General features: G+C 52.2%; 13 protein-coding genes across 33 annotated transcripts in view; 7 read left to right on the top strand and 6 right to left on the bottom strand.

Annotated features, from left to right (window-relative positions):
* The first annotated feature begins 10,057 nt into the window (after positions 1-10,057).
* TBKBP1 (TBK1 binding protein 1) lies at positions 10,058-27,083 on the top strand. Of its 2 annotated transcripts, XM_084748741.1 has the most exons (11): positions 10,088-10,174; positions 11,466-11,515; positions 11,910-12,166; positions 12,420-12,542; positions 12,753-12,857; positions 13,987-14,167; positions 15,024-15,199; positions 15,304-15,365; positions 23,642-23,760; positions 23,897-24,618; positions 25,546-27,083. In XM_084748741.1, exons 3-11 carry the CDS (start codon positions 11,939-11,941, stop codon positions 25,672-25,674), a joined length of 1,845 nt encoding a protein of 614 aa, XP_084604867.1. In that variant the 5' UTR covers positions 10,088-10,174; positions 11,466-11,515; positions 11,910-11,938; the 3' UTR covers positions 25,675-27,083. The 2 variants fall into 2 exon arrangements, with proteins under 2 accessions (XP_084604866.1, XP_084604867.1); XM_084748740.1 differs by lacking the exon at positions 11,466-11,515 and having other exon boundaries at positions 10,058-10,174.
* A 20,253-nt stretch (positions 27,084-47,336) lies between these two features.
* On the top strand, positions 47,337-65,888 carry TBX21 (T-box transcription factor 21). The gene is made up of 6 exons (XM_084748742.1): positions 47,337-48,005; positions 61,980-62,134; positions 62,432-62,553; positions 63,942-64,100; positions 64,245-64,306; positions 64,523-65,888. Exons 1-6 carry the CDS (start codon positions 47,518-47,520, stop codon positions 65,142-65,144), a joined length of 1,608 nt encoding a protein of 535 aa, XP_084604868.1. The 5' UTR covers positions 47,337-47,517; the 3' UTR covers positions 65,145-65,888.
* LOC311578977 (uncharacterized protein) lies at positions 59,110-61,119 on the top strand. 8 transcript variants are annotated; one of them, XM_084749112.1, is made up of 3 exons: positions 59,110-59,728; positions 59,825-59,848; positions 59,897-60,628. In XM_084749112.1, the coding sequence occupies exons 1-3, from the start codon at positions 59,504-59,506 to the stop codon at positions 60,329-60,331; spliced, it is 684 nt and encodes a 227-aa protein (XP_084605238.1). In that variant the 5' UTR covers positions 59,110-59,503; the 3' UTR covers positions 60,332-60,628. The 8 variants fall into 8 exon arrangements, with proteins under 8 accessions (XP_084605238.1, XP_084605231.1, XP_084605236.1 ...); XM_084749105.1 differs by adding an exon at positions 60,747-61,119 and having other exon boundaries at positions 59,110-60,401; XM_084749110.1 differs by having other exon boundaries at positions 59,110-59,416; positions 59,561-60,628.
* A 22,655-nt stretch (positions 65,889-88,543) lies between the features above and the next one.
* On the bottom strand, positions 88,544-106,832 carry OSBPL7 (oxysterol binding protein like 7). Its single transcript, XM_084748739.1, has 23 exons — positions 106,639-106,832; positions 105,206-105,353; positions 104,971-105,096; positions 104,768-104,821; positions 103,582-103,695; positions 103,184-103,279; positions 102,941-103,058; positions 102,087-102,190; positions 101,774-101,866; positions 101,350-101,482; positions 101,150-101,244; positions 100,892-100,987; positions 99,172-99,309; positions 98,406-98,499; positions 97,314-97,561; positions 96,990-97,127; positions 91,812-91,875; positions 91,600-91,678; positions 90,383-90,527; positions 90,126-90,270; positions 89,921-90,047; positions 89,683-89,805; positions 88,544-89,523 (listed from the first exon to the last, which is right to left on the bottom strand). Exons 2-23 carry the CDS (start codon positions 105,272-105,274, stop codon positions 89,415-89,417), a joined length of 2,508 nt encoding a protein of 835 aa, XP_084604865.1. The 5' UTR covers positions 105,275-105,353; positions 106,639-106,832; the 3' UTR covers positions 88,544-89,414.
* Positions 106,833-109,108: 2,276 nt separating this feature from the next.
* Positions 109,109-117,565, bottom strand: MRPL10 (mitochondrial ribosomal protein L10). 2 transcript variants are annotated; one of them, XM_084803099.1, is made up of 5 exons: positions 117,463-117,565; positions 113,652-113,821; positions 111,435-111,599; positions 111,044-111,188; positions 109,109-110,033 (listed from the first exon to the last, which is right to left on the bottom strand). In XM_084803099.1, exons 1-5 carry the CDS (start codon positions 117,512-117,514, stop codon positions 109,777-109,779), a joined length of 789 nt encoding a protein of 262 aa, XP_084659225.1. In that variant the 5' UTR covers positions 117,515-117,565; the 3' UTR covers positions 109,109-109,776. The 2 variants fall into 2 exon arrangements, with proteins under 2 accessions (XP_084659225.1, XP_084659226.1); XM_084803100.1 differs by lacking the exon at positions 113,652-113,821 and having other exon boundaries at positions 117,463-117,534.
* Positions 117,566-117,686: 121 nt separating this feature from the next.
* On the top strand, positions 117,687-122,838 carry LRRC46 (leucine rich repeat containing 46). Its single transcript, XM_084803098.1, has 8 exons — positions 117,687-118,001; positions 118,090-118,198; positions 119,077-119,185; positions 120,801-120,847; positions 121,091-121,200; positions 121,379-121,448; positions 121,760-121,902; positions 122,368-122,838. Exons 1-8 carry the CDS (start codon positions 117,980-117,982, stop codon positions 122,724-122,726), a joined length of 969 nt encoding a protein of 322 aa, XP_084659224.1. The 5' UTR covers positions 117,687-117,979; the 3' UTR covers positions 122,727-122,838.
* Positions 122,839-123,746: 908 nt separating this feature from the next.
* SCRN2 (secernin 2) lies at positions 123,747-127,762 on the bottom strand. 4 transcript variants are annotated; one of them, XM_084803095.1, is made up of 8 exons: positions 127,627-127,762; positions 127,101-127,274; positions 126,641-126,822; positions 125,413-125,612; positions 124,752-124,967; positions 124,494-124,659; positions 124,224-124,404; positions 123,747-124,070 (listed from the first exon to the last, which is right to left on the bottom strand). In XM_084803095.1, the coding sequence occupies exons 2-8, from the start codon at positions 127,272-127,274 to the stop codon at positions 123,912-123,914; spliced, it is 1,278 nt and encodes a 425-aa protein (XP_084659221.1). In that variant the 5' UTR covers positions 127,627-127,762; the 3' UTR covers positions 123,747-123,911. The 4 variants fall into 4 exon arrangements, with proteins under 4 accessions (XP_084659221.1, XP_084659222.1, XP_084659220.1 ...); XM_084803096.1 differs by having other exon boundaries at positions 127,640-127,762; XM_084803094.1 differs by lacking the exon at positions 127,627-127,762 and adding an exon at positions 127,366-127,617 and having other exon boundaries at positions 123,747-124,067.
* A 5,781-nt stretch (positions 127,763-133,543) lies between these two features.
* SP6 (Sp6 transcription factor) lies at positions 133,544-139,959 on the bottom strand. The gene is made up of 2 exons (XM_084749008.1): positions 139,350-139,959; positions 133,544-137,023 (listed from the first exon to the last, which is right to left on the bottom strand). Exon 2 carries the CDS (start codon positions 136,964-136,966, stop codon positions 135,836-135,838), a length of 1,131 nt encoding a protein of 376 aa, XP_084605134.1. The 5' UTR covers positions 136,967-137,023; positions 139,350-139,959; the 3' UTR covers positions 133,544-135,835.
* Positions 139,960-176,592: 36,633 nt separating this feature from the next.
* LOC311578395 (uncharacterized protein) lies at positions 176,593-182,060 on the bottom strand (the record flags this gene model as incomplete). Its single annotated transcript, XM_084748220.1, has 3 exons — positions 176,593-178,205; positions 180,431-180,497; positions 182,056-182,060. 3 exons carry the CDS (start codon positions 182,058-182,060, stop codon positions 177,342-177,344), a joined length of 936 nt encoding a protein of 311 aa, XP_084604346.1. The 3' UTR covers positions 176,593-177,341.
* Positions 178,919-207,000, top strand: SP2 (Sp2 transcription factor). 5 transcript variants are annotated; one of them, XM_084749331.1, is made up of 8 exons: positions 178,919-179,168; positions 181,544-181,715; positions 196,786-196,865; positions 198,120-199,097; positions 202,762-203,074; positions 204,512-204,686; positions 204,848-205,041; positions 205,722-207,000. In XM_084749331.1, the coding sequence occupies exons 3-8, from the start codon at positions 196,803-196,805 to the stop codon at positions 205,820-205,822; spliced, it is 1,824 nt and encodes a 607-aa protein (XP_084605457.1). In that variant the 5' UTR covers positions 178,919-179,168; positions 181,544-181,715; positions 196,786-196,802; the 3' UTR covers positions 205,823-207,000. The 5 variants fall into 5 exon arrangements, with proteins under 5 accessions (XP_084605457.1, XP_084605455.1, XP_084605456.1 ...); XM_084749329.1 differs by lacking the exons at positions 178,919-179,168; positions 181,544-181,715 and adding an exon at positions 181,797-183,021; XM_084749330.1 differs by lacking the exons at positions 178,919-179,168; positions 181,544-181,715 and adding an exon at positions 182,698-183,021 and having other exon boundaries at positions 196,789-196,865.
* A 9,763-nt stretch (positions 207,001-216,763) lies between these two features.
* PNPO (pyridoxamine 5'-phosphate oxidase) lies at positions 216,764-224,627 on the top strand. The gene is made up of 7 exons (XM_084748304.1): positions 216,764-217,040; positions 219,000-219,124; positions 220,542-220,641; positions 221,928-221,981; positions 222,277-222,405; positions 222,722-222,792; positions 222,966-224,627. Exons 1-7 carry the CDS (start codon positions 216,903-216,905, stop codon positions 223,132-223,134), a joined length of 786 nt encoding a protein of 261 aa, XP_084604430.1. The 5' UTR covers positions 216,764-216,902; the 3' UTR covers positions 223,135-224,627.
* A 2,838-nt stretch (positions 224,628-227,465) lies between these two features.
* PRR15L (proline rich 15 like) lies at positions 227,466-234,420 on the bottom strand. 4 transcript variants are annotated; one of them, XM_084749004.1, is made up of 2 exons: positions 234,216-234,420; positions 227,466-228,609 (listed from the first exon to the last, which is right to left on the bottom strand). In XM_084749004.1, the coding sequence occupies exon 2, from the start codon at positions 228,574-228,576 to the stop codon at positions 228,274-228,276; it is 303 nt and encodes a 100-aa protein (XP_084605130.1). In that variant the 5' UTR covers positions 228,577-228,609; positions 234,216-234,420; the 3' UTR covers positions 227,466-228,273. The 4 variants fall into 4 exon arrangements, with proteins under 4 accessions (XP_084605130.1, XP_084605131.1, XP_084605133.1 ...); XM_084749005.1 differs by having other exon boundaries at positions 227,466-228,606; XM_084749007.1 differs by lacking the exon at positions 234,216-234,420 and adding an exon at positions 229,062-229,391.
* Positions 234,421-245,203: 10,783 nt separating this feature from the next.
* The window catches only part of CDK5RAP3 (CDK5 regulatory subunit associated protein 3), a 9,991-nt gene continuing 1,775 nt past the window's right edge, over positions 245,204-253,419 (top strand). Inside the window, exons 1-11 of one of the 2 annotated variants that reach the window (XM_084803092.1) lie at positions 245,204-245,263; positions 245,453-245,498; positions 248,687-248,818; positions 249,055-249,155; positions 249,476-249,524; positions 250,115-250,293; positions 250,474-250,610; positions 250,850-250,994; positions 251,265-251,366; positions 251,728-251,788; positions 252,521-252,609. In XM_084803092.1, the coding sequence (XP_084659218.1) occupies positions 245,258-245,263; positions 245,453-245,498; positions 248,687-248,818; positions 249,055-249,155; positions 249,476-249,524; positions 250,115-250,293; positions 250,474-250,610; positions 250,850-250,994; positions 251,265-251,366; positions 251,728-251,788; positions 252,521-252,609 (1,047 nt within the window). In that variant the 5' untranslated portion in view covers positions 245,204-245,257. Of the gene's footprint in view, positions 245,264-245,452; positions 245,499-248,686; positions 248,819-249,054; positions 249,156-249,475; positions 249,525-250,114; positions 250,294-250,473; positions 250,611-250,849; positions 250,995-251,264; positions 251,367-251,709; positions 251,789-252,520; positions 252,610-253,419 lie in introns of both variants that reach the window. The other variant, XM_084803091.1, reaches the window with a different exon arrangement.

The following is a 253,419-nucleotide window of genomic DNA, read 5'->3' as shown; positions in this document are numbered from 1 at the left end:
TAAATCAGAATTATTTTCCCTTTTACAAGGGAACAAGCCACCCTGAATTTTAGGAGTCTTTCAGCAATAAGCATTTTAGTGAGCTGGCCCTCTTGGCTTGTGCAGACATTAGGAAATTTGCTGGCGATTTGAAAATGCTGCTTTAAAGAAATACTAGATGCCAAGGAAATTTTACTTGCTTCATTGGTAGTTGGAAGATTCAAAACACAAGACCCTCATCCCGACTTCCGTTTTCATTGTAGTAAAAGGCATTGGCTTAGGTTTTCTCCCATGCTCCTTTCATCTCCCCTCCCTGTCCAAGCCTGTTCTAAGTGGGACTGGCTCAGTTGCCTGTCCATACGCAGCAGCATCTGTAGTAGCTCTTTACAGGGTATCAGATATTGTGCCTTTTGGTGCCAGGTTCAGAGTCAAAGTGCCGATCTGATCTGTGAACCAGTGTACAAAAAAAGTATTTGAAGGAGATGCTCCATCGTGAGCAGAGCAACTACTAGGCCACTAAGCCCTAGTGAGAAGAGAGGCCCAGGCCTCTGGATGCCTTGTCGCCATCTTCGCTGGTTGGTTTCTTTGTTTGTTTGTTTGTTTTTCAGATTTACTTACCATTCCTGATACTAGATAGGGTTGGGGCAGAAATATTGGGGGAAAAGAAAAATCAATCTGATCATTCCTCAGTGCTACCCATTTCTGTCCTGTGTGGGCTGCTTAGCGAGACAGCAGGGGAATAAAGTACACCGAGAACCATGATGAAAACAAAACCTTCCGCGTGTTGTGTCGTGTTTTGTTCCAGGGAAGCAGTTGACAAGTGCTGTTATTAATGCTTTCTCCCAGATGCAGTCGGTGCTGGAGAGGAGGAAACAGGCTGGTTGCATTGTAGTCTTGGTGCCTTGCTATTCTACTCTGTTCTGGTTATACATTTTAATCCTCTTTTAGTTACCTTCAGCTCCTGTTTTCTGCGGTTTGGGTGTTTGTCCTTCATCAGTTGGTACCACTTAAAGGCAACTGAATGCGAAACACAATTCTGTCCACTCACTGTCTGGGCCTTCCCCACCCTGAGTCTTGGCACATTCCTTCAAGAATGTAGTTACCGTCTGCTTGGGAAGATGTCAGTACAAATGTGAAGAAAATGGGCATCGGACTAGACTTGGGTTTGCCACGAGTGGCAGCTGCCTGCACCAATTACACTGGTTAATTTTGCTTTTCATTTTTCTCAGTTCTCCCAGTCCTCCCTCTGTTGAAATGTTTTAGCTGTCAGAGACAACTGTAATCCTGCCCAAGGGTCCGGAGAAGTGGAGGGACTTGCGTTTGGTGTTGAACCGTTCAGAACCAGGCGGGTCTCCTTACTCTTATTTTAAGATGTGTGTAGTCTGACTTTAGAGGAAATCCAAATTCCATCAGCTTTGATAGCATCAATCTGTAATTGGCATTCAGAATGCCCTTGGCATGCCAGTCTGTGATGGCATTAAAGACCTGTTAAAAACACTTGAGCCCAATTTTATTAACCAAAACTGATACCACCACCTTTATCTTCTGAATAAAGTCCGCTTTATTTTTATTTTCAACATTTTGTTGCTTCATTCTTTGTTTCAGATGTCACTGCTGTGAAGTGAGTGGTTTGGAGGAAGCTGTTGTGTGTGTGCGCGTGCGTGCGTGTGCATGTACTCAGGTATAGAAAGGGACTAAACATCAGTGAAATAGCTGAAGATTTGCCCTTTGAGGCACAGTTGAAGGCAAGGGAGGATGTCCACCAGCCTCTGCAGAAGTGCCAGGGTATAAGACCTAGTGTTATTGGCCCACCCAAAGTTCCTGTTTACTTAGCCTGCAGTCTCTCTTTCCTTCTGTTTCCTGAATCTTGTTTTTAAATTGGGTCCTGTCCTCCTTCCTGGTTTTTGTTTTGTTCTTTGAGACAGGGTTTCTCTGTGTAACTTGAATTGTCCTTTATAGACCAGGTTGGCCTTGAACTCAGAGATCTACCTGCCTCTGCCTCCCCAAATGCCCTTGACTGGCACAGTGACACCTGCTGACTTCCTTGCCTTTAAAGTAACTTGCATGTGGCCGTCAGCTTTCCTGACTGCATGCTCCATAAGGAAGCCCTGACACCTAGCTGGTGTTGGAAGTTCTATACTACTGTCTGCATATGTTGTATAATCAAAGGTAGAAATTGAACTGATTATATGTGGGAGGAACAGTTGTGTCTTGTGTTTGATTGTGAAGATTACTGTGAGAGCAACTTGTGCTTGTCTCAGAACTGGTCAGCAGCCACAGCCCGTTGGTCAAGAACAGGTGCATTTACAGCGCAGGCTGCTGTTGAAAGTTCTTGACTTCTGTGCTGCAGATACTACAATGTGACAGTCACTTGAATGGTCCTCTCTTCAGTCTGAAGTGAAAAACAGATTTTGTTTTGTTTCTAAGACAGGGTTTCTCTGTAGCCATGGCTGTCCTAGGCTGGCTTTGTAGACCAGGCTGGCCTGGAGCTCAGAGAGAGCCACCTACCCAGCTAAATCAGCAGGTTTTTATGTTACACTGTAGCAACCTTCCTCTCGAGTAAGAAGCAGAAAGGTTGTTAAACTAAGGTCACAGGGAGCCCGCATGCCCAGGTCTGCTTTGGCACTTTGTACATCACAGCTGTTCTACGCTTGCTGCTTCTTTCCAAGCACCCTTTAAATGCATCATAAACCTGTTTACTCATTGGTTGTTGGCTTTCCCCACTATCAGGTAGGCTTGCTAATACAGTGGCTACCTGTTTGGTTCTTTTAGTTTTTTGTTTGTTTTTCTAGACAATCTCTCAGTGTAGCTAACCCTGGCTGTCCTGGAACTCACTCTAGACCAGGCTGGCCTTGAACCGAGAGATCCACCTGCCTCTGTCTCCCAATTGCTGAGATTAAAAGTGTATATTAATGTGCCCACCCCTTTAGCCTCCTTTTTGTTTTTTGAGACAAGAGTTTCTCTATATAACCTTGACTGTCCTAAGACTCTTTATAGACCAGGCTTGAAGAGGTCTGCCTGCCTCTACTTCCCTAATGCTGGGATTAAAGGCTTGTGCTATCATGTCTGGACTTTTTAACTAGCCTCTTAACCTTGGGTAAAATGAAAGAATGACAACAGGATTGTTCAGTATTTAGCCATTATCAATATGGCTAATTCTTGCACTCATTTTGCATTGTAAGCACTTACTAGGTGGCAAGCTTGAAACAGGTAAGCAATTAATGTTGTAATGAAGCTATCATTCCCAGCAGCCACATGGCTCACAACCATCTATCTGTAACTCAAGTCCCAAGGGATCAGATGCCCTCTGTGGGCACCAGGTGCACATGGAGTGCACAGACATACTTGCAGGCAAACACTCATACATTCAAATTTTGTTTTTCTTTTTGGTTTTTCGAGACAGGGTTTCTCTGTGTAGCCTTGGCCTCAAATTTTGTTTTTCAAGACAAGGTTTCTCACACTCACTCACTTTGTAGACCAGGCTGGCCTCAAACTCACAGTAATCTACCTGCCTCTGCCTCCCAAGTGCTGGGATTAAAGGCGTGTGCCACCATGCCTAGCTTCCATTTAAAATTTTTAAGTTAAATATTGCTGCATGTGGTAAGTGCACACCTTTAATCCCAGAACCCAGGAGGCAGAGACAAACCCATGACTTCAGCTCCAGCCTGGTCTCCGTAGTTCTGTGCCAGCCAGGGTGACAGTGAAATGCTGTCTCAGCCAAAAGATCATTTCTGTGGGTGAGTGAGGCTGTGTGGGTTTATGTGCACCACAAGCATGCAGGTATGTGTATGAATTCGGACACCTTTGGAGGCTAGAGAGTATCAGATTCCATGCAAGTGTGCTTTGAGAGGATTGTGAACCACCTGGTGTGGGTGTTGGGAACTCAACCTTGGTCCTCTCAAGAACAGTAAGTATTCTTAGTAGTCACTGAGCCATCTCTGTACTTTAAACTATTTTGGGGGTGGATGGCCCCTATTGGCTTTGGACCTGTGGCCATCATCCTGCCTCAACCTAAGTGTTAGGATTATAGCAGTGAGCTACTGTACATAGTATAACTACCAAACTCAATTCACTGGTGGGGTTGTGTGTGTGTGTGTGTGTTTATCTTTCTTAACAAAGGTCAACTTTCTTCCTATTTGAAGTTTGAACCAAACCATCTCTACTGCTCCATTTCTCCTCTGAGCCAGAAGCTTCTTGAAATAGTCTATGGTGCCTGGTAGACAGAAGCCCAAGGGTTGCTGAGTAAGCTGCACCTCTCAAATACCCTGGCCCTAGCTGCTGGATTCTTCTGCACAGTGCAGCCAAGGTGGGAAGTCTGTAAGGGCTGGCCTACCTTCCTTTTCCAAGTACTCCTTGGCCACAAGTGAGTGACAACTGAGCTGTCTTGATGCATTGCAGCTTTCCCTACAGGACTGAGGTCTGGACACAGAGAGGTAGGCAGGTAGCCTGTCACTATCCTGAGAGTGAGAGAATCAAGAGCTACCTCTGGGGAGCAGTGCAAGTCCTTCACTGAGCACCGCCCTCTAGCAGTACAGTCAAGTAACCCTTTTTCATTTTCCTCATTTGTAAAACAAATTCCAGTGAAAGAGAAAGCATAGGAATTTCATGAGGCTCTGAACATAAATTAGACAACCAATCAATAGAATAATAACTGTCAGACCCTGAAGACACGGAAGGCACTTAATAAACTGAACTAACCCCCCAAATCCATCTCCTGTGGGGCCCTTTGATGGGTAATAGATGTGAGGTGTTCGATAGCCGAATAAAAGTTCCTTTTGGTTTTTCCAGACAGTTTTTCTGTGTAGCCCTGGCTGTCCTGGAACTCAGTCTGTAGACCAGGCTGGCGTTAAACTCAAGAGATCCTCCTACTTCTACTGGGATTAAAGGTGTGCACCAGGTCAACTTTTTGTTTTTTATAAGTTACCAATTCCTATTTTTATTTTTCTGGCTGTTCCAGATTTTAAGTTCCACCAGAGGAAAAAAAAAAAAAGGTATACTTCTTACTGTAGGATCCAGCATATAATGAGTGTTTGAGAACTTTTTGCTAAAAGCCAGGCATGTGGGGCACTCCTGCCATCTTCTCTCTGAAGAGGTAGGCTGAAACAAGAAGATAGCTTTGCACCTGATGCCACAGAACGAGACTGTGTCTCAACAACCCCCCATAATTATTGGATATTTTTATTGAACAAATACAGTGACCATGGGCTGGGATGTGTTCTTGTCCTCAGAGGCCTGCCTCTGCCTCCTAAACACTGGGATTAAAAGATACGCACCTCCATCACCCAGTTTACAAAACTTTGTTTTGTTTTGTTTTGTTTTTCAAGACAGGGTTTCTCTGTGTGGCCTGGCTGTCCTGGACTCACTTTGTAGACCAGGCTGGCCTCGAACTCACAGTGATTCCGCCTGCCTCTGCCTCCCAAGTGCTGGGATTAATGGCATGCACCACCACACCTGGCTTTAAATTATTTTTAAGTGTATTCATGTTTTGCCTGCATGTATGCCTGTGTACTATGTGCTTGTCTGGTGCTCAAGGAGGTGAGCTACTATGTGGGTGCTGGGAATTGAACTCAGGACCTCTGAGAGAGCATTGGCTCCCCTGGAGCTGGATGGTTGTGAGCCACTGAGTGAGTGCTGAGAATCGAGCCTGGGGCCTATGGAGGAGTAACAAGTGTTGCTCTAACCATCTCTTCAACTCTGCCTTTTATTTTTAAAGATTTATGTGCTTTTGTGTATGTATGTGCACCACATGATTATGTGTATATGCACCATATATGTGGCTCGTGCTGGAAAAAGCCAGAAGAGGTGTCAGGTTCCCTGGAACTGGAGTTACAGGCAGGCAAGGGCCACCATGTGAGTGCGGGAGCCTAGTCCTCTAAGAAGACCGAGTGCTCCGAATGGATGAGCCATCTTCCAGCCCTTATCTTTGCCTGTAAGTTTTAGTTTGATTTAATCAGCCCAAGCTCATTTAAACTTTGCTATGTAGCTGGGCGTGGTGGCACATGCCTTTAATCCCAGCATTCGTGAGGCAGAGGCAGGTGGATCGCTGTGAGTTTGAGGCCAGCCTCATCTACAAAGTAAGTCCAGGACAGCTAAGGCTACACAGAGAGACCCTGTCTCAAAAAAACCAAAAATAAATAAATAAATAAATAAATAAAATAAAAATAAACTTTGCTATGTAAGCCAGGCAGATTTTATTTTATTTCTTTAATATGTATTTAGGTATTTTTATATATATGGGTATTTTATCTGCATGTGTATCTGCATCCCAGAAGAGGATATTGGAGCTCATAGGACTACAATTATAGATGGTTGTGAGCTACCATGTGGGTGCTGGGAATTGAACTCGCAACCTCTGGAAGACCAGCAGTGCTTTTTAATGGCTGAGTCATCTTTCCAGGCCCTGCCAGTCAGGTTTAAACTCTATTCTTCTTGCCTTAGCCTCCTGAGTACTGGATTGTAGATAGAAACTACTATGCCCAGATTAAGTTGTTTACTTCTGAGGAAACAGGGTTTGCCCAGGCTGGGCCTGAATTCACAATACTCCGCTCTCAGCCTCCCAAGTAGCTGGGGTTAGCAGCACATACCACTGGGGCTGGACCGTGTATTTCTGTAGATTTGTTTGGGAGCTACGGATATGCTCAGTGGTCAAGCAGTTGCCTAGAGTACACAAAAACTCAGGTGTATCTCAGCACTACCTACATAAGTAATCTTGACTTTGGAGAAAATAAACATCCTTTTTGAGAAAATGAAACAGAATTTTAAAACAGCTCTACAACATATCACATCTCCCTCCAAGTTCTGCTCCCAGAGGCCGTGGTTACTCTGTGATGCTGCGCGATCTCTGAAGGAATGGGAAGCCAAGCAGGAATGGCTTTCCCCCACTGCCTTCACCTCTGTGCAGAGGGACGGTGACCCTAACTTCCTAAGGCCTAGAGGTGAGGCATCAGAGGTGGCGCTGCCTAATCAGTGTTGCCTGCCAGCTGTCTGAGTCATCTGGTTTTGATTCAGCCGTTTCCTCCTCTTTTTCCAGGCAAGAATGGGACAGGAGAGACTAAGTCTTCTCCAGAGCAAGAGTCATGGGAGTGGGAGGCAGACTCCTGATGCTCTCCAGGAGGGCTGCTTGCCACGGCTCTGCCTCAGCACACTCTCCTAGTTGGGGACAACAGTAGTCCTCTCTTGTCACACCCGAGAAGCCGCTTAGGAAGGCTTCACAGTCTGACCAGTGACGAACACATCTCTTCTGTCTTAGCTCCAGCCTCCTCTTCCCTTTACCATTCCCCCGGTGTTCCCTTTCTGTCCCCTGCATGGTGAGGTAAGCCCAGATGGTTTCGGAGCTCTTAGAAGGACTTAGACCAAACCCTGCTTTCTCAGAGAGGTAAAGTACACCCAAGTCACCCAGTACCACTCATTTATTCACACAATTCAGGATGTGCCTTCTAATCCTCCAGGATTTACCTCAAAGGCCATGTTTTCTGAAGCTCTTCCCTAGACAACCCTGAAGCCACTCCTGACCTCCTCTTCTGCTTTTTGAGACTTTACCACACAGCCCACCGTGGCCTCCAAGTATTGGTGGAGGCCACCATACTCAACTTCATTTGATCCGACTGCTTCTGCTTTCCAAGTGCTGGGATCAAAGGAGAGAGAGAGAGAAATAGAGAGAGACTGAGAGACTCTCTGTGTAGACATGGCTGTCCTGGAACTCACTCTCCAGGCTGGTCTCAAACTCAAGAGATTTGCCTGCTTCTGCCTCTGCCTCCCAAGTGCTGGGATTAAAGGCGTTTACCAGGTCAACTTTTTTGTTTGTTTGCTTTTTGGTTTTTCAAGACAGGGTTTCTCTGTGGAGCCTTGGCTGTCCTAGATTCACTTTGTAGACCAGCCTGGCTTTGAACTCATAGAGATCCTCCTGTCTCTGCTTCTCGAGTGCTGGGATTAAAGGTGTGCACTACCATGCCTGGCTAACTTTTTTTTTTAATTGCCAATTCTTATTTTTTATTTTTCTGGCTGTTCTACTGGATTTTAAGTTCCACCAGAGGGGGAAAAAAAAAGGCATACTTCTTACTGTACCCTGTATCCTCAGGATCCAGCATATAATGGGTGTTTGAGAACTTTTTGCTAAAAGCCAGGCATGTGGGGCACTCCTGCCATCTTCTCTCTGAAGAGGTAGGCTGAAACAAGAAGATAGCTTTGCACCTGATGCCACAGAACGAGACTGTGTCTCAACACCCCCCCCCATAATTATTGGATATTTTTATTGAATAAGTGCAGTGACTATGGGCTGGGATGTGTTCTTGTCCTCAGATTGTCTGATATGAACAAGAGCTAGAAATAAATTTTATTGACAACAGGGCAGGGTCTCACTCTTTGGGCTTTTGCCACCAGCCACACACTGCCCAGGATAGAACCACCTGGCTCTAGGGCACCAGGTGACTCACTGAGGCCTGCACAGTAAGCAGCCAGCAGCTGCATGCAAGGGCTGACTCATCCTGAGGAGTGCGCTCAGAGGGTACCTAGACCCACTCACTGTCTTTACCAGCAAGAGAGGGCTTGCTATGGCCAACTCTATCAGGATTGTGGGGACTCTGCCAGCGCCTGGCCTGGCCTCCAGCCTTGCATGGCTCCTACTTCACAAGGGAGACTGTGGAGCCTGAAGGAAAAGGACATCTACCTTGCCCTTGGGTCCAGTGACTGGGGTGACCTATGTTCCAGTCAGCTTGCCTTCATATCTACAGGATAGGTGGGTCATCCTACATGGCTCAGAGAAACTTACTGCTTGCTTGGCCATAAAGTAGCTGACCCGCCTCTGTGTTCTGGACTATAAAAGGGGGCAGGCCAGCAGGAGGCCAAGCCAATGAGACTCCCCTCCTTTGAAGAGTGTCCAAGACCAGGGCTGGCCATGCTGGGGGGAGCAGCTTACCCCAGCCTAGCATTTTTCTCTACAGTGCAGAAGATGACAACTGCCCTTATTTCTGAAAGCTCACACAGAACAGGGACCTTTTCTTTCATTCTCCCCTTCTCAGAAACACTTCTGCTAGAAGCCAGAAAGATGGACTCGGGTCCAGGGAGCCTTCCTAGCTAAACACTGGCACACACACACACACCAAAGCCCCTTCCCTACCTAGCCTATGCCCTGCCTGCAGTTTGCATCTACCTCCCTTCCAGATCAAGGGCCCTCCCTCAGCTTTCCTCTAGCGATCTCTCAGCAGCAGTAGGCTGGCTTTGCCTCTGTCCACGGTTCTTAATCCACCCGGGAACGAAAATGACTCATTAACATCTCCCAGGCATTCTCAGGGCACCTTGGAGTCGGATCCCTACTCTTTCCCCATTAGGGTGGCCTGTTGGGAACGATCTCCAGTCTAAGTCAGAGGTGAAGTAACTTGCCCAAGGTCACACAGTGGGAACGTGGCAGAAAGACTTGTCTTTTGCCTGGCAGTTTTGGCAGATGCTCAAATCTTTGTGGAAAGGGTGAGGTGGGATGTTTCTTCATCTCTCTGGCCTCTGGGAGCGTCTGTAAAGGGGTTGGGAGGGCTGTCCGTCTTCCCAAACGAACATTTCATCTCCTTAGTTCACTCTCACTTTCAAAGTTAGATTTAACTCTAATGTTTCTGTGTTCAAATGGATAGATCAGATCGATGCCCCTGCCTCTGAGGGCAAATAGTAGATAGTCTGGTGATGTTTCTTCTCCAAAGACCAATAAATAAACGAACAAAAATATTTTCCCCCAAATAAACAGCTCCACTTATTCCCAAAATGTGCAACCTGAAGTCCTGCCCGAGGCGCCCCAGCACATAGTCCGCAGACACTGCGCCGGTCGGCGGGGAGGGGAGGCCCCGCGGCGGGGAGCCGGTGGGCGCCAGGCGCGCTGCCAGCCTCGGTCCGGCAGCACCGCGGGGGCCGCCGCCCCTCACCACGTGGTGGTGGCCGCCACGGGGTCCCGGGCACCGGCCCAGCTGGAGAGACCCGGAGCAGCCGGGGAGGAGGAGGAGGCGGAGGAGACGGCGGCGGCGGAGGAGGAGCGGGGCGGGCGAGCGGGAGGGAGGGGGCCGGGAGGGGAGGGGAGGGGGTGGGGAGAGACCCGGCGGCGGCGGCAGGGCGCGGAGCGGCGCGCGGTGCCAGGGGGTGGGGGCGCCGGGGCCGGTCAGGGGAGGGAGCCGGCGGAGGGGTGCGCTGCGACTGCGAGCCGGAGCCCGCGGCAGCCGTGAGTGCGGGCCCGGGCCGGGGCTGGGGGGAGGGGGAGGGGCGCGGCGGGCACGGGGCGGCTTGGGGCGCGGGAGGCCCGGGCCGGGGCGCAGGTGGTCGGGCGTTTCGCCCGGGAGCAGAGTGGGGAAGGGGCCTACGGCCAGGCGGGCCGCCGCTGCTCAGTAGCCCGCCCGGGGCCCGGTTGCGGTGGGGGAGGGGGCTGTGCGGTCTCGGCCCCCAAGAGGGGAGGGGCGACAATATCTGTCAGCCGAGCCCGAGGGGTTTAAAGAGCTGCTCTTAAAGGGACCGCGGGAGGGGCCTGGCCGGTACAGGCGCCCCCTCCCCAGTAGCCTGCGCGGGCGCTCCGCGCGCACGGCCCCAGGATGCGGAGGAAGGCAGCTTGGGTCGCACGGCCGGGGTGTGTGGGGACACGGAGTCCTCGGGTGGGGGTGGCCCGAGGTCGTGGACAAGGGTCGGCGGAGAGGGGTGTGTAGTGAGCGCCGGCCAGCGGAGTAGGGGGAGGGGGTGGCGTGGGCAAGACAGGGTTAAAGGTGGGGCCAGCCCTACAAACAGGCGCACACGCTCTTTACTCAGACCTGTCACTCGCCGAGCCTGGGGGGAGGGGGCTGAGGCCTGCACTGTCGGAACTCGCGCCTTCGGACCGAGCCCCCCTCGCCAAGGCGCACACACGCTCCAGCGCGCGCACACACCTCGGACATTCCCATAGTGCCTCACGTGACACTCGGCCCGAACGTGCCCACCCTGCCTACACGCTCACGCACGCGTGCTCACACGCGCGCACACAACCTCTGGCCGGTTCCGAACTCCGCGCTGACCCCCGTCCTCCGCCCAGCAGAAGCGCTCATTGACGGCGGCGGCACACCTACACTCATTCACAGACACACACTCCCCCCCACATGCCAGCCACAGCCACCACACATTCATAAACAGGGCGGGGAGAAGTACACACGCACCCCCTTGCTGCCTACTCCTTTGGGAGCCCTGAGTCATTCCTGCCCCCCTCCTAGGGCTCCCCATTTCCCTGAGTGTGGGCACAATAGGACAAGCTGGAGTCTCCCTTTGTGTGGTCCCGGTTCCCTTAGACCCCTTGCCCAGTTTGCTGCCTCTGTCACTCGGCCAAGGACTTCCTGTAGGTCTGCGCCTGGCCGGCTGCCACAGCCCCAGTGCAGTTGGGGAGGCACTTCCTTTTCCTGAACTCTGGGATCCTGCGGGAGGAAGTTGGGCGGGGGCCCCGCAGAGGCCAGGCTGACTGGTGGGACCGGGCCTCTAGAAACACTGGCCTTTTTTAGGAGCAGGCAGGCGACAGAGGCCTGGGATGGGAATCTTGGCGGCTGTCGAGGTACTTGGGGAATAGGGAAGGTCTGGGGTGGAATCCAGGCAGGTTCTGGGCTGTGCCAATGCTGGGACAGCAGCCCTCCCATCCACAGGTCTCTCTGGGTTCTGGGAAGAGCCCTTTTCCGCCCCTGGTGTAGCTTGCTTGACCCTGTTTATCAACTGTCTTAACGACTCTACTCATGAGGTTCATCTGGTTCCATCTCCTTCTCCTATAAGGAGTGACAGCATGAAACAGAGACAGGGACACTGAGTGTTGTTGTGGGGTCTGGTCTCTCTGCTGAAGCGTCACAGCTACCCACCCACCGGGCCGGGGGGGGGGGGGGGGGCCCTCAGACCATCATGGAGGAATTGGGGACAAGCACCAGGTGGTCCTCCTCATGCTGTTCCTGCTCTCTCAGGAGGCCCAGTGTGGGCTGAGGCTCTTACAATGGAGTCCATGTTTGAAGATGACATCAGCATCCTGACTCAAGAAGCCTTGGGGCCCAGTGAGGTGTGGTTGGACGGTCCTGGAGATCCCTCGCTGGGAGGCGACGACGTGTGTTCTGCCTCCCACTTTGCCCTCATCACAGCCTATGGAGATATCAAGGAGCGGCTGGGGGGCCTGGAGAGAGAGAACGCCACCCTCAGACGTCGCCTCAAAGTCTATGAGATCAAGGTCAGACCCTGGATGTGGTGGGGAATTGTATGGTCAGGCTGCAAAGGTGGCAGGGGGGCGCAAGAGACTCCAAACTGGAGGCCCAGGCCCCGCTGGAGCTCCCCTGCTCCTACAGCCGGCCTGTGGGGTGAAGGAGAAGGAAGCTCAGCTTTGGAGTGGTGGGTCCCATGGCAGAGGGCAGGGAGAGAAGTCTCTGAAGTGGGTGGCGGGGGTTTGGGGCGCATAGCGGTCTCTGAGGACTACCCTCCCACAGTACCCGCTGATCACTGATTTCGGAGACGAGCACTGCTTCCCTCTGTATGAAATCAAGGATGGCTCCCTGCTGGAGGTGGAGAAGGTCAGTCTGCAGCAACGGCTCAACCAGTTCCAACATGAGGTAAGCCCTCCAGTCAGGCCAGCTCCTTAAGCTTCCTGCTCAGATCACCTTGCCCCATCCCCCTGTCCCCAACATGGCCTCTGCCCCTCCCCCAAGTCCCCTTCAGCTTTTCCTACTGGGAACAGGATCGTCTTGGGGAGGTTTGGGGAGCCCCTCTGCCCCTCGTCGAGGATGGCGCTGACTCTGGCACCTCTCTCTGGGTCTACCCAGTTGCAGAAGAATAAGGAACAGGAGGAGCAGCTCGGGGAGATGATCCAGGCGTATGAGAAACTTTGTGTGGAGAAAAGCGACTTGGAGACAGAGCTGGGGGAGATGGTGAGAGGCCCAGAGAGTCGGGGTGAGGTGCCTGATATTGCGTGATTCCATATGAGCAGTGTTCCAACCCTATGACTGTGTGTGGCCCTGTGTGTCACACACACACACCCTCCTACTTGTGTGCATATCGTCTGTGTCCGTCTGTGTCTCTCTCTCTCTGAAAGCCTCCTGCTTTGCCCTGTGAGTGAGCCTGTCTGAGGCTGTCGTCCGGGTCGGAGATGACTGTACTCCTGACCCAATAGGATGCTGTATGTGTCGCATCAACCCTGTACCTGTAGTACTGTGTCTGGGCCAGGGTGTGTGTGTGTGTGTGTGTGTGTGTGTGTGTGTGTGTGTGTGTGTGTGTGTGACAGTAGAGGTGCCCAGAGCTCTAGCGAGAGATCTTGGCATGCGAGTGGTGAGAGTTAGCACGAGGCCATTTGTGTGAGTGTGTGGGCAGGTGGCAGAATAGGAGACTCGGTCTCTGTCAACTCCTAGCGGTGACCTCAGTTAAATTGCCTGGCTTCCATCCCTCCTCAGAAAAGCAGGGTAAGGGAGCTCGCTGAGCTGCAGTGAGGGTAATGGGACATTTGTGTAAGACGGTTTTCCCTTTATAGTCAGAGACGTTTGTGAGGCGTTTGCTGCATGCCAGGCACTGTTCTCCTCCTTCTACGCGCACTTACTCATTTTAGCTCTCACAACAATCAAAAGAGGTAGGCGTGGTACTGTGGTACTGCCATCCCCATTTTATACATGGGGTAGACGGAGCCTGGAAGTGGTTAAGTCAAACGTGCAAATGGAAGTTATATTCCTGAGGTGGGGGGGTGGGGGGTGGCCGGGCCTAGAGCTGAAGGCTTGTGTGAATGTCCCCGTGCGGTAATGACTGAGAAAGGGGATTGGTTCCGGCCTTGCCAGCGATGGTAGCCAGAAACATCTGCATTGCAGACGCTGGGAGAGGAAGCCTCACACCTGTAGCCGTGTGGAGTGTGGATGTAGGGCTCTCCAGCAGTCTCTGCTCCAGCAGTCTGGAGAGTGATGATGATGACCCAGCCTCGGGGACTCTCAAGGAGGGGGGGGGGAGGTGGGGTTTGGGAGTCCGTGGGGCTCCCTGGCCCTGTGTAGACCCTTAGCCCCCTGTCTTTCCCTGCAGCGGGCCCTGGTAGAAACCCACCTGCGGCAGATCTGTGGCCTGGAACAACAGCTGCAGCAACAGCAAGGCCTCCGGGATACAGCCTTCTCCAGCCTGAGCCCCCCAGCTGTCCCCGCCACACCCTGCTCTGACCTGGACCTGCACTATCTGGCTCTGAGAGGGGCACCTGCCTTGGGTCATGGTGAGATCTCAGTGACCCCTGCCTTCCTGATCTCCAAGTCTCCAGTTGTAATGCTCAGTTCAGTATCACTGGGAACTTTGGGCTTGCCTAAAGCCTCAATTCAATATATTACATTTTTGTTTCTTTTCTTCCTTTTTTTCTTTCTTGCTGCCTCCTCCTCCTCCTCCTCCTTCTTCTTCTTTTTCTCTTCCTCCTTCTCCTCCTTCCTGAGACAGAGTCTTTATATATATATATATATTCCTAATTGGTCTAGAATTTACTATGTATGCCAGGCTATCCTTGAATTTGGAATACTATTCCTCATTCTGTCTCCCCAGTGCTTGGATTACAATCATGTAACACCACACCTGGCTCGTGTCTTAAACATCTTAAATTTGTTCATAATGTTTCTGTTCTGCTCTCCAACTTCACCTCAACCATCCTTTTCACAAGTTCTCCCACGGATATCCCTTGGCCATCTAGCTCATGCAGTTCCTGGGTGTGCCAGCAGAGGGCGTCCCCATTCAGAGTCCCCTTAGGCTGTGATTAGACGAGGCCCCTGAGAAATGCTTCAGACATCTGGTTCTACCGTGAAGATACCTTCCAGAGGCCATCTTGTATGTGTGTCCCCCCTCCCCCCCCCACCTACCCACCCTGCACCCCACTCTTCCCGTGGCCTCCAGGATTGAATCTGCAACAAGCCCATGCCTGTTCCCATTGTAATAGTATCTCTCGTCCTTGGGTGTTTGTCTTTCTGGCTCCTCTCAGTAACTTGGGCTGAGTGCCCCCACCCTACCTGTCTCGCTCTGTGTGGATCTAGCTGGGAGTCTGTAGAGGCAGCTAGAGCCCACCTAACATTCTGGTCTCCTGACGGCAGGTTGGCCTGGCCCCACGAGTGTCAGTGTGAGCGAGCTGGAGCGGAGAAGGCTGGAAGAGGCCCTGGAGGCTGCGCAGGGCGAGGCTCGGGGAGCTCAGCTCCGGGAGGAGCAGCTCCAGGCTGAATGTGAGCGGCTGCAGGGGGAGCTGAGGCAGCTGCAGGAGACCCGCGCCCAGGTACAGGCGACCAGAGCACAGAAGAGTGGATAGGGGGCTCCCCAGTGCCCCCCCACCCCCGCCAGGGGGCAGGCTGGGCTCTCACCTCTTACTTTTCTCCTCAGGATCTGGCCTCAAACCAGTCGGAATGTGACATGGCCTGGGTAAAGAGAGTTGGGGACGATCAGTAAGTCACATCTGTAGCCCTTGCCCTCTCCACCCCCAAAAGAACGCTAGGGGACGGCTGTCCCAGATCTCCATCTGTCCACACGATTTAAGTGACCTCTCTTCCTAGGTTGTGGGGTGTGATGTCTGGGTTGCTTATTACTCTGCCCCTGTTACAGGAAGCAGGGAGGGACCAGGCTCATCTCTTCTCAGCGTGGTGGGTGGGAGATGGCCTCACTGGCTCTGAGGCCCCATTCTGTGTTCTCTGGTGAGTTTTCTATACCAGAAACAAAAACCTAGTGTGTAAGTTCACCTATTCTTACACTGTTTAGGACCTCATCTGCCTTGTCTTTAAGATGGGTAGAGAACAGAGTTCACCTTGGAGTCCCTGAGGAGAGAGGGGCCTGGAAAATAGGAAGAAGCTGTGTCCTTGGGGAACGTGACGGCGGGGGGGGGGGCAGGGGGGGGGACTTGGGATATGCTGAGCAGCGAGGGTAGTGAGCGGCATTGGAGCCTGGCACCTTTCACACCTGCCCGGTACTAATCCTCTGAGAAACAGTGCTTAAAACTCTGTTTGCTTAGTTCCTCTCCCGTGAGACAGAGATTAGTGATGCACGCTTCATCCGCTCCTTACCAGAAAAGACTGAGGCACAGAGAGGGGCAGGAACTAACCTTCCCTCACACAGCATAGCCAGTTCCCAGGACACCAAGGGCCCTCCCTCTTTACAGCTTCCCTCAGCATCCTACCAGCTTCTGGCCAGCTAGGGGTACCCCCTGCTTCCTCCCCCCCAACCAGGGTGAGGGCCTGGGTGGAGCTGTGACAGCCTAGAGGGTGAGAACCCAGTTTGTGGGACTGATGGGGGGGAGACCCCTCCCTCAGCTGGGCTTCTGTGGGGGAATGGGAGGGCACTTTGCGGAAAGGGTCCGCCCTAGCTTGTGGCTGGGACTCTCGGACCATTGTAGGCATGTGTTCAAAGCTGGACTGCACATACCCCACACAGAGTAGACCCTTGCTTGTCCCGGAAGTCATGGAAGGCCACCTTAGGGCTCAGTGACCGACCGAACCCCTTCTTACAGTGAAAGGTCCCCCACTTAGTGGAACTCATAGGATGTAATCATATGGCCTTTGATCTTTTGGGGCTGGAGAAAGGCTTTGCTTTCTTGGCTTAGCCTTTGCCTCTCTGGACCTTGGGTTCCCCCTCCCTCCTGGGCTCAGGAGTTGGCGGCCATTCCTCCTGATGTTTAAAAAGAAAAAAACATGGGAAGGGAGAGGCAGACCCTCAGGGGCCAGGGCCGTGTGTGCGGAGTGACAGTTAGCACCATCTCAGGAGGTGTTTTAGAGGCTGCGCATCTGTATTGCTTATTCTGCTCAAACCAGTCCCTTCCTTCCCAGCCCAAGAGAGCTAGCTGAGGCAATTCTCCCATGATGGGGGTGCAGCAGGCTCCTCTTAGACTTGTCTGTGGCTTCCTATCCCACAGCCCCACCCCCCACCCGGAATCTATCAGTTTGCTCTTTCCTCTAACCTAAGTGCTCTGGACAGCTCCAGCATCGATTCTCAGAGGAAGTCCTCACTCTGCTGCCAGTTTTATTTTCTTATAAACTCAGCCTTTTTGGTAACAGGCAATTCCCTGGGGCTCCCTGCCGTCCTCCCTCCCACCTAAGGATGGCTCCGGCACCTCTTCCCAGCTCCCAGGATGAGCAGCCCTCCTCTTCCATCTACTTTGGCTGACTGCGTATTCGAGTGGGTATTTTACCGATGGGCTTTCCTGGGATTGAAATGCTGGCACTAAATTACCTGGGACAAGGCACAGCTCCTGAGTCCAGCATGACGCGGTATAAGTCTCCCTATCTTGAAAGGTACCTTCAGACCTCAGCTTGTTCGCTGGGGCGGCCAAATTGATTGCAGCGATCCTCCATTAAAACTGTCTTCTTTACACCGGTCTTGTCTGTATGAGCCCCATCCTGGTGCTGGCTGTGCTGCTTAGGAGCAGGCCTTGGAGGCCTGCAGGTCCCCCATCTCAGCTCCTGGCCCACAAACTCTAATCACCTGTGATTCCCAGCAAGCAGGAACTGACACTAGGCCAGACAGACCAGGCTGCCCATCTAACCTGAGGGTAAGATTCTGGTGGGCATGCCTGCTTCCTGGTGGTCATAGCCCAAAAGGCCAAATGGCCACAGTGATGGAGGAGGTAGGAGTGGAGTTCACTGAGCTTGTGAGGACATTGGAGTGTGTGTGTGTGTGTGTGTAAGACCCAGGAAGGCCCCCCTGCCCTCCCCCCCCCCCCCCCCCCCGTCAAGGTGACATGTGTGGGAACCCCATGGTCCCCTCCCCTCTGGGCCTGTGGATTCCTGGGAGGGACTCTTTGAAACTATAGCCAATGCTGGGGAACAGAGAAATTTTAGAGTCACTCCTTGAGGGTGAGAGGGCTCCAAGCAGAGAGTGGCCCTGAGAGGTATAATGGGGTCTTGTTGGCGAGGGGCCCAGTGAAAAGATGGGGTTCACTATGGATGATGAAGGGGGAAATTATAAATTATGGGTTTTTCTTTTCTTTTTTTTCCCCCCCTAATGTGGGGGGGCTCAAGATTGCAACCTGGGACCTTTTCCGCCCACTCCTCCTCCTCCCACCGCCCCCCCCCTCCTCCTCCACCCACAAGCCTCTGCCTGGGCTGTGGTTAGTGGTGGGGAAGTGTGAACTCAGAGGAGAGAGGATGGAAACTCTGCACAGAGGTCAAGGGCAGTGTAGGGTGGGTCAGGGCGGAAGTCGGAGACCCCCCATGTACCCTGAGCCTAGCCTCCTGCCCCCAGAAACAGTAGGCCCAGGGCCACCACCTCCTCCTTCAGGCTTCTCACCCTCCCTACTTCCTTTCCTCAAGTCTCCTCAGGACTGACACCCAGAGCACAGAGAGTTAAGCCTGAGCACTTGCAGCCACGGGGCACCCTGAGGGTGGGCAGGGGATGCGCTGGTCTTAGGCACAAACCCTGTGGGTTTAGAAGGCACTTCCACCCTTGTGCCTGGCAGCTGAGCTCCTGGCTGAGAGCTGCTTGTGATCATCCTGTCCTTAGAGGGCGGGCGCACCCTCGCCTCTCTCATCACCGGGCGGTTTTTTGTTGTTCTTTGTTTGAGTTTTGGTTTGGTTTTTGTTTTTGAAGGCAGACAGGGGTGCACATAGCCCAGGCTGTCTTGAACTTGCTAGATAGCTGAGGACACCTTTAAATTCTTGTTCCCCTGGTCCTACCTCCCAAGGGCGAATATTACAGCATATACTACCAACTGGCTTTTTTTTTTATTGTTGTCTTACTTTTTTTCTGAAACATGGTCACACTAAGTATCTCTGCCTGTATTAGAACTCACTAGGTAGACCAGGCTGGACCTGAACTAACAGAGATTCACCTGTCTCTTCTGCCAGGATTAAAGGTCTGCACCATTGTGCCTGGCGTTTTTTGGTTGTTGTTGTTGGCGTGGTGGTGGTATTTTGTTTTGTTTTGTTTTGTTTTTGAGACAGCATGTCACTATGTAGCCATGGCTGGCCTTTAACTTATGATAGTCTTCTGCCTCTCCTTCCCAAGTGCTAGGATTATAGCCATGAGCTACTACATCCAGCATAGTAAATCTTAAGCCAGTACCTTAAAAACAACAACCAAACAAACAAACAAAACGGCCCAAGCTCCAGTGCGGGCTTCCTCGTGTGCAGACTTGTCTGCCTGGTGTGTGCAGGACCCAAGGAGTGTGTGCTCCCTACAAAGCTTCATCCTGCTCTCATAAGCACGAGAACTAAGTTCAGGAGCCAGGCGGGTTCCAGCGAGTGGGGTGACTGCACTCACTGTTTGCCTGCTCAGGTGGTTCTAAGCAGGTAGAAGGCCTTTTATAAGAGGGTGACCATGTGACTTGTTGAGCAAATTGCATCACCTTTGAAAGTGAAAGGGGACACTATTGATTATGCAACTAGTGTGAGCAGGGACATGCCTGGGCAAACCAGGGTCCCCAGGTTCACCCTCACTGTGAGCTGCGTGGTCCCTGCTGTATCTAGGAAAGCTGCCGGACACATAGCCATCTGGCTCTGCCTGGGTGAGGCCGACATGAAGAGCTCAGGTCTGGGGACCACAAGTCATAGCTGGTCGAGGAGCATGAAGGGCTCAAGGCTCCGGAAAGGAAGTGGTGGAGCACTGGCTTGTTGCAAAGCGACTTCCTCCTCAGCCAGCCCGCAACCTCAAGTCCGCTCCACGGCCTGGTGCCTGTGGTCCCCTCCCTGAGGGTCCGGCAGGCGGGAAGACTGGTGCTGGGTGTGCCTGTGGGTGGGTGGAAAGTTTGGCCCCTAAATTCCCCTGCTGGGCGGGGTGGCTAGGGCAGCCAGGGGCAGCCAGGGGGTGAAGGTGAAAGAGCTGGGAATACTTGTTTCTGTTTTTCTCCTGGGGTTTGTATCCGATGACAGTCTGACCACAGGACAGCTGTCGTTCTGAGTCCATCCCCAGTCCTTATGCTGCACCCCGCCTCCCTTTATCCCTACCCCACCCCCACCCCATCCTGACCCCCAACTGTGTTCATAATCGTGGCCACAAAACTGTCAGCCCAGATCTAGATGGGCCCTGACCCCAGCTTTTTCCCTGACTAAAGCCAGTCTCCAAGCCTTACCCCACCATGGCTGTGACTCTGTGTGGCGCAGAAGCTGCTCTGAGAGGCCGGGGAGAGAGCGGTCAGGCCTTGGACCTTTTGGATTGCAGTTGCTTTCTTAGCGACAGTGAAGACAGTTGCTTCCAGGAGGGATTTTTAAGATTTCCCAGATTACTGGTAGGGAGGATGAATGAAAGGTTAAGTCAAAAAAGAGAGGAAGCTCCTCTCCTGCCGGCTCTGCCATTTGTACTCCAGTTGCCCTAAAGATGCCAACTTAGTGGGCTGAGGTACAGAGCAAGCATTTGAACTGCTGCTCTTCTAGTGCTGCTCCACAGCCTCCGCCAGCGCCCATGCACGCACCGCACCTCATGCTCCGCACCACGAGCTCCCCCTACCCGGTATGTTTGTCATCTTCTTTATTCTTTCAGGGCAGGAGTGGGTCTCTGAACACCTGGACCTCTTCCTCCTCCTCCTCCTCTTCCTCCTCCTCCTCCTCTTCCTTCTCCTCCTCCTTCTGTCTTTACTTCTGCCACTCTTATGAGGTTTGGGGCGGGGGTTGATGCCCAGTAGGCTGCAGTTTGGAATCTTGGAGACTGGTGCTCCGTTCCTATTCCAGCTTTAGGACATGACCGAGTGGCTCGGCCTCATGCACTTATTTTCTTACCTGTGAGGTGGATTGGCTTAGGGTCGTTGTGAAGAAGTTACTAGCACCGTGCCTGGCCCATGACCAGCACTCATGCGCTGCTCACATGACCTGTACTTCCTCAAGTCGTGATGGTGAAGAACCTCTCAGGTGTGGCCAGGAAGCAGGGTGTGTATTTGGACACACGTGTGAGGCTGGCTCTGGGTTGTGTTGTCAAGTTTGGGATTTTTTTTTTTCCTCCACTGAATTGGCAGTGTTTTCAGTGAGTCATTCTGATGCTTCAGGGTGTGAGGAGAGAGATGCCAGAGAAAGGGCATGTCCGCAGAACTGTGAGGTATCAGGAGGGGGCCAGGGTACCTCGCTTTGCCTAGAGTCTCAGAGGTCTTTGTGAGGGTCATCTGGGGGCTCCAGGACCCCAGTGTCAGCTTGGAGAGAGGCTGAGTACTCTGAGCTATTGGCTTCTTCCTTCCATTTCTTGTAGCTCCGTTTTTTTTTTTTTCCCACTCCAAGGAGAGTGCCAGGCACTGGGCTGTGGAAACTAGGGTGGCTCCTGATAAGGAAGCCAGCAGGGGAGAAGGGGCCTGGGGAAGCAGATGTGACAGGTGAGATCTCCCAGGCAGGGTGTGAAGGAGCCGACCTGTATCTGTCACCTGAGATACAGCAGCGAGGGTGGATGGGGAATGCAGCTGTGTTCTGTGGACAGAGGTGACACTCCGAGACTGCACCTTTCCCTCTGGCTCCCGCTGCTCAGCTGGCAGGATGACCCTGCCCTCCAGAAGCCTGACTAGGTCACACAGCTCCTGCCCTCAGACAGCTTTCAATCTAAAAGCTGAGGCCTCCCTGGAGGAGTGCCCAGACAGTGTGATCCGAAGATGTCACTGCTTCCCAGACTCTTAAGATGAAGGCGGGGAAGCAGAGGGGTCATTTCGAAAACATAGGGCCCAAGATAGAGTGGGATGGTGGCCATGGAGCTTGAGTTGGGGTTCCCTGGACGACTCCTCTCTCAGAAGGTGGGTGGTGAGACCTGGTTTTCTCTAAGAAGTGGACTTAGCTCCCAGACTCTTTATTGTAATTGGATTAAGTAGGAATGCTAACCCCTGAGCCAGAGCAGGGAGCACAGCCATTGCCTGTTCTGGACACACTCAGCACACTTACCTTGAATACCCCAGCCCCGTTCCCTTGCGGTCTTACTGGATGCATCCTCGCTCAGGAGCTCTCATCCTGGGAGGAGATTCACCCCAGCAGCATCTCTTATCCACCCCCGCTTGAGTCCCAGCTTCTGAGTTCCAGGGGCCCTTCTGTAGTGGGACAGGAAAGCCCAAACCCCTGCCAGCAGAGAGCTCTCAACCCCGCCCAAGGCCAGAACTCAGAGGCAAGCAGGTCCGAAGGCTGCAGTAGAACCCAGATCAGAATTGATGCTGGCATGGGGCAGCAGCACACACACACACACACACACACACACACACACAGAGAGAGAGAGAGAGAGAGAGAGAGAGAGAGAGAGAGATGTGTGAAGAGGGGATGCTGGAGTGATAACTCCATGGTTCTGTGTTTGGGGTGACCCAGAGGAAGAAACGGGTTCTTTGCTGAAGAGCGCCTGTCCAGCTCCATGAGAGTGGGTGTTGAAGAGGCCTAATTTGCTTTAAGTGAGCAGGGGAAACAAAAACAAACAACAAACAGATGCTGGACAGAGGCAGTTTCCGAACCTATCTATACTGAGTACCAAGGCCTGAACAAAGAGCTGGGAATAGAAATTCAGTGATGCAGGCCCCAGTAAAAGTCCACAGCAAGGCAGCCGTTGAGAAATTGCTCAGTTTGGGCGGCACAGCCTGCAGGTGTGCGGTGCCCCGCAGCTGCTCATAAGGATCTGGATGGAAAGGGCAGGCCAGCTGTGTACAGCAAGGGCCTGACAGGAAAGAGGCTTGAAGGAGCACAAAGTCGTGGGCCGGGGGAGGAGCTAACCAGCCTCTGTGAGCCAGGAAGGGTGTTTCCCAAGGACCAGCTTCATCACAACCTGTGCAGAAGTGGTCTCCAGGTCTCCAGTCCTTTTGTTTCTTTCTTTCTTTTTTTTTTTTTTTTTGTTTTTTTTTTTTTTTTTTTGTTTTTTGAGACAGGGTTTCTCTTGTAGCCCTGGCTATCATAGACTCGATTTGTAGACCAGGCTGGCCTTGAACTCACAGAGATCCACCTGCTTCTGCCTCCCTAGTGCTGGGATTAAAGGCGTGCGCCACTATGCCTGGTGTGGTCCTCAGTATTTTCAAGGTTGTTTGGGGATGCTTTTATGGCTCCCCTTCCCCCAGCACAGTGTTTGTGTATGGTCCTGGGTATTAGGCATTACATTCTGGGACTGTGGCCAGTATTGAACCCAGGTCCTCATGATTGCAGGGAAAGTGCTCTACCTTAGAGTTGCATTTTGCATTTTGTTTGTTTGTTTGTTTGTTTCATGACAGGGTTTCTCTGTGCAGCCCTGGCTGTCCTCCGCTCGCTTTGTAGACCAGGCTGGCTTTAAATTCACAGTGATCTGCTTACCTCCGCCTCTGGAGTGTCCCAGCTTACATTTTGCTTTCTATTTTGAGGCGAGGCCTCACCAGCCTAACCCTGAGCCTGTTGTATATCCCAGCCAGCCAGTCCCTCAGTTCCTGCCTCAGCCTCCTGAACAGCAGGGAGTCTCCTCAGGAGCTTGTGCTAACATTAGCATGCCCTCTGAGAAAACCTGTGGTGTAAATTCAGTAAATTCAGCTTTCTTAGGAATCTGTTTTGTCGGTTCAGTTTCTGCAGAGATTAGAAAAAACATTCACACAACCATGTTCAGGCCCTAATTGGAATTCAGGGGCCCTCTGGAATCTCTTTAGTCCACACACCCTTGCCCTAGGTGGGGAACCTCTCCGCTCCAAAGTTGAGAAACTGTCTTGGTCCACGGGTCCTGAAGGCAGAGAGGGTTCTTACAGCTGGGGTAGATGAGAAAGATGCAGAGCAGCGTGGAGTCTTTTCCACAGCTGGGGCTACATCCCTTTTCTTCTCCACTCCTTGCCCTCTGATCTCAGGGTGAACTTAGCACTGGCCTACACAGAACTGACTGAGGAGCTGGGTCGGCTCCGGGAGTTGAGTTCCCTGCAGGGGAGGATCTTGAGGACTTTGCTGCAGGAGCAGGCCCGGAACGCAGGTGAGACTACCGGAGCCCCGCAAGGCCTCTGTTGTGGGGAGCAGGGGCGCAGGTCCCAGAGGCTACCTTCCATTCCCTGGGTGGGCTTGTCTCTGCTTGCCTCTCCCTCCAGTCGGTCTTGCTTTGTCTTTCTCAGGCCAGAGGCACTCACCACTGTCGCAGCGCCACTCCCCGGCCCCCGCGTGCCCTTCGCCCTCCCCGCCTGCCCGACCGCAGCCCTGTGCCCCGTGCCAGTCCCCCGCTGCGCAGCGCCGCTCGCCCGTGCCCCCGTGCCCTTCGCCCCAGCAGCGCCGCTCGCCCGCATCGCCTTCCTGCCCGTCGCCGGTCCCACAGCGCCGCTCTCCCGTGCCGCCGTCGTGCCAGTCACCTAGCCCGCAGCGCCGTTCGCCTGTGCCACCCAGCTGCCCGGCCCCGCAGCCCAGGCCGCCACCGCCGCCACCGGGGGAGAGGACGCTGGCGGAGCGCGCCTACGCCAAGCCGCCCAGCCACCATGCCAAGGCCGGTTTCCAGGGCCGCCGCAGCTACTCGGAGCTGGCGGAGGGGGCGGCCTATGCGGGTGCCTCCCCGGCCTGGCTGCAGGCAGAGGCCGCCACGCTCCCCAAGCCCCGCGCCTATGGCAGCGAGCTCTACGGCCCCGGCAGGCCACTCAGCCCGCGCCGAGCCTTCGAGGGCATCCGCCTGCGCTTTGAGAAGCAGCCGTCGGAGGAAGAGGAGTGGGCCATGCCCGCCAGCCCGCCCAGTCCCGAAGCAGGCACCATCCGCTGTGCCTCATTCTGTGCGGGCTTCCCCATCCCAGAGTCGCCTGCGGCTACCGCCTATGCCCACGCTGAGCACGCACAGTCCTGGCCATCCATTAACGTAAGTAGTGTCCTGCTTCCCTCAGCGTGGGTACCTTGAGGTGCAGAGTAGAGAGCCAGCCCCTCTCTCTGGGGGTCTCACCCTGTTTTATATCTTCACACATGGTAGGCAGGGGTGACCCTGCAAACACACCTTAGCTTAGCCTCCCCCTCTGGTTTCCTGTTGGTAGGAATAAGCCCCACCCCCCACCCACCTGCGCTATTAAAAGTACAGCCCTCAGGGTAACAGTCCAGGCTTTGATTCCGACTCTCCTGTGCGCAGTGTCTGAAGGGCCTTCTTCAAGTTCTGTTTTCTCGTCTGCAAAAAACGAGGACGGTGATGCTATTAGCTTAGTGGGTTTCTAGAAGGAAGCAACGGTCCTAAAGTGGTTCTTGGGATGTGTGGCTCAAGCACACGATCATTGGTGATAAAAGGAGCAGAACACGGACCCACGAAGGGTCGGGCCTGCCTATTCAGTTCCTTTCTGCAAGCCTCAGAGCCTGGGCTGTGTACTGTCTGTCCTGCAGGATGACGACCTGCTTTAGGGCTCCATCCTTTCACTAACACGATGAGATCCCCGAGTGTGACAGCTACCCCTTGCCACTTGGAAGGACCAAGATATATTCTAAAGCCAGATGAAACTATTTCGGTGCTATAAGCCAGCCGTGTCTTAAGTCACCCGGGAGGTGTGTCATTACTTTGTGCCTTAACTAACTGAGCAGTGGCTGTCACACACACACACACACACACACACACACACACACACACACACACACACACTTCCTAAGACCCATGCCCTGAGCAGAGAGGTAAGTAGATGGTGAGGACGGTGCTCGAGAAAGGGCGCTTTGACTTGTCCGTGCTGTAGCCCTCCCTGATGTGGGTCTCGGGACTGAGCAGGCTGGGATGTGACATAAGACACTAAGTGTTTCCCTTCTCTCCCCACAGCTGCTGATGGAGACAGTGGGCTCTGACATCCGCAGTTGCCCCCTCTGCCAGCTGGGTTTCCCTGTTGGGTACCCAGATGATGCCCTCATCAAACACATTGACTCCCACCTGGAGAACAGCAAAATCTAGGGCGCCTCTCCCACAACTGGCTGTTTCTCTGCTCTCTCTCTCTCTCATCCCCCATCCCCCAAACACCCACCTTGAATGCTGCATGAATCTCGTGGGGGGCCCCTGCCCCTTGCGATCCCCAGATACCTCCACTAGCTACCGAGTCAATGTGTGTGCCGTCTTCCCTGGTCCAGGCACCACTCAGCTCTGGCACTTTCCTGGAGGTCCACCAAGGCTCTCCCCACCTTCCTGGTTTCCACTGGGGAATGGGGATCTATCTGGTCTGGGATGGGGAGGATGTGCCCTCCACCTCTCTCTGCCTTTCTGTTTTTCCCCAGGGTTGGATCCAAGAGGAAGTCTAGTGCTTGGGGGGTGGGGGGGAGGGAGAGAAGGAGAGGGAAAGAGCTCTGGGAGCCCCTTCCCGAATGGCCACCTTCCCTGGGCTGTACTCTTCCAGGGAAGGCTTCTTGATGGGGTCTCAGAGCCTGCCCTGCACACCCATGCCAGCCCCTTCTGTGTCACGGCCGACCAGCTTGGGGCCCGTGCTACCTGGGAAGGAGGCATCTTGTTTGCTGTTCATCTCTGCAGGCCCAGCTCTGTTCTCCCCCTCTGCCCGCCCACCCTGGGAAACAGGAAAGGTGGCAGAGGAGTGGGAGGACCCTGTAGACCTTGGATGACCCAGCCCAAAGGGGCCGCCTTGAAGCTGGGGACCTCCTGGGCCATCACTCTCAGGCCAGGGAACCGTCCACCAGCCTCAGGCCTGGGTCCTTCTGGTACCCTTGGCACTAAGGTGCAGGTCACCAAGGCAGATGCCTCCATGCTCCCCCCACACAGCAGCTCCCTGACACCACAGGTGCCCGGGAGCCCGGGTGGGGCCTCATCAGCCCCTCCCTCCCAGGCCAGAACCAGAGAATGGGCCCTGGGTGCTGTGGAGATCAACTTCAAAAGAGCTAACCCCCTTCCCGTACCCACCCGCCCACCCCTATATTCCCTCTGTGAAATCTACCTCAGAGTCGTCCCCTCAGAAAGTCAGGGGAGCGGGAGGCTGGGGCCCCAGGCTGAAGTGGGAGCCTCCTGAGGGAGCCTGCTGCCCACTATGAACCCACCCCTCACGTTGAGCCTCCCTGGGGCCTTGGCCAGCCGATGGCAGTGAGAACAGCTGCGCATCGCACTCTCGCACGCACTCACACGCACGGCACGTGCCATTCTGATCCAAATCTTCCAGGCCCTCTCCCCACACCCCTCCTTCCTCTGCGCAGGGGGTGAGGGGTCTGTCAGCAGGGAAGGGGCCAAGGACTCCAGAGACATGTCATTGTACCCTGAGTGTTCCCCAGGGAGGGGACATGGGGAAGGGGGCCTGTAGAGGAGAGAGGGTCCTGTGCCCTCTGAACAAGTTCAAAGTCCAAATAAAACTTACGTGTTCCATCCGCGCCAGCCTGCGTGTCCGTGGGTGGGGTGGGTGGGGCGGGGCCCAGCCCTCACTTGGAAGGCCTAGGAAACTACAGCCACTGGGGGAACTGGCACCATCCGAATGTCGACAGCCCACATCCCATGATTCCGCTGACCGCCCTGGCTGCTGCTCACATGTGGCTTGTGTCTTCATTTAGAACAGGTTTGAAGCAGCCACAAGCCAGATTGGGGGGGGGGGGTGGTGGCACTCTTGACTTTCTTCTCCCCAGCAGATCTGGCCTGCTGGGGCTCTGGGGCTCTGGGGGCATTCGAGTTGATCAGTAGCCCTTATTTTTCTCAGATAAGCTTCTGAATGCCGGGATCCAGGCTGGGACATCACAGAAGAAGGAATCTCTGTCCCACATCCTCCTGGGTCTCAAACTTAAAAAAAGCCAAATGGTCACTTAATAACAGAAATGGGGACCTGAGGAGGGCTGTGGATGGGTATGGCTTAGTGCCCAGCATGCACAGAAACCCTGGGTTAAATCCTGGTCCTGGAAAGAAAACACAGGTCATGGAGAACTTCACTCATCGGTGGCTTGGGGGTCAGCTCTGGGACATGGCAGCTGTCCCTCCACACCATGGCGAGAGCCAACGTCTCCAACTCCTGTGCTGAAGTAAAGCAGCTACTGTCTGTGGCCAAGACCGGCCCGAGTGACAAGAAAGGTGGACCAGCTTGCAGATGTGGCCCAGAGCATATAGAAAGGGGATTCTAGAACGTCTTAGTGGACCCTTGGAAGCACTGGCTCGTGTGGCAGAGACTAAGGGAAACCCTAGGCCTTGAGGAAACAAAGCAGATGGGGGCGGTGCAGGCTGAGAGTGAGCTAACACAGGGACACAGGCAGACTGGGCACCCTGAGTGTTGTTGTCCTTGAGGGTGACTGCAGGTGAGGGGGACCCCAGGTATGCTGCCTGGACATCCTCCTGTCATCAGGGGAGAGAGAGCATAGGGACACAGGGTGCAGACTCTGGCAGCTTGTCTCCCTGATTTGTAGGGGCTCGGGAAAGGCTCCAGTACAGAGTGGAATGCTGCTGGGGGCTGGATAAGAAGGCGGAGGGGCAAAAGGCAGTGTGCCTCCATCTAGGTGCCCTCCACAGCCTCAGACTTCCATCTGACACTCCTGAAAGGAAAGGGCTAGGAGTAGGGGAGCCGGGGAACCTGCCACCCTCATCCCCCACCCTCCCACCCCCACCCCCCAGCTCACAAGCCGGATTGTGATCACACAGGACGTTTCGCTATGGAGTGTTCTCCAGAGCCCAGAGGGCAACAGGAGGGGAGCTGAGAGTTGCAGGGTTTCAGGGACCAAGGGGTTGACATTTCTAGGCTCCTGGAAACAAGGTGGAAGGTTGGAACAACTTTCACTTGAGTGAGGCAGAGGGGAGAAGGCTAGAGGAGATTCCTGGGGACCCACTTGCTCTCCCCAGCACAGACCCAAAGGCCACATGTAGAGGATGGGAACACAGACAAAGCCAAGTCATCCGGGGGCAGATCTCCGTCCAGCGCCCTCTCCAGTTCTGCCCCACCCCCCATCTCCTCAGGTGGAGGTAGGTCTCAGGTTAAGCAGACCCCTGCCTCTGTCCTAGGTCCACATGTGGGCTGTGTCAGGTGGTCTGCTGAGGGGAGCGGGTGACAGCTCTTTGTGGCTTCTGTCGGGAAGAAGCTGATTGATAGTAAGGGGAGGGGGGGTGTGTGTGAGCGAGCCGTGTTAGGGAAACACCTCACCCAGATGATGAGGGCTGATGAAGACATCGGGGTGGGGTTTTCACTCAGTGACGTCTTTAGAAGGCGGGGAAGCAGGCCATCTCTCCTTCAGCGAGAATTAAAACAAACAAACAAACAAACAAACACACAAAAACAACTTTGGCCACTACAGAGAGAACTGAGGTCATGAGCGAGACATTTAGGGTGAAGGTGGGGTGTCCTCAATGGGAGAAGTGGGATGAGGTGACTAGCCAGGGACAGAGAGCAGGGAGATGTGAAGCTAGTACCCCTCTCTTCTTCCTGCCCTTCCTCTACTTTCCACTCCTGTGACTTGAGAGATCCTCTGAGCTCCACCCATGAGTTCCCACGGGGAGGGAAGCTCTGGTTTGAAGTACTCGGCAGTCCCAGTCAGTCTGTGGCACTCACTAGAGTCTATGCAGTTGTCAAGACACAACTCTCTGCTCGTGGCCTGAGCCCTGGTGGGACTGAGGTCACTGAGGGGGAAGATGTGCAGCGATGTCCACTCTTTCCCACTTCTGTCCTCAAGGTTGAATAAGTTTCTGAGGATGCAACTCAACCTGCAGCTTTGGCCACTCCCACTGCCGCGTTGGCCACTCCCACTGCCACTTTGGCCACTCCCACTGCCACTTTAGCCAAATAGGCACTTTTCATAGATGTTCCAAGATGCTGTGTGAGTGTGGGCATGGGGGAAGGCAGGGAGGAGCTGGGGGACAGGATGGGTGTCACCAGCACCTCCAGCGCCTCCTCATTTGCATCACCACTGATACTCTTCTTGACCAAGAAAATGGAGCCAGAAATAACAAGGGGAGGAGTGGTTCCCTTGCAGGGGGGATGACTTTGAGGGGGCTCTTTCCCTGCCTCCAACTTTCCCACGGTGCTGGGGACAGGAGCTCAGCCTCACAGCTGGCCTGGGGGAGAGGAAGTGCACCCACTGTTGCTCATCCACCCTCAGACTGAGCAGTACCCCATCTCAGCCCCACACACCCCAGCACTACCCCATTCCTGCCCCCAGTGAACCCTCCTTCTCTGCAGTCCCTCTTGAGCCTGTGGAGACCCCAGCCCCTGGGACAGTGTATTCTCAGCACAGAGGGGGCCTTTCTTCCTGGGGCTCCCAGTTCCTATGGAAGTCATCTTTATTTTTTTATTCTTAATTTTTTTGGTTTATTGAGACAGGGTCTCTCTGTGTGGCCTTGGCTGTCCTGGACTCACTTTGTAGACCAGTCTGGCCTCAAACTCACAGTGATCTGCCTTCCTCTGCCTCCCGAGTGCTGGGATTAAAGGTGTGCACCACCACGCCTGGCGGCCATCTTTATTTTAATAAGGTCTTCATGTGTTGAGACTTGTTTTCATGACGGTCCTTAAGGGGGATGGGTCAGGACCACTCCCATTGGCCTTACTTGCATGGTAGGACGGGCTCCACCACTGAGCTGCTGTCCCAGCCAGATATTTTCTTTCCTCAACTTAAGAGACTGTGGCTTAAACTCTCACCAACACCTTTGATGCTCAAATTGTGCGCATTAAATCTACTTCTGCCCTAAAGGGACAGCTACAGCTGAGGGGTTGGGGTACATGAGACTGTGGGTAGGTAGGGCAGGACCAAGGTCATGAGGCTCTTTTGCTGGCAAGGGGTCCTGGGACTGGGGAGGATGAAAAGGCGAGGGCACAGGAGGGCCAGGCAGGGAAACCAGGTCACCAGAGACTGCGAGGAGAGCTGTGAGCGCATGGTGTGAACAATGAACTGAGAACTCCCTTCACTCCTCCCTCCAGAGATGCTATTTTGGGGGGAGAGAATATATGCAGTGTAAGGGCAATAGGGGAGGCTGCCAGCCCCCCCAGGGGTCAGCCAGCTGTGTCTACTCTCCCAATCATCTTTCTTGGCCTTGTGTACCTTCCGTCACCTCTTTCTCCTGTGGAAAAAGACTTTTCTGTTCCTGACTTGAGACACGGATGAGTGGAGCCAAGAGGGTTGGAGCTGACCTTTGATCCCCTCCCTTGAAGGTCCCTGTGGCCTCTGGTGGAGGGAAAAGTCTCTCTTGCCGTTGCATCTTTGGTTGAAAAGGTGGGAGGTAGCTGGGCAGTGGTGGCGCACGCCTTTAATCCCAGCCCTTGGGAGGCAGAGGCAGGCTGATCTCTGTGAGTTCGAGGCCAGCCTGGTCTACAAAGCGAATCCAGGACAGCCAAGGCTATACAGAGAAGCCCTGCCCTTGAAAAGCCAAATAAAATAAAAGAAAGAAAGAGAGAGAGAAAGAAAGGAAAAGGCAGAAGGTGCTGTGGAATGGAGACAGAGCATAGCTCATCAGGTTGAGCACTCGGTCCCCTAAAATTCTCTTCAGGCACTCTGAACCCTTCTTCCTTCTTAGCGTCAAACATGGGCCTTGGATGGGTACCGAGGGAGGCCAGCATCTAGAAAGCCACACCCCTGCCTGAGGAAGCCCAGGCTTGCTCCTTGGCCTCCAGGGGGCTAGATGGAGTGCACTGACTAGAAGCAGAGCCATTGCTTGGCACCACGGAAGGGGAAATTCTTGCACCCCAGCTCAGCTCTCAAGGGGCCCTGACTCATTGTGGGATGAAGGCTCTAATGCCCTGTGGGTTTCTGTGGTGGCTTGGGGGCACTGGGAGGAAAAGGCACGTACCTAGAGTGTGGCTGGAGATGAGGGGAGACTTTTGTTTTCATTTTTGGAGTTTTGTTGCTCGTCTCCCCAAAGGTATGGATTCACCTGAAGAAGCTTGGCTCGGGTAAAAGGGATAAGCCCATCTCCTATCTCAGGACCAGCTGCAGCAGAAGAAACTTTAGGGAAGCCTGCAGGAAGAACAAAACGGTGCAGACAGCAGGTAGAAAGGTGCTGGCCTTCACCCTAGATGGCCCACAATGGCTCGCTCCCCTCCCTGTAAGGCTGGGGAGTCTGGCCTGGCATCCACAGTGAGCCATAGGATGGGCAACGGGAGTCTGAAGGCTCTAGACGGGGCCGAGGATGTGGGTCCAGGTATCCGCACAGGGATGTCCCCAAACCACACCACAAATGGGGGGACGTTAGTTAGAAGACCATAGGACCACAAGAGGACCTCCTGTTCTCTGAGGTCCTCCCGTGCTGGGTCGCCTTCAGGCCTTTCTTCTTCCGGCTTTACATGCCGGGAAGGGCGGAGCAGAAAGTGACAGCCCTGGTGAAGGAGACAGTGGCTCCTTGGAGTTCCTGGGGCAGGAGGTCTGCAGGACTATGTCGTCAGGCAGATGGAGGCCTCAAGGCCAGCACTGATGATGGAGCCCTGGAGCCCTCGCCATTTGTCAGTACTGCTCTAAGCCCGGGGATAGAGGAGCACGCTCCTCCCCCTTCCTAGAGCCCTTGACCTGTGGGTGTGACAGAAGCTGGTCTCTCCTTCCCCCACAGATAGCAAAAGCAACTGTGGATGTGAGGTGAGGGGGAGGACGAGGAGATGGTGTGAAGGAGATAGCTTTCCCCTGCGTGGGTGAGGGGCAAGAGAGACGCTAGTGCCCCCGTACTGGTCTTTGTGGGGTGTCCCGCACACATGCTCAGATTCAGAACACCCCTTGTTTGCCTCAGCACCCCATGCCTCCCGGATACAGAGACCCCCTATGTACACAGCACTCTGGGAGTGTTCTCTGTGCACTCAGGACGTGTGTGTCTGTGTCTGTGTGTGTGTGTGTGTGTGTGTGTGTGTGAGATCGCTCAACTTGTTCCTTATGGTGCGTATAAATGGGTCTCCTTCCCTTGATGTGCAGGTAGATGCCCTAGACTCATCTGGTCATATTTCAACTGGGAGTACCCTGCACAAACCCAGTTACACACACACACACACACACACACACACACACACACACACACACACACACTCCTTCCTACCAACCAGCCTTCCAGGACACCTACATGTAAGACACACTTCCTCTACTGCAGTGCGGGTGGCATACACCCAGGCTCTCACCCAACCAGATCACAGTGCCACAGGAGTATGTCTCAATACCAGAGGGACACCAGAAGTAGTGCACACCAACACGTGTGTGGCACTCCTGGGTTTGAGGCTCACTCCGTCACCCAGCAGTGTGCCGATAAGCATCTAGCAATCAGCTCCCTGTTTGATGGATGATTCAGAAGATGGTGATAAGAGTTCATAACATACGGGTTCTTGCTCTGTGTGAGAGCCAGCGGCAGCCACCACTCCAGCGTCCTTAGTAGAAATCACTTGACTGAGGGAACTAGGAGCCCCTGGGCGGTAATCACTCATCAGGTCCGCTTTTCCTGGGAGTTGGGGGTACCCTCTTCCCAAGCTTCAGGCATCTCCTAGTCCTATGTGCCTCACTCTCCTACCCTTTCTCCTCTTCTCCAGCATTGTTTGAGCTGCGAGGGAGAGCTGACACTCACACATATCTGTTTTACCTTGCTTCCTCCTTCTGCAGCTCAGGCCACCAGCAAATGCAGATGGCTTCCAAGGGGAAAGGCACAGGGGCCTGCTTGCTAAATCTCCAAGCCTGGCCTGCTTCTTCTTCTTCTTCTTCTTCTTCTTCTTCTTCTTCTTCTTCTTCTTCTTCTTCTTCTTCTTCTTCTTCTTCTTCTTCTTTTTCTGGTTTTTCAAAAGAGGGTCTCTCTGTGTAGCCTTGGCTGTCCAGGACTCCCTTTGTAGAGCAGGCTGGCCTGGAACTCACAGCGACCGGCCTGCCTCTGCCTCCCCAGTGCTGGGATTAAAGGCGTGCGCCACCACAGCCCTAGCTTGCTTCTGCTTCTTAAGCACCTCATCACTTGTCATTTATTCTTCTGGGTCATGAGGCCAAACGTCTGTCCTACCCTGGGAGCTGAGGAAAGCGGGGAGAAAGTGCACTTTACAGAACGGTCTGAGATGTCAGGCATGGTGGCGTACACCTTTAATCCCAGCACTCAGGAGGCAGAGGCAGGTGGATCTCTGGGAGTTCGAGGCCAGCCTGGTCTACAAAGTGAGTTACAGGACAGCCAAGGCCACACAGAGAAACCCGGTCTTGGAAAAACCAACCAACCAAACAACCAACCAACCAAACAACCAACTAACCAACAAAACCAACAAACAAACAAAAAATACCCAGAATGGTCTGAGAGTGAGGCCCTGCGCACTGGGCACCTGGAGTCACTTCCCAGAGCCTCCGCTGCTAGCATGAAGACGGGAAGGAACCCGGCTAGGTGATGCCAATCTACTTCCCGGACGTATTGGCATTCTGCATTTCTAGATTCATCTAAACTCCGCTAGGTGAGAAATTTTCTTAGAACTCACCTCCGCCTTGTTCCCTGTAGGTCATAAGGAGGTAACAAAGGTGGTTTGGGGAAGTTGGTAATTCCTGACAAGAGAGCAGGAGAGGAGGAGAAAGGAGAAAGAGAAGAGGAGAACGCAGTGAGGCTAAGGGAGAAAATGAAAGGAAGAGGGAGGAGAAAGAGGAAAAAGGACGTTCAAGGGGGAAAAGGGAAGGGAAGGGAGGGAAAAACAGGGGAGGGGAAGGGAGATGGCACAAAGCTATTCCTCCAGTCAGAAAGCAAAGTGACCAGAGGTATGGGAAGGGGGTGCGGGGAGCTTTGCTAGTGTCGCAGCCCATCCGGTCTGTGTGATCTTGAGATGGGGACGTTCTTCACGTTGCAGGGCCTCAGTTGCACTGTCCGACCCAGCCCACTGCCCTGCCCGGGGCCAAGGCTTCGCTCTGCCTTCTGAAAACTGAAACCACAAAATTGGCTTGTGGTTGAGTGCGTATCAGTCAAAGCTATTCAGCTTGGCTTCCCAAGATGACTAAAGGGGTTAAGAACCCCTCTCACAGACCCCCCAAATCTTCAAGTTCCCTGAGATGCCCAACATCACCTAGCTGTGGGTAGCATCATTCCCTCTTCCTTGTCCCTGTCCCCGCAGCTTGGAATACATAGGGGATGCAGGCAGAGCTGGTCTCCTGCCTCTACCTGCCTCAGTTCTCAAGGACCAAGCCCTCATGAGGGCAGGGCTGGATACTGTGGATTCTCTACCTAGGGCCTAAGTTCCAGCCAAGCATGGGGCTGGTGCTAAAGTTTAGGACAAGGACCCCTCGGGTGGAATTCCCCTATGTCGGTGTGGCCTGGACAGACCCTTCCCCTCTCTTGGAAGGTCCTGCTTGATGGTCTTTCAGGCAGGAGTAATGCAGATGGCAGACACCAGGTTCCACACCACCAGGGCCCACCCTGGTCCGAGGCCGATGAGAGGTCCAAAGCTCTGGTTTTTCCAAGGCTGCCGCCTCTCTGTCAGGCGATCCTGAGTTCAGGGGAGGTGGGTGGAGAGAGGGAGAGAGGAAGGGGGAAGAAGAGGGAGGAAGGGAGAGAGAGAGAAAGAGAGAGAGAGAGAGAGAGAGAGAGAGAGAGAGAGAGAGAGACGGGGGTGGGGTGAGGGAAGAGAAAGACAGAGAGAGGGAAAGAGAGAGACAGAGAGACAGACAGAGAGAGAGAGAGATGCTCGCCTCTTCTGGGATTCTTGGCCTCTTTTCTGGCCTCCCTGGGGCACAATGATGGGAGCATGGTGAAGGAAGCAACATTTCAGTATCCCATAAGGATGTCCTTTTAAGCAAGTTTGCCGTTTCCATTGATAAGCACTGTCTCAAAGCAAGACTTACAATAGCCCAGCAGACGCAGGTGGGATGAAGAGGTTGCCCTCCGAGCCTCTGGCCACACAGAGCCTGCCCTACGCCTGCAGAGGCTCCCTGCAGCAGAGGACCAGAAGCTAGTGTCTGGAAGTGGGCTCCCCCAGGCCCCCTGGAGTCCCTCTTCGGATGACTCTGAGCCAACCTAATTTTCATTAAGCATTCCATATTCCCTTCTTGCCATGAAGAGCTTGCACTCCCGTCCACTCTGAACGCTGGAGTGTCTGTCCTGCTAAGAGAGAGGCCGAACCTTGGCTCTGCCTTCCCCCAGGAAGCGAACTCTGCAGTCCCCTCTGGTGCCCCATGCTTCTCGCTTTCTGACTGGCCACAGGTCTTAGCATCCCTCTCTCACCTCCCTTTCCTGCCTCCTTCTTCTTCTTCTTCTTCTTCTTCTTCTTCTTCTTCTTCTTCTTTTCTTCTTCTAAAATTGAGACAGGGTTTCTCTGTGTAGCCTTGGCTGTCCTGGATTCACTTTGTAGACCAGGCTGGCTTCGAACTCACAGAGATTCACCTGCCTCTGCTTCCCAATAAAGGCATCACACCCAGCTTCTTTTCTGCTTTCATTCTCGCTCCGTCTTTCTTTCTTTCTTTTTGGTTTTTTGAGACAGGGTTTCTCTGTGTAGCCTTGACTGTCCTGGACTCACTTTGTAGACCCAGCTGGCCTCGAACTCACAGGCTCCCCTGCCTCTGCCTCCTGAGTGCTGGGATTAAAGGCGTGCGCCACCACGCCCCACCATCTTTCTTTCTGTTTCAGCCTCCTTACCCTAAACCTCCTCCTTAGCCACTCTCTCTGTAGGACCCTGTTTCCCTTAAGAGTGGGACCCTTCAGACTCTTGTGCCTTCATCTAGGGCCTGGGGTCTGCCTCTAGTGAGTTGGGGTGATGTCTGGAGCCTTGGAACACTGGGGAGGTGGAGGGTCCGCAGGATATAACCTGTGATTTGTACGCTTCCAATTAAGTGCTGGTGTGCCCCCGTCTCCCGCAGTGGGGAAGAAGAGTCAGTATTCTGAGATGGGAGGCATCCCCCTGCATCATCCCTGAAGCCTGGCACCCGGAGAGTCAGAAGAATAAGCCGTTCAAGGCCAGCCTCTGCTACATAGCAAGGCCAATTTGGGCTACATGAGATTTGTCTCAACAAAACACATTGCCTTCCAAATTCCACCCTCCCGAGTGGGCCTTCGTACTGCAGGAGGTAGGGGGACGCTTAACTCCCCCATACAAGGGGGAGGGGCACTCGCCGTACTGAGAGGAACCTTATGGACGTCGGAAGGGACACTGGTCTTGCGTCACTCAATGACACTAGAAGTGTGATAGCTCCGTCTTCCGCTCCGCCCTCCCTTAGGGGAGCCCCTCCCCCACAGACGAACTTGTGAATAAACGGCGGCGCAAAGGCAACGCGGCTCTTAGAAGGGGGTGGGGAGCTGCGTTGAGGAGGGGGCAGGAGAGGAACAGGAAGGCAGGTAGGCCCACCCCCGCCGGTGCCCGTGCCCCCTGAGTCCCGCCTCCCCCTAGCTGACTTTTCCCAGCTTCGAGGAAACACCTCCTTTTAGCGGAAAGCGAGATGGTGTGGGGAAGCACTGACTCTCGGGCACAGGCGTGAGCCTGATTTTCCAGTCCGGGCGGGGCGGAGAGAGATGGCACTGGGGACGCCCGGGCTGGGGGGGCTGACTCAAAGCCAGAACCACAGGCTCCTTCATTGTACTGTCGTCGGAGAACAAGAAGCCACCAGGTTTATAAGAAACTGCGATTCATCTCTGTCCCCTTCCAGCCCTCTCTAAGGGATTAAGGCTAGACTCGAGGAGGAACCCTGTAGTCCGTGGGCAAGGATCTTTCTCATGTGTTGATGAGAATGTGGCACGTTAAATGTGTAGATCCTAAGAACCATCTGGAGGCAGAGGGTGGGGCCCTTGGCCTCCCCGTATGTTGCAAAGACCCCCTCCTCAACCGCGCCCCCCCCCCGTATCAGATCTCATTATAGATGGTGAGAATCTATAATTCTCGTGGGGTTGCTGGGAATTGAACTCGGGACCTCTGGAAGAGCAATCGGTGATCTTAACCACTGAGCCATCTCTCCAGCCCGGAGCTACTTCTGCTACCTCAGTGGGGGACATTCAGGCCCTCCAGAACGGCAGAATGGCTTGGAGAGGACCGGAAGCAGCTGGCTCTGCTTACCACGTCTTGATCTTGACCTCCTCACAGGTCGCAGGGTGAGATGCAAAGGGGAGAGGAGCGGTTTTGGCCAGCAAGGCAGAGTAAGGTGAACCAACCTTAGAGAACGCAGGGCCACCCACGGGGCCCACGGGAGCCACCCATTCCCAAGGGCTGCCCAGGCCTGCCAGAACCTTTCCAGTCTAACTTAAGCACATGCCCGCCCAGATGGCTGGGAGTGGGCTTTGCATCCACAGGCAGGCATCACAGGGGGGACAAGAAGCATTCCTGCTCCCCACTCCTGCTCCAGGAAGCCAGGACTCTGGGGTCTTTCACATCTGGACCCATCTTCCTGCATTCTCCTCCCTGCCCAGCCGGATCTCAGCTGCGTGACTGTGCCCATCTCTGACCCTTGCCTCTGTCAACTCAGTTCATAAAGTTGATGGAGTTGCCCGAGTAAGGGGGTCCAATTCTGCAGGGTCAGCAGGCAGGAGGGGGCCGAGGAGTGTTGGGGATACCAGGTGATCTAAGGAGGGTTTAGAGGCTTGCCTTTCTGCAGGAGGACTCTGAGCCAAGGTTGAATTGGAAAAGACACCCGGAAAGGAGGGAAGGAATCCAGGGAACAAACAACTGAGTCTGAGGACTCCTCCTCCCCCCACCTCTTGTCGGCTTCTAAAGTCTGGAACCCAGACTGGCCTGGAAATCAAAGCCATTCTCCTCCTGCCTCAGCCTCCTCAGTGCTGGGATTTCAAGTATACGCTGCTACGGCCTCTAGCAAGAAAGAGCATCAGTTTTTCATCTGTAGAATGGAAATAGCTAAGTGCCGCCTTCCCATAGACCAGAGAGGCCCCAGTGAGTGGGGGTGGGGGGGTGGGGGGAGTGAAGGGATGGGGAGGTGGGGGGGGGTGAGGGGTAGGAGTGGGGGGAGGAGAGGCTGGCTCTGTGGCCTTGAGAATGCATGTGCCTTCTCCCTCAGTCCCTGCTTCCTTTCCTCCATCTGTGAAGCAGGAGAGTGGTCCTCGCTCAACTCAAATACCACGACAGCAGGGGGTCTGACCTGCCTGCTGCTTTCTTCTTCCATCCCTTCATGTAATACTATGAGGAAGCAGAAGCCAGATGTGGTCATATGTCCAGGGTAGCAGGTGTTTTGGGACACAAGCCGTTAATGCCCAGGCCGGTGCACACATGCGCAGACATGTTTCCTCCACACACACACCCCCTGCAGGGCAAGGAAATGGGCTGGTATTTGAACTTCCAGCTACTGACCCTGATGCTAATCTTCCCAGCTTCGGGCCCACGGTGTCAGAATCCAGCGACAGTGACAGGGAAGAAACAGAAGGGCACAGGGGGACGCAGGCGAGAGGAGGGGGCATTGTTGGGCCACCATGCTAGTCCCCCCTCCCCCCCCATCACTTCAACCAAAGATGCCACCCAGGCCATTTCTGAGTCCTGCTCGGAGTGTAAGCTGCCTATGGCCCCTGTTGGGAGAAGGTGGCCGCGGCGCCTTGTGACACTTGCTGGGTCCCTGAGAGGGGTGCACAGTAGACATCAGGCCCCAGGGAGACTGCAGACTTGTGTGTCAAAGCAGATCTACATCTGGGGTGGTAAGTGGGGTTAAACTCAAGGTCAGATCTAGCCAATCCATTTTCATGCCAACATGGCCCTGAGAGCCCTGCATGGTGGCAGCTGAGACTCCGGTGTCCCCTTTGGTAGAGATGGCGCCTTGCTTGGCTTGTCCCTCTACTATTTCCTGTCATTATCTTTATCTCTGGGCCAGTGCCTAGAGATCCAAGGACCCCCTAATGGTCCTTACTGTTCTCCAGTTCAGGGAGCTCAGAAAAGAAATGGGCCTGGCTGTGAAGGCTTACAGGAAGATTGCCCAAAGGTTGCCCAGCCTCAGGGAGGGGTGGAGCCCTAACCCACCAGGTATCTCAGAGAGATAGAGAAAGCAGACTCCCAGCCCCTGTTTGCTTTGCTCTCGGAGATCATCAAATGCCCTGTGCTCCTGGGACCGCCTCAGGTTCTGCTTCCTCCAGGCCACAATTGTCATAACAAAGTTCACAGGAGGGAGGGGAACAAGAAAGCTCTAAGAATAAGCTGGAAGGCCCAAGTGGACCCCAGCAGTGCCCAGAGTCGGAAGGATGATAGAGGGGAGGCAAGCAACAGGGCCTTGGCAGAGCAGTTAGGCAGCAGAACTTCCGCACAGGGTCTCCGGTGTTGGTGAGCAGGGAGTGTGAAGTGGCCAGGGCAGGGCGGGTGAAAGGAGAGCTGTGCTGGCCTTTAAGGAGCAATGTGGCCAGAAGAGGCTGCAAGCAGAATTCCATGAACGGGGCTGGAGACGCAAAGGCCTGCTGCCCGGGCCAGCAGTCTTCCTTCTTGTCCCCAGCCCAGCTCCCCGCCCCTCCCCCTGGAAGCCCTCCCACCCCACCAAAGCCCACAGCCCTGGGGAAGCTGTGTGGCCTTCTCACCACCGACCCAGTGCCGTTCCGGCTGTGACTTCTTCCTTCTGACCTATTTTTTAATCATTTGATAAGATTCCTTCCCCCCCCCCCAAACCAAACCCTGGCCCCCTGGGCCCGTCAGCTCCACCGCGTGTCAAAACCACCCCTGTCACTTTGTGTTGGTTTCTTAGTCCAGCAGCCCCTCCCCTCAGGGCCTGAGAGCGAAGGCTAATTACCCAGCTGCTGAGTGCCCCCCACCCCTGCCACTCCACCCCCAGCCCCAACAGAGGGGGCCCTGGAGGCCTGATGCTAGTAGAAACTGGGGCCTCCTTACCCTCCTAGCGCAGGGCAGGAAGTCCTTCCTGCAGTCTAACCTCTATGCTTTCTTCTGTCCTGCCCCTGGTGGTGCTGAATGGCAGGCCCTGGCAGGGACTGATGGTCTAGACTAAAAGGGACTTTGGGGCATCTCTAGGGACAATAAAGGTCCCAACCTTCTGACCTGAATTTAGAGATGTCCTTCTGGTTCTCACAGAATTGTGGGGGATGGTCTCTGCCAAGTGTCTCAATCACAGGGCAGAAAACTGAGGTACAGGGAGAGAAAGGGACAGGTTCAAGTTTGTGTAGGGCTAGTGGGGGGGGAACTAGGATCAGAACCCAAGTCTTCCTGTCTGTCTTTCTGTCTGTTTCTGGGTCCCCCCCACTCTGGTCTGTTTCAGTTTCTCCACACCTTGTGTGTGAGGAGCGAGCTCATATGCACTAGTGGGTGCCCATCTGCCTAGGCTGGCTGGTCATGGGGCTCCAGAAATCCTCCTGTCTCCTCCTCCTCAGAGCTGGGATCACAAGTGGGTCCTGCTGTGCTTTAGCCCAGAGGCATGAGAGGCGAAGAAACGCAGGTCCTCACCGTGTGAAACAAGCCCTTTACTGACCGAGCCACCCCAACTGCCCATTTTTCACAGGTTTGTCTTTTGTTTTCTGTTTTTGCTTTTGAGACTGGAACTCAGGCTCATCCTACCTTAGGCTCCTGAGTGCTGGCCCTTCTAGGCATGTGACATCATCCTCCCACCTTAGTTCCTGTGTGACTCTGTCCTTACTCCCTGAGCAAGGGCACCACCACAGTATCCCCTGTGAACTCCATTTGTCAGTACCGGGGCTGTCCGGCTAGCTCCACACATTGTTGGAAACTGGTTATCTCTGCCTCTTTCTCAACATGCACCTGTGTCCCATCTTCCTTCCTTCCCTGGTCAGGCCATCAGCTGCCCCATATCACATGACCTTACCCTGTCATGTGAGCAAGAAGGACAAAGCTAAGGGTCTGGGTGAGATAGAGGCCTCCGAAAGGAGACGCTGTCCCAGTTGTACACACACACCCAAGAGGGTGCAGCTGGACTGGCCTTGAGACTCTCTGACAGACTTGGAGATGCAGGGACAGAAACGCAAACCCAAGACAGAGGCACCAGAAGGTGTGTTTGTGGATGTTTCGGTTTTGGTTACTTCTCAGATAGGGTTAGCATGTCGCCAAGGCTGGCCTTCACCTTGAATTCCTCCTGATCATCCTGCCTTTATCTCTGAAGGGCTGGCATTAGAGACAAGTGCCACCAAGACTGGCAAGACAGGAACAATTCGATAGGTCCAGAGATAGGGGTAAGACGTGGCAGAGACACACTCAGCCACAGGGACCTAGAGATGTGTGGGCGCAGAATACAGCCCCCAAGGCAGAGGGACACCATCTCAAAGAGCTTCAGACATGGCGCCATACAACTTGAATGCCAGCACTCAGGAGGCAGAGGCAGGCGGGGTCTATGTGAGTTCCAGGCCAGCCAGCACTATACACTGAGACTTTGTCTCAAAAAAAAGGAAGGAAGAAGTTAGAAAGGAGGAAGATACAGAGAGAGCTGTAGACAGACAGGGTGTAGGGACGCTTAGGGGCCTAAGAGAAATCAGGGCCCAAGCCAGAGCCCCAAAGTCAGCTTGCCCAGCCTGGAAGATGGATAGCTTCCTGATGGGATAAAGGAGCCCAGTTACACAGGAGTTAAAGCTGTCTCTCCAGCCTTGCCCTGGCTTCTCTCTCCCTTCCCTCCTCCCCAGCTCCCTTTACCCAAGGCCCTGGCATTCCCCCACCCCCACCCTTGGTAACCAGACCCTGCTTCCTGCTGAGATTAAGGCCTGCCTGCCAGATTCCCTGGGGGGGAAGAAGAGGCACCATCTCCCCCTAGGGCCTTCCTAAAGCATGTCTGCTTCGCCTCAGCACCCTGGCAATCCCTGTGATCACAGAGTTGTCCTGGTGGTAATATTAAGGGGACCTTCATCCCTAGGGATGGGGTGCCGCAGGTGGGAAACGTTAGTGGAAGGAGGAGTGCGGGGCGGGGCTCGGGTGTTGTCTGGGACCAGTGGGTAAAAGTAACTCATCGTAAGAAGTATTCAGAGTGGCAAAGAGTGGCACCCCCACCCCCAACCCAGAAATGACAACCTGAAGCCCTTGACCTTGGAGTAAGCTCTGGGTACTGGGTACTGGGGATTCAGACCTCCTGCAGCTGTCACTGTTGGGGGTGGGGAGTGCCCTCCAGGTGCTGCCCGTTGCCCCGCCCCCTCCCTGCTAAGCCGACGGTTCCGGCCGTAGCTACACCCTCTGAAGGACTGGCAGTCTGGGCCCAGAGCGAGTGGGGATGGGGGGTGGGGAGGGCTCCAGGGTGGGTGGATGACAGAGTGAGATGCCCAGGGAGCCTGGTCTGCTGGATCGATGTGGGAGCAGAGCTGGAAGTGAGACTGAGGGGTTACCTTCAGGGAGACCCTGTGTTTGGCCCGCAAACTGATGCAATGGGTTGCCAGTCTGCCTCTGGGGACAAGTGGGCTGAAGTGCTGGAGGAGTCTGCAGCCCATGGTCACCTACCTAGCTAGGAGCTCTTTGGGGTCAGAGACTGATCCTGAGTTGAATTCCCAGAGTCTCCAGGGCCTAGTTCACCACAGCCCTGGGATTAGAAGGGAGGCAGGCCTGCCCGCTTCACCGACACGACTCTTGTGAACAGGGAGTTTTATTCTGGCCCAAGACCCTAGCAGAGACCGAGGATGAATGTGAGGGGCGCTGTGTGGAGGATCCACTAAGCTGGAGGGGGGAAAGGGAAGATGCAGGTGGCTGGAAGCAGAAGGCAGGCAGGCAGTTCAGCACAGCCTGGGCTGCCCATTCTGCTCCTGCCTTGGGGCGAGGCTCTCAGCCTTGACAGCCCAGGTGAGGCTTTTTCAAGGAAACCAGAGCAGTTAAGACACTGCAGTAGAGCACCCCTCCCCCCATAGTGAGGGTTAGAGCTGGGGGTCTCCCACTAAGCCACCTGTAGAAGATGCCGGTTCCCTCTGTCAGGCCTGTGGTACCCCCAAAGCCTTCTAGCTTCTGAGGTCTTTGCTCTCAAGGACATCTCTCTTCCTTGCTTGCCCACCTCCGGGGCCTGAGACTTTCTCACCGAATCACAGTTAAGGCTCTGCCTTCATGGTTTCTTGACCCTGAATCTCTCATGAGCATCTCCTGAGCCCAGCACGTTGTCGTCTTTTGCACGCCTTACGCTGTTCTAGCCCCTGCCTTTCCAGAGGCGGAGACTTGGTTCCTGGTGCCCTGAGCTCTGGGCCACCAGCCCTACCCACCCTCAGTCTGCTTCTATCCTTCCCTGACCCCCTGTGATGGAGGCTTTGGTCCTGCACACGTGTTCAGGAGAGGACCAGGTCTGCTGGTGCCGCTGAGGAGGAAGAGCTCCTGGGCCTGGAGTGTTGGACAGGACACAGTAATGCCTGCTGTGTGGCCTGCTTTGTCCTCCTCCTTCTATTCCCTGACATTCCTGACTTGGAGATTGAAGGGAGGAAGAGGAGGAGGGAGAGAACCCGGAAGTGGGATGTGAGGCATCCCTGAAGGCCACTGCCCTTAACCCAAGCACTGAAAAGCCTGTCAGGCCCCAGAACCAGGAGGAGCAAGTCCCAGAAAATCCTCTGATAGCTTGCTGGGCTAGGTGGCAGCCTAGAGGAATGGCCAGGCTGTGTGGCCTTGGGGGAGGGGGGGGGGCCTGGCGCTTGTAGATTACTACAGAGTGGAGAGAGCTAGTATCAAGCTGGAGGGCTTAGGTCCCTGAGTCGTGGGGGCAGTCTCTCCTTGCTCCCCATTTTCCAAATCTTTTCTACGAAATTATCATACTCTTTTTTTTTTTTTTTATGGTGCTAGGGAGTGGATCTGAGGGTCTCAAACACATCAGGTCCATCAGGTAGGTATGTGTTCTACTACCAAGCCCTTCTGGGAAGAACACTGGACGGGAGGTGCACATCAGACCCTCAGCCCTAGCCCTGTGGTAAACAGGGTGTGTGACTTTCGAAGCATGCGGTTGCCCATGCTGTCCATCCTGAGTGACTTCTGTGATGGGGTGCCGGCTGGAGACTGCCTCTTCCATCCCGGGTAGCCAGTCCTGTGTCAGTGTCAGCTTGTGGGATGTGCTGGCAGTTTAGAAGGGCTGAGAGCAGCAGTCACAGAGAGAAGAGGCGATCCCAGAGGACCTCCTCTCCTCAATCTTCGCTTCCCACCTTTCCAGCTCTGAAGGCTGGGAAGCGGGGTGAGGAGGCAGCAGGAAGAGGAGGTGTCAATGCCAGGGCTTCTTCTTCTCACCCAAGCTGGCAGAGGGGCGGGACTGGCAGTGGTGACACCAGGGCCACTCAGCCCCCGCTTTTCACAAGCACTTTCTTTTTTGGGTGGAAGAAATTAGAGGGAGTTGGGGGATGAGAGTGGTGAGAGTGGTGAGGAATCTCAGGTTAATAAGGCAGGTTCCATCAACTTGCCAGTTATGGGGAGACCTCCCTTAGGCCCCCCTTCCTCCGGAATCACGTTCTTAGGCTCACCGGGCTATGACAAGCATAATCCCTTCTACTCTGAAGAACTTGTTGGGAGCTTAGGATGTTCTGTTCCAAAGCAGGAGGATGGCTCACTTGACCTGAGGGCCAACCTGGAAGAGGAGGGATGGAAAGGCCGAGGAACAAGACCAAGATTCCATTCGGCCTTTCATAACGGGCCAGTTAGCAGAAATGTCCCCCCAGAGAGTTCTTGGTGTTCAAATTTTTCACCGCCTGGGGAAGTCAGTAATGTGGATGAATCTCAGAAATCTATTTTTCACAACAGGTAGCCAAGGGTCCCAAAGTCACCCCCTACGTTTTGAGGCATGGGGGGAATTAGGGGGAAATAGGGTGAGAAGGCCAGACCCCCAATTTCTGGTGCTATCCTGTATCTGGGCTCCATTCTCCAGAGATGCACTGATTGTCTCCCTCCATCCTCCCTGGGTCATGTCTGCCTCTGGGGGGCCCTAGCTTCACCCCCACCTGCCAGCAGCTTCCTCTTGTTCAGCTCTACTTGGAAGGAGAGTGTCGCTCTGGGCCCCTGTGGGTGAAGTCCTATTGGGCTGGGACAGAAATGTAGTGATGAGGTCACCCCTCAGGGGACAAGTGGCAGAGATGAGGGAAAGAAATTGCCCCTTAACAATAAAACTGTATGGAAGTCTTTTTTGGATCATTCTTTAAAATGTAAATCTTTATGTATTTGACATGCAAGAAAAATCCATTACACCTTGCTGAGTGAAGGGAAAAAAAAAAAAGAACCCACATGACAAACCAGACTTCAATGTTTATATAAAATTGGACTGTGTGTGTGTGTGTGTGTGTGTGTGTGTGTGTGTGTGTGTGTGCGCACACATGCGTGCAAAAGGCAAACACACAGGGAGGGTCTGTACAGGAGGGGCATCTGGAAGGCTAGTCTTCAAAATGTTAATACTGTTTACTCTGGGGAGCTAGTATTGTGGGTGATTTGTATAACTTTGCTTTTCTGCGTTGCCTCCCTGTTTTAGTCTTGGGGCCAGCAAGATGTCTCAACAGTTAAAGGCACTTTGTTGCCCGAGCCTGATGACCTGAGCTTGAGATCCAGAGCCCACGAAAGAAGATGGAGGGAGAAAACTCACTCCACACAGGTGTCCTCTGAATGCCATGCAGGCCCTATGGCACACGTGCCCACGCATACACACAATAAAATAACTCTCAAGTGACCTGTTACTTATATACTTATTTTTGAGATAATAACTCAGGCTGGCTCAAACTGTAGCCGAAGATGACCTTAAACTTCTGATCCTCTGCCTCCCCTCTCGAGTACAGGGATTGTAGGCGTGTGACCCCATACTTCATCCATACAAAGCTGGGGACAGAACCAGAGATTGGTGTATGCTAATCAAGCACTGCGTCAGCTAAAGTGCATCCTCGGATCCTAAAGATGCTTTTATTTCAAGAGAAAACTCCCAGTGGGTTCATTTTCAGTAAGGTGGTAAGGGATCCTCCTCAAAACGCATGACGTACTTTAGTTAGCAGAATAAAACAGTGGAGGAAAGACAGTGTCTGTCTCCTCACAGCGTGCTCTGTGCTCCCTCTCGGCCCCGCTCGCTCTAACTACCTGTAAGCCACTGTGCTTCCTCTATGAAAGAATGGGAAGTGCGGCACGCAGACACCCGCTGATTTAAAGGCTCAGAGCACACCCCACACCCCCAAGACGAGTGTTTATTTGCCCAGCCTACCCCATCAGACCTGAGGGCCTGACTTGTAGGCAAAGGAAGTGACTTACCCAGGTCCCACACATCCGAATCACCGGCAGAGTCTGTGGGACTCTGAACCCGGACAGCCAAGCGCTGGCTGCTATGCCACGTGAACGAACTTTTGTGGGAGCATTTCAGCCAGCCCAGCCCAAGGTGGGCTGTTTTGGGTGCAATCCTTCTAGGAGCTTGTTACCCAACAGCTTACAAGTCCGCTCCTGGGCTAGAGAGACAAACATCATCCCCTTCCTCACCTCCTAACCCCCCCACCCTGGGGGCTTTGGTCAACAGAAGGCAAGCAAACACTTCTTGCAAAGCCATAAAGTCTGGGCGTACAGGAGGCAGCAACAAATATCTGTTGATTATGTATGTAGCTCCCGAGCCTGTCAGAGGCGTGAGAATGCTCATATGGTCCCATTTGGGGAAAGGACCTTTGCTGTGCCTTCCATGATGGGCGGATTTCCTGGGGAGAGAAACCCGCTAGAGTTTTAGGTGGCAGGTTGATTCTTCCAGATTCGGGGCCGCACAGATACTTACTGGTCCTCGCTTTGGGGGGAGGGGGCTTCAGTTCTCACCAAAAGCAAGTTAGCACTGTATTAGCCACGAGGGGGCGGGGCGAGGCGAGGCGGGGCCGAGGTAGCGGGGTGAGGGGGCCCAAGGAGCTTCATAAAGCCACAGTAAAGGCCGCCGCGCCGCTAGTGACAGCAGCCCGCTGGAGAGAAAGCCCCAGAGCAGCTGCGCGCCTACCCAACGCGCGCTCAGTAGCCAGGCGTCCCAGCCCCGGCTCGGGTGGAATTCCACTTCTCTCTGGACCCCGCCCCCGTCGCCCCTGCCTCCAAGACCCTCGGGTCTCCTCGGCGGCTGCGGGAAGGCGCCCAGCCCGCCGCGGATGGGCATCGTGGAGCCGGGCTGCGGAGACATGCTGACCGGCACCGAGCCGATGCCGAGTGACGAGGGCAGGGGGCCCGGAGCGGACCAGCAGCATCGCTTCTTCTATCCCGAGCCTGGCGCACAGGATCCCACCGATCGCCGCGCAGGTGGCAACCTGGGGACGCCCTACTCTGGGGGCGCCCTGGTGCCTGCTGCGCCGGGCCGCTTCCTCGGCGCTTACGCCTACCCGCCCCGGGCCCAAGCGGCCGGCTTCCCCGGGCCGGGCGAGCCCTTCCCGCCGCCCGCGGGTGCGGAGAGCTACCCTCCCGGGGATGGCTACGCGGCTCCGGACCCGCGTGCCGGGCTTTACCCAGGGCCACGCGAGGACTACGCTTTGCCCGCGGGGCTGGAGGTGTCCGGGAAGCTGAGAGTCGCACTCAGCAACCACCTGTTGTGGTCCAAGTTCAACCAGCATCAGACAGAGATGATCATCACTAAGCAAGGAAGGTGAGTGTGGCGTGCGCCGAGCGCGGCGGGCGAGCTCGCAGGGCGGAGCCGGAGGGAGTCTGGCCCCAGTGGCCCGCCAGAACAAGGACTTTTCTCTTAAAAAAAAAAAAATTCAAATTCTGAAGCTGCACGTTGCTGAGTCTTCGTGTTCTCAGCCTGAGCTTCAGTTTTAGAAGACCGGGAAGCCGAACGCTCCGGGGAGCCGCGGGTTCTGAGGGTAATCACACCAACAGTCAGAGAGCACGAAAAAGGACAGAGATGATGGTGTGCGCGCAATTAGAAGTTTACTTTGGTGCAGAGGAGAGGGTGACTCTCGTTTCACCAAGAGTTGGCCGGAACCTCAGACTTGCTCCTTGCCTCAGTTTGGGGTCTCGGTGGGCATGGGGAGCATATATTGGACCTGACAGGAGCTGGACGCCTCTCAGTCCCTGTGTATGGGAAACTGAAGCGTTGGGAGCAGAAACTTCTGGCATCTCAGTGTTCCTGTTCCTTTGCCCCTGATGTTGGGGGGGGGGGGTGCAGACTGGGATTTGGTGACATGGAGAAGCGGTTGCCAAGTTTCTTTTCCGGTCTTACTTTGAGATCATATGTCTGGAGAGAGAGAGAGACACAGAGAGAGACAGAGAAAGAGAGAGACACACAGACAGAGAGAGAGAGACAGACAGACAGAGACAGACAGAGAGAGACAGATACAGGCACAGACACAGACACAGACACAGACACAGACACAGACACAGACACAGACACAGACACAGACACAGAGAGATTTGCAGAGCACAAACGCCCAGGGCCTGAACATCACCAAACTCAAGACCAGTCGCAGCTGGTGTCCAGTCTTGTAATGTGCCCTTTGAGGCTGCTCCCTAAGAACATGGCCACTTCCTTACCCGGATGTTCACCAGTCCAGCCTGAGAGAGGGGGGTCCCCTGAAGCTGTTGCATTAGTTGTACGGTTTGTGGCTCAGCCTTGCTGCTTCCGGGCTGGAGTCTCTTTGCTGAAGAAAGAAAGAGAAACTTGCAGTTTGTGAGGGGTCATCTAGTACACAGCCCCCCAGTGGACCGACCCTCTTGTGTCTTATAGGAAGAGGCAGCTACCTGTCTCATGGGGGACCAGCCAGGGCTTTGCCATTAGTGAGTTAGGATATGGGATGTCAGGAGGGAGAGTCAAGAGATTGCAAGGGTGGGGTTCCTCGAATATATTCCCTTCAGACGATGAGGCGTGCGGGGGTGGGGTGGGGGGTGGGGTGGGGGGTGGGGGGTGGGGTGGGGGGTGGGGGGGTGGGGGGTGGCTGCCAACTACAGCTGGTTTCCAGCTGCTGACCTCTTCTCCCTCACTGGCATGAACCCAGAATAAGCCATGAGTTTGGTTTTTTTGACCTACCCTTTATCTCCAAAGACTTCTGAGGGTTCCCCTCTGCTCCCCCAAGCCCTCTCTGGGTGTCTCAGGCACTGGCCAAGTTTCTAGTCCTAGAGTGTCTGAACAGGCCCAGCGTCAGTAAGGGACTCATCTGAGGTCACACCTGCAGGGCCGGGACCAGGACTCACATGGTACCATTGGCTCTCCTTTCTCTGGTCGCCACGCCACCGGTAAAAACAGCCACCCACACTGTCTGAAGGCCTCGCATGGTGCACCCCGCATGCATGCTTTCACTTCCATTATTTCACAGTGAGTTAGGCGGGGCAGGCATGAACACTGAGGTGCGGGGGTAGCCAGCGGCTCATAGTCTAGCTCTGTGCTTTGCGGTGTGTCGTCGAGGGGGGGGGGGAGGGGGGAACAGGAGGGCTTCTCATGCCGGGGGGCGGGGTGCCTGGCCAGGCCTTCTCCTTTGCACTGTCAGGTCTCAGCTCCTCCAGTCTGGAGGGGTGGGCTGGACAGAGCATCCACCATAACTTCAGTGACTGAAGCTGAGCTGGGTTGGGGCCTGTCTGTCTGTGGGCTGTCCGGGAGGGGGGGGGGAAGGCATTTGGAGGGACACACTCTAACTGTATCACTGACTTGACTCCAATGGCCTCTTCTCCTGCCTGTTCCTTCCTACTGCATACTTTTCACTTGTCCCCCTTCTTTGGATCTACGCCTTTCCCTTTCTCTCTCTCTCTCTCTCTCTCTCTCTCTCTCTCTCTCTCTCTCTTTTTAGTGCTGGGATTGGGACCCAGGGCCTAAGGTACGCTAGACACATTTTTCAAACCAGCTGTGGTAATGCGCCTCTGTGGTCTCTGTAATTGGAAACTAGCCTGTGTTACGTACATAGTGAGGTCCCCCCCCCCCTTTTCTTTTTTTCTTTTCTTTTTTTTTGCTACGTAGCAAAGGCTTCCTTTCAAACTGTAGATCTTCCCGCCTCTGCCTCCCCAGTGCTAGGATTATAAGTGTGTGCCACCATGCAGAACCAAAATCAGTTTACTTTTCTTTTCAAAGCTAAGAACTGAACCCAGGACCCTGTGTGTGCTATGCAGATACAGACACGGCCTGCTACTGCGGTACATTCTTGTTTGTTTGTTTGTTTGTTTCTCTGTGTAGCCTTGGCTGTCCTGGACTCACTTTGTAGACCAGGCTGGCCTCGAACTCACAGAGATCCTCCTGCCTCTGCTTCTGCCTCTGCTGGGATTAAAGGCGCCACCACGCCCCACTCTGTGGTATACTCTTAACCAACTTTTTATTTCGACAAATCCCACTATATAAAAGTAAAAGATCAGGCGCGGTGGTGCATTTAATCCCAGGACTCAAGAGGCAGAGGAGGCAGGCAGAACTTTGTGAATCTGAGGCCAGCCTGGCCTACAAAGTGAGTTCTAGGACAGCCTGTGTAACAAAGATGTTACACACAGGAACCTTGTCTGGAAAATAACAACAACAACAACAACAACAAATTAATTCATTAATAATAAAACGATAGCAGGCCTGGCTTCAAATTTTTTCAGTATTAGTCTGGTCTTTGTGTGTGTGTGTGTGTGTGTGTGTGCGCGCGCGCCCCCGCGTGCGTGTGTGTGGCTATTTTATTTGGTTTTTGCTTTGTTTTTAAGTCAGGGTCTTGCTCTACAGGCTCAGCTGGCCTGGAAATCACAGAGGTCTGCTTGCCCCTGCCTTCTGAGTGCTGCCATTAAAGGCATTCACTATGTTGTGGTTATTTTGAGATAGGATCTTGCCATGCAATCAAAACTGGCTTGCAGTTGGTGATGATCTTCCTGCTTTGAATCTTGTGTGTTGTATGTGTGGTTTTCGAGACAGGGTTTCTCTGTGTAGCTGTGGCTGTCCTGGACTCACCTTGTAGACCAGGCTGGCCTCGAACTCACAGAGATCCACCTGCCTCTGCCTCCCGAGTGCTGGGATTAAAGGCGTGCACCACCACGCCCGGCCTTGCTTTGAATCTTTATGTTCCTCTGAAAACGAATTTTTGAGGGGTATTTTTTTTGGGGGGGGTTAGGTGAGACGAGGTCTTACTTCATGTAGCCCAGGCTGGCCAGGAAGTCTCAATCTACCTACTTTAGCCTCCTCAATGCTAGGAGTTCGAGTGTGCACTGGAGCCATGCTTGCCTTGAAAGTGGAACTGGAAAAAAAAAAAAAGTAATAGCCTGGCAGAATGGCTCAAAGGATAAAGACATGGGCTGCCGCACCTGACCTGAGTTTGCCTGTCAGGACCTGTGCGGTGTAAGGGGAAACTGACTCCCACAGGTTGCCCTCTGACTTCCAAACATGCGCGATGGCACATGAGTACTGCCTACCACCTCCGCCATCCGCAAAATGAAAAAAAAGGGAAAGAATCCCCACCCCCCCCCCACCCCCTGCGCCCGAGAAAAACCCCAAAACTGGGTTGGCGAGAGAGATGGCCCAGTCAGTGAAGTGTTTGCTTTGCAAACATGAGGACCTGAGTTTAAGCCCCAGAAGCCACGTTAAAAACAGATAATTAAGTCGGGCACAGCGATACATGTCTTTAATCTTGACACTCAGGAGGCAGAAGCAGGCAGGCGGATCTCTGTGAGTTTGAGGCTGGGTCTAAATAGTGAGTTCCAGGACAGCCAGGGCCACACAGAAAAACCCTGTCTCCCAAAGCAAACAAATATATAAACAAACCAAAAAAAATGGAAGAAGAAAAGTGGCCAATTAGCCAGGTATAGTGATATATGTAATCCCTGGGCTTGATGATGAGCCTGGATTAACCAGAGAACTCTAGGCCAGTGAATGAAAGACCCTTTGTAGAGCCAGATAGATAGATAGATAGAGCGTGAGGAATGACATCTCAGGCCATCCTCTGACTTCTACACTGACGTGTGCATACTTGTGCATGTGCACACACATGAACAAATAAATAAATAGTAATAATAATAAACACGATTAGCAGCAGGTTGAGGTAGCACAGGCCTGTAATCCCAGCACTCTGGGAGACAGAGGCAGGCAGATCTCTATGTGTCCAATGCCAGCCTGGTCTACAATGGGAGTCCAGGACACCCAAGGCTACACAGAGAAACCCTGTCTTGAGCCCCCTCCCCCCAAAAAGATACGATTAGCAAACCTGAAAATGAAATTCCAAAATGGCCTTCTGAGTGTTTCATAAGAGTGAGCTTGCAGCTGGGTGGTGGTGGCACACGCTTTTAATCTCAGCACTAGGGAGGCAAAGGCAGGTGGTTCTCTGTGAGTTCGAGACCAGCCTGGTCTACAAGGTGAGTCCAGGACAGCCAAGGCTACACAGAGAACCCTGTCTTGAAAAACAAAAAAACTAAACAAAACAAAAAGAGTGTGCTTGCATCGTGTGTGTGTGTGTCTCTGTGTGTGTGTGTGTGTGTGTGTGTGTGTGTCTGTCTGTCTGTCTGTCTGTCTGTCGATCCTCACGTTTGCAATCCTTCCTAAGGCCACATTGCATGACAGAGGGTCCCTGTTGGATGGGGGCAGTGGTTCTTCATCATTTCCTTTGATGCCTTTCTTTGGGTCAGATCCCAAGGGGAGGGGCCCCATCCTGGAAAGGAGACAGGATACACCAAGATTGATTCAGCCCTGCCACGCCCTATGGCCTCTGCATCTTCTCCTCTTGAGCTCCTGTGATTGTGAGGTCCTGGGCTGTTTCCTTTTGCTGTAGAGTTTTGAGCTCAGAGCAAGTCCCCTCGGTCCCCCTTCTTTGGTAGGCCAGCCTGTCCCTCTGTGGGTTCCAATGACCTGCAAGTCACCACCGCATCACCCACGGCCTTCTTTCTTTTTGAAAAATTCTTCCATCCCAGACCTCCCCACAGCCCCTCCGCCGTTCATCCTGGGCTGACTCAGTCTGTCCCTGGGCCTTCCTCTTCCACCCACCCACCCGGGACCCACCCACTAGTATGGATCAGTGTTAGTGAGGCTTTTGACTAGGTGGAGAGCAGGTTGGGTGACGCCTGATGGGGTGGTTCAAGTGGGGCTCAGATAGGGAAATTGAGAGTAAGAAGAGTTTGTGGTGGGCCTGAGAGATAGCTCAGAGGTAAAGGTGCTTTCTGCTAATCCTGAGGCGCTGAGCTCAGATCCCTCCACAAGCCTATGTGGGCTGGGTTACCCCACCACACAGACATACACATACGTACAAAAAAAAAAAAGTAAGATTTAAAAAAAAACTTGATTCCCGCCCTCTCCCCCTTGGTTTGTTTGTTTGTTTGTTTTTGTTGTTGTTGCTGTTTTTTTTTTTTTTTTTTTTTGCCGGGGGAGGGGAACCAGGAGGTGATTTCAAGACAGGGTTTCTCTGTGTAGCTTTGGCTGTCCTGGAACTCACTCTGTCAACCAGGCTGGCCTTGAACTCAGAGATCCACTTGCCTCTGCCTCCCGAGTACTGGGATTAAAAGCGTGTGCCACTGCCTCTCTGCTAAATGTAAATACTTGAAACAAAACAAAAAAAACAAGGAAGAAGTCTCTGGGGTCTCCATTTATGTGTTTCTGGAGCCGGAGCAACCTGGGGATGCTGCACACAGGCCGTGCCAGTGTCCCTGTGAGCAGTGTGTGTTGTGCATGGGCTGCTAAGTACAAATAACAGCAGGGAAGAGAGGCGGGTCTCGTGGGTGTGTGGGTGGGTACTAATTGCTGGTAATCCCCACTTTTCTGGCTGTGATTGGTTGATTATTATAATTAAGATAACTGGGGAGAGCTGCTTGTTGAGTAGCTCAGTTTGCGACCGCATTTGGTTATATGAAGACAGGGTGGCGAGAGCGCCTCCCACTTCACGCGAGGTGGCGCTGCAGCCGCTGCCGTGGCTTCCTTCTTTCCGTCTGCCCAACTCTCACAGTTTTTCATTAATTTTTTTACTTGTTGTTTTATTTTTAAATTTATTTATTTATTTATTTGAGTTTTTCAAGACAGGGTTTCTCTGTGTGTAGCCTTGGCTGTCCTGGACTCTCTTTGTAGACCAGGCTGGCCTCGAACTCACAGAGAATTACCTGCCTCTGCCTCCCTGTGTGCTGGGATTAAAGGCATGCGCCACCACGCCTGGCTAAATATTTATTAATTTTTTTATGGGTACATGTGTGTGAACGTATGTATGTATATGTTATGTGTATGAAGGGGTCTGTGGAGGTTGGAGGTCAGAGCGCCTAGAACTGGAATTCTAGGTGGCTAGGAGCTTATATAGGAATCAAGGACCTATGTAAGAGTAGAAAGTCTCCCTTTTAAAAAATTTTTTTTTAATTTTTGTTTTTTTAAGACAGGGTTTCTCTGTGTAGCCTTGGCTATCCTAGACTCACTTTGTAGCCCAGGCCGGCCTTGAACTCACAGAGATTCGCCTGCCTCTGCCTCCAGAGAGCTGGGATTAAAGGCGTGTGGGATTTTCTTTTTTTTGAGACAGAGGCTCACTCTGTAGCTAGCCTGGAGTCTCTTCTGTCCCAATCACCCTTGAATTTGTAGCACACTTTTTGCCTCGGGCTCTGAAGTGCTTCGATCATAGGTGTGAGCCATTACATCCCACCAACCTTTTAAGAGTTATTGTATTTATGTGCATGAGTGTGTCACTCACATGGATGCATGTCTGTGCACCATGTGCATGTCTGGTACCCTCAGAGGTCAGAGGAAGATGTTGAAATTGGAGTTATTGATAGTTGTGAGCCACCATGTGGGTGCTGGGAATTGAACCCAGGCCCTCTGTAAGGAAGAGTGCTTTTAACTGCTGAGCCACCTGGATTTCTGTTGTTAGTGGGGCCTCGTGGATGCTATGCAAGCATTTTTTAAAAGATTTATTTATTTATTATGTATACAACATTCTGTCTGTGTGTAGTACTTGTGTGCCAGAAGAGGGCACCAGATCTCATTATGATTGTGAGATACCATGTGGTTGCTGGGAATTGAACTCCTGACCTTTGGAAGAGCAGGCAGTGCTCTTAACCTCTGAGCCATCTCTCCAGCCCTATGCAAGCATTCTTATACTGAGTTACCTTGCTAGTATTCATATCTTAAAAAACAAAACAAAAACCCAAGAAAACACTTGTTTTGGGCTGGAGCTCATAACCATCTATAATGAGATCTGGTGCCCTCTTCCAGCCTGTGTAAATAACAAATAAATAAATCTTTAAAAAAACAAACAACAACGACAACAAAACCCCACTTGTTTCGGCTGGGCATGGTCACTTGTGAGGCAGAGGCTGGCAGATCTCTGTGAGTTCAAGGCCAGCCTGGTCTACAAAACTAGTCCAGGACAGCCAGGTCTGTGTTACACAGAGAAACCCTGTCTCAAAAATCAAAACAAAACAAAACCAACAAACGAAATCCCATATGTTTCAAGAGCCCTCTTTCTCCTCCTCCCAAGCTTGGACCTAGGAGCGGACTAGGAATCACAAAGTCGCATGACAGTGGTTACAGCAAAAAAAGTCTAGCTGTTCTTTTCCTGCTCCAGGGACGGTACCGCCAGCTGGCCCTGCAGAAAGTTAGTTGACATCTGAAACTAGTCCTTGGTTTGTTTTAGAGACAAGGTCTCACTGTGTAGCCTTGATTGGCCTGGAACTCACTTCGTTCCCAGCTGTGTCCCACAACCCTGTGAAAATCATCCCTAGATGAGTTAGGCCTGGGGGCAGCAGGGAGTGACAGGATTGTGAATCTGTCCCTGAAGGTGGCCTGGTGAGTGGCTTAAGGAGGTCAAATGTACCAGGTTCATCTCCACTACTGCTTTATTCCAGCAAAGAGATATGTAAATCAGGGAGTTATTTTGGGATTCTAGCTGCTGGTAATTTTAGCCCTGTATGTGTTTGTGTGTGTGTGTGTCTGCGTGTGCATGTACAAGTGTGCGCATGTGTGTAAAGGCAATTGGTCAACCTGGCAAGTCTTTCCTCAGGAATCATCTTCTCTCTCTCTCTCCTGCCTTTTTTTTTTTTTTCTTTTTTTCTTCCGAGACAAGATTTCTCTTGCAGTTCTGGCTGTCCTGGACTCACTCTGTAGGTCAGGCTGGCCTTGAACTCACAAAGGCCTGCCTCTGCCTCCCCAGTGCTGGGATTAAAGACATGCACCACCACACACCCAGCTCTTTTTGGTTTTCGAGACAGGGTTTCTCTGTGTAGCTTTGGCTGTCCTGGACTTGCTTTGTAGACCAAGCTGGCCTTGAACTCACAGAGAGCCGCCTGCCTCTGCCTCCCAAGTGCTGGGATTAAAGGCGTGCGCCACCACACTGAACTTTCCTATGTTTCTTGTCACCCAGTATCAGTATAAAAGCAGGACAGTGAGGCAAAGACCACAGCAGGGGCTGTCATCAACATCTCTCCATAAACCTCAGTGTCTTCGAGTGTAAAGCTTCAAGGGACATTTTCTGTCTCGAAGGACAGGCTTGCCGAACTGCTTAGTGCATTAAGTAGAGGACCAATAAACGTATTCAAAGGCTGGTGATACGGCTTAGCCGAAGAGCACTTGTCTAACATAACACAAGGCCCTGGGTGCTTGGTACTGAGTGATACAAGGTACTCAGTACTACCCAGAAAGGTCTTGCCTTCTATGCTTTAGAATAGAAAGTGTGAATGGGACTGGCCACTCTATAAGAACCTGTTTTTCGTTAGTTGGGTTTTTTGTTTGTTTTTTTAATGTGTATGGATGTTATGTTTGTATGCATGCACGTGCACCACATGAGTGCCTAATGCCTGCTGAGGCCAAGAGAGAGTGCTGGATGCCCTGGAACTGGTCTTTTGTTTTGTTTTGTTTTGTTTTTGTTTTTGTTTTTCGAGGCAGGGTTTCTCTGTGTAGCCTTGCCTGTCCTGGACTAGCTTTGTAGACCAGGCTGGCCTTGAACTCACAGCGATCCGCCTGCCTCTGCCTCCCGAGTACTGGGATTAAAGGCGTGCGCCACCACCACCCCCCGGCTCTGGAACTGGTCTTTGTGGTGTTTGTGGGCCTTCGTGTGGGTGCTGAGAATCAAACTCAGGTTGTCTGGAAGAGCAGCCAGTGCTCTTAACCCATGAGCCATCTCTCCAGCTACCTTACCCTTTTTAAGACAGAGTCTCTCTGTTATGTCACTCTGGCTGTCCTAGAACTCCATATGTGGACCAGGCTGGCCTCTGACTCACAAAGATCCACTTGTCTTTTCCTGAGTGCTGGGATTAAAGACAAGTGTCACCAGGCTTAGCAGATGGATCTCTGTGGGTCTGAGGCCAGCGTGGTCCACATAGCAAGTTCCAAGACAGCCGGAGCCACATAGCGAAACCCTACTTCAAAATAATATGACAAAGCTGGACAACGGTGGCACACACACTTTCTTGCGGTTTTTGGCTTTTTGAGACAGGGTTTCTTTGTGTTGCTTTGGCTGTCCTGGACTCATTTTGTAGACCAGGCTGGCCTTGAACTCACAGAGATCCGCCTGGCTGGTGGTACACACCTTTAATCCCACTGTTCAGGAGGAAGAGGCAGGCAGATCTCTGAGTTTGAGGCCAGCCTGGGCAAGTTCCAGGACAGCTAGAATTACAACAAACTCTTGAAAAAACAAACAGACAAATAACAACAACAACAGATAATAATAATAATAATAATAATAATAATAATAATAATAATAATAAATAATAATAATAACATGCACCACCACCACACCTAGTCCCTTGGTTTTTGTTTGTTTGTTTGTTTGTTTTTGGTTTTACGAGACGAGGTTTCTCTGTATAGCCTTGACTATCCTGGACTCACTTTGTAGACCAGGCTGGCCTCGAACTCACAGGGATCTGCCTGCCTCTGCCTCCTAAGTGCTGGGATTAAAAGCATGCACCACTACCGCCCAGCTTCAGTTCCATATTTTTAACATTTATTTTGACCTATGTGTATGTGTACTTCCATGAATTTATGGGCATCATATGTGTGCAGGTTCCTGTGTAAGCCAGGGGCTGTTGAATTCCTTGAAATTGGAGTTGCAAACACTTGTGAGCTGCCTGATGTGGTGTTGGGAACTAAGCCTGGATCCTCCAGGAGGGCAGGAAGTGGTCTTAACTACTGAGCCATTCTCCAGTTCAGAAACTATGATCTGAGTGGCTTACAATGAGTTGGTGAGAGAAATGAATTGAAAATATTCTCCCCACCTCAGTTTTTCTTTCTTTCTTTCTTTCTTTTTTTTTTAGTTTTTCGAGACAGGGTTTCTCTGTGTAGCTTTGGCTGTCCTAGACTCACTTTGTTGACAAAGGCTGGCCTCGAACTCACAGCGATCCACCTGCCTCTGCCTCCCAAGTGCTGGGATTAAAGGCGTGCGCCACCACCGCCCGGCTCCCACCTCAGTTTTTCAATACTTAGCCTTTGGACTAAGGATGCGGCTGAGTTTGTAGAATTCACTAAGTCTTGGGTGGATCCCTAGCACTAAACAGACTGAGCATAGTTGTGCACACCTGCAATCCCAGCACTTTGGAAGCTGAGGCGGGAAAACCGGAAGTTCAAAGTCATCCTTAGCTACATTGTGAGCTTGAGGCTTGTCGAGTCTATAGGCTTCTTCATTAAGAGACCAATGCTTTCCTAATCTGTATGGTCCCTTGGGAGGCGGGAGGCGGGTGGGAGTGAAAGGGACATCCAATGAGTGTTTGACGATGCTGTTCTGACAGCCCCACTCTCCCTGCTGGGGCATGAGGACAGCTCAGCTAGTGAAACTGGAGATGACTCTGAGGCGGCTGGTAGTGGTGGTTGGGATGACGAGGTTGTGGCGAGAGTGGATGGAGGAGATGGCGCTGGTAGTGGTTGCAGATAGGAAGGCTGCGATGACGGGAGGGCAATGGTAGTGATGGCGGTAATGGAAGCAGTGACTGTTGTGATGGCAGATGTGAGGCGGTGACTGGGACTGTGACGGAGAGAGCGGAGGTGGTGGCTATTGCGATGGTGGAGGCGGTGGCTGCAGTGAGGATGGCTGTGGTGGAAGCATTGCTGGAGTGAGGGTCGGGGGTGGCTTGGATGGAGGTGGTGGTTTGAGAAATAGGAGGTATGGTGGAATCAGTGGCTATAGTAATACGATTGAAGAGGTCACGGCTGTAGCGGTGGTGGAGGTGGTGGCTGTAGCGGTGGTGGAGGTGGTGGCTGTAGCGGTGGTGGAGGTGGTGGCTGTAGCGGTGGTGGAGGTGGTGGCTGTAGCGATGGTGGAGGTTGTGGCTGTTGTGATGGTGGAGGTGGTGGCTGTAGCGGTGGTGGAGGTGGTGGCTGTAGCGATGGTGGAGGTGGTGGCTGTAGCGATGGTGGAGGAGGTGGCTGTAGTGATGGTGGAGGTTGTGGCTGTAGCGATGGTGGAGGTGGTGGCTGTAGTGATGGTGGAGGTGGTGGCTGTAGCGGTGGTGGAGGTGGTGGCTGTAGCGATGGTGGAGGTGGTGGCTGTAGCGATGGTGGAGGAGGTGGCTGTAGTGATGGTGGAGGTTGTGGCTGTTGCGATGGTGGAGGTGGTGGCTGTAGTGATGGTGGAGGTTGTGGCTGTAGCGATGGTGGAGGTGGTGGCTGTAGCGATGGTGGAGGAGGTGGCTGTAGTGATGGTGGAGGTTGTGGCTGTTGTGATGGTGGAGGTGGTGGCTGTAGCGATGGTGGAGGTGGTGGCTGTAGCGATGGTGGAGGTGGTGGCTGTAGCGATGGTGGAGGTGGTGGCTGTAGCGGTGGTGGAGGTGGTGGCTGTAGCGGTGGTGGAGGTGGTGGCTGTAGCGATGGTGGAGGTGGTGGCTGTAGTGATGGTGGAGGTGGTGGCTGTAGCGATGGTGGAGGTGGTGGCTGTAGCGGTGGTGGAGGTGGTGGCTGTAGTGATGGTGGAGGTGGTGGCTGTAGCGGTGGTGGAGGTGGTGGCTGTAGCGATGGTGGAGGTGGTGGCTGTAGCGATGGTGGAGGTGGTGGCTGTAGCGATGGTGGAGGTGGTGAATGTGTTCATAGTAGAAATAACAGAGCTGATGGGTGGAGAGACAGTGCTGGTAATCATGGAGGGGTAATGGCAGTGATAAAGACTGTGGAGGTGACTGAGGCAATGCTGGAGGTTGTCATGGTAATGACAGTGTCAAAGTGATGGTGGAGATAGCGGTGAGAGCGATGGTGGTTGTGATAGTGGACATGGTGGTTGTACTATCGCGACGACGGGGCAGCGATGGTGGAAGTGGTGGGGAGGCCATTGCAAGAGAGGGCTTCCTTCCCAGGCTCTTTCACTTTAGAACGATGGCAGACGATGCAGACTCTGACCCGCCAACTTCTGCTTTTCCCGGGACGCAGGACTAAGCATAAGATCAATGAGACTAAACCTAGGGTGTCCGAAGGCCCAGGCTTGGGGCGGGCCATACTATAGATGTTTGTGTGGGACGGGGAGGCTGTGTGTGAACACCGTGGGGGCAGGGATGCATTGCAGAGGGCGAGTCACCCGTGGAGAAGTGGAACCGAGGCACAGCCACCTTCCGGAACTATCTTTGGGGTGCTGGCTGGTGCTTCTGGCCCACGCAGGGAGCACGCTAATGTTCGTCAGTGGTTTCCAGATAAATATCCGACAACTGATCTTTTGAGAGTAAAACAATTTCACAAGTCTACAGACTGGGATGTAGCTCGGTGGCAGAGTGCTTGCACAGTATGCATATGCGTGAAGTTTTAGGTTTAACCATCGGCACCACAAAAAGGCAAGCACTGGGACTGGAGAGATGATGGCTCAGAGGTTAAAAGCGCTGTCTGTTCTTCCAAAGGTCCTGAGTTCAATTCCCAGCAACCACGTGGTGGCTCACAACCGTCTATAATGCGATCTGGGCCCTCTTATGGTATGCAGGCAGAGTACTGTGTAAATAATAAATAAATAAATCTTTAAAAAAAAAATAAAGACAGGCACTGATTTGTAGCGTCGCTGATTCCCGCCCACCTCGCCAACAAGATGGGGTTGAACGCAGAGTCGGAGGGGGATGATCGGCAGCCATTGCCCGCTCCTCTGCTATTTCGTACAGCAGATTGTGGCCTCAAGCTCAGGCCACAAGACAACATAGTAAAACACCGAAAAGACACTCTTAGTGGTGTGTGCTCAGCTTTTAGTAGAATGTATAAACTGTCGAATTTGTACAGTTTGATTGTTTGTGTTTTGTTTTTCAAGACAGGGTTTCTCTGTGTAGCCCTAATTATCCTGAAACTCACTTCTGTCTACCAGGCTGGCCTCGAACTCAGATATCTTCCCACCTCTGCCTCTCAAGTGCTGGGATTAAAGGTGTGCACCACCACTGCCTGGTCACAATTCAATTTAAGAAAAAAGATTTATTTTTTAATAATGTGTGCGCGTGCGGGGGTGGGGGGGAGGGAGGGGCGGGGCCGCTGTGGAGGCCAGAGGCGTTGGATCACCTTGGAGTTGGAATTACATGCTGTGGTCAGCTGCCTGATGTAGGTGCTGGGAATTGAACTCAGACCCTCTGGGAGTATGTGCTCTTAGCCGCAGAGCCATTTCTCCAGCCCTACGAATTAATTTTCCGTTACATCTATACTTAACAACCTCACTTGTGGCACATTTGCCAGTTGGCTCTTGTGAACAGGTGGAGGGCTGGCTGCAGCGCGCGCATGCGCACTGGTGACTGCCCTGAGCTTGGGCCGATGGACCCCGGGGGCCCTCTCTTTTCTTCGCAGGCGAATGTTCCCGTTCCTCTCGTTCACTGTGGCCGGGCTGGAGCCTACTAGCCATTACAGGATGTTTGTGGATGTGGTCTTGGTGGACCAGCACCACTGGCGGTACCAGAGTGGCAAGTGGGTGCAGTGTGGAAAGGCAGAAGGCAGCATGCCAGGTAAGACCCCCCGCCCCGCGGGAGTAGTGGGCGTGCTTTTTTTTTTTTTAAACCAAGACTGGGCGCCCCCTGGTGGATTAGTCAAGCCTTTGCCCTTATATCGTCGCCCTTCCTTTGGCTTGTCACCTCTTCTCTGATTCGGTTTAGCTCCGCCTCTCCCCTCCCTTGCTCCTGCTCAGCCTGCCTGTCCCCTCCCCTGCATCTTTCTCACATTCCTCTGAGAACAGGACAAAAAAAAAAAATCCCACATCTCCAGGGGTCTGTTCAATACTTAGCAATAAGGCTAACTGTCCACAGGGAACCGCTTATACGTCCACCCAGACTCCCCCAACACCGGAGCCCACTGGATGCGTCAGGAAGTTTCATTTGGGAAACTAAAGCTCACCAACAACAAGGGGGCTTCCAACAATGTGACCCAGGTAGGACTGTCAGCCCCATCTGCCCTGCATCGAAGACCCCTCCTCTCACACTTCCTAAGACCAATGCTGTCTTCCCTTCCCTCCCCTCCCCTGCCCTGTCCTGCCCTCCTTTCCTCTCCTCCCTAAATAGCCAAGGATGACCTTGAACTTTGATCCCTCTGATCCCGAGCGCTGAGACTACAGGCATGCACCACCACGCCTGGTTTAGCGTGGTTCTGGATGTGGCCCCAGGGCTTGGTGCATGCTAGCTAGGCAAGCACGCCCCACATGGAGCTACTCCACGACCCAGCCCCCTTCCTTCCTCTCTGAATTCTGGCTCTTTCCTACCCACCTTGGTAAGACAAGGAGATGGGATGGCACTGGATCTCTGGCAGGGCTTGCTCTCAGGTCAGCACAGGCCAAACCCAGCCTTGATGGGTCCTAGTGTCCCAGGGAGTGGATGCAAAGTGTCTTCGTATTGAGCATCCGTGGGCTTGCTTCTGCTTTGTTTTTTTTACATTCACTTGTGTGTCTTATTGTGAGCGTTGAGTGTGCCGTGGTGTGTTTTGTGGAAGTCAGAGGACAACTTGCTGGAGTTGGTTCTCTTATTCCACCGCATGGATCCCAGGGGTCAAGCTCTGGTTGCCAGGGTTGGCAACACATGCTGAGCTGTCTCCACAGCCCAATCCTGTGAGAACCCTGAGCCAGGGAGACAATTCAGTGGGTAAAGCATTTGCCTTGCAAAGACCAAGACCCAAGTCTCATCCCTAGACCCCATGGGGTTTTTTGTTTGTTTGTTTGTTCTGTTTTTTTTTTTTGAGACGGGGTCTCTCTGTGTAGCCTTGACTGTCCTGGCCTCACTTTAGAGTCTAGGTTGGCCTCGAACTCACAGCGATCCACCTGCCTCTGCCTCCCAAGCGCTGGGATTAAAGGCGTGCGCCACCAGGCCCGGCCCTAGAACCCATGTTTAAAAAAGAAAAGAAAAGCTGGCTGCACTGCCATGAACCAGCCATTTTAGCATTGAAGAGGCAGAGACGGGTGGATCCCCAGGCTGGCCAGCCTACCTGGTGAGTACCAAGAGCCTGGCTCCAAAAAGGTGGATGGTGCCCGAGGTCGTTCATTTATCCCGGCACACACACGAGCCCATAGAGGCACACGTGTGCTCATGCGTATACAACCTCATGGTCTCAAGGACGTGTAGGGTCAGCAAAGCGACAAGAGGTTAGAATAGGTGCCCCAGAGAGAAGCTGGTAGGTAGGGGTGGATGAAGACAGAAGATGTACTCAAGCATTCTCACTGCAGGGCTGGGAGTTATTGGGGGGTGGGTGGGTGGGGGGATCCAGATATGAGGCCGCCATGGGGTCAGGAGTTCCTCCCATGACCCTGTCACTACCTGGCTGCCTCTCTAGATGATTGTCCTGCAGTCTCTCCATAAGTACCAGCCCCGGCTACACATCGTGGAGGTGACTGACGGAGAGCCAGAGGCCGCCTGCAACGCTTCTAACACTCACGTCTTCACTTTCCAAGAGACCCAGTTCATTGCAGTGACTGCTTACCAGAATGCTGAGGTGAGGGGCGTGGGGTGACAAGGGCCTCTGGGGACAGGCATCTGCTGAGGGGCAGGCACAAAGTCTTTTTGTGGGGTGGGGGTGGGGGAGCTAAGGAGAAGTCCCTGAACCTCAGGCTCAGGCAACTCGGTTTCCCCTCTCCAGATCACTCAGCTGAAAATTGACAACAACCCCTTTGCCAAAGGATTCCGGGAGAACTTTGAGTCGTAAGTGCATTGGACTCAAATCCCCTGGGGTCCCCCTGAGACTGGGGACTGTAGATCAGTGCTCAGCATGTCCTGTCTCTGCTTTGGGGCGGGGGGTGGGGTGGGGTGGGGGTCTGCAGGGAATGCAGGCCAGGGAAGGAGGAACAGAGAAGGGAAGAGACAGGCTTATGACTTGGTTTCCCTTTTTACTGTTTCTATTTACTTTCCCTTTTGTAGCATGTACGCGTCGGTGGACACCAGCGTTCCCTCCCCACCTGGACCCAACTGTCAACTGCTTGCGGGGGACCCCTACTCCCCTCTTCTATCCAACCAGTATCCAGTTCCTAGCCGTTTCTACCCCGACCTTCCTGCCCAGCCCAAGGATATGGTCTCACAGCCTTACTGGCTGGGGACACCTCGGGAACACAGTTACGAAGCTGAGCTCCGAGCAGTGAGCGTCAAGCCCACGTTCCTGCCCTCTGCCCCCGGGCCCACCGTGCCCTACTACCGCGGCCAAGAAGTCCTGGCGCCCGGAGCTGGTTGGCCTGTGGCACCTCAGTATCCTCCTAAGATGAGCCCAGCTGGCTGGTTCCGCCCCATGCGAACTCTGCCCGTGGACCCTGGCCTGGGATCCTCAGACGGGAGAGGGCCAGAGGAACAGGGATCCCAGTCATCGTCGTCGTCGTCGTCGTTGTGGACTGAGGTCACCTCCCTCCGGCAGCCGGAGCCCAGCGACTCAGGACTAGGTGAAGGAGAGTCTAAGAGGAGGCGGATGTCCCCCTATCCTCTCAGTGGAGACAGCTCCTCCCCTTTTGATAAAGAACCCGAAGGCCAGTTTTATAACTATTTTCCCAACTGAGAAGACGCCACGGAATCGGAAGGTGCCGACTAACTTAGAAGACAGACACGGGGCGAGGGGGAGAGGGGGGGCCGAGGAAGCCCGAGCTCCCGCCATCCCTTCCCTGTACAGTGTGATGGGTTGGGGGAGAAGAAAGGCTGGAAGGATCCTGGGGTTCACTTTGTCTCCTGGCCCACAAGGAAATGTCGTGTCAGGAGTATCCCCTGCCCCTTCCTCTGCCCGAATGACAGTCACGTGCCAAGTGCTGCTTCTGACCGATGGTTCCGTGAGGGGGGCGGGGGGGGGGGGCGCCGAGAAGAATGGGCTCCGGGAAGTTTTAGACCCAGAGGGACATCATGGCTTCCGGAAGTGTGGCAGGGTCAGGGTCCAGGACCGGAAACCGGCTCTCTTCCCGCCCCACCTCCCCTCCCCGCCCCTCGCTAAGCAACTTTCAACTGTTGGTCTAATCACCTTGCCCACCTGCGGGGAGACAGGAGAGTGGGTACAGAGGAAGGGATTGGCGGGGCTCGGGTTTCACCAAGCGAGGTCACTTTGAACCAGTGTGTGCGCACATGCTCCTTTCTCTCTCTCTCTCTCTCTCTCTCTCTCTCTCTCTCTCTCTCTCTCTCTCTCTCTCTCTTTTATTTCTTTGGGAGTGGGAGGCTATTTATTGTAGAGAGAATGGTGTTTGGATATATTTCTTTTGTTTTCATCACTTTCTGAAAATAAACGTGGAACCGGTGTGTCCTCGTTCTATGGCCAGTGTGAGGAGGTGTGGGCCGAGGTTTGTTGACGTGGCAAAGCCGTTCTGTGGGCTCTTGTTTGGGGGGGGGATAAACTGTTAGGAACCTAAAGTGTCCCCACTTAGGGATTAAACTGAATTAGAGCATGTCTTGTCCTCAGCATTGATGATTCATACCACCACATGTGACCAAAGGTGTCTTGTCACCAAAGAGTCCCTCAGCCTCTGTTGCCTGCTGCTCGGTATCCCAGCCTGGGGACAGGCAGTATGAAAGCAAGGTTAGGACCAGGCTGGGTGGGGCAGGAGCCCAGGAAAGCAAGGACTCTTGATTTATCTTTGTCTTTTAACGCTCTCCATTCTTAGGTTTGTTCAAGTGTTAAAGGCGTAAGTGAAAACTGTACCACGTGACATCGCCATTCTTTGCAGGTCAATATCAGCCACACACTAGCAGTTTCATAGGAGGCAGCTCAGTACATGGGCAGGTTTTGGAATAGTGCTTGACAAAGGCCTAAGCCTGAGAGCTGTCACCGTCACCTGGGAGCCGCTGGGCGTGTGGGTTCTCTTTCCCTCTCCCTCTTTTATTTCGTTTACTTATTTCTTTTTCTTATTTAGTTTTTATCCATAATCATAAACTTAAGCCTGCAATGCAGCTGGACTTGGAGGGAAATTGGGAATCTATAGTCAGTGAGGGATTACAGGGTTCTGCCAGCAGATGGGCGGGGGCTCCCTGGGGCTACATAAGGATTGGCCTGGTGGGTGAGATGCCTGCCCTAAAGGCAGAAGGATTAGAGTTATCCACAGGCAGAAACGGTGCTCTTCTTGCTGGTCTTGAAATTCCTGGATCCAAAAGACCCCATGGCTTCCGTGATGTTTATGCCTTCTTCCGCCTTCCCAGAGCCACATGCTGGCATCTCACCACTCAGTCTCAGCAGTGCAGATAAAAAAAATAAAAATAAAAAGTGGGAACTTGACAGGCTTGGTGGCACACGCCTTTAATCCCAGCACTCAAGAGGTAGAGGCAGGTGGATCTCTGTGAGTTTGAGACCAGCCTGGTCTACAAAGCAAGTACAGGACAGTCAGGGCTACACAGAGAAACCCTGTCTCGAAAAACCAAAAAAAAAAAAAAAAAAAAAAAAGAGGGGGGGACCATTTATGTTTGGTTCAGCATTTGCCATGGACAAGATTTCATAGTCTCTATTATGAAATTATAGCTGTCCTGGACTCACTTTGTAGACCAGGCTGCCCTCAAACTCATGGAGATCCACTTGCCTCTGCTTCCTGGGTGCTTAGATCAAGGGTGTGCGCCACCACACCACGGTAGGTATATGTGTATTTGTGTGGGCGCCATGGAAACCGGAAGTGGACATGAGATTCCCTGAAGCTGTAGTTGGATGTGCTTTTGGGCCCCCAGACAAGTGATGGATTGGTGGGGACCAAACCCAGGTCCTCCGCACCATCAACGGGGGCTCCTAACAGATGAACTACCCCTACTGGCCCCCAAAATAACTTTAAAATAATTTGAGTCCAGCTTGGCAACACATGCCTTTAATCTCACCACTCAGGGAGACAGAGGCAGGTGGATCTTTGTGTCTTTGAGGCCAGCCTGGTCTACAAATTGAGTCCAGGACAGTCAGGGTTGTTAAACAGAGAAACTCTGTCTCAAAAAACAAACAAAACAGCTAGGCGGTGGTGGCGCACACCTTTAATCCCATACTCAGTAGGCAGAGGCAGGTGGATCCCTGTGAGTTCGAGGCCAGCCTGGTTTATAAAGCGAGTCCAGGACAGCCAAGGCTACACAGAGAAATGCTGTCTTGAAAAACCAACCAAACAAACAAAACAACAAAAACACACACACACACAAAACAACAGTTTTCGAAAGGACAATTGTAAGGTTAAGAAAGATTTTGAACTACAGTTACAGATGGTTGTGAGCCACTATGTGGGTACTGGTTTTTTGTTGTTGTTGTTGTTGTTGTTGTTGTTTGTGTGCTGGGGTTAAAGGCATGCACCCCCACTGCCCGGTGAATCTGGGTCCTCTGAAAGAGCAGCACGAGCTCTTAACCACTAATCCATCTCTTCAGCCTATTAAATTCTTATTTATTTATTACCTTATTCATTTTTCATATGTACTAGTGTTTTGCCTGCATGTTTGACTAGATACTTGTGTAGAGTACCTGGTGCCCACAGAGGTCTGAAGTAGGTGTCAGATCCCTTGGAACTGGAATTTCAGAGGGTGCCTGGGAATGGAGCCCAGGACTTCTGGAAGAGCAGCCATGTTTTAACCATCGACACATCTCTTTAGCTCCACATCATGCACTCGGTAGGGATTTCTCCGTTATATCTTAGTTTATACCGTTGCTCTTAGGACATATGGTGCCATTTTGACTCATCATCAGTCATGTTAAATTCTTGGTACTTTTTTCATCTTCAGTGTTCCGAACACTGAGCGCTGCATTATCTTGGTCTGAAGTCATGTGGCAGGGCAGGGGGCGGGGCACATGTGTGTATATGGGTGGGAGTTATGGAGGGTCAAACCCAGGACCTCAGGACTGCTGTGCAAACGCTCCGCCCGCTGCTCACCTTGGCCCAGTGGTTCTCAATCCAGGGGTCACGACCCCTCTTCTCAGAAGTCATTTAAGACTATTAGATTTGCCAGGGAGCATGGTGGCGCATGCCTTTAATCCCAGATTTGCATGGGTACTTACATTACAGTTCATAACCATAGCTAAATCGCCATTATGAAGTAACAACAAAATAAGTTTGTGATTTGTGGGGGAGGGAATCACCACAACATGAGGAACCATATTAAAGGATCACTACATTAGGAAGGTTGAGAGACACAGCTCTAGACTGAGTTCAAGGCCAGCCCCAGCTATGTAGGGAGTTTCAGGACAGCCAGGGATACGCAGTAGAGAGACCCTGTCATGAAAACTAAATAAGAAAAGGCCCTCTAACTGCCTCTCTCTTCCAGAAATCAGGCCACATGGCCATGCCATCTGTCCCTTGAGATAAAGAACGAAATGACTCTAGCTGTGTTAGAATCCTTACATCTCTCTGGGAAACACCAGCCTGGCCCCTCCCTCCCCTAGCTCTTTCTCTAGGACAGAGTTGATGAGAAATCCTGGGCTGTGCTCTTTTGTTTGTTTTGTTTTTTCATTTTTTTGAGACAGGGTTTCTCTCTGCTATCTTGGCTGTCTTGGACTCACTTTGTAGACCAGGCTGGCCTCGAACTCACAGGGATCCACATGCCTCTGCCTCCCGAGTGCTGGGATTAAAGGCGTGCGCCACCATGCCCGGCAGCTGTGCTCTTTTTCCCCCCTCCAGAGACAGGGTTTCTCTGTGTAGCCTTGACTGTCCTAGACTCCCTTTGTAGATCAGGCTGGCCTCGAACTTACAGCAATTGGCTTGCCTCTGTCTCCCAAGTGCTGGGATTAAAGGCATGCATCACCACTGTTTATTATTATTATTTATTAATATTAGGTACACATGTGTTGTGCCTGTATGTATACCTGTGCACTGAGGGTGTGGCACGTCCTTGGAGGCCATAAGAGGGCCAGATCCTCCAGAACGGGAGTTACAGACAGCTGTGAACCGCCATGTTGGTGTTGGGAATCAAAGCTGGGTCCTCTGAAAGAGCTGCTGATGCTCTTAACTAACTGAGCCATCTCTCCAGCCCCTTGGTTTCTCTTTCCTTACTTATCTTTCTTTCTTTCCTTTAAAAAAAAAAAAGAATGTATTTATTATTATATATATATAGTGTTCTGCCTGCACGTACACCTGCAGGCCAGAAGGGGCACCAGACCACATTATAGATGGTTGTGAACCACCATGTCGTTGCTGGGACTTGTTTTTTGTTTTTTGTTTTTTCGAGACAGGGTCTCTTTGTGTTAGTCTTAGCTGTCCTGGACTCGTTTTGTAGACCAGGCTGGCCTCTGCCTCACGAGATCCGCCTGCCTCTGCCTCACGAGTGCTGGGATTAAAGGTATGCACCACTACCGCCAGTTTTATAACAGTTTTTAAGGACTCTTTCCTTCCTTTTTTTTTTTTTTCCTTTCTTTTTCTGAGACAGGGTTTCTCTGTGTAGCCTTGGCTGTCCTGGACTAATCTTTCTTTCTCTTTTATAAGCACAGGATCATCTTCCCCGGGGTAGCACCACCGATAGTGGACTGGGCTCTCCCACAACAATCAGACTTGTCTGCAGGTCAAGCTGTGGGCTGCAATCCCTCAGTTGGGATACCCTCTTCCCAGATGACTACAATTTATGTCAAGTTAGACTAAACACTATAATCCCATTTCTCTGGAAGTTGAGGCAGGAGGGTAGCCATGAATTCGAAGCAACCCCCCCGGGGGGGGGTTATTAAGGTAGACTCTATCTCAATGCAAAGACACTGGAACACAATGTTAGCTGTACCTGACAGCCAAAGCGAGAGCACAGGGAGCTAGCTGCCTGCTCCCAGCTCCTCTAAGATCCTACTCGGCTTCCCTGTCTCCTGCAGCCACTGCCCTGTGCTGACAGCCCTTGGATCTGCACTAGGAGTCTTAGAGTTTTCAACGTGTGCCGGTGAAGACATCCTCCCTAACCATGATTAGCAAGTCCCAGCCCTGTGAGTGAGAGGATGAAGATGTGACAGACTCATTTCCTTTTATGGGAAGATGGTACCCAGCTCTTTCCACAGTAATATCAACTGCCCAGGGGGTTAGATGGAGACAGAGGACCACATCATCAAAAATGGCATCCTTGTCATGCCTAGGTCTTGTTCTACTTTTCCTTTTGAGACAGGCTCTTGTTCTGTAGCCCAGGCTGCCCTTGAACTCATGCCCTCCAGTTTTGGCCTGTAGATTACACTGGTGTGAACAGCAAGGGTCATGAAGCTTAGCCACTGGACACCCCTTGGCCGTGGAGTTATAGGTCAGAAAGATGGCTCGGTGATGCTGCTTTTCTAGAGGATACAAGTTCGATTACCATCACTCACCTTTCAACTCACAACCAACTGTAACTCCAGTCCCAGGGTCTCCAGTGCCCTCTTGTGGTCTCTGTGTGCCCTGTATGCATGTGGTGCACAGACATACATACAGACAAAACACCCATACACATAAAAGATAATGTAATTTAAGTTTTTTATTATAAAAATTGGGGAGTAGGGTGCTATGAGTTCAAGTCTGATCTGCTTTACACAAGGAATTCCGAGCAGGCCAGGGCTACATGGGGAAACCTTATTTCATGAGACAAACATTAAAGAGCAGGTTCTAGGGGCTGGAGAGATGGCTCAGAGGTCAAGAGCACTAGTTGCTCTTCCAAAGGTCCTGAGTTCAATTCCCAGCAACTACATGGTGGCTCACAACCACCTATAATGGGATCTGGTGCCCTCTTCTGGCATTTAGGTGTACATGCAGACAGGACTCTGTACCCATAATAAATAAATATATATATTTTTTAAAAAGAGCAGGTTCTAATCTTATGGTTCTCAGTAAATGCCTTGTGATTCATTCAGATTGATCTGCCAGTCATGAGCAGTCATCTTGACTGTGGAGATGGAAGCACACTGGTGGACACAATTTGGGAGCAAAGATGATCTCAGATTAAATATCCTGGCTGATAACAAGATGGTGGAGATAGATAGCTCTTTAAAGGAAATTATATGTGAGCATTCTGTCTCTCTCTGACTCTCTCTCTCTCTCTCTCTCTCTCTCTCTCTCTCTCTCTCTCTCTCTCCATCCTGTGCTGGGTATTGATTGAATCCAGGGCTTTAAGAATACAAGTCAGGGCTAGAGAGATGGCTCAGAGGTTAAGAGCACTGTCTGATCTTCTAGAGGTCCTGAGTTAAATTCCCAGAAACCACATGGTGGCTCACAGCCATCTATAATGAGATCTGGTGCCCTCTTCTGCTGTGCAGGCACACCTGTAGGCAGAATACTATAATGAATAAATAAATAAATCTTTTAAAAAAGAAACAAAGAATGTTACACCTGTAATCCCAGAATGGCAGAGGCAGGGGAATCTCTGAGTTTGAGGCCAGCTTGGTCTACTACACAGAGAAAGCCTGTTTCAGAAGAAGAAGAAGAAGAAGGAGAAGAAGAAGAAGAAGAAGAAGAAGAAGGCTGCAAGGCAGGTGCTTTTCCACTGAGCAACAGTCCCCCCAAGACTTCCACCTGTGGTTCCCACCCAGATGTTCTTATGCCCAGGGAGCAGGGGACCATTACCTTAAAGCCCAGATGGCCAGGCAGAGCCTCCAGGCCTATTGCTAAGCCAGAGCCGCTACAACCAGGTTCCGGGTCAAGTTTCATGACTGTGACAATGTTTTGGCGCTGGTTCCATGCACATGGTAGCCCCAGGAATCCGGATGGCAGGTAGCCACGTGGGCTTTATTTCACCCTCTGTCACCAGAGAAATCACAAGCCTGGAAAAGAGAGCCTCCCTCCGAGGCTGTTCCAACCCTAGCACCAGCAGGAAGCGGGACACTTGCGTAGGAGGACAAAACCGAGATGACTTCGGAGTAGCCCAACTCGGGACCAACCAGATTGCTGTGAAACAGCTGATTACACTCCAGGCCCAGGCCCTGACCTTGGTACGCTTTCCAGATTCTGGACCTCTACCCCTTTACCCGGCTTTGTGGTTAAGAGCACTGGCTGCCCTTCCAGAGGACCTGGCTTCAGTTGCCAGAGAAGAACCCACACTCACAATTCTCAACTACCTGCAGCTCCAGTTCCAGGGGATCTGATGCCCTCTTCTGAGCACTTTGAGTACTGCACACACTTAGTGCCTAGGCATACATGCAGGCAAAACATCCGTACACATAAAATTAAAAGCAACAACAAAAGAGTATGTATTAAAAATATGTTGGTAGGGCTGGAGAGATGGCTCAGAGGTTTAGAGCACCGTCTGCTCTTCCAGAGGTCTGGAGTTCAATGCCCAGCAACCACATGGTGGCTCACGAGCATCTGTAATAAGATCCAGTTCCCTCTTGCGGTGGGCAGGCCCACATGTGGGCAGAATACTGTATAAATAATAAATAAATCTTTTTTTAAAATGTTGGTAGGGCCGAGTATGGGGACGCACACATTTAATCCCAGCACTTGGGAGGGAGAGACAGGCAGATTTCTATGAGTTTGAGGCCAGCTTGGTCTACAAAGTGAGTCCAAGACAGCCAGAGCTGTTACACAGAGAAACTCTGTCTTGAAAAACAACAACAACAACAAAAGAATGGGCCAAGCATGGTGGCACATGCCATTAATTTCTGTTCAAAAGGCAGAGGCAGGCAGGTCTTCAAGTTTTAGACTAGCCTAGTCTACAGGGCAGGTTCCAGTACAGCCAGGGCTATGCAGAAACACTGTCTCAAACAACCGAACATATATGTGTATGTGTGCACATACATGCATATATACATGCACATACATACATGTCGGGGATTGTTTTTGGTTTTGTTTTTTTGAAACAGGGTTTCTCTGTGTATCCAGGCTCAACCTGGAACTCATTATGTAGACCAGGCTAGTCTTGAACTCGCAGAGATCCACCTGCCTCTGCCTCCTGAGATTAAAGATGTATACCAACACACCTGGTATGTGTGTGTGTGTGTGTGTGTGTGTGTGTGTGTTGTGGTATGTGTGTGTGGGGGGGTGTGGGGTGTGTATATGTGGTGTGTTTGTGTGTATATGTGGTGTGTGTGTATGTGTATGTGTGTGTGTGTGTGTTGTGGTATGTGTGTGTGTGGGGTGTGGGGGTGTGTATATGTGGGGTGTTTGTGTGTATATGTGGTGTGTGTGTGATGTGTATGTGTGTGTGATGTGCATGTGTGTGGGGTGTGTGTGGAATGTGTGTGTGTGGTGTGGGTGTGGGTGTGTGTATATGTGATGTGTGTGTGGGATGTGTGTGTGTGTGTGTGTGGTGTGTGTAGGGTGTGTGTGTGTATGTGTGTGTGTGTGTATGTGTGTGTGTGGTGTGTGTGTATGATGTGGTGTGCGTGTGGTGTGTGTGTGTATGTGTGTGTGTGTGTATGTGTGTGTGTGTGGTGTGTGTGTATGATGTGGTGTGCGTGTGGTGTGTGTGTGTGTGGTGTGGTGTGTGTGGTATGGTGTGTGTATGTGTGTGTGGGGTGTGTGTGTGGGGTGTGTGTGTGTGATGTAGACTGGGGAAATGATTTGCCTTGGGAGCACAAGGACCTGAGTTTGCTCCCCAGAAGTCACAAGAAAAGCTGAGCGTGGTGGCACTCATACCCACTGGGAAGTGAAGACAAGCAGATCTCTGAGGTTTGCTGACCAGGTGAAGCCCCAGGCCAGCAGGCATAACAAAGTAGGCAGCACCTGAGGAGGAACAAAACCTGAGGTAGTCCTTCCACCTCCACAGGCCTGTACACACACATCTGTTCTCAAACAAACATGCACACACGAACACATACATAAACACACATATACACATATACTACAGTTTGCATGTATTTGTCCGTGAGGACGGTTATGTTATTGTTGGAAGATGCAACCTTCAAGCAGCAATGAAAGGGGTGAATGCTTTTCTCACAGTCAGAGTGGGTCCTCAGAAAACAAGTCCAGGCCTTTGTGCTTTCTGTTTTGTATTTACTTTCTCACCATTTCACTTTCTATCCTGTTCAAGTGCCCTGACCAGATGGACACCCTAGCCTCCAGAACTGTAAGTTCCATAAACTTTCTCTGTAAGTTACCCGGTCTTACGTATTGGCGTGATAACAGGGAGTGAGCTATTTACATGAAGCCAGATCACAGAAGGTTAGAAAGTAAAACTTTCTGTTCCCTTGGTCTGGAGAGCTGACTCAGGGTTAAGAGCACTGGCTACTCTTCCAAAGGACCAAGGTTCAATTTTCAGCACCCACATGGCAGCTCACAACTCTCTGTAACTCCTGGTCCAGGGAACCTAACACCCTGACATAGACACACATACAGTTAAAACACCAATATACAGTCTTTAAGGGCTGAAGAGATGGCTCAGTGGTTAAGAGCTCCACCTGCTCTTCCAGAGGTCCTGGGTTCAATTCCCAGCAACCACATGGTGGCTCACAGCCATCTGTAATGTATTCCGATACCCTCTTCTGCAGATAAAGCACTCACATGCAATAAATAAAATAAATAAATCTTTTTAAAAAATAGTCTTTAAGCTGGGTGTGGTGGCGCACTCCTTTAATCCCAGCACTCGGGAGGCAGAGGCAGGTGGATCACTGTGAGTTCTCATTAGAGATGGTTGGGAGCCACCATGTGGTTGCTGGGAATTGAACTCAGGACCTCTGGAAGAGCAGGGGGCGCTCTTAACCACTGAGCCATCTCTCCAGCCTGATGGCATACAATTTTAATCCCAGCATTCAGGAGACAGAAACAGGAAGATCCCTGTGAGTTCAAGGCTAGCAGGCTCCAGACAAGCCAGAGCTGCATAGTAAGACCCTATCTCAAAAACAACACACACACACACACACACACACACACACACACACACACACACACACACTAGCTGGTGGTGGGCCGGAGAGATGGCTCAGCAGTAAAGAGTGAGCACTGCTCTTGAGGGCCTGAGTTTGGCTCCCAGCACGCATGTTAGATGAGACACTTCCATACTGGCTGGAACTCCAGCTCCAAGGGGTCTGTAGGCACCTGCACTCATATGCACGTACTCACTTAATACACAAATGCGCAATTTAAAACAATAAAAGGGCCAGGCGGTGGTGGCGCATGCCTATAATGCCAGCACTCAGGGAGGCAGAGGCAGGTGGATCACTGTGAGTTTGAGGCCAGCCTGGTCTACGAAGTGAGTCCAGAACAGCCAGGACTGTTACACAGAGAAACCATGTCTCAAAAAAACAATAACAACCCCCCCCAAAAAAAACCAACAAAGGGGGGGAGGTGGCTGCAGAGATAGTTCAGTGGTTAAGAGCACTACCAAGTTGGTAGCTCCAGTTCCACAGGATGTGGCACCGTCTTTCATCCTCCTTGAGAGCTAAGCATGCATACAAGATCCTTACAAAACTTGCTGTTCCCTTAGTCCATGACAATAGTCCCAGCACTTGGGAGGCAGAGGCAGGCATATCTTGTCTGCTTTAAAGAACAGATCATGTTCCAGAACAGTCAGGGCTACACAGAGAAACCCTGTCTACACACACACACACACACACACACACACACACACGCACGCACGCACGCACGCACGCACGCACGCACGCACACACACACATGCGTGCACACAGGTGCAGAAAACAAACAAAAACAGAACAAACAATGAGATGGAAGGGACAATTGGAACTGGGTCACTTGGGAAGCATTAGCTGCAAAAGAGGCGGGAAGGTGAGGGTGCGCTTTCTTCCTGTGGCCGCGGCACCCAACCACCAATTCAAGGTTTTCATGCTAATGATGAACCAGAAGACGGACTTTAGGAGCTATTGGCCCAGCATGTACTTTCTGCCCTTGGAACATTTTGTTCTGACTTCTTGCATGGGACACTGCATCTGAGACGCAGGCCAGACCTCTGATGCTCATTGCCCCGGCAGGAAATCTGTTGCTTGCCTTGGACGCTTCCAAACGGGGCAGCACAAGGCACTGTCTCTGTGCCGCTCTCTCAGCCCCGGTTCACGTTTACCTGCGCAGCCAACCACGGCTTGAAGCTCTGCCTCACCTGAGCCCCAGACTCTTTCCAGCACTCTCTGGTGTGCATTCAAGTCCTCTGCTGTGACCTTTGGCTGAACTTTCAAGATCCACCATAGTCTAAGTCACCTTCTAGGTGATTCCATCTGAAGGAGCCACCTCCCCAGCTCTCGCTTCTCCCAAGCCAAGTTTGGTGCTCCAGTTCCTCTCTCTTCAGCCCTCTGTGTCCCCTCTTTTTGACAACTAGACAACCACTCCCCACCCCCACCCCTGCTCCAAAACCAGAAGCCCATGGCTTCTAAGTGTGATCACCTCTCTTGAGCTTCTTCCCTCATCTTTTCTCTCCTTGGCTAATCCCCACCCCCATCCATAGCTCAGTGGAAGGGGCCACATTTTGGGCAAAGTACACCCGGGTTTTCTCCAGCTTCTTCTGGATCGGGTGACTTCCTCTTGTGTTTCCGTTGTCCCTGTCCTGACCCTGGGTCCCACGCTCACTGTGATCTTTCAACACTCTGACCTTGTTTGGACTGGACACCATTTGAAAGTAGAGACTAGAGCCAGGTGTGGTGGCGCACGCCTTTAATCCCAGCCCTCGAGAGGCAGAGGCAAGCGGATCGCTGTGAATTCGAGGCCAGCCTGGTCTAAAAAGTGACTCCATGACAGCCAAGGTTAACACAGAGAGACTGTCTTGTAAAACCAAAAAAAAAAAAAGAGAGACTGGATTCTTGGCATAGCGATCGTGTGAAATGGCTACCATTGCTTGCTGGCCAGCTCATTTCTATGCCGCCCTGATAACTACATCCCCCCCTTATTTAAGAGACCCCTCTCGCTCCATGAAGGGGTTTGTTTGTTTGTTTGTTTTTCAAGACAAGGTATTGTTTTTCACCAATCTAGCCTTCAGCATCTACTCCTGCCTCAGCCTTCAGAGTGCTGGGATTAATGGTGTGCACCAGCATACCCAGCTACCGCACATGGTCTTTTTTTTTTTTTTAAGATTTATTTGTTTATTTATTATGTATACAGTGCTCTGTCTGCATGTACACCTGAAGGCTAGAAGAGGGCACCAGGTCACACTGTAGATGGCTGTGAGCCACCATGTGGTTGCTGGCAATTGAACTCAGGACCTCTGGAAGAGCAGTCAGTGCCCATCAGTCATGTGAACTAACACACTCCCTTTCTGCTTGAGTTGGTCCCACGGGTCCCCGAAACTACAAGAGCCCTGACTGAAAGGGAACTCCATAAAAGCTTAATGAAGACACTAAGAAATTAGATGGACCATCTCTGGGGTCTCTTGCCTGCCGCTCTCCTTCCTCAGAGTGTGAGGAGGCGTTGCCGGATGCTTAAAAGGGATTCCATCCCCTGCTTGCACTCCCTACCCCAATTCCAGCCTCTGCCAAATCGTCTGCCCAAGGCAATAGACTGAGACCACAGGTCTTCTCCAATGCTTTGCCTGCCTTGTGCTTCTCTCTGACCCCACCCTGACTGAAAGCCATCCCGCCCACCCCAGAGGAACTCAGCCTCCTCTTCTGCCGTAACTGCCGCCCCTAAGACACTCAGGCTGAATCACAGCCACGTTGACTCATCGGCTTTCCTCTATCGACAGGGTCCCGTGAGGCCGAGTCCTGCTCTGTAGCCACCTTGGCCGCGGGGGCGCCACACACCCACAGCACTTTGTCACCAAGCACGTGATAAGAGGGAGCTCTCCGGAAGAGGCTTCATTTCCCCCGGGGGGGGGGGGGGGGCCCTTAACACTCCTAGCTTTCAGGGTTCAGAAGAGAGGCAGCCTTGTGACCACCCCTCAGGACACTCTTTGAGGAAGAGTGTGGGTGAGAAGGTAGCTTGGTTACCGCGCGCACTGGCTTCTGGTTCCTCAGTGACATGTCCCTATTCCTTTATTGAGGTCTGGACACCCCCTGAGAGTCTCAAACATTGGGGGGGAGGGGTCACATCTCTGGTTTCCCCCTAGACATGATCTAAACACTCTATAAGAGAAGGAAGGCTCTTGGAGGTCTCCTGACCCGTGGGACAGGCCCTGGGGGTTGGGGTCTGGAGGTCTGGGGGTGCAAGATGAGCCTTAGGGCAGTTGGAAAGGAGGCTGGAGGAGACTCTGTGTTCCTTGAAGGCCACATGAGGCCTCCCACACCAGTGACAGGCAAGTCAGGGGAGTGCTCGGTCCGGGAGAGCAGCTGGAATCTGCAGTAGCTGTGTGGCCTGAGGCAAGTCACCTAATTTCTGTCTCTGATCCACTTCACTGATACAGTCTGTTAAGTCAGGATGAAGAGCACCACTTAACCTCCCAGGGAGACTGTGAGGAGTAGGTGGATGACTTAAAAGCACGTAGCAACTTCCTCATAATTGCTTGTCTATATAACAGCAGAGCTCTGTACGTTGGACGCTCAGTACGTGGGTTCTTTAATAAAAGGACTCAGCCTTAGGGGCTGTCTTAGGGGCGGCAGTTACAGCAGAGGCTGAGTTCCTCTGGGGTAGGCGGGATGGCTTGCCAGTGGCGCCAATGGTTATGGACCGGCTCAGTGGCAGAAGGAATATGATGGAGTTCCTCATGCTCCCACAAGAGGGCGCTCTAATTTCCCCCAAAGCACCCACTTCATGATGGAACCCGTGCACCACCACCACCACCACATCGTCTCCCGTGTTCTACATGGTCATCTTCATCTTCCCCAAAGCTGGACCAATCCAGGCCCCTGATGCTTGACCATGGCTGGAAGTTCTCAGACTGTGTGTACCCCGGAGCTCACACCCTCCCTCTCACCCCACTGAGCTTCCGCTCATCAGCCTTTCTGACTGACCTGGGTGGCTCTGCTAAATTGAGGGCTGCCAGCCAACGGGAGAGAAGGACGTCAGGTGCTTCCACAGCTGAACTTGCTCGTTCTGGGTCTGCGCCCTCCCCCTCAGAGAGTCAGGGTTCTCCGGTGACCTTACCTAATGGGCCCTCATAATTCTGGTCCTTAACGTGGCAAACTTGGCTCCCGCTTCCCCAAATGTCTTACCCGCACTGCAGTCTGGGTTGGGCCATGTAAGTGTGTCACTGGTCCTCCCTCTCTGGCTGTGAGGGGTAGGGGGATAAGAACGAAGCTTTTGACCTGCTCAGGACATGCTTAGGGTAGGAGTGGGATGGAGCAGTGAGGCCCAGAGCCTGAAGGAACAGAAATTCATTCCTGACAAGGGACCCTGAGTTCCTGGGTCCGGCTGTTGAGTCGGAGAGACAGTGAAAGATGAGGAGGTCACCCAAATCCACTCTTCCCACCGAACAGGCCCAGGACCATCTATCTCTCCTCGGTCTGCACGGGAGAGAGGCAAAACCACGCCCGCCCTCCTGGCCCTGCCCAGATCTGCAAGTGTCAAGGACAAAGGGCAGAGAGAAGAGCACTCTTTGGAGAAAGAACCTAGGCCCCACTCCCTGATATCACCCGTCCCCCTGAGACCGGCGTCCTCGATGCTAGGCTGGGGAGGATGCCCTCTTCTGGTGTGCAGGTGTATATGTGGGCAGAGCAATGTATACATAATAATAAAGAAATAATTTTTAAAAAGAGAGATCAGGTGATGTTAATCCACTAAAAGACCAACCACCTCATATAGGAGCTTGATTGTTTCCAGCTGAAAAGATCTGTGAACAGACTCTGGAGAGAGACATATAAATGAGCCCAAAACTGGAGGCGGGACCTTTGGAGACTTGGGATAGTTTTGGCTGTTCACCACTCCACTTCGAGACGCTGCTAGAGAGAACCGCTTGAGGGAAGGGCTTTGGGGCTCCGGCTCCTGCTGAGGTTCCGGGTTCTGGTTACTCCAGGTTCCAATAGAAGAAATCCTGCCGATTAAGCCAGGAGAATTGTTCCTTGGAACTGATATCCTTACGGTCTTGTTATTCTTTAATCCTCTTTTCCTATTGTTTCGGTTAGTCGGGTTATAAGTGATGTACGCTCAGCTAATAAGTTCGTAATAAAATATGTTTGCTGAGAAAATCGAGCCTACATTGAACCATCTGTTTGTTTGTTTTTAGTCAGGGTTCTGTGTATTCCAGGGTAAGCCTCAAAATTACAATGTAGCTGGGGATGCCCTTGAACTTCTGATCCCCATGAGTGGAAAATATATATATATATAACTTCATTCAAGATTGGTGCACACCGATAAATTGAAAACTTAAGACTGAGGCAGGAGGATTGCCACAAAATCGAGGCCAGCTGGGGTTACAGAGAGAGTTTCAGCCGGGATGGGCTAAAGAGTTAAGACCTTGTATAACCAGACAAACAAGGAAGCAGATGAGGTACAGAGGCACCGTTCTAATTCTAGCATCTTAGAAGCTGAGGCCAGAGGATCCAGGCGGGTGAAGACCCTGCCTCAAGCCAGGCGTGGTGGCGCAGGCCTTCAATCCCAGCACTCAGGGAACAGAGGCAGGAGGATCGCTGTGAGTTCAAGGCCAGCCTGGTCTACAAAGCGAGTCCAGGACAGCCAGGGCTAACACAGAGAGACCCTGTCTCGGAAAAAAAAAAAACAACAACAACAATTTAAAAAAAGGGGGGGATGGGGGTGTGGTGGGGAGGTGGGGGTGGGGGGCTAGCATGATGGTGTACACCTTTAATCCCAGCACAAGGCCTTAGATTCAAGCCCCTGTTCTACCAGGACACAGCAAAACCCAAACAAACCTACAAACAAACAAACAAACAAACAATAATAAAAAAGCTTTTCAAAACTTCTTATAGTGCCCACTCCACTTGCCTTCAGGAAAGTTGAGAGTGGTGGACAGACCATGTGATCTGATTGTCTAGGAACAGCAGTGTCCAGCAAGGAGAGACTTCTGCTATTTCTGCTGTTTCTGGAAGACCAGAGAAATGGGGCAGCAACAACCCCCTCTAAGCACTGACGCTGTCTGCTTCCCAGATGCCCTGAGAGTCCTGGGTCCAAGAACCTATTTGGGCAAAGAACAAAGACTGAGGTTCCTCCCCCCCCACCCCCCCAGGAACGGTGATGGTCCAGGTCATCACTGATGGTTTTACTCAGACCATCCACTGGGACATCCCAAGTCACTGGCAAAGATACCAGGACAGGAGCAAAGCAAAGGCACCAGCAGGACCCATGAAGCTGCCTGGAGACCCCAGCTTGGCGTGTCTGCTGTCCATGGTACTGGCTCGCCAGGCGATGGGGCTCTGGTTATGACCAGAGGCCCAACGATCAAGAACCCAGAGGGGGCTGGGCGTGGTGGCGCGCACGCCTTTAATACCAGCACTCAGAAGGCAGAGGCAGGCAGATCACTGTGACTTCAAGGCCAGCCTGGTCTACAAAGCGAGTCTAGCACAGCCAAGGCTACACAGAGAAACCCTGTCTTGAAAGACAAAAAAAAAAAAAAAAAAAAAAAAAGGATCCAGAGGGGCCTTCTTATCTTGACTTCCTCTAGACCTCCACAAATGTAGTAGTATCTCCCGCTAAGATGTGGCATCCCGAGGGTTACACACTGGGCCGAACTCGATGGGAGGTGAGTCAATTACACATTAAACCAAAGAAGAACCTGTCGACAGACTTCAAAGACCGGGAGCCCGAGTCATCTCACTTTGTGACCACAATCCAATTATGTTAAAGTTTTAATAATGAAGACAAGCACCAGTCACCATATATTTGAAAATGAAAACACCTCTGAATAATTCATTGGTCAGAGGGGAAAGCAGAGTGGAAATTTTGAAATTTGAAATTTTTGGAAATGGAGCTAAATGATAAAATGGGACCAAAAAAATTCCTTCTTCCTTATAACAGACCAACAGAATGATCAACTCCCTAGATGTAGAAGAATATTTTTCAATTCAGTGTTAATTTGTGTTTTAAGAAACAATACTTTGTGCCAGGCATGGTGGCGCACACCTTTAATCCCAGCACTCAGGAGGCAGAGGCAGGTGGCTCTCTGTGAGTTCGAGGCCAGCCTGGTCTACAAAGTGAGTCCAGGACAGCCAGCCAAGGTTACAGAGAGAAACCCTGTCTCGAAAAACAAAAACAAACAAACAAACAAAAAAAAAGGAAGAAAGAAAAGAAATAACACCTTGGGCTGGGTGTAATGGCAGACACCTTTAATCCCAACACTTGGGAGGAAGAGACAGGGGGACAGACTTCTGTGGGTTCATGGTTAGCCAAGGCTATATATATAATGGGAGCTGTCTCCTACAAACAACAAAACAAAAAACAGAAAGAAAACAAAAACAAAAGAAGAAGAAGAAAAAGCGAAAAGAAAGTGAGAAAGGGGGAACCCTCCTGAAAGGACAAATTGCCTCCAGCCCCAGAGGCAGCAGGGACTGAGAGCAGCCATCTTGGGGCTGAGGCAATGGTTCAGGCAGTTAGCAGCAGAGGGCTGACTCTTCCTGTCGCCTGCAGACACTTGCTGCAGGTTTGTCTGGCTACGTCCAATTTAGTGTGACAACTGAAGGCGAAAGTGTGGTAGTTCAGGGGTCCATTTCTTCCCGCTGCAACTACTTTCACTGCCAGCTGGGATCTCCTGCCTTTCTGGAACTTTCTGTCTTCTTGTACGACAAGTACTTTGAAGCCACTTTTAAAAAAACAAACAAACATGCAAACAAAACAAAGAAATAAAACCATTGCCTCCTCATTTAGGTAGCCAGAAGCATGGTGAAGGCCTGGCTTCTCTTTGGGACCTTTACTTTGGGTCACCTGGTGACCTCTGCCATAGGCTCCTTTTTCTCTCAGGGGCTGTCATCCAGAACGTGTTAACGTCTAACCTCATTTTCCCCTACGGCTGAAAGCACAAAGGTAAGAAAGCCTGAGGCATCTTACGGTGTCTTATTCCAGACCCCAGAAGGGGCCTGCAGGTCTCCAGCTACCACCACTGGCCTGTGGTGCAGCTCAGATGTGGAGAATTGGTGATGGGCGGGGCCAGCTGCGCTGAACATTACTTCTTGCTCACGTCTCAGCTTTCTGCTTTAACCCAAAGGTCCGTGTTAATGTCTGAAGATGAACTTGTGGATCCTTTTCTCAGTGTGTGCACTGATTCAATCAATGAATCAATCAATGAATCAATCACTTTCTCTCCCTCCCTTGCTCCCCATTGTTCATCCCTTTGAATAGCCTTGCCTGTCCTGGACTTGCTTTGTAGACCAGGCTGGCCTCGAACTCACAGCGATCTGCCTGCCTCTGCCTCCCGAGTGCTGGGATTAAAGGCGTGCGCCACCATGCCTGGCTTAACTTAGAGTACTCTTTGTAGGTCCTGTTTTATCTGCCTTACCAAAAAGGAAGTCCAAAACGAAGGTACAAGGTTAGATTTGGGGTCCCAGCCCCAGCGTGTGATGGGTTGTGGGCCTCAGAACAGTTGCTCTCATCCTCTGGCAGCTTCCAGGTGTGCCTGGGGTCTGCGAGAACGAGAGTTTTCCTAACTTTTTGCTTGCTTGTTTTTGTTTTTCAAGACAGGGTTTCTCTGTGTAGCCTTGGCTCACTTTGTAGTCCAGGCTGGCCTCGAACTCACAGGGATCTTCCTGCCTCTGACTCCCAGAGTGCTGGGATTAAAAACCTGCGGTTTCCTAAAGCCGCAGCCACGGCCACATGCTGGGGAAACTTTTGGAATAATCTCAGTGGATGGCAGAGTTGCTCATTTCTAGGGTGCCAGGCGCCCTCTTGAGGATTCGTGGAGAATTGCATCGTGTGTGTGCGTGTGTAGTGTGTGTGTGTGTGTGTGTGTGTGTGTGTGTAGTGTGTGTGTGTGCATGCGTGCATCTTGCATCCTCTCTGTTCTCTCTCCTTCCAGCAGTGAGTATCCTGACCCTTCCATTCCACTGTCCCCATTCCCTTCCCAAAGCTCAGTCCACCAACCTTCCTGGCCAGAAACAGATGCTTTGTTTTTGTCACACTAAGTACCCTGTGTGTTCTGGCACCAGATGGCTTGGTGCCTCCGGTTGGGAAATGCCTGTGTGAAACATCCCTTCCACATAGGATATTTTGTGTCTTCCCCCCGCCCCCCTTAATGTAATTTAGGTGTCTCCACCATCTTTTCAGTGACGTGGAGCTGTGTGGGGCTGGAAGATGCCAGGCAGCTGGGGTGAGAGGGCTGTGACTCCACCACCTCACCCTCTACCTTCCTCTACCCCTGGTTTGCTCTACCCTGCTGGGCAGTGCCTATCTTTTCTTCCCCTTTGTCCAATGTGGGAGGGGCCTGGCTTAGTGCACAGCTTTGCTTCCAGCTGAGTCAAGACTTTAAACCATTAAAGTCCACATTTCTCCCCTTTGCCCCAGCTGGCCCTGCCTTCCAGGCCAAGCGAGATGCTTAGGTCTCCCCTGAGGCCCAGCAGTTAAGAGTGCTGTCAGGACCAGACCAGCAGGGCCCTGAGAGTGGAGTCTTCCTTTTCTTTCTTTCTTTTTTTCTTTTCTTTTTTCTTTTTTTTTTCCTTTTTTTTTTTTTTTTTTTTTTTGGTTTTTTGAGACAGGGTTTCTCTGTGTAGCCTTGGCTTGTCCTGGACTCACTTTGTAGACCAGGCTGGCCTCAAACTCACAGCGATCCACCCACCTCTGCCTCCTGAGTGCTGGGACTAAAGGTGTGCTCACCACCATGCCCGGCTTCTCCTTTTATTTCTATCTGGCAGTGAGAGACGTCACTGTCCATTTGAATGGCTGCCCTAGGCTCTTGACACTGTCCACAGATCCCATCCAGAGTCAGAGGACCAACTCTCCTCAGGCTGGCCTGGTCACCACGTCAGTAACAACCCACCAGACCCTGGCTGGACTGGGACAGTGTAGTTCCAAACACCTCTTATCCTGGCATTCAGGAGGCTGAGAGAAGCCAACCTAGCCGATCTAACCGAGTCCTTTCTCAAAAAATGGGGTGGGGAAGGCCCACTGTAGCAAAACTCTGGTGTGGCAGTGCAGGCCAGCATTTGGCAGGCTGAGGCCAGAGGACTTCAAGCTGAGATCCAGCCTGAGGTACACAGCAGCATCGTCTCCAAAGGCGATTGAAAAGAAAAAAAAAAAAAGAGGCTTTCCAGCCAGGTGTGGTGACACAGGCCTTTAATCCCAGCACTCAGGAGGCAGAGGGAGGTGGATCTTTGTGAGTTCGAGGCCAGCCTGGTCTACAAAGAGAGTCCAGGACAGCCAAGGCTATACAGAGACACCCTGTCTTGAAAAACAAACAAAACAAAACAAAACAAAAAAAAAAAAAGAAAGAAAGAAAGAAAGAAAAGAAAAGAGCCCTTCAGAATGGGGTGAACTTGTGGACCCAGTAAGGGTCACCATAACCTCATCTTCTTGCCCTGTCCCCACCTGCACTGTCCAGCTGGCACCTGCATTAGGCTGAGAGAGGGCGGGCACATGTCACAGAAGGCCTGGTCCCTGTGTCTGCTGAGAATTTAACACTGCAAGCGGGTCTGGAGGAGGGTGAAGAGAGGCTGGTCTCTCTGGTGTTCTGCTGCTCCCAGGGGAAGGTGGGGGGTGGGGTGGGGAGGGTTGCTCACTGTTATAAAAAGGTCCTGATGTATGTAGGCTTCAGCTGGCGTGGGGGAGGGGTGGCAGTTATTTCCGGCATACGGTGTTAGGTCAAGTGTGCTCATGTTAATAGTCTCCATAAATAAACCGGAGATGTGAGGCGGGAGGATCACAGGTTCAAGGCCAGCCCATACAGCAAAGACTGTCTAATTTGACAGCAGCCAAACAAAATAACCGCTGCGGCCACCATAGTGCCACCAGGCTGGATGGCTCACACTAGTGCTCCCCAATACTTGGGAGGCTGAGGTAGGAAGGCTACTGTGAGCTCAAGACTAGCCTGGGCTACATAGTGAGTTCCAGGACAGCCTTGACAACAGTAGAACATCTCCTAAAATGAAAACAAGATCCTCTATGAGCAACTAAAGACCCTGCAAATGCAGGTTCCCCCCCCCCCCCTTCTTCCTGGGGACCGGGGAGAGGGAAACAGAGGAAAGGTGTGTCATCAGAAGTTACCACAGTTCAGGGGGAGGGGTCTCCTGATCCCTCCAGCCCAGGGACTTCCTCTTGGGGTGCTTACCAACACAGAGCAGGGACTTGGGGTTGGTTGGAGAAGAGAAAAATAAATAAAGGAGAGACCCAGTTGCTCCCCAGCTTCTCCTTTGAGACACCAAAAAAGCGAGAGAAGGAGGTGTCTAAACAAGCCTGGAGCAGGAGTCTCTGCTTAGGCCCGATGGCTGCTCCTGGGCACTGGGAGGTGACAGGGCATTTTAAGCAGGAAAAGGTGTTACATTTGAAATGAGCACCTGGAAGCTGGGTGTGGTGGCTCAGGTAATGCCAGTGTTCAAGAGGCCGTGACGAGAGGATTGCCGAACACTGACCGGTCAAGGCCAGCCTGGATGACACAGGGTTTCATCCTGTGTATACTGTGCCTGGGTATACTGTGAACACTCTGTCTTTAAAAAGCAAACTAAAGCCAGGCGTGGTGGCACACACCTTTAATCCCAGCACTCGGGAGGCAGAGGCAGGTGGAACTCTGTGAGTTCAAGGCCAGCCTGGGCTACAAGTGAGTCTAGGACAGTCAAGGCTACACAGAGAAACCCTATCTCAAAAAACAAAACAAAAAAAAAGCCAACTAGAGGGGGCTGGGCATGGTGGCACATGCCTGTAATCCCAGCGCTCAGGAGGCAGAGACAGGTGGATCACTGTGAGTTGTTTGAGGTGAGCCTGGTCTACAAAGCAAGCCCAGGACAGCTAGGGCTACAGAGAGAAACACTGTCTCAAAAAATTAAAAAAAAAAAAAAAGCAAACTAGACACACAGACAGCTTAGTAACTAAAGAGCTTGCCTTGAAATTGCCAAGGACCCAAGTTTGGATTCCCAGAGCCCCTGTGAAAATTCATGCTGTGATCCCACTGACCACAAGGTGGGAAACAGTGCAGGGAGTGTTTTGGACCTCACCGGGCAGCTAGCTACACCCTTCTTAGTGATGTTCAGACCCTATCCAAACAAAAAGATAGAAGGCGGCAGAGGAAGGACCCCTGAGCTTGTCCTCTGACCTCCACATAAAAACGTACACATGTGCATGCCCATGCCTATACGGACACACCCACACACACATGAACATGCATACACACAAGCCAGGCAGATGAAAACCCACAGCGGAGGCTAGAGGTCTGGCTCCTCCACCCTCTGCTCTGCCAATTCACAGCATATGCTGGACACCCCTGGCTCTGGAGGCCTCGCAGCAGTTTGCCCACCACCCATACGGCCAACACTCCCGGATGACCCATTTTCCAGGAATCAAGACTCAGGTCATCAGATCTGCATGGCAAAGTGTCTTTACCCTCTGGGCCATATTTTTTTTTTTAAGATTTATTTATTAATACACATACAGTTCTCTACCTGAAGGCCAAAAAAGGGCATTAGATCACATTATAGATGGTTGTAAGCCACCATGTGGTTGCTGGGAATTGAACTCAGGACCTCTGAAAGAGCAGTCAGTGCCCTTAACCTCTGAGCCATCTCTCCAACCAACTTACTGTCTGAGCCATCTTTTTTCTTTTTTTTTGGTTTTTCGAGACAGGATTTCTCTGTGTAGCCTTGGCTGTCCTGGACCCACTTTGTAGACCAGGCTGGCCTCGAACTCACAGTGATCCACCTGCCTCTGCCTCCCAATTGCTGGGATTATAGGCGTGCGCCACCACACCCGGCTCCGTCTGAGCCATCTTACTGGCTCCAATAAGTTAACTTTTGTCAGGCTCTTCCCCTAGTCCTCGGTCAGTGCTGGAGATGGAACCCAGCCTTCTGCATGCTAGGCAAGCACTCTACCCCTGAGCTACGTCCCTACTCCTTTGGAAGCGACCTTTCGGAAAGGCGTGAGTGAACACACAGCTGTGGCTATGGGCCTTCCCCAGAGCTTGAGAGCCTATAGTTTTCTTTTTTTTAAAAAAAAGATTTATTATTTATTATCATGTATACAGTGCTCTGCCTGCATGTACACCTGCAGGCCAGAAGAGGGCATCAGATCACATTATATAGATGATTGTGAGCCACCATGTGGTTGTTGGGAATTGAACTCAGGACCTCTAGAGGAGCAGTCGGTGCTTTTAACCTCTGAGCCATCTCTCCAGCCCCAAGCCTATAGTTTTCAATGAGTGGTCACAGGCCAAAGTCTCGGACAGTCTTTATTGGAGCTTGGAATGTTATAGCAATTCACCTGACGCAGGCAAACTGACAGAATGAGCAGCAACGCTGACAGACACCAGCAGCGGGGGGTGGGTGGGGTGTCCCGGCTACATTGGGGAGTCCTGCTCGCCTGCAAGCAGGACACACACACACACACACACACACACACACACACACACACACACTCCTACACAAACTTACACTCACACCAGCTCCCTCCCTCCTGGGTGAATCTGAGGCCAGGCACCTCAGACTGCTCCCCACCTCTTGGGACATGTGCTAAGCTGAGCCTGAAGGGACCACTGGTGGGCCTCGGATGGAGGAGCTGGAAGCTACAGGTGCTTTGCTGTTTGGGAGAAGGGGATGCAGGACAAGGGATGGAGCAGGGCAAAGGGAAGATGCTGAGGAGAGGGCAGACGGGCAAAAAGGGCATCTCCTCTTCATGGCTCGCTCCAACCTTGCAGCACAGCCAGCGCCCTGGGCACGAAAAGTCTGGGGAGCATCAAGGGGCCCTCTGTGTCCAAGGAAGGCACTGAAGTGGGGAGCAGATCTGGGGAACCTGGCGTCTCCCCCAAATACTCCCAGACGAGGAGGATGGCTGAGCGAGAAGGGTCTGACATGCCAGCTGCTGGGGTAACAAGACTGGGGAAGCACAGATTCCATTTCCACCCCAGTAGCGGAACGGGACTGTGCCGAGATACAACCCCTCTGGCCAGCAGAGGCAAAAGGACCGGAACCCAGGCTGCTCCTTTGTACTCAAGGGCAGTGAGTGGGACCTGACCTCACCCATGTGTCCAAGGTAGGAGTAGGGGCAGGAGTGAGGACCCAGAGTCTCCTGCCCCGAGGCCAGGGCTACCAAAGTACAGCCCCGTCCAGGTTCCCATAGCCTGGTTCAGCGCGCAGCCTCCAGTAAGTGTGGTTGGTCACCCACCACTCCTTGCCGCTGCCGTCTGTCTGTCGCCTGGAGGGAAAACACCAGTAGGCGTGGGTAGAGGATGGTAGAATACAGGCTGGGAACCCGGTGCAGCCTCCCACCCGCAACCACCCTACTCAAAACCAAAGAGAGCAATGAGGCGCTGAGCTGCAGAAGGACTCAGCGTGGTGGGCGGGGCGGAAGTACCTGAAGAAGCGCGCCTGGTGGGCTATGTTATTCTCTTCCATCACTCTTCTCCGGTCTCGCTGTAGCTGCTCTATCCGTCTCTTCTGGGCCTCAGCGGCCTGTATGTTCCCCTCCTCCAGGTACCTGGCGATCCAGGCCTCAGTCAGCGTACTGGCTAATCTCAGGGGTCTCCGAAGCTGAGGTCCCTGCCCCTTCCCCATTTAAAGGAGTTCCTGGGTCAGGCTAGCCAGGCACTGACCTCTGGTCCGGCCGCAGCCGTGTGTCAGTGGAAGGCAGTGTCCGTTTCAGCTCCGCCGTCAGCTCATTCAGCTCCAGGGCAAACTGAGTGAAGCCGAAGTTTCGCTCATGGTCTGGGGGCATTGAATCTGGGGGAGGCAAGGGACTGAGGCAGGTGAACTATGTCACCCTCACCGTGCCCGGCCCTCCGAGGACATCCCACTTACTGGGTTTCCAAATGCACTGCCCACCCGGTGGGGGGCCTCGGTATAGCCCCTCATGCCACTTCCCAAAGAGGCGGTGGAGGACACGACCACTCCTACTAAGCACAGCACCTTGTACCTCATGGATATTGGAACTCCAGTACTTGGCCTAGGACGGAGAAGGCGGGGCCTGAGTGAGGGGCTCCGCCCACTTCCCCAGGGTGTCGGGATCAGAGGCCTCGCTCAGGGTGGAGAGGCGGGGTTAGGGTGGCCACGCCCACCTTGCAGAAGGTGATTTTGCAATGGCAAGAGCTGTCTTGTGTGTTTCGGATAAGCACTTCTCCATAGTGCTCGATCCAGCGCTGGCCACTCAGGATGTTGTGAATACAGGACGTCACCTTGTTCCACTCAAAGTGGTCCCCAAACCTGAGAGAGACAGGGCACACGAGGGCACCAGTCAGCCAGCCCTGGGAAACAATAGGCTGTGAATCAAGTGCTCGTATTTTCCTTTATCAAGTCACATGGGTCTGAAAGGAGTGCCAGGGTCCTGGTACCGGCTCTGTGAAGCATGACTCTTGGTTACAAGCAGAGCTGCCATCACAGAACATCAGTGGATGTGTCTGGGTGGATCTCCGTGAGTTCGAGGCCAGCCTGGTCTACAAAGTGAGTCCAGGGCAGCCAAGGCTACACAGAGAAACCCTGTCTCGAAAAAATAAAGAATAAAAAAAGAATACAAAATGGGCTCACTGCTGCTCTTAGGAAAAGGTCCTTTTCTCTTTAGCTTCAGCTGGCCCATCTGTAAGATGGACTTAGATGAGGATTTTCCAGACAGGGTTTCTCTGTGTAGCCCTGGTTGTCCCGGAACTCATTCTGTAGACCAGGCTGGTCTTGAACTCACAGAGATCTGCCTGCCTTTCTCTCCTGAGTGCTGGGACTAAAGACATGTATTACCGCCGTTGGCTGTGATGAGGGTTTACAAATATGGTTTGTGACCTATTAGTCCCAACATCCATTTAGATTTCTGTGATTTAGCCGGGCGTGTTGGCTCATGTCTGTAATCCCAGCACTCGGGAGGCAGAGGCAGGGGGATCTCTGTGAGTTCGAGGCCAGCCTGGTCTACAAAGTAAGTCCAAGACAGCTAAAGCTACACAAAGAAACCCTGTCTTAGAGGGAAAAAGAAGAAAAGAAAATGTGTGTGTGTCTGTGTATGTGTATGTGTGTGTGTGGTGTGCCTCACACACATGCTGATTTGATGTCTCAAGTGCATTTCTTAACGTGAGTCATGATCAAAAAGTTGTTAAAGACACTTAGTCAGATGACCTCGTTAAGCGCCCCCCGAAAACGCCACCATCACCCCCCCCCCCCCGTCCCCGCTCTTAGACATCTGGCCTTCTTTGCAGCAACTGCTGCAAACACAGGTGTAAAATACACAAAGGCTGCCTGTTGTCACCCCCAGCACACAGGGCAAGGCCTGGCCACTGGAACTTACGGGACTCACCTGGGCAGGCTGACGTTGACTGTCCCCACCGGCACGATCTCCAGGGATTTACCCCAGAACTTGTTCTTCCACTTCATGTCTGGAGAGGTCAGTTGAGGGAGGGGAGAGGGAACAGAGAGAAAGCCAGAGTGATCCAGAACGTTCCCGCTGCCCTACCCTGCCGCTGCCGCCCACTGGTGACCTTCTCGGCCAACCGGCCCCATTCCCCTCACCTTGCCAGAAGATGAAGTTCTCAGATTCGGCGTGACACGCGGAGATCGGAGGATGATGGGAAACCTTGATGAGCAAAGAAGTCCTTAACACCGTCCGTAAGGAGCTTGGAGAGGGGGGGTCTTCTCCTAACATGCCCCCCACCCCCCCAAATTCTCTGACTTCTAGAAGTCTTTTGTTCCTGTTACCTCCAGTCACCATCCAAGTCCATGCACCCCTCCCCAGGGGACCCTGCGGTCGCCTTGCTCATGTGCCTTGCTGGCTACCCTGCCGACAGAGGCCTTTACTAACTCTGCTTTGGCCGGACACTCCCTGTAATATATACCATACCGGGCCTCGAACCTACGCCCCGAAACCCGGCCCTCCCTGAGGACCATCTTCCCTCTTCATCCGCATTCTCCCCACACAGCTGGCCATCTCTCCCCGTTTGGCTTCGCTCCACACTCTTGGATACGTTTGGCCTTATCCTCCCTTGGACCGGCTCCACCATCTGCAGCCTTCAACTCGGCCGTTCCCACAAGCCTAGGGTCCGTGCTGCCCTGTTCCCTGCCTCTGCCTACAGCTGTGATGTGCTCCTCACTATCTGCTTTCTTGTGGTCTGCGCAAAGCATCCTGGCTTCGGTCCGCCCAGCAGCTCTACCCTCTCACCCAGCACCCTCTGCCACTTGCTCCCCGCAACTGGCCAGAGATGCCAGCGGCGCACGGCTTGGTGGGTAAAACGTGCTTGTCGCCAACCCTGACAACCTGAGTTTCCGCTCCAGGAATCAAGCTACAAGGCGGGAGGAGAACGTGGCCGTCACAAGCTGGCCTCTGACATCTGTAGCTGTGCAGTGGCACATGTGCTCACAGACACAGAAATAAACAGGGTGATTGTTTTGTTTTGTTTTGCAAGACAGGGTTTCAAGCCGGGCAGTGGTAGCACACACCTTTAATGCCAGCACTCGGGAGGCAGAGGCAGGCGGATCGTTGTGAGTTCGAGGCCAGCCTGGTCTACAAAGCGAGTCCAGGACAGACAAGGCTACACAGAGAAACCCTGCCTCAAAAAAACAAACAAACAAACAAACAAAAACCAAAAAAAAAAAAAGGAAAAAGAAAGAAATTGGCAGCACGGCCACTGGTTGTGCCCATGGCCTGGCCTGGCCACACACCCCACAGAGGGAATGACCAGTTGCATATCGCTCCACATCTAGACCCTAGTCACAACAATCCTCTGAGATCCTAAACCTGAGCTAGCCCTCTGCCCCTGCAGTCAGAGCGGGAACAGAATAGAGGACAGCTACTCCTTCCCCTCTGGCCTCACTCCTGCTCCCTGCTCCCCTCCTCACCCTCCCCCTACACTGTGAGGACAGCTACTCCTTCCCCTCTGGCCTCACTCCTGCTCCCTGCTCCCCTCCTCAGCCTCCCCCTACGCCGTGCTGCACTTCTCCTCCATTGCCCCACTGCTCTCCCACACCTTTCCCCTCGCCCTCCCTCTCCGTGGCCCCTTCGCTATGAACGAAAGGATTTCCGTTTCTCCCATCCTAAGCAGTGAGCCTTCCCTTTATTTCCCCCACACAAACACTCATAGCACTTTTATTCATAACATCCCAAACAGGAAACGATTCAAATGGCAATCAAAAAGAAAATAAGCAGATTGCCATGCATCCACACAAAGGGATATTCATTAATAGAAGGAACAAACTGTTGGCAGAGTCAGCCACACGAATGAGGCTTTATACTGAGTGACTAGAGCCGTCGACAAGAGTACACGGTCCACGACTGCACTGCATGCCTTCCCTTTCTAGCTGTGCGCATCTCTGCTGGCATCTGCAGCCACCGTTCCTGGTGGAAGACTAGGAGCAAAATGTCCTCTCTGTAGGTCAGACAGGAGGCTGCTTCCTGGTGTCCACTTGATTCTGCTGGGCAAAACTTTCACCCTCTTTGTGGCACGCATCTTTACATAGCAAGTTCAAGGCCAGCCAGAATTACGTAGTAAAATCTTGTCTCAAAAAAAACAAAGCAAAACCCGGGCGTGGTGGCGCACATCTGTAATCCCAGCACTCAGGAGGCAGAGGCATGCAGATCACTGTGAGTTCGAGACCAGCCTGGTCTACAAAGCGAGTCCAGGACAGCCAGGACTACATAGTGAAACCCTGTCTGGGAAGGAAAAAAAAAAAAAAAAAAAAAAAAGCAAAGTAACACCAACAAAAACTAAACAAACAGGCAAATTGTCTTATGATAACATTTCTTGAAAATAGTCTGCATTTTTTTTCTAGTTTTGAATTAAAGATTCATTTCTTAAAGACGTGTGTGAATGTTTGCCTGCATGTGTGGATATGTACCACATGCCCACAAAGACCAAAAGAGGGAACAGATCTCCTGAAACTGGAGTTACAGTCAGTTGTGAGCTACGTTGTGGTGCTAGGAACTGAACCTGGGTCCTTAAGAGCAGTGAGTGCTCTTAACCCCCAAGCCAATCTTGCCATTTCTCCAATCCCTAGTTTCAAAAAAAGAAAAAAGAAAGAAACACACACACACACACACACACACACACACACACACACACACACACACACAATTCAGGGGTGGAAAGATGGATCAGAAGTTAAGAGCATATACTGAGCAGCTCCAAAGAAGTCCAGCACCCTCTTCTGGCCTCCAAGGGCACTGCATGCATATGCGCTCACACACAGACACACGGACACACACATACACAAATGGGGGTGGTGCTAGAGAGATTGCACAGCAGTTAAGGTAACTGGCTGCTTTTCCAGAGGTCTTACTATGTAAATAAATAAATCCAAGTTCAGTTTCCAGTCCCCATAAGGCAGCTTACAAACATCCGTTACTCCAGTTCCAGGGCACCCGATGCCCTCTTTTGTACTCTGCAGCACCAGGTAGGCAAGTACTACCCAGACACGGACACACACACAGAAACTTTAATATATGTAGTACATATCTATACATGTGTGTGTTTAATTTATGTATGCATGTGCACATTGCATGTGATGTGTGTAGAGGTCAAAGGATATTTTGCAAGAGTTGGGTTTTTTTTTTTCTTTCTTTCTATTCATGTAGGTCATGGGGATTGAACTCAGGTCATCAGGCTTAGCGGCAAGCACCCTTACCATCACACTCGCCCTTTTCCTAGTTTTGACTTTTTAAAGATTTATTTATTTACTTATGTATACAGTGTTTTGCTTGCATGTACACCTACCGGCCAGAAGAGGGCACCAGATCTCATTGTAGATGGTTGTGAGCCACTGTGTGGTCGCTGGGAATTGAACTCAGGACCTTTGGAAGAGCAGCCAGTGCTCTTAACCTCTGAGCCATCTCTCCAGCCCCCTTTTTTCTAGTTTTTATTTTATGTTTTAACTTTCCCTCTTCTGGGGGAAAAGGGAGGTTGGGGGAGGGACTTGGAGGAGTGGAGGGAGAGGAATGTGGTCAGGATATAATGTATGAGAGAGAAATAAAAGTTAAACAAAACGCCCACTCTTGTCAAGGTGTCCAGCCTTTTTTTTTTTTTTGGCGTGGGGGTTGGGTATTTTTGAAACAGGGTCTCTCTCTATAGTCCTGACTGTCCTAGAACTCGCTGTGTGGCCCGCTGGCCTCAAACTCACAGAAATCCTCCTGCTTTTACCTCCCTAGTGCTAGGGATACATGACACGTGCCACCACACCCAGCCTTGTCCAACCTTGTGATGTGGCAATATGATGTCGCCATCTACAAGTATGTTGTCCTGCGACGTCCTCAGCCAGTGGCTGCCAGCTACACACCTGCTATGCTCGCTGCCACTTCATCTCTACCCTGTCCTTTCTGTTCTTTACTCAAGAAGATACCTGTCCCCTCCACCACCACCACCACCCCGCCCTGATCCCATGGGCCACCTCTCCTCTTGGTGACACCCCTCACAGAGGCTCCTGATTTTTTCCCACCTTCTAAGATGGGAACTCACTGACTTGTCACCTGTTCCCAGCCCCAGGTCACAGAGCTTGAAGCCAACAGGACATCCCCACCCCCACCCCGCCCCCCAGGAAGTCCCACCCAGTAGATGACTTGGGCTCCTTTCTTCCCTTCCTTCTCTGTTGCTAGGCTGTCCCCTGCACCCGTGCACCGGGTCGCCTCATCTGGAAAGACAGGAAACACTCAGCTTTCTCCCCTAGCTCACTAGCCTCATTTCTGTAGGCTCTGTTTCCCACACATTTCCCAATACCTCTACACGTGTTCCAGTCTGCTGCCCCATGCAAGGCTGGCAGCTCCCCGGAGTGGAGCTCCCCACCCCCCACCCCACCACGGGCCGTGGTACCCTGTACAGGGTGATGTCCCACACTCCTCACCATCCTACTGACTGCTGACTTCTGTCAGTGGTGGTGCACACGCAGGTCTTGAATTCGGTGTGCCACGGGCTAAACGCAGGGCGTCCTCGGCTCTCAGGCAGATGGCTTTAACGGCCTGCTAATGGCCTCTGCCAACTGTGGCAGACCACTGCCTGAGTGCTCCTCACAGAGCGCCACTGCGAGTGAACCGCTTCTCTGCTTTAACCTCCCCACGCCTTCTACTGCCTTCAGATTTAGAAGTAAATAAAACCTCAGAAGGCACCTCACCTTCAGCTACAAAGCGCGGAGTCTAGCCTACCCTGCCTTCAGCCCTATCTCTAACTTTGCTGAACACAATCCACCCTATCGTACACACATAGGAAAGAAACCAGTCTTCCAGCTCCTTGCTCGGACTTTCTCCAATCCGCCCTTTAAGACCTAGCTAGCAAGGTCGGGCATGGTGGCGCGCACACCTTTGATCCTAGCCCTTGGGAGACAAGAGGCAGGCAGATCACTGTGAGTTTGAGGCCAGCCTGTCTACAAAGTAAGACTAGGACAGCTGAGGCTACACAGAGAAACCAAAAATACAAAAATTTAAAATAAAATACAATTTAAATATAAATTTAAAAATTAAAAAAAAAAAAAGGACCTAGGTAGCAGTGCTGCCCCCCTTTCCCGCCAGCACACCTTGGGGTGTGGTTTTCAGTATCCCTCAAGGAGTTCATGAGTTCTGTTTCACTTTGCCTCCCATAAGCAGAGCAGAGTTCTCCCCCATTATCACATGCCTGTCACGTGGCTACTGTGTCCTGTTCTCACCCACTAACCCACCTTCTGGTCCCCAAAGCCCAGCGCTGGAAACAGCCCTCCCACCTCAGGGGCCCACACCTGCTCGCTGATAAAACGGAAACCCCGGTCAGGCCGCTCACACTCGTAGGTCTCTCCCAGGACTGGGTTGAAGGGCTTGCATCCTGCCCGGTGGTACGTCGAAGAATAGGCCGAGACTGCAAAGGCAGCAATGTACACCTGTGAGAAAGCCAAGGAGGACACCACAGGTGTAAAGACGGCCCAGGAAGCAGGACAGCAGCCCGCCGCAAGCCAAGCCTGTGGTTTTCAACGTGATGCTCCAGCATCAGGGATCCACCCAGCCAGGATTTGGGAAGTCAGGCAGAGCCCCTGAGGAGGAACAGGTAGGTGGTCCTGGGTGGGTACCATGCGCTCGCAGGGGTCAGTCATCCGGCTGGCCTGGTCCAGGAGGCTGCTGTACTCCAGTTCCTCACACAGCCTCTGTAGTGTGTTGAGCGGCTCGTTGAGCTGCACGGGCATCGACACCTTGGACAGGTCTTTGCCGATGTTGTTGCGGAGGATGTTCCACAGGCTCACATCTGTCCCGGGTCCGCTGGCAGCTGGCAGGCAGCGGCGGCGAGGGGGCCCTACAGCCGTCCCTGGAACACATGGCCCTGGGCCAACGTAGACACGTTAGCCTTCCTCCAGACACTGGCGTTCCAGACACTGCCAGGCCCGCTGCACAGGGCTGCCTCCTAATCTCCTGAGGCATCCCAGCGGGTGTCCGCTACAGGGAGGTGACTGAGCATCTGACTGCTTGTGACCTCCTAAGGCGTTGCATGGGCTAAGAACCAGCCAGACGGGACAGTTCTACTGCTACACACAAGTGCCCAGAAACAGGGCCTGAATGTTAATCTTGCCTCTGTCCCCTGAGGAACAAAACAGACGCTGGGGTCCAGATCACCCACTGTCCTCCCCATTAGTTTGAAGGGACAGGGTCTCCTTGAGTTTGAACTCACTATGTAGCTGAGAATAACCTTCATTTGCTCCTTTTGCCCCGCCCCCCACCCCCACCCCCAAGTGCTGGGATTACAGACCTGCGCCTCCACTCTCAGTTTATGCAGTGTTCTGGGATGGAAGCCAGGGCTTTGTGCGTAGGAGGCTACACTCTACAAACCAAGTCACACCCCCTGCCCTCAGCCACTTTCAGTAAAAGGACAGGCCCAAAGCCACTCTGCTGAAGTGCCCAAGGGAAACCATGTGTCTGTCTGCCGTGCCCCATTAAGCCTTTCCGGCCTACTGGAATGAAGGCCTGCGTCATTCTCAAGCCTGGTGCACCCCCTCCCAGGACTGCCCCCCCCCAATACTCCCTAGCTCATGGTTCTGAGGTGAATTCTGGAATCAGTACCCAAAACCAATAGTCCACCAGACACAGAAGCCTGCTTCTACATGACCTAGGCTAGGAGCAAACATAGCCAGGTTCACCCTGGCCCCACTGCCCGCTCATCCAGTTGGTACCTTTTTGATAGCGGTCAGCTCCCCTGAGGTCCAGCACCTCCTCAGACAGGCTGGTGGTGATCTCACTAGTGCAAGACTCCTCTTCCTCAGAACCCTGGACAGGGAGAGTTGAGAGGTAGGGCAGACGGAGTGGCAGTGCCCAGGACGTGGCAGGAATAGGATTGCTAGCCCGAGGAGGACTTTTAGCCGTAAAATATCACCCTGCTGTGCAACTGGCACTTGACTTGTAGGAAAAAGCCTGGGAGTAGCCAGGCATGGTGGCACACGCCTTTAATCCCAGCACTCGGGAAGCAGAGGCAGGTGGATCGCTGTGAGTTTGAGGCCAGCCTGGTCTACAAAGTGAGTCCAGGACAGCCTATCTCGAAAAACAAAACAGCAACAAAAAAGTATTTGTAAAGGCTACACAGAGAAACCTTGTCTCGAAAGACCAAAAAAAAAAAAAAAAAGAAAAAAAGAAAGAAAGAAAAAAGGAGCCTGGGAACATGAGAAGACACAGAGGAAAGGGAAGTTGATGGGTGCTGAGATCCAGAATCTTGGGGGAACGGGGTCAAAGGAGCATAGAAGCTGAAATGGGGTCATGGGAAAATGGCTTCAGAGACCACAGTAAGGTAAGGCATGTCAAGCTGGGAAGAAAGGCTTGTGGAGTCCAACAGATCCCTGAGAGACAGCCACTGAGGTGGTGAGAAAGGACACAGGGAATCTCAGCACCCCACCCTCCTCTTGCCCAAGTCCCTCCCCTCCTGCTGCCTGCTTCCTCCTCCCTCACCTCATTCTCGGAAGAGCTGGCGGAAAGGAGCACCTCACAGGCATCGAAGAACTCAGTGTGGGAGTCGGCGAGGGACAGCACACTGCTCTGGGACAGCTGCGGGGTCAGCTCGCGGCCTTTCATGTACAGAGCTTCTTGCTGTGGGAGCCAGATGGATGTAAGGCCTCAGAGGCCACTGGAGTGACAGTTCCTGGAGAGGGAACTGTCCACCCCCCCAACCAGACTCCTGCCAAGTAGCCATAGCAGAGAGGAGAGCGCTTCTGAGGGGGCAGGGAGGAAACCCCTGCAACTTGGAAGTGGTGGGCACCAGCACAGCCTGGCTCCGCCCCTTTTCCTGTGCTGGCCCACTCAGTCTGGACCCCGAAATTATGGACAGGTGCAGCTAAGTCCCCACCTTGCAGGTTAGAAAACTGAGGCTTAAACCACAAAGCTGGCATGCAGGGGCCACACTGGGACTCTTGTTCAGCGTGGCTACCACTGCGGGACCATGAGCCCGTTGGTTAGATTTTTCTGGGATTAAATTTTTTGTTTTGTTTTGTTTTTTGTTTTTCAAGACAGAGTTTCTCTGTGTAGCTTTGACTGTCCTGGACTCACTTTGTAAACCAGGCTGGCCTCGAACTCACAGCGATCTGCCTGACTCTGCCTCCCAAGGGCTGGGATTAAAGGCGTGCACCACCACACCTGGCCTGGGATTAAATTTTATGATTCAGATATGTCCACACACATATATCTGAATGCAGCCAAGAATAGATTTGAATGCAGCCCAATGCAGAGTTTTAAGCTTACTTAAAACATTAGAAAAAGTGCTCACAACTTTTGTTGTTATTAACTTGATTTTGTTTTTGTTTTTGTTTTTTCAAGACAGAGCTTCTTTCTGTCTGTCTTTCTTTTTTTTTTGAGACAGGGTTTCTCTGTGTAGCCTTGGCTGTCCTGGACCTGTTTTGTAGACCAGGCTGGCCTCGAACTCATAGAGATCCACCTGCCTTTGCCTTCCGTAGTGCTGGGATTATAGGTGTGCACCCACTGTGCCCAGCAAAACAGGGTTTCTCTGTGTAGCCCTGGCTATCCTGTACGCACTCTGTAGACCAGGCTGGTCTCAAACTCACAGAGATCCGCCTGCCTCTACCTCCTGAGTGCTGGGATTAAAGGCGTGCGCCACCACGCCTGGCGATTATGCAGTTCTTAAGTGTAAATTGCTATATCAAAGGCTAAAAACCAATGCGTCATGGGCTCTGAAGTCAAAGCAAGAGTCGTCAGAGTCTGGACATGTGGCTCAGTGGTAAACTGCTTGCCTAGTCTGGGCAAGGCTCTAGCTCTAAGCCTCAGTACTGCAAACAAAACAAAGCAAGACATGAGACACAATCTGTGTAGGACCAGGCAAGAGAGCTACGACGCTCTTGAAAGAAACAGAAGTTGGGTCCCTCTTACCCTTTCACCCGTTTCTAGACTTAAAAAAAAAACAAAAACAAAAAAAAGCCGGGCGTGGTGGCACACGCCTTTAATCCTAGCACTCGGGAGGCAGAGGCAGGCGGATCGCTGTGAGTTCGAGGACAGCCTAGTCTACAAAGTGAGTCCAGGATTGCCAAGGCTACACAGAGAAACCCTGTCTTGAAAAACCCAAAAAAAAAAAAAAAATCAACCCTGTCCCCAGCCCCTGGCTCTCTCACCCGAGAGCAAAAGCACAAGGAAAATCCAGTCATTGTCTGTCCTACACACTCACCTCCTCCGGGTTGAGGGAACTGAAAGAGTCCGCTGTGGTGTCTGAAGAGACGGAGAGTGAGTGGAGGCGTCTCTGACCATCTGGGACCTCAGAGACCTGAGGCAGAAGGTGAGGGACTTGGTGTGGAAAGGGGGGAATCCTCCCCCATCCACCCCCTTTACCCACTTAGGGACAGCCTCTGTCAACCCCCAAGCCCTGGCACAGGTTTGCCAACGGGATCTACAGGCCTCAGTCTCAGGCCCTCCCTCTGAGACTCACCGCCATCCTTGGCGGCTCTGAGCCCTGATGCAGGTCTCTCAGTCGATCCCGTTCTGTGGTGAGGGCAGCCAGGACGCTGCTGAGAGAGCTGTGCACTGCCGGGGGGTGGGGTGGGGGAGCGCGCAGGCCAGATGGTCAGACCCCTCGTCCTTTCCCAAGCTCCTCACCCGACTCCTGGCCACCACCTTGCCCATACTCACCCTTTTGGGCCAGGGCCCAGAAACTGCGCTGCAGATGGGCGTAGTCTGGAGGGGGCAGCCCACGGGGGCCGGAAGAGTCCCGAGACTCCAGGTAACGGGACAGGTTGGGAACCGAGCCGTGGAGACGACCAACCTGTGGGTGAACAGGAAGGGGGAAGGGACGGCTTCCTCTAGGACTTTTCTTTTCTTTTCTAAGATTTATTTATTTATTATTATGTATACAGTGCTCTGCTTGTATGTACTCCTGCAAGCCAGAAGAGAGCGCCAGATCACATTACAGATGGTTATGAGCCCCCATGTGGTTGCTGGGAATTGAACTCAGGACCTTTGGAAGAGCATGCGCTCTTAACCACTGAGCCATCTCTCCAGCCCCCTCCCCTAGGACTTTTCATCCCTGCCACCTGGGGCTTGCACCCCCTCTCACCCGTCCAATGGTGTCATCCTTGGCAAAGCCCTGTGTGCACCACATGCGGCTGGTCCGTTTCCCCTTCTTGGGTCTCTCAGTTGTCACTGAGGCCTGGCAAGTTGAGGAGTAATTTCACTCACAGGGTTTGGAGGGGCCACGGAGGAAGACACAGATCACCCAGGCATGAGGGTGTGGTATGCTGGCAGTAACCGGGCCAAAGGAGCAGAGAAACAGCCTGGGGAGGGGGGCTGCCAGACAGGCATGAAGCGGGCACGCCTGCCCCTTGAAGTGTTGGGGATGAGGCGTCCCCGCCTCCTCCCCTGACCCTTACCTGGTGTGTGGGGATCACAGGGGCGGAGGGGATTCGGTGTAGGGACTCCAGGCTCTGAAGGAGTTTGTGTAGTTCCTGGAGCTTACCCTGGCATTCTGAGAGCGCTGGGGGAGAAGGGGGGGGGGGTCATTGCTCTCCTAGAGGTGTCAAGACTCCCAGTCTGCCCCCTCACTTTCTTTCCATCCAAAGATACCGCTGGTAGCCAGGAAGAATCTGATACTGTTCCCTGTGTCTGTCTTAGGAGCGCAAAGCACTTCCTTCCGGTCCTCTGATGTAGCTGCTTCTTAAATTTCCTGGGGAGGCCAGTAGTCTATCCCCACCCTGTGTGAAGGCCACCCCTCACCTCTACTGCCTGTGCACAGGCTGGTGCCTTTACCATACCTCATTTATACATGATACCTTCTCTGGGTCGCTACCATGGTCTCCTCCTTCTGGAAAACAACTTGAGGTCACAGCCTCTCGGAAATTCTACAGCATTGCCTACTATCTCCTGTAAGTTGGGGCTCCTCAGGGCACCAAGATGATTTGATCACCTTGGAGGCAGAGGGTGTCTTCCCCAGCAGAGGAGGGGCCCCCTCTCAGGAAGTGGTAGAGGTCACATTTTTTTCTTCTTCTTCTTTTTCATTTTTGTTTTTGTTTTTTAAGACAGGGTCTCTCTGTGTAGCCTTGGCTGTCCTGGACTTACTTTGTAGACCTCGAACTCATAGCGATCTGCCTGCCTTTGCCTCCCGAGTGCTGGGATTAAAGGTATGCGTTACCACGCCCAGCTTACATTTTTTTTCCTTCTTGTTGATACTGCCCAGATCTAAGTGGACCCTACCCACAGAGGCCCTCCCTGGGCCAGAGCCCCTCACCATGAGAACAGCGGTCTAGGCCGTCACTGTCCCTCAGCCAGGAGGACACTTTCTCTCGAGGTCCAACCCCAGGTAAGGCTGGGGCATTACCTGCCGTTAGCATCTGGGTACCAGGGACCTGCGGAGGTAAGGCAAGGATGAGGGAAGATGGTGCCCAGCTCTCTCTGGATCTCAGTTCCCCACAGCCTCCATCCATCCTTAAATCTTCACATCGCCTGCTCCCCACTCCACGGCCCGTCTTACCTTGCGATGAGTGGCACTGGGCATGTCCAGGCGCTGGGCCAAGCGATGGGCTCGCAGCTGGGCCACCCAGCTTTGGAACAAGTCCTGGGATTTGATCTGCAGAAATGATGAGGAGAGAGATAAGAAGGAAGGAACATCAGGTCTCTGATCTCCAGTGCGAACACCTAGTTCATACAAAACTCTACTGCAGACGGACAAAGTACGGCATCCCAAGCACCAGAGCTCCTAGCTAGGAGCTAACTATGAAAGCGGGCCTGCTTCTGGCTGCTTCACACAATGGAGGCTTTCTCCTTGTCAAACACAGAGAAGACCCCGCCCCCACCCCCGGCTCCTATGCTTGTACCCTGGCACCTCTGCCAGGCTATGCCCAGAACATGCTTTGTCCCCAGGGATGTCACCTTTAGGTGGTAGATGTTGTCCTCCGTGTCAAGGTCAATGCGCTGGGCCTTTTTGTTGATGGACATGACTGACAGGCGGACATCAATGGAGCCATGGAGCTTCCCCTTGGTGATCTGCAGTGGAGGAGCGGTGGGGGACAGGGGCATGGTTGGCGGTTCCCAGGAGCGCAGAGCCACCACCGTCTCCTTGAGGCCACACTAGACTCAAGGGCTAAGCACCTCAAGCTATATAAAGGGGCTTGTTCCTTGCTTCATAGGCACAGAACACTACGCCACGTCCAACTTTATCCATGTCTCAGAAGTCAAGGGGAGAAAAAAATACTACCACCCATGGGAGTCTAACATGATGGGGGAGGGGACACCCCTGGGAGAGTCTACTCTTGTCTCTTGTTCCCAGCACAAGGACAAAGGTGATAACGCTCCCATTTCTTGGGCACTTAGTTTGTAATAGGTGTCATCTAGGTAACCCAACAGATGGCTGACTGTGCCCCCCCTTCCCGGTCCCGTCCCATCCCGTGTCAGCAGGAAGGAGGCTGAGGCCCAGGGACATAGCTGTCTCATGGTATTTTGGGGGTCCTAGGGCTACAAAGAAATCTAAACGCACACATGCTTGTCTCTACTAGCAAACGGCACGGTTTCTACACATAACCTATATACAGCCTCTGTGTCCTGTCGGCGTTTCCAGAGGACTTCTTCTTTTTTTTCTTTTTAAGATTTCCTTATTTATTATGTATACAGTGCACATTAGATCACATTATAGATGGTTGTGAGCCACCATGTGGTTGCTGGGAATTGAACTCAGGACCTCCGGAAGAGCAGCCAGTGCTCTTAACCGCTGAGCCACCTCTCCAGCCCTCACCTCCTGAGGACTTCTAATATCTAATGCCATGCAAACGCGGCGGGAATGGTGGTTCTAGTGTTTAAGAAATCATGGCAAGCAGAAAACGTGTATGTGTTCAGTACAGATGTATTTTGAAAACGTGTGTGCGTGTGTGCATGCGTATGTGCATGCGCACGTTTAAATCGTTGAATCTACAGATGTGGAACCTAAGGATACAGAAACCAACTGTAACTCGACAGAGCTTGCTGAAAGGTGGAACTGCATGAGACTCAAACCCGCCTCTGGCTAACTCAAGACTCCTCCGACCTTGACTCCCCGACACCCCAAACCCGGAACCTGACTCACATCTTGTCGTGTTGTGGCATAGTGCAGGATTCCATCCTCGAGCACAAAGTACCTCTGTACCGGAGGGACGGGACCAGGCAGCCGAGAGCACGGGATGGGGAGAGAACACACACACACATCTTTCTTCTCCTTTACCACACATGAATACCAGGGCCGTCCAGTGCCCTCCCACATGTAGCTCCTCCCCTGCCCTGCCACCCTACCTTGTGCCAGCCCTTAAGAGGCCACTTCCTCTTCTTGAGCAGGTGTCCTTCCTGTCTCTCAGGCATGATGCCCTCTGCTGCCAGCCTGCCCCGAGGCTCCTCCACCACCTCCCAGAGCTCAGAGGCCTGAAGTCCAGGGTAGACGGAGGGCAACAGTCGGTGAGCCCAACACCTCGGCCCATCCCCCAGGGACCCGAGCTAGGCCCACCCGGCAGGCACTGCTTTTTATTCAGACCTGCTGGCTGGGCTTGGACGACTGAGTACTCTCAGCCAGGGAGGGAGTGTCCCTTTCTTGAAAGTCCATGAGGAAGGAGAAGGTACTCCCTGACGAGGAGAGGAGAGCAGGGTGGAAAGAGGAAATGTCACCTTGTCCCAGGGGAACCCTTGAAGCAAAAGAGAAACTTATGAGTGACATTCTGCTGCCCTGTTTCCCACCTCTGGTCCCTCCTGCACCAAGATAACACATCCCCTACTTGCAAGCCACCCCATACCCCAAGTGTGCCCTGACCACCCCCAGGCCTGGGCAGCGGCACCCAATCCAGGCCCCACCGTAAGCTAAGCATCCAGCATGTGGCTCCACCTTGGGCATACACCCCAGGAATCCAGGGGATGCTCTGTTTGAGAGGCTGGGGAGTGAAGAAAGAAAAGGATCCAAGAAGAGATGGAAGGACTCAGCGATTAGGAGGGCAAGAGCTCCTCAGCCCAACTGCCTCTTCCTCCAGGATCTCTTCGCCTACATCTATGGCTTGGCCGTTCCTCTACCACAACCGCCCTGCAGACCACGCTTCAAACTTCTACTAGGTGGCCCCTTGTACTTATTGGCTGCCACTCTTGGTGCTCCCATTTTCTGTGTGTGTGTGTGTGGGGGGAAGCTGAGCCCTGAGACAGTCTTATTTTTCACCTGCCTCCTCTCACCAGACATGCCCCCCGCCCCCCACCCCCAAGGATACCCACCTTGGGCTTTCTAAGCAAAGCCTCACCAGTCCCTTGCCACTACATTAGTCCTCTGTGCCCCTGACAAGCACCTCCCACCCAGAAGGAGCAGACCACTGGCTGGCTGAGACACTGGATGGGAAAAGAGGTGGCCCAGGTCCCGCAGCAGTGCCCACAGGCGCCCTTGGCACCGGCTCTGGCCATCCTGACTCCGCTAGGAGATCAATAATGCATGAGGCTCTGTGTGTGTGTGTGTGTGTGTGTGTGTGTGTGTGTGTGTGTGTGTAGGGGGAGGGGACTGGACGGGTGATATTGCCCTGTGTGTGGGGAAGCAGCTCAGAGCTTTATGCAGCTAGCAAGCACCTGAGGAGTTAAGGCCCAAAAGGGACAAGGAAGTGGCAGCGTAAATGTGGCCGCCGAGGAGGTCACAGCAGAAGGGCCCAGGCTGACCCAAGGGGAAAGTCCTGCATTCAGTCATTCAAAGTTTCCAAACTCTTCCGGGGGTTGGATATTTCTATGCCCTTGTCCTGGCCCCTAGGACCCTGGCATTCGCTGCTGGCCTCCCGGGCAGAGATGGGAGGTGTCTCTCAGAAGGGAGGAGAGGCGATGAGCCAGGTGAGTGTCCCCCTAACCGCCTCCGCTCTCAGTCTCCTTACCGGAGAAGCAGACCCTACAGCTCCCGAGGAGAGGAAGCCCTCCCAGCAATGTCAGGTAGCGCAAGCAAGGCCCCCTTACCCCAAGGTCCATGGACGCCGGTTCTTCTCGGTCCGTACACTGATCTGCCTCTGAGTCACACTGTCTCCAAGTCCCTGGCTATCTCTTCACAGAGCTGAGCAGTGGCAGCAGCTAGCTGCTGCAGGAACCAGGAAGGAAGGAGACGTCGGAGCCTCCCCTCCAGCCGGATCTCCCCACCTGCCCCTCCCCCGTCGCCTCCTCCCGCCAAGCTCCGGGCTGCCGCTCAGCTCTGCCCCCCTGCTCCCGGGAGGACTAAGGACCAGAGTGATACCAAATGACGGGGGTGAGGGGTGGGGGTGGGGGGAGTGAGGGGCATAGTCCCCACTGGGCATAGTAGCACATGCCATCAGAGGACTGGAAAACTGCTGGCTTCAAGCCATTGCAAAGTAAAGGATTTGTTCAGACTGGCATGGCCTTGACCCCAGTGAGCACTCAAAGCTATGTCCTTATTCACCCTGCCTCTCATTTTACACCTGAAATAGATGGCACATTTTGGACCCAGCACAGATATCAGGTTGACTGGAGAGGGACAGAAACATCCTCCCACCCCACCCCCACCCACTCTGGGACATGGCAATCTGTGCCAGGAGCACAGCCATCAGGGCACTCATGGCAAGAGGGACAGCTAAAGGCCCACAGAGGCTCCTCATTGGGAGCAATGCCCTACCAGGCCAGCCTGTGGGTATCAGGAACCGCCGGTGCAGTCTCTAGGGTGGGAACACTAGGGGGCAGCCACTGGATGGCTGTTATAAAGGAACACCAACTTGGGGTCCCTTCCCTGACCCTCAAACACCTTTACCCACGGTTGGAGCACTACGTTTCAGTTGCTGAGGTAATTAAGAATTGGCTCTTGAGAAAGATCTACCAATTCATTCAAACGGACGGGCACAGCTAACAGGTTTGGTGCCTGAGAAACGGTGGCACCAGCAGGAGGATGTGGATGTGATGACAGGCTCTTCAGAAATGATGCAGGCCACTTCTGCTCCACCTTGTTCAGACTTCAGAGTCTTACACCTCAGGGACACCTGCTGTCTGGGCTCTCTCCAGAACCTCAGCATGGATCTAATGTCTCAGGAAGGGAGGGTGCTGTGCGCAGCACCAGGCAGGCCCCTGGAGGCAGAGCCACCAACTGGCAGAGCTACTCTGACATCCAGAGTCTCTGGGGCCTTTCAAATGATTGAGCATCCCTGGGTATCTGCAGAGCTGGGCACTAAGGTGGGGGGTGGGGCCGCTGGTCCTGGTCCAGGCCTGAGGATAGCAGATCTTCAACACCAGTTTCTGTGCAGGAGGAAAGATGCTGTGGCACTGCTCCAAGTCTGGGAAGGAATGCTGAGGGGCCACTCCTTATTCAACCCCATCCACTCAGGATGTGTCCCAATCAAGGATGACAGCCACAGGCTGAGCACCTTATGTCCCTTGTCAGAAGTGCTGCTCCCTAGGCAGGTGTGATGGTGTATGCCTTTAATCCCAGCACTGGGAGGCAAAGGCAGGAGGATCTTTGTGAATTCAAGGCCAACTGGGTCTACAATGTTGAGTCTAGGACAGCCAGGGCTACACAGAAAAACCCTGCCTTGAGAAAATAAAAAAGGGCCAGGCGTGGTGACGCATACCTTTACTCCTAGCGCTCGAGAGGCAAAAGCAGGCAGATCGCTGTGAGTTCAAGACCAGCCTGGTCTACAAAAACAAAAATAAAACAGAAAAACAAAAAACAAAAAAGAAAGAAAAATGCTGTTCACAGCCCCCAGAGCCCATATTAAGAGAATTCTAGTTCCCTCAGATCCTTCCTGCTGCCAGGCACAGCCTTCATAAGGAAAAGCATGTGAGACAGGTTTCAGTAAGGACAGGTGACTAGGAAAGACAGGGTTTTGTTGTTGTTGTTTGTTTTGGTTTTTGGAGACAGGGTTTCTCTGTGTAGCCTTGGTTGTCCTAGATTTGCTTTGTAGACCAGGCTGGCCTCAAACTCATAAAGATCCACCCGCCTCTGCCTCCCAAGTGCTGGGATTAAAGTCGAGCACCACCCCGCCCGGCTGGAAAGACAGTTTTTTGTTTTGATATTTATCTATGTATTATGTATACAATGTTATATCTGCATGTACAACTACACACCAGAAAAAGGCACCAGATCTCAGTATAGATGGTTGTGAGCCACCATGTGGTTGTTGGGAATTGAACTCAGGACCTCTGCAAGAACAGACAGTGCTCTTAACCTCTGAGCCATCTCTCCAGGCCCCTGGAAAGACTTTTTAAGGAAAGAAAGTGAGGACAATTTAGAGAGGACTCGGAATAACCAGAGACTCGGCGGTGAGCGCTGGCTGCCCTTCCAGAAGACTCGGGTTCCATCCCCACCACCTGTGACGCTAGTTCCAAGAGATCCGCGCCCTCTTCCTGCCTCCATGGGTACCAGGCACACACATGGTAAACAGATACAAATGCAAGCAGTTTTACACATAAAGTAAATCTTCAAAAAATAAAGAGTCCATAAAATGTATTTTATTTTTATCATGAAGCAATTTTCCCGTCCCTTCTGCAACCAAGCATCCCCCAAGGATGGAACACTAACCAGTATGCGAGCCCACTGGGACCCACTTATGAACAAGTTCTAGTATGAGGAGCTGAGGCCTCAGAGAACCAAGTTCAAGACTTTATCCAGGGCTTGAAACTTCTCCGCCTTTTCCTGAATGGCGAGGAATAAGGGAGCTGGCGGCTGGGTTTGGTGCCGTATTTAGCACAAGACTCAGCAGGAGCCATTCACAGGTTTTCTTAACTGGTCCATCGAGGCCTAAGGAGGAACCAGGAGGGTGGGCTGGGAAAACACAGAGCAAGGGACAGTGGGCAAGACAGCCTCCATTCTCTCTGCCCTGTGCCTGGAGACCTGAAGGAGACTGCTCTTATCTGGTCCCTAGTTGGAACAAGTACAGGCAGAGTGATTAGTGGAACGGAAGACAACGGACAGCCTCACTCTGAAATGGAATTGCTCTGCACCGTCCAGAGGCCTGTCCCCAAGGAGGTCATCGTGAATGGGAGCCAAGTCACACACGCCACTCTCACACGCCAAATTCTTTTAGCTCTCTGCCAGACAACAACACAGACAACAGGGACAGAGTGTATTTACGGGCGGAGCTGGGTGAAACAGGCCAGCTAGGAATCTGCAGCAGGGTCAGGGGGATGTGGCTCCCCACTGGCTGATGGGGCACAATCTCCCTCATGTTGCTGTTTGACATACTGATCCAACATGGAGGTCAGCTGAACAGGCTGGTGCTGAAGCAGGCAGCGGGTCTGCGCCATGAGGTGAGTAAGCCTTCCCACCAGCTCCCCCCGCAGCAGCTCCAGGCTGGGCAGCTTGGCATAGTCTACGAGCCCCTGCCTGCTGAGGATGGTGTCATCAACGCAGCCACCTGGAAGAACATAGGGTCAGCTGTCCCCACCCCAACCCCGACACTCCTCGCTTGAGAAGCATCATCTGAACCCCAGAACCTACTCCCCAGTGTCCTTCTCCCCTCCCAGTTGCTCCTCAAATCAGAGTCACACTTGTGCCGGCCGCCACCCCACCCCAGCCCCGCCCACTGTTGGGAATCAATCCCTCTCCTCTCCCAAAGTCAGTGGCTCCTAAATTTCTTTTGAGGACAAGACCTTGGAGTGAAGAAATGGAGCTGCCATCTAAACGACACGAATGCACAGTGACAGAGATGGATGGAGGTGTCGCCTGCACAGCACTGGGGACCGTGTCTAACAGCGACCAACTACACATGTACAAACCAGGAGGATGGGTTGTGGCTATGTGTGTTTTGCAAGAAAACTCTAGGGGAAGCCGGGCGGTGGTGGCGCACGCCTTTAATCCCAGCACTCGGGGGGCAGAGGCAGGCGGATCGCTGTGAGTTCGAGGCCAGCCTGGTCTACAAAGTGAGTCCAGGACAGCCAAGGCTACACAGAGAAACCCTGTCTCAAAAAACCAAAACAGAAAGAAAGAAAGAAAACACTAGGGGAAGAAAATTCTAGTGTGTAGGTTCCTAGGAAATGTGCATTTTCTGGAGACACAGGCAGTCTCCTCTACACACTTATCACAGCACTGTAACTCAGCTCTATTTATTTTTTATTTTGTTTTGTCACAGGGCTTCTCTGTGAAGCCTTGACTATACTGGATTTGACTATACTGGATTTGCTTTTGTGGAACAGGCTGGCCTCGAACCTGCCTCTGCCTTGTTGCCACTGTGCCCTGTGTGTTACTTTTTCTTATTGTTTTTAATCTACTTATTGGGGAGGCATGCACATACCACCTCCAGTGACACAGCACAGGTGTTGAGTGACACAGTCCCCAATAAGCATGCTGACACAGGCCTCATCCACCAGAGGCTCCGCATCACTCACCGACTCCCCCCAGCTCTAACTGGCAGGGTGGTCCACTCACCCAGCAGTGGCAGGAACGGAACGCTCTTCAGGATCCGCACCATTTCCTTGACCTTGGGCTCTTCACTGACCAGCAGCAGATTGTGCCCAACAAAAAGTGGTAGCAGGGTTTGGTATTTGGACTGTTCTAGAAAAGGCTTCAGGACCTAAGGTCACAGGAAAGAATGACAAATGGGGGACAAGAGGAGGGGAAAGCCACATACTTTAGTCACAGGCTGTACCAAGCTGAGACTACACCCAAGGGTCCCCTCAGCCCCTACCCACCAGCTGGGCACCAGACTAGGGCAGCTTGTCTAGACAGACCAGGACGGAAGTTGGAAGCGTCCTGCAGGAGGACTCAGAACCATTGAGCAGGCATGGGGGGGAGACAGCCTGAGCCCAGGCGGCCCTACCTGGTTGGGGAAGACTTTTATCAAGATCTTGTGTTTCCGCAGCTGGTGCCGCAGGAGAACCTTGTCCTCTGCACTCATGGCCACGTTCTGGCAGACGGCTATCATTCGGTTGTCCCGGAAAACGGCCATTAAATCTCGACGCAGCAGCTGGACGAGGCTTGACTCCTGCAGCAGGAAGGGATGGCTGAGGAGCTATGAAGGTGGCCTGGCACCTCCCGGCTCCCACAGAAGCACTGGGGTGGTCAGTGATGCCAGATGTGTAACAACTGGAGGAGAGCAGATAGGAGAGTAAGACCTGACTCCTACAACGCGGAGCGCCTCCCGCCATGACCGGTCTACTTGCCCTGGCAAACAGAGCAGGGTCTGCAAACCTGGGAGCCCCTGCGCTCTCCAGATACCTGGGCAGGCCGCCTGTGTTAGTTTCTCAGTTAACTGTAATTACTTCATTACAGGCTGCAGTAACACAAGCCCGAAAAACTAATTCTAGCTGCTCAGGAGGCTGAGGCAGGAGATTCAGAAGTTCAAGGCCTGCTTGAGGTACAGAGGGAGTTCAAGGGTAAATTTAGAAACTCAGTGAGATGGTCTCAAAATAAAAGGTAAAATAAAGGCTCGGGATAGAGCTTGGTAGCAGAATAGTTGTCCCGCATGTGTGACAAACCTGGTCCATGCCCAGTACTGCACATAAAATTACTTGAGTTATCAGTCTCACACTGGGCTAATGGTGAATTATTTGATTTTTTTTTTTTTAAAGATTAATGCCAGGCGGTGGTGGCGCACACCTTTAATCCCAACACTTGGGAGGCAGAGGCAGGAAGATCTCTTTGAGTTCGAGGCCAGCCTGGTCTACAGGATAGCCAAGGCTACAGAGAGACCCTGTCTTGAAAAACCAAAGAAAACAAACAAACCAAAAAGAAAAAGAAAAAATGATTCATTATGTATATGAGTATTTTGCCTACACGTATGTCTGCACCCTATGTATGCAGTACCCTAGGAGGCCAGAAGAGGGCACTGGATCCTGTACAGTTGAGGTAGCACATGGGTGCTTACGATCAAACTTGGGTCCTACGGAAGAACAAGAAACTGCTGAGCCATTTGTCCAGCCCTCACTTTTTTCTGAGACAGTCTCCTGACAGTCCTGGATGATCTGGGATGCGTTCTGCAGACGGGGCCAACCTTGACCTTATAAGCAACCCTCTAGCTTCTGCCTTCTGAAAGCTGGAATTACAGGCATGAGCCGCTCTGCCCACTTTCTCTGTTTTTTCAGAACAGTTTGTCATACGGTGCAAACTGGCCTTGAACTCCCTACACAGCCAAGGACGGCTCTGAACAACCAATCCTACGGCTTCTGCCTTCTAAATGCTAACTTTACAGGCTTGGGGTGCCACACCCCGCTTCTTCCTGTTCTTTTCAAAAGACAAAACACTTCTGTCATCCCTTAGGGTAAACATGGAAGTTTCGGCTCCTTTAAAACAGGGCGTGGTAGCTCACACCTGTAATCTCAGCATTCAGGAGGTGAAGGTGAGATCGCCTGAACTCAGGAGTTTGAGAAGAGCTTGGGTCCTAAGACTCCCTGTCTCAAAAAAGGAAAAAAAAAAAAAAAAAAAAAAAAAAAAAAGAAAGAAAAGAAAAAAGGGGGGGTGGGGGGCAGGAGCAAAACTCCACCAACATGCTTGTAAAGTTTTGACAAACTTTTTTTGGAGACAAGTAAAAAATAAAGGAAATGCAGACAGCCCAGGCAATTCACAGAACCAAGCTATGTTTTAGTATAAAGGATCTGGGATGGGTAAGAGGCTCAGAGAGGAAAGTGCCTGCTGTGCAAGCTTGCGGATCTGAGTCCAATCCCAGAACTCACACACAAAAGCCTGATGTGGTCCCATACATCTGCAACCACAGCATTCCTGCAGAGGGACAGGAGGCGGAGACAGAGCCGACCAGAAGCTTGTGGGCCCGCATCGGTTATGCAGCACGGCAGAGACAAGAGACTTTACAGGGCACGAAGAGAGAACCGACTCCTCAGAGTTCCCCTCTGTCCTCCACACATGAGCAGTGGCAAGTATGTACACACATTCACATAGATACACTAACACACACACACACACAAAAAGTGGGCTAACTAACTTGGGCTCAAATGGGGCGGTAAGCCAATGACGTGAGTAACCGCGTGGCTTGGAGCCCAACTTCACCCACCCACCACTAAGTAACCCTGAATCTCTTTACCTCCTTGGGGGGTCTGGGAGGAGGTGGTAGGCACCTAGGGTTGATGGCAGGTTTAGGAGAAATATACTCAGTTACAGCCATTAGCTTCTGCCGCTCAAAGTGCATGACACGACGGTGGCGGGTCACAGCCTTGGAGCCATGGCGCACGGCCTGGACGGTGGGCAGCCAAGCTGGAAGGGGAAAGGACAAGACAGTAAGATACAGCCCCTGGGAGGACCTGGCTTGTCTCCAACGGACAAAAAGAGAAAAGTGCAGTTCAGAGCTAGACATGGCTAGTGCGTGACCTTACCAGTAGCTCAGTCCCTTGAGATTCCCCTAAGAGCTCTTGCTTTGCTCTTAGACAGGGTCTCTATGGGGCCAGGCTGCCTTGTACTCACTGTGAAGCTGACGTTGACCTTCTGACCCACCCACTCCACCTGCGGGTGTTTGTCACTATGCCCGGTTTAAGTGTGTTGGGGATTAAACACAGGGCTTTGTGCATGCCAGGCAAGTACTCTACCAAGCGGACTCCAGACCCAGCCCTCTTTAAGTCCGCCTTGTGTGTAGTGCTAGAATTGTTAAAGCTTTTTTTTTTAACAAGATAAAGTATTTTAAAAGTACAAAGCAAATGGAGAGCCAGGAACAGTATGCACACTTCTAATTCAAGCAAGAGGCTAAGGCAGAGTAGCCTGAGACTACCACAAAACAGCGACAACAAACACCTAAACAGATAAACAAATGAAGAGAGGGTTAAGAAAAACCTGTCCTGGGCTGGAGAGATGGCTCAGGGGTTAAGAGCACCGCCTGTTCTTCCGAAGGTCCTGAGTTCAATTCCCAGAAACCACATGGTGGCTCACGACCATCTATAATGTGATCTGATATGCAGGAAGAACACTGTATACATAATAATATTTAAAAAAAACAAACCTGTCCTAGCCAGGTGTGGTGGCGCACGCCTTTAATCCCAGCACTCAGGAGGCAGAGGCAGGTAGATCGATGTGAGTTCGAGGCCAGCCTGGTCTACAAAGCACATCTAGGACAGCCAAGGATATACAGAGAAACCCTGTCTGGGGGGGGAGGGAGGAAAGACCTTATGGCCAAATAATAAAAATTTTAAGTTTGGGGTTCATATAGTCTGCCACTCAACTCTGCTAAAAACAGCCACTAAAAAAGAAAAAAACACAAAAAACAGAAAACAAAAACAAAAAACCCTAGGTGTCGGGGCTGGAAAGATGACGCAGAGGTTAAGAGCACTGGCTGCTCTTCCAAAGGTACTGAGTTCAATTCCCAGCAACCACAACCATTAGATGGCTCACAACTATCTATGAGATCTTGTGCCCTTTTCTGGCCTGCAGGTGTACATGCAGACAAAATACTGTATATAATAAAAGAAAAAAAAAATTTTAAGCCTAGGTGTGGTTGGAGATGGAGAGATGGCTTGTGGGTAAGAACAATTTTTGCTCTTACAGAAAACCTGGGTTCATGTGCCAGCACCCACATGATGGCTCACAGCCATCTGTAACTCCAGTTCCAGAGGATCTAAAGCCCTCTTCTGACATCCATAGGCACCAAGCAGAATGTGGTGCACATATATGCATGTAACCCAAACCCACAGATTCAATCCTTCATCATCATCATCATCATCATCATCATCATCATCATCATCATCATGCCCAGACATGGTAGAACATGCACGTAATCTACCACTCAGAAGACAGACACAGGAGGATCACCCCAAGTTCAAGGCCAGACTGGTCTACACAGTGAGTTCCACAGCAGCCAGGCCTACATTATGAGCTACATACACTCATTCTTTAAAATGAAGACGCACGCTGGGTGCAGTGGCGCACTTCTTTACTCCTAGGGCTCAGGAGGCAGAGGCGGGTGGCTCTCCGTGAGCTTCAGGCTGGCTGCGGATACACAGTGAGACCCGGTCTCGAGATAAATAAGTGAGACTGTACCGAAACCAAAACCAAACAAAAGCCAGTGCAGCCACAAACAGTATGTGACGCAATGCCCCAGTAAAACTTTAATCATAAAACAGTCGCCGTGGGCTGGGACTGCAACTAACAGATACGGAACTGCTCTGTTAATTACCAGCCCCTAGGTTCCATCTCCAGCAAGCAAGCCAGAAGAAAAATGGAGCAAATGAAAGAAAGAAAGAAGGAAAAAAACCAGCACCAGGGCCAGTTCTACTGTAGAATGTCAATCCGCGACCTAAACAGCAAGCAGTTCTTAAGTACAAGCAGCTCCATCCAGGCCCCGTCTGGGAACTTGCTGGAAATACATACTCTTGTGCCTGACCTAGGCCTACGATGACATCAGAAACTCTGGGGTGGCGTCCAGTCCGCTGACACTGCACGGCTCCATCCCTGAACTCTGAGGTCCGCTCCCGTGATTGGAAACAAGGAAGGAAGGAAAAGCACATTGTACCACTCTCCCAGTGGGGTCTTTCCTCAGGTCACCTAGGAAGGTGAACACCTGGGATCCAAGTTCTCAGGAAGCAGAGGCAGGAGGACCAGCTCAAGGCCAACCTCAGCAAGGTGAGACCCAGACTCAAAAAGCAAAATGAAGGCCCGAGAGATAACTCATCCAGGATGGTAAATGTACTCACCTTCAAACCTGATGACCTGGGTTCAGCACACACACACACACACACACACACACCCCATGCCCACTGGACCATGCTATGGAAGAGGAGGGAAAAGATTCACGCAAGCTGTCCTCTGATCTTTTTGAACAATGGTTTGTTCTAGGTGACAAGAAAGGCTTGAAAGGCCTATCAGAAACCAAGGAAATACTCCAAAGCTCTGAGCCAAAGTGACTCTTTCATCCCCAATACGGTAGTTTAGCAGGAAAAGGATCAGCTAGAACATGGAGGATGGCCAGGGCAAGAGGTGTTATGGTTAGTGGTCACAAGACCTGTTAAGAGTGCCTCTGGAGCAGCCTGGCGGTGGTGGTGGTGGCAGCGGCGCACACCTTTAATCCCAGCACTCGGGAGGCAGAGGCAGGCGGATCACTGTGAGTTCGAGGCCAGCCTGGTCTACAAAGCGAGTCCAGGACGGCCAAGGCTACACAGAGAAACCTCTGTGGCTCATTAGTGTTATTCTTGCCCAGTCATTAAACTGGCCCAAACTTCAGTGTGTTTTTTTGTAAAGAGTTGACAATGCTTACTGACGTCAGGCACCATGCCACTTACTAGCCGAGATGAATGGACAGGAAGTTTAACGAGACAGGCGCACAGGCAAAACTAGACGGGACGGACTAAGCGGGAGTATCGATAAGCCGAACACAAGCAAAAGGTTTCGCTGAGGAACCTGCTTTATAGAGAGAACGTAGTTGAGAGAGGAATGTTTAGACTAAAGACCTTAAGAAGGAAGAGATAACGATCCCGCCGCCAAGGACTCTCTGGGATCAGGGGCAAAGACAGAGCAAAGCATTAGAAAAACCCAAGGCAGGGGTTCTGGGGTGTAGGAATAAATAAACACTGTTGTTGGTGACATCGTTGCTGCGACTGTGTGTGTGTGTGTGGCGGCGGGTGCAGGGGATGTCGTGTGTGTGTGTGTGTGTGTGTGTGTGTGTGTGTGTGGCGGCGGGTGCAGGGGATGTCGTGTGGGGGGGGGCGGGGTGCAGGGGATGTCGTGTGGTGGGGGGCGGGGTGCAGGGGATGTCAAAAGTAACTGGACCCGGTCAAATCAGAGACCCGGCTAGTGACATGGTCACTGATTGCCGTCCGCGGTCAGAGATTACGGGAAAGGTGAGAGGGAAAAGAGGAAGGCAAGGACTAGAGAGCAATGGCCAACGCGCAGCGAGGCCGTGGGCCGCTCCTTACCCGCCCGGGGCGGGAGACCTCCTCGAAGTAACCCAGCCACCGTCGCAGCCATCGCTACAGGAAGTACCCAGGAGTGCTGCGCGGAGGCGGAAGAAGCTAAGGATTGTGGGGCATCAGGGAAAACCCGGGGCCGGAAACAGTGGCGGGGGGGCGGGGGGGCGGGGAGAGCCGCCGGATAGAGCCGCTACCCGCATGCGCAGAGCTGAGCCTGTGGTCCCCGCCCTCACCCCTCCCGGACTTGGCGTCCAGTCTCCTAGCAACGACGCGAACCTTCAAGGAACCGTTCTCATTCTTCCGGTCCTTTCAGTTTAAAGCCAGTAAAGGCACGCCGCACACTTCTAACTCCAGATCCTTCGCTCCGATTTACTCCTGTCTTCCACCGCAGCCCCGACGATTGGCTCTGGAACCAACCAACCCCCTGTCCTCGCCCCCTCACTCATCCATCCTAAGCGGTCGTCTAAGCCTCTCTGCTCCTCTTTGGCCATCGCCCTCAAGCTGCGGCTGTTTATTTTAGGTCATGCCAGGAGATGAGGGGAAAGGTGAGTTGGTGGATAGAACAGTTGGACAACAGTAAGGTCAGGTCTCCAAGAATGAAGACAGGTGACAAAGGGGCTCCTCTTTTCACAGCTAAGAATGCTACTCAGAAAACAAAGGAAGAAGGCGTCTACATTACTGAGGCCCTTATCACTAAGCGGAACTTGACCTTCCCTGAGGATGACGACCTGTCAGAAAAGATGTGAGTGGGTGAGAAAGAAAGGGGTAATAGAAAAATGGAAACACTGATATTAGTCTAGTTTGCTGAGCTGTACTAATTCTGAACTCATGTTTGTCTCTTAAGTTGCTGCACATTGCCATACTTTACAATTGGGCTTCTTTCTTTCTTTCTTTCTTTCTTTTTCTTTCTTTCTTTCTTTCTCTTTGTTTCTTTGTTTCTTTGTTTCTTTCTGTTTTCTGGTTTTGGTTTTGGTTTTTCAAGATAGCTATCCAGAGGGCCCCTTTTCAGCTTTTTGTCCTACCCGTAAAGAACCATGTGTCTGAAACCAGCCACTCTCATGCCCTAGACACCAAGACACAGTCAAGAAGCTGAGTTTTTTGGTTTTGGTGTTTTGTTTTGTTTGGTTTGGTTTGGTCTGGTTTTTCAAGATAGGGTTTCTCTGTGTTAGCCTTGGCTGTCCTGGACTCGCTTTGTAGACCAGGCTGGCCTCAAACTCACAGTGATCTGCCTGCCTCTGCCTCCCGAGTGCTGGGATTAAAAGCGTGTGGTACCATGCCGGGCAAGGAGCTGTATTGACATCTCATCAAAAGCACACTCAGCCGGGCTGGAGAGATGGCTCAGAGGTTAAGGGCACTTATCTGCTCTTCCAAAAGCCCTGAGTTCAATTCCCAGCAACCACATGGTGGCTTACAACCATCTATAATGAGATCGGGCATGCAGGCACACTTGCGGGCAGAATACTGTATAAATAATAAATACATAAATCTTAAATAAATCTTAAAAATATATATATCACTCAGCCCCCCCCCTCCTTTCCTTGGGACCAGTCTCCTTCTCCCTCACTGCCATCAGCTACTAAGAGGCCGCAGGTGTGAAGCACTCCACTCACTCTCCTCCAGGTTTTATACCCTTGATGAACTGGAGACTGTCCGCCTGGATCGGGAAGGGATTACTTCTATTGGGAATCTGGAGAGCCTCCGGAATATCCATAGCCTCTACCTGCAGTCGGTAAAGTCTCACCCCAAGCTTTCTGCCCCCTCCCTGCTGCGAACTTTGTCTAACCTATAAACAGCCCAATGCTCCATCTTTTTTTTCTTCTTCTCCCATTTCTGATGTTTGGCAAGGAGAACATTACCAAATGAATCAGGAACTCTCCTGAATTGCAACACTTAATTTCTGGGTGTGCTGGCGCACGCCTTTAATCCCACCACCTGGGAGGCAGAGGCAGGTGGACCTCTGTGAGTTCGAAGCCAGCCTGGTCAACAGAACGAGTTCCAGGACAGCCAGGGCTACACAGAGAAGCCCCGTCTTGAAAAACAAAAAAAAAAGACTGATGTCCTGCCCCACCTCACCAAGAACTCCTGAACATGCTCTTGAATCAGCATTGTTCAGACACTTCTCTCGGCTTAGATCCTAGACCTTCCAGACTGTGGGAGGCCCTCGCAGGCTCAAGCCTGTTCCCAGCTGGGGTGGTGGCACACACCTGTAATCCCAGTACTTGCGTTACTCAAGAGGCTGAAGCAGAAGGGTCACAAGATTGAGGCTACCCTGGGCTACATGGGAAGTTTCTGTCTGCCCTACACAAAACCCTGTCTTAAAAACAAATACAGATCCCAGTGTAGTGGTGCATCCTTTTGGTCCCATCATTTGGCAACAGAGGCAGGCAGGATCTTTAGAAATTGGAGGCTAGCCTGGACTATGATTTCCAGGACAAGCAAGACTACATAGAGTGACGGTGTCTCAATGAATGGATGGATGGATGGATGGATGGATGGATGGATGGATGAATGAATGAATGAATTGGCTGGCAAGAAGCCTCATTAGGTAAAAAGCACTTGCTGCCAAGCCTGGTAATCTGAGTTTAATCCCAGGACCCACATAGTAGGAGAGAATTGACTCTCTTCAATTTTGGTTTTTGACTTCCACACACATGTGCTCACACACCACATAAAAAAAAAAGTCATTAAAAATGTTTAGAACAAGGCCGGGCGTGGTGGCGCACGCCTTTAATCCCAGCACTCGGGAGGCAGAGGCAGGCGGATCGCTGTGAGTTCGAGGCCAGCCTGGTCTACAAAGTGAGTCCAGGACAACCAAGGCTACACAGAGAAACCCTGTCTCGAAAAACCAAAAAAAAAAAAAATGTTTAGAATAAACAAGTGCCCAGTTACTATTTTGGTGAAAAGATTTTCCCATGTCCCACATCCTTCGGATCTTTTGAAGGCTGTGCAGTGGTGGCTGGGTGGTCGTCAGCTTTTCCCTAGGCGGAATATAGCCAGAGCCCTTAAACGTCTCCTAGATAAACCTTGTGAATTAACTAATATACGATTATTGTTCCTTCTGGGTTTACAGGCCCCAGTGAGGCCTTTTCCATCCCCCTAATGGCCCCTTGGTTTCCTTCTTTGGTTCTGCTCATTGAACTAGCCTCAAGTTGACAAGTTAACCAGACAAAACAAACCATCTTTCCCCAAGGAAATGAGAACCAGCCACTCAGGTTGAGTGGTCATTCTCAAAGTGTAATGGCTGCAGCTGAGAGCAGCCACGGTCTTAGGGCCTTACCCCTTAAAGAGGCACCCCCACCCAGCTGACCTTAGCTTGGTTTCTCCACCTTGCTTTCTTCCCGCAGAATAAGATCCAGCGAATCGAGAACTTGGCATGCCTCACCTCCCTGCGGTACGTGGCACCAAGGCAGCAGAGTATAGGAGTGGGTGGCGGGAAAACTGGCTGCACCCCTGGAACTGGCTTGAAGCTCCCCAAGGCTTGTTTGTTCCTCACCAGACGCTTTCCTCACCTCACAAGGCTGTGTGTCGCCACTTGTCGGCCAGCTGCCTACACAGGGGAGCCTTGGTACCTGGTGCCCCCATCCAGCAGGCCTGTAGCTTAGCCTTGTCTCTGCCCCTCCCTCTTGCCCTGCAGCTTCCTGTCTCTGGCAGGAAACCGAATTAGGCAGGTGGAAAACCTCCTTGACCTCCAGTGCCTCCAGTTTCTGGACCTTTCTGAGAACCTGATCGAAACGCTAACGCTAGGTAGGAATACCTTGCTCTGGTTCATGGGATGGGTGGGTCCCATGTGGGTCCCTCCCTCCTCTTGGCTCCAGGCTCCTTGTGGGTTTTTTTTTTAAATAGTTGTGCCCCGCCCTCCCCCATCTCTCTTTGGGGGTGCAGAGCGGGCATGAGACCCTCACACATTCTTTCTGCTGTACAGATGAGCTCCCCCAGAGCCTTCTCATTCTCAACCTGTGTGGAAACCCCTGCACCAACCAGGATGGCTACAGGTGAGGAGGGCCTGAAGCTGGGAGAACAGAGGTGCCGGATGAGCTGGAAAGCCACTCTCAGCCTGCACCCCTGATGTACCCATCGTGCCCTCTGAGTCTGTCCCAAACTGAGTCTGTCACTTTCCAGTCCCATCTCCAGCACCTCACAAGAGCCAGCCTATTGCTCTTTGGGGCTGACCCCAGGCCCACCTCCTAGTCTCAGAGTCTTACTCATCCAGGTATGGGCACTAAAGCGTATGTCACTGTCCCCTCCCTCAGGTTCTATAGCAGGGATGCCCACATGGGCAGCCTCTGCTCTTCCTGTCTTTCAGGAAGATGGTGATAGGCGCCCTGCCACTGCTCTTGGACCTGGACAGGCAGCCTATATTGGAGCGCTGGACCTCAGACGAGGAGAATAAATCCTCAGATGAGGAGGACTTTCCAGAGCTGACTGGCCCCTTCCGCACAGAGCGAGGTGACTACTTCCCGCAGCTTGCAGCCTCCCCAGGCTCACACTGCCCTAGGGGGCTGAGGGAATGACCCTGACACCATCCTAGGCAGCTAGCTCTGTGGCCTCATCTTCTCTGCAGCTCTGTGGTCTCCTCCACTCCAGGCCCTTCATGGTTCTAGAATGGCATTCTAGGAGGGAGGGAGATTGTGTCATCCTCTGGCAGGGCTCATGGTCCCTGGGGGTTACAAGCTCACTTTCCATCAGCCTCAGGCCACCAGCTCGCCATGATAGAGTGAGTGGGTATCAATGATCCACCTCTGCCCAGAATCAGGGCGGGATTTAACTGGGGGATGCACGGGACTCATCTCTTCTCAGCCCCGTAATCCTACTGGGAAGGTCTGTCCGTCTGTCTGTCAGGAGGTTCACCAGGGACACCCCGAGCCTGAGGCCCTCCTGCTGAGCCCAGGGCTCCACCTCCCCTCCCCCCAGGATTCTTCAAGGACCTGGAGCAGGAACTGCACCAGCATCAGGAACGCCGGCAGCAGGCAGCCTTGGCAGAGCACTTGTCAAGGATGGAGACACGGCCTGTCCTCACCGAGCTGCCCCTGCGGCCTGCAGTTCCCATGGCTGGGGACTGCAGCCCTGCTGTCCCTACACAGCCTGAGGAGTCAGCCCCTGAGGACACTTCCCCTGCCCAGAGTGCTTCTTCTACCAAGAAACGGGTTCCCAGGAGCCGGAAAAGCTCTGTCCAGGCAAAGAAGGGGACTCCAGCAGCCACAGCTCCCAAGACCTCTCTATCTGTAGCTTCTAGCACCACAAAAACTACAACCAAAAGAAGCACAAAGTAACGCTCAGCCTCTGCACGCTTGCCCTCCTTTTAAGGCCCTGCACCTGTGGCAGGACCCCCCTCCCCCCAATAAAGTGTCTCTGAGCTTGAAATGCTTTTCATGTCACACGGTTGGACAAGTCAAGGAAAGGAATCAAAGCCACAGCTCCCCCCCCCCCACCCCCAAGCAGCTTAACTTTTCAGGAATGACAGAAAGGGCTGGCACCTCTCTAGGTCCCCAGCTTGCTTGCTGACCCCCAAGTGGGCAAGACGTGGGACCATCTCACAGACATGGTTGCCGTCTCATGGTGAGAGAGCTTTGTGGTTTTTTAAAAAAAAAGATCATGCCTCACAAAGACTGGAGAGATGGCTCAGTGGTTAAGAGCTCTGGCTGTTCTTTTCGTAGGACCCAGGTTCAATTCCCAGCACCCACATGGCAGCTCACAACTGTCTGTAATTCCAGCTCCAGGGCCTCGGACACCCTCAAGCAAGCGTACATGCAGGCAACACAGCAGTGCACATTAAAATAAAATCATTTTAAAAAGAAACAGAATAAAACTCTTTTAGCAGTGGGGCATGGTAGTGCACGCCTTTGATCCCCGCACTTGGGAGGCAGAGACAGGTGGATCTCTGTGAGTTTGAGGCCAGCCTGGTCTACAGAGTAAGTCCAGGACAGCCAGGGCTACACAGAGAAACTTTGTCTCACAAAACAAATATAAATAAATAAATAAATAGTGCCTTGCTGTGTAATCCTGGCTGGCCTGGAACTCATAGGTCTCCGTCCTGCCTCTGCCTCCTGAGTAATTGGATTAAAGACACGCCACCATGCAGTCCAAGCTAAGGACTGAGGTCTTGATTGTCTCCAAATAGCAGCCAGCTACCCATCTTGGGTCTTTGTGAACCCCACCACCACCACCACCACACAGGAACTAGGTGCTATCGCACCCGTCATTAGGGTTTATGACTTACAACCAGCCTGCTAGGAGCTGCCCTTCACCCTGGCTCTGCTTGCCCCACTAGACGTGAGATCCAGTTCCCAGAATAAGGAAATAAAACACATTTATTTAAGCCAAAGGCTGTGCCAGCCACTCAGAACCTTGGTGAGTGGTGTGAGGAGATGCCTGTCATCTCCTCCACACACACAGCTCAAGACAGACAGCTGGCCCCAGAGCCCCTGCACCCAGTGGGCCAAGAGGTGCGGCATCACTTAAGGATAGGCCTGATGCTCCCTCTCTACAAAGGCTGGGAAGAGGCTGCCCAGCCCGTGAGGAGGTGAGGTCTGGTCTCCAGCAAGCAGTCCTCTCAAAGCCTCCAGGCCTTCCTGCTCCAGGCTCTGCTGCTTCTGCCGGAGCCGCTGTCCCTCCTCCTAAGGGGAAAAGCAGGGGTGAGGAATGTGGACTCTCCCCTCCCCAGACAGGAGAAGCCCAAAGCTAGCTGAAGGTCCCACCCATTGTCTCCAGGCCCAGGCCCTTTCTAGAAAGTGCTTCCTACCTGCCCTCAGCAGAGTCCCCAGGGTTACCTGGTCACTCTCCATCAACCGCAGGGCTGCCTGGTGTCCACGGTAGAGTAAGTGTCGGCGATCCACCTGAGTCTGGAATCTAGGGAGGATCCGAACAGGGTCCTGGGCTCCAAAAGTGGGGGACAGCACCTGGGGGGCCTGGGACACCCCCACTTCAAAGATGAAAGGTTTGAAGACTGACCTAATGAGACACAGGTTGAAGGACTGATGCAGCAGCAAGGGGCACGTCCCATCATGTCCCCTGACCAGGATGCCCTCTTCGTCCCTCACCTGGATGGGTCGGGTGTGGCAGTGAGGAAGTGGACACAGGGCTTTGTGAGATCCTGGGGCAGGACCGACACCATACTGGCTGTGGTGCGGAAGCCTCCGGAGTCCATGCAGATGCCGCTCTCCTTGTTCCTGAGGATGCCCATTATCACCTCTGGTGTGATGCTCCCTGTAAGGAGGAAGTGGGGAGGGCTCAGCAAATGGGCGTGAGAGAGAGACTCGGCTGGGGTGCTGTGGCCCTCCCGCCCACCACTCACAGACCTTGGTGCTGTTGCAGCAGCTCACACCCAGCCCGGAAGCGGGCCTTGGCAGCCTCCATGCGCACAGGCTGCTGGGTCAGGGAGAAGATCTCCGCGAAGTCAAAGGTGCCCCGCCCAGTCCACCAACCCTGGGCCTTGGCGTAGCTACGGAGCTCTGGGTGTTCTGCTGAGATGTCTGTGCCAATGCTCAGCTGGTTGGAAATGTTCCGAGCACCCGCTGGGAAAGAGGAGCGGCTTGTTTAGCTGTTGCGGGGGCACCCCGCTTACGCGCCAAGCCCTGGGTGAGGAACTTGGATGATTGTTTTAACAAGCACAACCTGCCCTCAAGGGGCCTATGGTGATGAGCCAGACCAATCAACCAGGGCTAAGTCATAGGGCATGACTCCCTAACCATGCAGGGAGATCCAGGAAGGTTTCCCAGAGGAAGGGGCAGGCTGAAGCATGGGAGCATTTGGCCACAGGAGAGGAAGAGTTAGTTCCTAAGTGGGTTCATTTCTAGTCTCCCAAGGTGTCCCAAGAGTAAGTCCCTCCCTGACCCACCAATCATTTCCCACTGCCCAAGACTGTCAGGGAGAGCAAAAACAGTAGCCTCCACAGCAGAGATCAGTACCTGGAGAGGTCTAGGTTCCCTCTCGGAGGCAGCCTCTATGCTAGACTCCTACCCTGGATCCGCTGAGCAGCCCACAGCCTCCCAGCTGTCTCCAGCACCCAGGCCTCCGTCCGGTCTGCCAGTAGGAAGGTGTTGTGGTAGCAGAACGGCACAGGGTCCTCCCGGCAGCTGCCTCCCTGCCCATAGCGTTCCAGCAAGCCTGCAATCACATGTACAGCCTCCTGGGCGGTGCTGCTCCGTTCCAAAGCCAGCCTGACAGAGAGGTCAGAGGTCAGAGGTCAGAGGTGATCCAGAGGGATGAAAAGCCCACATCACAAGCCGGGCTTGTGGTGGCACATGTCTTTAATCTCAGCACCCGGGAGGCAGAGGCAGGTGGATCGCTGTGAGTTCGAGGCCAGCCTGGTCTACAAAGTGAGTCCAGGACAGCCAAGACTATACTGAGAAACCCTGTCTCATCATCAAACCGCCCCGCCCCCCCAAAAAAAAGAAAGAAAGAAGAAGGAAAAGCCCACATCACACAGCAAACCCAGCAGCAGTGATGGCATTTCAGTCATGCAGGCCAGGCCTGGTGGCACAGACCTGGGATCCCAATGTAGAGGCAGGAGGGTCAGAAGTTCATCTCCAGACTCAGCCACATACTGTACGATCCGAGGGAAACACCTCTAACCTCAGTCCTTGGGAGGCAGAGGAAAGTGGATCTCTGTGAGGTCAAGGCCAGCTTGGTCTACACAGCAAATTCTAGGCCAGTCAGGCCTACACTGAGAGACCCTGTCTTGAAATACAACACCAAACCAAACAAACAAACATGGAAGAAACAGTATGCCAGTGGTTTGCAAGCTTTGAACTGAGAGTCCCATGGAAAGGTCTGGAACACTGTCTCCAAGGAAGAAGTACCTGAACCTCTCCTCTGCCTCACACTTTATCAGTTTCTATAAACCTGAACTCTGTGAGATATTTCAGTTGACAAAAACAGCGCTGAGCCTGGTGTGGTGGCATGCACACAAGCGGATCTCCGTGAGTTCAAGGCCAGCCTGGTTTACAGATTAAGTTCCAGGACAGCCAGGACTACAAAAAAGAAACCCTGTCTCAAACAAAAAACAAAATGAAAAAAGGTACTGAAAAAAGAAAAAAAATCAAACCACTCTTGGCCAAGGGAGGTCTTTATCAGACCGGGAAGACAGAAGAGTTTACTGTAGCCTCCTTAAAGAGGCCACAAGGGCAAGGCCAACGGACCTGGGTGTTAGAGGGGTGGGGGCGGGGCACGAAGAGCCGGTCTGTACCTGAGTAGATCCATACCCAGCAGGGCTTCCCCTTCCCCGATAGGTTCCTTGGTCCACACCGCTTCATTGCCAATGCAGACACCACACTCATTGGCGCCCATCTCAGCTCCCCACAGCCAGGCAGGGCGGCTCAGAATCACAGCGTGTGTCTTCTCCACCTGCTCCACCTCGATGTAGGTGCACTGGAGGCAAGGAGAGAAGAATTCACCGGAGGGAAAAAACAAACAAACAAACATACAGAACCCACATCCCCCCCTGCACTTTGTCAGCCACTTTATATAACGGCCTTTGAGAAAGGTCACACTCGAGTAAACTCAGCAGAAACTAGCTAGACTCAAGGTCCAGGTTGGTGGACTTGAAGTCCACACTCTTTCCACTGCATCTGCCCCGCGTCCCAGGCGCAAGAAAACGGAGGTCTCGGGGATAAAGACCTCCCAGCTCCTTCAGCGTCCTAACCCACCTGGAGCCGGCTCCCGGGCGTGTGAGAGCCTGCGGGGATATACACCACCTCCTGCACTTCTTCTCGGGGGCGGTCCGAGTTCTTGGCGAAGATCACAGCTGGGATGGCTGAGGCCGGGGGCACAGAAACAAAGCAGTCGCAGGAGCAAGGGGCTACAGGGCTCGACGAGGCCATCTACGAAGAAGTGAGAGATGATTATGTCCCTCCAGTGCCGCCTCTCCACAGTCCTGGCCACTGCCACAACGTGTGCACAACTGAGACGTACAGGGTCAATGCCGGACGCTCTGGTGCGGAAACACTGGGCACACATTCAAAAGTGCGTTGCGCGCTAACCGCGCTCCTGCCTGGGACTCGGCAGACAGTGAAGACTCTGCAAGTTAGGAGCGTCCGCTTTAGGGTCCTGGCCCTTCTAGGCTGTTGGGATAGTTTCTAGGCACTAACGCCGCCGGCTCCAAGGCTCCCAAGCCGCTGCGCATGCCCACATCCGCCCTCCTCTTCCGTCCGACCCTTTCCAAGTCCTCAGTACCTCCACTTCTAACCTCCTCTGCCTCCAAAACCCTCCAACTCGGTTCCAGGCGCCACTGCCTCCTCTTCAGTTCTGATCTGTTCCTCGGGGACCCAGGTTCCTAAGTGACCTGAAAGACCTTTGTCCCCGGGGGGGGGGGGGGGGGGGAGGGGGGCGGGGCGGAAAGCAACGCCCGCAATGCCACTGTCTTCCACAAGGGTGCGCGCTAGCTGGCACCGCTTCTTAGAGCGCAGTGGCCTTTCAAATCCTGCCTAGGTGACCTCGTCTTCCCTTTCAGACTTTACCGATGGGCGCTCTGTGAGGAGGTGGAGCTGAAGAGGAAAAGAAGCCCAAGTGAAAAGAATGTATTCATGAAACTGGCAACCCTGCTGGGGGGTCCAGAGATTAAGGAAGAAGTTTAGCTACCTACACCCTGATTAGAATTTCAAAGACTCAATTCCAGTAAAACTGCGCAGACACAAGACTGGAGGCACTGGAGGCGTAGGGATATCGTAAATTACTGTATTCCTGCCCCCATTTCCCCCCACCCCCTCACCCCCACCCCCCACCCCACCCCCCGACACAGGGTTTCTCTGTAGTTCTGGGGGCCCTGGAACTCTCTCTGTAGACCCAGCCGGCCTCGAATTTAGGGATCTGCCGGCCTCTTTCATCTGAGTGCTGGGATTAAAGACGTGCACTGCCACCACCTGGCATAAAAGTAAAAACAAAACAGCCAGGGCTATTACACAGAGAAACCTTGTCTCGTCTCGGGAACAAAACAAAACAAAACAAAACAAAACAAAAAATCTTTTGCCGGGCAATGGTGGCGCACGCCTTTGATTCCAGCGCTCAGGAGGCAGAGGCAGGTGGATCGCTGTGAGTTCGAGGCTAGCCTGGTCTACAAAGTGAGTCCAGGACAGCCAAGGCTACACAGAGAAACCCTGTCTCGAAAAAAACCAAAAACAAACAAACAAACAAAACAAAACAAAAGAAAAAAATTACTGAACTAGTCCAGCAGGTGAGTTCAAGGCCAGCGTGGCCTGCTGAATGAGTTCCAGGACAGTTAGGGCTGCAAAAGAGAAACGCTGTCTCAAAAAAACAAAACAAGCAAACAAGAGCTTTCTTAGGTGCTAGAGTGATGGCTCGCTGTTCAAGAGCGCTGGCTGCTCTTGAGGAGGACCTGGGCTTGATTCCCGGCGCTGGAAGAGAGGCTCACAGCTGGCGGGCTGTAACTCCGGTTTCAGAGAATCTGGAACTCTCTTCCGGCCTCCATGGACACCAGAGGCAGCGGTGGGGACACATACACAGGGCAAAACATCTATACACATAAAATACTTAAGTATCTTTTTTTTTTTTTTTTTTTTTTTTTTTTTGGACACAAGGTTTCTCTGTGTAGCCTTGGCTGTCCTGGACTTGCTTTGTAGACCAGGCTGGCCTCAAACTCACAGCGATCCGCCTACCTCTGCCTCCAAGTGCTGGGATTAAAGGTGTGCGCCACCACGCCTGGCTCCTGGCTGTCCACCTTGTTGGGTTTTCAAATATATATGTTTTATAATTTTGACTTTAGAAGATTGCTTGTGTTGTACCCATGTATTGATGTGTACACATCAACATGTATGTGCATGTTTGTGCAAACTAAAGATCAACACTCCCCCATCTTTTATTTTATTTTGGTTTTGCGAGACAGCGTTTCTCTGTGTTAGCCTTGACTGTCCTAGACTCACTTTGTAGACCAGGCTGGTCTCAGACTCACAGCGATCCGCCTGCCTCTGCCTCCTGAGTGCTGGGATTAAAGGCGTGCTTGCCACCACCTCCAGACTGAGATTTAGAAATTTCAATTGCAAAAATGTGATACTTCTACCTTCTCCATACAGAGATAGCAAAGGAGAAATTGGGGCTAAGAGGGACATACAGTGGCACGAAGCTGGATTCAGACTTCAGATATTGCGGGTTCCAGTTCCCTTTTCCTCTATGAATCATGTCCTCAGCCGACAATGAAGAAAATGCATCACATACACCTAGGCTCCTATGACCTCTAGGGATTACATGGAGTCTATGGTACTCAACCATCTTTTAAAAAATATTTTATTTATTTATTATTATGTATACAATGCTCTGTATGTACACCTGCAGGCCAGAAGACAACATTAGATCACATTGTAGATGGTTGTGAGCCACCATGTGGTTGCTGGGAATCGAACTCAGGACCTCTGGAAGACCAGTCAGTGCTCTTAACCTCTAAGCTATCTCTCCAGCCCCATACTCAACCATCTTAATTTTTGCAATAAATAAACACAGAATCTCGTGTGTGTGTGTGTGTGTGTGTGTGTGTGTGTGTGCGCGTGCGCACACGTGTGTTCTTCACGTTCTTTAATCAAGTTTTCAGTATCTGGCCTGGGGGTGTAGCTCAGCTGGTAGAGTGCTTACCTAACACTCGTGAGGCCTGGATTCCAACCCAGGCGTTACATAAACTGGGCGTGGCGGAGAACACCTATAACTCCAGGAGGCAGAAAGACCAGGACCAGAAAGTGTGTGGGCATCTTTGATCACATAGGGAGTTCAATGCCAGGGAATTTTTGAGTCAAAATACATTTGTTTTTCAACCGGGCATGGTGACACACGCCTTTAATCCCAGAGGCAGGTGGATGGCTGTGAGTTCAGCCAGCCTGGTCTACAGAGTGAGTGCAGCACAACCAGGGATACACTCAGAGAAACTCTGTCTTGAAACCCACCCACTCCCTAAAAAATTGTTTTTTGATGTTAAGATGTTTCCATCTCTTTGGTTTCTTTGTCCTTTTTTTCCCCCCAGGGGGGTGGGATATTGTAAAAAGCATTGCTTTCTGATTTCCCCTTTTAATATTTTGGTGTTAGTATATAGAACTCTCTCTCTCTTCTCTCTCTCTCTCTCTCTCTCTCTCTCTCTCTCCCTCTCTCTCTCACTCTGTCTCTGTGTGTGTGTGTGTGTGTGTGTGTGTTTCAAAACAGGGTTTCACTTTGTATCCCTGGCTGTCCTGAGCTCTCTCTATAGACCAGACGGGCCTGGAACTCAGAGATCCACCTACCTCTGTCTGCTTCTGCCTCCCAAGTGCTGGGACTAAAGACATGTGCCACCACCACCTGGCTAGAAATATTGCTCAAGAGCTGGAGAGACAGCTTACTACTTAAGAGCACTTGCTGCTCTTGCAGAGAGGACCAGAGTTGGGTTCCCAGCTCCTAGACCAGGTAGGTCACAGCAGCCTGTAACTCCAGAGGATTCATCGCCCTCTTCTGGCCTCAAGTGCACTTACTCCTTGTACAGATAATTACTAAATAAAAATAAATCTTTAGATGCCAGATGTGGTGGTGCACGCCTTTAATCCCAGCACTCAGGAGGGAGAGGTAGATGGATTGTTCTGAGTTCCAGGCCAGCCTGGTTTACAAAGTGAGTCTCAAAAAACCAAAATAAATAAATAAATAAATATTTAGAAAAACAAAATAAGTTGGGCATGATGGCGTCCACCTTTGATCACAGCACTAGGGAGGCAGAGGCAGAGGCAGGTAGATCATTGTGAGTTCCAGGCCAGCCTAGTCTACAAAGTGAGTCCAGGACAGCCAGGGTGACACAGAGAAACTCTGTGTCAAAAAAAAAAAAAAAAAAAAAAACAACAACAACAACAACCAAAACCAAAACAAAACAACCCCCCCCATAAAACCCAAAACCAAAATAAACAATACAGGTAAGTAACACAAATTACTCTTATTGCTGCTCATTCTACTTTTCTGGGATTGAATCTTTGGGATTCCAATCAGGATGCAGCTGATGCTCTTTCTGCTTTTCAATACTACAGCCATCTGTAGCTCCAGTTTCAGGGTGTTGACACCCCTCTTTTAGTCTCTAAGGGCACACTCGTGGTGGACATACATACATCATGCAGGCAAAACATTCAAACTTTTGTAAGGAAACATTTCTTATTGTTGCCTGTTGCCTGTGATCTGTGACTTTATTATTTGATTAGTTCTAACAGTTCTCTGGTGGATTTTGTTTCTAAGATTCTTTTTTTTTTTTTTTTTTTTTGGTTTTTTGAGACAAGGTTTCTCTGTGTAGCCTTGGCTGTCCTAGACTCGCTTTGTAGACCAGGCTGCTAAGATTCTTTTTAAACCTGCATTGCTAGTATGCTCATCCATAAGGCGGTGTAGAATTAAAGGGGACAAGGAGCTGCTTCGGTGCGACTTGGAGGAAGGGTGCGAAGTTGCCATTGGATGTCATTACACTCAAACCTCAGCTGAGGCTGTACCTATTAACCACAGGCATTCCCAAGCACCCTGAGGGGGGCGGGGGGCGGGGGGCGGCGGGGCGGCGGGGCGGGGAGGAGGCGGGAGAAGCAGGCTCCTCTCCTGCACTTCCCCAGATGTTCGCTAGAGGGCGAGATAGGCCAAAGGAGAAGGAGATAGACGGACGAGCTGGAAGAGTAGGAGGAGGCGGTGGGTGCCGACTCCGTGAAACCCCAGGCTGCCATCTGTCGCATTTTCCGCTTTTGACTTCATTCACCCACCCTAGAGATATTCCTCTGCACTTCTCTGGTTAGGAGAGGACTCAGAGAGGTCATCCAGAGGGTCAAGCCAAACACGATGATTTCCCTCCTAGCCTCTCCAGTACAATACGATCCTCCTGGGGTGCCGCTTCTGAGGGGTCAGGAGGTGTGACCCTGGCTTCCTTCAGGGGGCCCAGGCCAGCCGGGCAGCATTGCAGAGGATCAAGCATGCATCAGAGCCCCACCAAAGGCCCCTGCTAAGAATGCAGGTCAGCTGGAGGAGTTGCAAGGGGAGGAGGGAGGGCCCTGGCCCTGCCTAGACAAGCCCAGCCGGCCCTACAGCTGCCCTCCTGGCCCTGGGGGCAGATATGGGGAGGAAAAGGAGGGAAAGCACCAGGTTTCTGGGGTCTAATTCCCCCCAGAACCAGGAAGACAAAAGAGGTGGCCCGCAGGAGAGCCTCAGGCAAGAGGTCACAGGTAAACACGGCTCTGCGATGCTAAATCCAGCAACAGATGGAAACGGGTGTGCGCATTGTCACATGATCGTCCCCACCCCCCAGGCCGGGTTTTCTCCACAGCTCCTAAATCATCCTGATGGCTCTTTCTAAGGTTCCCTTAAACTCCAAGGCCCCAAAGTCTCTCTGATAGGATGGGCCAATATGAGGGCCAGATTTGGCTGGAGAAATTGGATTAGGGCGTTCCAAGGGAATAGTAATCCCATGAGGGAAAACCAATACATTTGGAGGGGAGAAAGTAAAACACATCGGAGAAAGAACAGTGACCGAGCCCGTCCTATAAGGGACAGAAAGACAGAAGCAAACTTGGTCCCTTATCCCCTTCCAAGCACTGGGCCTCTGGAGTCATGAGGCTTTCACTCGGTAAACATGAACTAGGTACCAACTGCCGGATGGGGCATCTCTAAGTCTGAAGCTAGCCCGGTGAGGGCGGGCGCGGTGCGCCTGCGCACCCTGTGATTGCGCAAGCCTGGCAGGTTTCTAGCTCTGAGTCGTAGTAGCAGCCTTTTCCCTCATACTTTCCAGCTGGGCAGACGCCCATCAGATATCTTGGCTGCCTTTCATCGCCTTGTCTCTGATAGGGATCATCCTGGGTGAAGAAATCGCTGTCAGTCACCCCCACCTCGCTCACAGCCAGAGGGACCTGCTGACATGCACGCTCCCATGGGGTTGGGGAGAGGCTGCAAAGAGGCTAGCTGTGATGGCTTGATACCTAGAGTAAGGCAAGGCGACATCTTAAAACTTCTCCATAGATGAACACCAGCCCCTCATCCTGCCCTCAGGATGGATATTAGACCCAAGCTCTGGCCCAGCCAGTTGAATAGAGGTGATGCTTGCCCAAGGATTCCCCCTACCCAGTCCGCACCGCGAGTCAATATGGGAGACTGTGCTGGAAGACAAATAAAGCAAGAATGTGGTTGGTTGATGACTTTATTGTTGCATAAAAAACACAGGCTGTTTCTGCCCTCTCCTTCCCCCTAAGTGGGTTCACAGCAGTTAAAGGGGAAAAAAAAATCCTACATTTTCCTCTAGGGGGGCTGCCTGGAAGGGCAGGCAGCTGAGAAACCTAGATTGATAAAAGAGCCGGACAGACAAAAACCTACCCAAGTCCCACCCCTGCAGACCTTAAGAGTTCAAGGCCTCTATATGGAGGAGCATCCGCGTGCCGCCCCCCCCCCCCCCACAGTACCTAGATAGGAGTTCCCCTAAGAATGGTCACTGGAAACATCTGTCTTGGTAGCACAGCGAGAAGGTGGCTGGTTTCGATGGGTGGAGGAGAAAGCACCCCACACCCACGGCGCCCTCCTTTCTGCCCCCTCTACACCTAGCCAGGCAACCTGCAGGCATGGCCAGCTTTGCTCTTGCCTGCAAACCCTCTTTGTAAGAAAGGGGGACCTCTGGCCAGGTCAACAGGAGGTGGGAAAAGAGGGAGAATACAGCAAGACCCTTATCCTTAAACTACCTCAGGCCCCTAAGTCCCACAGGGAGTCACCTTGTCCCTTTTAAGGAGGAAGCCTTTCTACACAAACATATAATTCCTACCCAGATCCCAGCCCCTACTTCCCATACATTTCCCAGGCCTTGGACTGGCCTGCAGCATCCTCAATGGAGGAAGAGATGCTGTGAGTCTAGGCCCCAGACCTTGGATGGGGTGAACAAGATGGGGTCTCAGAAGACCCCCAGGCTCAGTAGAGAAACACATACATACATACAGGTACACAGATGACAACACACACACATACACACATACACACACACACACACACACACACACACACACACTCTCTCTCTTATGCCCTAATTATTAAATAAAATACCCTTTGCTTATAACTTAAAAATCAACACACAGCTATTCCCTGCAGAGGGTGGAGAGAAGAGGGGAGGGGAGAGAGGATGGAGAGACTCAAGGCCTCTTCCTCAAACCTGAGAGCGCCCCCAGCCCCGGGGCCCTGTGGTCTGCCAGGCAGAAGTCTACCCTCCCCACCCTCTGATCAAACCCCAAATTATATCTCTAGCATCTAAAGAGGGGGAAAAAAGAGGCAGCGCCCTAGAATCTCTTCCAGTGGATTCTTCTTCTCATGGAAGGAGCTGTTTCCCTGGGGATGAAGAGGAAGGATTCCATAGCAACGGCGGGGGGGGGGAGGGGGGAGGGGGCGGGTAAGTGGGGGAGGGGGAGACATGGAAGCGGCAAGGTTAAAGAGACCGGGAGGGGAGTCCGGGCAGGGGCAGCGCCTTCCACTGTAGTCCCTCTGCTAGGACAACCCCAAAGAGCTGAAGGGTACCTCTCCCTTCCATGGCTAAAGGGAAAGCAAAGGATGGGGGGGGGGGCGCGGCCTTGGAGTGGGGATGAGGGTGTCTATGTCAACCCTAGAGGTGGTGGTTGACTTTAGGAAGCGACCTAGATGGAAAAGGATGGAGAGTGTGAACTGCTGAATTCGATTTCTGAGTTAAGGGTTAAATTGGAGCTGAAAGGGGAAGAAGCAGTTTGGTCCTGCAGTGCTGCCAAACCCCTTCCATTTGTAAGAAGCCTTCGTCTCTGCCGGGTCCCACTTCCCCATTCTAGCTCTGGGCTCCCCCTCACAGCTCTCTGGCTGCGAAGGTGTGCCCTTCCTGGCTCTATCGGTCTGAACCTGGAAGGGTTTCTAAGGAATTCACTGAAGGAAGCTCTTTATATGGCAACACCCTCCAAGCTACATAGACAGCCCCTTTAGGGGAGCCACCCCAGGCTCCCCCCCACCTCATCTCCGCTTGCTCTCTCTGGAATTTTAGAGGGAAAGCACTAGACAGGGGATGAAAGGGACCTAGGGCCGAAGGGCGGCTCCAAGGTGCTTTTATGTCCGGGTTCCCAGGAGCTAAAGACGTGTCCAGACAGCTACCCCCAACGCCAGTCTCGCCTCCCTTCAGCTCCAGCTCCTGGGACGAGCCACCTCTACCAGCTGAACCCCTCCACATGGTGGGAGTGCTCCATCCCAATTCTCCAGCCACTCAGGGGAGGGTGAAATAGTGAGAAAAGGAAGACGCGAGGGGCACGGTCAGCTCCAGGAAGTCTAAAACAGTCAAACAGTCTCCCATGCAGCCCCAGAGACTAAAACCCCGCTAGTGCCCCTCTCCCTGTCCCCTCACCATCAATAAATAACGACCTTCCCCTCTTACTCAGGCCGCCCCCCTCTAAAGGACGGCAGGGTGTGCGACATCCACCGGGGCTCAGTTGGAGGACGCAGAGCTGCCTTCAGCCTCACGTTTGCCTTTCACCCCCGGCGGCTCCACCACGCCACCAGCCTTGGCCTCGCCTTGGGCCGCCACCGCAGCCTCCTCTTTGGCGCCTTCGTGGGTTTTCATGTGCTTGGCCAGGTGGTCGCTGCGCATGAAGACTCGGCTGCAGACTGCACAGGGGAACTTCTTGGTCCCGGTGTGGGTCTGAAGGTGGCGCTGCAGCTCGTCGGAGCGCGTGAAGCGCTTGCCGCAGAAAAGCCAGTTGCACACGAAGGGACGGTCGCCGCTGTGCCACCGCAGGTGAGCCTTCAGATGCGACGTCTTGGCGTATGCTTTCCCGCAGCCTGGGATGTGGCAGTTGTGCAAATGCTTCTTCTTACCCCCATCGGGCCCGCACGGAGCCCCAAGTCGCTCCGCCTCCAGGCAGTTGGGGCAGCGACACACGGTCTGCCCTGAGCTGCGGGGCACAGACCGCCGGGAGCCTTTGGGTCGGGCCGCCGCATCCAGACCGGAATCCAGCCCATGGGACTCTGGCGCCGCTGCTTCCAAGGCCTTAGCCCCGTCGGGTGGCCCCAGGAGGTGCTGCCCACCAGCGGCTGGGAGGAGGTGGTGCGGGTGCGGGTGGGGCGGCGGAGCACAGAGCTGGTGGTCTCCGACGTATCCTCCCAAACCAGGCTGAAGCGCCCCAGGGTGGCCTGGTGAGGTCAGCGCTCCCTGAGTATGGGGGAGGTCCATCCAGCTGGTGCCGGGATGAAGGTCCCACCAGGAGCCATCCTCCGTGCCTGGGTGAGTCGGCCGGAACCACGATTCGTAATGGTGTGACATGTCCGGCTGCAAGAGCTTGGAAAAGGGTCCCGGAGCCAAGGGACTGTCACTTTCCAAGTCCTCGCAGGTTACCCGCGAGGAGGCCCCAGGCAACTCATAGCCCTGTGAGAAGTCTACCTCCGGGCCCAGTGGGAGGCTTTGCAGCTCTCCAGGCTGCAGCGGGGAGGGGTAGTCCCCGGCCTCCGGGCTCGTGTGACCCTGATACGTCTGGAGAGGCTGCAGGTCGAGGCGCGGCGGTGATGCGTGAGGCGCGTCGGTGTGCTGGCTGCCCAGAGAGCCACAGACAGCGGTTAGCATTGCCGGGATCCGGGGTGGGGTGAGGGCAGGGACGGTCAAGGGCACCTCAGGTGGGACCTACAGGAGACAAAGATGAGAAGTGAGGAAAGTAACCCGCTTACTTTCCTTTCTAACCCAGATCCTTTCCCAGCAAAGTGCTCCTTCCCAGCCCCTGGGAGGAAAAGAGGGGCGTGTCTTTGGGTGGAGACTACGAATCAGTTAGAGCTTGGGAAAGCTGGGAAGGAATGAGAATGTGAAAGTCTAGGTCTGGGCACAAGGTGGCCTTTTTCCTCTAAGTGACCCCGCCCTTAGGACTCAGCTCATCCCGGAGTTGGGCCAGTCCATCAATGCTGCCAGAACCATCTCTAGACAGCTGCCTGGGCATTTCCCCCTGCTGCCAACCTAAACGGACGATCTAGATTGGGCTTAGTCCTAGGGTAACTCAAGACACAGAGGGAGTAAGGTAGGATAAGATATGTCTGCTTCTAATTGTTCGAGGTGATTTGCCTTACGGAGAGGCGAGAACAGGTGCTGAGCTTTTTGCCAGAGCCAACCCACAGACCCGCTGGACAAGCATTTAATCTCGCTACGCACTCCAATGCTCCCTGCCTGGCTTGGTTGGTTTTGCTCACCAAAGCCCCTCACTCTCACCTCCCACCCCTTTCCCTCCACACGAAACTGGGGAGCGGTGGGACCACACAGAGAAGAGCTTGCGAGAGACCCACGAAAATATAACCACTGCTCCCTTAAGGGACGCAGTGCCAGACTTTAAAAGACGCCCATATCCCTCATCCCAGAACTCAGGGGCAAGTACTGAGAAATAGTAGAAGGCCTTAGAAGACTCCAAAGTCCAGCCAAGTGTTAAAAGCGACTGTCCTGAGCCTGCTCTTAGTTAAAGAAAGCTGAATTTGGATCAGTGACATGAATAAAATGTTCATTGTTCATTTAACCATTCAATCAACAGACGTGCTCTGTGTAGTGCCTCTGTAAATCAGCTCTCTTTCTTTCTTTCTTTCTTTCTTTCTTTTTTCTTTTTTGGTTTTTCGAGACAGGTTTTCTCTGTGTAACAGCTCTAGCTGTCCTGGAACTCTCCTTTGTAGACCAGGCTGGCCTTGAACTCACAGAGATGCGACTGCCTCTGCCTCCCAAGTGCTGGGATTAAAGACGTGCGCCACCACGCCTGGCTCAGCTCTCTATCTTAAAACACCAGAAACTTAAGGGCCAGGAGAAACCCAAAGATCTCTGGTCTGGGTGTGGTGATGCAAGTCTTCGATCTAAGCACCCAGGAAGTGGAACTGGAAGAATGCAGAGTTCTGGGCCAGCCTAGGCTACTTAACAGAAGAAAGAAGAGAGAGAGGGAAGGAGGGAGGCAGAGAGAAAGGAGAGAAGAGGGAAGCTGCTAAGCACGGTGGGGCGAATAATCCCAGCCCTCGGGAGACTGAGACAGAAGGCCAGCGTGGGCTCCGCAAAGGGACGCTGTTTATAAATAAATGAATGAAACCTTAAAACCTTCACTACTTTCTCCAACCATCAATCTGTGACCCGAAGGTCCCAGTCTTTTCTCCATCTCTTCCTAGAGACTTGGGATCTTGCCTGTGTGTGGGGGGCTCGGAGTGGAGGAGACCAATGATTTAGGGCCTTCCTCAAGCAGGGCTCAGCTGACCCTACCATCACCTTGCGATTCTGGGACCAGGGAGGTAGCATTGATAGTCTGGGAGAGGCAGAGAAGAGGAGGACTCCGGTGCCTACTCAGGCTCCGGCTGCCTTACCACAAGAAAGGAACAGGGCGAAGCAGCAGGAAAGGAGCCTCAGGCCGGGGCGGGGCAGCCCAGAAGGGGTTGGGCGGGAGCAGTGAGACCTAGGACCCTAATAGCTTTTGGCGCCTGAGACCTGCCCCAGGGTCTGGGAAGGGGGGTGTAGGGTGGGAAGGCTAAAATGACCCAGGCTGCAGAGGGGCCTCTCCGGACAAAAAGCCCGAACCCAGGCCTAGAGTGCAATGACCTGCTATCAAGGTTGTGCGGAAAGAAAGCAAAGGCAAGAGGGAGCGCAGAGGCTCCCCAATTGGAAAAAGACGGTTGAGACGCCCGCGAGTCTCATTGGATCGGCTGCCTCTCCCGATTCCCAGTGCCTAGGCGGTGGGGACTTCCTTTCAAACAAGGTTTTCAATGTTCCAATCCTCCGGTTTCCCCAGTTGCTCCAGTTTCCCCAGTTCCAAAACTCCCTTGGTCCCTCCAGTCCCTCTTGTCCTCCCGGTTTTTCCTCCGCCGGGCTTCCCAGCCCCTCGGATCCTTCAGGACCACCCTCCTCAAGAGGCTAGCGCAAGCTGTTGTGTGTTCCGATGGTCACCCCCCCTCCTCGCAACTCCGCAGAGCGCGCCCCTAGCCGCGGGGACCCCGGCTCCTACCTGGAGGCTGCGCTCGGGCTCCGTGCACCGCAGGCTGGCGCGCTACACACCGGTGCTCATGGGCCCTGCACGCTGGCCGGCTCTCGGCGGCGTGGGACAGGAGCTGAGGGCAAGCCGGGGCCGGGAGCAGACAGGGTGATCGGCGGCGGTGGAGGCGGTGAGAGCCGGCGGGAGGGCGGAGGGCGGGCGGGCGCGGGTGAGCGAGTAAGCGAGCGAGCGAGGCCAGCTCCGCCCGTGACTCACCGCGCTCTCTGCCTTCATCCTCACCCCTCCGCTCCTTTTTCCTCGGATCCCGCGGCCCCGCCCACCTCACCTGCGGCCGCCTTTAACCCTTTCTGGCTCGGCTGGAGGCGAGGCCCAGCCCCCCGCGAGGAGGGGGCGGGCGAGAGGGATAGCTAACCAGGTCATCTCCTTCGCTCCTCCCAGGTCCCCACCACTCATGAGTTAGGGGCTTGAGTTGTGAATTTTTCCCAGGTTCGGAGACCCGTCCGATCCCGTGAAAAATCTAGTCCGGAGCTGGCTCAGTCCAGCGGGGGAGGTGGGGGAGAGGGAGGGACACACGGCTCAAACCCTGGGTGGGACGAAGGGTCCTGGGGAAGCTAGCAAGCCTTCTTAGGGAGAGCGTGGCTTTTGACCCACCTGTTTCTAGCCTCTCAGTGCTAGAATTAAGTGGAAAGAAGCAAACGGCACTGAAGACTATGTTTCCGTCCGGCTCACCCCCAAACCTAAGCCCGAGAAGTCTTTGTCGGTGGCTCTCCCTCTACCACACTACCAGGCGCCGATCTTTGCCCCCATGCTTTCCAAAAATCCTTTCCCTCTCTCTCTGCCACAGGCGCCTTTCTGGGTGATCACCATACCCTCAATATCTTCCCCAGTTTCCGAGCTTAGTCATCACCCTCTGCCCCTAGATCCTCTCAGTGTGTTCTCCCCACCTTCCCGTAGGCCAGCACTGTCGAAGTCCACCGCGTACACCCACAGCCTTCCTCCAGATCAGGGTCGCTCAGCCCGCGCCAGACACTATCGCTGCCACGCACTGGGGCCTGAGAGTTAGGCGGGCACCTGATTGAACGAGCCTTTTTGCCAAGGGCTCTTTCCGAATCTCAGCTGAGTTTTAGATTCCTTGAGAGAAATAAACGCGAGCGCGTAAGCAGAGCTACCTTCTAATACGTTTTCAGGGCATCCGCGGCGCTACTCGCCAAAACAAAATTCTCAAGATCCGAACTAGTGGGAATCCTTAGACAATCCCCCCTACCCATGTGGGTGCCAGAGTCCCCACAACTCTCTGCCCTGATGACCTGACTGAAAATAGCTCAGGCGTCTTTCTCTGCTGCGTCCTAAGCCCTCCTGTTGACCGTTTTTTACACAGGATTTCAGAGCGACCTTTCGTTATTTCTTTCGTTATCGCTGCTGGCTTTCCGTATGCGTTCCTTACAGTCAATTTCCGAGAGCTCTGTAATTTAGGCTTGCCACTAGGGACTGACTTTCTTTGTCTGTCTGTCTGTCTGTTTGTCTGTCTGTCTTCCTTTACTTTTGTAGCTCAGGCTGGCTGGGAAATCACTCGCTGGCTCCTGCTAGCCTCGAATGTGCAGCAATCTTCCTGCCCCCAACCTCTCCAATTCTAGGATCACAGATGTGATCCTAGACACACTGAAGTGTGACTTTGAACCGGCTTCCCTGAATCGGTCGGGCTTCTCACATTGGGGCAGGTGTAGAGCGTCCCGAGAATGCTCCCGTCCCTAGCGCTCGGTGCCTCCGTCATCCTACACCTTCGTTTTTGCTAAAGCTGAGGTCCTTCGCCTGGACAACCTGAGGGCAAACCGCCGTGAGGGTTTCCTGGCGCTTAAATAAATTGTACCGGAAAGAACAAATCCCATGAGGTCCCTGATAGAAACAGAATAAACCCTTAGTCATTTTTAAAATAAATTTGTTCCCAGAGACATGTACAGATTAAAGCACATTCACAGAGATCTTCGGACCAATAATTCAAGAAGCCAAATTCCACCAAACCAGGCGCTGCAGCATCGGCTACACTGGCCCTCGGGGATTAGATTATTCTATGCCTCAGTTTCTTCTGACGACCTGGGGGGTGGGGTGGGGAGTGAAGGATGGACATTTGGGAATGGAAGAAGTATTAAGGAGAGATTGGGGAGAAGCTACAATTTCCCCTTTCCTTGCCCTTCGGGTCACATAACAGATTTTTTTTAATCCCTTCGGCTTTTTGTGTCCAAATTCACACTTTCACCAACGCGGTGTATCCACCAGCCTCCAAATCCTGACTAGTGGGGTTTACACTCTCCAGTCCATAGTTACCTCCAGAGCCGAGTTAGGGGTTCATCATGTGGGGGAGCAGAGCCTCACCCGGGTGACTATGGCTCCCTGGAGTAAGACTGATCAGGCCCCTTACTGTTCTGGCCTCGCTTCCCAAGTGTCTGTGGTCTCTGCATCTGCCGCAGCAGTTCCCAACTGGCGGCACGTGGGTCTCTCGACCCCTCCGGGGGTCGCATATCAGATATCCTGAATATCAGATACTTGCATTATGATTCATAACCATAGTAAGTTTACACTTAAAGAGCAGCGACGAAATAGTTTTATGGTTCAGGGTCGCCACAACTCCGAGGAGGAACTGTACTAACGGGTCAAAGCATTGGCTTGGGAACCGCTGACTCTTCAGGCCAGTGAGGCGCGAGCTAAAGCCCGGGCTAAGGTCAGCTTGAGTATTCCCCACATCCGTTCGCAGGTGTCAGACTACCTTATCACAGCCCCCACCCCCCCACCCCCAATGCTGTCCATCTTTTCTTGGAAAGCAACTGGGAAAAGAATGGCGCAAAAACCCCATCCCAGATTCCCCTTAACACCGCCCCATCCTGGAGCAAAAACCCTGCAACTGCAATGGCTTTTGTCCCACGAGATTCATGTAGGGAAGTTGCTCCTGGACTTCCTAGTCCTTTCTCTTGGACACCCTGGACTTCATTCCTCTGCATCCAGCTTGTTCCATTCCCCCCTTGCTACCAAGCAAGAGCTGTGATCTAATACTGACTTGACTACCCTCACTCAAAACTGAACTGCCCATCACACAAACCAAGGATGTGCTCAGGACAGAGTCCTTCTATCCCTGTCTCTCGCTCTCTCAAAGTCTTAGACAGATTTTTTCCCCCAAGTCTCCTCCTCCTCCTCTACCTCCCAGCCTCTTCATCTCAAACCTTTTTTTTTTTAATTGTAAGTGATTCATGTTGCGCCGGTAGCAGCCTCCTTGGCTTGATATGTTCATCAGAGGCAGCATTTATTTATTTAGCACCTACTATGTGTACTCCAGGCACTTACTTCCCACAAGTACCTCTAATTCTCATGAGCATGCAGCAAAGTAATTATTATTATCATTTCCCGTTGTACAGATGAGGAAGCTGGGGATCAAAGAAGCTAAGCGACCCTGCCCAAGATCACAGACATGTTAAGAGATAGAAGAGAAAACTCTCTCGGTCCAGATAGGTCAGGCTCCAAAGACCACATTCTATCTGGTATATTCCGTCTGGCTTTCCCTATGACATGAGGGACGGTCCTGGGAGTTGCTTCCCCAGGTCCCAAAGGTGAAAGGGACAAAATTCGTAACAGATCCCATGTCCAAGCTACCGATATCTTGGGTCTGATAGGGCATGTTGATCTATCTTGAATTACTGGAACAGGTCGCATTCCACACAGGTTCCTTCCCGGACCCCCCAGGTGCCTATAGATATTACACTATGACGGGGAGGGGCTGGAGATGTCGCTTAGTTGCTAGGGTACTTGTTTAGCATGTATGAAGCCTTGGGTTCAACCCCCCAGCACCTACTAAAACCAGGTGTGGTGATGACCGCCTGGACTCTCAGCACTGGGGAGGTAGAGGCAGGGGTTTGGAAATTTAAGGTCATCCTCAGCTATATAGTAAGTCTAAGGCCAGCCTGGGCTACATGGAGCTCTGTCTCAAACAATAGCAACAACAACAACAACAACAACAAAATCGTTCTAACAGTAAAAACGATCAAATTCAAGTGCTGACAGGAAAACTGAACCCTTCCACAGGGAGACAAGTAGCTCAAAGTCACACACAGCAGGCTAGAGGCAGAGAAGCCTAGAGCCTGTCTCCTGGTTTCTGGGTTCCCAGCTGCTCACTCTTTCCTTCTCGATACCGTGTACCCCAGACTTCAAGCTGGTGACCCCAGACACCAGCCCTTTCCTTCTGTCTCTGACAACTCTCTCAGATTCCTGGGAAACTGGGCAGAGTCCAGATATGGAGTCAAATAGTGTTATTTATCCTTCATTTCTGTAACAGACACTGAGCGGCTGCTAGAACAAGGCGCCCCGTTGAGCACTGACTCTCTGATAAACCCAAATATCACTAGCATCTAGTGTCTGACTCTCTGATAAACCCAAATATCACTAGCATCTAGTGTCTGTTTTCAGTCTAAAGGACGAGAGCGCCTATGAGAACAGTGTGTGTGTGTGTGTGTGTGTGTGTGTGTGTGTGTGTGTGTATCTTCTCTCCTTTATTCGTGATGTAAAAGATGTACCAGATGTAGATGTGTGCAGTGTCCTTCCCTTATAATCTCTGTAGGTGTTCTGTGTGTGTGTGTGTGTGTGAGCGCATGTGCCCACGCTCTATGTCTATTTGTATTTACTCATACTTTCTCTCACACACACTTGAATATCTGCCCCACATCTTGCCCAGATCTCAGCCAGCCCATTCCCAGGGATCCTCTCTGGTCCTCCCTCCCCCACAGATCTCCCTCTTATCCCCCCCTTCCCTTCTTCAACTGAGAAAGTATCCAGCTTTCCAGAGCCTTCTCTCTGATCTCTTTAGAGTGGAGACCTAGTCTTTGCGGGGAGGTCCCTGTGCTAGACAGGGGCAGCCTCTCTTACCAATCCATGGAGCCCAGAGCTGGCAGCAGCAATGAGGGGCAAGTGGGGTGATGGGGGGAAAGCCAGGCTTTATACAGGAGGCGACAGCCAGAGCCAAAGGGGGGTGGGGGTGGGAGAACAGGCAGGATGCTGCCAAGTCCTCGCGGCCTCAGAAGCTTTTAGGATAATCCAGGAAGTAGTGGCCTGATTCTCATGGGGGGAGTGGTAGTGGATGAGAATCTGAGTCTCTCAGGGCTGCCAGGAAAGGAGGATTTCAGCTGGAAGAGGCAGCTGGGGGTGGGGGCTGCACAGCACTTCCGTCTGCAGGGTCCAGGGTGGGCAGTGGGAGAGGGACCAAGTGGCTCTTGTGGGGTGGAGGAAACACATTGCTAGGAGAGAACACTGGTGGGGCTGGAACGCTCTGAATTCCAGCCTCCCCCAACTTCCCTCCACCCCCCCCCCCACCCCACCCCGCTTCTCCCCCCCTCCATGCCTCCCTGGGCTTTTGAGGTTTTTCTTCCATCTTGGTGGGAAAGAAATGAAGTTCCACTGTTTAAGACCCAAAACACACACACATACACACACACACACACGCGCACACGCACACGCACACGCACACACTCATACACACTCTCACATACATACTCTCTCATACATTCACACACTCATACACACACATTCACACCCTGACACACACAGATACACACTCATACATGCTCGCACACTCACATGCACTCACACACTCTCTTACACATTCACACACAGACACACACTCTCTATGATACACACACACACACACACACCCCTCCAAGCCAGGCTTTCCCTAAAAGTTTGTAACTAGAGTTGGTTGCTCCAACAGGTCCTGCTTTCCTCCAGGAGCCTGTTCTCACCACGCTGACCCCCCACTCCCCACCCACCCCCCACCCACCCTCCCACAGTGCTTTACATCTATTTGTTCAAATCCCAACTTGGAGCCCCAAAGAAGAGCCAGTGTAAAACTTTTTTGAGCCTGGGACTTCTCATCCTCAAGTCACCTAAGACTAGAGTTGAAACCTGCGATGGACTTCTACAGACAGTGGGCCTGGAAGTGAATCCAGATGCCCTCCACTATTTACAGGAGCCTAATTTAGGGTACCACATTGGCTGACTGGAATATGTCCTGACAGAGAGAGAGAGACACACAAGACCAGGAAGAAGAACGAAGGTGAAACCGAGGCTGTCTTCCTGAGGTCCTCTGAAGCTGGCCTTTCTGACCCCTGGGACCTTACCACAGGAAATGTCCCATTCCCAGCAACAGGTACCCATGACACTGACAGCAGGTGTTTCAGTGCACCCCCCACCCCCACAGAACCCAGTATCTCAAGGCTTGCTTGCTACCTCCCTCCCACAGGTGAACCGGGGAACCCTCCCCCTAACTCCTCCCCCCCCCCATCTCCTCCCAGCAACCTCCAGATCCGGGGATTCCCAGTCTTTTCATTAGCTTTTCAGTAATTATCCAAGTAAAAGCCCCAGCAGGTTCTTCCTCTCCCCATTTCAGAGATGAGAAAACTGAGGTGGCAGAAAGCCACCCATCAAGCCAGAGAGAATAAGGTGGTGGGAGGACTCAGGAGGCAAAGCGGCACCTTCGGTCCTCTGCAGAATTAAAAGGACGGGGGGGGGGGGGCAGCAGAGAGGGGACTGTGTGGTAAGACCCAAGCTGGCTCCAAAGAGGGCCTTCCCTGTCCCTCCCCACCTTCCAGCCCAGAAAATCCCAGTGAGGAGGGGGGGGGCAGGCTCGCAGGAGACCACACAGGTGGAGTAAATAATGTTAATACAGGAGTATTATCACCAGGGCATTTCCTCATGGATAAATGTCTGAAATACCAAAGGATGCCTCCAAATTATAGTTAATTACAGAGTTGATTTGCATAAATTATAAGGTGAGCATACAAATTCTTTCAATCGGTTCCATATGCTTAGGTAGCAGGTCCAGTCCAAAAGATGGGAGAATCTGGGGCTGGGGAAATTTAAGAGAAGAAAAGGACACCGGTCTGGACCTGGACCTGCACAGCTAGCATATCTTTCCCCCCCAAGGGCCAGTGGACCAGGAGCAGAAGTGTGAAGCCCAGCCTGCCTAGTGGGGAGGGAAGCAGCGAACTCAGCCAGAGCCCTGATTGTCAAGAGACCCCCACCCCCTCCCTTTCCATCTCCCCCCTCCCCCCCCCCCCCCCCCGTTTCCAACAATGTGCTTTCCCTACCACCAATGGGATGAGGTAGGATGGGCTCCACGGGGGGGGGGGGGGGGGGGGGGCTCAGAGCTACAGGGTGTGGCATTTGTAGTACTTTGGGAGTCAGCCCTTACTCTCAGCCCTCCACAGGTCTTAGGAGGACAAATAGAGAAGGAGCCAGCAGGGTTAATGGCAGATTCAGGTCCTTGGAGCTGGCTTTCAGCCCCCACTGCAGCCAACCCCTCCATCTCAAGGTTGGTGTTGCAGCTGCCTACACACAGCTTCCAGGTGCCTCCTAGGCAGCTCAGACACCCAGACTCTTGTCTCCAGAGCCTCTAGGCGGCCCATTTCCCCTGAGTTTGCCTCCTGTCCCCCTCCCTCCACCCCACCTGCTAAGACTCTGCTTCCTTCTCCAGCTCTCTAATTTGTCCCTCCCTCTCCCTCCCTTCCTCCACCTCATCATCAGCCTCAGAGGCCTATCTCCAACTCATCTCCCCTTTCTCCTTATTCCCCAGCCCCCAGGACCCACCAGTCCTCCCTGCATTCAGTTGTCCCTTCTTCTACCCCCCCCAACTGTCTCCTGCCCCCCCCCCCAGACCTCCCTACTGCATGTCTCTGAGGTTCTTCCACATGCCTGCCCCAAAGGGGGAGCTACTGGCTTAGCTGGGGGGCGGCGGGGCGGGGCGGCAGGGGAATAAGTGCTGAAGTCCCCCAGGTGTGTGTGAGTGAAAGCCTCTGTCCTCTCACCTAGTCCCAGATGACTGGAGGGGAAGAAAGCGGCCGAACAGTGCCTGGTAGTTTGTATTTCTTAATTATTTGTTAAATGAGCAAATGAAAACCAACTGAGCACTGTCCTGGGGAAATTCTAGCGGTGTGCCAACGTACTGCCAAAGGAACTTTAGTTACTTGATGGTGTTTTTTTTTTGGGTTTCCTGTGGGTCTTTTCTCCCACCCCACCCCACCCACACCCCCACACCCCACCCAGCTGAGGACAAAACACAAAACAAACACAAAACACAAAACACCAGGTCTGGTCAAGCATTAACCACTGAGCTACCACCTTAACTCCTCCTATGGGTTTCTGGCACCTCTGTGCCCACCGCCTATGCTGTCTTGCAGACAAAAAAAAAAAAAAACAGATTCATCATCCTGCAGTGCCACTCCTTTCCTGCTAACCCAGCCAGCACCCTCCTGTGCTGTGACACCACACACTCTAATGTTTGGTCTTAAAAACCTCGGCAGGCAGTCGCGGGAGGCATGGTGACGCCTTTAATCCCAGCACTCGGGAGGCAGAGGCAGGCGGATCGCTGTGGGTTCGAGGCCAGCCTGGTCTACAGAGTGAGTCCAGGACAGCCAGGGCTGATGCACAGAGAGACCCTGGCTCAAAAACCAAAAACCAAAACCAAAACAAAACAAAAAACCCTCTGCACCTTTGCTTTCTCTAGTTCCTATCAACCGCCCATGACCCCAGCTAGGTGGATCCACTGATGCTCTCCCCCACCCCCACCCCACCCCACCCCACCCCATTTTTCTGCTCTGCGGCTCAGTCTACCAGTCCGTGTCTGCCCCTGTCACCCATCCCTGCCTGGGGAAAGCCCGCCATCCTCTAAACTCCAGGCTCCAAGTCTGCTTCTCTAGGAATCTGCTCTTATCCGAACATCAGTGGCCTGCTCCTGGAATTTCCCTAAGCTGAATTGCCTCACGCTCTGTTTCCATGGGTCGGTTGTCTTATCTTTCCTGATGGTTTCAGATCCTTGAGGGCAAGAACTAGCTCTTCATTATAACGCAGCCCTCCTCCCAGGGCCTTTCCTTGCGAAGGGAGTGGGGAAGCCCTGGCCGAGAGAAAGATCTCCTTGAGACCCAAGCTACTAAAAGCCCCTCAGTTAAAGAACAGGCGGTGCTTAAAGGAGAGGTCTGGGGCAGGGTTCCGAAAACCCAGGGACCTATCATGAGAGAGGACACACAGCTTCCCTTAGTGGGCTGGCATCATGTGACAGAGGTGAAAGGACACGGAGCTAGCAGGGACAGAAGGGCTTGGTTGGGAACTGAGGGAGGTTGAAACCCTCCGTGTTGTCAGTCCTGTTAGAGCCAGGAGTTGAGTGAGTGGGATCTGGGATAAAGGGTTGGCCTGGTAGCAGCCACGGAGAAGTAAAAATCATTTCCCCCATTCTGTTTGTTTGTTTGTTTTTTGGTTTGGTTTGGTTTGGTTTGAGTTTTTCCAGACAGGGTTTCTCTATTGTTATCTTGGCTGTCCTGAACTCCGCTTTGTAGACCAGGCTGGCCTCGAACTCACGGTGATCAGCCTCCGAGCGCTGGGATTAAAGGTGTGCGCCACCACGCCCAGTATTTCCCCTTGCTCTGAATAAATTAAGCTCCTTCTCCTAATGGCGGGTAAATCTCGGTCATGTTGTGCTGCAGCTCAAAAACATGCAATGTCTTCCCATCACCTACAAGAGAAAACTCGCTCTTTGGCCTAGAGTTTAAGTACCACCACCACCCATCTGTTTGTCCCCAGGCTAGTTCTCTCAGCCGTATTCCTTATGACCGTCCAGTGCCCAGGCACAGGGGACACACACTCCGTGCTTACGGTTCTATTCTCCGACACTCTACCTTGTCCCTTGTACAGAACGCTCTTCCCCGTTTTTTTTTTTCCCCCTCAAGTCTCTGTTGGATGAGCCTATATAGGACCTTGGAAACCCAACTCACGTTGTCACCCCATCTCCCGTCCTCCTGACACACACAACCCCCACCCCCTCGTGCACTGCTTCTATGAAGCTTTCTCCTAGACTCTCAGCCTAAAACCCAGCGCTGTCTGATGACTGGTCTGACAGAAGGCGAGCACACTGAGGGACAGGAGCTTTCCCCCTGCTAGCTGCTGACTCTCTGTAGGGCCTCAGTGACTGCCACTGGCTGTGCAAGTAATAGCTGGGAGTTGCTTTGGGTTGAGTGGCTCCCTTGATAGAACATATGGGACCGCCAAGGCAGAGATTGGGGCGCTTTCTGTGAGTCGTTTGTTAACAGCCACCCATATGGGTTTCCTTGTAGTTGCGGCACCGCAACCACACCCTATGTTGCGCCCAGTCCCAGGCCAGTCTGGCCCACGAGGCTTCGTTAGAGGCCATCATCCGGGGTCCTAGCCAGCAAGGCAGAGCCACCAACCTGCAGCCAGGGTCCACTCAAGTACCCCCCTGAGATGGATCCCATGCAAGATCGATTAAAGAGGAGTCGGGTATCAGGAGCTGGCAGGCAGAGTGGGCCAGGGAGGGGAGAGCGGGCGGGCAGTGCCCTTGCAAAGGGGCCGGCCTCATTATTGTGGTCTGTCTGGGAGATTCCTCCCCTTTTTAATTTGCTTCCTGATTGAGGGGTTGGCTCTGCCTGCCCAGCTCCCCCGTCATTATCTGCTGCCGGTGGCTCAGGTGCTGGCGAGCCTGGCGTGGCCCCTAGGTTATTACCTGGAGCTCTGGGGGTGGCACAGGCTGCCCCTCTGGCCGGGGGGGTGGGGGCCTGTCTGGAATCTGCCTGGGTCCTACCACCCACAGGGCAGCCATCTTAGCGTCTACCACGGAGGACACATTCACCCTGTTGTTGGGCTGTTTTCATGGGTCCCCAGTAACTTCAAAGTATAGAGGCGGAACCCAGAGAATTGAGTCAGGAATTGGAGGCAGATGAGAAAAAAGTACCCCCTCCCCTCCCCAGAGTGTAAACCATTCCTCAAAAGCTAGTAGAACATTCAGACCTATAGAAGAACTTCCCTGCCATACTAGGAAATGAAATTTGACCATTCCTCTCCAGAGGCGGCCCTGGTCTTCAGTCTGCAGAAAACTAAGAGTCACAGATAGAGGGAATAGTGTGGATCTTAGGACCTGGGTCAACTCACAGCCATCTAGGAATTCTCTTTGGGGCAGTGTCAAAGGAACTCAGCCCCCCCCCCACCCTCCCCATCTTGTTCCCTAAGCTCCAGCCTTTGCCTCTGGAAAGCTAGAAACTCACTACCCTTATCTGGCCTCTCAGTCCCCAGAGCTCCAGAGTTCTGCCCAAGCCCTGGACCTGTGGCCTCCGAGGACAGGTGATGCTATCAAGTCAGACAGGAAGTGCTGAATTAGAGACATGGGTTTGTTGTTTTAGAAGGTGCTCTTCGCCAAGCGGCGGTGCCAGGTTGGCAGTCTTAGAGCCTGGTACCTGCCTGCCCTGCCACACTCACCTGCTCGGCACATCCTCTAGCCAGACTCTGGCTGGAGAGCCACTGAGGGTAGGGAGAGAACGGGGGACAAGCCAGGAAGGGGTTAAACAAGGTTGGTTTGGGTTGGTTTCCCCATCAGCCCAAGGGTTGTGGTATCTTTTCTGATTCAGTAGGGCATTTAGTTGCTCATACCACACATCTTATTAAGTGCCTTCTCTGTTGCAGGCATGCGCTGGGCACAGCCCCTTCCCTGTGGCCAGCAACCATGCTCCCTAGGAGATAAGCTTGTGACATGGGCAGCGCTTGTCACGGCTCTGCTCATGGGCTCTGGACAGTACCTGCACGGATGGAAGGAAGGAAAGAAAGATGGGACGAGGAGGTGGAGGAGGGTCTCTTTGATTTTCTGAGCCATGAACCTTTTTTTGTTTTTAATTAATTTATTTTTGAGACAGGCTCTATCTATATACCCCCAGGCTGCCCCAGAACTCAGAACCTAGATCTTTGGAGTGTTGAGATTATAGATGTGTGCACCGCAGTGTGGTGTGTGTGTGTGTGTGTGTGTGTGTGTGTGTGTGTATGTGTGTGTGATACTGGGGATTGAATCTTGGTATATAACGTACCTGCTAGATGAATGCCTTGTCACTGGGAGCTATGCACCCAGCCTTAGATTTATTTATTTATTTATTATTTTATTTTTATTATTATTTTGGGTTTTTGTTTTGTTTTTCTGGTTTTTCAAGACAGGGTGTCTCTTGATAGCCTTGGCTGTCCTAGACTCACTTCGTAGACCAGGCTGGCCTCAAACTCACGGAGATCCACTGCCTCTGCTTCCCAAGTGCTGGGATTATAGGCGTGAGCCACCATGCCCGTCCTGAATCTCTTTAGGTAGACCAGGCTGACCTCGAACTCATAGATCTGTCAGCCTCTGCCTCCTGAGAACTAGATTTAAAGACATGTGCCACCATGCCCACACAGCTCTGGACTTTTGTGTTGTTGTTGTTGTTGTTGTTGTTGTTGTTGTTGTTGTTGTTGTTGTTTGGGGGGGAGATTTCGAATCAGGGTCTCTCTGTGTTAGCTTTGGCTGCCCTGGACTCGCAGAGATCCGCCTGCCTCTGCCTCCCAAGTGCTGGGATTAAAGGCGTGTGCCTATTTTGTATTTTTGAGACGGGGTTTCTCTGTTTAAACCTGGCTATCCTGGAACTCACACTGTAGACCAAACTGGTCTCAAACTCAGAGATCTGCCTGCCTCTGCCTCCTGAGTGCTGGGATTAAAGGCATGTGCCACAACCCATGGCCGATCCAGTCTTCTTAATTAGTGCACAGATGCTCCACAAGCGGGCCCTCGCTATCCTGCCCACAAAAAGCCAAACAAACAAACAAACACCGAGACAGGATCTCATGTAGCCCAGGCTTCCTTGAATTTGACATTATAGCTAAGGCTAGCCCTGAACTTCTTACTGTTCCTCTATCCTCCACTTTCCAATTGCTGAGGCTATAAACATGCACCAGGTCCAGTTTTCTGCAGTGCTGAGATCTAACCTGTGACTTCGCACCTGCTAAACAGGCGCTGTACCCAATGAATTTCACCCACATCCCATACTTGACACCAGACAGTGGCCACAAGGCTCCCAGGGACCACTACCTCAGAGGATGAGGAGAGAGAGAGCACCAAACCATTTGATGTGGGCAGTCTACATAGGAAAGCTCAGGCTACAGCAGGCCCCTTCAAGGTACTAAAATACTGGGGCCCCCCAGGCTCTGAAGCAAGCTGCTCTCCTGGACCCTGGCAAGCTGCCTCCCCCAGGCTCCCTCATGGTGCCAGGTAGGGCTTCAGGCATGGCAGAAGCTGAACCAGGAGCCACCTCACCTTGTTCCCGTGGCTCCATCCCCTCATCCACACCCAAGAGGCGAGATCCCAGGGCAGTTGGCATCTGACAGCCTGGCATCAATTCATGCCAACAGCTTGGAAGCTGCAGTAATTAGAAGGGGGGGGGGAGAGAAGGAGAAGGAAGGCGAGCTCCAGAGAGAAACCTTCTCCTGCCTGCCTCAGGGCAAACTACTTCAAACGAATTCGTTTCGCTCTTGTGAAACTGAAGACAATTTCCTTTTCTGTCATAAAACAAATTATTGCTCATCAGGAGCACTGGGCTCCTCTTTCCCTCTGAGAGTTTCTCCTGCTACTGTACAGGGCTGAGGGTGTGCGGGCGGGCGGATGTGGAGAAATCTGGGAAGCAGGCTGGGGTACCAGAGGGGATTCTGGGAACCCCCTGCGCAGAGGTAGGAGGAAAGGTGTGGCCATCACTCAGGAGAGATGCTGAAGCCACAGTATTCCCCTCCTCCTCTTCCTCCACCGACCAAGGAAAAGGTCCAGGAAGGCACCTCTGAACACCAGCAGCATCAGGTGGGATTGCAGGTGGACAGAGCTCCCGCATCTTCCCAGCTATTACACAGCAAAGTCATTAATGGCAGGGTTAGCACCCAAGGTGGATGCCTGGGGACTTGTGCTGGCATGGTTAAGACTCCATGAGTTTGCCTGTCAATAAATCCAAACCCTACTGCTAGGCAAGCAGGGGTCCAGAAAGGGAAGCCCAGTGGTCCAGGCTTGTACCATCCCTAACCATCTGCCCTTGTAAGGAGGAGGGTCACCTCTCCTGGCCTTGGCTCTGCTCTTCTGGGGAGTCTCCCACTGGCCCCTCTCTCTCTTTTCCTCCCCACCCCAGCAAACTTCCACAGCTCCTCTACTCTAAACCCCGAAAGGAGAGCTCAGGGGGTTCACATTTCTCACGTCACCTTACCTATGGTCAGCTCTTTGTCATCCTCTGTGGAGTGCCTTGGGTCTCGGCTCACTTGTGCTGGGCCCATGGGCATCCTGGCATTGGAAGGAAATGACAAAGTTTCTGTCCTTGGGGAGCCTCTGACTGGGGTGGGTGGGTGGGGGAAGAGAGGCAGGCCCATTCTTAGAGCGCACCTGGTTCTCCTAAGCAAGACTGGTCCCTGGCATCCCCCAGGAGAGATTGGCGGATTCTGGCTGGGAAGAAGGCAGCCATGGGCTCTCTACTCATAAGTTCCCACAGCATCAGGACCGAGCAGGAACAGGTCAGGAGATGCATGAATTCAAGCCACAGAATTCTTGGAGACCAGCTGGAAGATGGCCCAAGTTGAAGAGAGAACGTTAAGAGTGCCTGGAAAGAGGCTGGTACCCAGGAGGCAGGATGCACATCCCTGCCAGATGTGGGGCCAGATGTGGGGCAAGCAGCTAGGACTCAAATACAAACTGCCTCGCCAGCCATCTAGAAACCCAACTTCCAGCCACTTCAGGTGAAGAAATGTTTGGGGACGGGGTATAGGTCCTGAGTGGCCAGCCTTTATTGTGCACACAGGATGGGGGTGGCATCTGGGGATGGTGGGAAACAGAAGTCACCCTGCCCACTTTTCAGGCCCCAGCACTGTGCCTCCTTTCCTTCCTAACCCACCAACGTGCACTTCGGAAAGTGAGGCTCATGGCAACTCCCACAAAAGTTCTTCCTTGTAAGCTGGGTGGTGGTGGTGGTGCACACCTTTAATCTCAGCACTTGGGAGGCAGAGGCAGGTGGATCACTGTGAGTTCAAGGCCAGCCTGGTCTACAAAGCGAGTCTAGGACAGTCAAGGCTACCAAAAAAAAAAAAAAGTTCTTCCTTGTGTCTAACCATAGTTCTTTGGGGCCCATTGGAGGCTTGGCAAGGGAAAAAAAAAAAAAAGGCTAGAGCAAAGCTGAAAGCAATTGCCCCACTGAAAGCGGCTGGGAGGGAGGCAGGGAGGGGATGAGCAGAGGGCAGGGCAGGGAGAGGGATCTGTCCGGGCGGGCGAAGATGCCTGCTCATCGGACACGCCACGCTGGAAGTCAGAATCTGCGGTGGGAATGGGCCGGGCTGGCAGGAACAAAGGATGAAAAGGAGGTGTGTGGCTGCCTGGAACACACCCACCCGCCACTGACGTACTGCAGTGGCCAGTGACTTCAGCTGGGCCTGTCAGACCCCATCGCATGGTGCTGCAAAGTGGATCGCCCAGGCCTCCAGCCTCCAAACACAGGACCTGGAAACACTTGACTTCTCTGGGTACTCATGTGCCCAGAGCCAGCACACCAGAGCCATGGGAGCGGAGATTGAGAGAGTGAAGCGAAGGGCTATGGGGAAGCCAAATATTAACGCACACATCCTCTGGGGAAGCCACAATATCAACGCACACCCCCCCTCCCCTCAGATGAGGCTATCCAGTCCCTTTTAGCAATTAAGCACATAAGCCTGGGATACAGAAGATTGGAGGTAGATATCCAGAAAGCTTCTGAGTTTGGGGGAAGTAGGCCTACTAATGGATTGGATGGAGGCCTTCCCACCCAATGAACACCCAATGTTCAGAATCATGCTTCCAATCCAGACAGATAGGCGGTCACTTGTCAATACAGTCATCTGGGCTTGTCATCGCTATGGAAACCCTGTTCTCCTGAACCAGGGAGAGAGCTGAGGATGGTGGCGGTCCCCAAGTACTTACAGCCTACCACTTGCCCTGCCTGGGAAAGCGATGGCCTCTTCTGATGTTTTCTCTCGCAGCTTTGAAGTGAGGGGCCCCCTTCCTGAAGGCCCTAGCATAGCCATACTCATGAGTGTATTCCCCACCAACGGCACCACACACACACAGAAACACACACAGCAGAGCATCCTGGGCTGTCACACCATGTAGTCAGCCATTCCCCACAGGCACATTAGCGTATTCCCTTCACTCAGCCACATAACTTCATAGATCATCACACTTTAAGAGGCCCATCCAGATCCCGAATACAGACAGATTTATTTATTTATTTATTTTTTTGGTTTTTCGAGACAGGGTTTCTCTGTGTAGCCTTGGCTGTCCTGGACTCTCTTTGTAGACCAGGCCGGCCTCGAACTCACAGCGATCCGCCTGCCTCTGCCTCCCGAGTACTGGGCTTAAAGGCGTGCACCACCACGCCCGGCCGACAGATGGTTCTTTATACACCCTGAGTAAACACGGGCGCACAGCACCTTCCCCTTATTGTGTCGTTAAATTCACAATCTTACGGTAACACTGGGCCTTGTCACCCAGAGACATGCAACCCCTCGCTTCCGTGCCTCCACCACGTACTCTCTGGTCTCATGGGGTGAGTCGGTGTAGTGGATTCTGGACTGTGAGGTTTTGGCTGTGAATGGATTGTTGGTGTATTTTGGCTAGGGGAGTATAGCATGAACTGTTATAGCGACACTAGCCGAATCTCTAATCTCTGGGTTCTGAAACTTTTTCCACATCCATCCACAGACTGCTAGCCTCAGCTGTCATTAAGCTGCCTCTGTCGTGGATGGATTTGACTGTCCGCACTCGGGAGGACCCCCACCCCCAGTCCCCCTGCTTTCCAAACCATCTCAGGAACCTTCACGTATGTTTACATACACGGGCATGCACGCACACACACACACACACACACACACACACACACACACACACACACACGGCTCTTCCTAGAATTCAGGGCCACTTGTCACTAGAGGAGCCTCTAATTGTCAGGTGCTGCCAGGGTTTTGGATCAGGCTAAGAGGAGGGAGGGAAGGGTTCCTGAGGCAGGGGGCTTGGGAGCTGGGCTGTGGAGGGGTGGGGAGAAGAGGGAGGGGGCTGGCTCCAGTGCCCTCTCCTCCGCTCTGCAGGTGTAATTAGCCCTGGCAGATGAAAGGGCGTCTTTGAAAGCAGTTGAGATCCTTGTCTGTCAGCAGGGCGCTCTGGGTGGCATCGGCAGCTTATCCTGAAACCACACACGGCACCAGAGCCGGGCTGTCTGGGTGCTGCCCAGGAGGCAGAGGGGCAGACCCCCAAAGGGAGTGTGCCCCTGACATCCCATTCCCCAATATCTTGGCCCTGGACCCCCCTGCCTCTGTGGGCAAATGCATCTCAGAGCCAGGAGTCCTCCAGAGCTTGGCAATGCCACTCCCAATAGGCCGATGCCCCATGCTCTGGGCCTGAAGGGACAAGCTGCTCCTTCTCCTCCTGTAAAGCTGGACAGGAGGCCAAGGACAATGGCCCTAGGCGGTCCTTTCATCCTGAGATCTCAAAGCGCCATCTAATTAACCCCGCCCAGGTCGGGGACTTCCTCTGGAGTCCCTTTGGAGGGGTGTGGTCTGGGACCAGCAGTTCCCAGATCTTAGCTTGGATAGGAACCCCAGGAATAGGAGACATCCTGTGTTCACCCTATTTAGGATCTGGGAGTCTAGGACCAGCAAAGTGGGAGTACTTCAGAGGAGTCTGAGTTTGAGACTCTGCTCTGTGTGTGTGTGTGTGTGTGTGTGTGTGTGTGTGTGTTTGTGTGTGTGTGTGTGTTATGTATGTGTGTGGTTATCCTGAGCTCCTAGCCTTCATGTTATAGATGGGTTAAAGTCAAGCAAGGGTGTACCTCACAACCAGGCAGAGTGCAGAATGCCAGGTCGAAGGGGTGAGCATGTGCTTGGTTCCAGTTATGTAAAGATCAAAAGCAGTAAAGATGTGACCCCTAATCTATACTCTATGAAGTCAGAGTATAGCTTTATTTTCATAGGGGCTTAAGTAACCTGAGGGGCCACCATGTTGCTGTGAGGTCTTGGTAATGTTCTTTGAGTCCAGTGGTGGCTACTAAGTGGGCGTATCCATTTTGTGATAACCTCTCCTAGTGTGTGTGTGTGGGGGGGGGGGCTCTGAGCATGCAGAACACATGTTCTACCTCAAGCCCTTTGGACTCACACTTCTGGGTTACTAGTCACACAAGTGTGACACTTTTCAGTACATGTCATAGGTCCACAGACCCTTATATCGAAAGAGGCTTACAGATCGAACCGAGACTGCAGTCTGATTCTTTAAAGGGACTCTTTTGCCCAACGCCCTCCGTGAGGCCAAATGCAGGAAAATGGAGTGAGAGGCGTCAGGGATCAATTTCAGCACGAGATTTCCCTTTTTTTTTTTTTTTTGAGCTACATTGCCAGCCCAAGAGCAACTTCGATTTCTTCTTCCTCCTTCCTTTTTTTTTTCTCACTCCCCTTCTCCTTTTCTCTTTATTATTATTATTATTATTCTTTAATTAAAAAAAAAAGCTGGGGTGGCATATGTTTTTAATCCCAGCACTCTGGAGGCAGAGGCAGGCAGATCTCTGAGTTCCAGGACAGCCTGGCCTTAGGGAGCAGGTTCCAGGACAGCCACAGCTACACATAGAAAGCCTGTCTTGAGAAACTTAGGGGGGAAACATATTATATGCGTGTTTTGTCTGCATGTATGCGTGTGGTTGCTCGATGCCCAGGGGATCCACAATACACTGTTGAAACCCTTGCACGTCTGCTCTTCCTTTCTCTACCTCCTCAGTGCTGGGATTATAGACTTGCGCCATCGTGCCTGCTTTATGCCTTGCTGGAGAGCAAACCTAGGGCCTGGCGCGTAGGGAAAGTCAGGTCATTTATTGTTGTACAGGTTATACAGGACCCTGTATTGCAGGCTACACTTTTACCCCAATACTCATCCTGGACACACTACCTCTACTACTTTGCTGAAAGTCAGTGGGCGCTTTGATGTTAAAAGAACCAATGAGATGGCCAGGATCCCTGCTCTCCTCTGCTCCGCCTCCTCTATCTGCTCCCCAAATCCTCAAATCAGTCCAGCCTGGGTGTCACCCCTCTCCTCCCCACTTCATTGTCAGCTCTGTCCCTTTCATCTCCCTCTTCTGCTCCAGGGCCTAAAAGAGGTGGCTGGGAGAGGTGCCGGGGTGTTTGTAAAGAAGCCACAGGTCCCCACCTCATCTAATGACACCCCTGCTTTTTTTTCCTCCCTCCACCCAGGAAAAAGACAAGGGCATGGCTTTCTTCCCTTGCACTGAGGGAAATGGCTTTGAGCTAGAATTCCTGATAACTCGGGGTGTGGAAAAAGTCCACGGAGGGGTCAAAAAGCAAAATCCGGGATGCTATAAAGACTAATAGGCCTGGAGACGGAGAGAGAGGAGAGGTGATGCCTTCAGGGGTCCTCGGCTTGCTGGGTTTCCACTGCCAGCAAAACCTAGGCCATGCAGGAATGCACTGTGGGAACCCATTTCAGATATCAAATATTCAAAATGTCTGTTTCTCCTATCTGGCATTCCAGAACTCACAGCTAGCTACTCCAGCCGTGGACAGCCTGCCTATTTTGTGTTGCCTCAGGAAGGATCATCCCCTCCAGGCTCTGAACTCTGTGGACACCTCTCTGGTAAATTTATCTTCTGGATCAACGGAACCTGCCACGGTTTCCCCGGCAAATTCCCAACTGCCTGAATATATCATCCCTACGACATGTTGCAAGGAGGGACTTTGCCTCTCTTGAGCATCCTCCTATGGGTGTCCACAGCCCTCTTCAGTACTCCAGAGACCTTTGGTTTCCTAGTTGTACTATAAGCACCGAGTGAGTCTGGCACAAGGTAAGGTGCTCATAACAGCTTTGTGGCTGGGTGTATGGTCCCCGTGCTGAAAAGCACTTGCAGACACCCATCCTGCATCTGTATCACTGATGCTTGTACTTACTTGTACTCTTCTGCATCAGAAGACAGGGACAGCCCCTCCCTCCAACTATTGGGCATACCTAGCAAGTGCAAACTATTGGGACTTGCAACTGTCTCTTTATAATTTAAGTGTCCTGGTTAGCCGGACATGGGTGGAGCACGCCTTTAATCCCAGCACTCAGGAAGCAGAGGCAGGAGGAGCTCTGTGAGTTCTAGGTCAGCCAGGACCATAAAGTGAGACTCTCTATCAAACATACAAATAAATGTTTTTGTTCAGCCTGGTACTTTCTTTTTTCTTTTTCCTTTTCTTTCTTCTTTCTTTCTTTCTTTCTTTCTTTTTTTTTCCAAGACAGGGTTTCTTTGTGTAGCCTTGGCTATCCTGGACTCACTTTGTAGACTAGGCTGGCCTCGAACTCACAGCAATCCACCTGCCTCTGCCTCCTGAGAGTGCGCCCCCACCACCTGGCTCAGCCCCATACTTTTTGTTGTTTTTTCTCACTTCATTCAATTTCGTTGTTCCATTCACCAAATAGACTCAATATTTAATAAAACATGACAAGGACAAGAGTTGTTTTGTCGGGGCTGGAGAGATGGCACAGAGGTTAAGAGCACTGGCTGTTCTTCCAGAGGTCCTGAGTTCAATTCCCAGCTTCCCAGCAACCACATGATGGCTCATAATCATCTACAATGTGATCTGGTTCCCTCTTCTGGTGCACAGACATATATACAGGCAGAATACTGTATACATAATAAATAAATGTTTTTTAAAAGTTGTTTTGTCATGCCAGGTGTGGTGGCGCACGCCTTTAATCCCAGCAGCACTCAGGAGGCAGGGGCAGGCGGATCGCTGTTAGTTTGAGGCCAGCCTGGTCTACAAAGTGAGTCTAGGACAGCCAAGGCTACACAGAGATACCTGTCTCAAAAAAAAAAAATAGAGTTGTTTTGTCAATTTTTAAAAATTATTTTATTTTATTTTTCGAGACAGGGTTTCTCTGTGTAGCCTTGGCTGTCCTGGAACTCACTCTAGACCTATTCACAGAGATCTGCCTGGCTCTGACTCCCAAACGCTGGGATTAAAGACATGAAGTGCCACCACCGCCTGTCAGGGCGATCTATTTCTTGAGAAGCAGATCTCTGTCTAACCTGTATCCTTTCTTTGCCTCCCTTGCGTGGCTTTTTCTTTGTTAAGGGAGTCTTTTTGTTTTTGTTTGTTCGTTCGTTTGTTTGTTTGTTTGAGAGCCCCTCAACTTTTTGCTTTCCTGGAGGCTCGGTGTGTTCACCGGCGTTATTTCTCCTCTTTCCCTTTCATTCCTTTATGACAAGCAGGGAGGGGGCCGGCGGGAGTTTGGCTGGGGTGTGTACTCCTAGGTATCAGGGTCGTAGGGAGCTCCGGCCTTAAAACTGGGAACAGGTCCCGACAGGTGCAACTGCTGTCCAGATGTTGCGCAAGGCGAGAGGCGCGTGCCCTGAACCCAATTTCTGTGTCAGCCCCGGAGAAGGTCTGAGTGGGGACTGCATTCAGATTAGAAATGTGTGTGTGTGTGTGTGTGTGTGTGTGTGTGTGTGTGTGTGTGTCCGTCTGTCCGTCCGTGTCTGTGTGTTTTGCGGGAGTTGGGGGTGCAGAAACGTTCTCTGCCGGGAAAGGACAGCTTGGACAGGGAGTTCCCTGCGTCTGGGCCGCGGGGGAGCTACAGGCCGGCCAGGCGGGGGGTGAGTAAGGCCCAGCAAACGCAGGAGGCTCAGTGGCGGCGGCGGCGGCGATGGGGAGGAGGGTAATTACGCAGGGAGGCTCTCGCCACAGCACGTCCCCACAAATGAGAGGCCCCGGGCCCCAGACACCACACAACAAAGCAGGAGGCAATTATTTGGCTCCAGTGGGAGGGGACAGCTCTTCGCCGGCCCACTGCAGCCGAACACCCTGGCCTTGCAGAGGGCGCGGCGGGTTGGGGGTGCAGGGTCCACTCTCACCGGCCCTGGGGGTGAACGAGGAGGACGGGGCCCCCGCGGGGCTCCCGCTGGGTTGCTCTTTCAGGGGATCTCAGACTGGGAAAGGCAGGGCAGCAGGAAGCCCTCAGGACAGGCCCGCCTGAGAGGCAGCCTGGACCCTCCCACCAGAACTCTGAAGGCCTCCTAGGCGCCAGGCTGGGAAGAGAAGAAGGCCGTGGACCCAGGACCAGGATGGGCCCGAAGGAAATTTGTCAGATCTTAGGGAAGTCAGTGGCCAATTTATGAACCCACTTTCTCCAGCTACGGCCACACAATGGGCAACCAGGAGGCTTGCTCTCGAGCAGGTGGGGAAACCACAGCATAGGGAGCAGGAGCCAGGGAGATTCCAGAGCACGTGGCCTGGAATTCACACAATTGACATGTAAATCACATGCTAATTTATCTTCTCTCCTCTCACCCCCTAGTCCTCAGCTCTAGCTCTTCTGAGGGAAGCCCCCTCCCTTCCTCCCTATTGTCCATCCATCCATCCATCCATCCATCCATCTATCCATCCATCCATCCATCCTTCCCTACCAGAAAAACTAAGCAAATCCTTCCAGCACCATGGCTCCCTGAGAAGGACTTTCCCTTTCTTAGATGAAAGCCCAAAGTACAGATGGGGAAAAAGAGGCCTTAAGAGATTAAGGTACTTTCCCCTGCTCTAACAGCCCACCCTGAGGATGACAGGCTCCTGGAACCTTCTAACAGCAGTCCTAGGTTATCAAAGCATACGCCAGCTGGACGGGGAAGCACACCGGGAGCCTTGGAGTCTTGGAGTCTGGTTTCTGGTTTCCGGTTTCCGGTGAGCACGTTGCTCTTCTGTAAGCCTGTTTCTCTACATGCCAAGTGGACATCTGAGGAATGGGGCGGGGGTGGGGGTTGGGGGTGGGGCGGACGATGGGGGGGCGGGCTCTTCTATGTGGGATCCTCTCCTGTATCGCCACCTCCCAGCACTGCTGCCAAGAGGCCCCTTGAGCCTCTAGTCCCACTTCATGCTCCCCGCTACAGAAGATGAACCCCCTCACCTCCCAAGTCCTGTCTCTGTCTTCTGAACCCTGCTCAATCTGGGTATGGTGACTCAACTTGTAATTGCAGTTCTCTGGAGACTGAGGCAGGAGAATCACTGCGTTTTTGGTCTGCCTGGCCTACAGGTGGATAAGAGCACTGGCTGCTCTTCCAAGAGACCAGGCACTGAGCCCCAGCACCCACATGCTACCTCACAACTGCCTGTAACTCCAGTTCCAGGGGACCCAACAACTTCTGGCGTCTTCCGGGACCAGCAACACACACATGGCGTACAAACAAACACACAAGGAAGCAAAACTCTCACAATGCAGGAATAAAAGTGTTGTTTTGCTGGGCGTGGTGGTGCACGCCTTTAATCCCAGCACTGAGGATGCAGAGGCAGGAGGATCTCTGTGAGTTCAAAGTCAGCCTGGTCTACAAAGTGAGTTCAGGACAGCCAAGGCTGTTACACAGACAAACCGTGTCTCGAAAAACCAACCAAGCAAACGAAACAAGACATTTCTGATTGTCTCCTGCAAGGCTCCTTTGGCCACCCTCTCTGGATTCTAGTATGGCAGGTCCCCTCTGTATTAAAGGCTCACTAGTTGTTGGTGCTGGCCTTGGAGCCTCTATCTTGTTGGCAGCATTAAACCTACCTGCATCCCAGCTGGAGACAGACCCATCCTCCCAAAAGGGGCAGGCTATGCCTTTTCAAATACCAGAGCTCTCCCAGAGCAAAGAGTTGCCACCAGGGTAGGACTGTGTCTCCATCACTGGGTCAAGACTTTTCCCCCAAGGTGAGGACTCACTCTTCTCCATCTGTCCCAGGCAGGTTCTGTAGGAGCCACTCCACAGCCAAAGGGACCTGACAGCATGCCTTTCTGCCTTCCCGGACCCTCCACTGAGCCTGATAGTTTTCCTCAGCTCTCCTCCCAACTCCACTTTTCAGGCTTCTGCCACTACTCTAGAGGCAGCTTGCTGTTTTGCCATCTTCCTCCCCTGGCTAGGAGTGATTCTGTCTCTTCTTCCTTCAGGAAACTATTGTGGCATCTGCCTCCTCCTCCTCCCCCTCCTCTTCCTCTTCCTCCTCCTCCTCCTCTTCCTCCTTGTCCTCCTCCTTCTTCCTCTTCTTCCTCCTTCTCCTCTTCCTCCTCCTTCTTCCTTCTCCTCTTCTTCCACCTCCTCCTCTCTTGCTGCCTCCTCCATCCCTCTCTAGGGCCTCAAGGCAAGCATTTGCTATCTGCCATGTAGGTGCATTCCTGGGCTTGGCTCCCAGGCTCCCTGATGTCCCAGGGGACCTGAGAATCCTGTTCGTCCTCCTACACCACCCTAGAGTGCTTAGGTCCTTTGTTTCCCATCCCCCACCCCCATCCCAGGCCTCATGTGACCTATGATGCTGGGACTCCAGATTTCTCTGTACAGTGTCCTTTCTGAGGACCCACTCCAGCTGCAGGCATCTCCCAGGGTTTGCCCGCCTCCACATCTTCTCTGTCTTGCCTCAGGGACACTCCCTACCTAAATTCACCAATTTATATTCATTTACATTTGTTGGTCCAGCCCAAGCAAATTAATGTAAATGCAATGCATACAAAATGCATAACCCTAAGTGGCTTTGACCCAACAAGAGGGACACCTCACAGAAAAAGCTCCCTTTCCCTCCATTCTGGGAATACCCATCCAACATTCAAGGAAACTGGGGTTTAAAAGGAAAAGCAACTTGCTTATGCAATGCTGGGATGGCTGGTCCTTTGGAAAATATCAAAGCCAGGACCTGAGCTGTGTGAGAGCAATTCTCTCCTGCCCTTTGATCTTGTTCAACTTTGACTTTTCTTTCAGAAAGCATCAGTAGTTTCCTTGAAGAGTTTCACTTTCCCTGGCTCTTGCCTCTGCCTCCAGCATAGGACCCCCTGTACCCCATCATTCCCCAAGGGTGGGTGAAAGAGGTGGTTCTTTGTTGGATCTGTGAGGGGCCAAGGAATCCTGACTGTTTTCCTGAGTCCTCTCCCCTTTTTGCTTGACTTAGCACCTTGGACCTCTACCACTAAAGTGTTTCTATGAATGTTGTCTTCTTCTATTGACAGACATGTGACACTGGGGTCTGGCTGGGACATTCTGACACTAACACGTGATCAGAAAGTAAGAACTTGGAAATATTTGGTAGATTTGGAGGTTCTTAGAAAAGCCAAGGTGAGTCGGGCGTGGTGGCACACCCCTTTAATCCAGCACTCGGGAGGCAGAGGCAGGCATATTGCTGTGAGTTCCAGGCTAGCCTGGTCTACAAAGTGAGTCCAGGACAGCCAAGGCTAACACAGAGAGACCCTGTCTGGAAAAACAAAACAAAACAACAACAAACAAACAAAAAACGAAAAAAGAAAGAAAGAAAGAAAAAAAAAAAGCCGGGTGTGGTGACACACACCTATAATCCCAGCACTCAGAAGGCAGAGGCAGGTGAATCGCTGTGAGTTCGAGGCCAGCCTGTTCTACAAAGCGGGTCCAGGACAGCCAAGGCTACACAGAGAGACCCTGTCTCGAGAAAAAGAAAGAAAGAAAGAAAGAAAGAAAGAAAGAAAAAAGAAAAGCCAGGGTGTGTGGGTTGAAGGACTAGACACTGCCTAGACATGCACTTCATTGCACTAGGGAAGCTGAGGCAGGAGGATCGTAACTCTGAAGCTTTGAGCTACATTGTAAGACCTTGTTTCAAAAAGCCTAAACAAGGGGCCAGCGAGAGGCCTCAGCAATTAAGCTTTTATTCTTGCAGAGGTTCCAAGCTGAGTTCCCAGTACCCCCATAACTCCAGCTCCAGAGGATCCAATGTCCTATTCTGACCTGCTTGGGCACTCTCATGCACACACACACACACACACACACACACACACACACACACACACACACACGAATAAAACCAGTTAAATCTTTGTTAAATGGATATTTCTAAACATCTACTGTGTCCTAGCCACCAAACAGCGCTGTAGGAGGAGAGTGAGCATGGCTGCTTTCATCTAGGGCAACTGGTCCTTCTCAGCTTAGTTATACCAGCATGCACTGGGGTGCCCATCAAAACCCGAGTCCCCAGGTCCCTTTTGATTCCGTAGGTGCAGGGATCTACACTTCACTGAGTGAGCATCTCCTTTCCATTGCCCAATGAGGTAGGGGGCCAGTGGTCCAAGAGCCACACCTTGGAGAGCCATGGGGCTTGCCCTAGGTTCTAAGAACAGCCCAGAGTTTCAGACCCAAGGAGGAGGAAAAACAGAGGTGGGGTTATAGACACAGGAGTCAGTTGGCGTGGGAAGTGGCACACAGGGTCTTCATAGAGTCGCCCTGTGCTCGGGCCTTCTGGCACTCAGTCCATTCCGGTCCAACATTTCCCTGGAGGGGCTATTCACTACAGAGCACCTTCTCCTGAATCCAGGATGGCTGAGCACCTGTGGGAGCACATCACAGATTCCAGGCCACCCCGTTCCCATTGGCATCCCTTCACCCCAGGGCCGAGGAGCCTCCTGGAGCCGGTGTTTAAGTTGAGAGAGACGCAAAGAAGGGCTCTGCAGAAACAGAGATGAAGGTGCAGGGGGAGGGAGGGAGGGAGGGAGGGAGGCCAGCCCTCCTCCCAGCGCCTGGCGTTTGATGCTGGGGCTGTGGAGACAACTCCTGTCCCCCGGAAACTCAAGGCCAGACAGATAAACACAGATGCAAGGAGACTCAGCTGCTTTATTTATGGGCTGGTGACAGGCCCTCTCCTGTCTCAGAGTCACTAATCTACCAAGCGGAAGAGGCATCCTACCCCCTTGCCACCTTCTTCCCTGCTGCCTGAGACTGGGGCTCAGACAGGCTCCAAGCCTTCCCAGTGTGGGCCTTTAGAGCCAGCCCCTGTGGCCTGCCTGTCTGGGGGCTCAGAAGATTTCCCCCTTCCTCACTTCCCCCCCCCCCCCCCAGCAGAGGAGGCAGCAAGGTCTATCTGGACTTTCAGGACTGCTGGGGAAGCTCACCCCTTAAATACACGTCTGGAGACAAGAAGATGGCCTCAGGTGTTCGCTCTGGAGGTCCCTTCTAGAAGCTGCACAGTTCAACTTTCACTTAAAAAGTTCCCGAGAGAGAAGCCCTTCTGGGCTATCCTGGCTTGGGTCCACTCAGAGCAGGGGACAAGGAGGTTGTGATGTCCTAGATATGAAAGGCCCCACCCCTGGGTGCTTCCTTCTAATTTATACCCTACTTAGCAACAGGGGGTCTCCCCAGCGCACCCCCCGCCCCCCCGCCCACCCGAGTTAATTTCCCCTTTTCTCTACCTGTACTTTCTCCCTGAGCCTCACGAGCTGGATCTTTCTGGGGAAAGGTGAATCCCTGGATAGCGCCTGGATCGTTCTGCAGAAGGGAGAGTCCCTGGATAGCTGGGGAGAAAAAGCTTCCCAGAACCCTTCTGGTCGCCTTTCTCCTTTGCCTTGCACACCTCCCCCTAGGTCCTCCCTGCTGTCTCTTATCCGGACCTACCCCAGATCTCTAGAGTGTGTGTGGGGGGGGGAGATTCCACTCTGCCTTATGGAAAGAATGGGTCCCTCCAGCTCCAAGGTCAGAGGTCAGAGGGCACCCAAAGGGCAGGAGAAAGAAAAGGTCACAGAAGGGGCAGATCTGTACCTGTCAGTGGCTTTGAGGCTGGACACTTGGAGTCTTTAAGAGATTTCCCCAGAGATTCGGGGATCAGACTGCCCGGCTCCCTGACTCACTGTGGCCAGACCCAGACTGGGACCTGCTCAACTCGCCTCTCTCTCTCTCTCTCTCTCTCTCTTTCCTATTTAAGTGACTTTGGGTCATCCCTGGGCCAGCAAGATCTTCACTAATATGACAGGCTCCCCTCCCTGCTGTTTCATCTTCCCTCCCTCCCTCCCTCCCTCCCTCCCTCCCTCCCTCATCCTTCTTTCTTTCCCTCCCTTAATGTTTGTACCTTGTCCCAGCACAGAAGCTCATGCCTAGAAAAAGGGGGTGGTTTGGAATGCTAAGCCTCAAGACAGCTTCTTTTTTTGGATAATGTCATCGTTTGGGGGTAACGGACATCCACAAGCCTCTCCCCCTCTTAATGCCTTTCTTAGTCTCCTCCCGGAAGCGCTCCCGTAGTGAACATCTTGGCTTCATCCTGTATTTCCTCCCTGGAGCTTTCTACTCAGTGACTGTCCCATTCTGCTCTCTCAGCGGATGAATCAGGGATGTACTCTTGTCCTCCCCTTCAGACTGAGGGGATCTCTGTGGCCAAGAGCCGTACGCCCTGTGTCTCACTTGATCGCCACAGACCATCCAAGAACCTGAGCCCAGGACCCTGCTGACTGGCTGGGAAGCCAACAGGAAGCAGATTCACTTCTTCACTCAGGCTTGTCACATGCAAACATCCCTCCAGAAGTATAAAGTAAAAGACTGAGAGGCCGCTTGGTTGATAAAGTGCTTGCAGTGCAGACCTACAGTTCGATCCTGAGAACCCAGCACAGGGGGTGGGGGGAGTGGGGGGGGGAGGCAGTCAGGAGGTCAGGAGGATCCCAGGAGCTCACTGCTCAGCTGGTGAGCTCCAGGTTGAATGAGAGATCCCCTCTCAGAAGTAATAAGGTAGAGAATGCTTGAGGGAAACACCCTCATTGATCTCTGCCCTCCACATCCATGGCCTGTGACTCAGTGGGGAAAGAGTGCTTCCTTTATAAGCAGGGAGACCTGAGTCTGAATTCTCAGAACCCATGTAAGGACCCATGCTCCTGTGCACCTAGGGTAGGTGGGGGGCTGGAAGGCTTATAACTGTAGGTCAGTGTAGGTCCGGTCTTTCTTTGTCTGACAGGTATGAGATCTTGGGTTCAAGCCTCAGGACCAAGCAAAACAAAACAATAAAATTAAATTAAAAAAAAAAAAAAAGAAGAAGATAGGCTCTGCCAGGAGGTAGTGATGTATACCTTTAATCCTAGCATTTGGAAGGCAGAGGCAGGAGGATTGCTATGAGTTTGAGGCTGGCCAAGTTCCAAGACAGTCAGGACTACATAGAGAGACACTGTCTAAAAATAAAAATAAAACAATACAAATAAGTCTCCTGTCCCGCGGCCTGGTGTAGTGGCCCACACCTTTAATCCCAGCAATGGGGAGGCAGAAGCAAGTGGATCCCTGTGAGTTCGAGGCCAGCCTGGTCTACAAAGTGAGTCCAAGACAGCCAAGGCTACACAGAGAAACCCTGTCTCGAAAGAAAAAAAAAAAGAAAGAAAGAAAGAAAGAAAGTCTCCTGTCCCTCCCAGCACTTGGGATGCAGAGGCAGGTGGATCTCTGTGAGTTCGAGGCCAGCCTGGTCTACAAAGTGAGTCCAGGAGAGCCAAGGCTACATAGAGAAACCCTGTCTCAAAAAACAAAAACAAAAAGACCTAGGATAGGAACAGGTACTTCCCCATATTTTAAAGCACATCCTGGGTGCTGCCTTCTCCTCTTACCTGCTTGTGAGACTGCCTCAGGACCCTGGCCCCATGCCAAGTGTCAACCTGTTCAGCCCTACCCTGTCCTTACTCAGGGCTGAACTGGCTGGAGAGGCAATACCTCTCCTTCCTCACAGCAGCCACCAGCCCCTAGTCACAGCCACTCCTCACTACATAGGGGAGACCGTGGTGTTTGGATCAGCTTGGGAAACATTCTGAACCCACCGATGCCTTGTCTGTTGTGATAGGGAAGGTGGGTGTGTGCTTAGCCCAGGTGGGTTTGTTGGGGTGGTTTTTTGTTGTTGTTGTTGTTGTTGTTGGGGTACTTTTTGGTTTTGTTTGTTTGGTTTTCGTTTTTTCGAGACAGGGTTTCTCTGTATAGCCTTGGCTGTCCTGGAATTTGCTCTATAGACCAGGCTGGCCTCGAACGCACAGAGACCCACCTGCCTTTGCCTCCCGAGTACTGGGATTAAAGGTGTGCGCCACCACCTCCCAGTGAGGTATTTCTTGGGAAGTTGGCTGGTCTTCGTTTTTCTGTGCATTTGTCTCGGTGTGCCTTGGGCTGCCCAGGTGTATTCTTACCTCTTTGTCCTCCTCCCCTCCTTCAGCTGACTTTTGGGATCCACAGTCTGGGACAGATCATGGCCCCCTGTTCCCCAACCTCTACAACAAACTAGATGAGCTCCTCTGTTGGCTTGAGAAGGACACATGACCCTGGAAGAAGGCCACCCCACCCCCTCCTTGGTCTTCTGAAACTCAGGACCACTTGCCCCCCTCTACTCTGCCTTTGGAGCTGCATCTAAACTCCAAGCCCACTCCCACTGCAAGCTCAGGACCTGCCCTAGTCGCAGGTTATCAACCACAGAACTCCACAGAGCTGCCTCGAGCCCCTCTCACTCGGAAGGCTGTCACCGGAAGCTAGGACTGCTGGGATTCTCCGCCGTGCTTGCCAAGGTCCACAAAGCTGGGTTCGCCCTCATGTTGGCACTGCCCGCAAAGCTAACGAGAGCCCTCTCTTGGGGACTGGGCAAAGGAAGCTTCAACCTCTCGGGCTTCCCAAGTTCAGATGAAATACTTACCACTCCGGTTCACTATCATGGGATGGGACCTCTGACAGACCACGGCTGCCATTTCCAAGTAGGACCTGGGCTCTTGAGGCCACTAGTGATGGAGCAGATGAGCGACCCACTGTGGACAGAGCTGTGTCCTGTACGACAGGGTTTCTCTGTGTAGCCTTCGCTGTCCTGGACTCGCTTTGTAGACCAAGCTGGCCTCCAACTCACAGAAATTCACTTGCCTCTGCCTCCCGAGTGCTGGGATTATAGGCATGTGCCACCGCCCCTGGCTGAGAAGACATTTTTTTTTTTTAAAGAACTGTCAGTCACTGGGGCATGGTGGTGCACACCTGTCATCCCAGCATTCAGGGAGACAGAGGCAAGCAGATCACCATGAGTTTGAGGCCAGCCTGTTCTACCAAGTGAGTCCTGGACAGCAAAGGCAACACAGAGATACCCTGTCTGGCAGAAAAACAAAAACACCGAAGATCTGTCAGTCTAGTGAAGAAGACTAGGCACATCCTGTGGGGTGTGGTGGCAGATGCCTGTAATCTCGGTACTTGGGAGGCTGAGACAGAATGATCGCAAGTTCTAAGCTAGTCTGGACCATATAATGAAAGCCGAAAACTAAGGTCTGAGGATGTAGCTGCAAGGAAAAGCACTTACTTAGGATGTATAGGGCCTGAGTTTGATCCCCAGTACTGGGAGAACAGGTGTCACCACCACCAGACCAGATGCTGAGACGGTGGCCTTTGAGAAATCAACCAGTATTCCCTCATGTTCTCTCTCTCTGTCTCTCTCTGTCTCTGTCTCTGTCTGTCTGTCTGTCTGTCTGTCTGTCTGTCTCTCTCTCTCTCTTTCTCTCTCTCTGTGTGTGTGTGTGTGTGTGTGTGTGTGTGTGTGTGTCTGTGTGTGTCTGTGTGTCTGTCTGTGTGTCTGTCTGTCTGTCTGTCTGATGAAGCTTTCCTAGAACTCACTCACTATGCAGCCAAGGATGCTGCTGAACTTCTAATCTCCTGATTCTATTTCATGAGCGCCGGGATCACACGATATACCACCACTTGCTTGTTTGGAAAAAATCAGTACTTCTCTGATTCCTGAGGCCGTTGTGCTGGGCCATATCCAGGTTTTCCAGTATCAGAGGCTTGTTTGAGACAGGGTTTCTCTGTGTAGCCCTGGCTGTCCTGGAACTCATTCTGTAGATCGGGCGGGGTGGGGTGGGGGGGTTGACTCCAACTCAGAGATCTGCCAGCCTCTGCCTCCTGAGTGCTGGGATTGAAGGCCTGTGTCACTACCTCCTGGCTTAGAGCCCTCTTTAACTAAATGATCCTAGGTGCCCCGACCTATCCTCGAACAAAATTGAGACAATTCCTCTTCCTGGCTTGTGAAGGACAAGAGAGACCATGGACACTGCAGGACTCTTGTGACCTGCGGTATGTGCAAAAGCCTGTGGGCGTCCAGGACCCAGCTTCCGCCCCCCCCCCCCCAGACCTTTCTTGCAGATGGCATCTGGGCTGCCCAGCCCGGAAGCAGGCAAGCGGCTGGGACGAACTGGAAGGTATCTTGGAATTCCATCCTATCCCCATTTCCTCTTGTTCCTCCCAGCCAAGCTCTGAGGATTATGACAGCGTGGGCAATAAAAAGTGCCTAATTGGTTGTTGTCCAGCCGAGGCTGCTCCCCGTTTCCCTGGGCGGGGGTGGAAACCGGCTGAGTCAGCTTCACTTTTGCTCTTGCCCAGTGTCTGATGGTTGCTGGGCACTAGCGGTAGGTAGCGCAGAAGCGGTGGGAAGCAACGTGGCTGCTGAGAAGAGAACACAGCTTGGCAGGCTTCTCAAATGCCCGCGGCCACCCCTACTGGCTTCTGTAGGAGGTGAGAACCTGGCTAGCAGGACTTCTTGCAGTGAAGGGCACAAGTCTGACTGCTGGGAGCCCTGACTCCCGTGCCTCATGCAGCTCTGTGACCCTGACTTATTCTCACCATGAGAACACAGATGCAGGGGGAGGCTTGGGAGGGGTAGTGTCTCACAGGTGGCAGGTACTCAATGATAAATGGCAGACACTGGCACCACTGAGCTACCGCTGAGGCCCTCACCTACGCTGACTTGGAGCTGCCTCAACAGGATGTAGGTCAGCTGATCAGGAAATGGCAGGCGTGGTGTGGCGTGGTGTGGTGTGGTGTGAGAGGACTTCCGGCTCAGAGGCTGGGGTTTCCCAGCATCCTCTCTATAAGCCAGGTGGTTCGTGAGCCCCTGGGGCTGTTTCTCTCATTAGCCCCTTCACCAAGGAGCTCTTTTCTTCCACAGACTGCGCTCTCTCTCTCCTAGCCTTCAGCATGAAGACTACTCTCACCTTTCTGCTCCTGGCTCTAGGAAGGGTAGAGCCAGGCACCAGCCCCTTACCTTTTTTTGTTTGTCTGTGGTTTTCTTTTTTTCCGAGACAGGGTTTCTCTGTGTAGCCTTGGCTGTCCTGGACTCACTTTGTAGACCAGGCTGGCCTCGAACTCACAGCGATCCGCCTGCCTCTGCCTCCCGAGTGCTGGGATTAAAGGCGCGCGCCACCACCGCCCAGCTCTAGCCCCTTACCTTCTAGGCTCCCTTACCTCCTCACCTCCCCTGTCCAGGCTGCATTTTTTTCCCCCAGGACCATTTGAACAAAGTGTTCCCAACTCTGGAGACGCCCTGCTGCCTTTGTTCCCCTCACTGTTTCCGCCTTTCCCCAGCAGGACACTGAGGTACAACCCCATTCCTCTCTCATGCCCAGCCCTGGGATCAACCCAGCACTTGCCACATGCCCCATCTAGGGTGAGAATTCCGTCTCCCCATCAGACTTGGAGGTTAAGAACTGTGCTTTGGGCCTGGCGGTGATGGCGCCCACCTTTGATCCCAGCACACAGAAGGCAGAGGCAGGCGGAGCTCTGAGTTTGAAGCCAGCCTGGTCTACATGGTGAGTTCCAGGGCAGCAAAAGCTACAGAAAGGAAACCCTGTCTTCAATAAACAAATAAACAACTTAACTGTGTTTCGGGCAGGTATGGTGGTACACACCTGTAACCTAGCGATTGGAAGGCTGGGGTCGGGTTGCCACAAGATTGAAGCCAGCCTGGGGTACATAAAAAGACCATCTCAAACCAAAACTCAAATCGCTTCACCACAGACCCTAGGAGAGCGGGCATCAACATCAACGTGAGCCTCCATCTCAGCCACCGTTACTGCCCTTTTTACTCCCTGGGCTCCCTACTTGCATCCAGTAAAAACAGCACAGTCTCTGGGCTGCCTGCCACTCTCAACTGCTGCACCTGGGGGCTTGGCAGGCAGACCGCCACCTGTCTCAGGAGGCTCAGGTGGATGCTGGCACCTCGCCACCAGAGACCCCCAGAAGCCCTTCCAACGCTGGCAGTTGGAAGCAGACCATTCAATCACAGGTTCTAAGACCAGCGGTGGCAGTGGCAGACGCCAAAGGGGCGAGGCAGAAAGGCTCCCTTCTTAAAGGTCTCCAGCCTCTGTTCCCTGCCGCTGCTCTGTAGGATCTTGGAGAGAAACAGAGGCTTTCTGGTAAGAGTATGGAGTGGGAGGAATTCAGCGTGGCCCCCAGAGGGGCAGCAAAGATTTATGGGGTTGGATTTTTACTGGCTGGGGAGAGGCCCCAGGCAGGAGCCATGGAACCTGCCAGAAGCAACACATGCATAAAACCTCCCTGACATGAAAGTCTCCAGCAGCAGCTCAGGGCCACCCCCCAGCCTGTGGGTGGTGAGAGATTTACAGATCTTGCACAAGGCCTGGAGGGGCCAAGGAGCTGCAAGGCTACTTCAGAGTCAGAACAGCTCCCCACCAAGGCCTTCACCTTTCTCCTCTAGGGAAAAAAAAAAAAAAAACACCAACAACTTACTCACCTGATAGAACAGGTTGGAGCTGCCAGAATGATGGCTATCACTCTATTTGGGATCCCGCCCCCCTGGAGACTGGGTGGCACCTGACTGACTTCCTCCTCCTGTTCCCTGGACTCTCTTCTCTGCCCCCCCCCATCTCTCCCCCCTCCCAGGTCAGGGGAGAGGTGCTTAGGCGAAGATGGAGGAGAGCACAGAGTGCCACCATTTAAAAGGGGTCTACACCCCACCCCCACCCCGACCCCCATAGCTAGACACGTGGCCAGGCCTTCTGGCCTCAGATTTACATGGCCCTGTCCTCTTCCGCATGCCCAGTTTGTGTATGAGGCAGCACACAAGGGGCTAGCCAGTCCTAGAGGAGTTCCAGTGTTTAGCCAACCACTTTCAGAGTGTGTATGTGGGGTAGGCACCTCTCTAGGAGGGGGAAGGGTACAGATGGCGAAATGGGGACAGGAAAATGTGCGAAAATCTACGGTGCTGCGTGGCATCTCACTTTTCATCCAGCAGTGAAATGCTGAAAAGGGGGGACTCCGCCGCACAGAAGGTGCGAAGCCCAGGTCCCTTACCCTTAGTTCTTTGTCAACGAAGCTTGCCTGCCAGGCTTCACCTAGGACAGACACCCCTACTCTTTCCACACCCAAGGAGGCTATCCAGTGGGGTCTTTGTCTGTACTGGGAGCAACTGTACTGTTAGGGGTCTTTTTTTGCCATCTCCTAGACTCTATTCCCACCCACACTGAGAAGCCCAGGACCTCAGCTGGGGATGGGGGATGTACTGGTAACCACTTAAAAGGGCAGGTGAGCATCTTTCCAACAGGGGCGAGGACCTGGAGCCTTTGAACAGAAGAGGGTGGGGCTTACTGTCTGAGGATGGTAGGAAACTATGGGCCAGGGCTGGCAGCCTGTACCACTGCGTTGGAGTGAGACACCATGAAGCCGGACCCCACTCCCTCCCCCCCCCCCCACGCCTGCTCCCACCCATGCTGGACCTTTCTCCCTATCTGAGTCCGAGCTTCTAGGAGAGTCCTCTGAGTCATGTCTCAAGTGCCTACTCCGAGGCTGAGTGGGCTGAGTGGCCTTGCCCGCTGCTGTCAGGCCCTACCCTGTGTGGTCAGTGGCCACTCCCCAGGGACAGGCCAGGGGAACTGGAGGGAAAGGACAGAGGTTGAGCAGCAACCCAGCCCAGCAGGGTGCAAGGGGGGAAGATCGCAGAGTAGGGAGAAGGTGCTAAAAGTTCCTCTTGGTGGGAGGAGGTCCGCACTCCCGTGGCCCCCTCCCCCTGCCACCAGCTTCTTACTAGAGTGGGCTGGGCTGGTCAGGACCTGCCTCCAGCCTGCCTTCCTCCCCAGCAGGTCTGGGGGGAGGTTGGGAGGGGAGGGGGGGGAAATTACTCTCCTGTTACTGCTCTTGATTTTTTGAAGCCAGATCAAAGGTGGGACCCAGCTGGGAGCCCTAGTAAAATCTCAGCAATGTGGAGCCTTGAGTTTCAAGAGGTGAAACTGGGAGCCAGGGGAGGGCCCATCCCTGGCTGGGGCTGCAGGGGTCAGAGGCCAGAGGGAGAGTGGGAACCAGTGGCAGGAGTGAGCAGGCAGGTAGAGGCTAGGCCAGGAGCAGCAATTTAAAGGCTTCAAGCAAAAGCTGGCACTGCTGTCCTTTGGACACACACACCTCAACAACCTCAGTGGCCAAGGCAGACAGAGGCTTCTCTCCAGGGGAGAGTGACACAGACAAATGTCATCCCATCCTTCCCTCACTGCTTCTCTCAGCCATCAGTACTACTTACCATAACAGCACATTCTTTTTATTATTTTTATTTTTATTTTTGGTTTTTCAAGACAGGGTTTCTCTGTGTTAGCCTTGGCTGTCCTGGACTGGCTTTGTAGACCAGGCCGGCCTCGAACTCACAGTGACCCGCCTGCCTCTGCCTCCCGTGTGCTGGGATCAAAACAGCAAATTTTTAGCTTAAGGGACCTTATTTCTCTCTTAGCGTGGTCCTGCTTCCCAACTCCTTACTTCTCATTTTTATGGAGTTGGGGGCTAAACCCTCACACATGCAGGTAGACACTTGGCCTATGAGTAAGATCCCGAGTCCTTCCCTCTTTGCTTCCTTCGTTCCATTTTTGACTTTGGTCTCCTTATGTAGTGCAAGCCAGCTGGAAACTCATGATCCTTCTGTTGCCTGAGTCCCGGGATGCTGGGTGTGCACTGCCACGGGAGACTCTCCTATTTCCTCTTCACTTTCCAGATGAAAACTCAAAGCCGAAAATCAGGCCTGTGTCCCAGCCCAGTTCCCTCACTCTTAGGGCCCCCAGGTAGGCCACATGACTGCTCTTGTCCTTCAAAAGGTTAACTTTTCTTTCTTTCTTTTTAGGGGTGGTGGTGGTGATGGTCAAGACAGGGTTCCTCTGTGAAGCCTTTGTCTGTCCTGAACCAGGCTGACTTCAAACTCACAGTGATCCTCCTGCCTCTACCTTCCGAGTGCAGGGATTACAAGCATGTGCCACCACTCCCAACTCTTTTGTTATCGTTGTTGTTTTTTTCAAGACGTAGTTTCTCTGTGTAGCCTTGGCTGTCTTGGACTTGATTTGTAGACCAGGCTGGCCTCGAACTCACAGAGATCAGCCTGCCTCTGCCTGAGTGCTGGGATTAAAGGCGTGCGCCACCACCACCACGGCTGGCTTTATTTTCTTATTTTATGTAATACTGGTTTCTTGCCTGCATATGTATCTGTGTACCACATGAGTGAATTACAGATGGGTGTGGGTGCTGGAAATCTAATCTGGGTCCCCTGGAAGAACAGTCCGTGCTCTTGACTGCTAAGTCATCTCCCCAGTCGCCTCTCCATGGAAGAGGTTAACGGTCAGGGTCTACAGCTGCTCTGAGGTTACAGCGCTGCACTGAGGGCTGGGAGAAGGCAAGCAAGGCCACACGCATGAGGATCTGAGTTCCGACTAGCCGACTCCCCAGGATCCAGGTTCAGTGGGAGCCTTTGTGTCAAGAACTGAGGTGGAGAACAACTGAGATGTAATATGAATAAATTAATTAATAAAATATTTAAAAATTGAAAAAAAGAACTGAGGTGGAGAGCAACTGAGGGAGGCAACTGTCAACTTCCTGTTGCCATGTACACACACATGCTCGGGTACCAGAACTCACACACCACACACATATATGCACACAGAAAAGTCATGCCCTGTGCTTTTTTTTTTTTTTTTTTTTTTAATTTTCAGCAGGGAGATGCTGTGTGTGGGAGCATCTCAAGACCCTACCTTCCTTCTCTCAATAGTCCTGAGTAGGGCCATGAAAGACTGGGAGCCATGCTGGTCAGAAATGAGCATGTCTTTGGAGCTTTCACTGGCCTTGGGATGAGCTGTCTTTAGCTAAGGCCTCTGCCCTCGGCACTGCAGGCAGCTAGCCTTTGCCCAAGTCCGGAGTCCTCCCCGGCATGAGGCCACAGCATGGCCAGTGAGTATGTCTATGTGTACGTGTGGGTCTGGGCACAGAGAAGAGGACACGAGTGCTGTTCTACACGTTATGCTATCATCACTTTACTGTGACCTCAGCCAACTCCGGTACCTTCTTAGGGCCTCGGTTTCCCCTGGTCATAAAATATGGGGTTAATTGTCCCTCCTTGGGAAGCTGGAGGGGTTAATTGGGCAATGGCTCTGGAGAGGAGATCTATAAATACAGGGGGGTCATTAGAGGGTATTTCACAGCCGTTCCGCGGCCCCGATGGTGTTATTAATATGATTATTGTTATCGCCGCCATCGCCCACTTCCCGAGTCTCTGCAAGTCGGGGCTCTGCTTCCAGGTGAAACAGCTCTGCAAATGGCCTCTGTGACCCTCCACTATCCACACTCATGAGTCCCAGGCGACAACCCCCTCAGGAGGCCATTTCACTGTGGCTTGGCGGAGAGGGTCACAAGCCCCAAGGGGAGAGGGGCCGAGGGAGATGCCATGTTTGTTTAGCAAGTGCTGACCCTCCTGCCCTGCAGCAGGAAGCTGGACAGAAGCGGGCTGGCAGCTCCTTGGAGATGTGGTCCTTGGTTCAGAGAGGGCCAGCAGAGCTGACTTGTAGGAGCTTGAGGGGGGTGGTGTGCCCCGGGACGCTGAGAGGCTGGCCAGTGCTCTCTCTTGAAGAGGCAAATGGCTCTTCTTGCGGAGTCTCTTTGTAGGGATGCTAGTCCTCTCACAGCCTGGAGATGAAGCAGGGCCTGGGATGCTCAACTGTAGGCCTAGGATACCCATCAGGTGACCCTGGCTTCCTGCTTCAGTCCGGTTAAATCCTGATCTGGGGCTTCTGAAATGCTTTGGGTGCCCTCTGGCGGCAACACACAAGAGCTGCAGAGGCCCAATAACCTGCCCAAAGAGGAGCACCTCCTCCTGCCCTTTCTTCTGGAGCTTGTGCAGATCCCATCCAGGAGGGTTAGCAAAAAGGAAGAGCCGGGCAGGACGGGAGAACCTTAGGGAGGGGATGGCTGGAATGTCCTCGCTGGGAGATTCTGTGACAGTTGGCCGGCAGCCATCGACCTGGTCAGGAAAGCCAAGGGTAGAGGGAGTTGGGGAGTCAGAGCAAGGGACAGGAGTGGCGTCCCGGAGATTGCAACAAGGGTGGCTGTCCGTGTGCGCTGGGATGCAGAGTGGGCAGGACTGGCGTCCACTTTTGGCGTTTCTGGAAGACTCAAAGTGGCTGAGACCACAGGAATCAAGGAGGAAGCTAGGCTGGGGAGGGAAAAAACAAACAAACAAAAAAAACCGTGGTTCACTCAGACCAAGAGTTTCCCCATCAAGCCACTGTCAGGGTTGTGACGTCAGGACATCAAGGGCTGGCTGGGAAAGTCTTCCCCATGGGCAGAGAGAAGGTGAAGAAAGAGAAAACCGGAGGAGGAAACTGGAGAGGCAGAGGCTATGGGGAGATCCTGAGGGCAAAAGGGAGCATCCTCAAAAGGCTGAGGGGGCTGTAATGGCTGGAAGACTTATTCTGTCACGATTGGGCCATAGGAGGGAGTGTGACCCAGGATGGAGCCCAAGGCTGCCTTTAGCCAAAGGCTGTCAGGACACTTCTTGCTTTCTAGACTATAGGCTAAGAACACGGTTGAGCCTTGTGGGTCTTTCCATACGATGGCCCAGAAGCTCTCTGCAGCTTCATGGGGACAGAGACCACGACTCCACGGGCCTCCTCCTGCATGCTTAGAGTCCTTGGGGACACTGGAGAGACAAGGGCTGCCACTGGCAGGAGAGAACACAGGGGTGGGGTGGGGTTGGAAGTAGGAAAAGCATAGAAAGGGCTTAACTGAGAAGCCAGGAAGGAAGTGAAGCGGACATGGAAGAAGCTGAGTGAGAAGGAGAAGCTGTAAGGCTGTGAGAAGCGTTTCAAAGGACAGCCACCACCTGTGCACCTGCCACCACCTGTGCACCTGCCACCACCTGTGCACCTGCCACCACCTGTGCACCTGCCACCAGGCACTACTCTGGGAGAGGGAGGGTGTGCGGTGGACAAGTAATTTTGCACACTAGAAATGGGGACAGAGTGGCGACTTGGACGGAAGAGACTAAAAGCAGCCAGAGGCAGCACTGAGAGAACCTGTCTCCAGACCCACCAGGGACAAGATGGCCTCCTGGGTGATGTGGGAAGCTGCAGTCGGAACCATCTAAACCGCCTTTGCTCTCCAAACACCACTAGAGGTAGGGTGGGACAAGGTGACACTCAGGGAGGGGAGGGGTGGGTCTGGGTTGGCTCAGGGCCTCTGGCGAAGAAGTACTTCTGAGCCTGGCTTACACATGTGAATTATCAGAGGCCCCTTCTTCATACAGGCGCTTGCTTGGCTCCATCCTAGGAACTGAGTTCCTGGATTGGGACAGGAGCCCATCCTCAGGACTGGTGAAAGGCTCTCTGCGGAGTATGGTGAGGAGTCTGACGGTATCAGTGTTTAGCTTGCACGGGGCTCTGTGCTTGATCCCCAGTAATGGTAAAAAGATGGCCAGGGAGAAATCAGACACTGTGGAGCTTGCTGTCTTAGCGCTTTCCCTCTCTTGGGAGAAGAGGACAACTTAGAAAAAGAGATCTGTGAGAAAAGAATTTGTGCAGTGGTCTGGGCCGAGGGCGGGGCAGGGGGGCGAGGGTTATGAATGAATTTCAGAGATTCCTTTGGCAGGGTGGGGGAGGTGGTTCGGTGGAGTGCTGGTCTACCACACATGAAGCCTTGGATTCAATCCCCACTACCACTAGGGGGCAAAAAAGTGTCCCCATCTTTGTGCCTTTAAACCAAACAAACCAAACAAACCAACAAACACATAGGTCTTTAACCCCAACACTCGGGAGGCAGAGGCAGGCAGATCTCTGTGAGTTCAAGGCCAACCTGTTGTACAGAGTGAGTTCCAGGACAGCCAGGGCTACACAGAGAAACCCCGTCTCGAAAAACCAGAACCAGCCGGGCGGTGGTGGCGCACGCCTTTAATCCCAGCACTCGGGAGGCAGAGGCAGGTGGATCACTGTGAGTTCGAGGCCAGCCTGGTCTACAAAGTGAGTCCAGGACAGCCAAGGCTACACAGAGAAACCCTGCCTTGAAAACAAAAACAAAAACAAAAACAAAAAAAAGAAAAAAGAAAAACCAGAACCAAACCAAACCAAACAAACAAACAAACAAAAAAAAACATGCCCCCCCCAAAAAAAACCATCAAAACAAACAAATAATTGAAAGGCTTTAGAAAGGCAAAATCATTCAGTTCAAAACTACCGGTGCAAGTTGGGTCTGGTGGCCGGTGCCAGCAATCCTAGCACTTGGGAGGCAGAGGCAGGAGGTTCATGGGTTCTGGGAAGGCAGGCTGCTGGAGACCCTGTCAACTAATAATAACCAACCAACCAAAAACAACAACAACCCCCCCCCCAAACACACACACAAAAACCTACTGATGACTTCTAGCTCTTTCCACGGTCCCCCACCTACATTCCTCCTGATGGAGCCTCCAGGTAGAACATAGCTAGCTACCTCCACTTCTTGTCCTAGGAGAGGTCTGAGAGCCACCCAGCAGGATAGTCAGCCCCACCTCCCCACCAAAACCCCTGCACTCTAAACTCAGCTGAGTCACTGAGCCTGGGCGGAGTCCTTGGCTACACAGCAAAGCAAGCCAAACTGGAAACCGGCCTGGGAACAGAACAAATGGGCTAAACAAGCCTCACGCAGATGTAAATGTACGCAAAGTCATTCTTGAACTCGGAATACATTTTCCTGTCACCTTGTCCAGGAGAGTGAACCCTCCCACTGTAGCTCAGACTCTTAGGGCAGCCATCGGTGGAGGGGGAAGGGCGGGGGGGGGGGGAATGGGGCTTGGTGGTAGAGACCGCCTCAGATGTGGGAGGCCCTGGGTAGAGGAGCGTGGTGAGGGGAAGCCCTTTCCGTGTCAGCTCAGGGCAGCGCAAACAAGGTAAAGCTTGGTGGGCAAGAGTGAAGAGAGCAGACTTTGACTAGGGCCTTAAAGGAGTTTACCAGGACAAAGGAAAGGCTTACCTGAGAAGAAAGACCTGTGTGTTTAGGGACAGTGACACTTTTCTGTGAGAGAAAAGATTGATGGGGGGTGGGGGGGGCGGTAGGGAAGCAGAGAAGGTGGGAAAAGAGCATGAAAGATGTTCAAGTGAGAGTGTGGGGGTGTGTGTGTGGGTGTCGGGGTGCAAATGTGAAGGACCTGGCTTAAGCAGAAACATGTGGCTTTATACAGGACTTAGAATCCCAATGACGGAATGGTGTACAGCCATGCATGTGCGCGCGGAGACAAGTGTGCTTGTGTCTCACAAAGCCAGGAGCTGGGTTGGCAGCCAACAAACCCCAGCGATCCTCCAGTCTCCTGCCCAACCTCACAGTGAGATACGGGGTTACAGATGCTGAACTCCCAGCTTTTGACATGGGTCCTGAACTCAGATCTCTTCATGTGCGAACAGTGACATCTTCCCAGTGCCCAGGGAAGGATTTTAGCTACAAGACTGATTGGCTTTTCAAAAGCTAACTGGAGAATTACTACGTTCTAAACATTTGGCTCTTTATTTTTGTTTCACTTTTTCTCAGCATCCCTTCCGTTTCGCTGTGACTGGAAGGAAGAAAGAGGAAGATAGAAGAGCCTAAGAGAAAATGTACTGAGAACCGGGGGTATATAGCTCAGTGTTTGAGGCTCGACCCACAGCATCACAAAAGGTGTTGATTTTTGGAAACTTTGTTACGCGGATTTACAGGACAGGAGGTAAAACATTTTTCTCACTGTGGGTTAAAAAACAAACAAACAGGGCCTGGCGTGATGGCGCACGCCTTTAATCCCAGCATTGTGAGTTCGAGGCCAGCCTGGTCTACAAAGCTAGTCCAGGACAGCCAAGGCTATCACAGAAAGATACTGTCTCGAAAAACCAACCAACCAACCAAGAGGTTCCTCTGCAGGTGGGGTGTGTAGGTTTCCTGCCCACAAAAGTCTGAAGCTACCATGACTTTCCTCTTGATGCCCCGCCGCCAGCCCAAGTTAGTCGTTTCCAGGACAGGGCTTGGAGGAGAAAGATAAACCTACCTGGGGTGCCTACCAAGCACAGTACCTCATTCGGGCGGAAATTGAGGCACAGAACAAGCAGGGGCGCTCAGACTCCAGCGTGCAATTCTGCCCACCAGAGGCGCAGGTTAAAACGCAGATTCTAGGCACTCCCGAGAAGTAGCAAATGTGACTATTGAGAATCTGCTTCTGGAAACGACTAAGACGATTCCGATGCGCCCGTCTTAGGGCCGTGTGGATCGGGGGAGGGGAGCGGGGGATGGGGGTGGGGGTAGCTCTGCGACACACTGGTGAAGATGAACAGGGCCTTGGAATTATATAATGACAGTCTCCTCTGGGAAGTGCCAGGTATCCCAAATTCCTGCCAGGACATCGAGTCTCCACAGGCGACGCCCGGCGAAAGGCTGAGGGGCCCAGGTGAAGGCGATGCGCTCACCCGGCACCGGGCACCTGGTACCTCGCATCAGACAGCTTACACTAGAGTCTCCACGCCAGACTGTACTAAGAGAGATGTATAAGCTCTTTATGGGGCATTTCTGGGCCTCACAGTAGCACTTCTGATTGGCTTCAGGGCAGATCTATCACTCATCTTCTGGGTTAGAGGTGGGTGGAAGGTCAACTACGACCAATACAGAAACACTTCTCAGTTAAGCCCCTCCCCACCCAGCTTCCTGTTGCTGTCCATCAACCTCCTAGCAGGCGGGACTTTGCCTCCGGCCAGTTGGCTAAAGGATGTGTCGTTCATTCCTCAGTGGATTTCCGGTTGGTGACTACTACCGTCGATCAGTGACACTTCGCAGCTCTATTGGCCAGGCCAACGTCACTCTAGATGCTTCCCATTAATTGGTTAAAAATGCTGTCGGTCCCCAATGTACTGAACGCTCATTGGTGAAAACTGCCGTCGCTCGGGCGGTGGCGGGCTCCAGGATTGGCGGGTGCTAGGCGGGCGGTGTCAGGCTCTCGGTGGCGGCGGAGGCGGCGGAGGCCAGGGAGGAAGATGTCGTAATGAGCGGTGGGTCCTGGCCTCTGCCGGCGGGGTCTCCCCGGCCCTCAAGGGTCAGGAAGACGGGCAGAGGCCTCGGGGAGGGGAGGCCGGAGCCAAGGGTGCCCCCCTGGGACTGGGCCTGGCGCCGGGGCCCGGCTACGGGAGGGGCGGGGGAGGAAGGATTCCCGCCCGGAGGAGGAGCGCGGCTGGCCGGCCGGGCGGAGGCACCCGGAAGGGGGCGTTAAGACTCCCCGCCCCTCGGAGCCCCGGGCGGGAGGGCGGCGCTTCCGGGGCTGGCAGGCGGCGCGGGCAGCGGGGCGAGCCTAGAGTCCCCTTCTCCCCCTTGGTTGGGTCGCGCCGGGCCTCTCGACTGCTCCCGAGTATGTTCCATGCAGGCGGTCGACTCCCCCTCGGGTTCGCCCCGTGGGCGGGCAACGCTTGAGATCTAGGTGGTGCCAATCAGAGGGGCCCTGCTTCTCTAAGCTGCCCCCCCACCCCGGCCGCCCTACCCACCGCTGTCACAGACCATGTCAGGACCGGAGGGCACTTCCTAGGCAGATGACTGCAGAGTGAAAGCTGACATTTAATGCTTGAACCTGGACCCTTGAGCCTGCGGCTAGCTATCTGCAAGCTCTTGGAATTTTGTGAAGTTTGAGAACTTGTTGACAGAGCTCCCAATGCCCCTTGCGAGTCAAAATTTTACTGAAGTTCTAAGAAAGCGTAGGCGCTATTTATTGCTCTGAAGAGATGACCTAAAAAATAAAATAGATACTCGCTTTCTTCCTCCATCCGCGTTGCTGACTTCCTTGTGCTCAGCTCCCTCCCTTCTTAGGTTTCTCTCCCAGTGCCTTTCTAATTTTAGTACAAAAGGAAGTATCTTTTGCTCTGGGCAATTGAGAAACCTGTCCTCACAACATTCCTTGGTTTTGATTCCAGTAGTCTGCCGCGTTTAATTGTTTCATAACTAACTTGATCCAAGGGTACTCCATTTGTCACTTCTCCTGAGCTTTCCTCTTTTCCGGAGGTTAGTAGATAATTTGTTGCTTTATGGAGAAAGGCCAGTGGTCTGTGAGCCATGAATCGGCGCAAGGTCCCCTTTATACAGATTTCACTGCAGAGAGGCAGTTAATGATGTTTCAGTGTGTACCAGCAGGCACTGCCCACAGCTGTTTCATGCTGTGCCCTAGAAGGTCTTGGGCATTTCTGAAGAGGGTAAAGCCCTGAGTGGACCATCCCCACCCCCACCCCACCCCCCCTCCCGCGGTGCTGGATGCTGAATCTAAAGCCTCACAGTTGCTAGACAGGCACTTCCTGCCGAGCTGTAGCTTCAGCCCCGAATTGTCTTGACTCTGACTTTCAGAGCCAGCATCCAGTGAACTAGCCGAGGGAATGGCAGAGCCCAGACCGCAGCAGCAATTCCATTAGCAACACAAAGAAATCCATTGTCTATACAGGGATGAATGTAACTGCAGAGTCTTACTTTCTTTTAAATTCTTGATGACAATGGAGCTGGGCATGGTGGCACTGGCCCTTAATCCCAGCATGCAGGAGGCAGAGGCAGGCGGATTTCTGTGATCTCAAGGCCAACCTGGTCTACAAAGGGAGTCCAGGACAACCAAGGATACACAGAGAAACCCTGTCTTTAACCCCCCCCCAAAAAAACCCAACTTGATGACAATGAAAGGGGCAGATCCCAGAGCCCACCAGTGGGGCTTCTGTCAGTGTTCGGTGGCTTCTTGTGTGCTTGGGGTGTGGAAACATGCGCTGATGATTCTGTAATCTGTGTAAGCCTTGAACTTGAGATCTTCATGTCTCAGCCTCCCAAGTGCTGGGGTGATAGGTGTGTGCCAGTTTGCTTGGTTTCTAGTGACCAAACAGACATCAGTCCCAGAAATCGGTCACTCATGCAAATAATTATAATAAAAATGAGAAAGGTTTGGACCCGTGGAGGCCTGTCAAAGAGGTGAGATGCAATAAGCAGATTAGGGCAGGCGTTTGGATAAAAAGCTTGCGCCTTTCCAGCAGGTAGGCCCCTTATAATGACTTTTAAAGCTTCTTGTAGCCAGCCAGTGGACTCCAGAATTGATGTGGACACAGCAGTTTTCTAGACCCTGGCCACTCCCATTTCTGTGATAGAAATGGGCCATTCCCCCCCCTCCCATCCCCAAATTACCTTTAATCCCTCTCTTTGCTCCATCTACACTCAGATGGGAAACTCTGTTTCCAGACACTGAAAACATTAGTCATTATTTTGGATCAAGTGGCTAAATGACCAGAGTGGAAGAGGCAGAGAGAGACACTGCTGTAAAGGTTGCATGGAGTATTCGAGCAAGCACGTGTGACTGATAGGATTGTGTGGCCTAGTTTTAAGCCTCGTGGGCCCTGAACTTGGAGTAATCTGTTTAGAAAAGGACACACACGTCTTTGTATGTCTCCTGGGTGGCATTTCTGGACTTTCCGTGTGGGACAGTGAACTTCTTCCCAGGATGTTTAAATCAGGAGCTCAGGCTGGGTGTGGTGAGGCACCTAATCTAAGATGTCAGGCAGCAAGACTGAGAGTTGGAGCTCACCCTAGGCAGGCTAGCCTCAAACAGACAAAAACCAAGGACATTTTATCCATGGTGGTGGACCAAGTAAATGTTTCTAGGCTGAGCAGTGTGGGGCCGTACAAGCTGTTGGTGCTTTTGTGTAGTGTGGCTGTCTACCTCCTGTGGCTCTTTCTCCTTTTCCCATCACAACCAGCCCGCGGGTCTTTGTTTCTGAAATGAAGGCGCAGGTCTGTCTCTTAAGGTGCTTTCTTCACAACCAGCAGATGTTTTAATGAGCAGCTTTCCCGAGGGCCTTAGGGCAGTGGAGTTTCAGGATTCTATCAGGGATCTTTTAGAGCCTGGTAGGAAGATAAAAGACGAGTGAGTGAATGGGACGCATTGGCTGAGTAGGAATGGGACTCAGGGTCGTTCTTGAGGAGACACCCCCTGGAGTCACGATGGCTTTGTTCCAGTTGACAAATGGTAGAACAGAAAACTTTTTCTACTGCTTCATGGGATCCTGAAGTAAAAAAACAAAACATCGGAGCAGGCTCAGTGCTGACACCAGCATTGGGGGGCGCAGGATGTGTGGGGGGGAGTATGTGTCTGAGATGTGTTCTGCCACTATCACAGGTGTCACTGTGCCTTTCCATAGAGTGCAGGCCAGGCTGGCATGTTCTAGAGAGAGGAGCTGTTGCTCGCTACAGGGCCTATGAATGGGCAAAGCTCTCCATCTTGGTGCTTCTCAGTGTGCCCCAGAGAGAGCTCCTGGCCGTGATGCGAAGGCTGTCACATCACTACACAAGCTGTAAGCTCAGCCACTGGAGTCAGATGATGGGCATCGCATTTCCTTAGCTGCCTTGGCTTCAGCATCAGGACCACTTGCTGTCCTCAGCCAGCAGCTGCCGTGCTACAGTGCAGAGGTTTAGCTTGGGTGGCCAAGGCTACGTCCTCTGAGGTGCCAGTTGGCCTCTATGTGGTGATTTGGGCCCTTCAGGTACCGCTCAGAGTCAGCAGTCAGGCACACTTCTAAATATCTTTCTAGAACTTGCTCTTTGGGGTAGTCACCTCTCCTGTGGATCTAGTAAAACCACAAAGTGTTCCTGACACAGTGACTAGGGATTAGGAGACAGCTAGGAGAGTCATGTGATTAGAAGTGAACTAGTTCTGCCTCTGGTTTATGGCTAATTGGAAATTGAAGGGAAAAAACAACAACTAAAAAACAGATGAGGACATTTTCCAGGTTTTAGGAGAGTAAGTGCCAAGCCAGCCTCCTCTTCTCCAGGGAAATGAAGTCACTAGTCATTACAGAAGCTGATCCTAGCCTGGGGTTGCTCAGAGAGTGACTCACAGATGCATTGCCCGAGCAGAGGAGGCAGCATGTTTGTATGTAAGGAGATTCTTGGGGTGGGGTGACTTGTGCTTTTATTTCTCCTGTTCTCTATGACAGAATTCTGAGTCCCAGTACTCCCCCACCCCCAGACAGGGTTTCTCTGTGTAGCCTTGGCTGTCCTGGACTCACTTTGTAAACCAGGTTTGCCTCGAACTCACAGGGATCCCCCGATCCCCCTGCCTCTGCCTCCCGAGTGCTGGGATTAAAGGCATGTGTGCCACCACGCCCAGCTCTTGTTTGCTGTTGGGTTTTTTTTTTTAAACAAATATTTACCTTCTGTTTCAGCAACTCAAATCTTTTATTTTCTAATGTATTTATTATGTATACAGTGCTCTGCCTGCATGTCCGCCTGCACTCCAGAAGAGGTCATTAGATCTCATTATGGATGGTTGTGAGCTGCCATGTGGTTGCTGGGAATTGAACTCAGGACCTTTAGAAGAGCAGACCGTATTCTTAACCTCTGAGCCATCTCTCTAGCTCTGAGTCCCAGTATTCTCCCTCAACTCCAACCCCGCCTCCACCCCCAAGACAGGGTTTCTCTGTGTAGCCTTGGCTGTCCTGGACTCGCTTTGTAGACCAGGCTGGCCTCGAACTCACAGCGATCCGCCTGCCTCTGCCTCCCGAGTGCTGGGATTAAAGGCGTGCGCCACCACGCCCGGCTGAGTCCCAGTATTCTTAAGCAGAATAGTTTTGCATGGTTTCCTGGGTTTGCTTCCATCATGCTGAAGAGTTCCCATCATCCCATTGCCCCCACATTTATGCCCTGTGGCCCAGGCAGAAACAAACTAGGAACGACCGCAGTCCTGCTAAAAGGAAAGGAATTCAGAGTGGGACAGACTGAGTGTTCACATTCAGACCCTCTCCTGGTTCTACCTCATGCCCCACATGTGTGCGCTGTCTGGAAAGGGCAGAAGTGTAGCTCGGAGCTGTAGTGCCAACTCTTGATAAACTTGCATTGAAGTGTTTGACCTGCCACAGCTCACATAGGTGCCACCACACTTAATCTATTGGGTGTAGGGGATGGAACCCAGGCTTGGTGCATGCTAGGAAAGCATCCTAACAGCTAAACCACACCCCAGCCTTCCTTTGGTTTTTAAACTCCATGTAGCCTCTCTCCCTCTGCATTCTTTCAGGGCTCACTTATTTATGAATTTATTTTAATTTTTATTATTTTTTTTTTCATTTTTTTCAGACAGGGTTTCTCTGTATAGCTCTGGCTGTCCTTGACTTTGTAGACCAGGCTGGCCTTGAACTCACAGAGATCCACCTGCCTCTGCCTCCCGAGTGCTGGGATTAAAGGTGTGTGCCACCAGGCGCTGTTTATTCATGACTTTATTAAACAAATATATAAAGCTCCAACTGTGTGCTAGGTTCAAAAGGTACATTAGTGAATAAAGAGAAACCCTTGCCTTTAGGAAATTTGCATTCTTAATGAGACAGTAATTAAGTAACTAATAAGTACTTGTTGGAAAGTGATAAACACTAAGGATAAAAATAGAATGGGAGGGTAGGGAAAGTGTGTGGGAGAGGCAGTTTACACAGGTGCTCAGGGCAGTCTTGGTGGATGTCATGAAACCCCCCCAAAAGAGTGAAGGGGGCTGAGCCAGTTCTGTCTAGAGTGAGAGGGGGAGCACAAGCAGGCATGGGAGCAAGCTGAGGACTTGGCTTTGGGAGGATCGTACAGCATGGCTAAAAGCAGGGAGGGAGGGAGGCCAGGAAGTCAGGTCACACAGCACACAGGCCTGTGTGTGATGGCTAGAGCTTTAGCTCTCTGCTTTTTCTTCTCTCTCTCTCTCTCTCTCTCTCTCTCTCTCTCTCTCTCTCTCCCTCTCCCTCTCCCTCTCCCTCTCCCTCTCCCTCTCCCTCTCTCTCTCTCTCTAATTTTGTTTTTGTTGTTGTTGTTGTTGTTGTTGTTTGTTTTTTGAGACAGGGTTTCTCTGTGTAGCCTTGGCTGTCCTGACTCCCTTTGTAGACCAGGCTGTCCTCGAACTCACAGCGATCCACCTGCCTCTGCCTCCCGAGTGCTGGGATTAAAGGCGTGCACCACCACCGCCCGGCTGGTTCTGGTTTTTCGAGACGGGGTTTCTCTGTGTAGCCCTGGCTGTCCTGGAACTCACTCTGTACAACAGGTTGGCCTCGAACTCACAGAGATCTGCCCGCCTCTGCCTCCCGAGTGCTGGGATTACAGGCGTGCGCCATCGTGCTTGGTTTAGCTTTGGCTCTCTGATGGGATGCTCTTGAGGGCGTCTGACCAGAATAGTGATGTGGCTTGGTTTATGTTGGATGTGTTGAGACTAGACTGGCAGGGGAAGGTTAGAAGGACAGCACAGTGGCCTTCTCAGTGTCAAGGCACAGCATGGAATTAGGTGATGACAGCAGGCAGTGAAAGCCTCATGCTCAGGATGTGTTTTGAAGTTAGAGCTAGAAACGGGACTTAGCAGCGTGAGGTCTGGTCGCGTTAATGCTTCTGGTGGCGTGGATGGAGTGGTGTAACCGGGCGGCGCCAAGTTCCAGAATGACTGTCAGGAGTAATTAGGAACAGCAAGGTCAGACCCCCTTGGCTTAGGATAAGGCTATTAGATAAATTTATAGTGAGTTAAGAAGATTGGCAGTCAAACATGCAGCTATTACAGAAGGGGGGCGTGCAGCTCCATTGGCAGAATGCTTGAAGCCCTGGGTTTGAAACCAGGTGAAGTGATGCTCGTATGTGTTCACAGCACTCCAGAGGTGGAGGCGGCAGGATCAGGAGTTCAAGGTCATCCTTAGCTTCGTAGTGACTTTGAGTCCAGACTGAACTACATGAGACCCTGTCACAAAAACCACTTAGGTTTGCTGAAATTGGACAGACTCATTTACCCCAAAGTATTTTATTTTGTTTTTTCATTTCTTTTGGGGCAGGGTTTCTCTGTGTAGCCTTGGCTCTTCTCGACTCACTTTGTAGAGTAGGCTGTCCTTGAACTCCCACAAAGTATTTTATAATGAAATGTATAACGTGTAACTTATTGGACACTGTGCTAAAAGTAGAAAATATAATTGAGTATGCTTTCATGTACTGTAACATTGAAAAGTTAAGTTGGACTGGGCGGTGGTGGTGCACGCCTTTAATCCCAGCACTCGGGAGGCAGAGGCAGGCGGATCACTGTGAGTTCGAGGCCAGCCTGGTCTACAAAGTGAGTCCAGGACAGCCACGGCTACACAGAGAAACAAACAAACAAACAGAGGAAAAGTTAAGTTGGAGGCTTGCAGCTTAGCCCAGTGCCCACATGCCGGCTGCATCTAACAACCAGAGTTTAATCCTGGGACCCACATGGTGGTGAGAACCAAGTCCCACAAGTTGTCCTCTGACCGCATGTTGGCCATGGCATGTATATAGCAGCAATACACAAACTTGCACACAACATACAAATAAAAGATGATTAAAATGTTAAAACATGTTCAGCTGAACCGTAGGAGTAAGGTGCGGCCTGTGCATAGTGGCTGAGGAGATCACTTGAGAGGAGAGGTTTGGAGTCACAGCTCAGAAAGGAAGCGTAATTTCTTGATAAAGTGTGTACAGGTCAGGGTCACAGCAGAGCTGGGGGTCTGGTGGAGAGGCTTATCTGTCCTCTCCTCTTGGCCCGTGGCTTTAGCGGCCTCTGCCCAGAGTTCTGCAATGAAAGGCGTACAGGTCATCTTCCTGTGTGTGATTGCAGGGCGTTCAGTTGTCTAGGGAGTCTGGAGTCTGTCATAGCCTAGCTGGCTCCCTTCACCCTCCACCCAGGCTGATTAGCCAGTTTCCCTGGAGGTCCAATTTTGTTCTTCAAAACCAGCCATGGTTTGCTTTTCCCTCACCAGCTCTGAATTCTTCCAGGCTAGGCAACTGGGAAAGCCTGGCCTTAGAAACTGCTTTGCTGGCTTCCGGCCCAGCCAGGCTGACCAAAATAGCCACCAGAAGGACTGTTTGTGCAGAGTGAAATTCCTGCTGTGGAAATACCATAGTGGAGGGCCAAGGAAGCCATAGCTGCTGGGAAGGTTAAAAAAAAAAAAAAGCCCAGTAGCCTAGGGTCCAGGTGTGGACTTTGAGCCCTGGTCCATCCAGGGACAGCCCGATAACCAGGGCTCGAGGGTCCTTCCTCTTATATCATGAGCTCCCAACCCAGTCTGCCAGAGAAAGACATCCCCTGCCCCAGGATAGAGCTACGCTCCCTACCCTGTTGCCAAGCGTTGCCAAGGGTGCTACGGAGTGTGCGCTGGCACCCAGCAAGGTCATCTCCTTCTAGAGAGTAAGTGAGAAACAGCCTCTAGAGATTATAAATGGCCAAAGGGACTGCTCCAACTTGAGGCTCCCAGGAAGAGAAAGAAAGGGGGAGGGGCAGGGAGGAGGCTGGGTGCTGCCTTCTAAGCTTATCAGAAGAGCTTCTGGGCGGGGTGCTGTGCAGGGAATGGCTGGATGGATTCTGGCTTTACAAAGATAGTCTTCCAAAAGTGAACTAGCTGGATAAAAGGAGCCGGCCAGGGGCTGGAAGCTGCCCTGGAGGCTGCGGGTTGGGGGAGTTCTACCTGGCTGAGGGTGATTGAGCAACGACTATGTCATGGGAGTAGTGGGTAGAAAGCAGGGAGACTTGTCCCCGGAGAAGAACGGGGAGCACCTACTTATCCACCAGGAAGGCGACGCTCCGGGCTCTGCTGTGACTGGAGGCTCCATTCCCAAGATGCCCCAGAGCTGCAGCTGCCTGTGTACCAGAACACCCCCACCTCCCCCCACCCCAATCTCGTATCAGCAGTTCAGTGAAGATGAGCACAGCTTACTCCAACGAGCAGATCCTTACTCCCATGCCATGGGCCCGCGCTCACTGGAGTGGGTGCTGCGTGCTGGCAGAGGGCCTGACTTCATCTTAGTTGGAAAAAGGACCTCCAAGGACACGAAATACCTGTTACAAAATGGCGGTCAGTGGCCAGGGAAGAAAATGGAAACTGCCCTAAAGGTGTAAGCATTAGCTAGAAAAGACAGAAGAGCCCTAAGCAAAGGAAGGGCTGCAGAGATAAGCTCCTGGGATCCAAAGGGAGGGCCGCGGAGGCTGGAGGCTGGGGAGGGGAAAGAAGGAACAAGTCAGGAGGGAATGCTCAGGGTTGGGAGTGTCTAGCTGACCCAGTGAAGGGTCACCGGCTGCACACAGACCTGGGAGAGAGCCTGTGGAAGCTGTCGAAGCCGCGTGAATGGACACGGCCTCCAAGGAGAGGGATCTTGGGTGAGAAGAAAAGACACTCGTTGAACAATGTCAGTAACTAACTGGTGGCAAAGGCAGAAGAGCCCACAGGAATTTGGAGGGGGAGGGAGCCACGGGGCGGTCTGTGGTGACCTGGCGGAAGCTGCCCCAGAGTGTGATGGTGGTGTGGAGGGACGGCAGTGCGTTCTGCCAAGTAGGCGGGAGAAGAAGGCTGCGCTGGAGGGACGAGGTGGAGGCTGGACAGGCTGGGAGTTAGGTGCTTCTCTGTCATCTTGGGTTCTCTCCTGTCCCTCAGTCTTCCTCCCTCAAGACTTTTCCTTAGGGCTAAGTGAGATGCACTGGGCATTGTTGCTTGCATCACTGCCAGACTTCAGCCTAGAGACTTAGGGAAGTTACCGCTGAGAGACATGCGCCTTTTTCTTTCAAGAATATTCAGTAAGGGTGTGATATGGCTCAGTGGGTAACGTGATTGCTGCTAAGCCTGATAACCAGGGTTCAATCCCCGGAACCCACATAGTGGAAAGAATTGGTCCCCGCCAGGCATGGTGACACACGCCTTTAGTCCAAGCACTGGGGAGGCACAGAGGCAGGTAGATCTCTGTGAGTCCAGGACAGCCAGCCAAGGCTACACAGAGAAACCCTGTCTCAAAAAACAAAAACAAAACAAACAAACAAAAGCAGTAGTCCTTATCCATATTGCTAAATTGTAAGGTTTCGGTGACCAGATATGAGCTGCTGTTACAGGCCAGTGGTCGTGCTAAAATGGATAGCTCAGTGGAAGAGCGTTTATTATTCAGCCCCCAGTACAAAAAGAAGGTGTAGCTTAGTGTAGCGGTTTAAAGCAATTACAGAATTATGTCTAAGAGCCCTCTGCGGCTCTCCACCCCATTCAGTGTTTGACCAGTGTGGAGGAGAAGGTTAGCATGACGCAGATCCACATCGGAGTCTAAACACAAGGTTCCCAGTGAAAAGAGGCTGCTCTGACAACTACGGTTGTGTATCTGACTCTCCTTAACCTCTGTCCTTTCCACACACCCACTGGAAATGCTTCTCTTTTCCCTTCTCCTCCTCTTTCCAGAAGAGAAGAGCCATAAAATTATTTCGTTGCTACTCCATAACTATCATTTCGATACTGTTGTGAATCATACTGTAAATATCTGGTATACAAAACTTCTGCTATGCAACCTCTGTGAATGGGCCGCCTGACACCCTCCCAAAGGGGGCGTGACCCACAGGTTGAGAACCTTTGCTCTAACTGGAGCGGTCCAGCAGCCCAACCAGGTCTCCAAACAGGCTGTTTCCAGGGTTAGTGACTGCAGAAGAAGTGCTGGTCTTTCTGCATTTCACTTCCTTTGCACTCTGCTCTGCTGAGTGGCCCTGCGTTTCATAACACAGGAAGGATGTTCACCAAGTTCTGTTAACTTTTGTGAACTTGAACCCTTGAGAGCCTCCTAGCAGGGCAGCTGCCTGCCTTCCTGGCCCTGCCAGCAACTAACTCACCCTGTGTTCTTATCAGCATCACATGGTCTGAAACAATTTTGAGTTTTTGTTCTGTTTTATGGGGCTTGGCATGTAACCTAGGACCCTGCACATGCTAGACAGGGGCTCTCCCATTTGTACCTCAGAAGGGAGAACATTTGAAAGAAAATTTGGTTCAGCTATTCACCCGACCTCTCTATCCCATCTCCAACAGAATTTACATCTTGCCTCTGGTTAAACAATTTCAGAGAAAGAAAAGCACAGCCCCCAGAGGCAGCTGGTTCTGTCTTCCAGAGGTGTCTTTGAATTAAACAAATTTTAAAATCTGGCTGCCTGAGCATCCACACAGGTGGCTTGGTTCTGCCCCTTTACTTACAGAATAAGTACCCTTGTCAGAACCTTGAAAGTCTCTCATTGGACATGCCCCTTAAACAGGCCCCAGACTCCAGACATAGCCCAGTGTGTAGAATACTACATGAGGGATGCTATTTTTCTTGTCCTATAATTGAATTTTTAGGTTTTTTTAAAAAATAGTTTTGAGTCTTAGTCTCTCTCTCTCTCTCTCTCTCTCTCTCTCTCTCTCTCATACCCTCTTCCCTAATAAACTCTGCATAACATTAAAAAAAATTAGTTTTTGTGGTGGGAGGCAGAGGCAGGCGGATCTCTGTGAATTCAAGGCCAGCCTGCTCTACAAAGTGAGTCCAGGACAGCCAGGGGCACACAAAGAGACCCTGTCTTGAACCCCACCCCCACCCCCATCCCCCCAAAAGTAGTTCTTGTTAGCCAGGCATGGTGGTACATGCCTTAAATTCCAACACTGGGAGGCAGAGGCCACACTAGCCTGAGACTCAGTAAATAAAGTAAAAAGCAATTCCTGTAAGGAAGACCTGTCAGTAAGAAGACCTGGGGTGCCTGGCCCGAGTCCTGAGCCCCAGTTGAGCTGGCCACAGCATGGCTCACACTCACTAACCCTAAACCCCTAAACTCTTACTATCATTTCCTCTTCCTGTTCACAAAAATATTACAAGCATTTCATTGTCAGTTGAAACCAAATGCACTGTGCATGCTTTTTACTGACGGGTCCACCTGGAACCTTCAAGAACAGCCGAGCTGTGCACACGGGGCTGCTTTCTGAGGTTGCTCGCTTTCATCAGTGGCTGCTCCTTCAGTAACTGCACTGATTTTGCAGGGTTCCCTGTGTGTTATGTCCTACGATCTGTGTGTCCTCTTTGTGCAGAGCTGTCCGCGTCTGCACTGTCACCCTTGCTCTGCAGCATTCTCATGGACTTGGGGCCTGGTGACCGCTGAAGGCTGCGCTGCGTTGCCTCCTGACCAGCCAGCCTGTTTCTTTCTCTTTACCCTTTATCTTTCAGAAGCCTGAAAAAACATGAACGGTTGTGTTTTCTCCCTGACCTCTGTCCTCACAAGATTCCTGACATGCTCAGTTCCTGAGCCTTTGTCCCTGGAGTCTTCCAAACAGCCTTCTGCATCTGTTTCCGGGAATTTGCTTTCCAAATGTCTGTGCTACAAGCCTGGCTGCCCAGGGCACTTTGCCTTAGCGATTTGTGAACTCTAGATAGCAGAATATTTCACCCCAAGTTCTTGGGACTTCCCTTTCTTTCTTTCTTTCTTTCTTTCTTTCTTTCTTTCTTTCTTTCTTTCTTAAATAGTCTCAGTATGTAGTCCTGCATAGCCTGGAACTCACTATGTAAACCAGGCTGGCTTCACACTCTCAGGTGCTGAGATCACATGTGCCACCACACACAGCCTCTTATTTACTTTTATTTCAAATTTAATGTGTACGGGTGTTTTCCCTGCATGTGTGTTTTACACCGTGTAAGTGTGTGCAGCGCACACTGAAGGCCAGAAGAGGAGTTACAGATGGTTGTGAGCCACCATGTAGGTGCTGGCAACTGAACATGGGTCTTCTGGAGGAATAGCAATAGCCAGTGCTCTTAGCCACTGAGCCATCTCTCCAGCCTTCAGCCTTGTTTATCAAACTTAAGTGCAAGGTAGAGGCTTCCTTTATTAATCCCTCCCTTATTGGAAGTTGGGCCTGGGATGCACACCTGCAATCTCAGCCCTTGAGAAGGCTGAGAAAGGCGTTCCAGGCCAACCTGGGCTACAGTGCAAACCTCAACGTAAAAATCAGGAGAGGGTATAGAAGTCCCTTAGCACGCACTGGGGATTGGTCCCAGGAGCTCCTGGAGACACCAGAGTCCATAGATGTTCAAGACTTGGGTTTAATGTGCAGACTACACATAAGTTACACACTCACCAGATTATGAGTAGCAACAGTTTTTGATGCATGGTTGGTTGATCCCGTGGCTACAGAACCTGTGGATATGGAGGCCAACTACCTAATTGTGAGAAAATGAGAAAAATTTTGTCAGATATAACCCGACATACTCCAAAATAGAACGTACGCAATGTTCATTCTTCTTACATGTAGGTAGTTGTTAGCTCTGCCTGGCCTGTGACCTACGGGGTCACATCAGCTGTCCTGAATAAAGATGCAAATCCCCTTAAAGTAGTGGTTCTCAACCTTACTAATGTGGAAACCCCAAACCATAAAATTATTTTCGCTGCTACTTCATAGCTAATTTTGCAACTGTTAGGAATCATAATGGAAATACTTTTGCAGAGAGGTTTGCCACATGGGTCGCGACCCACAGGTTGAGAAGCACTGACTTGGAGGACTTACCAAATGCCATCTACTGGTTCCTGGGGGCTCTTGTGTCTCTGTGAAGGCTGAGCATCCAGCCTTTAGAATAAGACAAGTATGTCCTCTTGCTCAGGAATGCTGGCCTAGCCTTTCTTCACTCCCAGACTGACTGGTTTGCATCTAGCTACAGCTCCCCTGCCCCTAATGGAGAGATTCAGGGAGCACCAATATCCACCAGGGGGCGCTGCAGACCCACCTCAGCGGGTCCCGGGGCAACTGACTTCTCCCAGTTCGGCCTGTGGCTGTGGGGACAATGGTGAAGGCAGGCCTGGCCTGAGTAGATAAGTGTGAGCAAAGGAGAGGATCACCCTGACAAGCATGGGCCTGCGATGCTAAGGCCACGCAGGAAAAACTGTTAACGTTTTAGAGAAGCAGCAACAGAGGCAAAAAGAAAAGCTGAGGCGAGGGGGGCCTTAGGTTCTCTTCAGGTATCTTATATTTGCTCCATCTTTCTCCCAGTAGATCCACAGACGAGCATGGCTGCCACCGCTGCTGTCAGTCCCAGTGACTACCTGCAGCCTGCCGCCGCCACTACCCAGGCAAGTGCACAGAGGGCTCTGAGGGCAGGGAACAGGGCCAGGGTGGATTGCTGAAGTGGATTTTCTACCCCACTCAGAACCAGTCCCCTCTCACTGCAAACACCCAGGGAGGTTCACTTATCCTCCGTTTCTGAACTAAGACATAGCCACTTGCCTCAGATGTCAAAGTTGGGTTAGGCAGAAAGAGCAGTATTAACCCTGGCGTTCCTGGGGCTGAGGCCATGGCTGTTAGTAAAGTCCTCGCTGCCCACACACGCAAACCTGAGATCAATTCCCAGCCCCGTGTAAGAGGCTGGGCGTGGTAGTGCATGTCTGTAATGCTAGCGCTGGACAGGCAGAGGCAGAAGAATCCGCTGGGCTTCACTGGCACACTAGTCCTGCCCAGCCTGTGAGCTGCAGATGCAGTGAGAGCCCTGACTCTGAGATGATGGTAAAGGGGCTAGAGAGATGCTCCGCGGTTAAGAGCGCTGCCTGCTCCTACAGAGGACTCTGCCTGGATTATGTCCCATATGGCAGCTCACAACCCTCCATACTCTAGCTCCAGATCTGACACCCTCTCTGGCCTCTGAAAGCATTGGGGACTTGAGTGACACACAGACATACATGTAGGCAAAACACCCGAGTACATAAAATAAGTAATAACTTAAAAAACAAGGTAGAGGGAAACAGAGTAAGAATTTAGCATTAACCTTTGGCTTCCGCATACACAGACTCAAATGTTCCCACACACCCCTTCACACGAACATGTGTACACATATACAACACACACCCCAGAACAAACACAGAAACTCGGTAGTATTTCGTCAGAACCTACTGCCCTAGGGAGAACAGGCCCTTTTATTGTAGCCCTCTCTAGTCAGGAAGTGGCACCTGCCAAACTCTAGAAGACACTTGGGTGAGTGTTCATGTCACCTTCCCTCCCCATCACTTCTCCTTTCTCCCTCTGTGGTAAGTTCATAGAATTCCATTGGAGATTCGGGTGTGTCATTGTCCCCTGCTGACACGAGCCAGGCCAGTGGGGGACAGCTCATGCAGTTGGTCTGCTGCACCCAAGGCTGCTTGGGGTGGGGGGCGCCTCTCCCTGAGAGGCCTTCCCTGTTGACGTCATGGAGAAGCCAGCAGGTACCACTGCAGAGTGTGTGTGCTGGTGATCGCCTACCAGAAGGGTGGGGAAGTGTTCGCAGGGAGCCGCTGAGAGCAGAGGCTGTCTAGCCAGTCGGCCGTCTCACTCCTTTCCTCTGCTGGTTTTTGCAGGACTCCCAGCCGTCTCCCTTGGCTCTGCTTGCTGCGACGTGTAGCAAAATTGGCCCCCCAGCTGTTGAAGCTGCAGTGACACCTCCTGCTCCCCCGCAACCCACCCCACGGAAACTGGTCCCTATCAAACCCGCCCCTCTCCCCATCAGTCCTGGCAAGAATAGCTTTGGCATCTTGTCATCTAAAGGAAATATACTTCAGATTCAGGGGTCCCAGCTGAGCACCTCCTATGTAGGAGGGCAGTTGGTGTTCGCCATCCAGAACCCCACCGTGATCAACAAAGGGAGCCGGTCAAATGCAAGTATCCAGTACCAGGTCCCTCAGATGCAAGGGAGCAGTTCGCAGAGCATCCAGGTGCAGCCCAATCTAACCAGCCAGATCCAGATCATCCCAGGCACCAACCAAGCCATCATCACCCCATCACCCTCCGGCAACAAGCCTGTCCCCATCAAGCCAGCGCCTCTCCAGAAGTTCAACATGACTAGCACCCCTGTGCAGAGCGGGGCCAACGTGGTGAAGCTGACAGGTGGCAGCGGCAACATGACGCTCACCTTGCCGCTCAACAACCTGGTGAACACCAGCGATGTTGGGACTCCCGCTCAGCTCCTCACCGAGAGCCCTCCCACTCCACTGTCTAAGACTAACAAAAAATCCAGGAAGAAGAGCCTTCCTGTCTCACAGCCATCGGTGGCTGTCACTGAGCAGGTGGAGACGGTGCTGATAGAGACCACGGCAGACAACATCATCCAGGCAGGAAACAACCTGCTGATTGTCCAGAGCCCTGGTGGGGGCCAGCCAGCTGTGGTCCAGCAAGTCCAGGTGGTACCCAAGGCTGAGCAGCAGCAGCAGCAGCAAGTGGTGCAGATCCCCCAGCAGGCACTGAGGGTGGTGCAGGCTGCCTCTGCCACCCTCCCCACGGTTCCCCAGAAGCCTTCCCAGAACTTTCAGATCCAGACAACTGATCCAACACCAACCCAGGTAGCACAGTCCCTCTGCCCCGCCTCCCTCTCCTCTGCTCACCCTTTGCTTTGCCTTTGAAACTGAGGCAGGTCATTGCCAATCTGAGGGGAAGTTGGAGTCATCATCATTTGGGGTGGGCAGGAAATGGCTTCTGCTCTGGGGTTTCTTCTGGTCTTGGGCCAAGTAGTCCTGATCTGCAGAAATCAGATGGAACAGGGATATCTGGTCTGTTTCACTCTTTCCTTATGGGGTAGCTCTGGGGGCACAACTGGGTAGATATGTATAGTTTCATAATGAAGTATTTTTATCATAAGATTACATGTAACAGCAGCAAGAATGAGAATTCAAGCCAGACCATAGAATTTGGTATAAAATAAAACAATTCAGGAGGAAAAACTGTTGACTGTTGGTAATGACAAGAAAAATAACAGGTAGGACAGCCAGGCTGTTTTCCTTTTCCTTTTTTCTTTCTTTCTTTTGTCCTTTCTTTTTTCTTAGACAGGTTTTCTCTGTATAATAGCCCTGGCTGTCCTAGAACTCACTTTGTAGACCAGGCTGGCCTCAAACTCATAGAAATCCGCCTGTCACTGCCTCCCGAGTGCTGGGATTAAAGGCGTGCGCCACCACACTTGGCTCCTTTTTTCTTGGATTACAGGTGTGAGCTGCCGTACTCAGTTCTTTCCGTCTCTGCCTAACCCCGTCTCCCGAGAGATGGTTTCTAGTCGGCTTCATTCATCTGTGTGCACATGTGGGCGGAGGAGTGTGTTTTCCCTTCTAGTCTAGATTCCACATAAGGGAGAAAACATTTGTATTTCTTTTTTTTTTTTTTCCCCTTTGGTTTTTTGCGACAGGGTTTCTCTGTGGAGCCTTGGCTGTCCTGGACTTGCTTTGTAGATCAGGCTTGCCTTGAACTCACAGCGATCCGCCTGCCTCTGCCTCCCAAGTGCTGGGATTAAAGGCGTGCGCCACCGTGCCCGGCCTTCTCACAGCTGTTTTTGCTCCTGCTGCTGTCGAGTCAGCTGGCCATTCTGCCAGCTGTTCAACTCTGCCTTTCTTCGCTGCCAAGGTGGCCGACCACCTTGCTGCTTTTGTAGCCTACCGTGCCATCTGCTCAGCTCCTCCTTTCACTTTGCAGTTTCTGCTCCCTCCCTCCCTCCTTCCTTCCTTCCTTCCTTCCTTCCTTCCTTCCTTCCTTCCATCTCTCCTTTTTTCCTAGATGTTGTTTTTCTATGTAGCCCTGGTTGTCCTGGAACTTGCTCATAGAGATTCGCCTGCCTCTGCCTCCCAAGTGCGGGGATTAAATGCGTGCGCCACCACGCCTGGCTGCTGCTTGTTTCTTTATGTTACCAGCTCAGCCCACTCTAAAAACAAGCAAGAGCGGATGATTTGAGAGAACCTTTTTTGGAGCCTAATGTTGCTCAAGGCCCCAGGGCAGCAAAGGAGACCCCAAACACCATGGGGAGTCAAACGCCCCATTCCCCAGTCTCTACTTCCTTACAGGGAAATGAGCATAGAAGGAGTGCTCAAAATACAAGTTTAAAAGTGTAGTCAGGTGTGGGGGTGCCCGCCAGTAATCACAGCGTTCAGGAGGCTAAGGCAGGAGGAGTGACCGAGTGTCTCCATGCCCCGTGATCTTAGCCAACTTAAGCCGTGTTCGACATGGGGCTAGAGAGATGGGTCAGTGAATGAGGGACTGGCTGCTTTTTCCGGAGGATCCAAGTGCCCATGTGTTGGCTCACTGCCACCTGTGACTCCTCCCAGAGGACCCGATGTCCTCCTCTGTCCTCCATCTGCACCAGGTACATGCAAGTTAACAGACATAGACAGTATCATCATCATCATCATCATCATCATCATCATCATCATCAGTGCTTAACACCTGCTCAGTACCCACCAAGGGTGAGGTGAGTCCCCTCACCTGACTCAGGGTATCAAAAACTAGCAGAAAAGAGAAGGTGGGCAGGTTAGGTTCTCTTCAGTTAGTCAACCTGTTTACTTCCTGAAAGAAAGAACCAAGTACAGAATGACAAGATTTTTAACCGGGATCCATCCTAGAAACTGGGAAGGAGATGTGAGGTCTGTGTGTTGTTAAGGATGGCAGTTATGTGTTGTCATTTAGCTGAAAACAGTCTCGGTAATCCAGGAATTAAAAACAACCCCAGTTAAAATCACAGCTGATTTTATTTTCTCAAAAAATTGTTTTCTCCCTGGATCATTTAAGCATAAATTGCCACCTGATTCTCCTCTCACTGCCAAAAGCTTTAACACTAACACGTTCCCTGAAATACTATAGCCACCAAGCTGGTCTCGCTGCATGCTCCAGGTGGTAATTCCAATGTGGTCTAAGGACTGTCCACCTTAATTTCACTTGTCACATCTCTCTAGTCTCTTTTTATCCGAAAGACATCCTCGCATCCCACCTCCATGGGGCCAGGAGTTAGACCCAGGGCTTTGTGGGTCCTAGGCAAGTGCTCTACCCCTGAACTATATCCCCAGCCCACCTTCCTTTTTAGCCTGACTCTCATGACTTTGCTGCTTTTAAAGGTCACAGGCCAGTTGTAGGGTGTCCTTGACTGTGTTTATGCTGAACTGTCACCCAGTGGGTGTGTACCATGTTCTAAGACAGTTTGATTTGTCCCATTGCTGGTGACGGTTACCGTGGCAATGCCTGACCGGTTTCTGCACCTTAACAGTTAACTCCTTTTGTGGCTGGGGAGATGGCTCAGTGGGTAAAGCGCATGCCATGCAAGTGTGAGGACGAGAGTGTGAATCCCCAAGCTGGTTGCAGAAGCTTGCATCTGTCATCGCAGTGCTCACACAGAGATGAGAGGCAGAGACAGGAGACCCACCAGAAGCTTTGAGAGCGGCCAGCATGGCGTAGGCAGAAGTGAACGAGAGGCCCACTCTCACACAAGGCAGACGGCAAGGACTCACACCCAAGGTTGTCCTGTGACTTCCACAAGTGTGCCTAGCACATGTGCACCCATACTTACACATAAACACACATATAGCACACACACAGAGGAGGTAAAAATTACTTTTCTTCCTTCATATTTCATTAGTATTTTGAAGAGAGACAGCATTTTGGGATGAGATAAATACTGTGTTCCTCTTAAAACTTTTTAAAATTTATTATTTTATTATGTGTATGAATGCTTTGCCCATGTATATGTATGTATATTATGTGCAAGCCTAGTGCCTGAGGAGGTCAGAAGAGGGAATCGGATCTCCTGTAAGTGGAATTAGGAATAATAATAAGTCACCACATGGATGCTGGGAAATCTGGGACCTCTGGGAGAGCAGCTGATGCTCTTAACCACTGAGCCATCTCTCCGCCCACTCTGTTTAAAAAAGATGGTTTTGCTATGAAGGTTAAGCTGACTTCTGTGTCACTTTGTAGCCCATGCTGGTGTTGTGCTTTTTTGTTAATCTTCCAATTTTGAGATTTAGCAGTTAATATTTTTCCATGCTAAGCAGATCAAAGGTCTGATTGTAGGTCAGTTACCAGCTCATGCCACTTTAGTGTAGGGCACCATTGGCCCTGTCAGGCACAAGGAGTGCGCAGGGGCGTATTTGGGCTGATTGAAGGAGGATGCCATGACAGGTGTCCCAGTTCTTCCTTGGACAAGGAAGGCTATGGTGCCACCTCTCTTAGTACACTCTCTTCTCTTTGGTCCCTCAGGTTTATATCCGTACACCTTCTGGTGAGGTACAGACAGTCCTTGTCCAGGACAGTCCCCCCGCACCAGCTGCAACCACCTCAGCCACCACCTGTACCAGCCCTGCACTTCGAGCTCCCCATCTGAGTAGCACCAGCAAAAAGCATTCAGCTGCAATTCTCCGAAAAGAGCGCCCCCTGCCAAAGATTGCACCTGCTGGGAGCATCATCAGCCTGAATGCTGCACAGCTGGCAGCCGCTGCCCAGGCCATGCAGACTATCAACATCAATGGCGTCCAAGTCCAGGGTGTGCCTGTCACCATCACCAACACTGGCGGTGAGGGAAAGTCCTGAGGCCAGGGCGCTGGCAGCAGGGCTCCAGATTCAGCATATGGGCATCCTGAGCCAGGCCCCAGCATTTCCAGTATCAGCCATGAAGATGCTGTCCATCCACGATGCTGTCCAGCATTTGCCTGGTCCCCTCCATCCTCAGGGCACACCCATACATACCTTCACACCTGGTCCTTACAGTAGTCATGTGTCCACATAAGATAGCTGCAGATGTTGAATAATGAGGGAGAAAATAGCTATGTTCAAGCAATATACAAACTTGGATTCATTTGGCTGGTCACCTGCTCAGGTCAGGTGACTAAGAGTTATACTAAATAAAGGAAGGCTTTTTTTTTTTTACCAAGACAAGGTTTGTCTGTGTAGCTCCAGCTGTCCTGGAACTAACTCTGTAGAACAGAATGGCCTCTGCCTCCCAAGGGCTGTGGTTAAAGGTGGGTGCCACCGTGCCCAGCAAAGGAAGGCTTCGTAAAGAGAAGGGCTGCTGCCAAGTGGAGGTGGCACTCTCGCCTTTAATCCCAGCACTCAGAAGGCGAAGGCAGGCAGATCTCTGTGAGTTCCAGGCCAGCCTGGAATACAAGGCAAGTCCAAGACGGCAAAGGCTACACACAGAGAAACCCTGTCTTGAAAAACCAAGAGAGAGAAGGAGAGAGAGGAAGCTGCTGTGAGACTGGGTGGCAAGGAAGGGTGTCTGGGTAGCAGGACCAGCCTGTGCCCCACAAGAGCTAATGATGGTCCATGCTGCGAATGCAGCCTTAAGAATAAGAGAGGGACTGAGAGATGGCTCAGTGTTAAGAGCACTGGCTGCTCTTCCAGAGCCCAGGGGTTAATTCCCCTCCCCCACGTGGCTGCTCACTACAGTCTGTAGCTAGCCCCATAGGATCCAGTGCCCCCTTCTGGTATACAGAAATACATGCAGACATAAAGTACATAAATAAAATGTAGAAGAGAAGTGGGGGAGAGCTGAAGCTACCTAGCGCATCTGGTTTGTCCACTTTTAGGAGACACCAAGAGGGAGGACAAGGTAGCCTAGAGTGATTTTCCCCAAAACCCATGAACAAAAATTCCTGGGAGGGTTTCCTGTTAGCAGGTTTAGAATCTCTGGCAGGCCTCCAGCCCTCACTGTCCTCCAGCATATTATAGCCACCTTGACTCTTTTTTTTGTTTAGTTTTGTTTTGTTTTGTTTTGTTTGTTTTTCGGGACAGGGTTTCTCTGTGTAGCCTTGGCTGTCTTGGACTCCCTTTGTAGACCAGGCTGGCCTCGAATTCACAGCGATCTGCCTGCCCCTGCCTCCGGAGTGCTGGGATTAAAGGCATGCACCACCATGCTGAGCTGAGCCATGATTTTTTCCTTAACCTGTCCAGGAGGGAGAGAAGGGCTAGCCTGGGCTTCCATTCCTGAAGTGTATCCTTTTCTCTCCCACAGGACAACAGCAACTGACGGTGCAGAACGTTTCTGGAAACAACCTGACCATCAGTGGGCTGAGCCCCACCCAGATCCAGCTGCAGATGGAGCAGGCCCTGGCGGGAGAGGCCCAGCCGGGGGAGAAGCGGAGGCGGATGGCCTGCACATGTCCCAACTGCAAGGACGGGGAGAAGAGGTTAGTCCCAACCAGGGTCAAACCCACAGCCTGGTATATGCCGTCCCTCCACAAGTCACTCTGGGGACAAGGGGCAGCTCCCAGTTCCTGCCTCCTGCCTTTCCTGTGCTCTCTGACTTGACGCCCATGGCTTCTCCCCACTCTCAACCCAACATCCTCAGGTCTGGGGAGCAGGGCAAGAAGAAGCACGTGTGCCACATCCCGGACTGCGGAAAGACTTTCCGGAAGACATCCTTGCTTCGGGCTCATGTCCGCCTGCACACTGGCGAGCGACCTTTTGTCTGCAACTGGTTCTTCTGTGGAAAGAGGTTCACACGGAGCGATGAACTCCAGCGACATGCTCGAACCCACACAGGTCAGTTGCCTCCCATGCCCTGCTGTCCTGTGCGTCAACGCCCCTGCCTGCCCCAGAGCTGCAGCGTCCAGACCACCCAGGGAGTTCTTGCCAGCCACGGAGATCTTCCCAGAGTCAGAGAGTTGCATCACACAGCCTTGACCTCTTGTCATTTCTGCAGAGCTGTTGTTTAGTAAGCACTGAGCTGGGCTGGAGCAGTGACTGCTCTTCTAGAGGACCCTGACATGGGGTGGGTCACTGGTTCAGACTTTGGATGCTCAGCGCTGAGAATGTCTTCCTGCAAGAAGGAAGGTGTTGATCAAGCTTTAAAGTCCAAGGGACACAGTGCAGAATGGAGCAAGTGTGAGTTCAAGGCCAGCCTGATCTACAAAGTGAGTCCAGGACAGCCAAGGCTACACGGAGAAACTCTGTCTTGAAAAAAAACAAAAACAAAAAAACCAGACTGGAGCAAATGTACAGGGGCTAAAGGACAAGCAGCCAAGGCAAGGGACAAGGAGCTGACTGGAGGGAAGTAGACTAGAAGGGACAAAGGTGCCACCTAAGACGGCAGGAAGGGACCGTGCTGGCAGATATTGAGATAAGGCCAGGCTTTTCCAGGCCCTCGTGCGTGCTGCTGCTTTCTGGGGTGGTAGCAGCATCTATGCACAGATTCTTTGGTAACCGCTATTTCTTCTTCCCAGGGGACAAGCGCTTTGAATGTGCCCAGTGTCAGAAGCGCTTCATGAGGAGTGACCACCTCACCAAGCATTACAAGACCCACCTAGTCACAAAGAACTTGTAAGACCAACTGAGGCAGGAGGCCCTGAAGATGGAACCCCCCATCTGATTGGCCTGGGTCCATGGTGGACAGGAGCCCACAACTGCCCTCACCCCACTCCTGTTCTGTGGCTGTGTTCCCACAGGGAGGGGCTCTACTCCTGTGCTCTCCTCCTTCCAAAGGCCCGTCCCTTCTCACCGTGAGCTCCTGGCCTGCCCAGGCTGTGGACACTGGTCATGCCCAATGAGACGTTCTAAACCAGGACGCGTGGGGACCCTTATTTCCAAAGGAAAAACATGCATTTCACTCCGTCGAGGAGCAAAGTGAGCCCCTTATCCCCACTCCACCCCCTGCCCCGACACTGCCGGAGTCCCATTGTGCCATGCCCCCAACCTGTGCCTCCTTGTCCCCCTCAATTACCTCCCCTTCTGGCCACTAGGGACACCCCTGGGCCCCGCACCCAGCCTCCCACTGACCCCCGCCTCTGTGGAGGGCTGAAAGGCTGCCTCCACTCCACTGCCCAGCCCTGCCACGGCTCTCCTCCAGACATTCCAACTTCCTGTTTGAAAGGTCAGATGCCGGCGGACTCCTCCCAGCCCCTTTTCTACGGAGAACGTTGCCTTACACTCAAACTTCAGATGATGAACACTGTGTACGTGTGTGCTTTAAAGATATTTTATTTAATTGCTCCCTTCTTCCTTTTCTTTGCTAGTCGCCTCCCACTCGCCTGCGTTCAGTTTAGGGTTTTGGGGGGCAATGCTCAGCATAGGAGGATTTTTTTTATTTTTTGGTTTTTTTTTTTCCCTCCCTCTCACTTTTAACAGTTCTTTTCTAAGTGACACAACATTTCAACTCAGATCTGGACTCACATGAGAACACCTTCCATTCTGACCCTCTCCACTCCCTCATCTCATCACCCGACCTGCCCAAGCTCTCTTGTGTACAGTGTATATTGTATAATAGACGATTGTGTCTACGACATGTTTTAAAAAAAAAAAACATATTGCTTGTTATTTTTGAGGCTTTTAAATTAAACAAAAATCCAACTTTATTTTTTGTTGTAACTGCTTGAGGATGTTTTATTAATTAAGTGACAGATTTGTTATCCTTTATTAACGATGTATTTTGTTGGTCAGTATGGGCTGACAAAAATTTTTCTTGCTAATAAATTTAGTTGCCCGAGGCAAAGTCTTCTCTTGGCAGTTGGGCTTCCTTTGTCTGTTTCTTCAGAAGTCTTCAGCGGGGGCTCTCCTGAGGAGGGAGTGACGGACTTTCACCTTACCTCCTGGCCTGGTAGCAAAGGAGGGGAGTGCTCAGAGCACCCCAGTCCTGGGGGAAGGCACTTCCTGTTAAAAGCTAGATGAGTCAAGAGCCTTGGTCCACAGGTTGGGTTTTATAGAAAATACACCTCCCACAGCGTGAGAGTTCTTTTTTTGTTGTTTGTTTAAACATTTATTTACTTATTATGTATACAGTGTTCTACCTGCATGTACCCCTGCAGTCCAGAAGAGGACATCAGATCACGTTATAGATGGTTGTGAGCCCCCACGTGGTTGCTGGGAATTGAACTCAGGACCTTTGGAAGAGCAGACAGTGCTCTTACCCGCTGAGCCACCTCTCTAGCCCCCAGGGTGGGAATTCTTGTGGTGGAAAAGCAAGCAGATCCTCAGGGTCTTCAGCTAGAGGCCCATGCCTCTGGGCTTGAATAGGACTGCAAATCTGCAAATTACGTTGGAGACTGTTTCATTTTGGCAGAACTAATGGAAAAGTCAGGGGCTGTGGTTTATTCAGATTTAAAACTGGAGTTAGTATGTAAGCCTCAGGGCCCTGAAGAGCAGCAGCCAGGCTAGAGGAAGAGGCCAGTCTGCCTCAGACATTAAAAAAAAAAAAAAAACTGAAACACTTGAAAGCCAGGCACAGTAGCGCACACCTGTAATCCCAGCACTTGGGAGACTGAGGCAGGCGGATCGCTGTGAGTTCCAGGCCAGCCTGGTCTACAGAAGGAGTCTAGGACAGCCAAGGCTACACAGAAAACCCTGTCTCCAAAAACCAAACCAACCAAACAAAAAACATGGACACTTTCTGCTTTCCCTCAGACCAGCCAGGACGGCAGCTCTGCTGTCCCAGCCATCCCCTTGCATTCTGTCCTTTGTCAACAGGCATCTGCAATACCAACAGCCTTTCCCCTGTGCTGGTCAGCCCCCACATAGCTGAAAACCAGAAAGGTCATAGAGCTCAAATGGATCCAGGCTCTGTGCCCTTGGGCACTTCAACCACAGCAGAGGGACTCTTGGCTGCCTGTTCTCAAGGCCTTTGGGCAATATTAGACCCACAGCTGGGTCATCCTTGGCAAGAAGCCTTGTTAGCCCACCACCCTGCATCCCAGAGTAGCTGTGCCAGCTGGGGAAAGCTTTGCTGTGTTCTGAATCCTGGGTAGAGCAAAGGGGCATACCAACCCACTGACCTCTTTCTGCCACACACCGCCTCGGGCACAAGGGTTATTCTTCCCCAGGGGCTTGACTCCCTAAGGTCTTCGTCTTTATGCTGAGCTGACTCTGGCTTCTTTTGTAAACAAAATGGTGTGAACCCCCAGCTAGGCAGAAGGAGCTGGCTGGCATAAAAAGGACTCCCTTCTGGGGACAGGAGCTATGGCATTCTACCCTCAGGATGCTTCAAATGTTTTCTTTGTCCAAGAATTATTATTTCAAATTATGTTTAGGTGTGTATGTGTATGTTTGCATCTGGGTATGTACACATGAGTGCCGGTGTCCTCAGAGGCCAGAGACTTCAGATCCCCTGGAGCTGGAGATAGAAACAATTGTGAGCCGGTAGACTGAACCCACATCCTCTGGAAGAGCAGCTTGTGTTCTAACCACTGGATCATCTCTGCAGCCCCTGGATGCCAGAGTTTTATAAAGAAAAGAACACAGTCCACTTAGCAATGATGAGGTCGAGGAACAAAAAGACCCGGAAGACGGCTCAGTGGGTAAAGTGTTTGCCTGTTGCCATGCAAGCATTCTGACCTGAGTTCAACCCCACATCCAAAGCCATGCCTGGTGGTATGTGGTATCCCAGTCCTGGGAGGCAGAGGTAGGCAGATCCTTGGGACTGGCTTTTCAGCCACCCTACCCTAATGAGCAAGTCAGGTCCAAGTGAGAGAGAACCTGTCTCAAAAACCAAGGTAGATGTCTCCTAAGTAAAAACATCCAAAGTTGACTCCTAACCTGTATATTTTTGCACACCAGCATGCATACACACACACACACACACACACACACACACACACACACACACACACACACACACTAAAGATTCAGTAGCAAGTGTAATCTGTGTAGCCTTAGCTGTCCTGAACTTGCTTTGTAGACCAACCTGGCCTCAAACTCAACAGCAGTCCGCCTGCCTCTGCCTCCCGAGTGCTGGGATTAAAGGTGTGCCACCATGTCCAATGGCAAGTGGACTCTTGCCTGGCTTAACCCATCTGTATCTGAGAGCTGCAGTGGCAGAGGCTGGTGCACCTCCTCTCCCCTCCTCTGCCCTCCCCTCCCCTCCCCTCCCCTCCCCTCCCCTCCCCTGAGAAGGAGGCTTCCACCAGATACTTGATGGGGCTCTTGACAGTCTAGGAGCAAGCCACACCCAGAAGCTTAAGGGGCCCCTACAACTCACGGTGGCCCCTCTGCCTGGTCCCTTTCTTAGGTTTTCTGTACCAAAGTTCCCTAGCTCAGTCATTGGCTTGTCAAGCCTCTTTATTGACATATCAGGGAACAATTGTACAGCAATGTTTACACAACACTGAGGCAGGAGATTCTCAGAACAAGGATTGCCTCACTGCAGCTCTCAGATACAGATGGGTTAAAGTCAGGCAAGAGTACACTTGCCATTGGACATGGTGGTGCACGCCTTTAATCCCAGCACTTGGGAGGCAGAGGCAGGTGGATTGCTGTGAGTTCGAGGCCAGGCTGGTCTACAAAGCAAGTCCAGGACAGCCAAGGCTACACAGATTACACTTGCTACTGAATCTTTCCACAGTACACAATAACATTACGCCTACATACCTCTCCCCGACAAAAATCACCTTCACAATTAGAGTAGACCACACAGCGACGCAACAGCCCTTGGAGGAGATGACTAATGAGAGTTAACTGACCATGCCCCTGAGAGTCCAGAGACGTGAGGCAAAGGCTCTGGCTTGGGACAGAACTTGCTACCTTCAACTCGCCTTTATCCTACCCACTTTGTTTTACTTTGCACAAAGTAGCCACTTGTAAAACTTTTGGTCAGTGGGATATAAATTGTGGAGAGCCGAACTGGGATGAGATCCTGCCTCAAGTCTGAGACTATCTGTAAGTCTCCTCTCAGTCTCCTCCTCCTCCTCCTCCTCCTCCTCCTCCTCCTCCTCCTCCTCCTTCCTCACAGCATGTGAAAGCTAGAGCACAGCTTGTAGGTCAGCTTTCCTTCCACTTAGCAGTCGGACTCAGTTTGTCAGCCTAACAGGTACTTCACCTACTGAGCTATCTCTCTAACCCTTGACCAAAAAAAAAACAAAAAACTTTGCCGTCAAGGTGAGATCACTAAAGGACCTGTAGAAATCACAGGACAGGTGGCAGTTGCACACTGAGGGCAGAAGAGGACAGCAACTGTCCTACAGCTCTCCGCCTTATTCCCTTGAGGCAGGGTCTCTCACTGAACCTGCCTATGTATGACTCTTTTCACTGTAGGTAAGCATTTCCTGAGCATGCCTGGTGGCTAGGATTTTTAGGTGGGGCCACAGAGAATAGTCTCCATCACTCCACCCGAGAAGCTCCCAGGCTGATAGACAATACCAGCCACACTGGGTGAACACCACAGAGCAGGTATAGGACGCCATCTGGGTGTCTGAAGAAGGGCTTAGTGACAAAGCCCCAGAGGAGGAAAGTGAGATTTGGCCTCCCCAAGTCTCAACCACAGCAAGTTTCTAAGACTCAGCCCTAAACTGGGGTCCCTGATAAAGTACTCAGGGGCTCAGCTACCTGCTGGCAGGAAGCCAACCTTCACCCTTCTATGTATCTGCCCAGCCCATTGCTGGGGGATAGACCCTCCTCCTGCTTTGGCCTGGAAAACCGGAGGGTCTATCACGCCAGCATCATTACCCCTTGTCCTTGACGTCCCCACCATCCTCCTTAATTCTAAGGAAATTTCCTCTCAACAACCTACAGCTTCAAGTGCCATTTTGGAGGCTCATGACACTAAATTAATATCATCAGCCTCCACCTCTCCCCTAGACTCCAGTTCCCACTTTCCAGACCCATAAACCCTCAACAGCTCTGCTAATAAGTTCACCTTCCCCCCAAACTTCCCCCAGCTGATAGGAAGCAGCACCCATACAGCCTAAAGCCAGTCCTGCTGAGCTGATCTCTCTCAATATTTATCTATCAGCTATGTCCCTGCCCGCACCCTTCACCCCCTCACCTCCCACCTGGACACAACACTACAGTTGTTCCCTGCAGGTTCCGGCTACTAATCTCATCTTCCCTTCCCTGTAATCCACTTGGTCACCGGAGCCAGGTTCTGAATACAAATTCAATCACCAAACTCAAAAAGGAAACCCAGCCAGGCATAGTGGCACATGACTTTAATCCCAGACATGGGTGTTAGGGTCCAAAACTCAATGAAGGAAAGACCCCAGACTCAGATAGAATGCAAGCAGCAAAGAGTGTTTATTTCTGCAGAAGTCCAGCATGCAGGGATCACCGCTCAGGCAGCATGGCGACCCCAAGGTGAGCTCGCAGGCTCTACGGAAAGCCAGTTAGGGAAATTCCAGATACAGTTAGGTCATCTTTAGAAGCATGGGTACAGAAACATCGGGGATTGGCCAGTGCCAAGTCAGGAGTTAGTTATGAGTTAGGGGCTTGCTAAGCCAGCAGTTGAGCAACTATCTCCCTGGCCAGATGTCTTGGCAAACTGATTGGTTGCCCCTTTTCTGTGGTTTTTTTCCTGTAACTGAAGTCTCTACTTTTGAGAAACAGAAACTTAGGCCTATGTTGGCTCAGTGAGGAAACGAAGGCTGTCATGGAGTCGGTTAGGCTTATTTAACCAGGCCCCCCTCAGGGAGGCAGAGGGAGGAGGATTTCTTTGAGTTTTGAGGATACTCTAGTCTACAAAGTGAGTTCCAGAACAGTCAGGGCTACACAGTGAAACCCTGACTCAAAGGAAAAAGGAAGAAAGGAAGGAAAGAAGGAAGGACAAACCAATAATCCAATCAGACAATTAGATGAAAAGGTAGGTTTTGAAATTTTTTTTTATTATTTTATGTATATGAATGCTTTATCTGCATATACACCTACATGCCAGAAGAGGGCGCCAGATCTCATTATAGGTAGGTATGACCCACCATGTGGTTGCTGGGAACTGAACTCAAGACCTCTGGAAGAGCAGCCAGTGCTCTTAACCACTGAGCCATCTCCTCAGCCCTATTTCTTTCTCTTTCTTTCTTTCTTTCTTTTTTTTTTGCGGGGGGGAGGTTTCAAGACCAGTAAGTCCTGGACTCACTTTGTAGACCAGGCTGTCCTTGAACTCACAGCAATCCACCTGTCTCTGCCTCTTAAGTTTTGGGATTAAAGGTGTGCGCCACCACATCTGGCCTTTTTTTATTTCTTGAGACAGGGTTTCTCTGTGTAGCCTTGGCTGTCCTGGAACTCACTTTGTAGACCAGGCTGGCCTCGAACTCAGAGCTCCTCCTGCCTCCGCCTCCGCCTCCAGGACAGTCAAGGCCACACAGAGAAACCCTGTGTAGAAAAGCCAAATAAATAAATGTATGTACGTATGTATGTATGTATGTATGTATGTATGTGTGAATGTGCTGGGCATGGCGGTGCACAACTTTAATCTCAGTACTCAGGAGGCAGAGGCAGGAGGATCTCTGCGAGTTTGTGGTCGGCCTGGTCTACATGGCAGGTTCCAGAACAGCCAAAGTTAGATAGTAGTAAACTGTCCTGCCCTTTTAAAAAGAGAGAGAAAAAAAAGGGGGAAAAAGAAAAATTTCAGAATTAAACAGTCAAGACATAGCCTCGAACCCCACACTTCTCTGCTTGATCCTAAGAAAGTAGTGTAGGTCTCTGTACAACACCATTTTGCAAGACACTGCTTCTTAAGTTAGGCTTTTCTCAAGAAAAGAATAACACTACAAGGCTGAAGTATGGCAAATGCAATACTATTGTGCCCAGATTGTGAGACCCCAAAAGACCACCAAGGAACAGCTTCTGATGCAAACACACAAGCGTCACTTTATTTCAAGCTCGAGCTGGGGCTCTCAATCGTCACCAACACAGCTGCTAGGGACTGAGCGCGCTGAGCTCTGAAAATGCAGGGTTTTTATTGTGGTCACAGCAGGCTGCTAATCACTGGTTAGAACTTAGGTAAGACTTAGGTGAGAGTGTCATGTCTGTCTCTGCGTCCTAAAAGTGGCCTCAGACACAACCAGTCACATCTCATCTAAAAGGACACATAGTTCCTTGCAACATCTGGGTGGACCTTGGGCCATCTGCCCTTGGGCCTTTCCTGTTTGTTGTTCTTGGATTGGCTGTGACTAGGAACAGTAACCAGGGGAAGGCTGATTTGGCCTCCTGGTGGTTTTCTCTAAAACTTAAGTTCTATTCCTAGGCAACAGAAACTTAGGCCTGGGCTGTTTCGGTGAAAACTGAAGCCTATCATGGAGTCTGTCAGGCCCGTTAGGCTCTTTCTTCTTCCCTTTCTCTGGAGTCTGAGCCCCAATCATGGCTTCAGGGTGGTAAGTTCTATTGAATCTTCTGGATTAGGTTGGTATTGAGATCTAAGGACCATTAACTGCACAGTATTTTGTTGTTGTTGTTGTTGTCTTGTTTTTTTAAAGACAGCGTTTCTCTGTGTTAGCCTTGGCTGTCCTAGAGTCGTTTTGTAGACCAGGATGGCCTCAAACTCACAGCTATCCGCCTGCCCCTGCCTCCCGAGTGCTGGGATTACAGGCGTGTGCCATCACACACCCTGCTAACTGCACATCATTAATCCTCTCTCAAAGGAAGGAAATTAGCCTATTGAGGATGTAAGGGCCAAAAGCCAACAAAAGGAGCAGCATCACTAGGGGGCCTAGCAAAGTGGAGACTAAGGTGCTTAACCGTGGTGATGAGGCGAACCAAGACCTGAACCTGTGAACCTGAACCATCCTTGGGCCTGTTCTCTTTCACGTTTGCTCTTAGCCAGGCCCTCCTGGACCTTTGCCAAGGATTCTTCTACTGTTCCTGAATGATCGATGCAGAAACAACATTCCTCTCCTACAGAACCTCTTTGGTTCTGTAATACAACTTCCGCTGGGGAGGTGAGGGATTCCTGTGAATGAGAGGTAGAGTTCTCGATTCTTTCTATGTCCATATCTACTGCTGTTCTGAGACCAGTAAAATGTTGATTTTGAGGCACTAAGGAGGACACCTCTGCCCCAGCTTCAGCCAAGCCTAACCCCAAGAGCATCGTTAGGGTGGTTGGAGTTACTGGCTTCCTGCAGGTCCTAACACTCTCTAAGTGTTTGTAACCGTCTTCTTCAGAACGGTGTATCAGCCGGGGCACTAGTTGGACGAGCACACAAAAGTCCTGAATCTGGTTAAGAACCTTTCCATGTACACGGGGAGTGAGTCCTTTTGAGCAGGCCCAGCAGCCATCACATGGCAGGGGCAAATACTGACGGGTGTTAGCCTAGAGCATCTGACTGCACAGGGGTTGGTAGGCTTTAGGCACGCAACCAAGGCAAAGTCCCTTCCCCGTTACTGACTGTAGAGCTCTGCTAGCAGTTCCCTTTTGTTGTCATCTATATTGTAAGGGGCCATGAGTTTCATTGTGGTACCCTTTAAAAGCTGCGTCTTCATAATAAGGGGGGCTTTGAACTATAGCACAGCCAACAGGACTCGGTTATTAGGTCAAGTCTGGAAGAGCTAAGCACTTGGTAGGTATGCGTCATCAGATGCCATAGTGGGTTTGGAAAGAAATCTTCTTGGGGAGAGACAGTAGAGACACTGGTCAGGGGGCCATCAGGACCATGGGTGATGGGGCTGGGGGGAATCTGCTGGGATGACCATAAGAGGTGTTAACACCTGGTTTGGCTCCACTGTCTTCTGAGGGCGCTGGAAATTGAGTACCTGTTTTATCAAGAACAGGACCCTAATGTCATAGCCTTCCTTATAGAGACGTAGACTGGAAGACATCGGGCCTCCCAGGTCTTAGTCTTTCCCCTACTTCTGTGAAGGTCAGATTCAGAGGGTTACAGTCAGAGCGACTGGGTGAGCCTTTTTTTTTCCTGGTGAATTGGATTAGGGCATTCTGAGAGTTTTACCCGACTACAAGTGTTCTGGCATTTGCACATCCCCATGAGATGCAATAATAACCATCCCATCCCCCACAGATGGTAGTCTCCTCTTTAGGAGTGGGGGCTGGACAGACAAAGAAGCAAGTATCTTTCAACACAAGCCCCGAGTGGTGGCTCACGCCTTTAATCCCAGCACTCGAGAAGCAGGGGCAGGAGGATCTCTGTGAGTTCGAGGCCAGCCTGGTCTACAAAGAGAGTCCAAGACAGCCAAGGCTACACAGAGAAACCCTGTCTTGGAAAAACAAAACAAAAACAAAACAAACAAACAAACAAACAAACAAACAAAAAGAACAGCACAAACCTACTTGTTAGCTTCCAGACAAAGGGAAAATACAGAAAAGGAGTCAGCAGCAAACTTCATAGGTAGCTGCCAAGGAAGAGAGGCTGTCAGACTCTGGCGCCGATCTGGTTTGGCTTTGTTTCTATGGTGCTGGGGGTGGAAGCCAGAGTCTGGTTACCATAAGCACTTTGCCACTGAGCTATAACCCCAGGCCTTAATGAAGTCTTCCTTTTTTTTTTTTTTTTGTTTGTTTTTTGAGACAGGGTTTCTCTGTGTAGCCTTGACTGTCCTGGACTCACTTTGTAGACCAGGCTGGCCTTGAACTCACAGCGATCCGCCTGCCTCTGCCTCCCGAGTGCTGGGATTAAAGGCGTGCGCCACCATGCCCGGCCTTTCCTTTTTTGTTTTTGTTTTTGTATTTGTATTTGTTTTGTTTTCTAGACAGGGTTTCTCTGTATAACAGCCCTGGCTGTCCTGGAAGTCTTTGTAGACCATACTTGCCTCAAACTCAGAGATCCGCTTGCCTCTGCCTCCCGATTCCTGGGATGAAACTCGTGCGCCACCACACATAGCTGAAGTCTTTTTTTTTTTTTTTTTTTTTTTTTTTGAGACAAACTCTTGCTAAACTGCCCAGGCTGGCCACAAATTCATGATCCTCCTGCCTCAAACACCTAAACAGCTGGCTCCGAGACATATTCCACCCACACCTGCCCTCCCTTCCCGACCTCATCCCGGCTTAAACAAAAACACCCATCACAAAAGTAGACTCTTGGCTCCACAATATCCAGAGTACCACCCCACGGCCCTCAGCACCTGTCCTGTGTAGTCCACAAAGCGGTTCAGCCTCTCCTACTCTCAAGCCACTATCTCTCCCTTCAGCCAGATTACCCCCACACCTTTTTCTCTGTGTCCCCATCACCTTGCTTTAGAGTCTGGCCCCAATACCGTGTTTCCTACCCTAAGCTACCAACCCCCGGTTTCCGGGAGGTGCTTCCTACCTTAATGCTATTTTTCAGTAGCCCACAGTAGCCCGGCCACTTAGTGCGGGCGACTCCTCTCCAGCCCCGGGACTTCGCCTTACCCCCGACCCCACTCTCACCCCCACCCTCCACCGCCTCCGCCGTGGCTGCAGCGGTCCCTATACCTTTAATAAACCTCCACCTGCGTGGGAACGGCGGGTGACAGCATTTCCTTGTCCCTCTGCTCCCGCCCCTGGAGACGCTGCCCATTGGCTGGTGGCTTCCTCTGTTCTCGCTCTAATTGGTCTCGGGGCAGGAACCTCAAACCAATGAGCTCTCTGCGTCTGTCTCCTTTGGCTCCAAGAATTTAGGAGTTACTAGTTTGGGCCACTAGCAATTTCTTCCTTCCCCAGGTTAGACACCCAGGCTGAGCAGTTGGTTCCGAACCCGGAGGAACCCAGGGCCAGGCGACGCCGGGTCACGTGGCCGGCTGCCTACATGACGTACGGGCTGCTGAGCGTCACCGTGACGTTCAGGCGACCTGCGAAGTGGCTGGGCTACCTCCGTCACCTGTGCTATCGGGGTGCTGTCATGGACCTGGGGCCGATGCGCAAGAGTTACCGCGGGGACCAAGAGGTACTGCCGCTGCCTCCGGGGCACGGGGAAAGGAGTGTCCCTGAGTCGTCTCCAAAGGGTTGCAGGAGCGCCTTGGGGTCTCACGGGCCCCTTAAGGGGCAGCAGGATTTAGGGGGTCACCCTGATGGGAGAAGAGGCCTTTAGAGACAGCCATTGGGGAAGGCCTCAGGGAAATGTGTGCTCATAGGCCCCTTGTCGCAGTGGCAAGGGGACCTTGACCTCAGAGCCCACCTGGATTGGAATCCAGCCCTTTTCTGTATCTGTAGCTGTATCACCAAGGACAATTTATGCTCTCTGGGCCTCAGTTTACTCACCTGTAAAGTGATAATGCCTGCTTTACAAGGATACTGCGAGTTTGGGTTTGTTTGGGTTTTTTTTGTTTTTTGTGGGTTTTTTTTTATCTTTTTTTTTTTTTTCGAGACAGGGTCTCTCCGTGTTAGCCTAGGCTGTCCTGGACTCGCTTTGTAGACCAGGCTGGCCTTGAACTCACAGTGGTCCGCCTGCCTCTGCCTCCCGAGTGCTGGGATTAAAGGCGTGCGCCACCACGCCCGCTGTTTTTTTATTTTTATTTTTCTAATTTTTTTACTTTTTTATTCACTTAGAGAGGAAGAGAGTGTTTGTACATCAGAGGACAACTTTCAGGAGTTGCTTTTTCTCCTTCCATCAGGAATGAACTCAGGTGGTCAGGCTTAGTGCTCGATGCCTGTACCCGCTGAGCCGACTTACCAGCCTGTGTTTAGGCTTTTTTTTTTTTTTTTTTAAGATTTATTAAGTATACAGTGTTTTGCCTGCATGTACGCCTGCACGCCAGAAGAGGGCATCCTAACTACTGAGCCATCTCTCTAGCCTGTATTTGGGCATTTGTAAACTTTTAAACAGTCAAAATGTGCCAGGTGTGGTTGTACAAGCCTTTATTTTATTTATTTTTGTTTATTTATTTAGGTTTTTCGAGATAGGGTTTCTCTATGTATGTAGCCTTGGCTGTTCTAGACCCGCTTTATAGACCAGGCTGGCCTTGAACTCACAGTGATCATCCTGCCTCTGCCTCCCAAATGCTGGGATTAAAGGCGTGCCCAACCAGCAGTGGTAGTGCACGCTTTTGATATCAGCACTCGGGAGGCAGAGGTAGGAGGATCTCTGAGTTCAAGGCCAGCCTGGTCCACAAATCGAGTTCCAGGGTAGCCAGAGCTACACACAGAGAAACCGTGTCACCAAAAACAAAAAGCAAAACGAACAAATAACAACAACAACAACAATAATAATAATAGAGTGGAAGGTAGGTTGTTTGCAGCTCACTTGGTAGTCTTGCCTAGTATGCACGAAGGCTCTGGGTTCCATCCTTAGCACCAAATGAACTCTGGCATGGTGGCTGGCCCCAGAGTCCAGGGTCACCCTTCTGCAGCACCGTGAATTCAAGACTAACCCAGACGCTCTTCCTTTTTACCGCCCTCAGCAACCTCCGGGGCCTTTTCTTTTCCTTCCTCGGGTCAGGGACCCAAAAGATCAGTCCAGAGCTACAGTGGCTAAAGTGTGATTGTACGTGACCATGTCCAGGAGTGCTTGGCTCCAATGGGGGTTTTCATGAGACCATGAGAAATAATGAGGTGACCCACAGCAACTTCTCCTTCGTCCTTTCCTGGTTAGGAGACTTGCTTCATCACCTGTAAATGGTTTTTTGAGACAGGGTTTCTCTGTGTAGCCTTGGCTGTCCTGGACTCCCTTTGTAGACCAGGCTGGCCTCGAACTCACAGCGATCCGCCTGCCTCTGCCTCCCGAGTGCTGGGATTAAAGGCGTGCACCACCACGCCCGGCCTTAAATGGGGTTTGTTTGTTTGTTGTTTGTTTCAAGGTCAGGGTTATGAAGACTAAATGCATTTACATTTTGAAAAGCACCTCAACCCGTACCAGGGTGCACAGTAAGTGTTCTGCGTTCATTAGAGGCAGCCTAACTCTTTCTAGGCATTTGAGGAGACTCAGTTGACCTCGCTGGACCCCATCAAGCAGTTTGCTTCCTGGTTCGAGGAGGCCGTTCAATGTCCGGACATAGGGGAAGCCAACGCTATGTGTCTGGCTACCTGCACCAGGTATGCGCAGCCACGGGCCCCTGTGTGGGTGGCTTCAGAGGGAGCTGGGGACTTAGGAAAACCCAAACTAAGTACGCTCAACTTTATGTCTCCCGTTCAGTTATTAAAGCCTCAGTTGGGCCGGGGCGGTGGTGGCGCACATTTTTAATCCCAGCACTAGAGAGGCAGAGGCAGGTGGATCCCTGTGAGTTCGAGGCCAGCCTGGTCTACAATGCAAGGACAGGCCAGCCAAGGCTACACAGAGAAACCCTGTCTCAAAAAACAAAACAAAACAAAACGCCTCAGTTGAGTTACTTGTTGTCTCTGAGCTCCAGGAAACGGAGTCCTTAACTGGTAAACCAAAAGCCAGATAACTGATTACCTGTCAGTGACATATGCATTTCCTTATGCATCTTTACCTGGATACACCCATGGCTTCCCTCATGCCCCTATCTGCTGCATCTCCTGGGACTGTGCCTGAGGCCCTCTCCCTCTCTAATCCAGCATAGGATTTGCCAGTCAGTCATAACCCTCTGAGAAATCTCTTTTTTTTTTTTTATTAATTTATTTTTATTACATCTCAACGGTTATCCCATCCCTTGTATCCTCCCATTCCTCCCTCCCTCCAATTTTCCCCTTACTCCCCTCCCCTATGACTGTTCCTGAGGGGGACCTCCTCCCCCTGCATATGCTCATAGGGTATCAAGTCTCTTCTTGGTAGAGAAACCTCTTATGTTAGCCTCTTACTCAACATTTTTTGTCCCTTTTCACTAAAGCACCAGGCATCAGGACAGGGCTCTGCCACTCTGGGTATCACGCAGAGCTCTGAACAGAGGCCCGTCTGTCAATGCCCTCTTTTTTCAGCGTTGTCATAGCAAAGTGCTTTGGGCTGGGCAGCTTAGGCAACATTAGTTTACTGTCCACACAAGTCCAAGAGCAAGTGGCTGTCAGGGATGATGTCTGCTGAGGCTTTTGAAGACAGCCACCCCCTTGCTGTATCCTCGTGTGACCAGACACCAGTCTTAACTGGATTAGAAAGTCCCATCCCTCTGGCTGCATGTAACCTTATTGCCTCCCTAAAAGCCTTTATCGTCTAAAAGCAGTCTCATGGTAGTTGGGGCTGTGTGCCATACATCCCTTAGGGGGACACTGTTCATCCACAAGGAGCCCCCAGACACTGGTATCACACTTGTACCTCCAGGACAAGTTCCCCAAGGGATATTGTTTGATGGCACTGGGCCCCACAGTTTGACTCTGCCGGTTTTTTTTTGTTTGTTGTTTTCAGTTTGTGACTGCGCATTTGTCCATGTAATTTGCGTGATTGATAATTTGCCTCACGAAGGGGCGTGGCTTCATGAAGGGGCGTGGCTTCATGAAGGGGCGGCTGTGGGGCAGGGTGAAAACACAAGTGGGTTCTGACCTGATGCTCTGCCCTTAGAGACGGAAAACCCTCTGCCCGCATGCTGCTGTTGAAGGGCTTTGGCAAGGACGGCTTCCGCTTCTTCACTAACTACGAGAGTCGGAAGGGGAAAGAGCTGGTGAGGGTCAGGATGAATCTTCCTGGGGCTGATGGGACTTGCCTCCACCCTACCTTACATAGCCTTTTCATGATTCCCCCGGCTCCATACATTTCTTTTTCTTTTTTTTTTCTTTTCTTTTCTTTTTCTTTCTTTTTTGTTGCACGGTTTCTCTGCGTAGCCTTGCCTGCCCCAGACTGCTTAGTAGACCAGGCTGGCCTCGAACTTACGGCGATCGCCTGCCTCTGTTCCCCGGTGCTGGGATTAAAGGCGTGGGCCACCACGCCTGCCCCTCTCTTCTTGCTTCAAGGCATTTGTACTGTGAGTGAATGAGCCACATTTCACCAACGTGGTCTGCTACCCAATCAGCTGCCGTTCCTTTCTGTCTCACACCTGTGGGTTCCCGAATCAGGGAAGCCTTCCTTACCTAACACCGAGTGGGCCCGGGCGGGTACCTGGCACTGTTTGCCAGCTGCGCACCTCACAGCTTTTCTTTGTCATTTTGGTTATGTGATTAGACGATTGACACTTGTCTCCTCTGCTACACAGTAAGCTCTATGGAGTAAAGGCTGCCACTTTTATTTAATCAGTTTTGTCCCCAACATCTGTTCTAAGGTGCACAGGACTTAGCGTTTCATATGCATTTGGTCATGCCACCCGGAGATGCATTTCACATAAACTCTCAAAGCTCCGTGAGTGAAGCCGGATATGGTAGCTCACACCTCCGAATATTCAGGAGGCTGAGGCAGGAGGATTACCACAAACTTAAGTCAGTCAGTCTAGGCTACAGAGTAGGACCCTGTCTCAAAAAACAAGAACAGGGCTGGAGAGATAGCTCAGAGGTTAAGAGCACCGGCTGCTCTTCCGAAGGTCCGGAGTTCAATTCCCAGCAACCACGTGGTGGCTCACAACCACCTGTAATGAGATCCAGTGCCTTATTGTGGTGGGCAGGCACACGTGTGGGGCAGAATACCGTGTAAATAATAAATAAATCTTTTAAAAAACAAAACAAAACAAACAACAAACAGCCAAAATTACAACTGTGGTGATTAGAATGGCCAAACCTCACACTGGTGTTAAACCAGTTTAAATCCGGCTCTACCACTGGCTGTGTGAACTTACTACTCAGCCCCTGAGAGCCTGCCTCCAGATGTGTCACGGGATGCTCACCCTTGAGGGTTTAAGTGAAATGTAACAGTGAGTGCATCTGTTGATGCTCTCCGACTCCGTCTCCTGCCTCCCTCCTATGTGTAGGAAGCATCATCTTTGTGTTCCACTGGTACCTATGACTTTTCTCTTGTTTCCAGGACTCGAATCCCTTTGCCTCTCTTGTCTTCTACTGGGAGCCCCTGAACCGACAGGTAAGTGAGCATTCCTAAGACAGTCCACTTCCGGTGGGCTAGGTGGGCAGGGGTGAATTTGTAAATGAATATAGGGGGGGTCCCCAGGCCAGGCACATACTCTGTCTGGCCCTAGGCACTCTGCCTCTCTCTCTCTCTCTCTCACACACACACACACACACACACACACACACGTCTCAGTCTGGTGGGAGCCGGAGTATTGGGGCAGCTGATAGAACAGTGAGAAACAGGGGCTGTGCGGGTGGGAAAGGTAGAAAGCAGCAAGTGTCACCTGGGCGGTGCCTTCCACGAGCAGGTCCGTGTGGAGGGCCCTGTGAAGAAGCTGCCCCAGAAGGAGGCTGAGAGCTACTTCCATTCCCGCCCCAAGAGCAGCCAGATCGGGGCTGTGGTCAGTCGCCAGAGTTCTGTGATCCCCGATCGGGAGGTAAGTGGGCTCCTGTGTGATCCTCTTGATGCCTGAGGCCCTCTCTCCGCTCACCCCCGGAGGCTGTCTCCAGAAGATGCCGGGGGCCCTGTCAATCTAGCGGAGAGAAAAGGATGATGTCCTTAGTGGAGAAGAGTAGGGTGATGGGAAACCGGCCTCCTCGGTCTGGCCCTCCTGTTGGCCAGTGCCCTGGTCTATCTTCTTCACCTCTGTCCCCCATACCTGGCCTGGGCCCTGCCCCAGAGCCTAGGTTGGTAAGTCGTTAAGAGGCTCGTGGCCCTAGCCTGGCTCTTCCTCTGTCCTCTTCTTTGAACAGTACCTGAGAAAGAAAAATGAGGAACTGGGGCAGCTCTACCGGGAACGAGAGGTGCCCAAGCCAGAATACTGGTAAGTGATATCTGTGCCTGGTGGCCATCCAGGAAGGGGACACTGGGGCCCTGTCTGTGGAGCCACCTCCCTCCTTCTCTGGGAAGCCCTCCGCTGCATCTCAGGAGCATCCTCCAAGAGAGCTAGGCATGAGAGTGGGGATGGGCACACTAAACCTCCGCTTCTTCCCGTAGGGGGGGCTACATCCTCGACCCCCAGGTGATGGAGTTCTGGCAAGGCCAGACCAACCGCCTGCATGACCGCATTGTCTTCCGCCGAGGCATCTCAAGAGGAGACTGCCCTCTGGGACCCATGACCCACCAAGGGGAGGAAGACTGGGTATATGAGAGACTTGCACCTTGACTCTGGACAAAGAAGGTTGGGGAGTCATCAGCTGGAAGAGAGTGGGATAGGGCTGTTAAAAGAGCAGGGTAAAGGGGTCTGGAGAGATGGCTCTGAGGTTAAGAGCACTGGCTGCTCTTCCAAAGGTCCTGAGTTCAATTCCCAGCAACCTACATGGTGGCTCACAACCATCTATAATGTGATCTAACGCCCTCTTCTGGCCTACAGGTGCACATGCAGGCAGAGCTCTGTATACGTAATAAATAAATCTTTAAAAGGGGGGGTAGGTGAAGGACTGGGAACCGGATCTACCTTTCTCTGTCTTTGTTTCGGTTTAAAGTAGGCAACACCCTACCACAGAGCCAGAGTCACAGTTGTTTTTTGTTTCTTGGTTGTTTTTGGGTTTTTGGTTTTTTTTTAACCTTTTATTTTAAGACTAAGTTGCCTTGGCTGGCCTTGAACTCACTGTGTTATGTATCCCACACAAATCTTGACCCTGAGTTCCTCTTGCCTCAGCCTATTGAGTAGCAGTGATTCCAGGAGTGAACCACCAGGCCCAGCTCTAGGCCTTGCTTTTTAAAAAAAAAAACAAACAAACCAAAACTTTGGTTTCTTTTGTTTTTTGTTTATTTGTTTGTTTTTGCTTTTTCAAGACAGAGTTTCTCTGTGTAGCCACAGAGCCACCTGCTTCTGCCAACCCGAGTACTGGGATTACAGGTGTGTGTCACTGTGCCTGCTGCTTCTTCTTCCTCCTCCTCCTCCTCCTCTTTCTCCTCCTCTTTCTCCTTCTCCTTCTCCTTCTTCTTCTTCTTCTTCTCCTGTCTTTGTTTTCAAGCTTAGCCCATTTCCCTTCCTATCCCTTAAACCCAAGCCTCCAGGACTCACGCTCTGAGGTCCCTGGACTCAGTTGGTGTCAGTTGACAGCTGGAGTAGAGAGAATCACAGTGGAAAGGAGCTCATAATTATTTCTTTGGCTCTGCCCATGGTTTTGGGAAAGGCCGTCTCGGGAGCTGCAGCTGCTTTGACTCTCCCTCAGTAACAGCAGTCAGGCTGCAGAGGTGTGTGGAAGGGAGCCAGGCCAGGCCATGTTTGCTGTGATTCAAAGAGCCATTATTTGTTCTGGTTGGCCATGAACTTGTTACTCTGGACACTGTACTTTTGACTTTGTGGCTGTGTGCTTCAGTGTCCATCACTGTCAAAGGCTTCTCCTGAGGCAGCCCTCCCCCCCCCACCCCCCCACCCCGTGTTGATCCCCGACTTAAGCCTGGGTCCAGGAAGGACATTGACACTGACCACTCGCCAGGGACCCTTACCTACCACACCCCTTTTACTGATGTGCCATGGACTGTGACTTTATTAATACATACCTATGGGTTGTGGAGGAGAAGTGTTGTACCCCACCTCTGATTGGGGGTTGTATATGCCCCCCAATTTTTAGTGTGATCTCAACTGTCGTTTCCAACGTGCAAGTGTGTAATAAAAACTTGTCAGCCATGTGTGATATTAATGTTTAACCAGAGTTCATCTTCTCTGTCCCCACGAGGCACCTCAACATTCAGCAAAGCTGGGGAGTGAATCCACAGGCTTTTTCTCCCTCCTAGCTTCTGGCGGCGAGACAGGTTGGGTCCAGCAGGGGGAGCTCACTGGCTAGGGGGTTGGCCTTCACTGGGCAGTGGAGACCAGTTCCAGGCAGCCTCTCTGCCTCCCCCTTCCTCTGGTTGGGTTGCTTCCCAGTGAAACTGTGCTTGCTAACCGTAGCCTCTCCCGACTGGGGCTCCTGCACATATTTGCACTCTGGGTTCCTCTTCCTCCTCCTCCTCCTCCTCCTCCTCCTCCTCCTCCTCCTCCTCCAAGCAGCTCCTGAAAATGTGCAACCACCTTGCTTGGATTCCCTGGGGCTGCTGGATCTCTCTAACCAGCCACGGCCTCCAGTTTAGGGGGGACATGCTCTATCTCCCTGGAAGTTTCCTGCCGAGAATGGTGGTGCATATAAAAGGCTTGGAGACCAGGAAGCCCGGGAAAGGAAGTGCCTGGACTACAGCTCAGCCTGCTTGTCTAGCATGAGTGAATTCAATCCTCGGCGGCGGCGGCGGCGGTGGGGGTGGGGTAAAAGCCAGGTGGTATGGATCATGCCTGTAATCCCAATAATTGGGAGGGAGGGGCAGGGGGGCAGATTGATATGAGTTTGAGGTCAGCCTGGGCTACATAGTAAGTTCCAAGCCAACCTGGCCTGCAGTGTGAACGCCTGCCTCAAAAGAAAAGGAAAACCAGACATGAGTCTACACCCAGTGCCAATCTTCATTCCCCACGTGGGGTTAGGGAATCTTGGGATGGGCTGATGTCAAAGGGACCTACAGCATGGGTTCTAGAGGACACCCTCCGCTAGCCTAGCCAATTGACTCTCTCCCATGGGTTCCAGGACCTGCACATTTCCCCCTTGGTGGCGGTGACCTCCCAGGGGCCTAAAACATAAACGTTCCGTCCCAGACCCCAGTCCCATTCTGTAAAAGATAACTGATTGTTCCTGCCTGTACCACTCCAGCGCATAGATGGAAGACAGTCAAGAATAGAAGGTGCTGGGGTTCTGTAAAAGATAACTGATTGTTCCTGCCTGTACCACTCCAGCGCATAGATGGAAGACAGTCAAGAATAGAAGGTGCTGGGGGTTGGGGGGAGTGGGAGGGTGAGGGTGGGGGGGGGCTGCATATATCATGCTTCATACAAACAGACCAGTTCTCCCTTTAACAGGGCCTGACTGCTCCGCCCCTCAGTGGACTCATAGGAAATGAGAGGTAACAGCAGCACCTGTTTCAGTGATGGGGGTGTGGGGAGGAAGACTAGAAAGGCACTCTGGCAGGGGGCAGGGGTGCACGCCTTTAATCCCAGCACTTGGGAGGCAGAGGCAGGCTGTGAGTTCGAGGCCAGCCTGGTCTACAAAGCGAGTCCAGGACAGCCAGGGCTACACAGGGAAACCCTGTCTCGAAAAACCAAAACAAAAAACAAAAGACCAACAACAAAAGAAGGAAAGACACTCTGTTGTAAGCAGTGGATGAGTGCATGGGGTAGGTGGCTAACAGCAAGCCTGCAACAAGAGAGGATGTCTCAGCTCCTTGTGGGAGACTTTATGAACTAACTAATGAGGTCTAGAGAGTTCTGGGGAGAAGGAGTGCAAAAGGCCAAAGTAAAGGCAGGGCCCCTGAGTCTATTTTCCCTTCAGCCCCTGGTCTGCCTCCCTTATCCCCTGAGTTCCCCTGGCCTGGGTGAGTCACCTAACAAAGGTCTCCTTGTTTAGGTATGTTTGTTTTGGCAAGTCACTTCCTCAGCAACGACTCCCTCGGGTGGGGTGGCCCTCGGGTGGGGTGGCCCAGCGCACTTGGAGGAGCCGACTCTGGAAGCTGCTGGACCCCACGTAGCTGCGTGGCCACCTTGGTCTTTCCCTGGTCCCACTATGAGTTCCAGGGATTTGGCTGATTCCCACCCCCATCCTCACCCTCACCCCACCCACCCCCCCATCCTCACCAGGTCCTATGGCTTGAGCAAGAACCAGACTTTAACGTTATGGGGTGAGAACTCTCCCCTGGTTCTTGAACGGATGGTGGCATTCTGTAAGAAAAGAAGGAACCATCTGCTGCCTGAGGCGCTTCTGTTGTGGTTTCTTTTCTTTCTTAAAGATTTATTTATTTATTATTATGTACGCAGTGTTTTGCCTGCATGTCCATCTACACACCAGAAAAGGGCACCAGAACTCATTATAGATGGTGGTGAGCCACCCTGTGGTTGCTGGGAATTGAACTCAGGACCTTTGGAAGAGCAGGCAGTGAGTGCTCTTAACCTCTGAGCCATCTCTCCAGCCCCTGGGGTGTTTCCTGAGACAGGGTCTAGCTGTATACCCCAGGCTGATCTTTGAACCTGCTATCCTCCTGCCTCAGCAGGAGCTGAGATGACAGCGATTTGCCCTCATACCTGGCTTCAGAGAAGCCTCTCTTTAAAATGTCCCCAAGCTCATCCGTCCTAACTGGTGGCACCAGAATGAACTCTCGGTCCCAAACTGAACCGCTGAAAACGACAGAGGCTTTGGGTCTGTTACCAAAGGTCTGCCCCACTCTCTTAGAGACAGCCCCCCAACCCCACACCCCCCCCCACACACAGACATGGCTTCTCCGCTGTGCAGGGACATGTATTTCCTTCCTTTCTCCACAGCCATAGAAAACCTAGCTTGTTGGTGGGATGACTGACAGCCACCACACTCTCACACTTGGGGGCCCCTTCTTGTTGTCTGAAGAGACCAAGGAAGGTAGGGGCAGGGAAACAACCATCCCCATACGTGTAAGATAAAGAGTGTGAATAAGGCCTTTGTTTCTGCAGCATTGTTTATTCCTATGTAAAACCTACCATTACTTTTCAAGCAAAATTCAAGGCTCCAGGGGTAGACTCCTGGGGCTGCTCCGTCTTAAAAGACTATCTGGGAAAGCCTGGAGGAAACCCATCCACTCCTCCACTTTGGACCCTTGGGCCCGGGTATGTAATTCGGCACCCACAAAAGTGGTGGTCAAGGCAAGAGCTCAGGGGGATCTCTGGTCTGCCTTCTGTTAGCACCCCAGGGGGGTTGCCCGTGTCCTTTGCCTCTCCACTCTTGGGAGCAAAAGTTCCAGGAAGTTTACTCCTTGACTTAAGAGGTGATCTCAAGTTCAAGGACTCCGCCTCTGGCACCAAGGAAACCACTGTCACGTGGCTCCGGGCAACTCTGCTCTCCTAGGATTGGTCCAAGGAACAGTCACAGCTAAGAGAAAGTGGAGAGAGCAGCGATTCAGATTCACCTTTGACCCTGTGCCCAGGGAGAGGGTGGAGTCCGTCACGCTCCCTGTCCGTTCTGTGCTCTGCCACCTCCCTGGGAGGCAAGCCACTGTGCCAAGGACGGCTGCACTTCTAGGTGACACTTTTAGTGGTGGACCAGAGAGTCTTTGTATGAGATCATGAGGAGGACTGGGGGATCTCCCGGGCCCGTCAGGAAGCTGGGGCACATAAATACAAACCAGGTGTTCCTGCCAGCAGGGATCAACCGCAACCGTGGTTTCAGCTATGACCAAAGAGGCCAGCGTGGCAAGCTCCTGCCTCAGACCCCACCAGTGGCGGGGAACAGGGAGGGGCTACTGTCTTCCTTCACTGTCCTTTGTTCTCTCTCTCATCAAAGAGGCTGGGGTTCTCTGCCAACATGGCTCGGACTTTTTTCTTCTCCTTGAAGCGGCCTGAGTTGGAGACTTTGACGTGCTTGCCTTTGGTGTTCTTGTCCACAATCTTCTCGAGGCGGCTGTTAAAGTCGCTGTGAGGGTCTCCGCTGTCATGTCCCGAGGGCTCTGCTCCTCCCTCCGTTTGGGCATAGGTGTCAGGGATTTCGTAGAGCACCTTGGGAGTGGATTTCTTTTTCCGGAGAAAGGTCAGCTTCCACCAACCAACTTCGGTCATGGTGGTCCCTAAGGCCAGGCGGGAGGCTGTCTGCTGGACCAAGTGGGAGAGACAAAGGTCAGTGGGTGAAATGGATGGGAGGACCAGCCATCTCATTCATCGCTACTGGCTATTTTGAAGGTAAGACTGAAGGGTTTAGAAAAGAACCTTCAAAGCAGCCATTAAGAGGAAAGACACTAGCCAGGTGTGGTGGCACATGCCTTTACTCCCAGCACTCAAGAGGCAGAGGCAGGTGGATCTCTGAGTTCGAGGCCAGTCTGGTCTACAGAGTGAGTTCTAGGACAGCCAAAGCTACACAGAGAAACCCTGACTCAAAAAAAACAAAAACAAAAAAACAAAAAAAACAAAAAGAAAAAGCAGAAAGACACTGAGCCAGGCCAAGGCACAGTGAGACAACCCGACCCCATTGCCTTACAAAGCTACAAAGGGACAGTTTCAGTCTTTTCCTTCCAAGCCCCAGGCTACAAGCCAGGGAAACCCCTTACCTAGCCACATATAGCCTGGTCTTTGGCACCATGACCAAGTCCTTCCCACCGCTGCCCAGTGTTGGCAGAGCGTTGACAGGTCACACCGGCAGGAACACATGACAAAGTTAAACAGAACTTGAGAAAGTTCCCAGCCCTTTGTCATGGCCCACAGTGCTGAGCACCAGCCTCTCTCCTGAGGAGAGGGCTGCTGGAGTCTAGGCCTGGGAAATTCTTGGCTTCCGGCTCATGACTTGCAGCCAAGTTCCCTCTCTGGTCCTCAGTGCCCTTCTCCATCCCACGCAGCCCTGCCGTTCAGCCCAACCTCATTACTGCCGGCTGCACGAGCAGACCTGCATTGCAAAGCATAAAACTTAACAGGTGGAGTAATCATTAGCGGGCCGCTCTCCCACCCCCACCAGGCTGCCACAGGACAGGTGTTTGAAGGAGAGTTAAAAATTTGCAAGGCAGTCAAGTGGAGCCTGTGCGTCGTCATCCTCCCGGATGATGCTGTGCCCTTTGTACTGTTCTATAAGAGGTACGGTGGGATTGGGGGGGGGGGGCGGTTGAAACGCAGGCTTCTCTGCTTGCAAGCCGTGCACCCTGACATGGAGCCACCTCCACACAGGTCTCATCTTTTATTAATTTCCACAAAGGTGCTTATGAGCTAGAGGATGGCCTAGGAATGAAGCTCTCCAGCCCTGGCTAATTCGTGCAGCACAGAAGATAGACAGAGGGGAGGGAGCCTGGAGGAATTAAACTGTGAGAGCTGACTGACACGAACAAATGCATCTCTGGGCCCGGAGAGGCTGGCGGAGTGGTCTTAGGAACATTGGCGTGCACTGGGACAGTTTTGGGGAAGGAGAGTGCAGAAGCCAGTGGACACCAGAGAGCTACACGGCCATGCAGCCCAGACCTGCAGGTGTTACCGTCTTTAAAAGTTGATGATGAAGCCGGGGCGCGGTGGCGCACGCCTTTAATCCCAGCACTCGGGAGGCAGAAGCAGGTGAATCACTGTGAGTTCAAGGCCAGCCTGGTCTACAAAGTGAGTCTAGAACAGCCAAGGCTACACAGAGAAACCCTGTCTCGAAAAACAAAAAAAAAACAAACAAAAAAAGCCGATGATAAGGTTTGTGATGCACTGGCTCCCGACCCGGGAGAAGCAACTCTCACAAGTCCCTCCCTTGACTTCCACAAATGCACCACAGCACACACCCCTCACACACACAAACTAACTTTTTGTTTTGTTTTGTTTTTGTTTTTGTTTTTTTGAGACAGGGTTTCTCTGTGTAGCCTTGGCTATCCTGGACTCGCTTTGTAGACCAGGCTGGCCTCGAACTCACAGCGATCCGCCTGCCTCTGCCTCCCGAGTGCTGGGATTAAAGGCGTGCGCCATCACGCCCGGCTTGTAACTTTTTTTTAAAATTAAATATTTTATTTAGTTTTAATCTATGTGCATTGGTGTGAAAGTGTCAGATCTTGGAGTTACAGACAGTTGTAAGCTGCCATGTGGGTGCTGGGAATTGAACCCCGGGTCATTTGGAAGAGCAGGCAGTGCTCTTAACCACTGAGCCATCTCTCCAGCCCCCACACAAACTAACTTTAAAAATAGAATATAGACCAGATGTAGTGGTGGCAGAGGCAAGTAAGATCTCTGACTTCAAAGCCAGCTTGGTCTACAAAGTTAGTTCCAGACCAGCCAACGCTACAAACCGAGACTGTCTCAAACAAACAAAAAGAACAGAAATGTAATTTTTAAAACACTGATGGCGGCTGGGGGAGGGGGATGCCTTTAATCCCAGCACTTGGAAGGCAGAGGCAGGAGGATCTCTGTGAGTTCAAGGCCAGCCTTGTCTACAGAGCTAGTCTAGGACAGCCAGGGCGGTTACACAGAGAAACCCTGTCTCAGAAAACCTAAAATAAACAAACAAAGAAATAAAGAAATAAAAAGCTGATGATGGGGCCAGGCGTGGTAGCCCACACCTGTAATCCCAGCACTCGGGAGGCAGAGGCAGGTGTATAGCTGTGAGTTCGAGGCCAGCCTGGTCTACAAAGCGAGTCCAGGACAGCCAAGGCTACGCAGAGAAACCCTGTCTCAAAATAAATAAATAAATAATTTTTATAAAAGCTGATGATGGAGGGGGCTGGAGGCATAGGTGAGTGGTAGAGTCTTTGCCTAATATGCCCAAAACTCTGAGTTTAATCCCCATCACCAAACACCTCTATCTTGATGGTCTTTGTCGCATTTTTATAAAAATCACCAGGAAGAAACGTGGTCAGGCCGGGCGTGGTGGCGCACGCCTTTAATCCCAGCACTCGGGAGGCAGAGGCAGGCAGATCGCTGTGAGTTCGAGGCCAGCCTGGTCTACAAAGGGAGTCCAGGACAGCCAAGGCTACACAGAGAAACCCTGTGTCGCAAAACCAAAAAAAAAAAAAAAGAACCGTGGCCATTGAATAGCATCGTGGTTTTTGTTTTTAATGTAGAAGAAATATAGGCCACTGCTTTGTCCCCCTCGGCTCCTGATTTCTTTAACTTCCATAGTGCATACAAGTACGTGGAGCGAGGAGAGGATTATCAAATTCAGACAAGAAGAAAAGCAAGACACCATCCTAGGCTGGAAACAAGCTGCACACACCTCTTGCTGCCGTCCCTCTGTGGTGTCTCCCGCCCCAGCCCAGGAGGCTCTCCCATTACTTTGTGCACAAAGCAGACCCCTATTGCCCGTCCCTACCCCTTTAGCTGGGCTCGGGTGACGGGAGCTAACGGGACATGCTGCATAGAGCTCCCACTTAGAGCATGGGGGAGTAAGAGAGAGGGCTGGAGGGGCACTTCCAGGCACCTGGAGAGTGGAGCGCACCAAGGGACAGCCTGAGAGGTTTGCCTTGGCAGCATGCCCCGCCCGGGCTTAGCACAGCCTTGCACAGAACTTGGTGTTCCAGAGTGGGTTACTGGAAGGAGCTGTGGGAGGGCAAGGAAGGAGGGACAGGGCGCAGCTCGCAGCTCACAGCAGCTCGGTAGCTGCCTTGCCGACCCACCACTGGCCAGAGACTTGGAGAATGGAGGGATGGCTGAACCCTAGATCAGCCTGCATTTACTCTTTTTTTCTTTCTCCCTCCCCCCCCCCCCCCCGACAAGGTTTCTCTGTGTACTCTTCGCTGTCCTGGACTCACTTGGTAGACCAGGTTGGCCTCGAACTCACAGCGATCCGCCTGCCTCTGCCTCCTGAGTGCTGGGGTTAAAGGCGTGCGCCACCACCACCCTGCTGCCCTGCGTTTACTCTTAAGCACCCGATTTTCTCTTCCTATGCAGGACAGGGGCTCCTGCCCATGCCTGTTAAAATGTCCCCATTCTAACTCATAGTAGGTATCATGATGGCTTGCCTGGAGCCTACCTCTCCTTGATGCCACAGGTCACAAGGAACTGGCCAGAAGGCTGTAAACGGGAATAGCTTAGCGCCTTGCCTCGGTGCCCTGTGACCTGGACTCTTGAGGACGGTGCTTTTGCTAGTCTTTCTGCCTCTCTGTCCAGGACTCCTGAACACCTGAATAAGTGTTTGTCCCTAGAGGCAAGCCAAACATATGAATTTGTAAGACACATTAATTGAGGGACTATCCTTTGTTTTTCAAAATAACTCAGCTTCAAGAGTCTTTAGTGCACATAAAGGCAGAATACAATGACCCCGGGCTGGTGGCACCTGCCTTTATGTAATCCAAGCACTCAGAAGGCAGAGACAGCAGGATCTCTGTGAGCTTAAGGTCAGCCTGCTCTACAAACAGAGCTCCAGGACCACTGAAAGAAACCATCTGGCAGGGCAGTGGTGGCGCTCACTATTTTTTTTTTTTGTTTGTTTGTTTGTTTGTTTTCTGAGACAGGGTTTCTCTGTGTAGTCTTGGCTGTCCTGGACTCACTTTGTAGACCAGGCCTGCCTCTGCCTCCCGAGTGCTGGGATTAAAGGCTTGTGCCACCACCGCCAGGCTTGTGGCGCTCACTTTTAACTTCCATTCAGGAGGCAGGGGCACATCTACAGAGTGAATCCCAGAACAGCTTAAGGCTACACAGAGCAACCCTGTCTCACAAAACCAAAAAAGAAAAAAGAAAAGAAAAATTCTGTCTAAAAACAAAGCACGGGTGTTAGGAGCCAGGTAAGGTAGCACACACTTGCACCTCAGCACTCCGGCAAGTCATCACAGTGAGTTCAAAGCCAACCTGATCTACCCAATACATTTCTGGTTCAGCCTGGCATCCAGCAGGAGACCCTGTTTTAAAAAATAAGACAAAAGGGACAAACCACAGCAACGAAGTGCCATGGTGTACCAGCTTTCCACATCTCCAGAGCTGTAAAGAGTAAACTGTTCCAGTCCCTTGCCCACGAGTGATGGGGGACAGCCAGGGGGGGGACCTGGTAGTGGACACACCAATCTAGCATGTGGTGAGACCTGCTGTTGGTTTACACAGCCACCCACCCCCCACCCCCGCCCCCGAGATGCCAGGTTGAGGGCTGGGCCCATGCCCTGGGCCTTGCAATCGAGGGATGAGGAAAATCAGGCTCCAAGCATGCCAGTTCCACCTCTGCTTGTTTGCGTAGCTTCAGGGCCCATCAAAGACCTCGTGAGACAACTTGCCACCTCCTGCCTCTGGTGGCTAGCACCATAGCATGCACAGAAGCGCCCAAGACAGGCCTCCATCATCCCAACTAGAACACTTTCTGAAGGGTTTTGCCCAGAGCGGGCCAAGCTTCTCCTGAGCTGAGCTGGAGAAGTTAACTATTGACTGAGGTAGGGGAGGGAGGGAGAGAGAGAATCAGTTCTGTATTATGGAACCTGCTCCCCTCCCTCTGCAGGGGGGTGGAGGTGGGGGTGGGCAATGGCCCTTGACCACCCTGAATGAAACTGGACAGGAAGTGGGAGATGTTTCTACCAGATAAGGCAGACACATATGTGTTCCAGGTTGTGGGCGGGAGAGGTGGTCTTGAGCTACGTGAGACTTTAAGAGTAAAGCTTTCTCGGCGGGAATGCTTTTGAAGGCCTGGACCTTCTCCAAGAGGCCAGTGGGGTGAGACTGGACGAAGACAGAGTCTGCTGGGCTTGTCCGCCATGGAGGCAGGCAGGAGCGGGAACTCTGGCTCAGACCTCTATCTTGGTTTCCCCACCCTCCAGTCCCTGCAGCCTATGTACCTGAAATCCGAAGGAGTTGAATATACCAGGAGCTGCCCAGGCAGGTGAGACTGGAGGAGGAGAGGGTGTCTCCAGTGTGTCGCGCTGGCCAGACTCAGCCTGGAGAGGTGGGTAGGAGCAGCTGCAGGGCAGGTGTGAGAGAAACAGGTGTAGACGCAGGTACCTGCCGTGCAACAGCGCTGCAGCTCCGGGAGTCAAGGTGAACCTGAAACCGGGGCCCCTCCCAGCTAAGTAAACAGAAGCAGAGGCTGGCTCAGGCTGATGAATATTCATTACCCCAGAAATCCAACCCCACATCCCCTGCATCCACCCAGAAGCTAGGGTCCTCCTGGGATCACCAAGCTTAGAGGACCGACTCCCAAGGGACATCTGGGATGGGGCAGCACAGAGCCTCTCTCCTCAGTTTTCCTGCTCTGCAGTGTCTGGTTGCATACTGAAGCCGTCTCCAAAGCCTCCCCAATCCATTTTATCTTCCACAGAAACTTAGACACCCCCCCCCCCCGCCCTCTCCCCAGCATGGGCCACCACCTGGATGTTGCCAGGGCACACCAGAGAAAGGGTTAAGGGCCATAGCGGGCTGGGCATCCCAGCTCCCTTTGAACTCCCTGAGTTGAAACCAGTCTCTGGTTGAACTGGTTGGCAGACCGGTTCCCAGGCTGTCTGCTGTTCCCCACCCAGGGCCTCCTCTGCAGGTAGGCAGGGGGACTGGGATTCCCTCCTGGCCTGAAGCCCCCCACCCCACCCCTCCCCGCCCCCTCCCCCCTCCCCAAGAGCTCACTAGAGGAAACAGGGCAGCCAGGTGTGTGAGCAAGGCTCATTAGAATCCTCCTGCTGCTCAGAGGTAGTTATGGGGGAGGGGGCTTAAAATAACATGCCCAAAGCAGGTGGTAATAACCCCAGCACTCAGGAGGCTGAGGCAGGAAAATCATGAGTTCAAGGTCAGCCTGGGCTACATAGAGAAATCTGTCTCAAAATGTTCAAATTACTCAGAGTTTTTTCTGTGGGCAGAGGGTTTCTGCTTAAGCAGTCTCCCAAAGAGAAGGGTAGAGATGGAAAGGGGGGGGGGGTGGAGAAGGGGAAGAGGGGGAGGAGGAAAAGCAAGAGGAGGTGGTGCTAGGTATAGGCAAACAGGAAAGAAAATGTGTGTGTACATAGTCACCTCCCGCAAACCTACCTCAGCCTGGCTGTGGCCTTGCAGGGTGTTGTTGGGCTGCTGCCCTGAGGCCTTCTCGTGACCTTCAGATGGGTATCTCTCCAGAGTGAGAAACACCTGCTGCATAGCCTGGTCTCTAGCAGCTTCTTGTACCCAACACACTCACAGCTGCCTTCCTCCCTCTCTGGGTGGGTATGTGTGCCCAGGACAGCGCAAGGCATTAGGGCTAAAGTGAAGTTCTCGGTTCCCTGGCTCCCTCCCCAGGGTATGTTTTGACTCTAACTAGCCAATACTCAAGTCTTCCTCATCTCCAACCTTGCTTCTTCTAGGTATAGCAGCTTCCTCCTCCTCCTCCTCCTCCTCCTCCTCCTCTTCCTCCTCTCCCATACCCTTGGAGCCTATCTATTCCTTTCCATCCTACATAGCCCTTGGATGGACAGACTTTCAAAGGCTCCCCCTCCCGTGGCCCACGCCGGAGTCCCCTAGCCCCAGGCCTCCTGAGAACGAACCTCTGTCGTAGTGGGTTTTTAACCTGTGGGTCGAGACCCCTTTGGGGTTCACATAGCAGAGAGCCCTGCATATCAGGCATTTCCATTGTGATTCATAACAGCAGCAAAATTACAGTTATGAAGAAGCAACAAAAATAAGTTTATGGTTGGAGGGGTGGTCAGCACAACATGAGGGACTGTGTTAAAAGGGTCGCGGTGTTAGGAAAGTTAAGAGCCACTGTTATAGCCTTCTAGGTTCTTCTTCCTGCCCCTCCCACCTGGATCCAGGCTCTCCTGTGCTTGTCTCTTATGGGTTCAGAAGATGCTCAGGACGGTGAGTTCAAGAGCACCGGCTGTGCTGTAAGCTAGGAAGAGTTTCCTCACCCACTTCCTCCCCAAGCCAAACTCCTATTCATCCCTCAAAACATAAACAAGTTATTACACCTCCAATAACTGCAAGTGTTTTCTTTCTTTCTTTCTTTCTTTCTTTTTTCCTTTATCTTTTATTTTTTATTTTTATTTTTTGGTTTTTCGAGACAGGGTTTCTCTGTGTAGTCTTGGCTGTCCTGGACTCGCTTTGTAGACCAGGCTGGCCTGGAACTCACAGCGATCGGCCTGCCTCTGCCTCCCAAGTGCTGGGATTAAAGGCGTGCGCCGTCACTGCCCAGCTGCAAGCATTTTCTTGTACTCCATAGAGGTTGTACGTATGTTTTTGTTGAGTAAGAAATAGATGCCACAATTTATGCATGTGTATACATACAAATAGATAATGCTAAATAATGAGTTGCGTAAATGTTGGTCCTCCCTTATTTTAGCTCCATGAGCCCAGAAAGACACATCATCAACATCACCACTACAGCTGCTTTGCAAAGAAGAACTTTCTTTTATTTCTTTGTTTTCTTTTTGAGGTGGGATCTCACTACATACCTCTGGTTGTCCTGGAACTCACTATGTAGACCAGGCTAGCCTGGAACTGGCAGAGGTCTACTTGCCTCTGTCTCCCCCAAATGCTGGCATTTAAAGGTATACACCACCGTGCCCAGCAACATAGCAGGACTTTAAAACCACTAGTGGAAAACGAAGCGGCAGCGTTGCTCTCCACAGGAGCTCTCCAGCGGCCACTTGCTCAGCGCTGCTCTCCCGGAGCACCTAGGTCTTTAAGAAGGAGGTTCCATATATTTGACCTCTGCCTTTGCAGCTATACAGCAGGCTTGCTCTTGGCTTACCTTCTCCAGGGGGGGTGGGGTGAGGGATGCTGGGAGTTTGAGGGTGTTATTTTGCAAGGTTTCCGTGTCCCTATTACAAGGCACACATGATTGTCTTAGTAAAGCACCCACAGCTTCTTAGGTAGGTCCCTTTCAGAACCCCCATACTGTCATCTGGCCCAGAAGACTACAGAAACTAAAACATACTGACTGCAGTTCAGACTTTGGGAAGAGAGGAGGAGGAGGATGGTGAGGCGTGCTTTGGCCTGGGGACAGTACTGGAGTCAGCTCACCACTTCCCATCCCTATAGGAAAGGGTTTGTTCTCAGGTCTTCTTTTCCCCTGCCCCTGTGGTGTTTGAGGCATGATGGGAGGCAGGGACATGCCGGCAGCCTACCTCTACTGAAGGCACTAGGGCAGGGGCCAGCCCTTCCTTCTGGAAAGGTCTGACCTGAGAAGCCAGTCCCAACCTATGGCCTTCGGGACATTTATTCTGGGAGGTGCAGCCTTGGGGTTATAGGCACCACTGGACTTCTTTTATTGATGTGCAAACACTGGCACTGTTAAAGGGCGCCTTCAAAAACTAGGTTCAAGTATGACGCGCCATACACAAGCCAACAGTGTGTGTTGTTAGGAACGTATCCTTCCTGAGTTAAGTTCACCCAAGGGGGCCGGGCTTGGTGGCGCACGCCTTTAGTCCCAGCACTCGGGAGGCAGAGGCAGGTGGACTGATGTGAGTTCGAGGCCAGCCTGGTCTACAAAGCAAGTCCAGGACAGCCAAGGCTACACAGAGAAACCCTGTATTGAAAAAACAAAAACAAAAACCAAACCAAAAAAAAAATAGAAGAAGGAAGCTGTGTTCTCCCTAATATTCCCTTTCCAGGGCACTGGAGCTCCCAAGAGAGTGCAGGGCCTGTCCCACGTGACCAACAGAGGAAGGCGCTAGATCTTGCGGTTGCTTAGCTTGGCCCATGTCACAGCACAGAGGACAAAGGTCAATTTCTGATGGGCCACACCTGGGGCAGCTGGGAAGCAGGGCAGGGGTGGCATCTGGTCTGAGGAGGGCAGTGGAGTTGCCATGGGGACAATAGGTTTCTTTTTCTCTCTTTTGCCAGAAGCAACACGTATGAGGACTAGACATGGGAATTCACACGTTTTACTGGCTACACTGACATATCTATCTAGCAATATATATCTCTATACATACGTATGTATATATGTATGTACGTACGTATGTACGTATGTGTATGTATGTATGTATATCTTCAACTTTTTTTTCATACTAGGGATTGAACCCAGGACCGCTACCACCAAGCAATGTCCTCAGTACTGTCCCTTGGGTTGTTGATTTTGTTGCTGTTCTCTTTAGGTTTTGAAATCACAACATTTGTTTTGTGACCGAGTGTCAAAACCCTCATTCTTGTTCACCTTCCTTCTGCTACTGAGGCCGGAAGGGCTGGAAGAGAAGGCACTCGGGCCATCTTGTCTTTCCAGTTTTTGTTTGTTTGTTTAGTTTTTAAAAAAATATATTTTTTGTTAATTCATTCATATTACATCTCAATTGTTATCCCATCCCTTGTATCCTCCCATTCCTCCTTCCATTTTTTTTAGTTTTTCAAGACAGAGTTTTTCTGTGTAGTCCTAGCTGTCCTGGACTTGCTTTGTAGACCAGGCTGGCCTCAAACTCACAGAGATGCGCTTGCCTCTGCCTCCCCAGTGCTGGGATTAGAGGTCTGCGCCACCACGCCCGGGGCTTTTCTTTTTAAGTTATGCTCTGACTAGATTGGGCAGGCTGACTGTAACTCTTGGTCCCCAGAGTCGCTAGGATTATGGGGGGTGTGCCACCAACCAGGCTCCCGCTTGGTTTTTTGCCCAACCTTTACTCTTTGTATTGATCATCTATGGCAGCGACAGCGAGGTACCCCAAACTTACCTGCATGTAAGATCATAAATTAATTCCCCCTACAGATATGGAGGTCAGAAGTCCGAAACCAGCCTTCCAGAGGGCCAGATCAAGGAGCTGGAAGGACCATGAGCTCTCACAGGGAGCTCGGCTCCCAGCTGCCTCCTGCTTTTGGTGACAGTCACCTAGCCTGGCCTGTGGATGCGCTGACTGCCTTCACCGGTAGCCTCACTAGGAAGCTGAAGCTCCCCCAACCCCCGCACCCATCCCCCAAGAGCTAGGAGTACAGGCATGTTCCACCGAGCCCACCGTGCCATCCTTTCCTGTGTATCTGGCTCCGCCCCCTCTGCCTTGCTCTTTAGAGAATACTTAGGCTGGCCGTTAGAGGTCGCCCCACTGGGCCCTGAGTCTCTCCTCACCTGGAGGTCCTCCTCGGCGCAACCTATGCGCAAAGACTCCTCTTTCCAAACGACGTCACTATGGCGTGCTCTAGGGTGTTCGTGTAGACATCTATGGGTTCACTTCTCGTTGCACTCCATCTTCCACTGTGCAGACTAACTCTGCGTCTTCAGGCTGTAGCAGACACTGTGCCCTGAGATCCTCCACCGAGGAGAGAGCTGCGGACAAGCCCGGGAGTGTGGCTAGCAGCTGCATCCCCAACCACCTAAGACAGCCCTGGGCATCTGTCTCAGCCACGGGAAGCATCAGGCCAAACGCCATGCTCTTCTGAGAAGATTTGTGTCTATAGAAAAAAATCCAAGCCAGGCGTGGTGGCGCACACCTTTAATCCCAGCACTCGGGAGGCAGAGGCAGGAGAATCGCTGTGAGTGCGAGGCCAGCCTGGTCTACAAAAGCAAGTCCAGGACAGCTAGGACTGTTACACAGAGAAACTCTGTCTTGAAAAACCTTAAAAAAAAAAAAAATCCAGTTATTTCATCCCCAGGAAGGACACTCTGAGGGGTGATGCTCACTCCAGAGCGCCTGTACCCCCACCAGGTTTGTCAGAATGGCAGGCCCTAAGGCCGGGCCTGGAGGTATGCGCCTACAGCCCTAGCATTCAGGAGGCGGAGAATGCAGTGCTGAATGTTTGAACCTAGCCTAGCCTGGGCTACATAGCCAGATCCTGTCTCAAACAAACAAACAAACAAACAAACAAACAAGAAGGACAAAACAAAAAGCACAGGATCCAGCCTGCCATGGTGGTGAACATCTGTGATTCAAGTGCTTGGGAGGGAAGGCCAGGACTTCAAGAGTCAGCCACAGAGCCAGTGGTGCTGGCTCACACACTTAGCAAGAATGTGTCTTTAAAAAAAAAAAAGTTGGGCTGGAGAGATGGCTCGGTGGTTAAGTGCGCCACCTGCTCTTCCAGAGGTCCTGAGTTCAATTCCCAGCAACCACATGGTGGCTCACAACCATCCATAATGTAATCTGATACCCTCTTCTGCGGATAAAGCACTCATGCAATAAATAAAATAAATAAATCTTTAAAAAAAAAAAAGTTGGGCAGTGGTGGCGCACAGCACTCCGGAGGCAGAGGCAGGCGGATCCCTGTGAGTTCGAGGCTAGCCTGGTCTACAAAGTGAGTCCAGGATGGTCAAGGCTACATAGAGAAACCCTGTCTCAAAAAACCAAAAAAAAAAAAAAAAAAAAAAAAAAAAAGAATACTGGATACACCCATTTGATGGTGGCGTATACCTTTAACCCCAGCACTCAGGAGGCAGAGGCAGGAGGATCTTTGAGTTTGAGGACATCCTGGTCTACAAAGTGAGTCCAGGACAGACAGGGCTACACAGAGAAACCCTGTCTTGCAAAATGGGGGGGGGGAGAGACAGAGACAGACAGACACACACACAGACAGAGAGACAGAGAGACAGAGAGAAATTGAATGCTCTCCCAGAGGAGCCAGGTTTGATCCCCAACACCCACAAACAGCCCACAACGATATGTATATATCCAGGGGATCAGATGCCCCTTTCTGGCCTCTGAGGACACTGCATACCCATACACCCATACACATAAAATTTTAAATTAATAATAATAATAGATCATTAGCTGGACTGTGGTGGCACATGCCTTGAATCCCAGTACTTGGGAGACAGAGGCAGTGGATCTCTATGAGTTCAAGGCCAACCTGGTTTACAGAGTAAGTTCCAGGACAGTCAGGGTTATGGAGAGAAAGCTTGTCTCAAAAACCAAAACCAACCAACCAGATAAAAGCAAACAAACACACAACAATAACATAAAAAAAAAAAAACAAAGCTAAAAAATAACAAAACACAAAAACAAAAACTAAAGTTTTGAGACTGGCCCAAGTGGACTACTTGAGACCTTGTTACAAAAAGAAAAAAAAAAGAAGAAAGAAAAAACAATTTTTTCCCTCTGTTCACTCCTGTTGCTGTCTGCTCCCCCTTACAGAAAATGACCCCGGGGAACTCTCTTGTGCCCCTGAAAAATGCCTCCTGCTTCCTTCTGAAGGGTGCAGTTGGTGTCACAGATAGGCCTCTTTTCCAGTACAACGGCAATGAATAAAACCTACGTGCCTTTTGTATTTTATTTCCCTGCTGTGTTATATACTAAAGACTGTTGCCAAAGTTCTAGGCCTAGAAGATGGCTCTGCTTCAGAACAGTCTTTTGCAGAGGTATTGGTTAAGATGTGGCCACGCCATGTTACATAGGCTCTAAACCCAAGGCCTGGGGTCCTAGTGGGGGAAAATGAGGCGCAGGCACACAGAAAGTCTACCATGCGTGCTAAGGAGGGCACAGACTGAAGTGACCATTGCTTCAAGGCCAGGAGCAAAGCCTGCTGGCCACTGCCAGAGACAGGGGAGGCACAGGACAGATTGCCACCCAGGAACCAGCTGGGGTGAGTTCAGGTTTGTGGTAATAGGTCACAGAACCTCCAAAACAACAACAACAAACAAACAAACAACAACAACAACGAAAAACCACACACACCTAGTTTCTTGAAAGGCTGGACATCTCACTTAGGTATTTATTGGGCATTTGGCCTTTATGTTCATGGAAGTGATTCTTTCTTTCTTGTTTTGAGACAGGGTTTCTCTGTGTAGCCCTGGCTGTCCTGGAACTCACTCTGTAGACCAGGATGGCCTCGAACTCACAGAGATCCATCTGCCTCTGCTGGGATTAAAGGGAGGCACACCCTACCACCCCCTACCTCTTGTCATGATCTTTTCTTTTTCTTTCTTTCTTTCTTTTTTTTTTAATGATCTTTTCTTGATGTAGAAAATCCTCACTTGTATTCCGGGTGGTGGTGAGTCACTCAGGAGAAAGAAGAGGCAGGGCTGAGGGTCGGGGGAGAAGGAAAAAAGAAAACCATTTACAGATTGTTATATTGTTTGGACAAACTACTGCCTCCCAGGACCTGCTGTCCACTGGGTAGGCTCGCTTGTTCACAGGATTCAATTCCGGCCCAATTGTTGGCCTGAGGGCTTCTCTTCATGATCGATCTTTGCCAGCTTCCCCAACATCGTTTTTCTCACTCTGCATGTTGGACACCTGTGTACCTTTGGGAGAGAGCTCTGTTTTCTACTCCCCCTGTGCTCTGAGCGCGCCCCATATTTGGCTCATACAGGGTTCTGCCTGCGGGTTCAAGGAAGAGAGAGATATACGCTTGGAGGGTGTGGCGGTGGCAGCCTTCCTGGGATGTCCCAGGGAACTTGCAGTACACGAATGGAACCCAGCAAGTGTTTGCTTAATCATAGGGGAGTCTGGACAATTCCTCTTGCCTGAGTCAGGACTCTGAGATGGAAGCCAAGTTCCCATGAGAGCCCTGAAGAGGCCCTCAGCACTTCCTGTAGACTGTTTCAGGGATGCCTGCTAATTTATCCTACAGTGATACTAATAACAATAACAACATACAATATTTTGTATACATAGAGTTCACCAAATATGAGATCACATACCTATATATGTTGTCAACTGTAAAAAGTTCTGAACACTTTAAAACTGTTTTTATTAGGGCTGGAGAGATGGCTCAGCTGCTCTTCCAGAGGACCTAGGTTCAACTCACAACTGTCTATAACTCCTGTTCCAGGGGATCTGACATCCTCACACAGACATACATGCAGGCAAACATACCAATGGTCATAACATAAAAATAAATGAAGTATTTGAAAAATTAGTTTATTTTTTATTTTAAGAGTATGAAGGGGAGGGGGGGGGCTGGAGAGATGGCTTAGAGGTTAAGAGCACCGTCTGCTCTTCCGAAGGTCCCAAGTTCAATTCCCAGCAACCACATGGTGGCTCACAACCACCTGTAATGAGATCCGGTGCCTTCTTGTGGTGGGCAGAATACTGTGGAAATAATAAATAAATCTTTAAAAAAAAATTAAAAAAAAGAGAGAGAGACCATGGAGGAACGTTTTGCCTGAGTGTGTGATTAGATTCCCCTACATCTGGAGTCATAGCTTGTTGTGAGTTGCCACGTGGATGCTGGGAACTGAACTCAGGTCCTCTGGAAGAGCAGCTGGTGATCTTCCCTGATGAACCACCTCTCCAACTCCCTAAATCTTCTTTCCTTTTTGTTTTTTGAGCCTGAATCTACCTGTCGTAAGAGGGCTTCAAAATCACTCTGTGGTCAGGTTGACCTTGAACATCTGAGCCGCCTCCTGCTTCTGTCTCCCATGTGCTGGGGTAACAGATATGCGCACCCCCCCATATCCATGTGGCGCCAGGGATGGACCCCAGGAGTTCACGCACACAGGCAAACAGCCTCCCAGCGAAGCTCCAGTCTTGCCATGAGCGCTGCATCTTTAGTGCGTTGATTTATTTAAGCCTCTAAACAGAAATCCCCTGAGATAGGGCTAAGTGTTATCTCTCCGTGAAGAGAACGGCCATTGGAGAAGTGTGGACACTGTCCAAAACCTCTCAGGGCCAAGAATCTAGATCTTCCCACTACTGTGGCATACCAGGCAGCTCAGTCCAGAATCTACTAAGCGCTGGGTATTGGGTTGTGTGTGTGGGGAGGAGGGGCGGTGTGAGTGAAAAAGGAAGAAGTATTTAGAAATGCCACGCCCATATCTGTGAGGTCTCTGGGATTCGGACTTTGTCTCGCCCTCTCTCTTCACTTCCTGTCCAAACCTGAAGCCCTCCGTGGAATGAACCACTACGCCTTCCTAAGCTTCTGACTTAGGTCAGGCCCCAAGCTCTGCATTACAGCTTTCTTCTAGTTGCTCTGTGTCCAGTCTTATCTCCCGTTAGCCCATCCTTAGAGCCACTGTGTACACGTCCTTCCTTGTACCAAACCCTTGAGTGGTTCCTCTCTGTCTGCAGGGTAAAGTTCAAGTTCCTTAATGAAGCACTCTTACATTTTTACAGCCTCCTTTCCAGTCATTCCTTGCCTTAAGCCTTTTACTACACAGAGGTGACCTGCGGGGGCGGGGGGGGGAGGGGGGCGGGGGGGGGAGGGGGGCGGGGATCAGCCATAGGCGGGAGGCCTGTGTGGTGTCCCCTTGCAATCCATCGAAAATTTAAAACAAGGAACCTTGCGTTTCACTTCCTGTTGGACTACGCGTATAATGCCAGTCCTCCCCGCCTGTCTTTCCCTGAGCCTCTCTTGTAGTTTGTGGCCTCTAAAGTTTGTTAGTCTCCTCCACCACGAACACCCGGTCCACCCATCACCCTACTTTCTGCAGCTCTTCTTTACTCAAAGTGTTCCTTCCTCCCCCTTCTCTGTCTTAATCGCTCAACAAGAGTCAGGTGCTCAAAACCCGTATTTATCAGAAATGGGAGCACAAAATGTGACAGAAGACTCAAGAAACCTACGACCTCCCGTATGTAATAAAGGGAGAAAAGGTGGGAAGAAAGTAAGTCTTTTGAACTATTTTAGAAAACTCCCATCTGGACGGCGCTCGGACCTTGTATGCGGACGTGTTCGTTCTCCAGCAGGGGGCTCCGCGCCGGGCAGGAGGGAGAAGGCAGCCCACAAAGGCCCTTGGGCGCCCCCTACCGCCACCGCGCAAGCGCTACAGCTCCTTCTAGGAGCTCACCGGACCCGAGCCCGCCTCTCGTCTCCCATTGGCTGTCCGCTATTCTCCCGCCCCCCCTTCCGGTTCTCAGCCATTCAGAACCTCTTGGTGGGCGGGGCTTTCAGCAGGGGGCGGAGCGTCGGTTCGGATTGGCTCGGCTGAAGACGACGACGTGGCTGAAGGAGGCCGGTTTGTTTCTGAACTGAGGCTGAGGCACACGGACTCTGGATTGGTGCTGAGCCGAGGGGGGCAGGGGCGGGGGTGGGTGGGTGGGTGTCTTCGGCCGGAAGCGGAAGTGGAGAAAGGATGCAGGTGTGTGATCAGGGCTGGAGAAACTGGCTCTTCTCTGGGACCCCGGTCCTGTCTCCTCGACTCCTCCCGTCCTCAGCCGGGCGCTCTCTGTCTGGCCCTGCAGGGTGGCAGTCGGGTTGGTGAAATGAGCGCGGGCGAGGTACATCGCCTTCCCGCGTTGACGCCCCCCCCTCCCGGTTGTATTTTCAGGACCATCAGCACGTGCCCATCGACATCCAGACCGGCAAGCTGCTCGGTAGGAGAGGGCGCCCCCGCGCGGTCGGCTGTCGGGGGAGGCCTGCTAGTTTTCCCCTGTCCCCCTGTCACCAGCAGCCAGGAGCTGTCAAAGTCCCCGGGTTGAGGTGCCTTACCTAGCCCGACTTGTTGGCTCTGCGAGGAAGGAAGCATATGGAAAGTCTGTTACTGGCTCCGTGTCTTCTTCTTAACATTTATAACGTAGTATCAAATCGTATTCAGGCACACAGGACAAATGGCTAGTGTGTTCAAGATGGGTAGTTTACCATATGGCATTCATTTGGAACCGTTTAGCTCTGGCTCCACGATTTTTGTATTATTGGGGAGGGGGGAACCCCTCCCTCTTATTTAGACAGTTTCTGTCTCCCTTTGAATTTATGGAGAAAGAGGGACCTAAGATTTAGACACAGACCTCTTATGCCTGGCATGGCTGGTAACTGTGACACTATAGAGAGGCTGGGGCAGGGGGATTGCTGGCAGTTCTCAGACAGCCTGGTTTACATAGCAAGTACCAGGCTAGCCAGGAACACTCAGCCAAAAACAAACAAACAAACAAAGCCTTTAGTCCCTGCAGAGGCAGGCCTAGTCTACATAGCAAGCTCCAGGACAGCCAGGACTACATGGAGAGACCCTATCTCAAAAGAAAAAGACAGACAAGGAGACCTCTCAGTGGCCAGGCCATCCCTGTAACTGGCTTATGCCCCTCATTGTATCACTTCTGGACATGTGCACAGCTCCTGGCACTTGAAATTTTTGCTGGATTCACCAGTCCACTGTTTTGTGTTCTTGGCTTTTTGAGACAGGGTTTCTCTGTGTAGCCTTGGCTGTCCTGGACTCACTTTGTAGACCAGGCTGGCCTCGAACTCACAGCGATCTACCTGCCTCTGCCTCCCGAGTGCTGGGACTAAAGGCGTGCGCCACCACCGCCCAGCCTTTTGGTTTGGTTTGTCAAGACAGGGTTTCTCTGTGTAACGTTGGCCATCCTAGACTCACTTTGTAGACCAGGCTGGCCTTGAACTCACAGCGATCCGCCTGCCTCCCCCGAGCACTGGGATTACAGGCGTGCACCACTATCGCCTATCCTCTTTCTGACAATTTTAGAGGAACACAGCAGAGACAGAATTTCTGGTACCATTGTTGCTTGAGGTAGTTGACCAGGTGACAGATTTGTCAATAAGGCCACCTTTCTAAATTTCCCACTATGAGAGGGGGCAATCAGTCTTTTGATAGGCACTGGGGAATCTTCTGCCTTAGCCTCCCATCTGGCAGGGTTACAGGCACGGGCCTCCATGTACTCATAGTGTGTGGACACCCTGTGTGTCCAGCCTGTGTGTGAGCTTGTCCTCGAGTCATGAGAAGAACCAGTGGAGCCTTATTCCCTGATAGTTTGCTCCATACCAGCTGCCATTTTGTTCTTGTCTTTATTAAAATGAAACCACTCTGAGTTCGAGGCCAGCCTGGTCTACAGAGTGAGTTCCAGGACAGCCAAGGCTACACAGGGAAACCTTGTCTTGGAAAACCAAAAAAGTGAAAGAAAGATCACTAAGACTTATTAAGTCACTGCTATGGATAAGGCACAGTGTACCTCATCTTATGTGTGGGGAAACTGAGGCACGGAGAGATAGAAAGAAACTTGACTGAATGAAGAACTTTATAATTTAGAGCGAGCAAAATGGCTTAGTAGGTCAGTGTGCTTCCTGCCAAACCTGGTGGCCTGAGTTCAGTATCAGGATGCACGTGATGGAAGGAGAGATCTGGCTCTTGACGTTGTCCTCCGACACCTCCACATATGTGCACACTGAATAAAATAACATAAGGTTTTAAGAAAGTATTTATTTATTTATTTACTATTATGTATACAGTGCTCTGCCTGCATTTACACCTGCAGGCCAGACAAGGGCATCAGATCACATTATAGATGGTTGTGAGCCACCATGTGGTTGCAGGGACTGAACTCAGGACCTCTAGAGGACCAGTCGGTGCCCTTAACCTCTGTGCCATCTCTCCAGCCCAATATAAGTTTTTTGTTGTTGTTGGGTTTTTTTTTTTCCCTCAAGACAGGGTTTCTATCTGTAATAGCTCTGGCTGTCCTCGAACTCTCTTTGTAGACCAGGCTAGCCTCGAACTCAAAGATCCACCTGCCTCTGCCTCCTGAGTGCTGGGATAATTCTTAATAAAACAAAATCTTAAGCTAGGTGTGGTGGCAGTGATGCATGCCTTTAATCCCAGCACTCCGGAGGCAGAGACAGGTAGATTTCTGTGAATTCAAGGCCAGCCTGGTCTACAAAGTGAATCCAGGACAGCCAGGGCTGTTACACAGAGGAAACCCTGTCCCAATTAACCAAAAAGTAAAAATAAAAAACTTGACACTTAGAACCCAGGACCATCTAACTGTAAAACCATAGCACTCTCCTTAGGAAATGAGCACAGCTCTCGGGCCTCAAAAGCAGGTCAGCTACGCTGGTAGTTATGTGGCAGAGTGGCACTTCAGTGTTAAAAACAGACCAGCAGCTAGGCCCGGCAGTGGTGGCACACACCTTTAATCTCAGCACTGGCGAGGCAGAGGCAGGTGGCTCTCTGTGAGTTCAAGTGCAGCCTGGTCTACGTAGTGAGTTCCAGGATAGCCAAGGCTATACAGAGAGACCCTGTCTCAAAGAGAGAGAAAGAAAAAGAACAGACCATCAAGTAGATCTACCCAGCAGCCCTTGGGGCGCTGTAGGCGTTATGTTAGGGGCTTTGCAATGTTCATTCATCCGGCACTTGGCATAACCACCTTGTGTTTTCCATTGTCATGGTTAATCCCAGCCCCGAGGAAATGGAAGTTGAGCAGCACCCTCTGTCAACAAGAAAGATATAATTATCCTTAGAAGCAAAATATTATGGAGAATTTAGAATGGTCAAAAGTGGCACTTTCATGTCAGGACCAATTTAAAGTTTTTCTTTATCCCTGTGTTAAGGCGGTTGCTCCGTAAAACTCATACTGGGGATCAAGTCGGGGCGCCGGAGTCTGCTTAGCCCGAGCGTCTCTCTGAGTCTGTCTGTCTCCTCGTCTTCCCATTCCCCCCTCTGATGCCTCAGCCAATACAAAGACTTTGGTTCAGTATCCAGTATGTGGTTCCTGATCTAGTGCATCCCTGATGGGGTGATGGAGGGGTGGCAGACCACGGTGACCGGCTGATCCTCTCGCAGATTGGCTGGTGGACAGAAGACACTGCAACCTAAAATGGCAAAGCCTGGTGATGACCATCCGGGAGAAGATCAACGCTGCCATCCAGGACATGCCGGAGAGCCAAGAGATTGCCCAGCTGCTCTCGGGGTCCTGTGAGTGGTCCGGAGCCATGTCACCAGAGCCCCCTCCTTCCTTCCCAGAGCCCCTTGTGTCTACAAGCCATCCCCAAAGCTGACCTCGGAACGAGAGAGTTGTTTCCCTGGGCTGTAGATGCTGGTTCCGTCCACGCTAGAGCAGCTGGCAACAGAGCACGGGGTCAGCCACCTGCAGTAGCCAGGGGCAGAGAGGGAGGGCAGTAAGATTCTGAGTCTCCATTCTTGCTTTTCAGACATCCACTACTTCCACTGCCTACGAATAGTGGACCTTCTTAAAGGGACCGAGGCCTCCACCAAAAACATTTTCGGGCGGTACTCTTCACAGCGGATGAAGGCAAGTATGGTCAAGGAGTGGTAATGTGCTGTCGGGGACCCAGTCCAGAGCCTCTCTAGTCTCACCGATGAACAAGGCAACAGGCCCTCATGATCCTTCCTGGCCCCCATAGTTTATCTCAAAGTCGGCCTGTCCCCAGGGATGCTGTTAGGAATCACAATCTGAGAATCACCTGGCGGTCCAGCCAACATTAGAGCTGCAGGAAGGTGAGGAGTTTGTGTTCGGTGTGCTAGGAAGGCCCGGGCAGCCTCCTCTGCAGGGATTGGCTGTGTGAGAGCTGCTGGTGCTCCTCTGGCTGATTTCCGCTCTGTTCTTCTCAGGATTGGCAGGAGATCGTAAGCCTGTATGAGAAGGACAACACCTACTTAGGTAAAGTGGCCCCAGCAACCCCCGGGGAAGCCCACTGCCGGGGTCCTAGGGAGCATGGAAGGAGATGCAGTGCAGTACAGATGTTGCCTGGTTGTGGGTGTGAGGAACAGTTCTGCAGGCGCTGGGGGAGAAGGGTCATGAGGCAGGAAGTGAACACTTGTGTGCCCAGCTGAGCAGGTAGCTGACCTGTCTGTCTCCCTTGGGGAGGTAGGGTGTGCTGCCCCTCCCTCTCTGCATCCCTGTTCTACGGTAGGCAGAAGAGGCATGGGTCATCCGAGAGGCCATATTGGAGGCCTGAGAGGGAGCAGCTAATGGACTGCTCGTAGTTTGCACTGTGAATCAGAAGAGTAAATAGTTGCAATAATAGATACCAGGCACTTAAGTGCACGGGATTCTGGCTTGTGTTGTATATGGATCCGCACGACCAACACTAGAGTCCCTGTTTGGCAGCTAAGGATTGAAGCAGAGAGGAAATATAACTTGTCTCAGGCCCCACAGCTAGGAGTGGAGAGGCTGGGAAGCCAGCCCCGCCCCCACCATGCTAGGGCATCTGTGCGCACCTCAGGGCAAGGGTGTCCCCCCCCCCCCAGTGGAGCTCTCTAGCCTTCTGGTCCGGAACGTCAACTATGAGATCCCCTCACTGAAGAAGCAGATTGCCAAGTGCCAGCAGCTGCAGCAGGAATACAGCCGCAAGGAGGAAGAGGGCCAGGCCGGGGCCGCTGAGATGCGGGAGCAGTTCTACCACTCGTGCAAACAGTACGGCATCACGGTGAGTGGCTGTCTCCCGGGGCCCAGCTGCTCCACAGCTGGCGGCCTTCCTTCTCCACTGGATCCTGCCCCGGGCTGGGTCAGTGTCTCACCTTTCTGCAGTCTCTGGATGTTTTCTCTGACTTGATGGTTCCCCCCTCCCGCTATGTGTGACCTAACCTTTCCCTCCTCTCAACCCTAGGGAGACAACGTCCGCCGAGAGCTTCTGGCCCTGGTGAAGGACCTGCCGAGTCAGCTAGCTGAGATAGGCGCAGGAGCGCAGTCCCTGGGGGAAGCCATCGACCTGTACCAGGCTTGTGTGGAGTTTGTGTGTGACAGGTAAGGAGCGCATCCACTGCTCCTGAGCGAAGGGGGGCTTGGCCTGGTCCCTCCGGCTCTCTTCCACTTGCATTGTTCCCACATGACATATCAGTTGGGTTTTATGCACTTGGACCAGTGGAGGTTGTGCCCCTAGGACCATGTGGTGCAGGATGGAGCCTGTGCTGGCTTCTCATGAGAGGCTTCTCCCTCAGCTGGCTGAGCCCCGTGAGAGGCTCAGTTCCCATGCTCTGTTGAAGCCCCACAGAACAGGTGTTACCCATGCTGCGGTTCGTGCAGAGAAAGGGCAACTCAACAGTGTATGAGTGGAGGACGGGGACAGAGCCCTCTGTGGTGGAGCGGCCCCAACTAGAGGAACCTCCTGAGCAGGTGCAAGAAGATGAGGTACGACAGGCGCTGCGGAGACCCAGCCACAGAGCCCGAGCCCTGACCTGAATCCCCACAGTGAAGAATGAGGGAAGCCGTGTGCGTGTGCGTGTGCGTGTGCGTGTGTGTGTGTGCACGCGTGCGTGCGTGCGCGCGTGTCTGTGACTTGGGTAGGAGGACCCAAAGGCCGGAGCGCTTCAGTAAAGCAGCCCTTTCTGGTGGGGGCTCGGAGGTGTGTGCAGTTGACTGTGTGACTTTCTGCACTAACATCATTTTTTTGCTTTGTAGATTGACTGGGGCGATTTTGGGGCGGAGGCCGTTCCTGACTCTGGCATCTCTGCAGAGACCCCTGGAATAGACTGGGGCATCTCCCTGGAGTCGGAGTGCAAGGTGAGATCTGTCTGTCTGAGTGGTCCCACTTCGGCCAGAGGAAAGCATCTGTGTTTGACGCAGTTCACAGTTGTGAGGCCAGGTGCATCCTGAGGGAGGCAGTTACAGAGGCGAGGCGGCAGTGTAGGCCTCTTTTCTGCTGGAGATTGCAAGCACCTCACCAGTCAGGAAGGAGGGTGGCACCGCCAAAGCCCTCACCACCACGCTTGCCACTGCATCAGGGCTGTACACCTCGCGCCGCTGGAGGGTGTAGTCATTGCATTTTCCAGGGGCGTTGGTCTGTCCTGGCTCCCGGGGCTGGGGAGACATTGACAACATTGCTGAGTCTTTGCTGTCCAACCAGGATGCTGGGGATGACAAGATAGACTGGGGCGACGACACAGCTGCTTCAGAGATCACTGTGCTGGAGACAGGAACCGAGGGTAAGTGCCCAGAAGCGCTGGACAGTGGAGAAGCAGGAGTTCGAGGTCATCCTTAGAGACAGCGAGTTTGGACAGCCTGGGCTTTGTGGATCTGTCTCGAAAAAAGTACAAATCAGTCTGAATGAGGATGTGAATGGAGGGGCATAGAGACGAGGTGGTTAAGTAAATTCTAGAACCTCTCGGATCCCTTGTTTGTTTGTTTTGTTTTGTCTTGTTTAAGGTTTGTTTGTTTGTTTGTTTGTTTGTTTTGGTTTTTTTTTTGAGAAGAGAATCACTGTGTAGCTCTATCTGGCCTGGAAATGTCTATGTAGACCAGGCTGGTCTCAGACTCACAGAGATCCGCCCTCCTCTGCCAACTCAGGGCTGGGATTAAAGGCGTGCGCCACCTTGCCCACCCACCAGCTCTCCTCTGTGGGCCACTCATGTTAGTAGACATGACTCCCTATCCCCTCCCAAGTCTGCAGAGAGGCTGTAGCAGCTGCTTTTGTCACTAGAGGGCAGTGCAGGATGACACTTTACCTCTTGCCACCAGCTGCCTCCCGCTCTGCCTGGAAGTTTGCAGGCCAGGACTGAGACACGTGGAAAAGGGCAACCTTGCCCCTTGGCTTGGGCAGAGAAGCAGCCATAGTGAAGAGAGCCTGTGTCTATAGTAACGCCTGGGCTTCTCAAACTCAAGGGTTTCCCTTCCCTAGCCCTCATTCCGTCCCATGCCTCCGCCTCTCTTTCTGACAGCTCCAGAGGGTGTTGCCAGGGGCTCAGACGCTCTGACTCTTCTCGAATACCCTGAGACCCGGAATCAGTTCATCGACGAGCTCATGGAGGTACTGTCTTGTGAAAGATGTGTGGGGTGACCAGGCTCTGACACAGGTGATGTCACTTCTAATCCCTTCCTGCTGGTGGGGAGGCTACCGACAGTTTCAACATCCTGGAACAGAACCTTACAAGTTAGGATCCCACCGCCACCGTGTTCTCACAGTTGCCATCTACCTGGCTCCATCTGCGGCAATAGAGATGGGGTTCGAGGCCTGCCCCTGTGGAGCTTGTATTCCAGCAGAAGAGCCGATAACTGGCAGATGGTGCCACAGATCATCAGGAAGCAAGGGGGCTGGGCGTGGCTCAGTTGGTCGTGTCTACCTAGCATTCAGGAAGCTCTGGGTTCAGTACCCAGTGCCACACAAACTGGGTGTAGTAGTTACCCCTGCAGTCCAGCACTCAGGTGGAGACTGCAGGATCGGAGCGTCAACTCTGTTGCCTGTCTGGTTTCTTCCCTTTTCACATCTGTAGCCACAGTGGGGGGAGGGGGACAAAAGATAGCCAGTTTACTTAACATAGGAAGGTTGATTTTAAAATCTGTGCTTATTTATTTGTGTGTGTTCTTATGGCTTCTCACCTTTCACCATGTGGGTTTTGAGGAACAAACCCAGGTTATAAGGCTTGGTGTCAGGCCATCTGATCAGCCCAAGATTAACTTACTCAGAAAAACACCTTAGAGATGAAGCTGCTGATCGTATTCTTTCTAGGTTTTTCTTTACTTTTAATTTTTTATTTTCTGTACATTGGTGTTTTGCCTGCACGTGTGTCTGTGTGAAGGTGCTGGATCCCTGGAACTGGCGTCACAGACAATTGTGAGC

Source organism: Acomys minous (assembly GCF_964271855.1).
Source record: "Acomys minous genome assembly, chromosome: 12".
NCBI lineage: Eukaryota > Metazoa > Chordata > Mammalia > Rodentia > Muridae > Acomys > Acomys minous.
The sequence above is the reverse complement of the archived record's forward strand: the minus strand, read 5'-3'. Positions and strand labels throughout refer to the sequence as shown.

Coding starts and splice junctions, on each gene's coding strand:
- OSBPL7 (XM_084748739.1), bottom strand. CDS start 105,274: ATGGACTTTCAAGAAAGGGACACTCCCTCCCTGGCTGAGAGTACTCAG. Junction 103,280..103,581: donor ACAACATCTACCACCTAAAG/GTGACATCCCTG, acceptor TCATTTCTGCAG/ATCAAATCCCAGGACTTGTT. Junction 91,876..96,989: donor TCCGTTTTATCAGCGAGCAG/GTGTGGGCCCCT, acceptor TTGCTCATCAAG/GTTTCCCATCATCCTCCGAT.
- LRRC46 (XM_084803098.1), top strand. CDS start 117,980: ATGCCAGGAGATGAGGGGAAAG. Junction 120,848..121,090: donor GCATGCCTCACCTCCCTGCG/GTACGTGGCACC, acceptor CTTGCCCTGCAG/CTTCCTGTCTCTGGCAGGAA. Junction 121,449..121,759: donor ACCAACCAGGATGGCTACAG/GTGAGGAGGGCC, acceptor CCTGTCTTTCAG/GAAGATGGTGATAGGCGCCC.
- LOC311578977 (XM_084749105.1), top strand. CDS start 59,504: ATGGTGGAGGTTGTGGCTGTTGTGATGGTGGAGGTGGTGGCTGTAGCG.
- SP6 (XM_084749008.1), bottom strand. CDS start 136,966: ATGCTAACCGCTGTCTGTGGCTCTCTGGGCAGCCAGCACACCGACGCG.
- SP2 (XM_084749329.1), top strand. Junction 203,075..204,511: donor CACCATCACCAACACTGGCG/GTGAGGGAAAGT, acceptor TCTCTCCCACAG/GACAACAGCAACTGACGGTG. Junction 205,042..205,721: donor ACATGCTCGAACCCACACAG/GTCAGTTGCCTC, acceptor TCTTCTTCCCAG/GGGACAAGCGCTTTGAATGT.
- MRPL10 (XM_084803099.1), bottom strand. CDS start 117,514: ATGGCTGCGACGGTGGCTGGGTTACTTCGAGGAGGTCTCCCGCCCCGG. Junction 111,600..113,651: donor CTCCCAGACCCCCCAAGGAG/GTAAAGAGATTC, acceptor TTCCTGCTGCAG/GAGTCAAGCCTCGTCCAGCT. Junction 110,034..111,043: donor TCCGTTCCTGCCACTGCTGG/GTGAGTGGACCA, acceptor ATGTTCTTCCAG/GTGGCTGCGTTGATGACACC.
- SCRN2 (XM_084803093.1), bottom strand. CDS start 127,410: ATGTGTGCCCAGTGTTTCCGCACCAGAGCGTCCGGCATTGACCCT. Junction 126,823..127,100: donor CGCCCGGGAGCCGGCTCCAG/GTGGGTTAGGAC, acceptor CCTTGCCTCCAG/TGCACCTACATCGAGGTGGA. Junction 125,613..126,640: donor CTGGGTATGGATCTACTCAG/GTACAGACCGGC, acceptor CCTCTCTGTCAG/GCTGGCTTTGGAACGGAGCA.
- TBKBP1 (XM_084748740.1), top strand. CDS start 11,939: ATGGAGTCCATGTTTGAAGATGACATCAGCATCCTGACTCAAGAAGCC. Junction 15,200..15,303: donor TGCAGGAGACCCGCGCCCAG/GTACAGGCGACC, acceptor TTTTCTCCTCAG/GATCTGGCCTCAAACCAGTC. Junction 23,761..23,896: donor GGAGCAGGCCCGGAACGCAG/GTGAGACTACCG, acceptor TGTCTTTCTCAG/GCCAGAGGCACTCACCACTG.
- PRR15L (XM_084749004.1), bottom strand. CDS start 228,576: ATGACCGAAGTTGGTTGGTGGAAGCTGACCTTTCTCCGGAAAAAGAAA.
- TBX21 (XM_084748742.1), top strand. CDS start 47,518: ATGGGCATCGTGGAGCCGGGCTGCGGAGACATGCTGACCGGCACCGAG. Junction 62,554..63,941: donor CTTCCAACAATGTGACCCAG/GTAGGACTGTCA, acceptor CTGCCTCTCTAG/ATGATTGTCCTGCAGTCTCT. Junction 64,307..64,522: donor TTCCGGGAGAACTTTGAGTC/GTAAGTGCATTG, acceptor TCCCTTTTGTAG/CATGTACGCGTCGGTGGACA.
- PNPO (XM_084748304.1), top strand. CDS start 216,903: ATGACGTACGGGCTGCTGAGCGTCACCGTGACGTTCAGGCGACCTGCG. Junction 219,125..220,541: donor TGTCTGGCTACCTGCACCAG/GTATGCGCAGCC, acceptor CTCTGCCCTTAG/AGACGGAAAACCCTCTGCCC. Junction 222,793..222,965: donor GTGCCCAAGCCAGAATACTG/GTAAGTGATATC, acceptor TTCTTCCCGTAG/GGGGGGCTACATCCTCGACC.